Here is a 288358-nt window from a genome sequence, read left to right as displayed (position 1 = left end):
ATGAGTCTCAGTGAACTCCGGGAGTTGGTGATGGACAGGGAGGCCTGGCGTGCTGCGATTCATGGGGTCACAAAGAGTCGGACACGACTGAGCAACTGATCTGATCTGATGGTCCAGTGAGTGGTGGATGGTGAAGGTACAGGGAAGAAGAGAGGTACCTCAGAGGCAGAACTGACGCAATTGACACAGCTATTAAGCTATTAGTAAATACTGGGTATTTAAAGCCTTGTGATGTCACTGCAGAAATAAGAGAAGCTGGTTTTAGGGGTAAGCGATTGGGTTCAAGTTCAACATGTTGAGCATGTAGAAGGCTCACAGGGTGGTCAGAAATACCTCTTTGGGGACTTACCTGGCAGTGCAGTGGTTAAGACTCGGTGCTTCCACCTCAGGGAGCGTGGGTTCCATCCCAGGTCGGGGAACTAAGATCTCTCATGCTACACACAGTGCAGCCAAAAAGAGAGAAACACCTCTCTCAGAGAGAATCAGCAGGGGGGCTGTGGATTTAAAATTCATCAATTAGAAGTGGTTGTTGAGATCAGGGAAGTGGACAGTCACCCAAAAAGAGTACAGGGGAATCATGGAGACGTGGGGGACACCTTGTGAAAGAGCCCCACCTTGGAGATCGCCAGAAAAAGAAAATATGCCAGAAATAGGAAAAAGAAAGGTGTCGTCAAAGAGGCTGGCAAAGAATCAGAAGAGTGTCAGGAGGCGTGGCAGAATCCACAAGGACACTGTGTCCAGCAGCCAAGGAGGAGAGTTGTCATCATTAAGATGCTGATGGACACTCGGTACAGGTTCACGGCGGCCGAAACTGGTGTGCGGAAGTGACGGAGGAGAGCGCCCTGCTCTCAACAAGGGGCTGAGGCTCTGTGGCTCTGGCCCTCTGTGCCCCCTTTCCGTCTTCAGTCTGGGAGGAGTGTGAGCAGAGAGGTGAGCCATGTGGCTCGTATTACCCTTAGAGGGCGGGGAGGAAACCTCTGACCTCACACTGTGTATATCCTATCGAAGGTGTGGATGTCGTGTGGCTTGTGGGATCTTAGTTCCCTGACCTGAGGGATCAAACCCCAGCCCTCAGCAGTGAGAGCATGGACTCCTAACCACTGGATGGCCAGAGAATTCCCTAAACCATTGCTTAGTGTGCATATTCCCCCATCGCGCTCTGCACTTAGCACCATAGCAGTGAAGACAATTTTTAAAATGATGTCCTTTACAGATACCTTCTAGCTTTGCGTGTTTAGGGGGTGATTTTCTTGGCTTGTGTTGGTGTCCCCAGCTCAGGAGAGAAAAGGCACCTGGCCTGGATGGAGGAAATGAAGGTCACTCTGCTCTGCACTAGCATAGAGCACTGAGGAGTTTCTCAACAACCCCAGTCCCTCACTGCCTAGCCTACCTTTGAGATGCCCCCGCCCAGAATATCTGCTCAGATGTTACTCCACTCACCAATGAATAACTCACTCCCAGTGGTGGCAAGACCAAATTATGTCTCAGAACCCTAAACCAAGTTATTGTCCTCGTACACAATAGCCCCTCTGCCCAGGATTGCTTTATCTGAAACGGCTGAGAAGGAATGTCTGGATTCAATTGTGAGCAGCTGGTCTCTGCCAGACCCAGCGCTGAGCACTGGATGGATGACAAGGTGGCACAGACGAAGGCTCAGGAGCCCTGTCTCTCCCTGAGGCCAGAACAGATGCTCCTGCCCATAGCATAACCCTAACCATAGGCTCCACCACCAGCAATGCCTGCGACACACAGGCATGGGGCCAGGCAGCTGAGGAGGTGCTCTTTTACACGCTCTCATTTGGTTTCACAACAGTCCTTGCAACAGCCAGACCAGCATTTTTTTTTTTTTAATCCCTATTTTTAAACAGAAGCCAAATATTTGTAGCAGCACTCTTCACAGAGTCAAAAGGTGAACAACCCAAAAGAAACAACCCAAATATCTATCAGCTGATGAACAGATACACAAAATGTGAAAAAAAATGTGGTCTGTCCATACAGTGGAATATTTTCAGTCTTAAAAAGGAATGAGATAATAGATACAAAAAATATGCTAATTAAAACAAAACAGATATAAAAGGCCATGAATTGAGTGATTCCATTTGTATTAAATGCCCAGAATAGGCCAATCCATGGAGACAGAGAGCAGATGTTTGGGTAGGGAGCAGAAGGGAATGGGGAAGGGGGGCAGATAGTGACTGCTAAAGGCTGTGAGGTTTCCTTTTGGGGTGATGAAAGTGTTTTGGTAGAGGTGGTGGTTGCACAGTACTGTGAATATACTAAATACCAATGAATTATACATGATAAAATGGTTAAAGCAATGAATTTTATGTTATGTGAATTTTAACTCAATTTTTAAAAAAGAAAAAAGAAACCAGTGTTCACTAGTGTCAGAAGCTGGCTACAGTCACCAGGGTCAATGTTGAAAGTGAGTCGCTCAGTCCTGTCTGACTCTTTACAACCCCATGGACTGTATAGATACAGGGTAATTCTCCAGGCCAGCATACTGGAGTAGGCAGCCTTTCCCTTCTCCAGGGGATCTTCCCAACCCAGGGATCAAACAACCCAGGGATCCTGCAGTGCAGGAGACCAACTCAGGTCTCCCGCATTGCAGGCAGATTCTTTACCAACTGAGCTATCAGGGAAGCCCTAACAGATTTAGGGCTTCAAACTAAAAAACTAATGCTTCACCACTGATAACCACAAATATTACCTATTTTCTATGATTTTGGTTTTTTAAGATTCCACACAGAAGTAAGATCCTTAGACACCTTCAACTCACACACAGATGTATGTCAATTACAACTCAGTTCAGTTCAGTTCAGTCGCTCAGTCATGTCCGACTCTTTGCGACCCCATGAATCGCAGCATGCCAGGCCTGCCTGTCCATCACCATCTCCTGGAGTTCACTCAAACTCACGTCCATCGAGTTGGTGATGCCATCCAGCCATCTCATCCTCTGTCGTCCCCTTTTACTCCTGCCCCCAATCCCTCCCAGCATCAGAGTCTTTTCCAATGAGTCAACTCTTCGCATGAGGTGGCCAAAGTACTGGAGTTTCAGCTTTAACATCATTCCTTCCAAAGAACACCCAGGGCTGATCTCCTTTAGGATGGACTGGTTGGATCTCCTTGCAGTCCAAGGGACTCTCAAGAGTCTTCTCCAATACCACAATTCAAAAGCATCAGGTCTTCAGAGCTCAGCTTTCTTCACAGTCCAACTCTTGCATCCATACGTGACCACAGGAAAAACCATAGCCTTGACTAGATGGACCTTTGTTGGCAAAGTAATGTCTCTGCTTTTGAATATGCTATCTAGGTTGGTCATAACTTTCCTTCCAAGGAGTAAGCGTCTTTTAATTTCATGGCTGCAGTCACCATCTGCAGTGATTTTGGAGCCTAAAAAGATAAAGTCTGACACTGTTTCCACTGTTTCCCCATCTATTTCCCATGAAGTGATGGGACCAGATGCCATGATCTTCGTGTTCTGAATGTTGAGCTTTAAGCCAACTTTTTCACTCTCCACTTTCACTTTCAAGAGGCTTTTGAATTCCTCTTCACTTTCTGCCATAAGGGTGGTATCATCTGCATATCTGAGGTTATTGATATTTCTCCTGGCAATCTTGATTCCAGCTTATGCTTCTTGCAGCCCAGCGTTTCTCATGATGTACTCTGCACATGAGTTAAATAAGCAGAGTGACAATGTACAGCCTTGATGTACTCCTCAATCAAATCGAAAAAACAAACCTCCCACAACCAGTGCTTCATCATGTACAATGTTGACTTTTAGCAAACCAATCAACCAACAAGCCAACCAACAAATAAAAAGGCCACCAAAAATAAATAACAAACCTAGGGTTTGTCCCAAAATGAAGGAGGTACATAGTCAATAACATGTGGAAGAGAAAGATTATATTTCCTAATATAGGCATAATGTTCGGTGTTCAAAAGAGTACTTGAGCTCAGCCTTAGCCTGTGGGCAGCCATCACACCATCGTGATAGGAGAAGCTGTTGGCTGCTGCCGGATAGCTGCAGCTGCAATCTCCAGGACCAGCCCTCGAGGGCTCCTGCACCCTGCCCTCCCGCCGCCATCCAGTCAATTCACTGCTACTTCCACAGGTCACAGGAGACAGATGAGGAATGCGATACCCGCTGGGTGACATACTTCAAAACGTCAGATGTTGATGCTCAAGAATTGCGTAAAGGGAAGAATATACTTGCTGGCTATGATCTCGTTCCAGAACCCAAAATCACTGTTGCTGGTTTGTGAGCGTACCTATGCTTAAATGATTTTGCTAGTACAGTTCACATCATAGAGGTCATTAAGAGCAAAGCAGGACCTCATAAGGAAATCTATCCCTGTGTCATCCAGGAACTTAGACCAACTTTAAATGAATTGGGAATCTCCAGTCCAGAGGAACTGGGCCTCCACAAAGTGTAGACCTCATGGTTGGGCTTCCCACGGATTTATTGACAATGCTACTTGATTATAAACAGTCACCTAGAAATACTGGTGACAACAAATCACCTTTTTTTGAACCAGTTTTCTTTTGTTGAATACCAAACCATGTGATGTACCTTGGACTTTAATAAAGGGAAATGGGTTTGAACTGAAAAACAAAAGAGTACTTGAGGGAGTTCCCTGGCAGTCCAGTAGTTAGCACTCAGCACTTTCACTGCTGTGGACTTGGAATCAGTCCCTGGTTGGACAACAAAGATCCCATAAGCCTTGTGGCCAAAAAAAGGAGTACTTAAAATGTGTGTATGTTTACTTGAGACAAGTTTGTGTTTATACTGGCGTAATTATTGGGATGGCCAAAATATTTGTTCAGGTTTTCCGTAACGCCTTATGAAAAAAATGGAACGAACGTTTTGGCCAACTCAATCTAAGTAAATATTTGTTGATTTTCTAGTGTGTGTTAAGGATTGGAGATTCAAACTGACTTGGAATCATTCCCTGCCCTTGAGTACTTTCAGTCTCATTAGGGAGCAAGGTGACATTACAGGACACCATTGGCGAGGGCGAAGGAGTGGGGCAGACAGTAGAGGGGTCAGAGAAGATTCTTTGGAGAGGTGGTCCTTGAATACAGGTGGTCAGGCCTACCAGGCAGAGAGACAGAGGATCTTTCCTTTGAAGGAGGGCGAGGCAAGTCTGAGGAAGTGATTGGGGCTTTATCCCAGCTTGAATTTGGATCACACCATTTTTGCAAGAGGGAACCTCCGACAGTTTCTGAGAAGGGTGATGATGTGTGCTCAGTTAACTAATTTGCACTTCTTTGGTGGTGTTGAATCAGAAGAAGCAGAGCTTGAAGGAAAAGAGACTTTTAGGTTACAGCACCAGTCTAAACATCAGGGGAACATCTGAATTAGAGTGTGGAGTTCCGTTTCGACACATTTAAGCACCTACTATGTGTCTGAAACTCTATGAGAAGCAAAGCAACAATGATGGAGGCAAGATGGCCCCTGCCCTTGAGTTGCTCACATCTAGTGGCAACAGAAAAACTAGCATTAAATTTGAAGTTAAATTTGGCCCCCAGCTGTATTCCTTACTAGTTCTAGGGTCTCAGGTCTCATCTTCCTCATCAAATGATAAAATTGAACCATGTGCCTTCTTTGGGGACACTTTTAATTCTGTCCTTTTTACGAAGAAAAGAAAATACGAGTTATAGTAGATGCATTTTAAAGGAGAGGACTGTGGTATAGGTCTTGATTCTGTATGATTCTAAGCTTTTGCATGTCAGGGCTATGTAAATGGTAGTATCACAGACAGAAATGAGGCAGTCTAGAGGGGGCTACTGATTTAAGGGAAACTTGTAAGACCTCAAACCGTAAAATTCCTAGAAGAAAACATCGGCCATACACTATTTGACATGGGCCTAAGCAGTATTTTTTCTTTTTTGGATCTGTCTCCTTGGGCATGGGAAACAAAAGCAAAAATAAACAAACTGGACTACAGCAAACTAAAAAGCCTTTGCACAGTAAAGAAAGCTATCAACAAAATGAAAAGGCTGCCTACTGAATGGGAAAAGGTGTCTGCCAACAGTCTATCTGATAAGGGTTTACATAGCCAAAATATACAAAGAGCTCATACAACTCAACATCAAATAAATAAACAATATGATTTTAAAATGAGCCTTTTTCCAAAGAAGACATGCAGATGGCCAACAGATGCAGGGGAGGGAAGGGGCATGAGTGAACTAGGTGAGAGAGATTCAGAGACAGAAATTTCCAGGTACAAAATAAACGAGTCACAGGGATGAAGTATACAGCATGGGGAATATAGTCAGTAATATTGGAATGACTTTGGTCACAGATGGTAGGTAGACTTGTGATCATTTTGTAATGTATAGAAATATTGAATCACTATATTGTACACTTGAAACTAACATTGTTATAGGTCAATTATACTAAAAAAGAGAGACATGTACAAGAATGTTCATTAGCAGCTCTAGATATCGCCAAGCTGAAAGCAACTCAAATAGTTATCAATGATAGAATGAGTAAATAAGTTTGGCTTTTTCATATAGTGAAATACTATACAGCCACAAGAATGTACAAATGATTACTACACCTCAAAACATGGGTGAATTTCATGAACATAATTTGAGTGAAAGAAGTAGCCACAGAAGAGCACAACCTATATGATTCCATTAATATAAAGTTCAAAAGCAGACAAAACTGGTGTACGGTTTTTGAAGCCAATATGGTGATCTTCTTTGGGGAAGAAAGGAAGAAGTAACTGTGAAAAGGGCATTAGGGAGAATTCTGTAGAGCTGCTAGTGTTCTGTCTTCTGGTAAGAGTGTGTTCATTTTGTGAAAATTCATTAAACTGTACACTTACGATGTTGTGTACTTTTCTCTATGGATGTCATACTTCAACAAGAAAAAACTTTTTTTAAAAAAAGAAGCCATTTACAATAGCAAAAACAAAACCCTATAAGGTATACTTGTAAGTTAATTTAACACATATCTGTAAGTCCTGTATGCATAAAATTTTAAACTTAATGGAACAATATCACATATGACCGGAATAAGTGGAGATATAGCTCAAGTTCATAAATAGGAAGACTTGGTACTGTAAACCTATTGTGTGTGTGTATGTGTGTGTGTGTGTGTGTGTGTGTGCGCACGCGCACGCTCAGTTGTGTCCGACTCTTGGAGACCCTATGGACTGTAGCTCACCAGGCTCCTCTGTCCATGGGATTTTTCCATGAGAATACTGGAGTGGGTTGCCATTTCCTTCTCCAGGGGATCTTGTCAACCAAGGGATAAAACCCACATCTCTTATGTCTCCTGCATTGGTAGGTGGATTCCTTACCAGTAGTGCCACCTTCCAAACATATTAATCCTTTCCAAGTTAGTCAATAGAGTCAATGCAGTTCCTTTCATAATCTGAATAGGCTTTTTCATGGACATTGACACATTGATTCTAAAGTTTATATGAAAAAAAGGAAAACCCAAATAGAAACCAAGATACCCGCTAAAGGAGAACAGGGTATGAACAGTAGACTAACCAGATACCAAGATTTATTATAAAGCTATAATAATAAAGACAATGTGGTATTGGCAAAAGGAGAAACAAAACAAAACAAAAAATCCCTGATCTTTATAATAGTATAAAAGATGCCCATAGAACTGTATAGTTGGCTCTCCATATCTGTGGATTCAACCAACTGCAAATCAGAAATACTTGGGGAAAAAAATTGCAGAAAGTTCCAAAAAGCAAAACTTGAGTTTGCCATGCATCAGCAACTATTTACATAGCATTTACTTTGTACTAGGTATTATAAATAATCTGATTTAAAGTATATAAGAGGATGTAGGTAGGTTATATGGAAATACTGTGCCATTTTATATAAGACTTGAGTATCTGCAGATTTTGATATCTGGGTTGGGGCTTTCCCAGTGGCTTAGTGATAAAGAATCCGTCTGCGATGCAGGAGCTGCAGGAGACTAGAGTTCAGTCCCTGGGTCCAGAAGATCCCCTGGAGGACGGCATGGCAGCCCACTCCAGGTTTCTTGCCTGGAGGATGCCGCAGATAGAGGATTACAGTCCATAGTGTCACAAAGAGTGAACACAACTGAAGCAGCTTAGCATGCATGCATGCAGCTCTTGAGTTGGGAGGCAAATTCATTGAATTATACTATTTTTGCTTTAAAACTTATATATACTCTTTTATAAACCTTTACAATATTTTTAAAATTAAATAATTTAAAATAGTAAAATAATCATTAGCATACTGTATATTCTTGTTTTCCACTAAAAATAGCATACAGATTGTTCCCTATCAGTACACGTAGATATACCTCTTTCTTTCCAATGATTAGTATTCCATTGACTACACCATCATTTATTTAATCAGTCCACCCTAAGGATGATTATTGGTTTTTTTTTAAATCTATAAGCAGTATTGCAGTTATTATTATGCATGCCTCTGATGGAGTTCAGGACAGGCCACCACAAAATAGCCCACTTTGGCATATTGGGGCCTCCCTGATAGATCAGTTAGTAAAGAACCTACTTGCAATGCAGGAGACCCCGGTTTGATTCCTGGGTTGGGAAGATCCCCTGGAGAAGGGATAGGCTACCCACTCCAGTATTCTGGCCTGGAGAATACCATGGACTGTATAGTCCATGGGGTCGCAAAGAGTAAGACACGACTGAGCGACTTTCACTTTCACTTGGCATATTGACTATTTTGAATTAAATTTACTTAAAAAACAACTGGTACAAGAAAAACACTCTGACCCTTCTTCATCACCTTAAGTGGAGGAAATAAATCTCCCACGTGAAAGGTGCCCTCCTATACCAGAAGGTAGAGAGACATCCTTATCAGAAACAGGGAATTCAGGGATGAGAAGGCTATATAAACGAAGCTTGTTACTTCTTTACTAATTTACTGCTCCAAGCTCAAACTTGTCTTATCAGTTCTTCACAAATTTATTGTTTCTTTGTTTAAAAATTATAAAATTTGCCTGCCCTGGTCACTTTGGCTCTCATAGATTTGGGGCCCCATACATATGAAATTAAGTTTGTTTTTCTTCTGTTAATATTTATTTTATTACAGAGGGTATCTCAGCCCAGAAACTGGAAGGGTAGAAGGAAAATTATTTTTCCTCCCCTTACATATCTTTATATAGTAAGCTGAAAGATTAAATTTCTAGTAGTGGAATTACTATGGTAAGAAATGTATTATAATTCTGAACAGATGACTAAATTGATTATTTAACTTCAGACAATAGGAGTTTAAGGCAATGGTGGAAAACCCAAATATGGGAGTCCTACAGATACCATCATTAAGAAGTCCCTGAGGACATCTGTGAGTACTGGAATGCTTTTTGCACATGCAAGATATTTGGAACAGAGTAAATGTGAAAGTGGAGTGAGAGGGGCTATTTAGGTATTCACTACTTGAGAAAGCAACATTAGTGATGCAAGGCCTCCCTCCATGCTTGGTGGACAGCAATTCCACAGCCAGCCTATGGACTCAGCCAAACTCTTGCCTTTTCCCAGAGGGTGGGCCAGAAAAGGCTTGGAAGGGAGAGAATAAAGGACAATGCTCCTAACCTTGTGTGTGTGTGCGCTCAGTTGTGTCTGACTCTTCGAAGCCCGCCAGTTTCTCTGTTCATGGAATTTTCCAGACAAGAATACTTGAGTAGGTTGCCATTTCCATTTCCTCCTCCAGGGAATCTTCTCGACCCAGGGATTGAACCCATGTCTCCTGTGTCTCCTGCAATGGCAGGCGGATTCTTTACAACTAGCGCCACCTGACCTTGGACATGTCTGTAGCTGGGATAGCCCCTGGGGCATCTGAGCTAGGCTTTTCCCACAGCACTGGCCCAGCGTAGAGGCACACCCCAACAACAGCATAAACAGGGGTGACCTGAAAATGCCTTTTTCTGGGAGAGAACAAAGCCAGTTAAATGGATGCAGCCTCAGTACCAGGATCCTTTTATTACAAACCACGAGCTGAAGTGGGCAAAGCTGTGTGCAGTTCTTCCGTGTTATAAACAAACCTGGATGAGCACCCTTGATCTTCCCTCCCATCCAGCATGGTCACTGGGCTTCACTTCTTTAGATCCCTATTTCTTTTTCTGTAATGGCAATGTGATTCTCAGTTCTTCCTTCAGAGCCCTCTCCAGAAGATGAGACTAGACTGAGGCAACTCAGGCAGTCGCTCTGTGTGCAAAATTTAAGGGTACGCCAAAAAATCTCAGTAATCAAGATAATACTTTAGGGACCTCCCTCGTGGTCCAGTGGTTAAGACCCTGTGTTACACTGAGTATTACACTGCAGGGGGCAAGGATTCAATCCCGGATCTGGGATTTGAGAATCCCAAATTCGGCATGGCAATAATAATAATAATGCAGTATTTAAAAAATTCAAAACTAGTGCAAAAAAATCCATGATGAACAAAATACTAAAACTTAAAGCGTTAAAGACAAGATCCAACCCTTCATGTTCACTACCCTGCTTCACTCCTCTCACCAGTCCTAGTTCCACTAAAACTTTACAAAAGCAGGTGGCCAGCCCACTGACTGGTTTGCCAGTATTCCTATTAAAATATATATATATATATATATTTTTTTTATTCTGGTAAAGTAGACATAAAAGTGACCTTTTAGAGACACTGATGTATAGAACAGGCTTATGGACTCTGTGGGAGAGGGAGAGGGTGGGAAGATTTGGGAGAATGGCAAAAAAAAAAAAAAAAAAAAAACAAAGATAAAATTGTTAAGAATTTCAAGACAGTGATAACAGAACTTTAAAAAAAAAAAAAAAGTGACCTTTTAAACCATCTTAAAATTTACAGTTCAGTGGCACTAAACACATTTACGTAATTTTAAAAATATTACATTAAAATATTGTGTGTGCTTAGTCACTCAGTCATATCCAACTCTTTGCAACCCCGTGGACTGTAGCCCACCAGGCTCCTCTGTCCATGGAATTTTTCAGGCAGAAATACCGGGATGGGTTGTCATTTCCTCCTCCAGGGGATCTTCCTGACCCAGGGATGGAACCAATGTTTCTTGCGTCTCCTGCATTGGTGGGCAGATTCTTCAGCTTCTGAGCCACCAGGGAAACCCATTATTAAATATTAAAATATTTGCCTCCGCCAATATAAAATATTTATCTATTTATTATTAAAATATTATGTGTTGTGATTACAGGGTTTGGGGGCGCCAGAGGCCAGCGTCTTGGTTGCGTTACTCTAGTCACACTGCCTCTCCTCCTCGTCACCCACTCCTGGCGCCTGAGGATGGAAACCTGAAGGTTTCTCCCAGGTGGCGATCTGGGAGATCGGTGGAGATAAGGCAGCGGCGGTGGCGATCAGGCCAAGGAGCACGTCTGTCCGGACCGCCGCCGACGACAGGAGGACTCGCCCCGCCCCCATCCGCCTGCCCCTGTGCTCTCGACAACGAGACGCACCCGGCTGGCGCGCCCTCGGCCTGCTTAGGACCACCCGGTGCAGCGCGGACCCCGGCCTGCCTCGGGCCACCTGGCCGAGCGCGCCCTCGCCGGCCCGCCCTGCTCTGCCAGGCGTCCCGCCGGCCAATGGCGAAGCGGCCCCCGCGGAGTCCCGCCGCGCGGCCAATGGGAGCGCGGCATGCAAATGAGCAGGTGCGGTGGCGGCCGGCCCGTCAAGGCGGCGGCGGCGGCCGAGGGCTGCCAGAGGCGCGCCGGGCAGCCGCCGAGCCAGCCGAGAGCTCCGCTATCCCGCCATGGCCCCCGCTCCGCCCCCCGCCGCCTGCTTCTCCGCCGCCGAGGTCCAGCGGCGCCTGGCGGCCGGCGCCTGCTGGGTCCGCCGCGGGGCCCGCCTCTACGACCTCACCGGCTTCGTGCGGCAGCACCCGGGAGGCGAGCAGCTGCTGTGGGCGCGCGCGGGCCAGGACGTGAGCGCCGACCTGGACGGGCCGCCGCACCAGCACTCGGCCAACGCGCGCCGCTGGCTGGAGCAGTACTACGTGGGCGACCTGCAAGGAGATCCCGAGGTACAGCCGAGCGGTGGTCCCACACCCCTGCTTCCTCCCCCACCACCGGCTCACCACTGCCCTCGAGCCCCGTGCACCTGCGCTCCAGGAGGGCCCAAGGTGACAGCCACCTTCTTCTCTCCTGGTAACAAACCCCTGCCCGCCACCACTGGCTCCCCAACCAGGAATTTGCCCTTCCTTTCCAGCACTTCCCCTGACCCTCTGCTGTCTGCTACTTCTCCCACCTCCCAAGGTATCTCCTACTTCCTGCTGGTTCCTGCTGCAGCCTCTGGCCATCTGACGTCTTGGGTCACTTTTTCCCTCCCAGCCCCTCACACACCCAATCTTTCCTTCCTGTTCCCTTATCAGCCTCTCCCTTTTTGCAACTTCTTTTCATTTCTGTTTGAATAATAGCTTCCAGGCTCACCTGTCCTCCCCTCCCCATCTCACTCTACTCCTGCATCCAAAAGTCTGGTCACCCTTCTCAGTTTAGATTTCCCTGTGCCACCTTGTCTTGCGCCAGGGCTTCCCTGGCCCAGTGGAAAAGTTGGGGCAGTGCCTTAGACAGCCTGTGTCCTCCCGCCCTTCAGATCTCCCTTCGTTTAGTGCCCTGAGAGCTGGCCTGGGTGTCCAGCAGAGTGACGTGATGGGGTATGCCAGTTTTGCTAGGGAGAGGGAAGTAGCACTCTGGGCTGCATGCAGCTGTGCATTCCAGGCTCATGATGATATTCAAACCTCTGTCTGATCCCCGGGTGTATTTTATTATCTCCATTTTAGGATGTGGAAACTGGGACCCAAAGAGACACTATAGTAGTTCGAGGTCAGTTTGTGATCTGAGGGAATCTGAGCTAGATAGTAGAAAAGTCAGGTGTGTCTGATTCCAAAATCAGTACACTATCCATTCCAAGAACCTTTGGGTGTGGGAGATGATCTTATCTATTGGGCTCCAGGTAAGCCTGGGCCAGAGGCAAACTGACTCTTCAGGGCTACCCCAGGCCCAGCTGTAGGACTGGGGACAGTGGGGCCATCATGCTTGGACATAAACCAACAGTTGCTCCCTGCTTCTAGCTCTTCGTTCAAGATGGCCCCAGCAAATGCTTTTAGGTCTTTGGATGAAAGGACTTGACTCTCACTGTTCCAGGTGTCTTCACTGAATCATCCTGCCCAGTTCTTTAATCATTGATTCACTCACTTGATGTGTTGATGATTGGCAGCACTGAGCTAGGTACTGATACCAATGGACTGAGGTACCAATGGACAAAACAATGTGGTCTCATTCATGGACCTAACACGCTGTGGTAATTCTTCAGTTGCCTGTTGCTATCAGAGTAGGAATCAGGGAGAACTTTCTGGAGAAAGTACTGTTTACTCTGGGAGCTAATCAGTGGATACCTGGCTTTAACCAGGTGGAATGTGGTGAGAACAACACTCCAGACAGAGGGAACAGAATACCTGGAGGCTCTGAAGGGTAAGGACTTGGCAGAGTCAAGGGACAGAAATAAAACCAATGTGACCAGAAGCTGGTGGGCACGGAGACGGAAGTGGAAGGAGGCCGGAGATCAGCCAGGCGGCTGTGGTCAGGATTTGGGGCATGATTCTAAGAACAACCAGAAGCCAGGGAATGGATTCAAGCGGGGATGTTTCATGGTCAGATTTGTACCTTTGGAAGAGCATCCTTGCTGCAATGATGAGAAGGAGAGGAGGGAGCCAAAGTGGGTGTGCGGAGACCAGGCAGGAGGCTACCCTGTAGCCCAAGTGAGAGGTAACAGTGGCTTTGACCAAGAAGAGGGGAAGATTGAATTTGGGAGACTTCATAGGTAAAATGACAGGACTCACTATTCTGCAGCAGGAGCCCAGTTTAATGTTGGAAGCTGACATTTGGTGTCAGGTCATGCCGAAGGGGTTTAGCTGTAGCTATAACTGAAGCTGAGTGCAGGAAATGAGAGGCAGAGGCCAGAATACTAGAGACTTCCAGGCATGTGATGGCTTATGGAAGGCATCCTGTACTGTAACTATAACCTATCAACAGGAGCCTAGGGTGTGACCTCTCCTCCCAGCACCGTCCAGAGTATCTCTCCTGAGATGGCTCCACCTCCCGGCTCTGCTAGCCACCCAGCACTGTGGTCTGATTTGGTTTTGTTTTGCTTTGCTTCCCTCATAGCTCAGTTGGTAAAGAATCTGCCTACAATGCAGGAGACCCCGGTTCAATTTCTGGGTCAGGAAGATCCCCTGGAGAAGGGATAGGCTACCCACTCCAGTGTTCTTGGGCTTCCCTTGTGGCTCAGCTGGTAAAGAATATGCTCGCAATGCGGGAGACCTGAGTTCAATCGCTGGGTTGGAAAGATCCCCTGGAGAAGGGAAAGGCTATACCCACTCCAGTATTCTGGCCTGGAGAATTCCGTGGACTGTGTGGTCTGTGGGGTTGCCAAGAGTCAGACACAACTGAATGACTTTCACTTTCACTTGCTTTGCTTTACCTAACCTTCAGAGAAGGCTCTCAGTTTGCTTCCTACGCCTGCCCTCACCTGTTGCTCCAAGAGTCCCAGTGTGGCCATGTTTCAGGTGTCCTTATAACTGGGCTCCCACCTGAGGATATGGGGGAAAAATCTAACATCATACTTACAAACCTGTGGCCCAGACTTGACCTATGGCCATAATCACCCAATACTCCAGTTGCTTGTCAGCTTCCGTCTGCAGATTTCTATTCTGGAAACAAGTGTAGGGTTGTCTTTATATTGAGGAGGAGAGGTAGCCAGACGAGAAATCTAGAGAAGCTGTCCCATCAGAGAGAAGCCCTCCGTGTAAGGCCTGAACACAGAGAAGACACTTCTGTTCTTCTCTCTGGTTAAGCCCTCCTAGCAGCCCCTGTGCTGCCTTCTCCACCTCTCTCCTCTGCTCGGACTTGACCAGGGACACTGACACCTGTTGAGGCTAGAACCCAGCTCCTGTAACGTGAGGACAAGGCGGGGCCTTGACAGGCAAGGGAGTATCATGAACCAGCTCTATTCTCTGGGGCTCATTTCTGAATGTTGCCCATCCTCAGAATCCTTCTTCCCAAGTGTAGTCCTTGGCGAGGAGCCTGCTGGAGCTCTGCCATAGAATTGCAGGGACAAGACTCAGCCCCGTTGATTCCCCTGTTCCCCACTTTACCACACCCCCTCTGTATACACACTTACACACACATTCATTCACACTCACAGGAAAGCACACACACATGAAACAAGTCAGACTTGTTTAAGCCAACATACTGTGGGATGAGACAAGGTTTGTTATAGCCTTGGACTTGAGAAAGAGGTGAATCAGTGATGGCTGAGCAGGGAAGTTGGCCCTCTTCTCAGCCGGGTGCTCTGGGCTCCTCACTCCAAGCTTAGGTAAGAGTGGCTCACATTGTTAGGGGGTGTGAACCCCATTGATTGAGCTGCAACCAGCTTTTTTTTTTTTTTAAAGAAATAAATGACCTCCCATGAATCAGTGTCCCAGTTTTTTTTTCAAATTGGCATAGGACTTGAACTATTTAATGTTTATCTGTAAGTAGACTCACTATCTGTTTTACCACTTACTTGCCCTGGGCATTATTACCAGTGAAATCACAGGTTTTACATGCATGTTGAAAATAGAGCTGTTAAAATAAATACTCATCCTCCCATCCCCTAAAATCCTGAGCACCATCAGTGGAATGAGTATCACACTTTGGAAGACACCTAAAGCGGAGCTTCTTAACCCTGGTGACCTGCGGAGTATTTTCTGAGATTGATGGAAGAGATGAAATAATGTGTAAAAACGCATGGTTGTGCATTTTTCTGGTGAGAGAGCTACAGCTTTCATCACAGTCCAAACAGAATCCTTCCCTCACTCCAGACCTGCCACGATGAGGAAAATAACTCTGAAAGGGCAGACCATATTCCCCCCACCATATCACACTGCTAGACCTCAAGAATGCTTCTTGTGGGCAGACATCTAAGCTAGCCCCTGGAGAAAAGCCCTGTTTGAGGAGACCCTGGAGGAAGGCAAGCCCTGACTCCCAGCGCCTCGCCTGCTGTTGGGCTAACCCTGCTTTCTGAATGTCTCTGGGCGTCGTGTCCTAGTCCCGCAAGGTATACCTATCTCTGAGTGGCTGAGAAATCCACAGATTCTGCCATGTGTGCTCTGCCAGGTTCTGAGGGTCCGGCCATGCAGAGGTTCAGAGCTTGAGTAATTAAGGAGGAGATCTAAGTGCAGGAAGACTCAGGATTTCCACCCCACCCCAGACTCCGGAACAGCTTGAGCACAGCGCAGCTTGGAGCACAGGTCTGAGCGGAGAGTTCAGGTAACAGCCGGTGCTTGGGGAACTTGCCAAACTGCCCCACCTGCATAGCAGAGTGGGCATGACAAGTCTGCTGACTGACAGGGGTCACGCTCTGCTTAGCCTACAGGAGGGCCCCCTAAATGGGCCTGCCTGGCCCATCAGCGGCTACCATCCTTTGCTACCTGCCAGGGCCTTGTGGTGGCAGGTGTGCTTTACCTGGAGGATGAAGCTAGTGCCAGCTGGGAGAGAGCCAGGGACCCAAGTCATGGTGGTTCCATGTGACATGGGGTAAACACAGGCTCCAAGACTGCTCCCTGGTGTCACGCTGGAATTCAGAGAAGGGGCTTCAAGACCTAAATTAAGGGGAAGGTTGAAATTAGGGCTTCCCTTATGGCTCAGCTGGTAAAGAATCCACCTGCAATGCAGGAGACCTGGGTTTGATTCCTGGGTTGGGAAGATCCCCTGGAGACGGAAAAGGCTACCCTCTCCAGGGTTCTGGCCTGGAGAACTCCATGGACTGTATAGTCCACGGAGTCACAAAGAGTCAGACACAACTGAATGACTTTCACTGTCACTGGAAGTTAGGACTCTATGGGGGAAATTAAAAGAAACAGGAATCTCAGAAACACCTGAGAGTAATCATTTCTGGAAGCATTCCCAGCAGAGAACCAAAATTGATACCTGAGCAGCTCCCATCGTCTTCACTTTCTTTATTATTTATCTTAAGACACACACTCACCATTGGTCCATACGTCGCCTTCCGTTCATTTAGACAGACAAGTTGTGAGCATCCTGTTCTCTCTGAAACCCACCGTGGTACTGAAAGTGCCCTTGTCAGGGTCATCGGGACCTTCCCCTGGCTAAACCTGATGGTCAGTCCTCACCTGGCCTGGCAGAACTCTGACATGGCCATCACTCCCCTGTCCTTGATAGGCTGTGTTCACCTGGCTTCTGGATACCTCACTCCCTTAGCTTTCTACCTGCATTTATTTTCTTCTGCTGCTGTAACAAATTGCCACAATCTCAGTGCGGTGAAGCAACACCATCTTCTCTTCTGATTCTGGAGTCAAAAGTCAGAAATGAATTGGCAGGGCAGCCTTCCTTCTGGAGGCTCTAGGGGAGAATTTGTTTCCCCCCTTTTCTGGCTTTTAGAGGCTGCCCATGTTCCCTGGCTCCTGGCCCCAGCTACCAGTCACGTTGCTCTCTCCTCTGCTCTTCTGTCTCTTCTCGTTCTTGGCCTCTGATTCTCCTGCTTCCACCTCTCACTTATAAGGAACCTTATGGTTACGCAGTGCTCCTCGCTCCCACACACACACCGGACAATCCAGGATCATCTCATCACAAAGTCCTTAGTTTAACCACACTGCACAGTCCTCCATGCCATATAAGGTAACATAGTCACGGGTTCCAGGTGTTGGGATGTAGATTTTGGAGGGAGTGCATTATCCCACCTGCTTCACCCCTTACGGTTGTTAGTGCTCAGTCTCCACCGCTAGTTCCTCTTGTTCCTGGTTTCCCAGAACGGCACATAGAGCTTAAATGGAACCACACAGTGGCGTGCCCCTCGATACAGCTTTTTTCACTCAGTACTACATCTGGGAGATGATCTGTGTTGTCCTGCTGACTCCATTCCCTGCTCTGTCCTAAAGGATCCAGAGGTTATAGAAGGGAGTGGGGGATAAAGCAGACTGGTGGCTGGGGCAGACCCTTGCTCATCCTCACGGGCCTTCTGAGTCTTCCTTCAGACGTCTGCCCACTACTCCCCTGCCACGGCCAGAGCCTCGTTACACTCATTACTGCAGCAGTCCCCTGGGCAGTTCTCTCCCTCCCAGCATTCCCTGCAGCCCATGGCCTGCGAAGCTTTCCAAAGAACGTGGTTATATTACAGCAGTATTCCTAAATCTTCAGTGGCTCCCAATTGCTGCATCCACGGCTCCACACCCGGAACACTTAGTTAAATTTGGAGTTAATTCAGATAACTATCCACTCTACTTCTTCAGTCTCCTTCCTTTCCCATCTAGAGCTAGGTTTTTCCTTCTCGCACACTCACACAGCACTTGGCCTCTACCTACATTACAGCATTCAAAATGTTCTTCCCTATTCACTGCTTTCACTGCATGTCTTATCTTCTTGACTAAATTGTAAACTCCCTGAAGACTGAAATTGCTGGACTCACCTGGGTTTCCCTGGGAGACACTAGCACCCTCGTGCCTGCCAACAGGAAGTAATAAATGTCTGAATGAATGAATGAATGAACGAGCTGCTGAGAGCAAGGACGGCTCTCGATCGGCGTTTCCAAATGCCGAGATACGTGCCAAATTGCAAAGGAAAGCGGTGATGGCACGCACAGGATGCTTCAAGTAGTAAGATGTGGAGTCGCAAACAAACCTCTTTCCAGTTTCTTCTTTGTTAGCGGAAAGGACTGTGAGCTGATGGAAAGTATGGAGGACTATCAGGTGAGTCCCTCATTTCTGCCTTTGCCCTCAGTTTTTCATCAGCCGGAAGGAGTTGCCAAAACACCTTCCACGTGAGGCTACTGCAGTTCACTCCTACCCAAGTCCCCGACAAGGGTAGAAGTCAAAGGAACCATAGGAAATGCCGATCGAGAGCCCTGCTTGCTCTCAGCGCTGTGGCTTGTAACCGTGTGTCTGTAAGTGTTTGGATGATGTGTGGAGGTAGAACCCAGGTTCCTGGGTTTCCAGTTCTGTTGACTCTTCCCTGTGTCTTTTCATGCAAAACTCTCTAAAGCGTGTCATCTCCAAACTGTGATTGTCAATCATCTCTAATTCCTGCTTATCTAAAATGGGCAGAAGATTCTAACGACCTCTCTTCCCACCTGCTCTTGCCCTCTGATGGAAACCAAGCTCAGTCATAATAGTAAGGTTGGAGAATACCAAACTTGATGCTAGCAAGAGCTGTAAAGTTATCATTGAGAAGTAGAAACCTCACTCAGGATTTGTTGTTGTGAAGCCTTGCCCTAAAACACAGTTATTCAAATGCATTGTTTCTTTATTGCGATAGTATATTGCAAGGTGTTAAAACAGCAATACCAAGTAAGCAAATTTGAGGGGACTTGTTTTAATATATTTGAACTGCGATGCATACAGAATGTCTTAAGGTCCTGTTAGAAGAAAGCTAGTAGCCAAAAATTCCATTGATGTAACTACACGTGACTACACACTTAAAAGTGAGCCATGCAATCTACATCAAACGTGGTTGATAATTACCTGAATGAATTGGTCATACTTTCTCCTTTAAAACAAGTAGAATTTAAAGGGAATAGCTCTGTTCATCCTTATATGCTCAGCAGAACCTTTTTCACATCGTTTAGCATTGTGCAGTGCTCACATTTCCCTCTGGAAAATGGAACTGGAGATTTTAGTAATGGCTAGTTTTGTTTTATAAAGTCCGAATGTTAGTAGTCCATAATAACCCACTTAATTGCTAATATATAGCCCCTAGTTTTGTGTAATAATGAACTTCTATGAAACAAGATCACTTACCCACAAAAATCTAAGAAGGATCTCACATTTTTAAGTCAAGTTAAGGCCCACACTTTGAGACTGACTACCATGGAGAAATAAGGAGCAGTTAGATTTTGGCCAAAAAAAAAAAAAATCTGACAGCAAAATTAGGATTGCACTTGGCTGCTTATTCTTAAATTGAGCAAATAATGCATTCAAGTAGTTGTTTTAGATGTGTGGGGTTTTTTTGGACAATATGTATGAAAGCCATGTGACATTCTAAGCTCTGCATTGGCTGTTCACAGCATGATCGTAAAGAGGGTCATTTTAGCAACAGCATTTAAGGGCTGAGGATCTCCTTTGATCCTTGGTAAACAAGCCCTTCTCTTTTGAAGGGCTTCATCCTTTGTCGATTGCCTGTGTTTCAGTGTTAAACAGCCTACATTTGCCAGATCGTTACTTGACCATGGAATTGTAACTAAAACAGTTTTCTCTCACTTTCATTGACTTCATGAAATTTTATAAGTTTTTGCATTGATTTTGAACTTTCACTTTGCAGTTGGGTTCATTTTATTACATTGTATATTGTCAGATGGTAGTAACCCCAGCTATCAGCTTGTCCCTCCTTTTCTCTGTTGTCATAATTACCTGTGAACATAGTTCATACACAAATTTAAATCACTAAAAGGAATGTGCAAAAAAATTGGGTGCCCCTCCCAACCTAGTCCCTGTGTAAACACTATCAACAATTCCTGGTGACCTCAGAGAAGCACATAAATTATTCTTTCTATTTCCCATGTAGAGGAGTTGTATGGTCAGGCTCCTTGGCAACTTGCTGCCTTTTTTTTTTTTTTTAACCTAATGATGTATTTTGTACTTCCTTCCACATCAGCCATGAAAGTTTTCTCCATTCAAGAACATGGGCTATCTTTCCATGTCTTTGAATCCTTTTTTATTTCCTTTATTAATGTTTTATAGTTTTCAGCATATGCGTCTTTCCTTGGTCAGGTCCTTTCCTGACATCCTTGGTCAGGTTTATTCCTGGGCTTTGTTGGGGGGAGGGGTGCAATCTTGAAAGGTATGGTCTTTTACATTCCCTTTCTGATATTTCATTGTTAATGTAAAAAAATGTAATCAACTTCTGAATGTTAATCTTGTATCCTGCTACTTTGCTGAATTCACTTATTAGCTTCTGTGTGGAGTCCTTAGGGTTTTCTGTATATAGTATCATAGTATCTGCATATAGTGGCAATTTTAGCTCTTCTCTTCCAATGTGGATACCTTTTATTTTTTTTCCTTCTCTGACTCCTGTGGCTAGGACTTCCTATACTATGTTGAATATAAACGGTGAGGGTCGGCATTCTTGTCTTGTTCCAGATTTTAGCAGGAAGCCTTTCAGCTTTTTTTCACTGTTGAGTATTGTGTTCGCTATGGGTTTGTCATAAGTGGCTTTTATTATATTGTGATATGTTACCTCTTTGCCCACTTTGATATGAGTTTTTATCATAAATGGATATTAAATTTTGTCGAATGCTTTTTCTGTATTTATTGAGATGATCATGTGACTTTTGACTTTGTCTGTGTGGTATACTACAAGATGATCATGTGACTTTTGACTTTGTTTGTGTGGTATACTACAAGATGATCATGTGACTTTTGACTTTGTCTGTGTGGTATACTACAAGATGATCATGTGAGTTTTGACTTTGTTTGTGTGGTATACTACATTGATTGACTTGCATATGTTGAACCATCTTTGTGAACTTGGGAAGAATTCCACTCAGTTGTGGGGTATATTTTTTATGCGTTGTTGGATTCAGTTTGCTAATATTTTTCTTGAGAATCTTTGCATCTATATTCATCAAAGACACTGGTCTGTAATTTTCTTGGTGGTGACTTTGCTTTGTTTTGGTATCAGGGTTATAGTGGCTTAACAGAATGCCTGTGGGAGTGTTTCCTCCCCTTCAGTTGTTTGGAAGAGCTTGAGAAGAATTGGTGTAAGTTCTTATTTGTATGTTTGGTAGAATTCTCCTGTGAAGCCATCTGGTCCTGGACTTTCGTTTGTAGGGAGTTTTTAAATTATAGATTCTATTTCACTTTTAGTGCTCCTTGTTCAAATTTTCACTTCTATGAATTACAGGAGAAAGTCTTGTAATGTGTATTTTACACGTTTCTGAACTGTTTACACCTTTTTGGTAAGCTGCCTATTCAGGTCCTTCGTCCATCTGTGTTGGATAGTTAATCTTTTCCCTATTAGTTTACGTGTGTGTGTGTGTTCACTCAGTCGTTTCTAACTCCTCGCAACCTCATAGACTTGCAGCCCGCCAGACTACTCTGTCCATGGAATTTTCCAGGCAAGAATACTGAAGCAGGTTGCCATTTCCTACTTCAGGGGATCTTCCTGACCCATGGATCAAACCTGATCCCTTGTGTCTCCTGTATTAGCAGGTGGATTCTCTGCCACCGTACCACCTGGGAAGCCCTAGTGATTTATACCGCTCTTTATATATAAAGTATATTAGCCTTTATCCATCATGCATATTACTACTTGTCTTCCAGCTCTCATTTGTCTTTTACCCTGTTTAATGTTTTTTTCCTCCATTTAAAGCTTTTAGCTTTCGTCATTCTTAGGAAGATCACCTCTACTTTATGATTTTATATATAAAAACAAAAATAGTATCCTGTTCATAGTTTTTATCCTTAATGATTCTGTTATTTGTTTGGTTTTGCTTAAACGTTTTATCTACTGGAAATGGGGGGGGGGTATTATAAGTGACAAAATAGAGATTATTTTGGGTTCCAAATTCTCTAAATGACCAACTAGTTTTCCCAGTAGAGTTATGGAATAATCTATCTTTTCGCACTAACTAAGGGAAAAAAAAAACCACCTTTCCACACATTAACTCAGCCATTAAAAGGAATACATTTGAATCAGTTCTAATGAGGTGGATGAAACTGGAACCTATTACACAGAGTGAAGTAAGCCAGAAAGAAAAACACCAATACAGTATACTAACGCATATATATGGAATTTAGAAAGATGGTAACAATAACCCTGTGTACGAGACAGCAAAAGAGACACCGATATATAGATCAGTCTTTTGGACTCTGTGGGAGAGGGAGAGGGTGGGGAGATTTGGGAGAATGACATTGAAATATGTATAATATCATGTATGAAACGAGTCGCCAGTCCAGGTTCGATGCACGATACTGGATGCTTGGGGCTGGTGCACTGGGACGACCCAGAGGGAGGGTATGGGGAGGGAGGAGGGAGGAGGGTTCAGGATGGGGAACACAAGTATATCAGTGGCGGATTCCTTTTGATATTTGGCAAAACCAATACAATATTGTAAAGTTTAAAAATAAAATAAAAAAAAAACCTCAACATTCAAAAAACAAAGATCATGGCATCCAGTCCTATCACATCATGGCAAATAGATGGGGAAAAAGTGGAAACAGTGTCTGATTTCATATTCTTGAGATCCAAAATCAATGCAGATGGTGACTGCAGCCACGAAATTAAAAGATGCTTGCTCCTTGGGAAAGCTGTGACAAACCTAGACAGTGTATTAAAAAGTGGAGACATCACTTTGCTGACAAAGATCCATATAGTCAAAGTTTTTCCCGTAGTCATGTATGGATGTGAGAGCTGGACTGTTAAGAAGGCTGAGCACCGAAGAATTGATGTTTTCAAACTGTAGTGTTGGAGAAGACTCCTGAGGGTCCCTTAGACAGCAAGGACATCCAACCAGTCAGTCCTAAAGGAGATCAGTCCCGAGTGCTCATTGGAAGGACTGATGCTGAAGCTGAACCTTCCAATACTTTGGCCACTGGATTTGAAGAGCCAGCTCACTGGAAAAGACCCTGGTGCTGGGAATGATTGAGGGCAAGAGGAGAAAGGAGCAGCAGAGGATGAGATGGTTGGATACCATCACTGACTCAATGGACATGAGTTTGAGCAAACTCAGGGAGATAGTGTAGGACAGGGAAGCCTGACGTGCTACAGTTCAAGGGGTCACAAAGAGTTGGATGTGACTTAGTGACCAAGCAATCACACAACATTCACATACATGTTTTGGACTATTCTTTTTTTAGTATTTATTTATTTGGTTGTGCCAGGTCTTAGTTGCAGCATATGTGATCTAGTTCCCTGACCAGGGGTCAAACCTGGGCCCCCTGTGCAGAGTCTTAGCCACTCGACAACCAGAGAAGTTCCATATTTCGGTCTATTCTTGGACTCTATTCTATAGTAATGAAATCACTCATTTTTTAAATTTATTTTTAATTGGAGGATAATTGCTTTACAATGTTGTGTTGGTTACTGCTGTACAGTTACACGAATCAGCCATAAGTATACATATATCCCCTCCCTCTTGAACCTCCCTCCCACCCCTCTAGATGTCACAGAGTGCCCGGCTGAGCTCCCTGGAAACCACTCACTTTTTATTAGGTTTAAGGCATTAGGTTTTCCCCCCTCTTTGCTCCTCTGTTCTATTCCAGCCAGACTTCTGCTCCCACCTGCTCCACTGGAGAAAGCAAAGGGCAGGCCAAGACCTGAGAAACAGCTCTGGGTCATGTTGCCAGCCTTGGGGGAACACGGTCAAGTCTGACTTTCAGGAGCTTTGGCTGACCACCGCGCCCTGACCCTGAGGTCGTGTGGCTGGAGCAGGGGGAACGTGGCTCTGAGAAGCCCACCCCGGGCGTGGCCGCAGTCTGCACGTCCTTGGGGAGGACGTGCACACTGAGGTGCAGTGCTTGTGGAATGGCAGTGTTTCTGCAGAGATGGGGAGAGGTGTGGAGGGAGCGCGTGCAGGCAGCCTTGCCTCCGTGGCGGCGGGTCTTGTGTGTCTTCCTGCCTTGTGTCCCCAGCCTGTGGTCAGAGGAGGGCCATCAGGTCAAGTTCTGCACGTGCATGGAGGGTGAGGGAGCTCAGAGAGTCGGGGGGCACCCGGCGAGGGAACCCGCGCCTCTCTTGCAAAGCCCTGTAAATCTAAAACTTCACATCCCTCTAGTCAGGGGAACTGCATACTTATCCCCTCCAGTTTCCTTTCATCAAAGTCAAATGAGGCCTTATTAAAAGCAGATTCCTGGGACTTTTCTGGGATGACAGAAGTGTTCCATATCTTGATGTGGGCATTGGCTACAAGAAGTCATATAACTGTCAAAACATATCGTACAGTACACTTAAGATTGGTGGCTTTTTTCTATATGAAATTTATACCCAATGTTTGTTCTTTCTTTCTGTTTAAGATTTACTCATCTATTTATTTTTGGCGGCACTGGGCCCTCGTTGCTGCGTGCAGGCTTCCTCTCGGTGCGGCGATCGGGCTCCTCTCTAGTTGTGCTGCACTGGCTCTCACTGTGCTGGCTTCTCTCGTCGTGGAGCGCGGGCCGTAGGCACCCGGGCTCAGTGTTGAGGCCCAGGGGCTGAGCTGCCCCAGTGCATGTCGTAGGGGCTTAGCTGTCTTGCAGGCATGTAGAATCTCCCCAGACCAGGGATTGAACCCTTGTCCCCCGCATTGGCAGGTGGATTCTTAACCACTGGGACACCAGGGAAGCGCAATACCCATTTTCTTTTAAATGGAGGCAAATAACTTGCTTCTAAAGATATGACCTCATGATTGTAAGAGTTAGATGTTGGTATGCACCAGACTTTAAAAATTACTTCCCCCCATTATTTTTTTTAAGGTTTCACATATTTTGTTTCATATGTTTTGTTCAGTAAAGAAGAGAAAAATTATGCAACAAATTTTACTTAGCTTTTATTTAGCGTAGTCAGTCCCAACATTCAGCACAAAAAGAGTTTACAGAGGATAGAAAGTGCATTAATAAAAGCCAGTCTTTACCAAAAGAAAACAGAAAATATATTATTGATTCAAAATATTTTACACTTGAATGATAAACTGCAATAACTTATTTGGGGCACCTACTGATATAAGAGAAAGGAAAAGAAGAAAATACTTTAGAAGAGTTCAATCTCCATTTCCCCCCTCTTAATCATTTTACCATTAGTGGTAATTATGTATCAACTGCCATCTATGGGGTCCCACAGAGTCGGACACAACTGAAGCAACTTAGCAGCAGCCGCAGCAGAGATTAGAAATCCTGGCTCAATTAAAAGCATGGAAACTCTGACAGGTTAAAGGAATTGTCTCTGGTCATTCAAATCTTAATATCAATCATGTAAATCCTTTTTTTCTTTTTTTTTGCTGCTAGAACTGGGCACATTTGGAGCACATTGAGGGAATGCTGGTTTGGATTTTGTGGTGAGGGGATGACTTTGGAGAAAGACTCTAGGAAGCCGGGAGGTCCCAGTGTGTGTCCTATGGGCACAGGAGCGCACCGTGACACAGGAACTGGGTTTCCAAGAGCCGGGGGCCGTGAGGTTAGCAGGTGGGGCTGCAGGGTCAACGTTTTACTTAGAACTGTCCACATCCTGTGAGGTGCTGCTTTGTCCCCTGTCTTCTTCCTCTCTCAGACATAAACAGTGTTACAGAAGTGGAATCACACAGTCGTGTAGGCAGACCTGATCTTACTGTGCTTTACTGTTGCATGTCCCAGTACTGTTGTTGTTGTGTTGAAGGTTTCTGGCAACCCTGCCTCAAGCAAGTCTGTTGGCGCCTTTTTCCCAGGGGCGTCTGCTCACTTTGTGTCTCTGTGTCACGGTTTGGTAATTGTTGTGGTATTTCAAACCCTCCTCCAGCAAAAAGATGATAACTCACTGAAGGCCCAGGTGATGGGTAAGATTTTTTAGCACTAAAGTATTTTTTTAATCAAGATATACACAAAAAAGGCTTTTAAAAAGAAATAGAATGTGAATGGTAGGATCTAGGTAGTAGGGATACAGGGATTCACAGTAAGATTCTTTCACCTTGGCTGCATGTTTAAGTTTTTTCACAATAAAGTGTTGGAAAAATACTGGTAGTTGCCTCATGGACATCACCCCCAAATTCTTAAAGAATGGGTGGGAGAATCAAACAAGGTAACAGCACGTGAATGGTTACATGCAACAAGGCATCCCGTTTCTAGTGATACTGTATTACTTTCTCAGAGCAGCTCTAGCAGAGTTCCATAGACTGGGTACTTAAAATAGCAGAAATTTATTCTCGCTGTTCTGTGTGTGAGAAGTCTGAAATCAAGGAGCTGGCCAGGTTGGCTCCTTCTGGAGCCTCTAAGGGGACTTACCTCTTTCTTAACTTCTGGTGGGACTGACAACCCTTGGTGTTCTTTGGCTTGTTGATACTTCACTCCAGTCTCTGCCACAGCCTCACACAGGCATTCTTCCTTGTGTCTTACATTTGTGTCCAAATTTCCCCTCTTCCTATGAGGACACCAGTCATTCTGGACTTAGAGCCCACCCTCACCCAGTGTGACCTCATCGCAATGTGATGAATGCAAAGACACTATTTCCAAATAAAGTCACACTCACCAGGTTCTGCGTGGGCATGAACTTGACATGGGTGGCATGTGTGCATGCTTAATCGCTCAGTCGTGTCTGACTCTTTGAGACCCCATGGACTGTAGCCCACCAGGCTCCTCTGTCCATGGGATTTTCCAGGCAAGACTACTGGAGTGGGTTGCCATGCCCTCCTTCAGAGGATCTTCCTGACCCAGGGACTGAACTCGTGTCTTGTGCAGAGAGATACTATTTCTCCCAGTACAGATATCTTTAAATAACTTCTGCCACTCAGATAACCTTGATGGAAGTAAATATGATAGGCCCTGGAAATTGTGTGGTATTTCAGAAAAATGGTTCTAGTAGCAATGGAGATTCTATTTAAGACCCTTGTGAAAAGTTTGATGTTTCATTGAGGTGAAAAAATACAAATATAACTAAATTAGAAAATTAATTAAGATAATTAACAAGGAGATAGATGTGTGTGTACACACACACACACAAATACATGTATACGGGCTTCCATGGTGACTCAGATGGTAAAGAATCTGCCTGAAATGCAGGAGACCTGGGTTCGATTCCTGAATCAGGAAGATATCCTGGAGCCAGGCATAGCAACCCATTCCGGTATTCTTGCTGGGGAAATCCCATAGACAGAGAAGCCTGGCAGGCTACAGTTCAGGGGATCACAGAGAGTCAAACATGACTGAGCAACTAACACTTTCACTTCAACAAGGAGATAGATGTATGTGTGTATATGTATATATAGTTTCATATTCTTGGGCCATTCCCCACATCTACAATATCAGAATCTCTGAAGGCAAGACCTCGAAACCTGCACTTTTAACAAGCTCCCTGTGTGCCTCAGAAGCAACATAAACTTTGCAACCCACTGTCCTAGAAGTTTAAGGGCGGAGGGTAAATGGAGAGGGGAGAGCTGGAGTCACTGAAAGTGGCTTGGTGGGCAGGTCTCGTGGGATTACTAAAGAGTCAGCATCTCAAGCTCCCAGTGTGGAGTTCAGTGCGGAGCAGCTGTGCGGTGGGTACTGCACCTGTCCCCTTCCAGGAGAGTGGGGGCGTCCGGGGACCTGTAGCTCTGGTCCAGCTCTGCGTCTCGTCAGCTACGTGACGTCGCATGAGTCAGAACACTCTCCTGGCCTTTATTTCCCCGTTCACTGCCCCACTGCAGGATTCTGTGTGGCTACAGTGAGATCATGTGAGCTCAGTAAAATGGAGCATGGAGATTAACTGACATGGGATTACAAGCCCTTTCAGCCCAGCTTCCACTAAGAAAAGGCAGGTTTCTCTTAGGCGGTGAGGAACGCGTGGTTTTAGGGTCTTAAGTTGCTATGTGCTCAGACCGTCTTGGGTCAGGCCACTTACCCCCTGTAGTTGCATGCGCGTGGCGATGTTCAGTTTCTCAGAGTTGCCTCTCCCCGCAGTGAGGGTGGGGTCTGCACTGACCTTTTGTCTCTCCGAAACGGAGGCTGGCAGCCACCCCAGTGGTCCCAGGGGCTGGTAGGGCTGCCTCCTTCTCCTTCCTCTGTTCAGCTGCAGACAGTGGTCCTGGTCTCCTCATGCCCCCGCTGAGCCTAATGCTGGGGGTAAAAGGACAACTGGTTGCTGTCCTCACAGGGCATCCCTGCCCGTGGAATGAAGGAGGAAGACAGGGCACTAAGGGTTGTGGCTAGAGCTGTAACAGAATATTCTTTGGATGGATGGATGAATAGATAGCAAATAAATTTTAGATCAGGGGCTGTAACAGAATGACAGCTGCAGCTTCTGATGGGAGTGATCAGGGAAGGCCTCTCTGGGGAGCTGGGATCTGAGGGATGAAAAGGAGCTGTCATAGTAACTGGGTAAAAAGCATTCTAGGCAGAGGAACAGCAAGTACAAGGGCCCTGGGGTATGTCAGGGTTGGAATCCAGAGGGCAGCTCTGGGGTTGCTGGGAGCGTGGCGGGCAAGGGAGATTGTGGGGTAGGGAGAGTGGAGAGGGAGCCGGAGCCTGACGTCAGGGGGGCTCGCTGGTCATTGTGGGGGCTCAGAGTGTACTCTGAGGACAGTGGGCTGCGGCATTGTAAGCGGAACACTGACACCGTCGCTCTGTAGCTTGTTGGAACATTCTGGCTGCCACATGGATGGTGGCTTGAAGGGTGTCAAGAACGAAAACAGGAAGAGAGCAAAGAGGCCATCACTGTGGTCCAGATGACAGAAAGAAGTGCCCTGGACTGCACAGCCATTGGGATGGAAAGAAGTAGATAGAAATGTCTTGGAGGTAAAACCAGTAGAACTTGCTGAGGGAGTAAATGCTGGGAGTGAGGGAAAGAGAAGAGTTGAGGGTAACATCATGGCTTTGACCTGAACAATTAGGCACTTTGATTTGTGGGAATGATGAATACTGGGATGGAGGTCCAGGTTTGGGATGGCGCAGTTAAAGTTCACTGGGTCCCTGTTGGGTGTAAGAGGCCCAGGAAACACCCAGGGAGAGATTTCAAATAGTAGTTGAAGTCTGCTGTCCAGTAAGGTATCCCCGAGGCACATGTGGCAATTTAATTTTCAATGAAATAAAATAAAAATTCAGTTCCTCAGTCATACTAGCTACGTTTCAAGTGCTCAGTAGACATGTGTGGCTAGTGGCTACTATGTTGGACAGGGCGGATCTAGAACATTTCTATCATTGCAGAGAGTTCCTTTGGGCAGCATTGGTCTAAAAGCTGTGGCCCAGAGTCCCAAGGCACTTCTCTCCAGGCTGGTGGCATCCTGACCTGGTGATTCCGCTCCAGGAAGCTGATGTCCCTGCCTCCTTCACCGTTGGTTCCTTCTTGTCGTCTCTCCCTCTACTTGATCACACCAGATCGTGTATTCAGTGATGCCCCAACACGTGGCCTTGTTGGAGAGGCACTGACCACGCAGAAGGCCAAGTTGCCCTGGGGCTGTTCAAGGACCTCACCCCCTGAGGGTGAGCACCATTAGCGTGATGAGTATAAATACGGTGTTTAATGAGCATAAAACTGGGAGTGTAGGCTATAACTCGTGAAGAGGTACTAGTTCTAGAGCTCACTGTGTGGACTTGGCTAATTTAAGAAACATGCAGTGGATTTGGAAGTTGTCAGGTCAAATGAGGGTGGAAAAGAAAACAGGTTTAGAGTTAGACAGTCTTGTGTTCTCGAACTAACCGTATCCCTGGAGATAAGCCAGTCAACCTCTGTGTACATCAGCGTCCTCATCTGTAAATGGGGAAAAATTCCATGCCTGGCAGGGAGAGGGGAAATTGCTTGAATCAGTAAAAAGAAGTAATGGGTTTAAGACAGGGTTGTTTTTTTTTTTTTTTTTTTTTATTGCTTTGTTTATAAAATAGCTCAGTGACTTGTATCGTTTCTGGCAATATAATCTTTTGCCATTTTGTAAACAGAGGAGAACAGCAGTGTTTTTCTTTCTTAAATTATTAGATTATAATAGGCACATTTTGAAATCTTGCCTCTGGGATAGTGATATCTGAGGTTATTTGTAAATCCATGGTCTTGCTTCTCTTTTAATAAAACAGCAAAATAGTATTTTGAGGTTAATCCTTACAGAAAGGAGTGTTACATCTGAAATTGGTTTTTTATATAAGTTGGGTCAGTGAGCAGATAACATATTTTAGATGGCTTAAGCCTGTCTTCCCTGTGGGTAACACATTCTGTCAGCCTACCTGAGGTGCTTTGAGGTCTCGGACTTGAGAGACCACAGTCTAGAAATGTCCCGTCGAATCTACAAAAGGCTGAGCTTGAGCAGCTTGTCTCCTGTATTTGCTGATGCTGCTCCTTAGAGCTGGGGCTCTTGGTCCCGCCCATCCGACCACTACAGGAGAGGCAGGTTTGGCACGGCAGGACCCAGGAGGTGCCTCTTGGTGACTTCCTGGAAATGGTGCCCTCATCTGAGCAGAAGTGATCTGCGTGGATGCAGACGGTCCATATCAGGACTTGGTAGAGAGTCAAGTTAGTAGCCCAGAGACTTGTGGGACACTGTCGTGAGTCTAGGGTGGTAATTTAGTACTTTCAATCCACTCTCCCCCTTTCCTGATGTCTTGGAATGCCCACCTATGCTGGCTCCTGCTTCTGGTGACAGGGTTGCTGGTGACGTCATCCAAGGGGCTCATTTCACAGTTAGGAGCCATGGTGACGTCATCCAAGGGGCTCATTTCACAGTTAGGAGCCATGGTGACGTCATCCAAGGGGGTCATTTCACAGTTAGGAGCCATGCGGGGTCACAGCACTGCTGAAACGGACGTCAGGGATGCGTGGAGGCAGGGAGCCATGCGGGGTCACAGCACTGCTGAAACGGACGTCAAGGATGCATGGAGGCTGGGACAGTCTTGTCCACATCCCCAAAGCTCCTGAGTGGAGGCATGAGGCATACCTCCGGACGCGCTTCCTACCCCTGCTCATCGCCTCTTCTCCTTTGGCTGGGCAGGCAGCCTGTGGCTGTGCTCTGGGGCTTCTGTGGCCTGTCATCTGCCAGGCCTGGTTTCGGTTTGGGTTTTGGGTTTTTGCGCGTCAGGGGTTTGTTATGATGTCCTCAAGCTCGGGTAGGCCATAGGGCCTGGCTTCTGATTTCGACTTCATCACTCGGCAGCCTCCTGGGGATGGAAGCAAACAGGTCCTGCCGTCTTCATTTTTGCCCCCAAGTTCCTGGTGACAAAAACAAATGGGCTCCGGGGACACTGCTCCCTGGGGACCGCGGGGCGGGGCTCGTTAACACAGGCTTCTCCTGGGCCGCCCCTTGGTGCAGCCGCGGTCCCCCTTCTCCCAGGGCCCGCCTGGCCCACCTGCGCCCAGGTATCGTGAGACACCTGGACCCCCAGCACCCGCTGGGCCCCCAGGGAGTGGGGCAGAGCTGGACACAGGACCTGGGGCACCATCCCATTTCAAAAAAGAGTTTTCAGGCCAAGCCCAGGCTGCAGGATAAAAGGCCGTCTGTCTGCCCCGCGGTGCCCAGCCCCGGCCTTCCCGAACAACACCCCTTTATGCGGCGCCCCCGCCCGCCGCACACAGCCTCCTTTCAGCGCCTCTGTGGTCGGCTTGTTTGTGTGCCCCACACAGTGCAGGCTTTCTGCTGCTCTTCTCTCTGCTCTCCCCCTCACGCACCCTCCAAGCACACCCTCTCTGGGGACAGTCTGGGGCTCGGGCGCGGGGTTGGGGAGCCCACGGCAGGGGCTCGGAGCATCCCGGTGAGTCCCCCCTGGCGGGGACACGGTGAGCACATGGAGGCCGTCAGTGAGGACAGCTGGAAGCAGCTTCCAGGCCAACGCTCCCAGCAGCCGTTGGCGAACCCTTAGATCAGTGACTGGGTCCTCTGTGCCTCAGTTTCCCTCGTGCGGGAAACACGTCCTCAGGGAGAATTGTGTTGATGGCTGTGAACCGACGGCCACACGCACAGGTGGGACTGGCCCTCGCTGGGAAGCGGGTGCCGATGGAAGCCGCGCAAACTGTGGTGGGTGTGGGGCTGGCCAAGTAGGCCGAGGTCTACGTCAGAGAGAATTGCAGTCCGCTGGAGCCCCAGGCCAGCCTGCCACCCCAACATAGCGTTCCACGTGCTGGAGCGAGACCGCTCAGGCCCTGAAGAAGGGGATCACAGCCCCCCTGGCTCTACACGGGGCCTGTGGGCTGGGGAGGGGGTACCCGAATGCCCACCCTCCAGGGGCCTGGCAGAGGGCTGTGCTGATTGCAAGGCCCCGGCGTCTGCTGCAGCCTTGGGTCCCATTCCCACGTTTCCTTGATCACCTCCATCATCTGCTCTCACTCCCCCTCGGACTCATTCTCCTTCTGGGGCCCTGGGTCAAACCCAGGGGAAACTGGTCCAGGCCTTTGATTTGCTTGCTGGTGCTGCTGCAGTGTAGTCCGCAGACCAGGTGGCTAGGGCAATAGGAGTTGGCATGTCAGTTCCGGAGGCCAGAGCTCTGAGGTGTGGTGGGCTGGGCTTGTCGCGAGGGCTGTGAGGGAGACCATCCCAGGCTGCTCCCTGGCTGCGGCTGGTTGGTTGGCAAGCTTTGGAGGCCTGGGCTTGCAGGTGCTTGGCCCTGACTCTTCACAGGGTGCTCTCCAGGGTGTGTGCTCTTTCCACATTTCACCTTTCTGAATGGGCACCAGGCATGCTGGGTTAGGGCCCACCCGAATCACTTCGTCTCAACGACTTTCAGATAAGGCCACGTTCTGATGTGCTGGGGGTTAGGATGTCAGCACGGGAGTTTGGAGGTGGGCTGGGCGTGGGGAGGACCAGGTCAGGCCTCTCAGGGGAGAGAGACCCTGGAGGCGCATCCTTGGTGCCCGGCCACATCTCCCCTGCAGTCGCTTCACCCCCGTGGGTTCATCTCCTTTCCAGGCACCATGAGGGGGAAGAGGGGTGGTGAAAGTCAGAATCCCTGGCCTGCTTCCGCTTCCTGGCCCCCTCTTTTCCTTGGACCCGATCCACTCACCTAGACTGGATGGAGGGTGAGGCCCAGTTGCCATCCACTGAACTTCACAGGGCTCTGCTCCCCCCAGAGCCAGTCTGTCACCAACCCACTGTGGGCCTTGGCAGAGCGGAGTGGGCACACTTGGACGCCCTCTGGGCTCCCAGGGGTCAGAAGCCTTGCTCTTCTCGTCCACACCCATCCTTCCCTGCGGCTCCCCCGGGGCGGGAGGGCTGAGCTCCCCCAGGTGCTGCAGACGGTCAGGCCAAGGGCTGTGCTTGGGTTCAGACACATTAGTTTGGCCCACATCATTCGTTTTAAATGTGAGGCAGATTTTTAAATTCTGGAGATTTCAGAGAGAAATCTAGTTTTTCAGCTTTTCTTAGAAATCAGAAGGTCTGAGCACTGGGCCCCATCCTAATCTGACCTGGACCTAAGTCAGGGCTGCCCCCTTCCCGTGGGGGCGACCCCTGCAGGTTGCTGCAGTGCCCACCCTCCCCTGCAGCCTTCCCCATACCACGACCACAAGACAGCGACCACCGATGACTGCGCGTGTCGCATTTCTTTTTTTTCCCTCTGTACCACTGTCTCCAGCAAAAGGGCTCCTCACGGTTTTGCTTGTTTTTTTGTTTCTTGGTGCCTCTTGTTTTAAGAAAAATGGGAGCGAGCATCTTTCCTCATAAAAGTGAAGAGTATTCCTGTGTGTTTCATTACAAACAATGTGAGTCTGATTCATGTGCCATACTCTGCCTGCTTTGCTCATGGGTGGCACTTGCCCAGCGTCTGAGGAGAGCAGGAACTTGGGGTGCCCTTGCCAGAGAGAAGCATTTCTTGTTCCAAGAGGAAGACCCTGAGGTCACAGAGCAGGTCGATGAGGGATCTGAACCTAGAGCTTGGTCTCTGCAGTAGAGTGAATCTGCAGGGCCTGGACTGGGTGGCTGACCCTGGACTCTTCTTCCTCAAGGCTGCCTCCCTGAGAGGCAGGCGTGTTGGGAGAAGTGGCTGGAACTTCAGGGAGCCGGAAGGGAACCATTCCTGGGTCCCCTGTGAGCTCAGGTCTGAACTCAGTTTATGGGAGAGGAGGTGGCGGCCCAGGGAGCCTTGGAGAGTGGGGGGTGCTGTCTGCAAGAGCGTCCCCGTGAGACAGAAGCAGGGGCCTGAGCTGGCCCAGGAGGACAGCGCAGTCCATGGGCAGCTGAGAGTGGCTGCACTGGGAGAAACCACACCGGTGCTGACGTCTCACTGACCTCTCTCCCTGTGGCCTGGGAGGCCTGAAGGAGCTCAGGGCCCCCCTTCCACATTGCCCAGCATGTCCAGTGGATTCCAGGTGGGGGTGGGCAGTGCCGCCTACCCAGTCTCCTTAGTGGGGCATACTGACCTCCCCCCTCCCCCGTTAGCCATCCTGCCTGCCGGGACCCCCGGAGCCTAACCAGGCCACCGTCTACGCACAGCGTCCCATTCAGGACACATTCGCGCGCTGACCCCGTGCCAGCAGCCGAGGGCCCAGCAGGGAGCGGGGCATCAGGGTCTCTACCCTCGTGGGGCTTGCACTCTGGCTTGGGAGGCAGTCCCCACAAGAGGCACAGCAAAGCAACATTTTTTCAGCCCCTGAACGACTTTGCTGAGCTCACCAGCTCCTCACAAACAGCCTTGGGCCTGACCATAACATGTGCTTCTAGCCAGATCTGCCGCCTGCCTTCCCAGGGTGGAATGCTCAGAGCTCTATCCTTCCTACCCTGGGACAGTCTGGAGTCGCTCGGGTAGACCCTCCAGGAAAGCTGTCATCGGGCACAGGTGTCAAGCCTCACCTGTCAGCACGCGGGCTGATCATTCTTACAAAAGCCACTGTGTGTCTGACTTCAGAGCTATTCACTTCCCTTCCCCAAAGTCTGCGGCTATGCGGTCTGATGGCAGGACCCAGAACAACGTCCTAAACCTGGAAAAGTGCGCAAGTATTCTTCACTTGCTCATGCTTTTTGGTTAAGGCTTTTTGGTTTTAAGGCTTGCTTCCAGGATCAGGAGAGTCTGTTAAATAATGCATTGTGGAAGTTTCTAAGAAATTTTTTTAGAGGCCTTTTAAAGTCTGAGTTGTACCTCAGTCCCTAGGAATGACCTTTACACACTTCTGATTCATGTTTGGTGTTTGACCGTGGAATTCAAGGCTGAGCCCAGCTCACCTATAAAATAAACACAGAGTCCAGGAAATCTGGAAGGCATGGCCCAGATCAGTGTATGTGGTGCGATGTGATGGCTCCTGGAAGGACTTCCTTCCTGGAACACCCACCCCCTGCCCTGATTCGCATAGGAGCAGCCCAAGTTGGAACGGGAGACCTTTTGAAAACTCACAACTAGACTCTGGAAAAAGAGTCAACTAGAGGATATGACTGAGCAACTTCACTTTCACTTTTCACTTTCATGCATTGGAGGAGGAAATGGCAACCCACTCCAGTGTTCTTGCCTGGAGAATCCCAGTGACGGCGGTGCCTGGTGGGCTGCCGTCTCTGGGATCGCAGAGTCGGACACGACTGAAGCGATTTAGCAGCAGCAGCAGCAGCAGAGGACACTTCCTTGTCCCTGAGGGCATTTCTGCTCCTGGCAGTTCCCATGTGCTGTTTGCTCTGGCTCTCCTTGAAATCTCCTCCCATATTAGAGCCGTGTACAATCCTATGGTTAATAAACCTGGGCTCCTCCCAGGGAGGGCTGTGATCCAGATGAGGCCACCCGGAAAGCACCTTGCTCATGCCCGCCTGGGATCTGCCGGCTGAAAGCATCCCACTCACGACAAGGCTGCCTTGCGCCTCCACGACCTTCGGGCTGTGCTTACCTGGGGCTGGGACGGCAGGAGGCGGCAGGAAGACAGGAGGAGGCAGCTTTTCCTGCCACTTCCCCCTCTCCCCACCTTTCGGGGCAGCCCTAGACGGGCGCTGGGGCAGGATCCAAGGGCAGCGTGACTGCCTGGGGCCGGGGAGGCAGATGGGAGCTCGCGCTGAGCAGGACCTGGGGCCCTCCCGCCTTCTCCCTCATTTCACCTGAAGTATTTCCAGCTGAACACCAGCAGCAGCAAAGTACCCTGAAGGTTCTGTTTTCATTTTCAGCCAACATCTGTCAGTGAAACTAGATTTTCAGTAATTTGTTAAGAAAACCTTAGAGCTGGAACAAAGAGTGCCTTTGATCCACTTCCTGTTACACAGAGATTAGACCCTCGTGAACCGAGAAAACAATGACGTACAATTAATGCTCACAGAACAAAAATTTAGGTTGTCATTTTTCTTCATTAATAAATATTTTTAAATGGAATCTTATTTTAAATTATTATCATTTAATCCTCATGTGAAGTTGCCAGATGACCTTCCTCGGGAAGAACTGCCTTTTATGCTGCAAGGGTGTATTTTCTACCTACTTCTTTCATTTATGAAATGCTGCTAATGATAATTTTTTTGAAAAAATACTTTTTTTAAAATACATCTTATTTTGGCAAAATAAGCTTGTCATTTCATATCAGACTAATGTAGTTTCAGTTCTCTTCACGTCTGTCCCATGGACTGGGGCAAAGGGCACTGAGGATGATATACGGCTCAGGTTACTGGGATTCGGCCCTTGTGTCTGGGCACCGGCCCACCCAGCCTGGGGCGGCATCCTCAGGTGGTGTGTTAAGCGTCCTGCGCCACATCGATTCCAGGCAGGCGTGCTCACACCATTCGATTTGCATTTCCAAGGAGCAGGAGCCTTGTGGAAGTTCAGGGCTCCACCCGGTAACATAGCCAGGGTCCCCTGCGACCCATGCTGCGACTCAGAGGTCTGGAATCTCAGGGGATCGTGACTGGGTTGCAGAGAGCCAACACCAAAACATGGTTCACTCTAGAAACATGAGTGGAGCATGAAGTACGCTCAGGCGCCCACCCCAGGTGCCTAGGAGAGGGAAACAGTAGTTTCCTGCCCTGTTGGGATCGGTTGCACCATTGGACAGGCTCGATCATGGCCCACACATGCAAAAACAACACGAGGCAGAAGATTACAACCACCAACCGAAGCGGTGGGACACATGAAAGTGGGTTTTGTTTTGTTTTTTTCCTAAGTTGGAAAATGAAGACATCATTTCTGGCCAGACTGGTTAGGCAAAAAAAATATGGTGGTCAGGAAAATGTTCCCGAGCCCAACTGCAGGCTCCGCTTTCTCATTAACTATGGTCTGCTTCATGCCTTGGTCCTCTCACCTGTCAAGTAGGAAGAATAATCATGCCTCTCTCATTCAGTTGTTATGAAGATGAAAGGGCTGGGCTCATGGTAAGGCTTCGTGCACATTAACCATTGTTGTCATGATAGGTAGGATGACATTTGAGGAGAAAAATGCAAGGCAAAAGGCAACTCATCCCTATTGCTGAAGGGAAAAGTCTGGGTTAATTCAAGGGCATACGGGAGAAGAGTTTGGAAATAATGAGGGAAAGATGTGAAATACAGGGAAGTCAAGGACAAGCCAACCTGCAGAGGATACTAGTGTGGTCACTCTTAGGAAAGTGGTCAGAGGATCAGACAATCTTGTCAGCCTTTGGGAACATCCTCCCTGGGATAAGGAGCAGGACCAGTGTTAGAGACAGGGACGTTGCAGAGTCTTCTGAGCTGATGCGTGGGTGGCACGCTGCAGATGTTCAGACACCTGTCTGTGGATGAGTCAGTGAGGGCAGTGGGTGTGGATGAGATCCGCGTAGGAGGGGAAACGACCATAGTGATGCTCACTGACACCGTCAGCCCCTGAAGAGGATGCAGATATGGAGCCAGGGCTTCCATCCCTGCAAACTCCCCTCGATGACCCCATTTCTTAGAGTTCCTCTGATTTCCATTGCCTCATGCCCTCCTGTTCATCACCATTCCAGGCATCCCAGTCTTCCTCATAGTGAACAGGTTTGCAGGTCCGAATCACCTCCGGGCCACACCAGCTCTCAACACATGCCAGCAGCAGCAGTCCGTTAAAAAAAAAAAAAAAAAAACAACTTCAGGTGGCCAGAAGTTAGATGAGATGAGATGGTGGTCAGAGTGCTGATGGGAGCTCTGTTCCCATGGCCTGAAATAGGACGTTCCATGACGGGGAGGCACGGGCCTTGTTGTGTGCTGTCCGCATCCCCAATCACACCCACCTTGGAGGAGGAACAGGAACCAGTCATTATTCGTAGAGACCCTATTGTGTCCTGAGAGAATCTTAGGGAAAAGCAGATGGCAGTGGTCTGTTCTCGGGTGTATATATAAGCTACCAGGTGAAAACAGCCTGTACAGTCCTAGAGGGCAAGAGCCAGAAGTTGTCCCTGAACACTGCGGCTGCTGAGCAGAGGGAAGACTTCCCCAAGGCCTCCGTGAGCAGAAGCACGGGATGGGTAGATGAGTGTTGTGTCCGGTACTGGTAAACGGACACCCTTCCTTCTGCTTCCGGGGGTTGTTTCGAGGCACATGCCCTAGATAGACCTGTGTCTGCCACTCAGGGATGTCTGAAAAGTGTAGCGCAGACAAAAAAATCACACGCTGATTCAAATGATAACCCCTTCCCTGCTTGGGATGGGCGGACCCCAAGACAAGCCTTTTGTGGAGAGAGATGGATGGAGTTGGAGTGAGTGAGTGGGGTTGGGGTGCAGAGAAGGATTCGATCACCCTACTTAAGAAAAGACCTGGAGGGACTGGGAGACAGGAGCTATCTGGGAGGGAGAGAACCATGGTTAGAGGCGCTCGAGGGTGTTTTGAGGATAGCACAAAATTGAAAGGGACAAGATTATTATATGACATTTTTATATTGGATAGTTAGGGAACTTCATTGTATGAAATACTATAAAATTCTCTCTGTCCTCAAGAGATCTTCAGAGATGCTTAAAAAAAAAAAAAGAATTCAAATATTAACGTGGTGACACAAATTAAAAATACTGAGATACCCAGACCAAGACAGGATCACAAAAGCCCCTTTTACTTGATTGTACGTGGGTTTTCCCAGTAAATGACAGCATCACTGTTGCCATCAGGTTCTGTCAGTTCATTTGGAAGCGAAAATACAAGAATCGTAACAGCAGAAACCCCAACTGGCTGCTCAAGCAGTCTTCTCAGCTTCTTGCAATTCCCCAACCTCTCAGGCCCCCTTCCCCATGGCCCCCAGCCCCACGCCTTCCTTTGGTCTCAGGGACTCAGAGGACAGGCCTCTCCTACTGGCGAGGGCTCGCCCCACCCTTCCTGAAGGGAAATGTGCTCCGCGCCTACGTGCCAGCCAGCCCTCTCCGACTCACCCCACATGACATCAGGGCCAGTTGGGAGCATGTGAGTTTCCAGGTACATTCCATTTCCTCCTCTCTCTGCCTCTGCACCCTTTGCGTTTGACCTTGAGGCCATTTGGGCTCTCCTCTGCCAGCCCCGCCCCGTGTCCAGCTGCTGACCCACACCTGGGAGTTCCTGGAGGGCTGGTCTGTGTGCTCTGTGGGCTCTCCTTCTGCGGGCATGTGGCCCTAGATGCCCACCTGTGGCTCACCAGCCCTGTAGACTCACCAGGAAAACAGACACGGTGTGTCATCATCAGGTGTGACCTGGCAAGCCTTCTGGGTGCCACCCTGCGACTCTTGGCCTGGCAACTGCCAGGAGCCTGGGGAAGGGCTGGCAGGGCTCCCCTGGGCCGGAACATTCCCCCTGACGGCTCTCGTTTCCTTCCAGTCTCTTGGCCAGCTTCTCTTCTCCCCTGGATCTTTCTGCCTCTTGCTTTAGTGTGTGTTTCTAAGGAGAAGACGAGTGTCGGGAATAAGACCGCCCACTCAGTGCTAACCCGCTCTCCAGTGCGCTCAGGACCCTCTATTTCCGCCCACCCTGCCCCGCACTGTGCTCCCACGCTCAGCAAGGGCCGCGCGGGCTCTCTTCCCTTGCCGCCGTCGGTAATCCGCTCTTGTCTTCATTCCCCAGGGTCCCGTGGAGAATGGGCCTGTAGCCTCTGCGAGCACTCAGAAGACAGACCCTGTGATGGAGCCAAAGCTAAAGGCGGTGGACTGGGAAAAGGTAGCGGGCACGGGGCAGGGCGGGGTGGCACCTGGGGCTCGAGGGGCCAAGGAGAGGGGGCGTGGAGCCACCAGCGTGGCTGGTCATGATGAGGGTAGACGAGGACCCGGGGACAGGCGCCAACAGCTCACGAGCTTGACCTGAGGCAGGAAACTCGGCTCACCGTGGTGATGGGTCCCTGGAAACCACATGCAAGGTCTGGCTGCAAAGACCCCAGAGGGAGGTCCCCCACCGGGATCCCTGAAGCTGAGAAGGGCCCGAGGATGAGGCAGACACGCCCAGCTTGACCAGTGCACGAGGCAGAGCGGCCCAGGCGCTGGTGACCACTGGCAGGAGGCCGGGATGGGCGGGAGCCCTCTGCATCAGGCGGGTGCAGAGCCCAGCCCCTCGCTTCTCTCGGCGCTCGCTCGCAGACCAGCATCCGGCCCTGGTTAGGCGCACCCATGTGCTGGTCAGGGGCTCCTGGAGGGGCTGGGTGGTCGCCAGTGGCGGTGGAGCCAAGACGTGCGGGGTGGCATTGCCCGGGGGTGCAGGAGGGAAGGCAATGGCACCCCACTCCAGTACTCTTGCCTGGAAAATCCCATGGACGGAGGAGCCTGGTGGGCTGCAGTCCATGGGGTCGCTAAGAGTCGGACACGACTGAGCGCCTTCACTTTCCCTTTTCACTTTCATGCATTGGAGAAGGAAATGGCAACCCACTCCAGTGTTCTTGCCTGCAGAATCCCAGGGACAGCGGAGCCTGGTGGGCTGCCGTCTATGGGGTCGCACAGAGTCGGACACGACTGAAGTGACTTAGCAGCAGCAGCAGCAGCAGCAGCAGGAGGGAAACAGACTTGGTGCACTTGCCTCCAGCCTGTTTCCTGGGACTTGCCCGCTGTCATCTTGGCATCTCCTCCTGGAATAGACGCAAGTGTTTATGTCCATACATGTTCCCAACCCGTGCTCGACACTGGGAACTAAAGATGGGCAGGACAGGCCGCTGCCTTCAAAGAGCTCAGTTTGGTGAGGAGGGCAGATCTCCCCCAGAACGTGTTATTACAGTGTGAGGAGATGCGAGGAGCACACCCAAGGAGCACAGCTGGCCGGAGGGGCCCACTGGTGGTTTGCCATCTGGCCGGGACTACGGAGGCCCTGACCCCAGGGGCCCAGAGACGGCATTGGCACTGCCTCTGGGGAAGCCCATCAGCCCAGGGCAAAGGCGCTTGTGCGTCCTTCGATGGAGAGTCCAGGACAAGTGGCCCTGTGCCCCGTTCCCTTCAAGGAGGCCTGCGACCAAAAGCGGGGTCGAGGGCAGGATGTTCCCAGAGGACCCACTGGACCTGTCTCCTGACCCTGACGCCAGACTCAGGCACGACTACTCATCGCCCAGGCCAGGGCAGAGGATGGGGTTCTCGGTACCAATGGCTGGCTTCTCTGGAAGCTCTGGGGCTCTGGGCTTGCTCTGACGTGACGAAGATGGAGGGGGAGACAGCCAGTGTGAAGAGACAAGGGCTTCAAGCTAGTGAGGTCAGGACCTGGGCTTGAGAGAAGAGGTGCTACAGTGGGAGCCGAGGAGGCTGTGGATGAGGCAGGACGGGGCGGGGAAGCCACAGCACATCCGGCTCTGCGCTCGGTGGGCGGTGCTCAGAGGACCCCATGGAGGGGGCCCTGGGCCAGTGCGTGGGGCTTGGCTTAGGGACTGAATGTCGGAAGGAAAGCACCCTCTAGAGAGCTGACCGGGCCTGGGGTGGGTGGCCAGAAAGAATCGCCCTAGAAGGGAGGGGGCTGTCACATGAGCCTGGCTGAGGATGGGCAGATCACAGCCGTGTGCTGGAGAGGGGTCCTCCCGGTGTCCCTGGGCTCCCCTAGCCTGAGGCAGGGAGTCACGTCCCCCAGGCCTGTCTCGCCACCCCTGCCCCCATCGAGGTGAAGACAGCCCCCGCTCCCGTCCCCCAGGCCCAGCCCCTGGCCCCTCGCCAGCATGCCCAGGTCACACCTGACTCACGCACCCCGCCTCTGTCTGTCTCTCTTGCACACACTTTCTCTCTTCCTCCTGTCCCTCTTCCTGCGTCCCTGGGCTGAGAGAGGGGGACAAGGACTGGGGCGCAAGAGGCCGTGGAGACCCGCTGCGAGCAATGGGGGGTCAGCTTCGTGCCTCCCCCAGGCACCGAGAAGACCCAGCTCAAGGAGCTCACTTCCCAGGGAGAACGAACTGTGCTTTCCTTGCTTTTTCGCTTTTTTAAATTCACCTACCGTGTGGTCCGTCCCAGCCCTTCTGGGAGATCCCCATCTGTTTCTGACCCAGTCCAGGGGCCTCGAGGAATTCTCGAGAGAGGTGAAAAGGGCAGGAGGTGTGTTGAAGCCAGGGATCTGGGGTGGACTTGCCGAAGCTAACCCTTCATGCTAAGGAAGGGCGTCTCGGGTCGCCTGGCCCGGCCACCCGGCCCTGGAGGCTGGGGACAGAGTCAGCCATGCTGAGAAGAATGAGGGGAACAGGGATGGGGTGCTGAGGCATCGGGTAAAGATTCTGAAAGGAAAGGACCAGGAAGCAAGCCCAGCAGGCCCTGCCCTGCTTAGAGCTGCAGCATCATCTGGCTTTCAAGCTCTGCCTGAGGTTTTATTGGAATTATTTTTAAATCATACCTTCCGTCACCTGTTGGGCAGGACCCCAGGTTTCCCTGTGGGACAAGATACCAGGTAAGCTCCTCACGTCACACTGTGTCCTGCACAGCTCCCTGTTTCCTCCCCGGTAAGGCCTGTGTGGAGCCTTGCCCAGCGGAGCTGCTGGAGCGCCGCTGCTGCTGGCTGCTGGGCACACCTGCCCCAATTGTCCCTCTGTCCTTGCTGTTTCGCTGTGTCCTTGGCAGGGCTTCCCACTTGGAGTGCCAGCCTCCTGGGAACCAGATTGAGCTAGTATGGTTTGAGAGACTTGCAGAACCCCCTGCCCAGATCCCCCTGGACAGTGGGGTTAGCACCAAATTAATTCTTCTTTTATTAAGCTCTTACCCTGTGCCAAACACTGTACGCTAAACACTTTGATGGTATTATTGTTTTGAAGTTGTCATTCTCAATTATGTCTATTATTTATCTTTCTAATTTATTGGGATATAGTTGCTTTACAATGTGGTTAGTTTCTGCTGTACAGTAAAGTGACTCAGCCGTATGTATAGATATATTCCCTCCTCTCCCACCATACCGCCATCCCACCCATCTAGGTCACCACAGAGCACTGAGCCGAGTTCCCTGTGCTATATAGCAGGTGCCTACTAATTACTTATTTTATACATGATAGTGTATATATGTCAGTCTCAATCTCCCAGTTCATCCCACCTGCCTTCTCTGCCCCCCACCGTCTACACACATCTGTTCTCTGTGTCTGCATCTCTCCTCCTGCCTTCAGTTCAGCTCAGTCGCTCAGTCGTGTCCAACTGTTTGTGACCCCATGAATCGCAGCACGCCAGGCCTCCCTGTCCATCACCAACTCCCAGAGTCCACCCAGACTCACGTCCATCGAGTTAGTGATGCCATCCAGCCATCTCATCCTCTGTCGCCCCCTTCTCCTCCTGCCCCCAATCCCTCCCAGCATCAGTCTTTCCCAATGAGTGCGTTTATCTGTACCATTTTTCTAGATCCCATAATATATGCAATATTTGTGTTTCTCTTTCTGATTTACTTCACTCTGTATGACAGACTTCAAGTCCATTCACATCTCTACAAATGACACAACTTCATTCTTCTTTATGACTAATAGTCCATTGTGTATATGTGCCAAATCTTTACCCATGTGTCTGTCAGTACACGCTTAGGCTGCTTCCATGTCCTGGCTGTTGTAACCAGTGCTGCGGTGAATATCGGGGTGCACGTGTCTTTTTGAGTTACGGCTTTCTCAGGGCATGTGCCCAGTGGTGGGATCATATGGTAGTTCAGCAATCTACAGATTCAGTGCGAGTCCTATCAAATTACCAATGGCATTCTTCACAGAATTAGAATAAAAAACTTTACAATTTGTATGGAAACACAAAGACCCTGAATAGCCAAAGCAGTCTTAAGAAAGAAAAACAGAGCTGGAGAATATGCTACAAAGCTACAGTCATCAAGACAGTATGGTACTGGCACAAAAACAGAAATACAGACCAATGGAACAAGATAGAAAGCCCAGAGATAAGCCCATGCACCTATGGTCAGCTAATCTATAACAAAGGAGCCAAGAATATACAATGGAGAAAAGACAGTCTCTTCAGTAAGAATATCTCTTCAGATAGTCTCTTGGTGCTGGGAAAACTGGATAGCCACATGTAAAAGAATGAAATCAGAACACCCTCTAATACCATACACAAAAATAAACTCAGGGCTTCCCTGCTGGTCCAGTGGCTAGGACTCTGTGCTCCGGTGCAGGTGGCCTGGGTTCGATCCCTAATCCAGGAACTAGATCCCACATGCCACAATTAAAGATCCATTGCAGCCAAATTAATTAATTATTAAAAATAATAATAAACTCAAAATGGGTTAAAGACCTAAATGTAAGATTGGACACTATGAAATTCTTAGCAGAAAATATAAGAACACTTTTTGACATAAATCACAGCAAGATCTTGTTTGACCCACTTCCTACAGTAATGAAAATAAAAACAAAAATAAACAAATGGGGCCTAATTAAATTTAAAAGCTTTTTCACAGCAAAGAAAACCATAAATGAGATGAAAAGATAACTGACAGAATAGGAAAAAATATTTCCAAATGAAGCATCTGATAAGGAATTAATCTCTAAAATATACAAACAGCTCATGCAGTTAAATTAAAAAAAAAAAATCAAAAAATGGGTGGAAGACCTAACTAGACACTTCTCTTCTCCAGAGAAGACATCCGGATGGCCAAGAGGCACAGGAAAAGTTGCTCAGCATCACTAATTGTTAAAGAAATGCAACACAATGAAGCAAATACCTCACATGGTCAGAACGCTGCTGCTGCTGCTGCTGAGTCACGTCAGTTGTGTCCGACTCTGTGCGACCCCATAGACGGCAGCCCACCAGGCTCCCATCCGTGGGATTCTCAAGGCAAGATCACTGGAGTGGGTTGCCATTGCCTTCTCCAACGCATGAAAGTGAAAAGTGAAAATGAAGTCATGTCTGATTCTTCGTGACCCCATAGACTGTAGCCTACCAGGCTCCTCCATCCATGGGATTTCCCAGGCAAGAGCACTGGAGTGGGTTGCCATTGCCTTCTCCGCTTGGTCAGAATGGCCATCATCAAAAAATCTACAAACAATAAAAGCTGCAGAGGGTGTGGAGAAAAAGGAAGTCTTCTACACTGTTGGTGAAAATGTAAATTGATACAGCCGCTATGAAGAAGAGTATGGAGGTTCCTTAAAAATATTATCTTTTATCTAATTTCGGGTAGCTCAATGGGTGAAGAATCCACCTGTAATGCAGGAGATGCAGGAGACTCAGGTTCAACCCCTGGGTCAGGAATATCCCCTGCAGGAAGGCATGGCAACCCATTCCAGTATTCTTTCCTGGAGAATCCCATGGACAGAGAAGCCTTGAGGGCTACAGTTCATGGAGTCGCAGATAGTTGGATACAACTGAGCACTCATGGACACCCCTCTAGCTTAGCTGGAAGGGATCTGGTTCAAGTCTGAGCTGACCCTGATGCTAGGAAAGAGTGAGGGCAGGATGAGATGGTTGGACGACGTCACTGACTCAATGGACAAGAGTTTGAGCAAACTCCAGGAGATGGTGAAGGACAAGGAAGCCTGGCGTGCTGCAGTCCAGGGGGTCGCAAAGAGTTGGACATGACTGAGCAACTGAACAAAGATCTGGTTTCATTCTTCCAACAATACAAAGAGATAATGATCCTGATTTAACTCATGAGGAAGAGCTTGTCTCCTGCCCAAGGTCAAAGTCACTCTGCTGGTTAGCTTAGGGGTCACAGCTGAGCCCCCTGACCTGCCCCCTCCATGGGTCCCAGAACAATTTCACCCTGACAGCTGGCCAAGAGAAAGACCCTGAGGCCTGTGACCGGGAGAGGGGGTGGCAGAAGGTGAGGGGGGTCTGAGCAGGCACTCCTCCGGGAGGCCTTTTCCCATCCCTCCCCAGGCTAAGCCAGACTCCAGCAGCGCTTGCTTCCCTCAGGCTCCTGGAGGCCTCCAGTGGGAGTGAGCTGCTCTCTTCCTTTAAAAGACAGGTAGAGTCATCCAGCAGGTCCCCAACCTCCCTGCCCCTACACACACACACACACACACACACACACACACCCTTGGCATCAAGGGCTGCCTGGCAAAGATGTTGATGTTGACCACCTGGGTTTTATCCTTTCACAGCCCCCAGGTAAGTCACTGAGAACTCGGGCAAGTAGAGCCTGGATTGGAACCAGGGTCCCCCAGCAGCTCCCCTGGAGAGGGCCAGTCTTGACATCATGGTCCAGTCTCTCTCCCCAGAACTCTGACCCCCAGTCACCCCAGGCCCCGGTGAGCCTCCTCCCTCCCTTGGCCCACCCAGAGTAGCAGTCTGGAGGGCCTGGCTGCGGAGGAACCCATGGGGGCTTCCCCAAGACTGTCCTCCTGGCCCAGTTTTCTCCCTGCTCCTCCCCTCCCCACCTCTGATCCGCCCCGAATGCTCACTGTCCATCACTCAGTCTCTTTGCAACCCAATGAACCGCAGCCCGCCAGGCTCCTCCGTCCATGGGATTCTCCAGGCAAGAATACTGGAGTGGGTTGCCATGCCCTCCTCCAGGGGATCTTCCCAGCCCACAGATCGAACCCAGGTCTCCTGCACTGCAGGCGAATTCTTTACCACTGAATCACCAGGAAACACTCACCTAAGAGCTCAGCAGTGCTCAAAACTATCCCCAGGGAGACACTAGGCAGGCTGGGCTCTGCCCTCTTTGTCCCTGCAGGGGCACTGGACCAGGCAGGCTGGGGGCAGGAGCAGCCGCCCGGTGACCACAGACAATTCCGGTCTGTTTTCCCATCAACAAGAGGAGGAGATTATTCCTGCCCCGTGTTGTGTGGGATTGTCGGGAGGATCTGGAAGAACCTACAAACGGGGACCAGAAAGTGAGCTGCTGGTGAAAGTCCACCCGCCGGTGTGGGCTGGGCTCCTGGGCGGGGCTGCAGGGCGCTGGTGTGTTCTCACCGCCGGTGTGGGCTGGGCGCCTGGGCGGGGCTGCAGGGCGCTGGTGTGTTCTCACCGCCGGTGTGGGCTGGGCGCCTGGGCGGGGCTGCAGGGCGCTGGTGTGTTCGCTGTGCACTGTCCCAACTCTCTGCGGGCCTCCCAGCGCTCGTCTCCTGGAGCGCGCAGAGCGAGCCTGAGGTCCCCTCCTCTGGTGCAGGGAGGTTAGGGAGCCTGTATGCAGGGCAGAACCCCTCCTGTGGGCTGGAGCTTGTCCATCTGGGAGACCCCAATTAGACCTCATGGGACGGGCCTGCAGCGACCCCTGTGAGGCCACCAAGAGCCCCCGTGGGTCACACACTAGACTCCAGTGCTGGGTCCCTCACAGCCTCTGTGCCGGAGAATTCACTGCCCTGGGGGGGGGGGGTCCTGAGCCAGCTGAGGTTAGGACCTCGGCCCGGAGCTGAGCGGCACGTACAGCTGGGCTGTAGCCTCAGTCTCCTCATCTGTCAGATGGGCTCATCAAAGGCGTCGACTAGCAACATTCTGGCTTCCAAGAACAGTACACCTGGAGTCTGAGCCCAGGAGCTGGAATTCTCCCCGGAATTCTCCATTCTCCCGTTCCCGCCTCCTTGGCCCAGAAAGCTGCCCTGGAGCGGTGCGCCTCGGGCTTGGGTGCGTGTTGCCGGGAACAATCGCCTCGGCTCTTGTCGGGTGGTGGGCGGAGCTGCTGACGCAGAGCCGCTGCCCCCTCGGCGCTCCCCTCACCCCCAACCCCCTACCCCGTTTGTGCCTCGCCTCGCCTCGCCGGGGGATGAGCAGGTTCCCACTGCCGAGCGCGAACTGCCCCGGAAAGAGGACTGTGCCACGCGGCCCCGCACCGCCCAGGACAAGGGGCCACTGGGGAGAGGATGAGTCAAGAAGAGAAGCCCCCTCCACCCTGGCAGCACCCTTGCACCCGCCCTCCGGGCAGCAGGCTGCCCTGTCCCCCTGCCAGCCCTGCTGCAGCTGCATTCCTGGCATAGTCGGGAAACTCCCGCCCTCTGCCTGCTGGTGGGGCAGGGAGGGGGACGCAGGGCCACGCTCACACTAACTGCTGTGCGCTTCCTGGGGCTTGGCCTGTGGCCCCAGGTCTCTGCGTTCATCCCAGCCTCTCCCCCCGACACACACAGGTCCCCCAACAAGCGCACTCCAGAGCGGTGTCTGGGCTGGTCCTCGCCCTCATCCGTGCGGTCTGGCTTTAGCTGGCTGCACTGAGTCGATGCCACGCGCTCTGACCATCAGGTTCCACTGCTGTAAAGGAGGATTTGCTACTGTGAGGCGGGCAATGGAAGGCCCCCACGCACCTGGGCTGGTCCCCCCTCCTGTCCCTCACCCAACCTTCTTCTGAGGCGGGGAGACTTTTGCTGACACCTTCCCTGTGTCCCGAGCCTCAGGAAGTAGGGGTGCGAAGGGGCCAGGAGCAGGTTCAGCTCCGGAGGAAGAGAGCCGTGTGTGTGTGTGTGTGTGTGTGTGTGTGTGTGTGCACGTGCGCACGTGTGTGTGTACGTGTGTGAAGTGGCCAAGCTGTCCTGGCCAGGTAGAGCAGGAAGTGACATTTATCCCGAGTCCCTTCCCACCTCACTGGGTCCAAGCTGTCATCTCTTTCGTGTCTTGCTGTCCTCGCTTCTGGGCCAGTTGCCTGTTGGAAATGACCAGCAAGTGAGCGGTGTTGAGTGTATTCCAACACCCACCTAAGACGCTCATCAGTGAGCAGGATGCTGCTGCTGCTCAGCCCTGTTTGACTCTCTGAGACCCCATGGACTGTAGCCCGCCAGGCTCCTCTGTCCCTGGCATTCTCCAGGCAGAAATACTGGAGTGGGTCGCCATGTCCTCTCCAGGGGATCTTCCCATCCCAGGGATGGAGCCTGTGTCTCTTACGTCTCCTGCAGTGGCAGGCGGGTTCTCTACTGCAAGCACCACCTGGGGAGCCTCGGTGAGCAGGACTGGAAGAGAACTGGGACGGCACACGTGGGTCTCTTAGAGTGTGGGGGGGACGCTGTGAGCTGGGGGAGGCGGGAAGGGAGGCTCCTGCTACAGCACCAGCCAGCTCCAGCCCAAGAGCCACCTAACCCCTCTGGGCCTGAGAGTCCTCCTTCTCAAAGTGGGGAGGAAGTCAGCCAAGCTGAATTTCTACGCTTAAGATGGAAGGGTCGCTTTCCTTCCCCTTTGGGCTGGAATCCCTGCTTTTTGCTCACCTAGATATTTCTCCCTGGGTCTCAGGTGAATTAAGCTCACAAATCCAAAGCTGTTTTCTGTGCGCTTCACAAAATAAAGGGAAAACAGGAAAAATTTGCCTAAACTGCTTCTTGGCTAAGAAAGAGGTCTACCTGTTCGCAGTGCTGTGCCACAGCTGGAAACTTTTCTTGTCTAAGGTAGCTGAGTCTGAATTAATTGTCATGTGTATGCAAAAGTGGAACACATAAAAACCAGAGATAGGTGGTAGCAACTAAGAAAAATACAAAAAAAAAAAAAGGCATCACTTAGATGAGCAGATAATCTAGAATATTTTAATACTTGGTCAGTACAAACAAGTCAAGAAGTGAAGAGCAGAGCAGGCGAATAGCAAGACAACCTGAAAGGTAAATGGACTGAATACTCCAGTTAGAGTGGGGGCTTCCCTGGTGGTCCAGAGGGTAAGACCCCCCACTTAAAATCCTAGGGGTGCGGGTTTCATCCCTGGTCAGGGCACTAAGATCCCACATGCTGTGCAGCAGGATCAAAAAAATTAAGAATGCAGAGAGTGACTGGATGGAAAAGTCAGACTCGACTATACACTGTCTGCAAGGGACGCACTTCAAACGTGAGATGTGAGCAAGGTGAAAGTGAAAGGGTGGGCAAGGCAGGTCATGCAGACGCTAAGCATGAGGAAGCTTCTACGAGAATCAGACGGAATGGGCTCAGGACAAGAAGTCCTACCAGAGCCTGTATTTCCCAGTGATAAAGGGGCCAATTCATCACAGTGTCTTCACCGAGCGGTCTCTGGCAAGTTCCTCTGCTCCCATTTCCCCATCTGCGTGCCAGCAGCAACGCCGCGCCTTCCTCGTGAGGGGTTCGGCGGGGATCGGAGGGCTGAGCTCCCAGGAAGGGTCCAGAGCCACGCTCGGCACGCAACCAGGGCTCTGTGACGCTCTGCCCTCGGTGCTGGCACAGCAGGGACAAAGCCCCATGCGCTTGCTGTGCTCCTGACTGAGCTACTCTGAGGTAGGCTTCTGTGGTCTGTTGCAAGATAAGATGTAAACACAGGCCACTAGCTGGTTCCTCCAGTTCTTTGCTGGTATGTGTGAGGGAGACACAGAGAGAATGTGTGTGTGTGTGAGACAAGAGGCCGAGGAATGGCAGGAATGAGTCAGTCGGTGCCCAGTGATCTGTTTGCTAGACCCAAGGCAAGGAGGCGTGAGGACTGGGGCCAGGAGGAGTGTCACAGTCGGGCAGGGTTTGGACGGTCGCCTGGTGTAACTGATGCTGTGTGGGATGGCTCTGGGCTGCCCTGGGTCATCTTCCAGCCTGAGAGGCATGAAGGCTGTCAGCACCTGGGACCTGCCAGGCTCACGTGGCCAGAACCACGGCATCTTTGGGCCTTTCCCCCTGGGCTCAGGCACAGAGAGAATGCTTGGGGACCTTCCCCACTTGCCCGGAGACCCTCCGCCTCCTGCTACAAGGGTGTCATGGCAGGGCGGGGACCCTTGCTGGGCCCGGGCCAGCTGTGGCACGGAGGCCTGTGCAAGGAGTAGGTTCCAGCTGGGGCTGTGGGAAGGTGGGCTTGTGGACTATAGTCGATGCTTCCTCCCTGGCTTCCGTGGTTGTCCTCCACACGTATCCACATCTGTTCTCTCCACTCCTTTCCGGACACCACCTCCCTTCTCAGTCGTGGTGGCAGCCTGACCCCCTGCACTGGAGGTTCATTGAACCCCCTGAGCACCAGACACAGAGTGCATGGACCCCTCTCTCCTATCACGCGTGGGGGTCCAGGCACACCTGGCTTCACAGACACGAGAGGCGAGAGGCTCTGGGAGGTAGACGCTTGCCCAGGATCCCACGGCTCATAAACAGCAGGGTTGGGCTTTGAAGGGGGTCGCCTGACTCCAAGGTCTTTTTTTTTTTTTAACTGATTTTGGTCTAGATTAATCTTCACTACACCAACTCATCAGAAATCTTCAAGGGCTGCTCATTGCCCAGAGCTGTGGCCTCCATACTTTTTTGATCTTGCATCCATATAAGTAAAACATTTTGAGCATATTCTTCATTATATGTCCATTTTAATTATCCACAAATTATTTGCATGAACTTATGTATTCTTGTATTATGTACATTAGAAAGCATTCAAATATGGTCTGTATATGAGAGAAATATATCAAGAGCAGTCTCTAGTATTTCCTCCCCACCTTGGGGAATCAGCCTGTGTGTGCCTCTGCGGTACACATCCATCCTCACCTTGGGGACAGCTGGCCTGGAGGATGAAGTGGCAGCCTCTGGGCCTGATGCTGGGTGTTCTGTCATCTAAAGCCCTCAGCAGATTTCTTTCTTCTGCCCCGCAGATCAAAGTCAGGGGACCAAATGGGCCCCAGTCATTCTCAACGCCACTTCTGCACCCATGCTTCCTCCGCATCTCCATTTCCCTGTCCCTCTTGCTAAGTCTTCCATACTGTATGAACCCAAACCCAAACCCCAGTTTCTGTGCAAAGCCCTCCTCTCCCCCCTAGACTCAGACATTTGTACCAGTCATTCGCCTCCGAACCTCAGCCTGCCTGCATCACCATTAAATTATCCTGCCTGGCTTGTCTCACCTTGCTGAGTACTTGATGCAAGTAGCACTGTTATTACTTCCATTTGGTAGCCAGGGAAACCGAGGCTCAGAGAAGCCAAGTAATTTCCTCAGAATCACACAGGAAGCGACAGCACCCACCTCTGGAGCCTGAGCTCTGCTTCTGCACCAAGCTACGTAAAGCAAAGATGATCTTTTACATTGTTGTTTATTTTCCCCAGCAACCAGCATGTGCATCAGGCAAAGTGCTGAATGAATGATTGTTTGAATGCATGAATGAATTGCATAGGCCACCACTAAAAAAGACCTTGGTGGAGGAGAAAGGGCCTACTTGATTCTTCCTACAGAATGTATTGATTCCTGTACTTGAAGAATCCTGGTTAAGACTTCAAGCTTCAGGCATGCGGTGCTGAATCTGGGCACTCCGATGTCATCAACAGAATTTGGTGTCTCCAGTTCCTGGCTTGACCATCCTCTGTGTTGACTGAGTCCTCAGACAGGCTCCCCTGGCAACTCCAGGGTCATGCCCTACAAACCTAGCCATCCCAGCAAGAGGAAAGGGTGTATGATGGCTCACTGCACCAGCTTAGGCCATAGGCCTGTCCTGGATCCCATTTCTGTGGCCCAAGGGTTGGGATGAACGGTTAGTTCCTGATCTCTGCAGTAGGGAGTGTGGGTTGCTCCATACAGACAATGAGAGTTGAGGTGGAGCTGGGGATGGATGCCGTAACCAGGGGAACAAAGAGGTGTGAGTCTCAAGTGTTCGCTTGGCTTTGTCTCCTGAAGGACCTGGTGGATTGGCAGAAGCCCCTCCTGTGGCAGGTCGGACACTTGGGAGAGAAGTACGATGAGTGGGTCCACCAGCCGGTGTCCAGGCCCATCCGCCTCTTCCACTCAGATTTTGTCGAGGCCCTCAGCAAGACCGTCTGGTGAGTCCTGCTCTGGGGTCATGGTGGGCTGTCCCCTCTCCTGATGGTGCCAGCCAGATGCGAAGGGGAAGGGTCCGTCCCTGGAGCCCAGAGTGGTACTGCAAGTTCTTGGCAACGGTGGAACATGTCATGGGCATAATCTATTCCTGTGCATGGTTTTTTCCACCGAGTGGCAACCCAACATGTAGCCAGAAGCTGCTTTGAATGTCCCTCCTGTTCTGTTTCAGACTCCTATGAGGCGTTTTTAGCCTCTGCTGCCCAAGAAGACAATGGCACCCCACTCCAGCACTCTTGCCTGGAAAATCCCATGGACAGAGGAGCCTGGTAGGCTTCAGTCCATGGGGTCGCAAAGAGTCGGACACGACTGAGCGACTTCGCTTTCACTTTTCACTTTCATGCATTGGAGGAGGAAATGGCAACCCACTCCAGTGTTCTTGCCTGGAGAATCCCAGGGATGGCGGAGCCTGGTGGGCTGCCGTCTATGGGGTCGCACAGAGTCGGACACAACTGAAGCGACTTAGCAGCAGCAGCAGCAGCAGCCTTTGGGGGGCTGTTTTGCCTGCAATTGCCTCCTCTGCCATGAGAGGGCAGCACCTATACAACTGCACTGTCAGTAGCCACAGGGATTCTTTTTGTTTTCCGTTCCAGTAACTCAGAGACTGAGGGAGATAGACTCAGAGCTGCTCTCTTCTTTCCTCCTCCTGCCCCCTCCCCACCCCCGCAGCAGTGTCCCTTTGACAGCAGGTCTCCATGTGCTCTCTGCACCTGCTTTAGTTCCTTCTCGTCCCCCCTCTAGTGGAGAGGTATGTCTCTCGGGAAGCTGGGCCGTCTCAGGCTGCTGTGCATGTATCTCTCTCACCCTGATGGTCTTCCTGCAGGTACAGCGTCCCCATCATCTGGATCCCCCTGGTCCTGTACTGCAGTTGGTCCTACTACGGCGCCTTTGCCCAGGGCAACGTCCAGCTCTTGGCGCCCTTCGCCACAGGTGATGTCTGGTCTTCCTGCTGTGCAGCTACCGTGGCTCCTGGGGGCGTGGACCTTGGTGCTCTCCCTGCTCCTGAGTTTCTGAGACCTTAGAACCCTGAACCACATCACAAGCATTTTAAAATGAGGTCTATCTGTAGAAATACTCTTCCGAAAGAAAGGTCAGACTTCCCCACCCTCCAAAAGAGGAATTAAAAAAAAAAAAAAGCCACACATTAAATTAAATCATTTCATCAAGTGGTATAGCAATAAAGAAGGGGATTTCCATTGAGTCAAAGAATAGAAAAAGTATGACCTGGTGTTGTTTGTCAGGAAACTAAATGAAGTCATTTCACCAGGTAGGACAGCAGAGCTGAACTCAGAATGGTTCACGAACAAAACGGAGATTAGAACCTAGAGGAGAAAGATTGGAAACAAAGATCAGATCCGAGGCGTCCTAGTGTTCCCCGGGCAAAGGGCCATCAGCAGAAGCCTGACTCCAGTAACCTCTGCTGAGCACTCACCACATGCCTGGGACTTGCCAGGGACCATCTCATTTAACCCTCCCAACAGCCTGCAAGCAAGGGACTTATCATTACACCTTTTTAGAGATAAAGAAATGGAACCTTAAGAAGTTAAACAAGCAGGTTAGTTTCACGTGGCTAGGATGTAGCTGCCAGGTGTCACCCAGGCAGGCAGGGGAGAGAGAGAAGAGCCTGTGAGGCTGAGTCTCAGGGCAGCACCGTGTGGGCATGGCCTCTGCTGTCAGCCTGCCTCACCAGTTCATCACCTACCTCAGGCCTCCAGGTCCGGACCACCTGCCCAGGTAACCTGCCCATCCTGGCAGAGTCCGCCTTGGGAAAGTGCTCGCCCATGCTGAGTGGCTCAGACAGAAGGCAGGAGTGGGGGACAGGTGGAAGAAGCACCTCTCCTGATCACACGCCACGTTCCTGACCATGAACCGCTGAACCCCTGTGTGCGCCAGATGCAAGCTCCTTCTGTCCACGCTCCAGGGCTCTCTCCTGCCCACCTCCTCCAGGAGGACAAGTTGAGGGCTGAACGGTCTAGATGAGAGGGGCCACAGCCACAGTGCGGGGAGCCCCAGTTTTCCCACCTGGTCCAGGATGGGGTGGGGCTGAGCCAACTGTAGGAAGTCCCCCAGAGCTAAGGCTGCTCCCAGACACCAAGGGTTAATGTGTGCACCCCTCAAGCCAAGGTTACCCACTTCTGCCCACGCTGAATAGCTCAGGCACAGCACAGGGCTTGTTGCTCAGACGGCCTGCTCACTGAATCGCCCACTGTTTCTGCCCAGCGCTCCCCGAACAATCGCCAACAGTGGCGGGCCCGACAGGGCTGGGGCCAGAGGGAGAAGGGAACGCCGGAGCTTTGGCCCAGGTCCCTCTGCAGGAGTCCTCGGGAGATGCCACTCGGTACCAGCTCCGGCCTGATGGGCCGACAGGGGTGGTGCTGGGGTGAGGGGGCGGGCAGAACCTTGACCTATAGGAGGCAACTCTGGTGCAAGGCTGGGCGGGTGATTTGACGGTGCTGCGGAGAGCTGAAATGTGCCAATAAAGGTCCAGTGTAGGGTTAGTGGGCTTGTGACCAGGATGCCAGCAATGGTGGCAAGAGAGCCGCACATGCCTCCCTCACCCCCGGCTTGCCAGGCAAGGCCCAGGCCCAGGCAGGGAAAACAGAGCCACGAAGTGAGGCGAATGGAGACTCGGCAGGGTCCCAGCACAGCTCCTGGACAAGAGATAGGCTGCAGGAAATGCAGGAACTCAGGGTGCCAAGGAACAGTGGGAGCCACGCGCAGGCAGCAGTTTAAGGCTGAAACTCGCAGCTGCACGTGTGTGAAAATGCTTTGGAAAGCAGAGAGGGTCTTCACCTCCCAGCTGGCCCCCAGCACGGTTCCTGGAGGTGCGTTAGAGTGGGTGCCAAGGAACATCCTAGGCAGGGATTGTGGTGGGAGCCCCAGCAAAGGTCAGGACCACAGCCTGGGGCCAGGGAATGCTTTTGTATGTCCAGTCCTTTCCGAGAAGTGAGCTACGCAGCAAGAAAGGACTCTTGCACTTTAGGAGGGAAACTCCTCCCCCAACCAGGGACCCTCCAGAGCCCTGCAAGAACTGAGAAAATGCCGCCCGGGGAGGACTGTGGCTGGATGTATTTGGCAGATAACATTTAAAGATCATAGCAGCGACCTGTAACATATGAAGAGTGTTATTTATTATGATATGTTCATACACAGTATATTATTCTTACATGTAAGTGAAGTGAAAGTGAAGGCGCTCAGTCATGTCTGACTCTTTACGACCCCATGGACTGTAGCCCACTTGGCTCCTCCGAGATACATACTTATCACACTGCCAGGTATTATATTCCCTGTGTTCTAGCAATAGCCCTTCACAGGTGGTAGGATATTTTACTGTTGAGAAAGCACGTAGATAGTACAGGGCGGAGACCTGAACCCTGCCCTTCAGCAGGGTGTCCTGAAGGACCCTGGAAGTGGCCAGCCGTCCCTCAGAGGGGGACCTGGTCAGCCAGAGCCGCCCAGCAAGGCAGCGCTGACAGGCAAGTGTCAGCCTGGGTGTGGACACCGCAGGCCCTGCTGATGAGAGACATCAGAGCAGCTTACCACCTGATTTGAGAGAGACGGGTCCTTGGGGGGTTGAATCTTGGCTGAGTTATGTGTTAGTTTCCAGGTGAGGCATGAAAAATCCTTCTTAGTTTAGAGACTTATTTGGAACCGTTTGTCATAGTGGCCCGGAATCTGGTCCAGAGAGCTGGAAAGTCACCTCTCCTCCCCACCACCTTCCTGGGCTCTCTCCTTCCGCAGTGATTCCCTGTGGCCATTCACACTGGGCACAGCCCTTCAGAACTGTTTCCTTAAACAGAACCAGAGGCTGCCTTTGGAACAGCACAGGTCAAATCTTATCCATGTCCAGCCCTCTAGAGAGGCGTGGGTTGGCCCATGAGTCTCCCACAAGTGTCTGAGCATCTGCTGTGTTAAGGGCACAGGAGACAGAACAGAATACCCTCTCTGCCCATGAAATACCCTCTCTGCTCATAACCCAGTGGGGGTGAAAGAGTGAAACAGAAAGGATGATGTGGAAGGCCTTGCTCAAACCCCGCCCAGGTCAGGGCAAAGGGCATCTGCAGCGATTTCGTACCGGAGGAAGGGAGGGAGAGGATTCCAGTGAAGGAAAGATGTGTGGGGAGGGGAGTGTGGGGAGGGGAGGGGAGCGTGGTTCAGTGGACTCCAGACGGGGTGGCGGGGAGATGAGGCAGGGATGATGTGGACAGGGCTGGTCTCAAGGGACCCTGAGTGCCAGGCTCGGGGGCTGGACTTTACTTGAGAATGAGGTACCAGAAGAGGGTTTTAGCAGCACGTAGGGGCAGAGAGTTGGAGCAGGAAGCTTCTGTGGGGTGCTGGTAAGGTCATGGGGGAGTCAGAGCGGTGAACTGACCCAAGAGATGTTTTTTAACTGAGATGAGATACATACAGAATTAACCATTTTGAAGTGAATGATTCAGTCCACCACTCTGTCTAGTTCCAAAATGTTTTCGTCACCCCAGAAGGAACCCCATTCCCCTGAGCAGCTGCTCCTCATTCCCCCTCCTCCAGCCCCGACAGCCAGCGACCTGCTTCTCTGTACACTTGCCTTTTCAGGACGTGCCATGTAAATGGTCTTTTGTGTCTGGCTTTTTTTTTTAACTTTATCTATCAAAAGATATTAAGGAGAGGGAGCTGACAGAGCTTGGTGACACAGATTGGACATGGGAGAGAGGAATAAGTCAAGGCTTTGGTAATGTGTGGAGTCATTAACCTCCCCCTGGGGTGCGGTTGGGTGGGAAGGAAGAAGAGGATGATTAGCTTCATTTGGAAGCTGCTGACCTTGCAGGCGGGGCTGTGCACAGCTGTGTGGAGATGGCCAGTAGCAAGTGGCTATCCAGGGCTGGGCTGGAGACACAGATATGGGGGTTGTCAACAGGTGGGTGTGACTGACATCCTAGATCAAACGGGGGCATTTGAGAGCGGAGGGTCAAGGTTTTGACCCTGGAGACAGAGACAGTTTCCACAGTGGAGCCTGACAGAGGGCCCCTAGAGAAGAGGCGAGGGCATTCCCTGGAGGCCCAGTGGTTGGGACTCTGCACTCTCACTGCCGAAGGCCCAGGTTCAATCCCTAGTTGAGGAACTAAAAATCCCACAAGCTCCATGGCAGAAAAAAAAGGAAAGAAAGAAAAGGAAAAGGGGAAAAAAGGTGGGAAGAGAAGAGCCAAGCGTTCCAGTAGGCAGGGAGTGGAGCTCTGTGCTCAGGTCGTGTTGCTCCCAGCGCTCTGCGAATCTGAAAAGTCGGGGATCTGCCCCAGAAGGACGCACACAGGTGCACTGTTTGGAATACCATGTCAACAGGTTCACTCTGAAATCCAACCAGGGACTCTCTGGGCGTTCCTAAACCTCAGGCTGGGAACTTCTGTGGTTACAGGTTCAAAAATAGAGTGGTCACCAGCATCATATGCCACAGCCAATTTTAGAGATGAATTGAAAAAATTACTTTGATCTGCCAAGAAATACATCACAAATGGCTTTCATAGTTCTTTGAAGAAGGCAGACTTTAGAGGCTTGAGCGAATGGAAAGAGGTGAAGTAGACTTAAGTCTAACTGACCTTTTCAGGGGGTTTGGCTATGAAGGGACTGCGTCTATGACGAGAAAGTCTTAAATATGAGCAGAAGAGCAGCGGAGGAGAAGCTGAAGATGCCCAGAGGAGTTGCATGAAGGGGGTGGTAGGGGGCAGACTGAGGGTGAGCTGGTCAGTAATGTAATAAGTTGTCTGTACTTCCACACCCTCAGTGACAAGGGCAATGCCAGCACTTCATCAAGTTGGAGTGAGACGAACGTGATGTGTAAAGCACTTGAGTGGCGCCTGGCATGTAGGGGCTGGTGAATACACATTTGCTGCTGCTGCTGCTATTACCATTGCCAATCACCATCCAGGGCCCAGGCACCCGAGTGCACACTTCTTCTCGGAGGAGCACGAAGTTACAGGGTTGAAGCATAATCAGGGCTGGTTGAAGGTGGACGCTTATGGAGGAGCCATTCTCCCCCTTCCTTTCTTCTACCCCAAGGAGTCTTTTTCGTGTGAAGTAGGAGGCTGGATGGGAGGGAAAGGGGGTGTTTGACGGCAGTGAGGAGGGAGCTGGGCCTGCAGACAGGAAAGGATCTCCAGGCAGTGTCTGAGGCCTAGCTGAGGTTGAAGGCACCAGACTCATGGCTACACACGGCTCCTCCTCCATCTTCAGCGGCTTGGGTCTGGGGTGGAGAGACAGACTTTTGTGCTCATCCAGGCTTGGGAGGTCATGGGGGCAGCTGAAGTCAAGGTTAGCTTTAGAAAATAGTTTGGTGGTGCCCCCAAAGTTAAACATAGTTGCAGTAAAGTCCCAGAAATTCTACTCCCAGGCGTATACCCAAGACAACTAAAAACACGACTGTTCATAGCAGCATTATTCAGAATAGCCAAAAAAAAGAGAAACATCCCAGCTGTCCATCAGCTGGTGAGTGGATAAACAATTATGGTGCATCCATATTAACAAGGAATGAAGTTCTAATACATGCTACAAATGAATGAACCTTAAAAATATTGTAAACAAAAGAAGCCAGTCACAAAAGACCACATATTGTGTGATTCCATTGGTATGACGGGTCCAGAATCAGAAAATACGATATCGTAAATTAGAGGTTTCCTGGCTCTGGGAAATGACAAAGGTTGGAATGACTGTTGACAAGTAAAGGGTTTCTTTCTGGGTGATGAAAAGGCTCTAAAATTGTGGTGATGGTTGTGCAACTGTAGATATACCAAATATCACTGAACTGTACACTTGAAAGTAGTGAATTGTAAGATATGTGAGTTATATTTCAATAAAGCTGCCACTTTTTTAAAGAGAAAGTATAACCAAAGCAGTGGCTAGTGGAGAAAAGAAGTCAAACTCAGAGGGTGATGGTAGACCTGAAGAAACAGTGAGAGCTGAAGTCCCTGTGAGGTTAGAGAATCAGTGAAGTGGAGAAAAGGAACAAAGGCCGTGCGGACTGCAGGCTCTCCTCCAGGAGCTGGGCGCGGGGGCCTCACTTGATGATGATGACATCACTCCAGTCTTCTGGTCTCCAGGCTAATCATCTTCCGTTTTTTCACATCTCCCTCATATGCTATGGTTTTAGATGTTCTCAATGAACCTTTCTCTCCTTGGGTTTTCCTGACCCTCTTGGCCCCCCAGTCCCATCTTCCCTTGGAAGATGGTTGTTAACATCTTCCATCAACAGCCCCCAGATCTGCTGGCTTCATCAGGATCACCCTGCCCTCTCCTCCATGCCACTGAAGCAAGGTCAGTCTTTTCTGGTGTCAGTCCATTTGGGCTGCCGTAACAAAATAGCATAGACTAGGTGGCTTGTAAACAACAAATTGATTGCTTATGATTCTAGAGGCTGGAAGTCTGAGATCAGGGTGCCAGCATAGTCAGGCGAGAGCCCTCTTCTAGGTCAAAGACTCCTTGAATACTTGTATGTCGAAAAGGGGAGGATTCTCTCGAGCCTCTTTTATAAGGGAATTAGTCCTGTTCACCTGATGACCTGAGCACCTCTCATCACCTTGGAGGTTAGGTTTCAGCATGTGAATTTGAGAGAGCACACGCAGACCATAGCACCAGGCAGGGGTCCAGCGTTGGCCGTGGCTGTTCCTCTTACGGTCCCTTTAAGGAAGATCTCAGATCTCTAGTCGTATCTTACCGTGATACCAAAGTCAGACAAAAATACCACAAGAAAGAAAACTCCAGAGCAGTTATCACTCATGGATCAAGATGCAGCAGTCGTCAACAGAATACTAGAAGACTGAATCATATTAAAGCATTATGCACCATGACGAAATGGGATTTATTCCTGGAACGCAAGGGTGGTTCAATACCTGAAATCAATGGGATCCACCACATTAGTCATCCTCTGACAGGACTCCTCATAAATAAGCCCACACACATCCTCACAGTCTCCCTCCTGTTTTGACTGTCGGGCCCCAGTGGTGGGGTTGGGCTCTGCAGCTGTGGGCAGCCCCCAAGGTGACCGGGCTGGGCCTCTGGGGCCTCCAGCCCCTGACCTCCCTGTCTTGCACCTGATGCAGAGTACTCAGTGGCCATGCCCGAGTCAGCGTTCCCGGGCCTCTTCCTGCTGGGGCTGTTCCTCTGGAGCCTCCTGGAGTACCTCATCCATCGCTTCCTGTTCCACATGAAGCCGCCCAGCGACAGCGCTTACCTCATCATGCTGCACTTCGCCTTGCACGGCCAGCACCACAAGGTGAGCGGTGCAGTGCCCCCTCAGGCTATGCTGCTGACACCCGCCCTCAGGAGCTCCCATCTCGGTGGGGGTTGGGTTGAGGGCGAGGAGAAGTCAGGGGCGTGTGATTGGGTCCAAGCCTGAACCGGCTGTGGACAGAGTGAGCATGCGTGTCCAATGCTAATCCTCACAACAGCTCATTCATTTGCTCGTTCAACAAATGCTCACTGAGCACTCCCTATGTGCCATGTGCTGTTCTGAACATCATCGATCAAAACAGGCCAGAATCACTGACCTTGTGGAGCTTCCCTCTGAAGCGGGTACTGCCGTTCTCCCCGTTTCACAGAGTGGCAGACTGAGGCTTGGGGAAATAAAGGAACTAAGCCATTCACCCAAGGTCACCCTAGCACACCGTCCCCTGTGGATGCCAGAGTCTATACTGTTGGTCATCCACCCACCCTGGGGCTCCTTCAGGGCAACACACAAGGGTCCCGGCAGTCAGGACTGGAAGCCAGGTCCGTCCAGAGGATGTCCCTGCCCCACGCTGTTCCCGTCCTGGCGCAGGGTGCCCACCCTCCCCTTGCCCTCCTTCCCCTTTGACCAGGAGCTGGGGTTCTGGCACAGAGCCCCACAGGTCCTGTTGTTGCTCCGGTCAGTGGGGAGCGGGGCCCACGTCAGTGTAGTGTTCTGTCTCAGTCACCTGATCGCTCGCTGTCTCCTCTTTCAGTCCAGAGAGAGTCTTGGGATACTCGCAGAGTCTCTAAAATTTTACCTCTGCCAGGCCCTTGGCTTGTGAAGCCTCAGGACCAAAGGCTAGGCTCTTTCATGGTCTGGTTCAATGTGACAACACCCACTTGGAGCAAAGAAGGCCACCTGGGGGGGAGACCTGCCTGTTAGCAGCTCCAGGGTCACCCAGCATGTGTGCCTTCATCACCCTCAGGCCTCGAGCTCGATGCCCTGCATGGTCCTTGGGGTGGGGGTGGGGGCTCCTCTCCAAACCTAGCAAGTTCCAGAGCCAGAGTGGCCTCTTGAGCGCAGAGCGGAGCATCTCAGGCAAGCTGCTCCTCCTGTGAGCATCTTGCCCACACCACCCCACCCCCACGTTCCTGGAGCTTTCCAGCTCCTGTCCTGACTTACTGGGGCCGGACAGGCTCTCCAGGGCTTCAGGCTTGGTGGCCTGCCCTCCCCAAGCCGCCGACGGGGCCTGCGCCCTCCCTGGCCCGTCTGGGCCGCTCCAGCCCCTATCCCGAAGGAGCGTCGCCAGCCAGCGAGCGGTGTGTGACCGCAGGCGGGCCCCGGGGCCCCGGGCCGTGTCCTGACGCGTGAGCCTCTGTCCGCAGGCGCCCTTCGACACCTCCCGCCTGGTCTTCCCGCCCGTGCCGGCCTCCCTGGTGATAGCCTTCTTCTACCTGGTGCTACGGCTCATCCTGTCCGCGGCCGTGGCGGGCACTGTGTTTGCGGGGAGCCTCCTGGGCTATGTCATCTACGACCTGACCCACTACTACCTGCACTTCGGCTCCCCTCACAAGGGCTCCTACCTGTACCACCTGAAGGCCCACCATGTCAAGCACCACTTTGCACACCATCGGTCGGGTGAGGACCCACCACGCCACCCCCTCCCCCAGCTGCTCATTTCCCGTCTGACAGCCCCGCTGAGCTTCCAGCCGGGGCCAGCCTGGGTTCTGGGGTTCACAGTCAGAAAGGCAAGCCGGGGACGCCCATCCTAGGCCCTGGAGCAGGGGGCTGTACAGAGACAGAAAAACCAGGAAACCAATACAGAGCAAAGATCATTCCAGAGCAGCGATAAGTGCCAGCAAGAAAAGAAAGCCAGGCGACCGTCAGGAAACCGTGTCAGTGGGAGGGGGTCCCACACTTGCAAATAGAATGCAGTGTGAGTTATAGATGGGATTTTACATTTTCGAGGAGCCACGTTAACAAGTAAAACTAAAGCAGTGAAGTTAATGTAAATAATACACTTTATCAGGCCAAATATAACCGAAATATCATCATTTTAGCATGTGATCAAACACTGTTGGGAATGCCTGGGGGTCCAGTGGTCAGGACTCAGCAGTCTCACTGCTGTGGGCCAAGGTTCCGTCCCTGGCTGGGGAACTGGGATCCCACAAGCCGTGCAGCGTGGCTAAAAAGATTTTTAATGAGAGATTTTACATTCTGTCCTTCTGTTAAGTCTTTGATATCTGGTGTGTATCTTGCACTTTACAAGCTCATCTCCATTCAAGGGCTAAATCTCCATTGGAAATACTTCGTCCATGTTTAGAATTTATAAAATTGACAGTCAAAAAAGTAGATTCACATATATGAACTGCTCCAAATGTGCCTATAGGTTTTCCAATAACTGAACCAAGTTTAGGTTTTTACACTGGAATGTAAGTTAATTATTAATAAAATTAAATAAAATTAGGAATTCAGTTCCTCTGTAGCCCGGGGCCACATTTCCAATGCTCAGGAGTCACATGGGTTAGTGGCTACCCTACTGGAGAGCAGAATGCTAGCTGAAGTGGTCTAGGAAGGCGTCACTACACAGACACCATTAGAGCTGAGACCTAAATTAGGAGAAGCCAGCATCTGACGCCTCGAGAAAGAGCATCCCAGGAGCAATAGGTCCGAAGCCTTGAAGCAGGAATGAACTTGGCATCTTCAGAGAGAAGGAGGCGACTGGACTGTTGGGGGAGAGAGGAAGAGGCAGGCAGCGCCAGGCTCTCCCAGGAAGGCAGGCCAGATAAGAGCCTTGAGGTTCTTCCCACAGCACACCTGGGAGTCTAGGCACGCTGGTACCCTGCTTCTGACCTCTGCCAGGATGGCCCTGGGAGTTAGGAAGGTCGTTGGGGGTGATGTTGAAACTTGCCCACGGGCACGCCCCGCCTGGGCTCCCTCCAAGCAAAGAGATCCCACTCCTCAAGAACGCCTGACCTTCTCCCCATGTCTCCCGCCCTAGGGTTCGGCATCAGCAGCAAACTCTGGGATCACTTTTTCCACACCCTCACTCCGGAAGAGCCCCACCAGAAGACACAGTGACGTCGCCCCGCCCCACCCTCAGCCCTTCCATGGCCACTACCCCAGTCCACCCCGCCCAGATCCTGCAAGGAAGGTTTGCTTGGCTGGACAGCGCGGGCTTTGACCAGCCCTCGGGCTTGGTGGAGGGTCCTGGGGAGACCCTGACCAAGGATGACCCTGAGCCTGCCCTCCTGACCCGGTGCAGGAGTGCCCCGTCTGCTGGGTGGCCTAAGAGCCCTCGGGGACCGGCTCTTCCCTAGAGCACCCCAGCCTTTCCGCCAGCATCCGCCTAGGGCCCCAGCCCCCAGGACTGCTCCAGGAGCCGGCTGGCGGGGACGTTCCTGAGGGGAGTGAAGGCAACTGACCCCTGGGCCCAGGCCTGTGTCTTAGCACCTTGGGCTCCCTAGGAGCTGCCCCCTGCCGCCCTGGAGCTGCTACATGCACAGCGAAGAGGGGGTCTGCGGGGCCCACCTTCCCTTCCTGGAGAGGGTGTGGCAGTTCTGGACTGGAGAACACGGAGATGGATGAAGCGGTCTCAGAAGAGAAAGCATGAAGCCTCTCGCGGCCCACAGCCAGTCCTGGGGCAATGCCTCTGTCCCTGCCAATGACCAACTCCAGCTGTACCGCCAGGTGCCTTGGGCAGAGACACCTCCAGCGTCCACACAGCGGCCCTCAGCTGTCTGTGCAGGTGGGCTCAAGGCTGGAGGGAGCCCCCAGCCCTCTCTTTAGGAACCGGCTCTGCCGTCTCTCCTGGCCTCCAGAATCACAAAGCTTTTCCCCAAAGGAGGGTAAAGAGACCTCTCCGTGTGTGGGAACCCGCTCCCGTCCCCAGGCGTTCTCAGCCTCCCCTTGGCATAGGTGGGCCCCCGCCCGCCTCACTCAGGACCCTTCCAGCCGGTGCCTCCTCAAGCCGAGAAGGAGCCTTGACACGGTGCCTTATCTCCCAGCAACACCGCCTCCCCCCGGGTGTGTTCCCACCCTTTCCTCCTGTAACCAAAACCCTCGATGCCCATAGAGGGTCTTATTTATAAACTATATAAATACCCTTAGTGGGCCCCGGACCAAGTAGCTGCTCAGATTGCCCTTTCTAATCCTACATGTCAAGCTTATGTAAAAAAAAAAAAAAAAAATTTTTTTGGTCTTAGTTTTGTTCCCTTCTTACCCACAAACCATTACTACTTGAAACTCGACATGTGTAAAGGTTAAAGGGAAGCAGTTGGACCGATCCTGTGATTTGTAGTGTTTACTGCGGAGTTATTTAAAGATTTTGGAATAAATATACAAACTACCATTGTGAAATAAAGGTGTAAATAAATTGTATATTTTGAAAAATAAAAACATTGGAAAAGAAACCACCAAAGATGAGGTGCAAGTTATTGATGGCAACTCACAGATTTAGTCAAGGCCAGGGGGGCGCAGAAGGGTGGGAGGGGGCGGCCAAGGGCCACAGGAAGGAGTATTGGCTTGGTCACTGACCAGCTTGTGCAGATGTGCTGGGGTATAGTTGATGGTAAAAAGCAGACCAATCCTTATCCTCTTCCTGGGTTTCGTTACTGTTTTCCAAGTCCTCATCACTCAGGGTCTGATTCAGTAGTCTGGCAGAGGTGGGCTCTGGATTTGCCTGCCCAAGCATGCGGAGGCAAAAATGAAAGAGACAAGCTGATGCTGGCGAGGCTCCGGCCCATGGGGGGACACCCGCTCCTTCTGCCGGTCCCTGCTCGAGCAGCTCCCAGCCTGAAGGTTAGGGCCACCTGACTGAGCCACTCATCCCTCAAGCTGCTGGACCCGGGCAGTCCAAGCAGCAGAAATCTGACCTCCATTCCCTGGAACGTGCTGGGAATCCAACCACGGGGCATCACCCCCCAGGGAAAGGAGAAGACCAACTAGTTGTAAATTACAGGAGTTCACTGGAGGCAGGTCTAAAATGAGCATGTTTGAGCAAAAAGTTAATTGGAGAAAAAAACAAAAACCTTCTTTAGAGAGATTGAAACGGAACTAGGAAGAAATGCCAAAATATATGTGAGTTTGTAGCATGGCAATGAGAAGATTTGGGGGGAGGGGAAGTCAATCTGTTAATGAAAATGTCCACTCAGTGAATATTAGACTGAGTCTCTCAGAGCGTCCTGCTGTGCCTGGTACAACTTTCCAGGGTGTTAGGAACTTCCACAAGGCCTTGGGAAGAAAGAGAATGAGCCCCACCCTACAGAGGAGGCTAATATAGCAAGTGCCCTTAACCTTAAGTCAGTTGGCACTCAAAGTGTCATCCCTACTCAGGGATCATCTGCTGGAGCTAGAGAATTTCATCAAGTGCAAGAGGCCTAAGGAGGAGTCAAAGACTCGATGCTAAAGCCAGCAGGGGACATTATCAAGATGCCAACACATCTAGGGTGATGGAAAAGCCTGAAACTTGGAGCATGTGATTTTTTTCTCTGCCCTTGAACTTTGTACTATTTCTCATTGTACCCAGCACTGAGCCCAATTTGTAACAGGCCCCAGTAAACGTTGGTCTCCTCTCTGTCGCTTCCCTGGTGGCTTAATAAAGAACCCGCCTGCAAGGCAGGAGACCCAGGTTTAATCCCTGGGTTGGGAAGATCTGGAGAAGGGCATGGCTATCCACTCCAGTATTCTTGCCTGGAGAATTCCAGGGGCAGAGGAGCCTGGTAGGCTGTAGTCCATGGGTGCCCAAAGAGTCAGACATGACTGAGAGATTCCCTTATTTTGTCTCTGTCGGATCTCAGGCAGGGTACATTGTTGGGCTTTGGTTTCCCCCTGTCCCCTGGCCTCTGCTGCCCCCTGATGACAGCATGATGCTCTGCGCCCTTGTGACTGGGAACTGGTGATTGTAAATTTTCATCTCTTTTCCACCTTACCTGTTCTCTTATTATTTTATCTCATCTACTATTTTTGAGAAAAAGCTGAAACTGTATATATGAACTTTCCAGTTCCAACTTTCTATAAAGATATGATGGCTGCAAAAAATCGAGAGAGATTTCTTTACAGAGAAGTAATAAAGGATGCTATGGGATGAATGCGAAATTTGGAAAATGCCAAGACTCTCATCTCCTCTCCATCTGAAACACCTTATCATCTTATATCCGGGGGAAAGGAGTGATAAGAAAAAGAAGAAAAAATATCGTTTTGATGAAAGCATGAAGGTGGGAGCCTGTCTTCATTAAGTTTCCCTAAAAAGCAAATCTTAAAACAAGAATATGGATGCAAGTGGTTTATTTAGGAGGCAATTGAAGAAATAAAGAGTTACAGACATGAAGGATTAGAACGTGTGGGAGAATTAATAGTGGTGGAGGCTGGCATTCTTGCCTTATTCCTGATCTTGGAGGAAAAGCATTCAGTTTTGCGGCATTGAGTATGACGTTAGCTGTGAGTGTAATACACGGCCTTAGTTATACTGAGATAATTTCCTCCTATTCCTAATTTGTTGACAGTTTTTATCAATAAAGAGTGTTGAATTTTGTGAAATGCTTTTTCTGCACCTATTGACATTATCATATGTTTTTATTCTGTTAATGTGGTGTGTCACATTACCTGATTTTCATATGTGACCATTCTTGCATCCCAGAAATAAATCCCACTTGCTCATGGTGTATGATCCTTTTAATGTGTTGTTGGATTTGATTTGTTAGTATTTCGTTGTGCATTGCTGTATCTATATTCATCAGGGATACTGGCCTGTAATTTTCTTAAGTCTTTGTCTGGTTTTGATATCAGGGTAATGCTGAGTGGATAAAATGCGCTTCAAAGTGTTCTTTCTTCTTCAGTATTTTGCTAGAGTTTAAGTAGGATTGGCATTAATTCATTTTTAAATGTTTGGTAGAATTCACTAGTGAAGCCATTTGGCCCTGGGTTTTCTTTGTTGGGAGGTTTTTAATTACTGATTCAATCTCCATTATTAATTATGGTGGTGGTGGTTTAGTTGCTAAGTTGTGCCCGACTCTTGCGACCCCATGGACTGTAGCCCACCAGACTCCTCAGTCCATGGGATTCTTCAGGCAAGAGTACTGGAGTGGGTTGCCATTTCCTTCTACAGGGAATCTTCCTGACCCAGGGATCCAACCCGGGTCTCCTGTATTGTAGGCAGATTCTTTACCAACTGAGCCACCAGGCTCAGACTTTCTCTTTCTTCATTATTTAGTCCTAGGAGGCTGTATGTTTCTAGGAGTTTATCTGTCTCTTCTCGGTTCCACAGTTTGTTGGCATATAACTGATTGTTCATCAGAGTCTCTCTGTGTCTTTTTTTTTTTTTTTGGCTATGCTGTGGGATTTTAGTTTGCCACCCAGGGATCGAACCCAGACCCATGGCAGTGAAAACTAGACCACCATGGAATTCCTCATTACAGTCTCTTTTGATTATTTTTTCTGTGACATCAGTTGTAATGTCTTTTATTGATGATTCTATTTAAATTTTCTTTTTTCCCCTTAATGTAGCTAAGGGTTTGTAGAGTTTATCTTTAAAAAATAAACTCCATTTCACATTTTTTCTATTATTTTTCTATTTCATTTATTTCTACTCTGCTATTTCCCTTCTTCTGCTAGCCTTGGGCTTAGTTTGTTCTTATTTTTCTAGTTCCTTGAAGTGTAAAGTTTGGTTGTTTGAGATCTTTCTCCTTTTCTTAATTTATGACTGCACTGGATCTTCCTTGCTGCACGTGGGCTTTCTCTAGTTGTGGTGAGAAAGTGAAAGTGACCGTCGCTTAGCTGTGTCTGACTCTTTGTGACCCCGTGGACTAGACAGTCCTTGGGATTTTCCAGGCCAGAACACTGGAGTGGGTAGCCTTTCCCTTCTTCAGCGGATCTTCCCGACCCAGGAATTGAACAGGGGTCTCCTGCACTGCGGGCGGGTTCTTTACCAGCTGAGCCCCCAGGGAAGCCCAGTGTGGTGAACGGGGCTATTCCTCATGGTGTTTCAGCTTCCCACTGCGGTGGCTTCTCTTAGGCAGAGCGTAGGCTCCAGGGCCCATGGCTCGGCAGCTGTGCGCACAGGCTTGGTGGCCTCGTGGCATGTGAGATCCTTCCAGACCAGGCACTGGAGTTTTGTCCCCTGCGTTGGCAGGCAGGTTCTAACCACCGGAGCAGCAGGGAAGGCGCTTTCTCCTGCGTTACGTTGGCGTGTATTGCTGTGGACTCACATGTGCATATCGCTGTGCTCTCAGCACTGCTTTTGTCCCACTCTCTAAGTTTGGCTACGTTGTGTTTCATTTGTTTCCAGGTACTTTCTGATTTTCTTTGGATTTCTTTTTTTGACGGAATTGTTCAAGAGTTGTTTAATTTCCACATATTTATGAGCTTTCCAGTTTTCCTTCTGCGATTGATTTCTAGTTTCATCCCACTCTGGTCAGAAAAGATGACCACGGTGGATGGTCATCTTTTGGTATGATTTCAGTCCTCTTCAATTTGTTAAGACATGTTGTGACCTAACTTCTGATGTATCCAGAGCAGAGCTCCCTCTGGCTGCAGAGCTGCTTGCTCCAGACCTTTCCATGGAGTCTGGCTGAAGCTAGTCTCCACGGAGACCAGCTGTCCTTCCTTAGCTAATTTTCCCCCACTGCCCCTCCTACCCTCGATCCTGAGAGGCTTCCTTCAGTAAATCACGTGTCCCCGGTTCTTTTCCTCAGACTTCTAGGGAATCCGACCTAAGAAGAAAACTGACAATGCAGTAGGCGAAGAACAGTAGCAAGAGAATGTAAATGAATAAACACCGCAGACATCCTCCACCCAGGTCTTCCCTACTCAAAAAGTCTTCTCTCCTTTTGGAGGGAAGAGTCTGATGAGTTAATGAATGACATTGCTCAGACTTCCTAGCTAAGGACCCAGCTAACTTTAATAAAGCAGAGGTCTCTGCGGCGACCTTAGAGGAGGAAGCTGGCTTCAGCCGCACCCACCGCGGCCCACGCCTCTCCTGAGCCCATCCCAGCTGTGTGTCTCCCTTGGCTCTCTACCCACCACACTCGGTATTTTCAGGCACCGAGAAGCAGACACGAGAACCTTCTCTCTAGTTCTGTTTTTTCTGCTCATCTAATCTTTCCCATACTGGGTGCTCGCTATACTAGTTTCCGGGACCTTATTCTTTCCTGAGTCCCCAGCCCCAAGCAGAGGACGTGGGCACCAGGAGTACTCCATAAAGTTACTGAGAAATTTCGGTAAGGTTGGGGAGAGGTGGACAGGGCGGGGGAAGACGACCAAGAGGAAGCGAGGGGCCTTCTGCCTGAACCACCTGGAAAGAGCTCTAGGAAACCAAGGCGCCTGAGCCGGGGGGGCGGCTGCAAGGTCCCTGTCACAGCTACAGGAGGCGCGTCAGACTCCCCGCCCGACAGGCTGACGGGGCCCGCGGGGAGGGCGGGGTGCAGGGCCGGCGAGCAGAAGGCCGCCGGACTTCCGAGGGGCACGCCCGCACCCCGCCGCTGGCGTCCGTTCCGGGCCTGCCGGCCGGCGGGACACAAAGCGCGCGACCCGGCACCTCCCCGGGGTCCCCGGTCGCAGACTTCGTGTCGGGGGGCTGAACGTCCGAGAAGCCGACGGACCTTCCGGGAACCGCGCCCCGGACCGACTGGATGGCCTCGGGAAGGGCGGGGTGAGTCCGGCGGTCGTCCCGGCGCGCGCGGTGTCCGGGGCGCGCGGTGCCCGGGGCGCGCGGGCTGCAGGGCGCAGCCGGGATCCTGGGCGGTGAGGGGAGAGCCACAGGCCCGTTTCCCGGAACTCAGGACCAGGTTGGTTTCTTTTCCTCGGCCCCGAGGGTGCGGCCTCCCTCTCCCGCCGCTTCCTGCTGAAGAAGGCGCGGTGTAGGAGAGGGGACACGTGGGGGTCGCCGTGGAGGTGCCTCCTGAAGCCGGCCCACTGCCCTGCACAGCACCGCTGCGAGCAGTCAGTGCGGAAACTGCCGGGAGCTGATCCCACGTCTTAATGGTTAATGCCCGTTTTAGGCACAAGAGGAATAACTCTGTGTTAAAAGTCTCATCAGAAAAGGTTGCTTGATGCCAGTTTTTGGAGGAGAGAGGGAAATGGCATCAGAATTTTTCATGGATTTATATTGTTACTAACCATTTTAAGATTTTTCACTTTTAAAATTAGTGACTTTTACCCCTCATTGTTTTCCTGCAAGAAACCTATGAACATATCTTTATTAGGGATGTTAGCAGTTTTACATATTATAAATAGCACCTCAGTGCGCATCCTTAGCATCCATCTATCTATACACATACGAGCTCCTTTACAGCACAAATTCCTAGAAATTCACATTGTTGAGTAAAAGTGTATATGTATTTATATTCCCTTTCATCCTTTTGATATCTTTATCCTATACTCAATAAGCCCTAAACAATTTTAGTTATTATAATTTTAATATCTGATAGATGGGTCCCTATTTTATTACAAAAATCCTGACTATTCCTACTAATTTCCTCTTTCAAATGAACTTTGAGGATCATTTAGTTTCAATACCAAAATGTACCATTGAGAGTTTTACTGGAACTGCATTAAATTAGATTTATATTTGAAAAAGGATTGCCAGGTTTGTAATTTTTAATCTCCCCAGCCAAAATAAATAATAGTTCTCTCCATTTCTTGAGGATTTGTTTTCCATGGTTTTCTTCATACCACGTCATCACTTTTCCTGTGAAATGTATTCTTTTAAGTCGTTGTTTTGATGAGTTGGATATTTTCCCCATTATCATTTGACTAGTTAATGCTGAGATATGGCTTTTTTGAATAAGATAACTGGAGCTTGGAGCTATGAAGCTGAAATCCTCAAGTTTCCCTGAGCAACTGGGGGAACTGACAGAAGCATGACCACTGCTTCTGTCTCCAGTGGATCAGAGAAAGGCATAAAGTTCACTGCCCCCAGGAGTCCCCACAAATGACCCTGAATCTCTCTGCTTAGCAGCTAGGAATATCTGGGTAGCCTGAGACCCCTTGAGTCTTTTTTAGGCATGCCCTAACACTTTTCACTTTCATGCACTGGAGAAGGAAATGGCAACCCACTCCAGTGTTCTTGCCTGGAGAATCCCAGGGACGGGGGAGCCTGATGGGCTGCCATCTATGGGGTCGCACAGAGTCGGACATGACTGAAGCGACTTAGCAGCAGCAGCAACACCTGTTACTTCCCTTCCTAGATCAATATAACGCTAAGACAATAACAACAAAAAGTATCAATTAGTTGCTTACTTGGTTTCACTTCTACTAGTTTTTAAGCCAGATTTGGTTCCAGGCCAACTACTTTCTCCAAACTAGTACTACTACTCCTACCTGTTTCATTGAACTGTTGAGATTAGCTTTGTTTAAAACTGCTTTGGAAAGTGTTTCCGTTGCCCTGTACTTATTTAAATGCAACCTTCTCCCTAACTTAGTGTCTTCATCTACAAAATTAAGATAACGCTGTGACCTCCTGGTTCCGAATCACTAGCCTGCAGCAGGTGAATAGAGCGAGTCGTGGTCTTTGCTGTTAGCATCATTCATCATTCAACTGAACCCAGTTGCTTTCGGTTGCATGTACAGCAAATATGATTCAAACTGGCTTAAGCAATAGAGAAAGTTATTGGTTCTTGAAGCCCATAATTGAGTAATGGCATAGATCTCAAATCCACAAACGGATTGCTGTTGATTGTTACAGAAAATATGAAGGTAGTCCAAGTGGCACTAGTGGTAAGGAATCCGCCTGCCAAGAGGCGAGAGACTCAGGTTCCACCCCTGTGTTGGGAAGAGCCCCTGGAGTAGGAGATGGCAACCCACTCCTGTATTCTTGCCTGGAAAATCCCGTGGACAGAGAAGCCTGGTGGGCTACAGTCCCTGGGGCCTCAGAGTAGGACACAGCTGAGCACACACAGTGCATTAGGAGCAGAGAAGTGGAGACTGTGTAGGCAACACAAATGTCTCCCGCACCTCTGCTGAGCCTGGAAAGCTTCTTAGTCTTTACGAAAATGCCTCTGAGGGACCAGCACTTATAACAAGAAGTCTTACGGATGCATCGGCCAGTGGGGAGGCTGAAGCAGATTTACAGGGTGCTGAAAACACACTATAGAGGGATGAAGGTGTGGACCACGGAGGCAGGCATGCTCAAGCATTGGAAAAAGAGACAGAAAGAAAAGTTTGAGATTACAGAAGCTGGCTTCTATTACAGTCCTGAACATCCTCTGCTGGCTGTGGCCAAGGTTGTAAACTGAGGCTTCAAAGGCAATCTTCAGTTGGCAAACAAAATGTATTTGACCAACACAGTGTTGGACTGCATAGTTTTTAAAACATTTTTTGACTTGGTTGTGGGATTTTAAATTGAGAGATTAAATATAAAAATCCAGATTTCTGACTGCTCTTTAAAAACTAGAAGATCATCTACCACTGGGCCCTTTATCCTTGAAGAGCAGCAGCTGTTGACTTTACTAGGTAATCCTTACCTTCTTTAGACAGGATCTGAGCGTTTCAACCCACTGTCCTGTGGTCAGCTCTATACTTTAGCAGGATATGCTTGTTAGAACAGGCTGACCTGCTTTAACAAATTGACCCCAAAATGTAATGATTCAAATGCAATAGCTGTTTATTCCGTGCTCACTTAGCAGTCCATGGCAGTCATTCCAGGTTTGTGAGCGGCTCTCCTCCAGGGATCCAGGATTCTACATTCTTGGGCTCCACCACACCCAGGGCTACATCCTCCTATACAACCAGCTGACAGTGTGTAGAGGAGACAAACCTGACTCAAACCCAAAGTAACACTTTATTGCTCATACCCCTTCTGTGAGAAATAGTCATATGGCCCCATCAAGCTGCAGGGAAGTCTGGGAGATGTAGTCCTAGCTGAGCCAATTTGTTGTTTATTCACTAAGTCATATCGGACTCTTTGTGACCCTGTGGACTGTAGCCCTCCAGGCTCCTCCATCCATGGGATTTTCCAGGCAATAATACTGAAGTGGTTGCCATTTTCCTCCTCCAGGGGATCTTCCTGACCCAGGGATCAAACCCACAGCTCCTGCCACATCTCCAGCATTGCAGGTAGATTCTTTACCGCTGAGCCACCGGGGAAGCCCCTGGCAAAGCCAGTACTTCCCAGCTAAAACTGGAAGGTTTTGGTGGACGCAAGCCATCTCTACCTTACATGAAAACAATAGGAAGACCTCTTCAACCATTTAAATCACAGACACCCTTGATGTTCCCTTATCCCAGTAGTAAATATGAAGGAGATTCCTGGAACTTAAACAGATTCCATCAGTTTCTTCCAGGTATGGATCAATTGAAGCAGATCATCTCCTTAGGCCAGCTTATCTACAACCAGTGTGAGGAGATGAAATACTGCCAGAAACAATGCCGACGTCTAGGGAACCGCGTCCAGAGCCTGCTGCAGCCTCTGCAAATGCTCCAGGACCACGGAGAGAGGAACCTGCCCCCGCAGATAACTGCCGCGCTGAGCCGTTTCCAGGATGCCCTAGAGGAAGCTAAGGAGCGGATAGACAAGTTCAGCAATAAGTCCAATATCCAGAAGTTTCTAACAGCAGGGCATGACAGCATAATCTTTGGTGGGGTGAACCAGAGGCTGAGCGATGTCTGGGAGGAGCTCTCTCTGCTGCTCCAGGTGGATCAGTGGAGGCATACGTCAAGCCTCAGCCTAGGAGTGTCCTGGCAACAGGAAGATCAACAGGATGCAGAGGAGGACAGGAAAGCTATCCAAGGACTGAGTGGTGAGGACTTTTTTCAGGTGGGGGGATGCACATACAGGTGTATTCGTCTCATTTTGGAAAATCAGGAAGGTTGAAGTGGTTTTGGCAGGTATCTGTTGACGAGACTCAGAATTCCAGACGTCTGAGTGGAGAGGGGTGCCCACCATGAGGCTGCAGCCAGAGTGTGGATGTATGATATGACTACATGGGAGTGAAGACTTGGGGCCAATAACTCAGCAGAGCCAGGGGCAAGAGGGGAAGTGTGAGTGCTGTCAGGAGACCACGTCAGAGGCTGTGCAGACATGGCAGTGGCTTGGGTCCGAGTGGCCGGGGCTGGACTGAGTGGAGGGCAGGACTCCAAGGGAATGAGATACGCGGTGGACTAAACAGGAAACAAGGGAAACAGATATGACTTTACACTTTTGCAGATCGTGGTGATGTTAATTCCAGATCCTTCCCTCTTATTAGGGTTGTGGGTGGAGGGAGAGGAATTAGGGTAGAGTTTCAATGAACCGTCCAGGCACTGGAACTCAGAGGGATAACCGTTCTCACCCTTGGTGTGGAGGACAGTGCATCCCCAGTCAGGTCCGCAGGAGACTCTCCAGCATCACAAACCAGATATGGAAGAGACCTGTAGGCAAATGGTTTTTTGTTTGTTTGTTTTTTTGATGAGGAAAAGTGAGGCATTTTTAATTCCCTCAACCAAACACCTACCACAAGAAAACTGGAATCAGGAATTGGGTTGAAGTGATGCTGAAAGCATTGCAGCAGCTGATCCTGCCAAAGAGCAGGAGTGGTCCCTGGCCTTCCTCATCTTCAGCGTTCATTGGTCCACTTTCTGGTAGAAGGAGGCACCTCCGTGTCATCAACTTGGAGGAAAGGATATACTTCCTGCAATTGTGTGAAAACATTTGGACTTGGTAATACTTTCACATAGGACAAAATTCAAAAGGCACAAAAAGACCCAGCATGAGGTGGCAATCTGCCTCTCACCCTTGACAGCAAAGTTCCATTCCCAGACACATGCTCTCTTGCCAGTTTCTTGAATAGCCTTTGGGAGAGTCAAGTATATATTTTCTTTCTTGTTGTTGTACAATCAATAGCATACTAAGCACACTGTCCTCCTTCTTGTTTTTCTCATTAAATAAGCTCATTACATATTCTTGCATATAAATACCCTTAGAGTTGTCTAGTATCCTTGGTTTATAGGGACCAGATATATTCAAGGAGCTCTCTATTGATGGATATTTAAATTGTGTCCAGTTTTCCACTATTGTTAATAGTTCTACAGTGAGTCTTTTTGCATGTATTTCAGGATCTCCTTAGGGAAAATTCCTACAAGTTGAGTTACTGGGTCTAATTGCTAGATCAAAGAGTATGGACATTTTAAAACTTTGATACAGTTTGGCAGATTAACTTCCACATAGGTTTTAGAAATATTACTGCTATGAACCATGTATGTGTTTGTCTGCTGAGATTTTCCTGGTTTGAGCACTGAAGGTCTTATATCCTCAGAGCTCCTCAGTCCTGAGAAAACTGGGATGGTTGGTCACCCTATCTAGTATATGATCAATTTTTAACATATTTCTGAATATATAAGTCAGGATAGATATGATTATACCATGGTTCAAAAAAAAAAAACCTCAGTGTCTTAGAGAAGGAAATGTCTTTTTCTCATTCAGAGAAAAGTCCAGGAGACTCTCTAAGGTAGCTGTCATCTTTCCAGGATGTTTCAGTATTGTGACACTTTCATGTTGACACAGACTTCCCTGAAAATTTCTTTCACTTCATTTCTTGGCCAAAGCAAGGCACACAGTCATGCGTCAGGGCACTTCCTGTCTGCTTGGAAGTGGAGAGCCAGATATTCGTGACCAGTAATCATTTCTACTGTAATGAACACGAGAGATGAGAAAAGGGTATCTTGGTGTGCTTTCTCTGAGCATTTCTGTTTTTGAGTATTTGCTGCTGTTTTTCTTGCAGAGAAAGAAACTGTAAAAACTCTATTGATGCAACTGGAGGAAACCATCGAAGCCGTGAAGAACTGTGAGTTGCCGTGTGCCCTGCTGCCTCTGGCTGCCCCAAACTAGAAGTCATGAGTTTGTTAGGAACTTTGGGCTCCCCCGCCCCACCCTGGTCCATTTTCTGGGCTGGATAGCTGCAAGCAGCCCGCAGGTTTTGGGGATGTGTTCACGGCTGGCCTAAGCTTTTGTGCATGGGGTCGTGTTTGAAGGGGATTTCTTGACCAGCAAGATATCTTCCAGCACCTGTTAAAGTGCTGACAACTTCCTCTCTCTCTCTCTCTTTTTTTTCTCCCCTTGTGGCTTGTGGGATCTTAGTTCCCTGACCAGGAATTGAACCCGTGCCTCCTGCAGTAGCAGCTCAGAATCATAACCACGGGACTTCCAGGGAAGTCCCCTGATGACTTCCTCTAGATAGCATCAAAGCTTCAATTCATTTGCTGAATTTCCAAGAAGAAATTCAAAATCTGATACATGTATATGTATGACTGAGTCCCTTTGCTGTACCGGTGAAACTATCGCAACATTGTTTGTTAATCAGCTATACCCAAATACGAAGTTAAAAGTTTTTAAAAATTAAAAAGAAATTCAAATCAAATTAAAAACGCTTATCCATTCTACACATCTGTGAGTCTCTGCTTTATGCTAGAGCCTGTGTGTAGAGGAAACTAAGATACAGAGAAAGGCTCTGCCTTCTGAGAGTTCCCAGCCATGGCATGGAGTAAGGGAGAGGAGAGACACACAACAGCAGTGGGATTCCTGAGCTTAAACTCTGTGTCTACCTATTAGAATTGAACTCACTAGACAAGATGCCAAACGCTCAGGCGCCAAGCTGTTGTGCAGTAGGAGGAGATGAGAGAGATGGATAGAGATGGGGTGTAGGCTGGAGACAGGCTGGATCTGAAGAAGAGGAGAAAGAAGTACACAAGACGTTTCTGTTACCACTGGCTGTGTCTCTACCAGTCACTCAGAGGCACGGGGACCTCTCTCCTGGAAGGAGGCAATCAGAAGCTCCAGGCAGACCCAGCTTTGGTTCACTAGGGGGGGCTTCCCCCTCAAGCGTTGCTAAGATGCCTCTTCCCTCATAACACACCCTCCTCAGCTGTTCACTCTTTATTACCTTCTCTCCTAGGGATGAGGTCAGATTCACAGAAACCCAAGAAGGGGTTCCCACAAGATCAAATCAAGGAGATTAAGAAGGAGGAGCTTCCAGAAGCCGATTGGATCCTACTAAAGGAAAATGAATCCAGCACACTTTATGAAGGAAAATACCACGAATCTCCAGTGGCCATAAAAGTATTCAACAACTCCCAGGCCAAAGACATTGGGTAAGTTGTTTTGTACGGTTCTCTCCCCTAGTTACTTCCTGTCTGTAACTCAAGGAGAGGGGCAGACTGTCTCCATATTCTGATATGGGGGAACTCAGACCCCAGAGGGTTAAATATTTGCTCTCTGTTATTAAGGAACACAGTCTACACTTAAAGGTACGTCTTCCAAAGTCAATTCTAGAAACGTCTCTTGTTTATTCATGTATTTAGATATTTTTAAAGGCAGGTTCCCTTTCATTGCTGTTTCTTGGGTTCCCATCCCTTTCACAGACGATAAAATATTTTGTTTGTATGTGTTCTTGCAAAATGTTCGCTGTTATCATATATGTGCGTTTTAAATGTTCACAGACGACAGTGCGTCACGTCTGCCGCCTGCTTCCTTACCATTCTCACTCAGCGTCGTGAAACTTACACTGTGCTTGTGGTCCTTTGCTTCTGACTGCTATTATCCATGGTGGAAATCCACAGTTTGCCTCTTTTTCCAATGATGGAACACAACCTGCTTCTAACTTTTGCCCATCAAAAATAATGCTGCCATAGGTATCCCTTATGGCCCTGTATGGGAATTTCTTGGGGCTGTATTGCCAGGAGAGGAACTGATGGATCATAGGGTATGCATATATTAAGTTGACTAAGAATTACCAGGTGACTCTTTAGAACAGGTTGTATATGCCTTATCCTCACCCCTGGGAGATGCTGATGATCCCTCAAGTGAAAATGAAGTTGTTCAGTCATGTCCAACTCTTTGTGACCCCATGGACTGTAGCCTACCAGGCTCCTCTGTCCATGGGATTCTCCAGGCAAGAATACTGGAGTGGGTTGCCATATCCTTCTCCAGGGGATCTTCCTGACCCAGGGATTGAACCTGGGTCTCCAACTTTGCAGGCAGTCACTTGACCATCTGAGCCACCAAGGAATGGCTGATGATCCCTCAAGCCCCATGCATATACAGACGGTCACTACACTGAATGTTTTCTGAAGGACCTCCCCAACCTGAAATCCTATTTTCCCTTTTTATTCTCATAGAATAGTGAGGCATACTTTCAATAACGAAATCAGAACCATGAAGAAATTTGATTCCCCCAACATCCTGCGCATGTTTGGGATTTGCATTGATGAAACAGGTAAGAGGTGCCTCTAGGACTGGGTATGCTGTGGTCTGTCTTATATCTTTGTGCGTTACTGCGTTGTTTTACTACAACAGCTCAAAGGGTGGCATCTGCACGGTGCTTTTATTATTGACATTTATTTTTTCGCATCTCACGATGCAGGTTCCCATCTTCTTTCAAGTGAAGAGGCTTGAAGTTGGCTTCAGCCTGAGGGCTGGTTTGCACTAATGCAACCACATCTCTTCCTGCTGATTCACTGGGAACCAAGGAGATGCTTGTTCAGATGCTGACCTGGGTGATGAGTGTATTTTGTTGCAATAAAACATTGCAAAGCTGACTGACCCAAACAAGGAATCTAACCTTGATCATTAGTGTCGAGTGAATCTAAAAGCTAAATTAACCTGCCCTTTTACCAAGAACTTCATTTGTCAGGTTCAGTTTCTTTTTTGTTTTTTATTTTTTTAATGTGGCTGCATTTCCTCTCACAATGTGGCTTCTCCTGCTGGTTATGTTTTGCTGCTTTTGCCTACAGAGAGGGCAGAGCAGCTCCCTTCTTATCCCCTCTGGAAGTTTCTGCACAGGCTCAGGTGACCTGACTTTGGAGCACAGAATCCCAGGCTAAAGGGAAACCTCTAGTAATATTTATCTTCCGGGGTGACAGCCAGGGTGACTGACTCACTCTGTGTACATCAGTTCTTGCCTGTCTCATGGCCCTGCCCTGAGGCCCCAGCTTCCTGTCTGAGCTCCCCTACTCAACATATTTATTCAACTTCCTGTGAGCACTGTCTGGACAAAGCAGGCCCCGCCCTCCTGGGTTGTAGTGTCGAGTCGGGGAGTCAGTTACTCAAGTAACTAGGGGAAGTGTAGAGTTCTGACATGCCAAATGCCACAGAGAAGAGGCATGGGGACTCTGTGGGTATTGGACTCAATTCAGGGAGTCAAACCATGTGAGATGGAGATGGAGAAACACAGCAGAGCTTCGTCTGTCTCTTGGAGAGAGGGTGGGATGGGCTACAGTAAGCAGGACCTCTGAGCACGGATGGATCTTCACAGCGATCGGCTCTTTTCCATCAGTGACGCCCCCTCAGTTATCCATCGTCATGGAGTACTGTGAGCTCGGGACCCTGAGGGAGCTGCTGGATCGGGAAAAGGACCTCACCCTGGCCAAGCGCATCATCCTGGCCGTGGGGGCAGCCAGAGGCTTGTACAGGTACCAGTGTGGGGAGAGGGCGCCCAGAGGAAGAGGATGAGTCTGCCTTCCTTTCTGCTTGACCCAGAGACAAGCAGAGAAGAGGCTGGAAGCCTCCTTGAGCAAATCACCACGTTTAGCAAATAAAAATACAAGAGGTCCAGTTAAACTTGAATTTCAGATAAGCAATAAACAATTTTAGTACAATGTATGTTCCAAATATGACACCAGATATACTTTTACTGAAATTTCAGATATACAGAATTCCATATAAACCCTACACTTTTTTAGTACTTTCTTTTTTTTTAAGTATTGATTTTTCAAAATTCAAAATCATATGGATGTCCTATATTTTATCCACCAGCTCTACCTACTCTCACATATACTCTATGGTTCCTTTAGCCCAAGGGCCCCCAAAAGTCAGTCACTAACAGACCACATACGTAGTTATTACCGTATTCACATTAATGCCATTATTTATTTAATATTTTTCTTTCAATTAGCTCACTTTGTAAAAAAAAATATTAATAATAAGTTAGGAAAAAACGGGGGACATTTTCTATTACTACCATAAATTGGAGACCAGAATCACTTAGCACAAATAGGTGACCACAAATAAAACCAAAATAAAGTTATTAAATTCTGGTTAAATGTTGCCGCCTAGCAAAAGATCTACAATTCAGACCAGCATTATCTTTTCACAGAGGAGATGTTAGCAGATTTAGAGAAGTGTCAAAGACATCCAGCACCAAACAGAGACTTTCTTCTTGACATAATCAGAAAGATTGGAATTAAAAGAAGAATACCTTTCTTAATGTATCACCTTGCATGCCACTTATCCCATACTTTGGGAAATACTTCCTTACTCTTTCTTGGAAATCGTACAGTTTATCCTTCTCAACTTCGTACACTAGTGGGTTTTGCGAGAAGGATTTGGACAGTAGGGGGCACTGTTAGTGCCTATCCAGAGGACCGCTGACCCTTCTTAGCTGATCTGCACTCTCATCCACCGTTCAGCATATGTGCTGCTAACAGCTCCTCACCGCCATCTGTAGAGGAACATTCACGGGTGCTAGAGCCTCTAGGCCCTGAGAGCTGAAAATGCCCGGGAACTTTACAGCCCCCGTCCCTGACCCTGTTTCTCTCCTCCCCTCCCTCACCCCAACCCATAGTCACTGAACAACCAGTGTGGGTACAGAAGTCCAGCTCCTTTGCTTCATGCAGAACAAACCCTGAGGGGTAGTTATTCTCCAGAGGTCCCCGTGGGATTAGGCTGAGCCTGGAACTTCACCTGAAGTCACGCCCTTGCTTGATTTCTCCTCCTTCTCTGCCTTGCTTCCACAGGTCCCTCACTGGTTTCCTGGGACTATCTTCTCTTTTAAAATTTCACTGATTTATCTTTGGCTGCTCTGGGTCTTCATCGCTGCACGGGCATTCTCTGGTGGTGCAGAGCGGGGGCCATTCTCCAGTTGTGAAGAGCGGGGCCGTTCTCCAGTTATGCACAGCGGGGGCCGTTCTCCAGTTGTGAAGCCCAGACTTCTCACTGTGGTAGTTTCTCTCATTGCAGACCTCAGGCTTCAGTAGTTGTGGCATGAGGGCTTAATTGCTGGAAATACCTTCCTAATCAGTCACTTGTACAGTCCATGCTCATGATCTGCTTCTGGGAGAACCCAATCTGAGGCTGACTCTATGATAGAAGCCCAAAATGGGAGGCAGGAGCTCCGTTCATCCAAAGAACTTAGGCAGGTTCTTTACCACTAGTGCCACTTGGGAAGTCCCCACCACTTACTGAGTTTGTGGAAACCCCAGCTTTCCATTCTGTTTCAAGCAGAAGGGTCCTAGGTATGGCCCAACCATCCAGCCACGCCTCAGCCCTTTCTTTGCTCAGCACTTCCCATGCAGAGCCCCACAGAAGCGTGCAGCACACAGTTGTCAGATCTCACCTCTGCATCCTGGTTCTCCCACTAACCCGTGGATACCTACCCAGGAAGAAGGCTTGGTACTGACCAACCTCATTATCCTGGTAGTGACTGTCATGCCTTTCAATAAAGTCTGTGCAGGGGCTTCCCTGGTGGCTCAGTGGTAGAGAATCCACCTGCCAATGCAGGAGACATGGGTTCGATCCCTGGTCCAGGAAGATTCCACATGCTGCAGAGCTACTGAGCCTCGGTTCTAGACCCTGGGAGCCGCCAGTACTGAGCTCACATGCCGCAGCTACTGAGAGAGCCACTGCAGTGAGAAGCCTAAAACTAGAGAGGAGCACTGCACCTAGAGAGTGGCCTCCGCTCTCCGCCACTAGAGAAAAGCCCATACAGCAACAGAGACCCTGCACAGCCAAAAATAAAATAAAAAGGTTATTAAAAAAAAAAAAAAGTCTGTGCAAAGGTCACTAACGTACCCTGCCTTTGGTCACGTTAGGCTGCACCATTCGGAAACACCCTCAGAACTCCACAGGAACATCAGTAGCACGAGCTTCCTGGTGACAAAAGACTACAACGTGAAGGTGAGCGTGGCCGTCCGGGCACCCTCTGAGTTTGACCTATATGACTGTTTGGTGCTGGGAGAGGCGTGCGTGTTTCCCTGAAAGCCTGTGCCTGATTGTTTCTCTGCCTTCACCGTGGAACTGAACTCAGCGCTTCCTATGCCTGGACAGCGCCCCACACGCCCTGCACTGGACAGACTCAGTCCTCCCTGCCCTTCTGATCCCTGTCTCCCCCACTGTCCACCCACCAGGGGCGGGCTAAGAGTCGTCTCCTCTTAGATGCCTGGACACCACTTCTGTGTCCCTGCAACACCCATGAGGGCGTCTTCTTAGGTCCAAGGAGGCATCCAGACTCACAGACTGGCCGTGGCCCACACTTGGCACCTAGAGGCAATCAGAAGGGTATCATGCAGAAAACACGGCATGCCACCTCAGTTCAGTTTAGTTCAGTCGCTCAGTTGTGTCCGACTCTTTGCAACCCCATGAATTGCAGCATGCCAGGCCTCCCTGTCCATCACCAACTCCCGGAGTTCACCCAGACTCATGTCCATCGAGTCGATGATGCCATCCAGCCATCTCATCCTCTGTCGTCCCCTTCTCCTCCTACCCCCAATCCCTCCCAGCATCAGAGTCTTTTCCAATGAGTCAACTCTTCACATGAGGTGGCCAAAGTATTAGAGTTTCAGCTTTAGCATCATTCCTTCCAAAGAACACTGAGGACTGATCTCCTTTAGAATGGACTGGTTGGATCTCCTTGCAGTCCAAGGGACTCTCCAGAGTCTTTTCCAAGACTGCAGTTCAAAACATCAATCCTTCGGCGCTCAGCTTTCTTCACAGTCCAACTCGCACATCCATACATGACCTCTGGAAAAACCATAGCCTTGACTAGACGGACCTTTGTTGGCAAACTAATGTCTCTGCTTTTCAATATGCTGTCTAGGTTGGTCATAACTTTCCTTGGCAGCATCAAATCCTTCCATCCAGTGGGAGCCCCCGCAATCCTCCAGGAGATATTCTCCTTGCCCTCAGCCCAAGTGTGAGAGAAAGAGGCTCGTCTCTGTGGGTGCAGGAGAAGCTTAGAAGCCTCATGACTCACAGGAGTCAATATTCTTTTTTTTTAACTGGAGGAGTTTGTGTGTGTGTGTGTGGTATCACTGTGTTTTTTATTTATTTATGGCTGCACTGGGTCTTCGTTGTTTTGCAAGAGCTTTCTCTAGTTGCAGCGAGTGACGGCTTCTCATTGCAGAGGCTTCCTTGTGGAGCACAGGCCCCAGGCACTCGAGCTCCGGTAGTTGCAGCCTGCGGGCTCTAGGTACGGGCCTCAGTAGTTGTGGCTCAAGGGCTTAGTTGTTCTGTAACATGTGGGATCCTCCTGGACCGGGCATCAAACTTGTGTCCCCTGCATTCTTATCCACTGTGGATTCTGATGCACTGGGCCATCAGGGAAGTCCTCAATATTCTTTTATAGCAATTCCGCAGGCATGCCTTCCAGTGTTCCCGAAAGGGGCAGGCCAGGTGTGAGTCACCACATAGCCGAGCACCCCTGTACTTCTTCACAGTCCCCACCGCCCCGACCTCTCATCCATAAATGACTTACTGGTCACTGGTCGTTTATTAATCAACAGCAATATATATTACTTAGGAGCATAAGTAACAGTCTGCTTTTGTCAGGTTCGAGGGGAATAGAACTAAAAAGTTCACTGACATTCAGATTGTCCTGTAGATGAGGAAAGGGTTTTGTTAACCCCATGTCCACAGTTCCCAAATGCTAAAAGAATATATTCTTTGTCATCTATAGATAGCTTTCTCTGAAAACAAGAGACAGGTCTCTTCTGCCCTTCAGATGTCTTTCCCCACCACTCAGTTCAATTTAGTTCAGTCGCTCAATCATATCCAACTCTTTGCAACCCCATGGACTGCAGCACGCCAGGCTTCCCTGTCCATCACCAACTCCTGGGGCTTGCTCAAACTGATGTCCATCGAGTCGGTGATGCCATCCAACCATCTCGTCCTCTGTCATCTCCTCCTGCCTTCAATCTTTCCCAGCATCAGGGTCTTTTCCAATGAATCAGTTTTTTGCATCAGGCGGTCAAAGTATTGGAGCTTCAGCTTCAGCATCAGTCCTTCCGATGAATATTCAGGACTGCTTTCCTTTAGGATGGACTGGTTGGATCTCCCCACCATTGGTGTAATATAAGTAAGTGTTCCCAAAGCACAGTGTCTATACCACTCTCCTGGTGCTCATCACATGTGACTGTAACATGTGCTATTCAGCTTCTCACCCCTGGTGGTTAGTGTGGAGCCAGATGTCAGAGGATGTCAGCGCTCCCTGAACTTGTGAATAAGAGGGAGGAGCCACATAAGCATCTAATTCTTGCCCCTAGCTTTGGCTCCCTAGCTGCATTTGGCACAGACAGCCCTCTGCACACAAATGGTGCTAATGACAGATGTACACGGAGCAAGAACACCCTCTCCCATGACTTGTTCTGTGCCTTCTTTAAGAGCATGGCATTGGCCATATAGGGTCAGATACAACAGAGAGGATCCCCCGTGTTGTTGGAGGTTTTTTGTTTCTTTGTTTTTGTTTTGTCTGCCTCCAAGAGAAAACGAGCCATCGGTAGTTCCAGGCACCCCTGTCCATCCTAACACAGTGGAGTTGAGTTATCAACTGAGGAAGCCTTGTGCATATCTAATGTAGTAATATTAGAATAACTACAACATGCCAAGTCTTATGCAGCAGAGCAACTAAGCTGTGAGCCACAACTGCTGAAGCCCGCGAGCTGCAGCTCCTAAAGCCCATTCACCTGGAGCCTGTGCTCCTGACAAGAGAAGCCACCACGGTGAGAAGCCCGAAACTGGAGAGTAGTCCCCCCGCCCCCCCGCTATTAGAGAGTAGCACCGCAACTAGAGAATAGCCCCCACTCTTTGCAACTAGAGAAAGTCCACACGCGGCAACAAAGACCCAGCACAGCCAAAAATCAATCAATCAATTAAAAAAAAAAACATACCAAGTTTTACAGGTGCTTGACAACCATCATTTCAAATAATCCTCACTGTCTCATTTTTACAGAGAAGAAACCTCTTTGTGTTTCTCTTGGTCAATGCACCATAATAGATCGAACCCAGAATGCAGCCAGGAGAGTAGCCACACGGCCAGGAGACCTCACTGGAAACATCCTGAAGGAAAAAGACCATCCCCTGACAGTCACGTGTAGCACCAGTCCCTGCCCTCTACTTCCCACCCAAGATCCTGCCATTTCTTTCTGCCTCTGAGTCACCTCTCTCTCTAGCTTGCAGGATTTGAGTTGAGCAAAACACAGACTTCCATCAGCCGACAAACTAGAGGAAAACCAGCAGAGAGGGTCAGTTCTGCCGCATACATCTCACCCCAGAGGTTGGAAAATGTGTATAATAAATACGACATAAAAGCTGAAATATACAGGTATGTCTATGTTCTCATGCCAGTTCTCAGATGAACCTGACAAGAAAGTCCAAGTCAAATGCCGTTAGGGAGGAGCATCCCTGGAATGTAATTGATGGTAATGGGAAAGTTCACTGTGGGGAGTTCCTGGTGGGTTAGTGGTCAGGATTCAGCACTCCCACTTCATGGCCTGGGTTTAATCCCTGGTTGGGGAAACTGAGATCCTACAAGCTACACAGTGCCAAAAAAAAGAAAAGAAAATTCTCTATGTTTTCTGGAAATGGCTACAGGGGCATGGAAAAAAGGAAACTTGTTATCATTGTTCATTTTCTTGCTTCTCTTTTAGCTTTGGAATTGTCCTCTGGGAGATCGCCACTGGGAAGAGCCCATTTGAAGGTAAGCAGTGTGAAAGCTGACTTAGAAGGTAGACTAGAGTTAAACATCAATGCTGTCCTGGACGCTTTCTTCTTCAATGTGGGCACTGCCTGCGCTGGTCAGTGGGGTCACTGGAAGCTCCTATGTCTCCAGTTCTCAGAGTCCCTAGGTCTGATGCCAGCCGGCAGCATCCAGAGGGATGTGTGGGTGCCAGAGCAATCTTTAAGCCTCCCGTCATATCATTTCCACTCCAGGTTGTGATTCCAAGAAGATCTACCAGCTGGTGGCTGAGTCCCGGCACCAGGAGCCAGTGGGTGAAGATTGCCCTTCAGAGTTGCAGGAGATCATTGATGATTGCCGTGCCTACGAACCCTCCAGGAGGCCCTCTGTTAAAGGTAGGGCTCTTTCTGGTCTAAACAGCATGGACCACACGTGTTACTTAACATTTGTGAAAGGTTTTCTTTGTGTATCACAACCAGGGGTGGTTTTGCCCTTTGGGGGACACTGACAATGTCTAAAGACATTTTTGGCTGTTACAGCTCAGGGGAGGTGGGGTGGCGTGGACATATCCACCGGTATCTGGTGGACAGAAGCTACTCAACATCCTAGGATGCATAGAACAACCCCTACAACAAATACTATCCGGCCCAGATTATCAGTAGCACTGGAGTTCAGAAACCCTGCCCAAAGGGCATTGTCTAATCTAAAGTGGGTTGAGAAGGCAGATTATTCCAGCCTATACACTATCTGTAGCTCAGAGGAGTAGTATATTGGGCATCTACCGACCTAGGGAGTTCATCTTTCAGTGTCATATCAGTGCCATTGTAGTTCACTGATTCCTAAAATGTCGACGTTCACTCTTGCCATCTCCTGTTGGACCACTTTCAATTTACCTTGATTCATGGACCTAACATTCCAGGTTCCTATGTGCAGGGGTTAATAGTCAGCCACCTGTTGCTCTGGCTAAGCCATGAGAAAATCACCATGGGAAAAGAATAAAAGCAAAATATAGCAATACAGCGTAACACAAATGAAAGTACATTGGGTTGATCAGTTGGGTCATCATACCCTGCTAAGCTAAGGAAAAATATAGAGTGGACCTTGGAACGCCGGGTCAGCGCCAGTTCAGGACGCTGCCTGTGCACACACTAAGATGTTCTCCCAAGGCACATGCAGGTCAATGACCTCCAGCTAGGTGAGAGTCCTGGTACAAGAAAATAACAAAGATAGTTTAAAGTAATCAGTAAAGTGGGAGACGTGACCGGGGACCCAGGAGGCTGACTTCATTGTAGCACAACAGGTACTTTCTGCTTGCCAAGACACTCAGTAAAAGTGGTGTGGCTCCAAGGAACAGGGCTCTTGACCCAAGAGGTCTTGGTCCCCCAGCCCCATCTTTAAAACTTTAATTCTGTCTCTAGTTTCTTTTTCCCAAACTGTGCGTCAGCCACTTTCGAGCCCTGCCTGCTGTGCTGGCCACAACGCCCATGCCATATTGTTCTTCACAGCATAGGACTTTTACTTCCATCGCCAGTCACATCCACAACTGGGTGTTGTTTTTGCTTTGGCTCCATCTCTTCCTTCTTTCTGGAGTTATTTCTCCACTGATCTCCAGCAGCATATTGGGCACCTACTGACCTGGGGAGTTCATCTTTCAGTGTCCTATCTTTTTGCCTTTTCATACAGTTCGTGGGGTTCTCAAGGCAAGAATACTGAAGTGGTTTGCCATTCCCTTCTCCAGTGGACCACATTTTGTCCGAACTCTCCACCATGACCCGTCTGTCTTGGATGGCCCTACATGGTATGGCTTATAGTTTCATTGAGTCAGAATGATCTCTGTTTGTTTCCAAGGCAAACCATTCAATACCACAGAATGCCAAGACGGTGCCCCAACCCGTAATGCTGAAGAAGTGGAAGTTGAACGGTCCTATGAAGATCTACAAGACCTTCTAGAACTAACACCCAAAAAAGATGTCCTTTGCATCATAGGAGACTGGAATGCAAAAGTTGGAAATCAAGAAACACCTGGAGTAACAGGCAAATTTGGCCTTGGAGTACAGAATGAAGCAGGGCAAAGGCTAATAGAGTTTTGCCAAGAGAATGCACTGGTCATAGCAAATACCCTCTTCCAACTACACAAGAGAAGACTCTACACATGGACATCACCAAATGGTCAATACCAAAATCAGATTAATTATATTCTTTGCAGCCAAAGATGGAGAAGCTCTATACAGTCAGCAAAAACAAGACTAGGATCTGACTGTGGCTCAAATCATGAACTCCTTATTGCAAAATTCAGACTTAAATTGAAGAAAGTAGGGAAAACCACTAGACCATACAGGTATGACATAAATTAAATACCTTACAATTATACAGTGGAAGTGACAAATAGATTCAAGGGATTAGATCTGATAGGGTACCTAAAGAACTATGGATGGAAGTTCGTGATATTGCACAGGAGGCAGTGATTAAGACCATCCCCAAGAAAAAAGAAATGCGAAAAGGCAAAATGGCTGTCTGAGGAGGCCTTACAAATAGCTGAGAAAAGAAGAGAAGCAAAAGGCAAAGGATAAAAGGAAAGATATACCCATTTAAATGCAGAGTTCCAAAGAATAGCAAGGGGAGATACGAAAGCCTTCCTCAGTGATCAATGCAAAGAAATAGAGGAAAACAATAGAATGGGAAAGACTAGAAATCTCTTCAAGAAAATTAGAGATACCAAGGGAACATTTCATGCAAAGGTGGGCTCGATAAAGGACAGAAATGGTATGGACCTAACAGAAGCAGAATATATTAAAAAGACATGGCAAGAATTCACAGAAGAACTGTACAAAAAAGATCTTCATGACCCAGATAACCATGATGGTGTGATCACTCACCTAGAGCCAGACATCCTGGAATGTGAAGTCAAGTGGGCCTTAGGAAGCATCACTACAAACAAGGCTAGTGGAGGTGATGGAATTCCAGTTGAGCTATTTCAAATCCTAAAAGATGATGTTATGAAAGTGCTGCACTCAATATGTCAGCAAATGTGGAAAACTCATCAGTGGCCATAGGCCTGGAAAAGGTCAGTTTTCATTCCAATCCCAAAGAAAGGCAATGCCAAAGAATGCTCAAACTACCGCACAATTGCACTCATCTCACACGCGAGCAAAGTAATGCTCAAAATTCTCCAAGCCAGGCTTCAACAGTACGTGAACCATGAACTTTCAGATGTTCAAGCTGGTTTTAGAAAAGGCAGAGGAATCAGAGATCAAATTGCCAACATCCTCTGGATCATCGAAAAAGCAAGAGAGTTCCGGAAAAACATCTACTTCTGCTTTATTGATTACGCCAAAGCTTTTGACTGGGTGGATCACAACAAACTGGAAAATTCTTTAAAAAATGGGAATACCAGACCACCTTACGTACCTCCTGAGAAATCTGTATGCAGGTCAAAAACTTAGAACTGGACATGGAACAACAAACTGGTTCCAAATCGAGAAAGGAGTACGTCAAGGCTGTATATTGTCACCCTGCTTATTTAACTTATATGCAGAATACATCATGTGAAATGCCAGACTGGATGAAGCACAAACTGGAATCAAGATTGCTGGGAGAAATATCAATAACCTCAGATACGGAGATGACACAACCCTTATGGCAGAAAGTAAAGAACTAAAGAGCCTCTTATTGAAAGGGAAAGAGGAGAGTGAAAAAGTTGGCTTAAAACTCAACATTAAGAAAACTAAGATCATGGCATCTGGTCCCATCACTTCATGGAAAATAGATGGGGAAACAGTGGCTGACTTTATTTTTGGGGGCTCCAAAATCACTGCAGATGGCAACTGCAGCCATGAAATTAAAAGACACTCCTTGCTCCTTGGAAGAAAACTAAAAGCAGAGACATTACTTTGCTGACAAAGGTCTGTCTAGTCAAAGCTGTGTTTTTCCAGTAGTCAGGTACAGATGTGAGAGTTGGACCATAAAGAAAGCTGAGTGCCAAAGAATTGATGCTTTTGAACTGTGGTGTTGGATAAGACTCTTGAAAGTCCCTTGGACTGCAAGGAGATCCAACCAGTCAATCCTAAAGGAAATCAGGCCTGAGTATTCATTGGAAGGACCGATGCTGAAGCTCCAATTCTTTGGCCACCTGATGTGAAGAACTGACTCATTGGAAAAGATTCTGATGCTGGGAAAGATTGAAGGCAGGAGAAGGGGACGACAGGGGATGAGATGGTTGGATGACATCACCAACTCGATGGACATGAGTTTGAGTAAGCTCCGGGGAGTTTGTGATGGACAGGGAAGCCTGGTGTGCTGCAGTAATGGGGTCGCAAAGAGTCGGACAGGACCGAGCGAATGAACTGAGACTTTCTCTCCCTTTCTTCCTTTTCTTTTATCAACACCCTGGGGTAATTTCCTCTACTGAGACTTTTATTTCACCATGTTATCAGCTGCTCCTCCATAGTTTTCCTACACCATCTCCTTCAATGGGAATGTTTCCCTCCCCTACTCTAGATCCAGATCTCTCAGGCTTTCCACAAAGCTCCAAATACAAGAGAACATGATTCACATGCAGTGTATCTAGATACTGGGGAAGTGTTTCCACTGAAGTTGCTACAGTATTCAAGGAAACAAAATCATGTTTTTCCTATCTTTATTGTGATATGTATAACAGTACAGCAATGATTAAATATATATGTTCATTTTTTTAAGTCGAAGATAAAGAATATCACATATCCACTCCTAAAGACTTGAACATTACCACTAACTCAGAAAGGGACCTCCGCATCCCTTGCTTTTACATTCCTCTCCCCTCCTCCAGGAGGAGCCACTATCCTAACTTTCTGGTAAAGGTTTGTCTATGGTTTTATAACAAAGGTACACTAAATTATGGGTTTTCCTGTGGCTCAGCGGTAAAAAATCTGCCTGCAGTGCAGGAGCCCCAGGAGATGCAGGTTTGATCCCTGGGTTGGGAAGATCCCCTGTAGGAGGAAGTGGCAACCCACTCCTGTATTCTTGCCTGGAAATTCCCATGGACACAGGAGTCTGGTGGGCTATATTCCATAGGGTCACAAAGAGTCAGACACAACTGAAGCAGCTTAGCACAAATGTATAAGGACTTTTTGTAAGTGATATCATGCTATATTCTACCACAACTTTCTTCAGTTGATCAGTTAGTATGAAGAAATGTTTTGAAATTCATCCATGCTAATGTGATGGTTTAAACTCATTCTTTTCCACTGCTGTATAGTAGGCCACTTAGATAACCATGCACGTTACTTACCCCTTCCTCTATCTACGGATATTTTAATCGTCCTTTTAGGAACCTCACCCGTAAACATTCTTGTGCATGTATCCTGAGGCACACAGGTGAGAATATCCTGAGTTAGAGACCTGGGGGTGGAGGGCATTGGTAAATGAAGATTAAATGCCTGAGAGAGAAACTAAAGAGATAGGTGTCCAGGCTTCGGGGGCAGTCCCCCCAAGGATGGCGCCACTATTTACAGAAGTCTCTGGCCTGTTCATTGGTGGTCCATTGGGAATCACTCTAACAGTCATGTTAGAGAGGGTATCTCATCCCTCCCCTTCCTTTGCCCCCATCCCTACCTTTTGGAATGAAAATCCATTTTGCCGAAAGTTTTACTTTTCTTTTTAGTTCAAAAGATTCACTAACAAAAGAAACCACTCGTTACACACACAATAAACAATTTCAATATTTAATAGAGGATTGACTGATTTCATTTCAATATATAGTCATTAAAAGAAGAGAAAAACAACAGAGAAAAGTAACAGCACATACATCACCAAATTAGGCCAAACAACCTCCAGACTTCAGAAGTGCTGGGAAGTCCCTCGTTAACAGCAATCTGGAGTCCCAGTTGGGAAGAGGTCCCTGGCAGTGCGTCTACCCTACGGGTGAGACTTCAAATTGCAGTTTGGGGAGCTCCTGCTTATAATCCCAGGCTGCCCACTGATGTGAGCATCGGTCTGCCTGCAAAAATGAAGTGATGGTTTTTCTTGAACTTTTACAATGTTGTTTGTTTCACTTCGTGAGTCACAAGATTTTCTGAAACCCCAGGGAGCAGGCCAGGCCTCCAAGGGCTCAAGGAAATCCAAGACCCATTCCCTCTCTGATCTAAAGTGCCGCTTGGCTTCCTGGTAACAATTGGTGTGTTTGCAAGCAGGCACGTGGTCCAGGCAGGGTCAGAAGTCAGTCTGCGGCCCGCTCTCCTGCTTCTGAAGCCTGAACAAGACTACTTCCATTTTAATTTCCCTAACAAAATCAAAACTTTGGCCTAGCTTCTACCTGAAACTTTCTCTTTGCCCTCATAGCACAGAAGAGCAGACTCAATGGTGCTTCCTGAAGAATTATCCTTCAGGGTGGATGAGAAGCTGACAGTATTTTCTACAAGTACTTTCTTCTCCTTCAAATTCTCCTTTGTCTTCTTCCTCTTCTTTCCAGGCTTCCTTAAACCCAGGTCCTCCTGGTATTAGAGAATCAATACCTGAGACTAATTCACACTAAGATGTGAGCTTACATCTCCCACAAGGTAGTTGTATTTTAAAAGTTGTCCAAGTAAAATTACAAAAATAAAATAAAAATAAACTAGCAAAAGTTGTCCAAGTGAGAGGGAACATCACATTCCAAAGGCATGAACGCTGATGGTGTTTTAGACTCCAGCCAGACCAAGGGGAGTGCAGTTTCTACACTGTTTTGTAATATGGACATATCTTTGTTTCTAACGTGACTGTCAGTTCCTGAGCTTGTCTAACTTTCTGTTCATTCATTCACAGAAATCTTAAAGAGACTGTCTTCCTTTTATTAAGCCAAGTGTTGAAACTGAAACTGTGTCCCTGAACAAGGAGCTGGAAGAACATGAGCTGGGCATCTTTTTCTTTCAAATCCTTCAGCATGGATTTATTTATGGATACAGGGGAGCAGCACTTCTCTGTTACAAATAGAAAACAACTCCAGTAATCCATCCCACTCCCAATGATACTGTCAAAAATACACCTTTGATAAAAACTCTGATAGTTTTATAAAAATGTGTCTCTCTTTGGATCCAAACCTCTTGGCATTGTGACTTAGCAGCCCCTCCCATCAGGAAGTCGAATCTAGGGCTTCCCTGGTGGGCTCGATAGTAAAGAATCCACCTGCCAATGCAGGAGACATGGGTTTGATCCCTAGCCTGGGAAGATCCCCACATACCACAGAACAACTAAGCCTGTGCACCGCAACTATTGAGCCTGTGCTCTAGAGCCTGGGAGCCGCAACTACTGAGCCCAACCGCTAAAGCCCACGCACCCTAGAGGCTGTGCTTTGCAACAAGAGAAGCCACTGCAATGAGAAGCCCGCTCACTGCAACGAAGAGTAGCCTCCACTCATTGCAACTAGAGGAAAGACCTGCACAGCAATGAAGACCCATCACAGCTAAAAATTAAAAAATAAACAACTTTAAAAAAAAAAAAAAGAAGTAGAATCTACATCCCCACCACTTGAACCTGGGCTGGTGCTGTAACTGGCTTTGGCCAATAGAATGTTGAAGTGATCGTGTTTTGGTTCTAAGCCCAGGCTTCGAGAGGCCTTACAAACTTCCACCCTGTCTCTTGGAGCCCTCCTCCACCGGGAGCAAGCTGCGCAAGGGTGCTGGAGAAGGAGAGGTTACATGGACCCGTCATACTGGACCAGCCAGGCCAGCAGCTGTCACAGGGATGAATCCAGCTGAGACCAGAAGAACCACACAGCAAAAGCAGCCCAGACGGCCCATTTACAAAACCATGAGCTAAATAAATGGCTGTGGTCTTAAGCCACTAAGTTCCGGGGTGAACTGTGACAGCAGTAAACAGCTGGGCAAACACTGATCCTTCCTCTTTCCCACTGAACTAAGTACAGAATCTCCCTTTGGATCCCCAAGGCCTTTATCTCTGACACCAACCTCATCTCCATTATCTGGTCCCAGAGTGCTCCCGAGAGAGACTGCAAACTCTAATACCTGTGAGGTCTGCTGCTGCTGCTGCTAAGTCGCTTCAGTCGTGTCCGACTCTGTGCGACCCCATAGACGGCAGCCCACCAGGCCCCTACGTCCATGGGATTCTCCAGGCAAGAACACTGGAGCGGGTTGCCATTTCCTTCTCCAATGCATAACGTGAAAAGTGAAAGTGAAGTCGCTCAGTCGTGTCTGACTCCTAGCGACCCCATGGACTGCAGCCCACCAGGCCCCTCCGTCCATGGGATTTTCCAGGCAAGAGTCCTGGAGTGGGGTGCCATTGCCTTCTCCCTGTGAGGTCTAGTAGGAGCCTAAGAAGTGAGTTGAGCGTGAAGGAGAGACTTCAGGGAACAGGTGAACTTTGTGAAGAAAGGGCAGGCTCTGCTCAGCTGCAGCCTATTTTTATCATATAGGAATAGGACCCCAGTGTTTCCAGAGCCATCCACTTTGTCACATTTTTGGTAAACTGTCCATCTTTTTAAAGATTGGCACTTCATTAAAAGTTATTTTTATGCTGTATAGGACAAACTAAATATATTAGCCTAAGAGTTATCAGAAACCCATGTCTCCTGGATGTGACCTGTTTGTTCTGAATTTTTTTACACCTTCGCTCTGGGTAAGGTGACCTCTACTTGTCACTGCTTTTCTTTCCGCCTGAACTCATCCCAAATCATTCAACAACAACGTGCTGGGCATTGTTCCAATCACTGAGGAGACAACAATAGGCAGGGGCAGGGAGAGGGGTCAATTGGGAGCTTGGGATGAACATACACTTCTATATATAAGACAGATAACCAACAAGGACCTACTCGATAGCACAGGGAACTCTATTCAATATTCTGTGATAGCCTATATGAGAAAAGAATCTCAAAAACGAGGAATATATTTACATGTGTAAGTGAATCACTCTGCTATACACCAGAAACTAACACAACTATAATTCCATAAAATGAAATTTTTTAAAAAATAGGCAAAATAAATTTGAGCTTATAATCTGGGGAATAAATCTCTGGGGAATAAAATTGTGGTTCATTTCTACTCCTTTTAATCTTTTATTTATTCTTGATGTTTTTAAACCTAGAACATTTTTAAGTTAAAAAAGAAGAATCAACAAGGACAGGTTGCACACTGAAAATGAGGCTTTTCTTGAGCTAATCATAGGGTAGTACTATTTTCATCTTTGAAGTCTTTTGTTCCCTGTAGCTATAGGGGCTACAGCGTAAGTTCTCCCTTATAGGTTATACATGCTCTGGCAGACCCCCATGCAGAGGCGATTCACTGTGAAAGTATTAGTAATAAAGCTTAATCTTCAGGGACCCCTGACTCACACAAGACATCTTCCAAAGCCCTATACCTAATGTTTTCCTCAACATTTATAAATATAAAAATTTTCAAATACTCAGAAATGTCAGTAGAGTTATGCTGTGAACATCTGAATAGTCACCACCTACATTCTACACCTAACAATTCACCATATTTTATCATATACTTATCAGTTCAGCCATTCTTCTTCCTACCGGTGATCCATCCTTATTTTTTATGCATTTAGAAGAAAATTTCAAACATCAACACAATTCATCACTAAACATTTCAGCATTTATATTATTAACTGCAGTTCAATATTTGTTTACAGGGTGGTGGTGTTTGTTTGTTTGTTTGATGGGGGAAGGTAATGTGTCCATGTTGTGAAATACACAAATCCTAAATATACCATTTGATGAGTTTAACAAATTCATACACATGACTGATCCAGACCCCATCAAGATGACAAACATTACCATCATGCCCCCAAATCCTATTATGTGCGCACAGTCAAGCCCCCTCTTCACTCCTGCCCCGCAATTCTGATTTAAATGGTATTTTTGAGGTATAATTTTCCCACAGTGGGTTACACGTTTAACATGTGTGATTTGATGTTTTGACATATATAATGCACCACCACAATCAAGATAATGAACATGTGCATCAGTTCCCAAAGCTTCTTCATGCTCCTTTATAATCACTCCCTCCCACCACCCCACCACCCCCATTTCCCTAGGCAACCACTGACCTGCTTTCTATCATTACTGATTAGTTTGTGTTTTAAAATTTTTATGTAAATGTAATCATATGGTATATGATAAGTTTGCCTTCTTTCAGTATAACTATTTTAAGATTCATCCATATAATCACATGTATCCTTAATTTATTCCTTTTTTCTAGCTGAAAAATAGTTGAAAACTATGGCAATGTATGAGTGTAACCATTTATTTATCCTTTGATCTGCTGATGAACATTTGAGTTGTTTATAATTTTTGGCTATAACAGATAAAGATGCTATGGATTTTTATGTACAAGTCTGTTTGCATATATGTTATTAAAAATTTTTTTTAACTTTTTATCTTATATTGGAGTATAGATGAATAACAATGTTGTGATAGTTTCAGGTGGTATATACTTTTATTTCTCTTGGATAAACATCTAAAAACGAACAGCTAGATCATATGGTAGGTGTACATTTAACTTTTTAAGAAACTGTCCAACTGTTTTCGAGGATGGTAGAGCTATTTTCCACTCCACGAGTAGCGTATAGAGCTCCTCTATATTCTTGTCAACATTTGGTACAGTCAACCTTTTTAATTTCGGTGATCCTAATAAGTATATAATGAGTGCTATGTCATTGAGCCTTTAGTTTGCATTTCCTAATGACTAATGATGTTGATCATCCTTTCATTTATTGATCATGCTTTCATTTAAGTTGCCATCTGTGTGTATCTTCTTTGGTGATACTTCTGTTCAAATCTTTTGCTCATAGGTTGTTTTGCTTTACCAATTATCATGTTTTGAGATTTCTCTATATACAGTATTCTGGATACAAGCCTTTTATCAGCTAAATGATTTGCAAATATTTTCGTCTTTTTGGGGGGCGGGGGGTGGATCACCACAAGGCATGCAGGATCTTGGGGTTGAAACTTTGCCTCCTGCAGTAGAAGAACAGAGTGTTAACCACTGGCCACCAGGGAAGTTCTGCAAGTACTTTCTACCAGGATTCAGTTCACCTTAACGACATCCTTTGAAGAGCATACGTTTTTAATTTTGAAGTCCAGCTTGTCAGGTTTTGTTTTCGTGAGTCATGCTTTAGGAGTTATCCAATCTTTGCCTAACCCAAGGTCATAAATATTTTCTCCTGCTTTCTTCTGTACATTTTATAGTTTTAGAATTTATACTTGAGTTTATGACTTATTTTGAGCTAATTTTTTATTGAGGGCAAGATGTGGATTATTATGTCTTCAAATATTTTTTCTTCCCTATTCTCTCTCTTCTTTGATTCCAATTACATACATACTAGACTTCTAGATGTTGCACAGATCTCTGAAGGTCTGTTCTTTTACTTTTTCGTCTCTGTTCTTTAGACTGAATAACTTCTGTTACTGTAGCTTCAGGTTAATCGACTTTCTTCTTTGTCTCCAACTTTCCATTAAGCTCATCCAGTCAGTTTTTAAATTGAGATACTGTATTTTTAAGTTCTGGGATTTCCATTTGGTCCTATTTTTGTTATTTCTATTTCTCTGCTGAGATTTCTTTCATGTTCCTTCATTATAAACATGTGTTCTTTTACATCCTTGACAATGGTTACAATAGCTGCTTCAAAACCCTTGTCTGCTAAAGCCACCATTTAGGTCATTTTGGGGTTAGTATCCACTGATTGACTTTTCTCTTGATTATGGATTATGTTTCAAGTATCTTCATACCTCCAGTAATTTGGAATTTGTCTTGGATACTTTTCCTGATAGTTACAGAGAGTATGGACTGTGTCATAGTTCTTCAGAGAGTATTTTTTAACAGGCAATTAATTTGGCTGGACTTAAATTCCAAACTGTGTCTCCCCTGTACTTGCTTACATATGACTGCACATCGCTGTGCAGTCTTTTAGGCTTAGCTGGCTGCTTGAAGTCTGCTCCACCTAACTCAGAGGTAAGATAGAGATTTGGGCAGAGATTATATACAGAATTGAGGCTTTTCTTCTCTGGCTTTCTCCCTGCCTGAATTTTCCCTCTCACTTTCTAAGTACTATGGTGGCTCCAAACTTTGTCCTCTGATTGTCAACCAAATTAGACTGAGAGCTTCTCTCCAAGTTTTAGCCACTGCAAATGGGCTGATGGGGTCTTACCCTTGGGATAAAATCCATGAAAAGGCAGGAGATTCCCCTACTGCTGTCTCTTTTTTCCAATTATAGACACCCCCCGCTTCTAGTTTCTACCTGCCTTTAGCTGCTTTCCAGTGCCCCCAGGTAGCTGTTTTTTAAAAATATTTTATCCAGAGCTTTTATTCATTGTCTGTTAAAGGATTTGCCTAACAGGAGACGGTTGGCCTTTGTTGGAAGTAATTTTATATTTTAAATTTTGTAGTCCTTTAAAAAATTTTTATTTATTTATTTTGACTGTGCTGGGTCTTCGTTGCTGTGTGCAGACTTCTCACTGTGGTGGCTTCTCGCTGCGGAGCATGGGTTCTAGGCACACGGGCTCAGTTGTGGCTTGTGGGCTCTAGAGCTTGGGCTCACTTGTGGTATACAGGTTTAGTTGCTCCAAACTATATGGAATCTTCCTGGCCCAGGGATCAAACCCATGTACCCTACATTGGCAGGCAGATTCTTAACCGCTGGGCCACCAGGGAAGTCCTTAATTTTTTAGTCTTTAAGAGGTTCCTCCACATTGTTTAAGCATCAAGCCCCATGAAGCCTGCATCCACTCAAGGCAACTTCCAGGGATCTCATGCTGTATTAGTAGAATAGTGGTAACATGGAGAATAAATTCCTACTGCATATTAATAGCACCCTGTGCACACTTCAATTCCCATAGCATTCTAAAAGGCTGATGCAGAGGAATTTCAGACCACCATTGTTCTGGTTGTTAATATCTGGTAGAGGAGATTTTCTTCCCCTCAACCTGCTTTGAACTTCTGCAACATTTTGTTGTTTTCTAGATTTGCTGCACTTCAAACAGGGACAACTTTTCATTTTAGTCCATTTATGCCATGCAAAAAAATGAGGTCCAAAAATGGGGAGCACCTCATGTAAAATAGTAGCAATGATCGGGGAGGAGAGGCAGGACCCAGCTGTCCTGAAGTCCTATCCAGTCACACGTGGCCATCACAGCACTTACCTTACTCTGTTTTTATTATAGTCATGTATGGACTATGCACTTTTCTCAAATGTTTTCTGAGGTCTTCAGATCTCAGCTCTTATATCAGCACTTTAGAGAGTCCTTTCTTGAATCTTCAATTGAAAAGAGGATTTTCCTAAGCACTTTCCATTCATGTCCCTCTGTTTACAACTTTTATGATATTTACCATATGAAATTACCTACTTTATTCTTGTTTATTGGTCTATGATCTACCCCCACTTAGTAGAATGTAATTTCCATTGGGTCAAGAGTCGTCTCTGTTTTCTATACCATATCCCTCTTCCCTGGTGGCTCAGTGGTAACGAATCTGCCTGCAATGCAGGAGACCCGAGTTTGATCCCTGGATCAGGAAGATCCCTTGGAGAAAGGAATGGCTACCCACTCCAGCATTCTTGCCTGGAGAATTCCATGAACAGAGAAGCCTGGCGGGCTACAGTACATGGGGTCATAAAGAGTTGTATACAACTGAACAACTAAAGGAAAGAAAGTGAAGTCGCTCAGTCGTGTCCAACTCTTTGCGACCCCATGGACTGTAGCCCACCAGGCTTCTCCATCCATGGAATTTTCCAGGCATGAGTACTGGAGTGGGTTGCCATTTCCTTCTCCGTAGTATCTTCCCGACCCAGGGATTGAACCCGGGTCTCCTGTATTGCAGGCAGACGCTTTACCATCTGAGCCACCAGGGAATCTCCCTGAACAACTAAGTGTATATATAATATACCATATAGACCAGAGTTGGGATTCCAGTAGTGGTTTAATAAAGTATTTGTTGACTGAATGGACTAGAAAATGAATGAATGATGGTACTCCTAATGCTACAGGAAAACTATTGGCTTTCCCCAGAGCCTGGGGAGAAGGCTTACCATGAGTGTTAAGTTTCTTTGGCATATTTTAACCTTGAGAATTCTTTCAAATTTTTCATTTTATTTATACATCCAGATTCATAACAGTAGTTACCATCATGTAGTTTCTAATTAGTAACTAATATACCATTAGTTATACCTTTTGGTGAAGGGGAAAAAAAGACATACATCTAAACCACTCTTCCGTGAAGTGGTGCATAGTGCAACAGGGGGGTTGGTGGTGTAAGTAATCACCCACTAAGTTGTAAACAGGAATTTCTCCCCTAAAATGGAACACAACCAACACTTTTGTCCTCTAATTATAGGAAACTTTTGGAGGTTGGAGACAAGACTATACATTTCTGGCTTGTGTGTTTATTCTCTTATTCTCCTAATTAGTAAACATGACCATTCAGTTCAGTCGCATCCGACTCTTTGTGACCCCATGAATCGCAGCACGCCAGGCCTGCCTGTCCATCACCATCTCCCGGAGTTCACTGAGACTCACATCCATCGAGTCGGTGATGCCATCCAGCCATCTCATCCTCTGTTGTCCCCTTTTCCTCCTGCCCCCAATCCCTCCCAGCATCAGAGTCTTTTCCAATGAGTCAACTCTTCGCATGAGGTGGCCAAAGTACTGGAGTTTCAGCTTTAGCATCATTCCTTCCAAAGAACACCCAGGGCTGATCTCCTTCAGAATGGACTGGTTGGATCTCCTTGCATTCCCAGGGACTGTCAAGAGTCTTCTCCAACACCACAGTTCAGAAGCATCAATTCTTCGGCGCCCAACATGACCATTAGATGGATCATAAATGAATATACTCCCAGAACTGTTCAGAAACATTCTGTGTATTTTTCATCAGTTCAGTTCAGTTCAGTCGCTCAGTCGTGTCCGACTCTTTGCATAGTTGTCCAAATTCTGTCCTTTTTGTTTTCCAAATTTTTTTGCTATGTGAGTATTACCTATTAACTCTTAATGTAAAAAATTTTTAAAGAATCATTCAGCATTTGATGATGTGCCTACGTATTCATTGACAAGGAAAGTAATTCAAGATATATTAAGATTAAAACAATTCCATCTATATTTAAATATCCATATTTAGATAGATGAAGATTTTAAACGGAGTTAACAATGACTTCTCTGGAGACAATTTTTCTTTTTTGCTTCTATGTATTGTCTAATCTGCATATTTAGAGTCTGAGGGTCCGCTCCCTGGAGGCTCCTCTGCCATTACTTATACAACAGTGAGAATCATTCAAAATACTTTTCTTTCTACTCCATAATATTTGTATTTGTTTACAAAATAAAATTCCTTACTCCTCGTACTAACCTTGCTCAGTAGAAGCTCCCTTAAAGGCAGGGAGATGGGAAAAAAAGTACAAATGCTAAGGTTGGCTTTGGTGACAGACATCTTCTTCACCAAAGACTTTAGGAGCAACAGCATGAGGCACAGTTTTAATACTTTCATAGTTTCAAAATGGACTAAGAAATCTTTCCTTTACAACTTTCTCCCGCCACAAAGTTCAAACAAAGAGCGGTAAAATCCTTCTTCCGTTTTTCTCTTTGGGGGCTGGGCGCGTGTTGACGGACGTTGATTTCTACCAATTGTACGAGGCTTCCTTGCGCGTGGTCCTGCCTGCCCCGTTTACGAAGGGTCAGCCAATGAGAGCGCCGCTGTTTCAGTCAGCGGCGACCAAAGAAAGAAGAAGAGAGGCTATTGGCTACCGGCTGGAACTGCTGCCCAATAGGAGTAGGCCGAGCCAGCACCTCAGGCGGGCAGCTTGAGCGGCGGGCAAGAGGCTGTGGTAGCCCGTCCGGCAAGTTTTTCTAAGGGGGTTGCGGCGCCTCCAGCGACCTTGCGACTCTGACCGTGTGCTCTGGCTTCAGGTGAGGCGGGCGCTTGCCTCTCCCCAGGCCTTGGGCGTCTGGGTCCGGGAAGACTTCCCCTGGGTCCCTGGACGTAGGGCCCGAGTTGGGCTGGGGGCGGGCTTGAACTCGGTGGTCTGAGGAGATTTGGGCGCTCCGGGCGGCCCCAACGGTCGGGGCCGAGGCACCTAAATTCCCGTTCTTCCGGGGCTGCTGGGGCGGCCCCCGAGGTGCCGGTGGGGCGGGGAAGGAAGGAACTCCGGATTCCTGGAACGAGCAGAGTTCGCCGCGGGGCGGGGTTCAAGAAGTCGCTGGCCCGGAGTCAGAGGTCCCTGGTCGCTCTCCAGGGAGTGGAGCCTCGGACTCTTCCTGTGCAGATAACTGCTGTCCCTCGGAGTGCCCGCTACTTGCCTCACTTTCAAGTTGAACAAAAGACCTATCGTTCTATCCAGCTTTACCTCACAGCAACACTGTGACGTAAATACTTGTATTATCCCCACATTTTTAAAGACGAATAAGTCGAACACGGAAGCTGGGCAACCGTCCTAAGTAAGGGCCTCAGGTAGGACGTGACCGAACAGGGATTCGAACCCAGGTCGGCCCAACTCCCCGCCCGCGCCTAGTCGTCTTTTTAATTGGGAGTCTTCATCGCACCTAGCGTGGACATTGGTTGAAATCTGAATAAGAAAGCTTGGGAAAACCACGGGATTTCTAGGACCGGGCTGCTCACGTCAGGGGGGGAGGGGGGGGGACCCGCCGACGCGCGCCTGCTCAACCCCAGGCCTGGCGGGTTCTGTGTTGGCCCACATTGATGGGGAAGCTTTGCTCCAGCACGGCGCCGTGTAGAGAACTTTCTTCCAGGATGACGTTGTTCTCTATCTCTTCTGTCTGTCAATATTGGGTGCTGATATGTTCATAGAAGTTGATTGGTTTTGCGTTTTTAGGTGTATGTATGGCGGGTAATTCAGTAAGTATTTAGCATCTACTGTGTACTTCTTGTGTAGGATGCACCGATGAATGAGGCTGGGATTTGGCTCTGGGCCTTTCACATCTCATCAGAACTTTTGTTCTCTAATCAGAACTGGCATATCATGGGAAGAAATTTCACTTTTTAATGTTAACCATACTGAAAAGAGCACAGAATAATTTTTAAAAGATTCGTGCATTCACCACCCCTATCTAACAAATCTTGACTTTGACCTTTTGGTAGAGTTTTTCTTTCTTTCTTTTTCTTAAATAAATAAATTCTATAGTCAAAACCTCATATGTACCCCAGCACCTTCCCTCTCCTGAATTGGGTATTTTTCATGCTCGGGCTTGTTTTATACTACCTTATATTTATAAATCCATATAGTAGTGTGGTTTTGCATATTTTTAAGTGCCCTAAAGATGGAATTAATAACGAAGTTTCATCTGTAGTCTGCTTTTTTCTTTTCAGTATAATTTTTGAGGAAATTTACTGAATTGGGATTCTTAGTTGGAAGAAAGTTTATGGTTCCGTCTTGACCAGAGGTTTTGCTTCACATTTTTCTCCATTTTGAGTTCTTGTTCTTGTACTTCAGTTAGTCAGGTATTCTGACTTAACCTTTTAAATATTATTTTTTGCTGTCTTTTGTTTTCTGAGAGTTCTTCACGTTTATTTTGCAATCCTTCTATTAAAGCTTTTATTTTGATTTTTTTCCCTTGGCATTTTAAGTTTGGATTTATTATATTTACTTACTTTTTACCATTTCTTGCATCACATTTCTTTTTTCCAAGTTTCTTCTCTTTGTCTGCTTTGGTCTCCTCTCATGTTGGAGGCTTTTCTTGAATGTCAGTTGTTCTTTGGCTGTTTGTTTAGCAGAGAGCACTCCCCCTCCCCCCCAGAAAACTGATTGGAAGCTGTGTATGAATGACTGAACCTTACCAACCAAGGGACTTTTACCATTAGATGTAAGGACAGAGACCTAGCCATTTTCTTGAGATTTACAAGTGTTAGTATTTATAGATCTTTTCTCTTCAGCTGGTTTTCTCTAGAGAACAGTCCTCTAATCTACTGCCTTGAGGCACAGAGAATATGTAAAAACCAGAATATTGCATTCTGAATTTGTGCAGCTGGGGAGAAGGGTTGGAAGTGTTTCACACTTGTGAAAGTTTGTAGAATTTCACTTAACTCCTTGTTTTCACTGCTGGTCTTAAGTCTGTGTGGTTCAAAATTCCAGTTTTCTGCAGCATAGGGAGAGGTGTTTTTTGTTTCCTTGAGGAACAGATTACTTTCACAGGCTTTCAGCTGATCCTCCTTTCCATCTCCATCTTTCAGTGCTGTCTTCTGTGATATGTTGTTTCTACAGTTCCCTCAGTGGAAATTAGCTTGCTTTTCAGTAGCACACAGTCCTACCAGTTTTGGTATGGAAAACTGATTTGTATGTCTCATACACTCTTTGCTTTGTGCTTGTGACTTATTCTTTTTTTAATGCTATTTCTTGCAAGGGGATCAGGGTCATGTTCATGGATTTTCAGGAATGACTAGGAAAGAAAAACATACTTCATCCGCTGTGTTTATTGGACTTCTCTGCATTTATGCTGACCACTCCAGTCTGGCCTCTACTCACCACTTTCGGCAAACAGCTCTTTTCTAGATTATCTGTCACCTCTGCATTGCTAAATCTAGTGGCCATTCTTCCCCTCAGTAGCACTTGACACATCTGACTGTCCCCTCCTTGCATCATTCTTCCAAGACACCACACTCTCCCAGGTTTTCTCCTACCTCATGGTCTTGGTTTCTGGGTTCTCTTCCTATAACTGTTATCCTTTTAATGTTAATGTCTCTGGTATTAGTCCTTGGCCTGCTTTTCTTCTATCTCAATTCCTTCTTAGGTAGTTAATCTATCCCAAGATTTTAAGTGGCATGACTATACTGAGGATTCTTAAAGCTGTCTACTCTTCCATCTCCACTGCTACTATAAAGTGGTCACTTTGCCTGCACTTTTCCTCTCATACAGTCCTTTCCTAACACAGAAGAAACTCCTTACCAAGGCCTTTTAGTGAAAGTGTTGTGTATCATCAACTTCACTCCTCATATTAAATCTCATACTGTCTGCTCTTTCTTACTGTGCTCGTTATGCTGGGCTTCCTAGTTTCTCTGATGCACTAAACCCATACTTAGCAGACACCTTGTATTAATTTTCTTCTGAAACTCTTTCTTGGCTCTTCATATGGCCAACTTTTTTTTAATCCTTCTTGTCTTGGTTTAATTTTCACTTATAAGAGGCCACCTCTCACTGTTGTGTCTTGCCCCCCACTCCCAAAACCAAATGGCACAATATATAATTTTTCACATTGATTTGTTTATTCTCTCATTTGCTAGAATGTAAATTGTATTACGCTGGGTCTTATCCACTTATCTGTTTGCCTCTGTGGAGTGTCTGACTATATGACAGATGCTTAAATATTTCTTGAAAAATAGACTAATGTAGTGGAGTAGAGACAGGAAACAAATAATGAAAGGAACATAACCAGTGCTTAATAAATATTTATTTAACGGACTAACAAATGGACTTAGAGACAGAAAACAAAAGTAATGAAAAAGTTGAAGTAAATAAAGGTTGCTCAGCCTTTTTGGAGGAAATAGGTAAATTTCTGTTTTGAGTTATTAATTATTTTGTGAAAATGTTCTTTCTGTGTTTATTTTTTGCACTTTAGTGCCATGAAAGATGAATATTGCCTACTAAAATTAAATATAGCATTGTATGCATTTGTTGTAGTAAATGTCCATATACAGGTCATGACAGAACTGCAAGAGGTCTGGGGGATTATTTTCAGTAGTTCAATTCTCTTATTTTATAGATTCTTTCAAAGACTAGTGCCATGATCACATGCGGAGAAGGCAATGGCACCCCACTCCAGTACTCTTGCCTGGAAAAATCCCATGGATGGAGGAGTCTGGTAGGCGGCAGTCCATGGGGTCTCGAAGAGTCAGACACGACTGAGTGACTTCACTTTCACTTTTCACTTTCACGCATTGGAGAAGGAAATGGCAACCCACTCCAGTGTTCTTGCCTGGAGAATCCCAGGGACGGGGAAGCCTGGTGGGCTGCTGTCTATGGGGTCGCACAGAGTTGGACACAACTGAAGTGACTTAGCAGCAGCAGCATGATCACATGACTTTATGTTTTCGAAGGGCAAACAGGATAACTGGTTAAAAGTCCTTATTATAAGAAAAGAGCTAAAATCATCTTTTTAAGTTTCTCAGTTTTGTCAAGAATGATCTTAAACATTAAATGATAGCCATAATTAAATAAAACATGCCATGTAGCTGATACATTTTACTAATACTTTTTACAAATGTTGCTTCCTCAGTGATGGCTCATGAAGCAATGGAATATGATCTTCAGGTGCAATTAGATCATGGTGCTGCAGAACAGCCTGCTCCTGCTGAGGTGGTCAGCAGCCAAGGGGGACCACCCTTGCTCCAGCCTCCTCATACTGAGGAGGTCAGCAGCCAGGAGGGACCACCCATGTTGCATCCTGTACTTGCTGAGGTGGTCAGCATAGAAGGAGGACCACCTCTGCTCCAACCCATTCCTGAGGAGCTGATCAACAGCCCAGAGAGAGTGCCGCTGCTTCCGCCTATTCCACAGATACCTATTGATCTAGAGGAAGTGGAGCTCTCAGAAACAGAGACTGTGGGGAACCTCAATCCAGGAGTTTTAGAGGAGTTTAGACCGAGATCTGGTGCTAACCACACTCCCCAAGTGACTTCATTGGATTCAATGAACAGCTTCATCAGTGGGCTGCAGAGACTTCATGGCATGCTGGAATTCCTGCGACCAACTTCAGACCGCAGAGTGGGGCCCGTGAGAGCGAGGAGGAGTAGGAGGAGTTCTGCTTCACGGAGGGCAAGAGCAGGAGGGTCCCAGAGGACAAACAGTGCCAGGTAAATAGATGTGTAAATAGTGGGATTAGTACCCTGATTGGGAATTATGAACCTTAGGCCCCGATGATAGCCCCAGTGCTGCCAGGAATTGGCATTGTGACTTGGCAAGTCAGGTAACCTTTCTGAACCCTCAGTACCTCATAAATCAGATGAAAATAAAATTACTTGGTTTATTTACTTCGCAAAGTAGTGGAGAGGATAAAGGTATACAGATAGGTTTTGAAAACTTGTTGGTAGTTTGTTGACAGTGATGTCTGTAGAGGCTGGCTTTTCTTTCGAGCATTTGTCTCTCGTACATCATATATATATATATATATTTTTTTTTTTTTTCTTTTTTTTTTAACTTGCAAGTCCATTCCACTTGCCCGAGATTCATTGTTCATTGGCACTGCACTTAGTGGTACAGTAGATTTTGTAAGATGGGCAGGCTGGATTTAGAGAACCCTTGTGAAAAGTAGAGTGTGAATTAATATAGAGCTTATCTGACTAAGTGGGAAACATTCTAGCCCTCCTTACCTGATACTGTGTTGTAGAGTTAAAAATAATTTTCTTCCATAGGATTTGGTTTGAAATTGCCTCTTGAAGGGGTTAGCTGTCAAGTCTTAACAGTTATTATGAAGAATAACAGTTGTCTATATTTTAATCTGTTTTTTAACTTCTGCTTTATTTGAAATACTTAGTTCCACAGTTGGCTCTCTAAATGTCTTCATAATGTTGAAAGAGACTGAATTCAACCTTTTCATTTTAAATGTGAAAGAAACTTGGACCCTGAGAGAATGATCTATTCAGGGTCTCGGAGTGACAGTACAGAGGAGGTTAGAGCTGATGTTGGAACCTGGGTCTGACTGTTGTCTACAAAAGCAAATAAAGGAAGCTTCAATCAGATCCATTTTTCTAACACTATGAAAATAATGTGGGGCTTCCATGGTGGTCCCGTGCCTAAGACTCTGCACTCCCAATGCAGGGCGCCTGGGATCAATCCCTGGTTAGAGAACTTAATCCCACATGTGGCAACTGATAGTTTGCATGCCACAACTAAGACCCGGTACAGCCAAACAAATAAATAATAAAAAATAAATATTGAAAAGAATGAGATGGCACTAAATAGTGGTAGCTGGGCCATCTGTTACCTGTGTTTTACAAATGAGGAAGATGATGGGGTGATTTATGATTTGACTGAGATAACCCTGGAATTGGAATTGTGCCTTCTGATTCTGAATTTCAGCATCCTTTTCAGTGGATCCTGCTAATTAGTGTATCAGGGCTGCTGTTACTTTAGCTGTAGTCTAATGCCTGGTCAATGCTGGATGTGATCCATCAGGGGTGAGAAGAGCCTAGTTCTGTGTTGACAGGAGTTGCAAGTGCATGCTACTCTGTTATTTTAAGGTGCCATTTACAATGATTTTCAAAGCAAAGTAGGATTTCATATATTTGTGTCATAGATGAAGGTACCTTGTCGTGCAATTTGGCGACCCTGTTGAAATAATAAGGGGGCTGAGAATTGAGAGTGGTATCCTCAGGAACTGTGAAGAGGACTCTTAAATTGTCCTCAGGCTTGGTTGTTCATACATTGAGTGAGTGGGTGAGGGGATTGTACTTGGTTGAGGATATTAGTGTAATGAGTTCACAGGAGAACGACACTTATAAACCAGACGCCAATTTACAGAGAAAATTAGAAACAGCACAGAGACCAGATTCTCTGGTATTGTCAGCATGGTTCTCCTAGAGGATACTGACACACAGAAGCCAAACTCTATAATCAGAAAATTTCTTGATGTATATAGAATCTGTGCTCAGGGATTGAGCTACAGAATTTAGATGTTAAATGATGTCAGTTTGTCTGTCTCCACAAAGAGAATAAACCTTCAAGGCAAAGCACTGTGCAGGGAACATGGATTCTGGAGCCTGATAAATGAGACATTAAAATTTTTTGCTGTTAAATATTGTGTTGTGAATAAATTCCACACTAAATTCACACAGAAATCTGAGCTTTCCCAGGACTGATTTGCTTATACCTTCTGAATATCTTGAAGTGAATTTCTCATGATGGTGTTTGGCGGCATTTACTCACCTGACACACTACCCCTGCACCCGGTATTGAGAGCCTGGGCCAAGGTGAGATGCTTTTGCCTCAGGCTCCACCACATTGGGGGAATCTACCTAGTGGGATATTCTTCCCAACTACTTCTCAATCAAGGTCACAAACTCCTTTCCTATTTCTTTGTTTGAGGCTGCTTGATTCTGACTGTCAGCATCATCATTCATTTGTCAACTATTTGTAACACTCCACTATGTGAGAGACTGAACTTTTGCCTTGGAGATACATACATCTGAACAGGACAGATCAGGGTATCTGTTTTCATGGAGCTTATGGAATCTAGGACTACAGAGGGTAGGCAAGGGGCAAGAATTTATTCTACTGTTATTTAATCTAGAGATGATGAGTGCAGGAAAAGAGGAGGATTTTAAGACTATACTCCTAACCACTGTCTCCCAGTTGCTCTTCATAGTCCCCTGCTGACCTTGGAAATGCCTATTTGCTAATAAAAGCAATATTGATGAGTGATTTTTTAAAAAAAGTTAATCACTTAATTTTTGCTGGTTTCTATATAGAATGCTATTGATATGCATGTAATGATGGTGGTTTAGGTGCTAAGTCATGTCTGACTCTTAGGACCCCATGGACTGTAGCCTGCCAGGCTCCTTGCCCATGGGATTCTCGAAGCAAGAATACTGGATTGGGTTGCCGTTTCCTTCTCCACGGGATCTTCTGACCCAGGAATTGAACCTGGGTCTCCTGCATTGCAGTAGGCAGATTCTTTATCTACTGAGCTATAAGGGAAGCCCTATGCTTGTAATAGGTTAACTTTATTATGTATTTCATTTAGTTCAAATGTTCTTAGGCAGTGCTGCGCTTATGTGCTTATCCTCATGAGTAGCTATAGCTGCTGTTCACGCACAGTTCTTAAAAATAAATTTGTAAACTTGCTTAGCATTTTCTTAAAAAGGCAAACCTGAGTGCCATTAGTGCAAATGGCAGAATAAGGACCTCAGAAAAATCCTCTGTATCGAATCAATGAAACAACTGCCAACATTTATCAAAATCAGCTATTTCAGTATTCTGGAAATTATCCAGTGCTTATAGCAGTTCAGTGAGTGAGTCTCAAAGAAAGCCAGTTGAGTCTCAGTAAGAACTGTGAGCTTTGTGACATTCCCTATTCCCATTCTCTTCAGCTCCATAGTAGTCTTGAAAACTGCCTGTAATCACAGTGAAGGGCCAGTAGCCTAGAAGCAACTAGAGAGAGTAGAATGGAATTGGAGGTACTTTGAAACCTCAATCCCAAAGAATTCTTGTTTCACCTGTTCAGTGATTTCCTGGAAAATGCCACTTGAAAGGTTATTCCTGACTTATGCTTAAAGCCTATTCCCCAGGATCTGCTTGAGGCAGTGGATGGTCACTGGGGCAAACATTAGACTAATCAAAAAGCCTAAAAGGAAAAGCTGGGGAATGTGATCTTCATATGGGGTTTTAAAAAGTTCTGACATATTCATGGGAATCTAAAAGGCCACATACATGTCGAGGGCTGTGTGCAGCTGTACCCATGCTCAGGAGAGGCCTAAGAAGGCACTGAGGCAGTTAGCTCTCATCTCTGGCTGACCTTGAGGCTCTGCATAAGTAAGAAATGAAGTATAAGGTAGAGTTGTCACCTGCCTGGCTGATTATTGATGATGTGCCCCAACACACACGTCAGATACCTCAGTGAAGACTGGGAGGCTTACTGATTCCAGGTGTTTAAGGAAATCTCTGTCTAGTCATGAGCTGAGCACAAAGCTAACCAGCACGCATAGCAAAGAATGCAAACTTTATAGAATTACTTCAGAAAGTCACTAAACAAACAGTAGCAACTATAATAAATAACAGCAACAAACCCTGGGAATGGTGAATTCTCATTTCCAGAGTTATCCCATTATGTTTTATGAGATGTCCAATTTTCAAGAAAATATAAGATGTGTAAAGAAAATATAATCATTACACAGGAAAAAAAGTTGTTTATGAAGAAACCAAAATGTTGAACTTACTAGATTATTTAAATATATTCAAAAAACTAAAGCAAAGGATAAAACACCGTGTCACCAGGTAGACAATTTTAATAAAGAGACTGAAGTTATAAAAATGTACAAAGTAGAAATACTGAAGTTGATACATGTACTAAATGGAAAAAGAAATCACTGGAGAGCTCAACAGAAAGTTTGAGTGGGCAAAAGAGAGAACGTCTAACTTTTTGGTTGTTTTTTTTTTTAGCATTTTTAACTTGAAAAGAAAAATGGCTTAAAATGAGAATTGAAACAATAATGACTGTAGCCAGACTTAATACCCCCAAAGACCTTGGTCTGAGTAGCTGCAGCAGCAGAATTCATGAGGCTGTATTTGATCAATAGGGCCGTTTTTTGTCTTGTTCACTCTCTTTTCAGCCCCCTAATATCAGCAGACAAATTGCCAAGTTAGTTTTCTTTCTTTCTTTTAATGTATTAATGAGTCATGTCTTTAAAAGATATTGACAAAAGAAGTACCAGTAAAGTAAGATTAGCTTTTAGCAGAAGGGTCCACCTTCAGTGTGAGCTAATGGAATAATTGAATGGAAAGAGCATATGTAGTCCAGTCAGCATCTGCCTGAATCTCTGTTCCTACGTCAGCATTTAATGGCCTGGTGATGCATTAAAATGACTAGGATTTACCTCCAAATTACTGTGGATTATTCTTGTGATGATAGTATGTTGTACTAGAATTCTGTTGTCTTTCTCCATGCGTAGGTTGAGAGCACCGTTGGATGCTTTCTTTCAAGCGAGCAGGACCCAGCCTCATTCATCAACCACCTCTTATGATTCAGAGACTAGGAATCTTGTCTCTGATGACTTGCAGGTATCAGGTAGTTCTGATTCTGACAGTGACAGCTCCACAGAGTTTGAGGAGGGAGTTGCCCAGGCAGAGGAGCCTGAAGCTGTTGTTTTAGAAGGTGAGTATTCTTTATCCAGATTTCATTCACAAGGTCAACATCCGACAAGCTTAGGCTCCAGAAGGCTAGAAACTCTAGACTTGTGTTTTGATACTTTTCCTCTTCACTCCGGAGGTCATAGATTACTGCTTTATAGTACAGAGCTTACACTCAGTCAGTTCAATCGCTCAGTCTTGTCCGACTCCTTGCGACCCCATGGACTGCAGCATGCCAGGCCTCCCTGTCCGTCACCAACTCCTGGAGTTTACTCAGACTCATGTCTGTTGAGTTGGTGATGCCATGAGCTTACACTGGCCATAACTATACTGAAAGGATTTTATCTGGCTTGCAATTTTATGTGATTTGTGACCCACTGAATTGGTCACTTTTTTCCAAGTCTGTGATAGGAGATATACAGGATGAGCCTAGGGCATTTTATTATGGTAGAAAGCAAAGCTGTATGTCTTAACAGTTATGTCAGTAGGCATAGGTGTAACCTTGAAAGAGAACCTAGTGGCTTAGGGAACTTTGAGCATTTTGGGGCAGTTTGAGCATTAAAAAAAGTAATGAATGTATTCATAGGGTCTTAGATTGAAATAGCATCAGTGAATTCTTTTTTTTTTTTTTGGCTCCTTAATATGTGAGATCTTAGTTCCCCAACCAGAGACTGAATCTGCTCTCCCTGCCATTTCTAATTGGTAGTGTTGCTGTAAAAGGGAAAGCTGTGGTGAGTTAGGCTCTCCTGCTAACCTCATACCTGACTTATATCGTCTTTTGTATGTTACCTGTCCCATCATTTCTGGAAACAACTTGACAGAGGAACTAGAAGACACCTCAACAGACCAAGAAGTTATATGTGCTGGTGGAGAAGACACTGTCCCCAAACAGGTAATATGAACATCCTTTTAAATTTGCATTTACATTTAAAAAGGAGACTGCAGGCTAAAATTTAAAACTCACAGACTTTGTCGGCAGGGGGCCCAGGTGTTACTCATCATTTGTGTGACTCCTTACCCTTAGGTTTAAAAACAGAGGGTAGGGGAAGGTTTGAAAACTTGTCCTGCCCACCTAACAAGGTTATGTATCAATTAAAATAGCAGACATGAATGCAGTTTATGAACTGTCTGGCAGAATGCTTGCTATGAGATAAACCGTTTTTATTTTTAAAAATAATATCACTGTCCTTAATATGAGACATATTTATATAAACTGTGGACCCTGCCAGTTCTGAAACATCGTTGATTCACTTTTTGCATGTTTCTGTTTTTATTTATTCTCTTTAGAAAAATTATGCTCATGTAAATTTACTTATATGTATAATTTTTTTCTTTATTGAAATATAGATGACATACAATGTTAGTTCCAGGTGTACTGCAAAGTGACTTGGCATTTGCATACATTATAAAGTGATCACCACAATAAATTTAGTAACCATTTGTCCCCGTACAAAATTATTATAGTATTATTGACCACATTCCTCATGCTATATGTTATATCCCCATGGTTTATTATTTTATAACTGGAAGTTCAGTCAGTCAGTTGTGTCCAACTCTTTGAGACCCAACGGATGCCAGCACGCCAGGCTTCCCTGTCCATCACCAACTCCCCACTGCTTGCTCAGACTTATGTCCATCAAGTTGTTCATGCCATCCAACCATCTCATCCTCTGTCGTGCCCTTCTCCTGCCTTCAATCTTTCCCAGCATCACGGGCTTTTCCAATGATCAGTTCTTTGCATCAGGTGACCAAAGTATTGGAGTTTCAGCTTCAACATCAATCCTTCCAATGAATATTCAGGACTGATTTCCTTTAGGATGGACTGGTTGAATCCCCTTTCAGTCCAAGGGACTCTCAAGAGTCTTCTCCAACACCATAGTTCAAAAGCATCAGTTCTTCAGTGCTCAGCTTTGTGATCCAACTGTCACATCCATCCTTGACTTCTGGAAAAACTATAGCTTTGACTAGATGAACCTTTGTCAGCAAAATAATTATCTCTACTTTTTAATATGCTCTCTAAGTTGGTCATAGCTTTTCTTCCACAGAGCAAGCATCTTTTAATTTCATGGCTGCTGTCACTATCTGCAGTGATTTTGGAGCCCAAGCTAATAAAGTCTGTCAGTTTCCATTGTTCCCCCATCTGTTGGCCATGAAGTGATAGGACCAGGTGCTATGATGTTAGTTTTCTGAATGTTGAGCTTTAAGCCTGCTTTTTTACTCTCCTCTTTCACTTTGATCAAGAGGCTCTTTAGTTCTTCACTTTCTTCCATAAGGGCGGTCATCTGCATATCTGAAGTTATTGATAATTCTCCCTGCAATCTTCTTTATCCAGCTTGTGATTCATCTAGCCTGGCATTTCTCATGATGTACTCTGCATATAAGTTAAATAAGCAAGGTGACAATGTACAGCCTTGACGTACTCCTTTTCCTATTTGGAACCAGTCTGTTGTTCCATGTCCAGTTTTAACTATTGCTTCCTGACCTGCATACAGGTTTCTCAGGAGGTAGGTCAGGTGGTCTGATATTCCCATCTCTTGAAGAATTTTCCACAGTTTCTTATGATCCACCCAGTCAAAGGCTTTGGCATAGTCAATAAAGCTGAAGTATATGTTTTTTGGGAACTCTCTTGCTTTTTCGATGATCCAGCAGATGTTGGCAATTTGATCTCTGGTTCCTCTGCCTTTTCTAAATCCAGCTTGAACATCTGAAAGTTCTCGGTTCACATACTGTTGAAGTCTGGCTTGGAGAATTTTGAGCATTACTTTGCTAGCATGTGAGATGAGTGCAAGTTAGTACCTCTTAATCCCCTTCAACCTGTTTTGTCATACCCCGCCCCCCACTCCCTTCCCTTTGGCACTCACCCATTTGTTCTCTATGTCTGTTAGTCTGCAGGTTTTTTGTTGTTTTATGTTTTAGATTCCATTTAAGTGAGATCATATGGTATTTGTCCATAATCCATACTGTTTCCTTAGTGGCTGCACCAGCTTATGTTCCTACCAACAGTTCACAAGTGTTTCCTTTTCTCCGTATCCTTGCCAGTGCTTGCTATCTGTTGTTGTTTTGACGGTAGCCATTCTGACAGGTATAAGGTGGTATCTCTTTGTGGTTTTAATTTGCATGTCCTTGATAATTACATTCATGTATTACCTAAATCAAATCCTTTATACAGTGGAAGTGAGAAATAGATTTAAGGGACTAGATCCTATAGACAGAGTGCCTGATGAACTATGGATGGAGGTTCGTGACATTGTACAGGAGACGGGAATCAAGACCATCCCCAAGAAAAATAAATGCAGAAAAGCAAAATGTCTGTCTGAGGAGGCCTTACAAATAGCTGTGAAAAGAAGGGAAACAAAAAGGAAAGATATACCCATTTGAATGCAGAGTTCCGAAGAATAGCAAGGGGAGATAAGAAAGCCTTCCTCAGCGCTCAATGCAAAGAAATAGAGGAAAACAATAGAATGGGAAAGACTAGAGATCTCTTCAAGAAAGTTAGAGATACCATGGGAACATTTCATGCAAAAATGGGGCTCAGTAACCTACAGAAATGGTATGGACCTAACAGAAGCAGAAGATATTAAGAAGACGTGGCAAGAATACACAGAAGAACTGAACAAAAAAATCTTCATGACCAAGATAACCATGATGGTGTGATCACTCACCTAGAGCCAGACATCCTGGAATGTGAAGTCAACTGGGGCTTAGGAAGCATCACTACGAACAAAGCTAGTGGAGGTGATGGCATTCCAGTTGAGCTATTTCAAATCCTGAAAGATGATGCTGTGAAAGTGCTGCACTCAATATGCCAGCAAATTTGGAAAACTCAGAAGTGGCCACAGGACTGGAAAAGGTCAGTTTTCATTCCAATCCCAAAGAAAGGCAATGCCAAAGAATGCTCAAACTACTGCACAACTGCACTCATCTCACACACTAGTAAAGTAATGCTCAAAATTCTCCAAGCCAGGCTTCAGCAATATGTGAACCGTGAACTTCCAGATGTTCAAGCTGGATTTGAACATATCCTCAAAAGGCAGAGGAACCAGAGATCAAATTGCCAACATCCACTGGATCATCGAAAAAGCAAGAGAGTTCCAGAAAGACATCTATTTCTGCTTTATTGCCTATGCCAAAGCCTTTGATTGTGTGGATCATAAGAAACTGTGGAAAATTCTTCAAGAGATGGGAATACCGGACCACCTGACCTGCCTCTTGAGAAACCTATATGCAGGTCAGGAAGCAACAGTTAGAACTAGACATGGAACAACAGACTGGTTCCAAATAGGAAAAAGAGTACATCAAGGCTGTATATTGTCACCCTGCTTATTTAACTTATATGCAGAGTACATCATGAGAAACACTGGGCTGGAGGAAGCACAAGCTAGAATCAAGATTGCCGGGAGAAATATCAATGACCTCAGATACGCAGATGACACCACCTGTACGGCAGAAAGTGAAGAAGAACTAAAGAGCCTCTTGATGAAAGTGAAAGAGAAGAGTGAAAAAGTTGGCCTAAAGCTCAACATTCAGAAAACAAAGATCATGGCATCTGGTCCCATCACTTCATGACAAATAGACGGGAAAATAGTGGCTGGCTTTATTTTTCTGGGCTCCAAAATCACTGCAGATGGTGATTGCAGCCATGAAATTAAAAGACGCTTACTCTTTAGAAGGGAAGTTATGATCAACCTAGACAGCATATTGAAAAGCAGAGGCATTACCTTGCCAACAAAGGTCCGTCTAGTCAAGGCTATGGTTTTTCCAGTGGTCATGTATGGATGTGAGAGTTGGACTATAAAGAAAACTGAGCGCCGAAGAATTGATGCTTTTGAACTGTGGTGTTGGAGAAGACTCTTGAGAGTCCCTTGGACTGCAAGGAGATCCAACCAGTCCATCCTAAAGGAGCTCAGTCCTGGGTGTTCATTGGAAGGACTGATGTTGAAGCTGAAGCTCCAGTACTTTGGCCATCTGATGTGAAGAGCTGACTCATTTGAAAAGACCCTGATGCTGGGAAAGATTGAGGGCAGGAAGAGAAGGGGACAACAGAGGATGAGATGGTTGGATGGTATCACTGACTCATGAGTTTGGGTGAACTCCGGGAGTTGGTGACGGACAGGGAGGCCTGGTCTGCTGCAATTCATGGGTCACAAGGAGTCAGACACGACTGAGCAACTGAACTGAACTGATAATTACTAATGTTGAGCATCTTTTCTTTTTATGTGTCTCTTGGCCATCTCTTTGGCAAAATGTCTGTTCCCGCCTCCTGACCATTTTTAATCAGGTTTTCTTTGCTGTTGAGTTGTGTGAGCTCTTCATTTATTCTGGATATTAACCCTTTATCTGATATATCTTTTAATATCTTCTCCTATTCAGTAGGCTGCCTATTCATTTTGTTGTTAGTTTCCTTTGCTGTGCAAAAGCTTGAAGTTTGATACTCTGGTTTGTTTGTTTTTGCTTCCTTCCCTTGCCTGAGAAGACATATTCAAAAAAATATTGCTAGGACTGCTGTCAAAGAGCTTTAGTGCCTATGTTTTCTTCTATGAATTTTATGGTTTCAGATCTTATATTTAAATCTGTAGTCCATTTTAAGGTTACTTTTGTATATGATGTGAGAAAGTAGTCCAGTGTTTGGCTGAGTCCCTTTGCTGTACACCTGAAACTATCACAATATTGTTATAGTCCATTATAAAATAGAAAGAGAAAGTGGTCCAATTTGATTTCTTTTGCATGTAGTTGTCCAGATTTCCCAACAGCATTTATTGGAGAGACTGTCTTTCCCCGTTGTCTACTCTTGCCTCTGTTTTCGTAAATTAATGGCCCAAGTAAGTATGGGTTTATCTTTGCACCCTTTGTTCTGTTCTGTTGATCTGTATGTCTGCTTATGTGATGGTACCTTACTGTTGTGATTACTGTAGCTTTGTAGTACAGATTGAAATCAGAGAGTGTGATATTTCCACCTTTGGTTTCTTTCTTGAGATTGCTTTGGCTATTTCTAGTGTTTTGTTTTCGTATAAATTTAAAATCATTTAGTCTAGTTCTATGAAAAATGCTGTTCATATTTTGGCAGGGATTGCATTGCATCTGTAGATTGCCTTGGTAGGAGGATGATTATTTTAACAATGTTAATTCTTCCAATGAGCATAATATGTTTTTCCAATTGTTTATGTCATCTTCAGTTTCTTTCATCAATGTCATAGTTTTCAGAGTACAGGTCTTTTACCTCTTTGTTTAGATTTAATTCTAGTTTATTTTATTCTATTTAATACAGTTCATAAATGAGATTATGTTTCTTAATTTCCCTTTCTGATAGTTCATTGTTAGTGTGTAGAAATGCAGCAGATTTCTGTAGATGAATTTTGTATCCTTTGACTTTACTGAATTCATTTAAATGCTCTATTTTAAAATTTACACAAGAGAGATTATATACTATCCTGTTCCAGGACTGATTTCTTTTCCCCCTGACTTGTTGTATCTTGGAGAGCTTTTTTTTTTTAATTGTAGGACTAAGTGATTAAATGTGTGATTAATTGCTCAACTAATCTTGATTCTAGTCATGTCTTTTTTTTTTTTAATTTTGGCTGTGCTGGGTCTTCGTTGCAGCACACAGGGGCTTCTTTAGTTGCAGCACACAAGCTTCTCTTCTCTTCTCTGTGCTCTGGAGTGCACAGGCTTAGTCTTTGCAGTGCCTAGGCTTAGTTGCTCTGTGGCATGTGGAATCCTAGTTCCTTGACCAGGGATCAAACCCATGTCCCTTGCATTGGAATGCAGATTCCCAGTTACTAGACCACCAGGGAAGTTTCTCTTGGAGAGCTTTTTATTGTCAGTACATAAAATTGAAGGAAATGGGTACCCACTTGAGTATTCTTGCCTGGGAAGTCCCATGCACAGAGAAGCCTGGTGGGCTACAGTCCATGGGGTCACAAAGAGTCGGACATAACTTAGTGACTATCCAACATAAAATTGAATCTCATTCTTACTGGTAGTAATAGCTGCATAGTGTTTTTACATAGGAATACATTTTTAGTTAATTCTTCCCTTGCATGTGCACTATTGTTGCTTCCTACTAAGATCATGCTGCACTGAGCATCTTTGCATTATTGTCTTGGCAAATATTTGTGGTTATATTCATGGGATATATTTCTTCCAGAAAGGTTGCTTTATCAAAGGAAGAATGTTTGTATTTTTAGTTTTGATAGATAATGCCAAGTTGCCCTCTGGAAAATTTGTGCCAGTTTCTGCTTGGAACAGCAGTGTGTAAGCATGCCCATTTCTCCCTCACCCTCAGTGCTTCATGTTACCAGACATTATCTAATAGATGAAAAGAAGTAAAAACATAGTTTAATTTTTGTTTAATTATAGCTGAACACTTACTAACCATTCGTATTTTTGTGTGAGCTGTTTATATTCCTTTCTCTTTTCCCTTGTATTTTTATCTTTATTCACATGGACCAGATATTTTATAGTTACTTGAATTATGAACCTAATTTCAAATGTATAAAAGACTTAATATTCCCTGTTGTTATTTAACTGGGTTATTAACTTCTGGGTTTGTTTTGTTTTAATATCTTTGTAAATTAGCTCCTTTTTGTCATTTGAATGAAAAAAAATCAAGAATTTCGTGAGTTCAAAGGATAATAATAATATTATCACAGTTTATATTATCTTTGACCAGATTGCACTCTGGAAAGAATGTGAAGTGATTCATGGGTATTGGGTTTTTCTTTGGCATTTTTCAATTGGGTTTGTTCATTTTTGTGTGACTTTTGTTAATTTGTTAGTTTCATATCTTTAAGACAGATTTTGCATTTTCTCTAATTTGAATGTATTGTGGTTTCCATCCAGCAGTCTCCCCAGAAGTCTAACCCTTCTCTAACTTCTGCTTCTGTGGATGAGGAAGAAGGAGACACTTGCACAATATGTTTGGAGCAGTGGACCAATGCTGGGGATCACCGGCTCTCTACATTGCGCTGTGGGCACCTCTTTGGGTACAAATGCATTTCAAAATGGCTCAGAGGACAGACCCGAAAATGTCCCCAGGTAGAGACCGTAGTTAAGAACTGTGTATGTGCACAGTTAACACATTAAGTCATGCGAATTCCTAGAACCACACTAACTGTGTCCTGTTTGGCTCCTTAGTGTAACAAGAAAGCCAAGCAAAGTGATATCGTTGTCCTTTATGCCCGGACCTTGAGAGCTTTGGACACTAGTGAGCAGGAGCTCATGAAGAGGTAGGTGGAAAGAGTCTGTCTAGCTGGAACATTCCCTTTTGGTTCTTTGTAGGCTCATCTGAAAAAGGGGGTATGATTCACTCTTAGTGCAATTCTGAGGCTTTCCTTGGACTGTGACTAGGGATCTCTGGGGATTGTTGGCAATTTAACATTGTGACATGATACATGTCTGATCACCTGATGCACGGTTTGCTCTCCAAATAGGATTAAAAGTGATGATCTGGAGTAACAAATTATTGTGACTTCACCTAGCTCAATGAATGTAAGGACTTTTGCTTGAACTCTTCAGGGAAAAAAGCTAGTATAGAATATCAGAAAATGAAGTCAATGCATAGGAAAACAACTGAGAAGTTGAGGATAAAAATCTCCTTTCTTGAAAGAGAGGGAGTTGAAAGAAGAGCAACAGGTGGTAGACTGCTGCACTCGTCTGTGTGCTCAGCACCTCTCATAAGCCTCCATTTTCAGGGCCTGAGGGTTGTGTGCTGATTGGAGAAGGTAGCTCTGCAGGAGCACTTTGGCATTCCTGTGAACTTGGAGTCAGCGCTAAGACTTAAGTCTTTGGTAATAGGACTTGGGGAGGCCAAGACATGGTCTGGTAAGCCCTCCTGAAATCAAAAAGTCATAGAGAAACCTTTAGCCATACAGTAATACCTCACACCTAAGCTGGGCAGCAGACCCACACAGAAAGATAGCCTGGATTTTTTGGTAGCCTGTCCAGCTTCTTCCCTAAGGGATTACCTTTACTGTCTGCCTCTGCCACTAAATTCGGTGAATACTGAATCAGGGAATGAGTGGCCAATTCATTGTGGCCAGTTCACGGCCATCTAGAACACACTCCAAGTCTCAACCTCCTTGTCGTTAGAATAGGCTTAGATACTTTTTTAAAAACTGAGAATTTTTGCTTCTTGTGTCCCTAAGCCCTCCTGCCACAGTATTCTACAAGGAAGTCTCATAACTGAAGCAATACAATGCAAGAAATTATTGGGATTTGGGAAGCCCATGGACAATTGCTAAAAGCACTATTTATAAAATATGCTTTAAGAACAGTAAATATTGGGAATTCCCGGGTAACAGAATTCCCAGGTCCAGTGGTTCAGAATCATCCTTGCAGTGCAGGGGAGGCAGAGGAGGAGATTCCACATGCCATGCAGCAGCAGCCAAAAACCACTCCCCCTGCATTGAGAGTACAGGGATGTGGGTTTGCTCATGCATTACTGGTAAAAATGTACATAGATATTAACATTTAGAGAGGCCCTTGGCAATATAATTCAGAAGTCTAAAAGTAATTCTGCTTTAGGCATTCTAAAAAAATGATTAAGGATATGTACAAAAATGTGTTTAATCAGGCTTTTCATTTAGTTAATAATCCAAACCAAGAAGGTTAATTGGTTGAGTAAACTCTGGCATATCCATGTGATGAAACACTATACATTGATTAAAACTGATGTTGAAATACATTAGTATGTTGTCATGTAAAAGCATGTTGTTAGTGTGGTTATATTTTTGCAAACTGGAAAAAAACATATAAGTAGTCACTGTAAAGTGGAATTACAGATGTATAAATTTTACTCCTTGTTTGCCTTTTTTTATTCACTCCAACGACTATTTATTTGTAGTATGTTAAAATGACAAGTACGTGGTGGGGGAAATTTCCTTGAAAAGGCAAAACCAGTAGGGGTGGCTATTAATGCATGATTGTATTTAAAACTTTGCTGATTACTATAATCGGTGTACTCCTTAGCCTCTTGAGAAGAGTTTCAAAATGGTGATACATACCGAGACTAATAGGATGAATACCCACAGGCTCAACTTTATCAAATCTTAACATTTTCCATATTTGTTTTGGGTCTTTAAAAAAAGAAATATATCCTTATAGATACCGAGGAGGCTTCCTTGTGCACCAAGTTTTTCTTAATTCCATCTCTTTCCTCAGATGATCTATGACCATAAATCACATACAGTGTGATTTAGAAAGTTTTCACATTTTATGCAGATGTTATTGGATTATAGTTTTTCTTTTGTAGCTTGATTTTGCTTAATACTCTGAGGCACATATCCTGGTTGATATGTAGCTCTCGTTGATTCATTTTAATTTCTATAAAGTGTTCTAGTTCTGTAGAGTTTTCCTATATGTATTTTGTATTGGTAGACAGGTAGTTTCCAGTTTTCATTAGTATAAGCCATGCTGCAGAGAAATGGGTGAGAGTTTCATTAGGTCTAAAAATAGGTTTGCTTTATCATAGGGAACATGTAATTTCAACTTTACTAGATATTGTCAAATTGCTCTTTGTAGAGGCTTTTCCAGTTTATACCAGCAGCAGTAATGTAAGGGATTTTGCATTTTTTTCATACCTTCATCTATTTTATATTATCAGACTTAATTTTGCCAGTTTCATGGAGTGAAGTAGCATTTACTTTAGTTTGCTTTTTTATGATGTTTTTCTCAATCACTTATGAGGTTGAACATACTCTTCTGTAAATTGTGTTCAAATATTTTGCTCATTTATATTGAGCCAAGTATATTATTTATTTGTTTCTTACTGATTTATAGTTCTTTGTTTTCCTTATGCTAACTCTTTGTTGGTTGTGCACATTGCACATGTCATCTTCTAGTTTTTGATTTGTCTCTTTGACTTGTTTATGGTATCCTTTGTTGAAAAAGTTTTTACTTTTAGCGAAGTATGTCCTATCTATAAATTTCAGTTGCTACTTCTGTTGTAACTTAAGTTTCTATATTATAAATGGACTACTCTTTTGTTCTGGGATCTGTTTGTTAGTTCTAGTGCTTCAATTTAGTGTTTCTAGCCATCAGCATTCTATAATATCCTTTCACTTATTCACTGTTTTCCTTGTGTCTTTTATAACTGTATTTTGCTTCTTAAAGGCCTTAACTTTATTCCTAGGTTGCTGTTAGAATGCTATTTCAAATGAACTTTTTTTGTTACATTTACAAATCATCTGTCTGGTATATGGGAATGCTGTTGATCTAATTTTCTTGATCTTAACTCAGTAACCTTACTAAACTCTTAATAGCTTGTGGGTTCTCTTGAATTTTCCATGAAGATAAATAAGAGCCACTTTATCTCTTCCTTTCCAATTTTCATCTTTTTTCTCTCCTATCTTATTGGAGTGGAAATCTCTATTTGCATTTCATATTTTAAAATGTGAATTTATGATTTTCATACCTATGAATGTGTCCTTTCATTGTACATTATTCCTCTTTATGCTTGTCCATCCTTTTTAATTGTAATCGGTCTTCTTTCTTTTTTTTTAGCATTTACTGGTATATACTTTTTTTTAAACTTCCAACCTCTTTTTATAGTGTTATTTTAATATCTCATGAACATCCAATAGCTGATTTTCTTTTTATCTGGTAGATGATCTTGGTCTTTTAACAGGTCATTTTACTCTTTTCTGATTTGACTCTAACTCAGGCAGTGAGCTTGGCTGTAGTTCCTCATTTTACATTTTATGTCCCCATTCTTTAGTAAGAGCCAAATTCCTGGTCATTGCCTACCTCAACAGTGAGACCCACTCCAGTAGGCTAATGAGCTCAGCCCTGTCTGCTATTCTTCTGTAATGTTTCTTGGTTTGAGAGATTTTTCTCGTTATATTTTATTCCCCAAATGACATATTTATAGTCAAAGTATGTATATCATATCATAAATTTACTGTGCATCTTGATGAGAAGTCTTTCGTGGCCTTTCTAATCTCCACCTGTTGCTGGCTTTCCCCCTCTAGTTCCTTACTAAAGGAACAGAAGCTAAGGAAGAAGGCTGAATTAGACTCGGCACAGTGTCGGCTGCAGCTTCAAGCCCTCACTGATAAATGCTCTAGGCTTCAAAGTCGTGTTCAGGTAAGTTTGCCTTTTCTAATACAAAGAACTGTTGGAATAGGAATTAAGAAGGCATCTAAATATTTAGTTTCACTCAGATACAGATAGGATTTACCAAGTTTTTCAGGAAGGAAACATGATCAACTGTTTATTTTTTGTTAGAACTTATATATGTGCTTTATGATGAATTCTACTGTATCCTGAATTTAAAAAAAAAAAATTGAACAGCCGCCTGATAATTCACAACTTGTTTAGGTCATTTCATTTCCTTGAATCTACCAAAAGTGACAATTTTAGACAAAGTGACTGTCTAAATCATTAAAGACTTTCGGCCCTTTATGATTATGTGCTCTCCCTATTTCAACTGCTTGTAGAAATATTGTGAAAACTACAGCAGTTCTTTAGAATTCATGTTAATATTTTCACGTAAAGGAGAAATATCCTTGTATTAGATCAAGGAATTGTATTTCAGGGTAATACCAGACGAAAAAGCTTTATGTCTTCAAAATCGTTTTCGTTTTAGGACTTGCAGAAACTTATCGGTCAGGATAAGATCTCACAACAGCCTGGGGGTTCCCAACCACATTTCCTAAGTGGCCTGCCCACCAGCCAGAGTCAACAGAAGTACCATTTCCAGAAGACATTCACAGTGTCTCAAACAGGAAACTGTCGAGTCATGACATACTGTGATGCTTTGAGCTGCCTGGTGGTATCACAACCTTCTCCTCAGTCCGCCTTCCTTCCAGGTGAATAGTCCAGAACCTCAATTTTTATGTTCATTGTTGGACTCTGTTTATTTATTTCCTCCCTTTTTGGATAATCCAGGACTCACTAGTAGGTGAACACTGTCCACAGCCCACCAGGTCACTTTTTTCCTAGTTACTTTCCTTGATACAGATATGTTGGGGTACTACAGAGATGTCTGTACTGTCTGTTTGACTTCTGTAAACTTGTTCACCAGAAGGGCAGAGATGCTGAACCATGGTAAAGGGAGAGAAGATGTACTTAGAAGTGTGAGTTGTCCAAGGATAAGGACTATAATTGCTTGTATGTCCTGCTAAAATGCAGATTCATTTAGCCTAGAAATGTTTGAAAAAAACACTACCCCAAGGTCTAATTCAAGTTAAAACAAGATTGAATGCTTATTTTCAGTAGTGTGCATGTTGACAAATTCCAAGTAAAAGAATTTGGGAACATTATTATTTTATTGTACTGATTTTCTCTTTTTTGTGCACTTTTCAAGTTTCATTTTAGGTTGTTTTAATGTTGAAAACCAAACCGCACAGGCCCAATGTGGTAGATGTTTTTTCCTGCTCTCTTCAGCATATGATTTCTGCCAACTGTAGGGTCCCTTTGCTTCTGCCTGATTTAGTGTCTCCCCACTTAGAAGTTCCTTTCAAATGCTTCAAAACTGTGTCCCCCATACTTAGGTATGTACAGGATTTGTAGTGGAATCCCTTGAATATCATATATTTTTCTATTCACTGATACTAACTCTGAGTTGAGAGGCTATCAGGAGGCTCCAGTTGAGGGGAAAGTAAAAGGATTGTTTATAATGTTGCTATATTCCATTCACAGTTTTAATAAAAAGATTTGTCTTCAAGTGAAACCTTCCCCATTAATTGGAAAAATATTTATTCCAGTTGTTCCTCAAATTGGGTGTAATCTGTTCCTTTATTTCTTAGTGTGTCTGTTCTGTCCTGCACAGCCAGCTCTTCCTGATAGACTGATAATGCTAATTTCTTGTTTCCTTTAATGATTAACTAGGCAAAATCTCAAGTTCCCTTGTTGATTTAAAACCTATAGTTTCCATGTTTGTTTCTCTGGCTCTGCTAATTCTGTTTTAGCAGAAATCACAATAAACTTTCTCTCACTTAATTCCCTAGTGAAGGAGAAGTGTGATTCAAGGCTATCTGTTTTTTCAGGTGTCTCAACTCACTCATGTATTTGGCTGCATTGGGTCTTAGTTGCATCGTGCGGGGTCTTTCCTTGCGGTTCTTAAGCTCTCTGGTTGGGACTGGTGGGCTTTGGAGTGCACAGGCTTCAGTAGTTGACGTGCACAGGCTTAGTTGCTCTGTGGCATGTGAGATCTTAGTTTACAGACCAGGGATTGAATCCACATCTCCTACACTGCAAGACAAATTCTTAGCCACTGGATCACCAGGGAAGTCCCTCAAGGATATCTTGATTTGACAAATTTTGTAAGTGTATAACTCAGATAAAATATATACCTGATAAAATAAATGTGTTATTATTCCCTGGCAAGAGAACAGAGTAACAAATAAATTTAAAAGGACAAGTTTTTGGCTTTCTTTTCCCCTCTTGGAATGATATACATTACGATACTTGATTTTACCTATTTTCATTCTGTTTCAGAAAAATGTAGCATCTTGACCACATGACACAGAAATTACTTAGCTCCATTCTTTGTTGTTCACTCTCATCTACATTTTTGAGTATATGTGGTTCAGAAAGACTAGTCTCTCGCTTTCCTTTAAAAGCTTTATTATTACAGTATAATTGATACACAGTAAACTGCACCTCCTTAATGTGATATACCATTTGGTGAGTATTGATGTATGTATCAGTATTTGTATACACTTCTAAAACCATCATAACAATCAAGGTAATGAACATACCACCAGTTGTCCTGAAAGTTTGCTCAGGCTTTTTGTAATCCATCATCCACCTGTTCCTCCCTCCTCTCCCCATCCCAAGGCAACTACTTTCTATCTTGGTATATTAGTTTATAATTTCTAGAATTTACATAACTGGAGCCATACAGTGTTACTCTTTTTGTCTGGGTTCTTTCAAGGTAACTTTATAAAGATTATTCATATTATTGTGTCTGTCAGTAGTTCATTCCTTTTTATTGCTGGGTAGTATTCCACTGTATGTGTATATGATGGTTTCTCATATACTTGATAGACATTTGGGATAGAATGTACTTTTTAAAATAAATTATAACCTGGGAGTTATTTTCTTTGTTCGACTAGTTTTTTCCCAGAAACTGACATGCCAAGAAAGGTGAACAAAGATGTTGCTTGAAATGGCAGTTTCCTTTGCCCTAAATTGACTTTCAGTGATCTGTTTCACTCTCTTATAAATTTGGCAGGCTTTGGTGTTAAGATGTTGAGTACTGCCAACATGAAAAGCAGCCAGTATATTCCTATGCATGGCAAACAAATACGTGGACTGGCTTTCAGCAGTCGATCCAAAGGCTTACTTCTCTCTGCTTCCCTGGACAGCACAATTAAACTGACCAGGTGAGTACTTTGTGGGGAAGATGGGCCTTGGGATGCCTAGTGTTGAGTAGCTTGGAAATTAGTATCTGTGTTATGATGACCTTGCCTTTTGGGGTGGGGATGGGATGGAAGCTGTCCAAGGCATTGTTTTCTCAGATCCAGGTTCATTGAATTTTAAATGTATTGCTTTAAGAAGTGGACACAGCTGGTTGCAAAGCTGAATATGTGATGGTCCATTTCTTTAAAATTATATATGCTACAAAATATATCTTAAACCATGCAGATATATATCTTTTGACTTTTCAAGAATGATTCAGCTTAATTTTACCCCAAAACTCAGTGTGTCAATTCTGTTATGTTTTATATATATCTAAATGCTATGACTTATTTTAGTAGTATTGAAAAATAGAAGGGAAAAAAGAAAGGTTAAATACCAAACTGTCATTAATGACTACTTCTGGATAGTTGGATTATAACTTTTTATTTTTCTTACATGTGTTTTCTAATTTTTCAGTATTAAACATTGAATATCTGTGTAATAGGTAGCCGTGGAGAAGGATATAGGATCAGGGGAAGGAATATACTGTTTATTTGTCCCTTTAACTTATTCTTCCTTACAGCTTAGGAGGAAAATCTGTATCCTCCAAAACAAATATTGTGGAATTAAGAGGAGTTATCTCCATAGACCTTAGGGGAAATTGGGAATCCATGTAGTTTTGATGTGTGGGTGTGTTCTTATCTTTACATCTTTGTTCTGTGTTTGATTTTTGTAATGCATAATTGTAAAAGTCTTTTGTAATTCTACAGCCTGGAAACAAATACCGTGGTCCAGACTTACAACGCTGGGCGGCCTGTCTGGAGCTGCTGCTGGTGTCTTGATGAAAACAATTACATCTATGCTGGACTGGTCAACGGTTCGATTCTGTTATACGACCTTCGAAATACAAGCTCTTACGTCCAGGAATTAGTACCTCAGAGAGCTAGGTAGGGAGCCACCTGAAAGTAACAGCTTTCTCTTAGACTATTATATTAATCCTCTCTTTTACAAATGTTTCACAGTTGATCAGAATTTCTCACAGAGGGCATTTCTCTGGGTCCTCTGATCTATTCTCACTTCAGAATCAGTAAAATCCTAGAGTTTGTGTTCATGATAGCTCATATGGCAGAAAGTTCTCATACGAAGTATAACCAGATTCATAGAATTACACATCACAGTGTGCCAGAATAAAACCACTACTTTGTTCAGAACCCAGCTCCACCATTTATGAGCTTTGTGACCTTGGTTAACGTTTCTTGGCCTGTTGTGAACTAACCAGTGGACCACTAGGGAATTCTCTATGCTGTATTTTAATTGAGGGAGTCTGTCAAATACAGCTTGGAAGCTTTAATTTATTGGATATATAAGTTGAATTTCCTTCTTGACTTTGTGTGTGTGTGTGTGTCTAACCCCATTTCCAGAAGCTTCACACCAGTCAGGCTTCCTTGTGTTTGTAATCTTGTACTGTTAAATTTCCTACTCCGCTTTTTCCCCACTGCTTTTAGAGCATGTGGAATTTCCTCTGAAACTGGGTGTGGAATATTATATATATGCCCTTTTGTTCCTACAGAGTGGGTTGATAGTTTTTATTAGATATCAAAGGACAGTGACTTACAAAATTTCTTCTATAGAGGTAGGAATGTCCTTGACTTCTCATCGTGGCGCCTGAAGTGGTTCAGATATAGGCAGGTAAGACTCGGTTTCCTTCCTTTCCCTTCAGATGCCCGCTGGTATCCCTGTCGTATGTGCCCAGAGCTGCCTCTGCTGCGTTTCCATATGGTGGCGTGTTGGCTGGAGCGTTGGAGAATGCCTCTTTTTGGGAGCTGAAAATGGGTTTTACTCATTGGCCTCATGTGCTGCCCATGGAGCCTGGGGGCTGCGTAGACTTTCAGGTAGAGAGCAGCACCCGCCACTGTCTCGTGACCTATAGGCCTGGTGAGTGTTGTTGGGGTGTCCTCATGGGACCTGTGGTTGGTTTGGAAGTAGATTGGTAGAGGGGAGGAAAGGAGAGCTTGCCCTGGCTTTCAGGTGGTGCTGGTCAGCCCCTCATGGACTAACAGCTCTTGCCACTGCAGGGAGCTTCTGTGGAGCCTGCCTCCCTGTCCCTCCCTTGTTCGTGAACTGGGACATACTTGGCCAGGTACTACTTGGAAGTGGAATTAGGATCCTCCACTTTAGAATCCTCTCTGACTTACGACAGTGATGGAATGAGGAGACCTGCTCTTGAGGCCACTGAGCTACCTTACATCAGTTTCATGTCTTCTGCTCGCCCCTCAGTTCACTTAAAAGGAAGGCCCAGATGAAAGCAGTCATGTAGAGGGCCCAGACGCTAAGCTGTTAGCTGTTCTTCCTTATTTGGGGCCCCAAAGTTAAGTGGGGAGTAGATGGACAACCATGGTGGCCCTAGCCAGCTGAACTTCTCACAGCTTCCAGAACCAGGACTGCAACCCTTGACTGACTATGCTTAAATTCACAGGTTTTTTTCTAGCTGAAAGGTAATGAATCTAATCTGGTGAGCTATATTGATGGTCAAGTAGATGTTTTGGTCAGAAATAGTCATTAAAGTGCCCATACTTCTGCTAGTTGTGGGTTGACCTAATCATTTTAAGTTTTGTTTGAGCTGAGAAGCTGCCTCAGCAGACTCTCCTTTCCCTTTTGGACCCATCTCCTAGGTCCTCTGTCTCCACGGATTTGCTATGACATGTAGAAAGCTTGGAGATCCCATTCTGTTCTCTAGCTTTTGTTTGTCTCTCAGCAGAACCACAGCGATATGTTTCCCCTTCTGTGATAATATGCTTTCACTTTATTTGTACAGTTCCGGGTATTAGTGGGGCCATCACTGGAGGGAAGGAAAAGACCTTGTCGCCCGAACCCTTAAGGAAGATAAAAACCCAAACAGAAGTCCAGCTGGATACAGTGATTTTCCTAAAAAGGCTAGCTCATTCTCAGAATTGTTTCCCTCATAGACAAAAACCTATTGTAGATAACTTACTTCATCCTATAGCCCAATGTTCTGAATTTCATTTGTGCTATATTATTGTGTTCTTACTGTGTTTGCTCTGTAGCTATTAATGATGGCTTGATAAAACTGCCTTTTCTACTCAACTGTGTTAGAACCAAGTTTACGTACTTGCTTAATTTCTTTGGACCATCCCTACAGATCAATACTGATTTCTCTTTCTCTTAGATAAAAATCACAACAACTTGCGAAGTGTACTCATGGAGATGTCCTATAAACTGGATAATGCTGGAGAGCCCATCTGCTCCTGCCATCCTGTACAAACATTCTTTGGGGGACCCTCCTGCAAATTGCTAACCAAGAATGCCATTTTCCAAAATCCAGAGAATAATGGCAGCATCCTGGTGTGTATTGGGGATGAAGCATCAAAATCTGCCCTGGTGAGTAGTCTGTTTTTTATACTGATGTGTTTAAAGCAAAAAACCAAAGTTCTCCATAATTGCACGTACCTTCATATGTGTATATGTGTGGTTGCTTTTTTTTAATACAAGTCACACTTTATTGGGTTGGCCAAAAAGTTTGTTTTTTTCTGTTGGTGGCTCTAGTAGCACATAGTTGACTGTAACTTCATTTGAAACAATTTTGTTAGATTGTATTGTGACAGCTATCATGTCAGTGTGTATTAAAAATAAGACTTGTCAAGATTGGTGAATTTTGTGTAGCCATTTTAATATTGACAGTGGAAGGAAAAAAGGCAACGTTTTTTTTCAGCATATTATGCTTTATTATTTCAAGAAAGGTAAAAAACTGGTGAAATGCAGAAACAGATTTGTGTATGGGAAAAGTGCTGTGACTGAACATGTCGAAAGTGTTTTGGAAGTTTTGTGCTAGAGATTTCTCGCTGGGCGATGCTCCACAGTCAGGTAGGTCAGTTGAAGTTGATAGCGATCACCTCGAGACATTAAATGAGAACAGTTACCATTAACCACACAGGAGATAGCCAGCATACTCAAAATATCCAAATCAAGTGTGAAAGATCATTTGCATCAGCCTGATTATGTTAATCAATTTGATGTCCGAGTTCCACGTAAGTTAAGTGAAAAACACTTTGACTGTATTTCTGCATGTGATTCTCTACTGAAATGTAATGAAAATGTTCTTTTTTAATACAAATTGTGATGGGCAGTGAAAAGTGGATACTGTACAATAATGTGTACAGTATTAATTAATTAATGTGTACAGAAGAGATCCTGGGGCAAGCAAACTGAACCACCACCAACCACAACAAAGGCCAGTCTCCATCCAAAGAAGATGATATTGTATATGTGGTGGGATTGGAAATGAGCTCTATTATGAGCTTCTTCCAAAAAACCAAATGATTAATTCCAACAAGTACTGCTCACAATTAGACCAACTGAAATCAGCATTCAATGAAAAATGTCCAGAGTTAATCAAGGGAAAACACATAATCTTCCATCAGAATAATGCAAGACCATGTGTTTCTTTGATGACCAGGCAAAAACTGTTACAGCTTGGCTGGGAAGTTCTTATTCATCCCCTCTATTCACCAGACATTGCACCTTTGTATTTCCATTTATTTATTTTAGTCTTTACAAAATTCTCTTAATGGAAGAAGTTTCAATTCTGTGGAAGACTGTAAAAAGCACTTAGAATAGTACTTTGCTCAAAAAGATAAAAAGTTCTTGGAAGATAAAGTTATGAAGTTGCCTGAAAAATGGCAGAATGTAGTATAACAAAACATTCGAGAAAGTTCTTGATGAAAATGTTCTTTTATTTTTACTTAAAAACATGAACTTTTTGGCCAACCCAATACATACTGCTTTTCCATTTAACTTCCTGTTTTGGTTATCTTTCCATACCAATATCTATAGATTGACATCATTTTTTATAAGTGAGCTGTAGTGTTTTACGTGACCTATGTCAGATATCCTGCCTTTGTGCGACCTTGTGAAGGTTAGGGACAAGCTGTTTTACCCCCCAGGCGGTGCTGTCTCTGCAGTGCTTTCAAAGTTGTGTGATGATAAACATACAGCTATATGTTTTAGGGAGGAAAAAGGCACTACTGAAACCTCTATAAAATCATTGATCAATTCAAGATGAAACTAACAGATGGAAGGTTGATGGGGAATTTTACAGTGGAGGGGTCAGCCTGTTACCACCTGAATACATGATCAACTATTGTGTCACTGTTAATGGCTTAAGCAGAAATAATTTGCCTCTTGATGTAAGGGAAAATGAAGTACATGATGCCTAGATGTCCTTGAACCCATAGAACAGCACTGCCCACTTAAGGCCATGTGATCCCTTGAAATGTTAATGTGAATGAAAAACTTAATTGTTAAATTTTTGTGTAATTTAAATGTAAAGAGGTTTAATTGGCTAATGGCAGCCATATTGGATACTGTCACTCTTCAGTCTAATGCTTTTATTTACTGGAATTGCAGTGGATAAGAGAATAAGTTAAGTAATAGCACAGAAAGCAGCAAACACATCTAGGTTGTGGACATTCTGTAGGACAACAGATCCTGCTTCCACAAGTCAGTGGCAGAAGGAGAAAAGAGTGGGGAGGTTGGATCTGCTCAAACTAGGAGAGGCTTTTTAAAATTTATGATTACCAAGGGTAATGTGGACCTTATTTGAATCCTGAATCAAACAAAACCAATATAAAAAGAGACTATCAGAAAATTTTTATTTTGCAGTATATGTTAGAGAATACCATGAAATTATTGTTCATTTTGTTAGGCATAGTGACATTGAGATGTAGGAAAATGTCTTTTGTTTGTTTATTTTTAAGAGATGTATACTTAAGTGTATAAGGGTAAAATGACATGAGGTCAGCAAAGAAAAAAAACAATAAACCAGATATGGTAAAAACTTAGTCATCTGGGTGATGGATTACTCATAGTACTATTCTCCTTTTTATTACATGAATTTTTTGTCCATAATAAATTTTTTTTTTAAAGGAGAAGAAAGCAGCAGTTAGAATACAGGTTCCATGAAGGCAGAGACAGGGACTTATTGTCTTGTTGACCCTTGTTTCCCCTAATAGAGTTCTTGGCATATAGACTGAAGGGGAGAATACTAGGCTTGGTTTTCAGATCCACTCACAGGTAGACCACAATTGTGAATTATAGTAGGTGAGGCTGTGCATGACCTATGTTAGATGTGCTGCTTTTGTGCAACCTTGTGAAGGTTAGGGACATTCTGTTTTACTCCCTGGGCAGTCCTGTCTATGCAGTGCTTTCAGAGTTGTGTGATGATAAAGACTGCAAGTCCCGAGTTGAATTGAAGGACTCCTGACCTTTTTTTCTTCTTTTTAAGCTGTGGGATGCTGGCAGTGGCTCATTGCTGCAGGATCTGCAGGCCGATCAGCCTGTCTTGGACATCTGCCCATTTGATGTGAATCATAACAGCTACTTGGCTACCTTAACAGAAAAGACCGTCCACATCTATAGGTGGGAGTAACCATGGTCTTGAAACTTATCAGTCATGTTGCTGGTTAATGTTACATGTTGTTTGCTAGTACCTCACAGCCTTGAGCAAGATCTGTGCTTATTGTCTGTGGCCTAGAACTTGTGGGATCGTGGTTCCATTAGGTTAATAAGATCCTCAGATTCCAGGTCAACAAAACACTATAGATGGTGTATCTTCAGTGTCCATCAAAAGAGTAAGTGACTGGTACTCCATCAACATTATCCATTTCTTGGGTTAAAAGCTTTCATGAATCTTTGTTGAGAATCAATATGTTTGATCAGACTTGCTGCTGAGCCTTGGAGAGTATCCTCCCTGCAGTCACTTAGAATATGGATGTACACCGAGCATCTCCGGATGTGACATCCTACCTGAGTTGTCCTGTCACTTGACTGCATGACTTGAGAGTGCTTATGTTCCTGATGGGACTAACCATTTTGATGCTCCTTGGATGCAGCGTGGATGCAGAAGTCTTCAATTGAGCACAAGAGGGCACTATACAGTCTTCTGAAGAATTTGACCTATTTCTGACCTTGTAGGCTGATAATCTTTTAGTAACTTGGTCTCATCCCCACAGAACTGTGTGGTAGAGCTCATCTGGTCTGCTCTGTGGCAGGAACAGCTTTGTTCAGGTGTGCAGTGCCAGGATAGTGGTAAACCCAGTGATGATGGCAGCTGATGAGCTGTAGATCCTTTCCTAATGCCAAGTGTATGGGGTTCATCACATTGTGCGAATCAAGGAAAGAGACCAGTTGTTTGAGCAGTGGGGAAGACTCACTTTTTTTCTAGGCAGCTAAGATCTCAGGATTGGTTTTATATAAGCCAGTGCTTTGAAAGCCACTCTTTGTCCTCTCACTAGGAAAAGATGAGCCATATGTCAAAGCTCTTACTAGTATGAAAGATCAGAAGCATGGTTAGAGAGATCTAACCAAGAGAGGCTTACAAAAGAGAAGCTGCTTAGACTGCTGTTGAAAGCAGAAGAGGACTTGTCTCTTGCATTTTTATAGAGTCTCTCTGAATAAAGTCAACCCCTTGGAGTAAGGAACCATTCTTGAGTGTGTTTAGAATTCCCTGGTTAAAGCCTGCCCCCAGGTGAAACTGTTGTTTGATTCCAAATTCCTCTGATGTGCCTCCTTTCCTAACTTTTTTTAAGTGTTTTTAGTAAAATAACAGTGGTTGGAGGCCTGTGTGGATTGCAGGGAGATGCCCACCAGCTTTCATTCCAGCCCTGGATTGTCCCACTTTTGGAGCTGTATTTTTCTCCAATAGAGGGTTCAGTTTATATCTGTTTGCTTTGCGAAAGGCTACTCTACTAAACTACTGTCCACAACAGAACATGTCTCAAGGCATGCTCCCTGTTCTTGGGGAGCAGGATGGCTAACTGAATTTCTTAATAATTGTTGTAGAAATGTTATCATTATTTTTATTTTAAAACAGTTCTGATCTGTCATCTCCTGAGCTGTTTCCAGCATTTCTCACCAGCAAGGGCTTATTGCAGTAGATTTCCCGAGTTCCATGTTCTAGTTGTGCTTTTTAAAGAATAGCCTCCTTCTGTTTAAGGAAACTGTTCAAAAAGCCAGTTTCCAGAACCTGGGAAAGAGCTCCCTTTTCTAGAAGAGGTGTAACCTTTTGGTATGTTGATGATTAAGAATAACTGCCCAGGCCTAGAGCTTCAGGGGCAGAAAAGGATTTGAATTAAAAAACAATCTGGTTTCAGCAGATGATAAGAGAGAGGATATAAGTGGTCAGGCCCTGGCTGCTTTAGTCTTTGGCTAGGGCAGAACCCCGGGCAGGGTTGAAGTACACTTAGCTGATGCTGACTGAGATCAACCCCCACCCCCAAGCGTAGGAACCAAGGGACTTGTATTATTAGAGAAGTTGAAAGAATCTCATGCCTTACCAGTCCTTGCATTCCCCTAGTAAGTTTAGATGTTAGAGAAACAAAACTTCTTGCGATTGTGACTGATTTCTCCAATGGAAGAACTTCCCCTCCACCCCTGCTCCCCTCCGCCTGGGAGGAGAGATGACATCTGTAGATGCAGGCTCTACCCCACCGTCTTCCCTCACCCCAGTCCCTGAGATTGTTTTCCCATTTGAGCGTTTGGAGTTAGGCAGACTCAAAAATATTTTCTTGTTATATATATCCTTGTACCTGCTTTGAAAACCAGACAGTGGGATCTCTATTCATGTCCTATGTTTTAATGTTTGTGTTTTATGTTTTAATGTAAAATATGAAAATAAACATTTACCATATGTTTCAGCTTCTGATGTCTTTTGTCTCTTTGAATGCTAGAGGCAGGAACCTGTGTGCCTTTTGGAAAAGGGGTCTAATCCCAGACTGCCTTGTAGATTTCTTCATTTCCGTAGTACTGGGTCAGAATTACACAGGATGGTCCCTGGATCAAAAGTAAACATCATATTTAAATTAATGAAGTAAGTTGAGGCAGTAGTTGGCAATTCTCTTTTACTGTTGCCTCTTAAGTCCCCAGCACTGGTCACTTGTCTGTTTCTGCTCAAGGTCTAAATCCTGCAAACTACATTTGCTTGCTGGCTTCCTATTAGTCTCTGAGTCCAGAAGACTCTTCTGTGTGGGGAGGAGAGGACTTCCTCTTCTCTTTCTCCTAGTCTTTGGCAGTGCTCCTGGCAGTGACAGCAGCACTGGGCACGTGTGGACTCCTGGGTTTCTGCTCAGCACAGCTCTGGCCACTTGCCTCAGTTTCTTTGTTCAGTTCAGGAATTTCTTTTGCTGTAAATCATGGTGTTCTGGGATTAGACTGGAAAGGCTGAAAATGTTTTCCAGCCGAACAGTAAATGGAGTATACTAGATTGCAGGAGGACTAAATCCATAAGTTTAATATTGTCATGGAGCCATGTGCTCCAATAAAAAAGAGGTTAAAAGGTCCTGAGTAAAGAAGTAAACCCCAAATTACTAAGAAACCTAACACCACTGTTTCTCTTCCATAGTATTCTTTCCTTGGTTTCCCATCTCAGTGGTTGACTGTAAGTGAAATTTCTAAAAATAAACATTTGTGTGTCCTTGTCCTTTAATCAGTTTGTTTGTTGGTAACAATCTCTTGTTTGTTTATCCCTTTGTAGTTTACACAGCCCCTTTCTAACACATTCATTTTTAAACAATGTTGTGGAGTAAATATTGTTACTCCAATTTATAGGAGAAGAAACAGGTTAAAAATCAAGTTCAAGAGAAAATAACTTGTAGGTGGCATTTGACTAAATTTTACATATCCTATACTTATTTTACATATTCTATACTTAGCATTCACAATTAAAGCAGACAGTCATGTACTTGTGACATTTTACATTCTTCCAAATGCCCTCATCTGTCTTGGATTTCTGGGTGCCGAGGCTGGAATTACCACACACGGTGATATCTGGGTATTTGACTGCTCTAATGGCCTCATCTAAGTGGAATCCTGCAGTATTTGTCTTTTTGTGACTGGCTTATTTCACTTAGCCTAATGTTTTCAGAGTTCATTCATGTTGTAGCATGTGTCAGATTTTCCTTTTTAAGACAATGGTACTCCATTGTATACATGTATACCACATTTTGCTTATCCGTTCATCTGTCAGTGGACAGTTAGGGTGCTTCCACATTTTAGCTATTGTGAATAATGTTACTATGAACATGGGTGTACAAATACCTCTGAGACCCTGCTTTCAGTTCTTTGGGTATATACTCAGAAGATCATATGGTAATTCAGTTCTTAATTATTTGAGGAACTGCTATATTGTTTCTAGCAGCTGTACCATTTTACATTCCTATCAAACAATGCATAAGAGTTTCAGTTTCTCCACATCCTTTCCAGCTCTTTATTTTCTGTTTTTTTGTTTTGGGGTTTTTGTTTGTTTGACAGTAGCCATCTGAATGGTGTGAGGTGGTATCTCACTGTAGTGTTGATTTGTATTTCCCTAGTGATTAGTGATGTCAAGCATCTTTCCATGTGCTTATTGGCTGTTTGTATATCTTCTTTAGAGAAATGTTTATTCAAGTCCCTTGCTCACTTTTAAATTGGGTTGTTTGGTTTTTTGTTGATGCCTAATCCTCTTTGGTTTTCTGCTTCCTCCTAGACCTAGATAACATAGGTGATGCTGGGAGTATTCCAGGAAATGTGGTAAGATGGGGATGATTGAGGCCCAAGAATAATAAAGACCAAGTGGCATTGCTTTACTTTCAGAAGCCAGGAGACCACAATTACCATTATTACCAGCAAGACTGAAGAACTGACCAAAGGACCTTGACCAGCAGGGAACTGGAGAGAGAGAGCCAATAAAAGATAGCATCCCTGGGAGCAGAATAGACACAGCCAAAGAGGGTGCTTTTAAACATCTATAAACAAAAAGTCCACAAGAAAGGAGGAGCAGCAGGCTAAAGGTGGTCATCCCCAAAGCTTATGTTCCTTTGCCTATGTTCCTTATGTTCCTCAGTTTTTAGACCTGAGCCAATTTTCAGATCCAGAACCCATTGATGAACAAGTAGCTATGAACCTAGGAACACATACCATGACACCATGCTAAGTGTATAGTTCCTTCAGTCTTTTCCCCAAAGAGGCTCATGGCCATTTACCTGGGACTATACACTGACAAAAGAGAAATAACCATATATTTGAGGACTTTTTGGATATTTGATTGAGTTGTCTTTGATATCAGACCAAAAGCATCAACATAGGCCCCTGGCACGTGGGGACCTCGTACTATAAATAAAAGTCCTGGCCAGATTATGGCTCACAGTGGCCCTACCTAGTGTGAACCCATTCAGTGGTCATTCCCCAGCCCCCAAAGACATAACTGGAAATGATGTAGAATAATCTAGATCTAGAAACAGTAAGTTATTGTGAAAATGATCTAGCAACATGTTTCTGGCTTGTGGGGTAAGAATTATGACAGGAAAGGCCAAATCTAAACCTTGGAAACAGCCCTCCAGCCACTGACTGGCACTTCCAGTGCCACGGTCTAGGTTCAATCCCTGGTCAAGGAACTAAGATCCTGCAAGCCACAAGGCATAACCAAAAAAAAAAAAGTGTTTTATTGAGGGATGGGGGTTGGAGGATGGTGATTAGTGCCACCATAAAAATCTAAAGGATGCAAGAAGGACCCTGGAAGATGGTGGAGAGTGACAAATATTTCAGTGAGTAGAGCTTCAAGCTGTTCCCTGATCTTTCCACTTTGTGTGGAAGAAGTGGCTTAAGGTGAGAATATAAACATTTCCTGGGCAGGGTCCAACAGACTGTTCTGGGATAACGGCATGTGGTTGGGCTATATGGAGAAGGCACAATGTTTGAAAAAAATTTTTATTACAAAACAATGCCTACCAGAAAGCCTCCACCATGGAAGAGGCATTGAATAGCCAAGTAGTTCGATGACAGCCAGCATTTAGCCGCTGCAGACCTAATACGCTGGGCCCATGAATAGAGTGGCCCTAATGGCAGTGACGGAGGCTACATATAGGCCTGACTTCTGTCTCGGGGAGTGGACTGCCACTTACCAAGGGTGCCTGTGGACATCCAACCTGTCAGCAACAGACACTAACACTGAGTCTCTAATACGCTCTATTCCTAGAGAAGATCAAGCAGCTGCTTTGTGGCAAGTCAGCTACAATGGGCCCCTTCCTCTTGAAAAGGCCAGCAGTTCTTCCTTATGGGAATAGATACCTATTGTGGGCGTGGATTTAACTTTCTTACTCTAGAGCCTCTGCCGGCAGAATGCCAGATTGAGGCACAGATTGCTGCACAGTATAGCATCTGACCCACGGGACCTACTGTCCAGTGACGGCATTGCAGAAATGGATCCATGACCATGGGATGTGTTGGTCTTGTCAGGTAATAATATACCATCCAGAAACAGCCAGCTAACAGAATACTGATAATGAAGCACCGGCTAAGAAGCAACACTCAGAAAGAATAGGGTGTCATATGCGGTGTTAAGTAAGAGACCTCTGTTGGTGCTATTTCCCCAGTAGGAAGAATACATGGGTCTAGGAACCACATGGGGAAACAGGAGTGGCTTCACTTACTGTCATTCCTAGTGACCTCGGTGATTTTTGTACTTCCCATTCCAGCAACCTGGGTTCCACGTGGTTGAAGGTCCTGGATTCCTATAGGGGTGCACTTTGCCACAGGACACAGCAAGGGTCCCACGGAACTATGCATTAGGGCTGCTACCAGAGCACTTTGGGACTTTGTACCCAGGGACCAGTACGTGAGAAGAGGAATCGCCGTATTGGCAGTGGTAATAAACCCTGATCAACGGGAGAAAGTAGAGCTGCTTGTACATAATGGAAGTAAAAGGGAAGAGCCAGGTGGTCCACTGGGTTGCCTTCTGGTGCTGCTCTGTTGCCTCTGTAACTGTTGGCAGACATGTGCAACAGTACCACACGAGGTTGAGAAGGTTATGATGCCCACCACCACTACCACCCCAGGAATGAAGGCTTGGGGCGTATGTCCAGGTAAGCCACCAAGACTTCTGAGGTGCTAGCTGAGGGTAAAGGAAATTCAAAATGGAGGAAATGGGATAAATACACTCATAGCCCTGAGGTCACCAGCAGTAGTGGACGTTAGATTATCTCACTAACCCTCTTCTGAGTTTCTCCCTCTGAAAAAGAGATCCATGGAAACTAGAGGAGCTGCTCATCAAATATGTGGAGAGAAATCTTGGGCACAAGGGGTGGAATGGGATGATTATGAAAATTTTCCTCTCAGATCGCTTAAGGACTGTAATTGACCAACAGTCCTAGCTGCTGTGCTCTGAAATGCCATCGTCAGGTTCACTCTGAGGCCACACTCCTCAAGGGATCTTTCAGCCAGTGGCCTAGCATGGCAAGAGATGTTAAAGCAGGCCCTTTTCTGTGAGGTTCTACAGTAACCCTAATTTTCTTTCACAGCTAATCCTGTCTGGAGATTGCTTCTCATAGAACCCAGAATAACCCACTAGGAGGTAAATGGTGGATTAGGTAATGAAACCCAAACAGTCTATGCTGGTTCTTCTAACTACAGTGCTATTCCCAAGGCAGGAAGTACATAGGAGGAAAAGAAGTGTTGAATTATAAATCTAAAAATGACCTGTTGAAAAGGGGTTAATTTTTCTAAGGAGGCTTAAAAAATGTTGAGACTTTTGAGCTGAGCGTTAAAAGAAAAAATGTAAGAAGAAAGTGTTGGAACTTCATGGGTCAATGTCGCATCTACATGATCTTGAAAATTTGGACATGGCAAGATCAGGAAGTGCTTGAGGAAATGGAAGACCACCAATGCATCCCTGCACTAGAGAGAAAGTTGCCAAAGACTTGCAGGGACCAGTGCTGCCTTAGCTGTTGGGAAAGTGCATTCCTGGATTCCATAATCAAAATATTTGAAAAATCACTCCAGGTGATTCAGTGGCACAGTCATGGTTGGAAAAGTATTCCTGTACTTTGCAAGTTGCCATAGTCCTCACATGGAAAAGATGGCCAGAAGACAGGGGAGGAAAGTGCTGTGCCCGACCATTTCCTTTTCACCTCGCTTGCCTATAGAGAAGAACCCTTAGAAGTCTTCTGGGAAGTCACTTCAGCCACTCAGCAAGGGGAGGAGCAGCTTGGAGTTCAGTAAGCCTTCATGAATGGTTTGCCCTCTGTGTGCCTAACCTCACTCTGAGCCCTGGGGGTAGTTGTGAGGTGGTTAAAGACTATTAGCTCTTGCTTGGGGATTAAACCACACCCCTGCTGATACTGCTCCAACAGCTTCCCAATGCACTTAGGTTTAAGTAGACTTAAACCTAATGCGTAGCGCGGGCCGCTGCAACGCTGCACATAGTGCAGCCGAGAGGAGCTACCCCAAGTCCAGAGGTCAGGGTCAGAAGCCGAGAGGACACCATGCCCGAGGGGCGGCGGCCAAGAGGAGTTACCCCACGTCCGAGGTCAGGGGCAGTGGCCGAGAATGCCAGGCTGCGATGGCGCAGGAGCAGCGGAGAGGAGCTGCGCTGCGTCCGAGGTCAGGGACGGCGGCCGGGAGGAGCTACCTGCCGCCCCTGATCTCGGATGTGGGGTAGCTCCTCTCGGCAGCTCCTGGCGCCGTCGCAGCCTGGCACTGTCAGCCGCCACCCCTGACCCCACATCCAAGGAGCGGTGGCTGCGCGGGCGCAGGAGGGCCTAGAGGAACTATTCCACGTTCAAGGTCAGAAGGGGCCACTGTGAGGAGATACCCCTCGTCCAAGGTAAGGAGCAGTGGCTGCACTGTGCTGGAGCAGCCGTGAAGAGATACCCCACGCCCAAGGTAAGAGAAACCCAAGTAAGATGGTAGGTGTTGCAAGAGGGCATCAGAAGGCAGACACACTGAAACCATACTCACAGAAAACTAGTCAATCTAATCACACTAGGACCACAGCCTTGTCTAACTCAATGAAACAGCCATGCCCGTGGGGCCACCCAAGATGGGTGGGTCATGCTGGAGAGGGCTGACAGAATGTGGTCCACTGGAGAAGGGAATGGCAAACCACTTCAGTACTCTTGCCTTGAGAACCCCATGAACACTACGAAAAGGCAAAATGATAGGATACTGAAAGAGGAACTCCCCAGGTCAGTAGATGCCCAATATGCTACTGGAGATCAGTGGAGAAATAACTCCAGAAAGAATGAAGGGATGGAGCCAAAGCAAAAACAATACCCAGTTTGTGGATGTGACTGGTGATAAAGCAAAGTCCGATGCTGTAAAGAGCAATATTGCATAGGAACCTGGAATGTCAGGTCCATGAATCAAGGCAAATTGGAAGTGGTCAAACAGGAGATGGCAAGAGTGAACGTCGATATTCTAGGAATCCCCAAACTAAGATGGACTGGAATGGGTGAATTTAACTCAGATGACCATTATATCTACTACTGCGGGCAGGAATCCCTTAGAAGAAATGGAGTAGCCATCATGGTCAACAAAAGAGTCTGAAATGCAGTACTTGGATGCAATCTCAAAAATGACAGAATGATCTCTGTTCGTTTCCAAGGCAAACCATTCAATATCACAGTAATCCAAGTCTATGCCCCAACCAGTAACGCTGAAGAAGCTGAAGTTGAATGGTTCTATGAAGACCTACAAGACCTTTTAGAACTAACACCCAAAAAAGATGTCCTTTTCATTATAGGGGACTGGAATGCAAAAGTAGGAAGTCAAACAACACCTGGAGTAACAGGCAAATTTGGCCTTGGAATACGGGATGAAGCAGGGCAAAGACTAATAGAGTTTTGCCAAGAAAATGCACTGGTCATTGCAAATACCCTCTTCCAACAACACAAGAGAAGACTCTACACATGGACATCACCAGAGGGTCAACACCAAAATCAGATTGGTTATATTTGCAGCCAAAGAGAGAAGCTCTATACAGTCAACAAAAACAAGACCAGGAGCTGACTGTGGCTCAGATCATGAACTCATTGCCAAATTCAGACTTAAATTGAAGAAAGTAGGGAAAACCACTACACCATTCAGGTATGACCTAAATCAAATCCCTTATGATTATACAGTGGAAGTGAAAAATAGATTTAAGGGACTAGATCTGATAGAGTGCCTGATGAACTATGGAATGAGGTTCGTGACATTGTACAGGACACAGGGATCAGGACCATCCCCATGGAAAAGAAATGCAAAAAAGCAAAATGGCTGTCTGGGGAGGCCTTACAAATAGCTGTGAAAAGAAGAGAAGGGAAAAGCAAAGGAGAAAAGGAAAGATACAGGCATCTGAATGCAGAGTTCCAAAGAATAGCAAGAAGAGATAAAGCCTTCCTCAGACATCAATGCAAAGAAATAGAGGAAAACAACAGAATGGGAAAGACTAGAGATCTCTTCAAGAAAATTAGAGATACCAAGGGAACATTTCATGCAAAGATGGGCTTGATAAAGGACAGAAATGGTATGGACCTAAGAGAAGCAGAAGATATTAAGAAGAGGTGGCAGGAATACACAGAAGAACTGTAGAAAAAAAGATCTTCATGACCAAGATCATCACGATGGTGTGATCACTCACCTAGAGCCAGACATCCTGGAATGTGAAGTCAAGTTGGCCTTAGAAAGCATCACAATGAACAAAGCTAGTGGAGGTGATGGCATTCCAGTTGAGCTGTTTCAAATCCTGAAAGATGATGCTGTGAAAGTGTTTCACTCAATATGCCAGCAAATATGGAAAACTCAGCAGTGGCCACAGGACTGGAAAAGTTTTCATTCCAATCCCAAAGAAAGGCAATGCCAAAGAATGCTCTAACTACTGCACAATTGCACTCTTCTCACAAGCTAGTAAAGTAATGCTCAAAATTCTCCAAGCCAGGCTTCAGCAATACGTGAACTGTGAACTTCCTGATGTCCAAGCTGGTTTTAGAAAAGGCAGAGGAACCAGAGATCAAATTGCCAACATCTGATGGATCATCGAAAAAGCAAGAGAGTTCCAGAAAGACATCTATTTCTGCTTTATTGACTATGCCAAACCCTTTGATTGTGTGGATCACAATAAACTGTGGAAAATTCTGAAAGAGATGGGAATTCCAGACCACCTGACCTCCCTCTTGAGAAACCTATATGGAGGTCAGGAAGCAACAGTTAGAACTGGACATGGAACAACTGGTTCCAAATAGGAAAAGGAGTATGTCAAGGCTGTATATTGTCACCCTGCTTATTTAACTTATATGCAGAGTACATCATGAGAAACGCTGGACTGGAAGAAGCACAAGCTGGAATCAAGATTGCCGGGAGAAATATCAATAACCTCAGATATGCAGATGACACCACCCTTATGGCAGAAAGTGAAGAGAAACTAAAAAGCCTCTTGATGAATGTGAAAGTGGAGAGTGAAAAAGTTGGCTTAAAGCTCAACATTCAGAAAACGAAGATCATGGCATCTGGTCCCATCACTTCATTGGAAATAGATGGGGAAACAGTGGAAACAGTGTCAGACTTTATTTTTTTGGGCTCCAAAATCACTGCAGATGGTGATTGCAGCCATGAAATTGAAAGACGCTTAGTCCTTGGAAGGAAAGTTATGACCAACCTAGATAGCATATTCAAAAGCAGAGACATTACTTGGCCAACAAAGGTTCGTTTAGTCAAGGCTATGGTTTTTCCAGTGGTCATGTATGCATGTGAGAGTTGGACTGTGAAGAAAGCTGAGTGCCGAAGAATTGATGCTTTTGAACTGTGGTGTTGGAGAAGACTCTTGAGAGTCCCTTGGACTGCAAGGAGATCCAACCAGTCCATTCTGAAGGAGATCAGCCCTGGGTGTTCTTTGGAAGGAATGATGCTAAAGCTGAAACTCCAGTACTTTGGCCACCTCATGGGAAGAGTTGACTCATTGGAAAAGACTCTGATGTTGGGAGGGATTGGGGGCAGGAGGAGAAGGGGACGACAGAGGATGAGATGGCTGGATGGCATCACCGACTCGATGGACGTGAGTTTGGATGAACTCCAGGAGTTGGTGATGGACAGGGAGGCCTGGAGTGCTGCGACTCATGGAGTCGCAGAGAGTCGGACACGACTGAGCGCCTGAACTGAACTGAAACCTAATGCAATTGTTTTCTATTTATCCCATGTTTCCACTGTTACTTTATTCCCAGCCTTTTTGGCTACTTTTGGATTAATCAAATCCTTTACAGTTACACATTCTTGTAAGTATTCTTTTAGTGTTTATCCTAGACTCCAGGGTATGGCAATTACAATTCTGCATCCTTAGTATCTTATGGGGTCATATATTTCACTGTTGCATATGTTTAAAAATCTATCATTATCATTGTTCCAGACCATATTGTCTGCCTATCTATCCTTTCCGTGCTTTTTATTCCTTCCTGCAGTCCCATACTTCCATCTGAGATCATTTTCTTTCAGCCTAGGGTAGTGCAGGCCATCTAGCAATGAATTACTTCACTCTCTCAGCTTTACTCTGTCTGCAGATGTCTTTATTTCACCTTTTTTTGAATGAATCCAGTTGCATTCTTGCATCATGCAAAATGCTGGGCTGGATGAAGCACAAGCTGGAATCAAGATTGTTGGGGGAAATATCAATAACCTCAGATATCCAGATGACACCACCCTTGTGGCAGAAAGCAAAGAGAAACTGAAGCGCCTCTTGAAGCTAGTGAAAGATGAGAGTGAAAAAGCTGGCTTAAAACTCAATATTTAAAAAAATTTTTCAAAAAAAAAAACAAACCTCAATATTCAAAAAACTAAGCTCATGGCATCCAGTCCCATCACTTTATGGCAAATACATGGGACAACAATGGAAACAGTGACAGACTTTATTTTCTTAGGCTCCAAAATCTCTGCATATGGTGACTACAGCCATGATATTAAAAGATGCTTGCTTCTTGGAAGAAAAGCTATGACCAACCTAGACAGCTTATGAAAAACAGAGACATTACTTGGCTGAAGGTCTGTCTAGTCAAAGCTATGGTTTTTCCAGTGGTCATGTATGGATGTGAGAGTTGGACTATAAAGAAAGCTGAGCGCTGAAGAATTGGTGCTTTTGAACTGTGGTGTTGGGGAAGACTTGAGAGTCCCTTGGACTGCAAGGAGATCCAACCAATCCATCCTCAAGGAAATCAGTCCTGAATATTCATTGGCAGGACTGATGCTGAAGCTGAAATTCCAATACTTTGGCCACCTGATGCGAAGAACTGACTCATTGGAAAAGACCCTCGTGCTGGGAAAGATTGAAGGCTGGAGGAGGAGATGACAGAGGATGATTGGATGGCATCACTGACTCGATGGACATGAGTTTGAGTAAGCTCCGGGAGCTGGTGATGGACAGGGAGGCCTGGTGTGCTACAGTCCATGGGGTTGCAAAGTTCAGTTGACTGAGCAACTGAACTGCACTGAATTGCATGTTTTAAAACTTTTATTGAGTAAAATTCATATAACATAAGCTCCAATATTTTAACAATTTTAAGTGTACAATTCAGTGGGTTTTAATATAATCACAATGTTATGGTTCTGATTACCTGATTCATTGCAATTATTTGATTCCAGAATATTTCCATCATTCCCAAAAGAAATCCCATACTTCTCAGTTCACCCCTCCCCCCATGTGCTGGAAACCGTTAATCTACTTATGTTGCTATGGATTTGCCAATTCTGGATATTTCAGAAGAATGCAATCCTACAGTTGGTGGCCTTTTGTCTCTGGTTTCTTTCACTGAGTATTACATTTTCAAGGCTCACCCACATTGTAGTATATATCAGTGCTTCATTACACTTTTTTTGGCCATGCTGTGAGGCATAGGGGATCTAAGTTCCCAAATAAAGGATCGAACTAGTGCCTCCTGCAGTGGAAGTGCAGAGTCTTAACCACTGGACCACCAGGGAAGTCCCTAATTTACTTAATTTTTGAAGTACAATTTCCCTGGGTGTAAAATTCTAGGTTCAGTTCAATTGCCCAGTCATGTCTGACTCTTTGCAACCCCATGGACTGCAGCACGCCAGGCCTCCCTATTCATCACCAACTCCTGGAGCTTGCTCAAACTCATGTCCATTGAGTCGGTGATGTCGTTCAACCATCTCATCCTCTGTTGTCCCCTTCTCCTCCCTTCAATCTTTCCCAGCATCAGGGCCTTTTCCAATGAGTCAGTTCTTTGCATCAGGTGTCCAAAGTATTGGACTTTCAGCTTCAACATCAGTCCTTCCAATGAATATTCAGGACTGATTTCCTTGAGGATGGACTGGTTGGATCTCCTTGCAGTCCAAGGGACTCTCAAGAGTCTTCTCCAATACCATAGTTCAAAAGCATCAATTCTTCAGTGCTCACCTTTCTTTATGGTCCAACTCTCACATCCATACATGACTACTGGAAAAACCATAGCTTTGACTAGACAGACCTTTGTCAGCAAAGTAATGTCTCTGCTTTTTAAACACACTCTAGGTTGGTAATAGCTTTTCTTCCAAGGAGCAAGCATCTTTTAATTTCATGGCTACAATCACCATCGGCAGTGATTTTGGCGCCCAAGAAAATAAAGTCTTATTGTTTCCATTGTTTTCCCATCTATTTGCCATGAAGTGATGGGACCTGATACCATGATCTTAGTTTTTTTTTAATGTTGTTTTAAGCCAGCTTTTTCACTCTGCTGTTTCACTTTCATCAAGAGGCTCTTTAGTTCCTCTTCATTTTCTGCCATAAGGGTGGTATAATCTGCATATCTGAGGTTATTGATATTTCTCCCTGCAATCTTGATTCTAGCTTGTGATTCATCCAGTCTGGCATTTCACATGGTATATTCTGCATATAAGTTAAATAAGCAAGGTCACAATATACAGCCTTGACATACTCCTTTCTCAATTTGGAACCAGTCCATTGTTATAGATCCAGTTTTAACTGTTACTTCTTAACCTGCATACAGGTTTCTCAGGAGGCAGGTAAGGTCATCTGGAATTCCCATCTCTTTAAGAATTTTCCACAGTTTATTGTGATCCACACAGTCAAAGGGTTTGGCATAGTCAATAAAGCTGAAGTAGATATTTTTCTGGAATTCTCTTGCTTTTTCTATGATCTAGTGGATGTTGACAATTTGATCTCTGGTTCCTCTGCCTTTTCTAAAACCAGCTTGAACATCTGCAAGTTCTCCATTCCTGTACCGTTGACGTCTAGCTTTGAGAACTTTGAGCATTACGTTTCTAGTGTGGGAGATCAGTGCAATTGTGCGGTAGTTTGAGCATTCTTTGGCATTGCCTTTCTTTGGGATTGGAATGAAAACTGACCTTTTCTAGTCCTGTGGCAAATAGATTCAAGGGATTAGATCTGATAGATAGAGTGTTTGAAGAACTATGGAAGGGAGGTTTGTAACATTGTACAGGAGGCGGTGAACAAAACCATTCCCAAGAAGAAATGCAAAAAGGCAAAATGATTGAGGAGGTCTTAAAAATAGCTGAGAAAAGAGGAGAAGCAAAAAGCGAAGGAGAAAAGGAAAGATACCCATCTGAATGCAGAGTTTCAAAGAAAGCCTTCCTCAGTGATCAATGCAAAGAAATGGAGGAAAACAATGGGAAAGACTAGAGATCTCTTCAAGAAAAGTAGAGATACCAAGGGAACATTTCTTGCAAAGATGAGCACCATAAAGGACAAAAACAGTATGAACCTAACAGAAGCAAAAGATATTAAGAGGTGGCAAGAATACACAGAAGAACTATGCAAAAAAGATCTTAATGACCCAGATAACCATGATGGTGTGATCACTCACCTAGAGCCAGACATGCTGGAGTGGGCCTTAGGAAGCATCACTATGAACAAAGCTAGTGGATGCGATGGAATTCCAGATGAGCTATTTCAAATCCTAAAAGATGATGCTGTGAAAGTGCTACTCAACATGCAAATTTGGAAAATTCCTCAGTGGCCACAGGATTGGAAAAGATCAGGTTTTCATTCCAATGTCAAAGAATTCTGGGGTAGCAACATTTTTTTTTTTCTTTTGGTATTTAAATTATGTCATTCTACTGTTTTCTGGCTTCCATTTTTTCTTACTGAAAAATCAGATATGTGTTATTGCTCCTTTGAAGATAATGCATCTTTCTCTGCTTTCAAGGGTTTTTCTCTTTGATTGTCAGCAGTTTTATAATGACATGCCAGATGAGGTATTTTGTATTTATTTGATTGGGGTTCACAGAACTTCCCTATCTATAGGTTGATATCTTTCATCAGTTTGGGGCAATTCAAAGCACTGTCTCTTCAAACATTGAGCTGCACTTTCTCTTTCTCCTCTCCTTTGCAACTCTAATCTAATTATGTGTATGTTAGACCTTTTGACTGTGTCCTGCACATCTTACTGTCTGTTCTATAAAAAATCTTTTTTCTTTCTGTGCTTTCTTTTGGATATTTTCTATTGATTGTTTCCATTCAGTAATTCTGTCTCCTGCCATTCAGTTCAGTTCAGTTCAGTCACTCAGTCGTGTCTGATTCTTTGTGACCCCATGGACTGCAGCATGCCAGGCCTCCCTGTCCATTACCAACTTCCAGAGTTTACCCAAATCATGTCCATTGAGTCAGTGATGCCATCCAACCATCTCATCCTCTGTCATCACCTTCTCCTCCGCCTTCAGTCTTTCCCAGCATCAGGGTCTTTTCCAGTGAGTCAGCTCTTCGCATCAGGTGGCCAAAGTATTGGAGTTTCAGCTTCAACATCAGCCCTTCCAATGAACACTCAGGACTGATCTGCTTTAAGATGGACTGGTTGGAACTCCTTGCAGTCCAAGGGACTCTCAAGAGTCTTCTCCAACACCACAGTTCAAAAGCATCAATTCTTCGGCACTCAGCCCTCTTTATGGTCCAACTGTCACATGACTACTGGAAAAACCATAGCTTTGACTAGACAGACCTTTGTCAGCCAAGTAATGTCTCTGTTTTTCATACATTGTCTAGGTTGGCCATAGCTTTTCTTTCAAGAAGCAAGCATCTTTTAATTTCATGGCTGTAGTCACCATCTGCAGTGATTTTAGAGCCCCCCAAAATAAAGTCAGCCACTGTTTCCATTGTTGTCCCATGTATCTGCCATGAAGTGATGGGACTGGATGCCATGATCGTAGTCTTCTCAAGGTTGAGCTTTAAGCAAACTTTTTCACTGTGTTCTTTCACTTCCATCAAGAGGCTCTTTAGTTTCTCTTCACTTTCTGCCACAAGGGTGGTGTCATCTGCATATCTGAGGTTATTGATATTTCTCCCGGCAATCTTGATTCCAGCTTGTGCTTCTTCCAGTCCAGAGTTTCTCATGATGTACTCTGCATATAAGTTAAATAAACAGGGTGACAATATACAGCCTTGACATGCTCCTTTTCCTATTTGGAACCAGTCTGTTGTTCCATGTCCAGTTCTAACTGCTGCTTCCTGACCTGCATACAGGTTTCTCAAGGGAGAGGTCAGGTGGTCTGGTATTCCCATCTCTTTCAGAATTTTCCACAGATTATTGTGATCCACACAGTCAAACGCTTTGGCACAGTCAATAAAGCAGAAGTGGATGTTTTTCTGGCACTCTCTTGCTTTCTCAATGATCCAGCGGGTGTTGGCAATTTGATCTCTGGTTCCTCTGCCTTATCTAAAACCAGCTTGAGCATCTGGAAGTTCACAGTTTACGAATTGTTGAAGCCTGGCTTGGAGAATTTTGAGCATTACTTTACTAGCGTGTGAGATGAGTGCAACTGTGTGGTAGTTAGAGCATTCTTTGGCATTGCCTTTCTTTGGGATTGGAATGAAAACTGACCTTTTCTAGTCCTGTGGCCACTGCTGAGTTTTCCAAATTTGCTGGCATATTGAGTGCAGCACTTTCACAGCATCATCTTTCAGGATTTGAAATAGCTCAACTGGAATTCCACCAACCCCACTAGCTTTGTTCATAGTGATGCTTCCTAAGGCCCACTTGACTTCACATTCCAGGATGTCTGGCTCTAGGTGAGTGATCACAGCATCGTGATTATCTGGGTTGTGAAGTTCTTTTTTGTTCAGTTCTTCTGTGTTTTCCTGCCACCTCTTCTTAATATCTTCTTCTGTTACGTCCATACCATTTCTGTCCTTTATTAAGCCCATCTTTGCATGTAATGTTCCCTTAGTATCTCTAATTTTCTTGAAGAGATCTCTAGTGTTTCCCATTCTACTGTTTTCCTCTATTTCTTTGCACTGATCACTGAGGAATGCTTTCTTATATACCCAGTGATACAGACTGAATATCTGTATCCAGCAGCATATTCATATGTTGAAATCTTAACCCCTAGTGTCATGGTATTTGATGGGGGGTGGATTTTGGAAAGTGAATAGGTCATGTGGATGGATGCCTCATGAATGGGATTAGTGCCTTTATAAAAGATACCTGGAGAGTTCCCTGGCTCCCATTTACCAATTAACGTCCATCATGAAGAAGGCTGTCTTCACACCTGGACATTGGCTCTCAGTGGACATTGAATCTGTCAGGACCTTGATCTTGATCTTGCCAGCCTTTAGAACTGTAAGAAATCAATTTTTATTGTTTACAAAATATCCAGTCTATGCTATTCTGTTTTGGGTTTTGTTGTTTTGTGTGTGTGTGTGTGTGTTTGGCTGTACAGCACGGTTTGCAGGATCTTATTTCCGTGACCAGGGATGGAACCTGTGCTCCGAGCAATGGAAGCAGAGAATCCTAAACACTAGACAGCCAGGGAATTCCCTATGGTGTTCTGTTAAAGCAACCCAATCCAGTCTGCTGTAAATGTTATCTAATGAATTTTTATTCAGTTCTAGAATGTCCATTTGTATAAAGTTCTACTTTTACTGGAATTTTCTATTTTCACCCATTTTTTCTTTTATCTTCTATAACATGCTAGTCACACTTATTTTAAAGTCCCCATCTGATGAGTCCAATATCTGAATCATGTTTTTGCTGACTTTTTGTTTTTGGTTATTTAGATCAGGTTTATTTTGTTTTTAGCATGCCTCATGATTTTTTATTCTGGAGAAGGCAATGGCACCCCACTCCAGTACTCCTGCCTGGAAAATCCCATGGACGGAGGAGCCTGGTAGGCTGCAGTCCATGGGGTTGCTGAGGGTTGGACACGACTGAGTGACTTCATTTTCACTTTTCACTTTCATGCATTGGAGAAGGAAATGGCAACCCACTCCAGTGTTCTTGCCTGGAGAATCCCAGGGACAGGGGAGCCTGGTGGGCTGCCGTCTCTGGGGTTGCACAGAGTAAGACACGACTGAAGTGACTGAGCAGCAGCAGCATGATTTTTGATTCATTGTTGGATCATGCAGATTAAACATTATAGAAGCTCTGGATAGTATTAATCTTTCTCCAAAAAGGTTAATTTTTCTTCTTAAAGTCAGAGTACTGGAGGGTCACCTTGGTCCCACTGAGACATATTTTAAGCTTCATTAGAGGTGGCGTATTGTAGTTTTGCCTTTTCTTCTAGAGCAAGTTCTTATCCCGGTGGTGTTGTCCTTTCTCCTGCAGTATGGCCTTTGTTTCTAGGGTGTAAACCTTCTGAGGCCTCAGTTAAAAGCTAAGGGTGATGCCCTGGTGGCTCAGACAGTAGAGTGTCTGCCTGCAATGCAGGAGACCTGGGTTTGATCCCTGGGTCAGGAAGATCCGCTGGAGAAGGAAATGGCAACCCACTCCAGTTAAAAAAAAAAGCTAAGGGTGTTTACCAAGACCTCTACACAACGGTAGGGTCCAAGCTCTAGCTTCTTTCCCCAGCTCTCTGTGTGCTTGTGCTGTGTGCTCAGTCATGTCTGACTCTTTGTGACCCCGTGGACTAGCCTGCCAGACTCCTCTGATTTCCCAGGCAAGGATACTGGAGTGGGTTGCCATTTCTTTCTCCAGGGTATCTTCCCCACCCATGGATCAAACTCATATTTCTTGCAGCTCCTGCACTGGCAAGCGGATTCTTCACTACTGTGCCAGGGATCGCTGTGCGGAAGTCTCTCTCAATCTACTGCTCTCTGTTATTGTTTTCTTCTGGATTTGTTGGAGTCTGACTATGTGCACGTACAGCTTAGGAGTCAGTTAGCCACTCGAGAGAAATTTGTTCCCAAATGTTTGGCTCGTTCTCTTTGGTTTCCTTCTCTCCAGTATTTTGACCCTTAAGTCCCAGCCACTGTATATTTTCAGTCCAATAAGATTACTGCTGTCTTCATAGGCTCAGTTTTTCTGAGCCACAATTTGGACAGTCCACTAAAAAAAAAAAAATCTGGGTGGAGTTCCACTGTGTACTTCCTTTCTTTCAAAGATGGTAGTCCCCTCATTTCCTCACTACGTTAGTTACTTGCTAACCCCTCAAAAGATACTTTGTATATTTTATCTAGTTTTTATGGTTTTATTTCAGTGTAAATACATATTTGTATTTTCACTCATATTTGGGATCAGAATCCTCCCCATCTATGTGTATGTAGGGCCTGCAGGGCCTGTATGATCTGGCCCTGTGAACCTTCTTCTAGTCCCCTCTTTCCTCATTTGAATGCAGCCACATAGGCCTTCATTTTGAATGCTTATTCCCCTGTCTTGAACATGTCATTAACCTTTGCTTTTAGAAATTTTGTTATGGTCTAAATGTTTTTGTCCCCCCTTAATTCATATGTTAAAATCCTAATGCCCACTGTGATGGTATTAGGGATGGAGGTGCTTATATCATAAGAATAGAACCCTCATGAATGAGATTATAAAATACACTATTATATTATAGTGTATTATATGAGATTATAAAAAACACTATTTTATAGTGTTCTTATAAAAGATACCCACACAGCTCCCAGTCCCTTCCACCATGTGAGGAGAGAAGTTGGCAGCTGGCAGTCTAGAAGAGGGCCTTTGCCAGAACCTGACCATGCTGCTACCCTTATCTTAGATTTCTAGCCCCCAGAACTATGAGAAATTTTCTATTGTTTATAAGCCACCCCGCGTGTGCTGTTTTGTTATAGAAGCCTGAACAGACTAAGACATCTTTAGATTCCGCCCTCTTTTGTTTTTAATAAATTTATGCAAATTCACTCATAGCTCAATGATAATTAGTTGCCTTTATATAAAAGCTCCTCCCCCCATCATCCCATATGTTTTATTTTCGTCATAACACTTATAGTATCTTAAATTGTCTTGATCTTTGTTCACTGTCTTATTGTTTATCTCTCATATACACCAGTTCTTGAGTAATGTGTGGCATATTAATAAAATTCTCAACACATACCTATTGAATGAGTTATGGAAGTGAGGTTCAAGAAACAAGGAGTACAGTAAAGGGTAAAATAAATTCCTAGCTTGTGGTAAAGATAGTCTGTTTTTATAGAAACAGAGTCCAGGAGACCCAGGTTAGGTTAACCCTCTTCCCACTGGCTTGTGTCTTTTGTAAAGTCTGACTTGTCTAACACAGCCTGAGCTGGCCAGGTTCCCAGATTTTGCTTCTTGGTCACTGTGATTTCAAGATAGGCACATATACTCCTCCCTATCTCCAGAGGCAATCTGTGGCCGGGTGCAGGGTTTCCTCAGTGCAGGCTGACAGACAGGCAACTGCTGGCTTCTCTTAGCAGATGGTCAACTTCTAGCCTTAAACTGGCTTAAAATAAACTCTCATTTGTTGTCTGAGTACACACAGTCCCATCATTGAACATTAATGACTCTTATGCAGTAGTTAGGACTCAGTGCTTTCACTGCTGAGGGCCCAGGTTAAATCCCCGGTTGGGGAACTAAGATACCACAAATGGCATGGCATGCCTCCCTCCCCACCCCCAACCCCCCTCAAAAAAGTAATGACCCTTAGTGGCTTTTCAAGAACTTCAGGTATCTAGCCTGCCTGAGACTTACCTATGCTACTTATCTGTTAAGGAACATATACATTTATCTGGTCTACCCTGGACTATCTCAGTCAGTGTTCAAAGTTGGCCATAGCCTTAGGACCATATGGGGCTTCCCTCATGGCTCAGATGGTAAAGAATCGGTCTGTGATGCAGAAGACCTGGGTTCGATCCCTGGGTCAGGAAGATTCCCTGGAGAAGGGAATGGCAACCCACTCCAATATTCTTGCCTGGAAAATTTCTTGGAGAGGAGTTTGCTGGGCTACAGTCCATGGAATTGCAAAGAGTTGGACACAACTGAGTGACTAATGCTTAGGACCACATTACAGAAGTAGCTTGAGGAAGTTTTGGTAGAAATGTCTGGGACATGCCCTCATTTCTAAAAATAGAGGCCTGTGTCAGCCACAGTGGGCAGTTGGTACCCCAAAAATATTCTTAGTTTCAGCGGTTCCTTATGGAGTCCATGAACCCCCACCCAATTTCTCAGGTTCTAGTTGATTCTAGTCTTCACTGCCCATTTGTGGGTCAGGACAGCAGAAGCTGCATTTGTGAACATGGATGACCAGTGGGGATCACATGTCCCAAGCTGCCCTTATTCCCCACCATGGTATATCGGCAGGGTGGGATACAAGTGCACCACACCAAGTGAGAAGCCAGGGGTTCTGGTTCCAGGCTAGCAAGGTTCATCATGGGCAGGACATTTAACCCTGCTGTGCAGAACTGTTACCATCTCTGCCGTTCTTCAGTTGAGTGAGAACCCAACTCAGGCCTGATGCATAGCTCAAATGACACAATAGATGTGAAGATGCTTTGGGAAGGCATCTCTCTCCTGTGGAGAAGGAGGGGGACTGTGAGAAGTGAAACAACCATTCCCACCTATAGTGCTGCTAAAGATGCTGCATGCAGGACAACAAGCCAATTACCGAGGCACAGACTTAACCTGAGGCCTCAGCATGTTTTGCTATTTCCTCCTTGAAATGTGGATTTAAATTCTGGCTTAAAATCTGGCTCAGATACAAAGGGTTTCCCGGTTTATTCACAATATTGGTTGTAACTTTTTGAATCCCATATCATGGGCCAGCCACTTTATTTCTAATCTTCACAATTATACTTTACATTAGAGTTCCTCCTCTGCCTTCTCAGACGAGGAGGCTCAGAGAACTTAAAAGGTTTGTCTAGTCTGCCAAGAGCTAGAATAACGGGCCCTTTCTTCTGGAACCAATGCTCCTAAGCCTGATTCCGCGCTGCCTTCTACTCTGGGTAAGAGAAGCTTCTGAGGCAGATGGAAGGAAGCAGGGAGAAGTGCAAGAAGAGGTTCTTAGATATCGGAATACACCTTATCGTGTAAGGCTCACCTCTACACATAAAGTTTTTTCTTTCAAGTCAAAGAACGGGTGACACACTCTACCGGCCATCTTGGTTGTGGCAATCCCAATCCTTTTTTTTTTTTCCCTTCGGTGACGGACAACCAAGGAAATTAGGCAAAGCGGCCCTCCCCAGGGATCTGAAGGAGCGCCAGGGAAGCCCAGCGTCGCCCTCTAGCCGGCCGAGGTCCAGGACGCCGGCCCTCAGAGCGCGGCAGCTCGCGCGCTCGGCGCCCAGCGGCAGGTCCGCGCGGCGGGAGGGGTTCGGAGGGACCCAGCCGGCCCCGCCCCGCCCCGCCCCCTCATTTAAATACGCGGCGCCGGCGGGCACGTCGAGCTCGCCGCGGACTCAAGATGGCGGCGTGTGGACGTGTACTGAGGATGTTCCGCTTGGCGGCGGCGCTGCCGCTGCTGCTGCTCGCGGCGGACGGCGCGCAGAAAATCCAGGGCCCGGGTGGCCACGGCCAGGGCCCGGGCCCGGGGAGCAACCTTCTTCCCCTCGGAGCGCAGCCGGGAGGCGGCGTGCTGCCGGGTCAGCTCCTGCTGCCTCAGTCATCTCAGTTGCAGCAGCAGCAGCAGCAGCAGCAGCAGCCACCTCAGCAGCAGCAGCCTCAGCAGCAGCAGCAGCCGCCGTTCCCCGCGGGCGGGTCTCCGGTCCGGCGGGGCGGAGCAGGGCCCGGCGGGGCTGGCGGGGGCTGGAAGCTGGCGGAGGAAGAGTCCTGCCGGGAGGACGTGAGCCGCGTGTGTCCCAAGCACACCTGGAGCAACAACCTGGCGGTGCTGGAGTGCCTGCAGGACGTGCGAGAGGTGAGGCGCCGGGCGGGCAGGCCTGGCCGCCGCGGACGCCGGGCGGCCTGGGCAGCCGCGGCCGCGCCTCTCGCTTCCTCTGCGCGGCCGCCCGCTCCCCGGCGCGCTCCGGGGAGGGGACCCCACCCCCAGCCCTCACTCGCTCCCGGGCGGGGGTCTGGGACGCCCACTCCGGCTCCCGGCCGCCGTCGGCCGAGGCCCAGAGCGAGTCTGTTTGCTCCGGTCTTTTGTGTGATGCTCTAAGCGCGGTGGCTCCTCGGTGAAGACCTGTGTAGGATTTTGCCACCCTTTTCGATTTGGGTAATTTGTAGCAGCTTTTTAAAACGTGAAAAATGGTTGGCGTACTTCAGCTGGTAAAGAATGCCCTGCTGTTTATTGGCAGTAGATAATGTTTGGACAGCTCGGGTTCTGTTCTGATGTGTATTGTAGTCTGCAGCCAGATTTACTGTCGTTACCCTATTCTTCTGTAATTCAAAAATTGCTGTTATTTACCAGCTGCTGAAACTAATATATGCTCTTCTTTTTTCCTTCACGTCTTTTGGTCAATTTGTAATAAATCCCAAGTGTAAGCTATTACTCCAAATGATTTAGAGTCCCAAAGCTTGAAAAGTCGAGGCAGCATTTGAGGCTGGACTGTGAGGTCTTTGCTTTCAGATCTTTTTTCCTGTCTGACTGTACCTCTTAATGCCTGGTTTGATGTTTTTTGATGCCATTCAGTTTAGTAACACAGAATTCTTCTCTATATTTAATGCTGCAGACGTTAAGTGCATTTTTGACAGTTATCAAAGTTTGGGAGCAAATCTGGTAGGGACACTTCCCCCCCCCCCACCTTTAAACATATAAAAGGCCCAAAAGTTGACAAGTAGAATGAAACCACTGCTTGATACAGTTTTATTTGGAAAAGTTTTATCAGAATTGCCTAAGATGCTCATGGTCACAGGAATACCATTGGTTTGTACAAAAAGGCTAGTCTTGGCAGTTCCCCCCTCCCCCCCATCCCACTGTGATATTTGCCCTGGTAGTCCATACAGAGTAATTCACAAGAGGAAAAGATATACATGCTCAGGGGACAGAGAGAAAGGAAATTTCTAGAGCCACCAGAAATGTGGGGCCTTAGATGACTTATCTACAATTGGAAAATTAGAAAAAGAATCACTTGTTCTTTATTCTTCACCTACTCCTCTAGTCAGTACAGCTAAGATTCTTAACTGTGTCAGGCTTCTTGAAATTTTCTGTTTGGCCTTTGAGGATATAAAATACATGCTGTTCTCTCAAACTAGGATCATAATGTTGGGGACCAAACATTTGGTGAGTAGTTTGTAGCAGAAACAGGATGTTATTAGGGAAAGTGGCCCTTTCTAGGAGTACATCTTTCTTGACATGTATTAGGGACATGTGGATTCTGTCACTCACAGGAGCAGTGTTCCTTTGTCATGCTTGTAGATGTGTGTAGCAGCATATATAATCCATAAATAACAGATTTGAGCACTTTTGGAGTCTGTTTAGTTAGGTAGATACTGTATTTCTTGCATTACTTCCTGTAAAAAACCTGGCCGGAAAGTGTAGTGCCTGTAGTTCCACCTTTGAGTATAAGACTCTCAGCAGGGATATTGTTTTGGTGACTACATTTTCCTTCCTTTATGGGGATGTTATTTAAACTCTTTGAAGGTAGTTACTAGGTCCTGCACTTCCTTTGTAGCTTTCCAGAGTACCTAATTCAGTGCCTAGACTCAGTAAATAGTGTTGACTGATTGAAAGTGAAGTAAACTAATGGCGTCTGTTTTATGGAAGAAAAGATGTCATGTGAATTGAAGGAGGGGGCTTTTGGAGCGCAGAGTTTTTTTCCCAAATTTCCAGTTGTTGTTGTTGTTGTTGTTTCTCCTATTTTATATACATAAAAATGGAAAGAATAGTACCATAAACAACTATATATATTCTTTAAGAGGTGGAGCTAGTTTTAAACTACTTTTTTTTTTTCCCTTTAAAGACAGCAAAAAGAAATTTTACTCCACTTAGAGAATTAGTTAAATCTACTTTATGCGTTTGAAAGCATATAAGAAGAAAGTGAACTAGCTAGGCACATTTGAAATGAAAGTATGGAACGTGTTTTGTATGTGCTTTTTGGTATGTAGGACTGTTTGATAGGAACGCAGACATTTGTGCTTCTTTATTCCTTTGGATACTTATTTGGGGGAAGATTGTTCTCTGTGTTCTTGCTGTTAGTATTTCGAAGATGCAAAGCATATGACTATTTAAATGGTAGTGTGGTAAACAACATTTTTATTTTGAAGTAGCATGGGTATATGGTATTAGGTTAAGTCTTAAGTTCAAATATTTTAAGGTTCCCTTTAGTGTTCAAAGTTATGTATTAATTCACTTACGGAATCTATTTGAAGGTATTTACGGATGGCATCACCAAATATCGATGCACATGAGTTTGGGTGAACTCCGGGAGTTGGTGATGGACAGGGAGGCCTGGTGTGCTGCTATTCATGGGGTCGCAATGTCGGACACGACTGAGTGACTGAACTGAACTGATAGTTACCTTTAAATAATTTCAGTGATACTTACAGTTTGTCTAATGCATGGTATGCCAGCAAATTAAAATTTTATGTGTAAACTATAAGTTAAACAGCATATAGACTAAGATTAGTTCACAACTTTTCAGTTTTTTTGGTTACTATTTTGAAGATACATGTTGTGGGGGATTTTTCTTTCTTTTTTTTAAACCCTCTCAGATGAGTCATGCCTTTTAAAAGGTCAAGTATACCCAATGGGCCTGCTGTTCCATAGTGGGTATATTAGCAGTAATGATGGAATAGTAGTCCTGGTTATGTGTGTATTTCTGTATGTAGTTAGCAGTAGTTCTAGTTAAAAGAATATATAACTAGTTCACATACATATACTTTCTAGTATAAGTAAAAGGAGAAATATACCCTGGGCTGTCCTGGCAGTTAGAGGAGAAGTAAACCAAAGAAAGAGGAGGTACTGTTGTCTAGTTTAATGTTTGATAAAAAAGACATGCTTTATGTTGAGAGTAATTTTAAAATACTTTATATATTTTTGGCTGAAATGACAGAAGTTTCACATGGAGATGTTGATTCTTTAGAAGTTTATTAGTGATGTGCGTAGTTTTTCTTAGTTTTTCTTGTTAGATTTTTAAAAAAGAAACAAAAGCTTTCTAATACATGAACAGAAGTAGCGAGAATAGTTTGATGACTCCCAGCTTAAACTGTCCCCACTTTGTTTAATCCCAGGGCTTGGGAGAATGGCGTATTTTAAAGCAAGTCCCAGACACTATGTCATTTCATTTATAAATGCTTCAGTGTAAGTTTCTGATAAGGACTTAAAACAAGATAAAACCAGAACCTGATTGTTACTTTTTAGTATTTAGAAGTATTATGGTGACTTCCTTGGCTGTCTAGTGGTTAAGACTCCCTGCTCTTAATGCAGGAGGCACAGGTTTGATTCTTGGCTTGAGAACTGTGCCGCACAGCTTAGCCAATATAAAAGCATTATGAGTATTTCTTCTGAATTTCTTGGTATCAGTTTCAGGCTATACATTTTGACCACTTTCTATGCACAGAGTGAATGCTTTGTAAATATTTATTTAAGATGGACTATAATATATATTGAAGAGGAATTACATTACAAAGTGTAAACCTGCTTTGACTCATAGGTGAGCATTTTCTTTTTCTATTCGTAGTCTTTCTCTTAACTGTATCCTAAGATAGTAGGCCACAGTATCTGTATTGTTTATCCTGTGAGGTGAGTAGTGTTATCTTATTGTCTTAGTTGAGAAGCAGACTCAGAGAGATGAAGTAACTTGTCCAGTGTTATATCCTGACCTAAGTGGTAAAGCTTGTATTCAGAAAATTCTCTCTGACTTCAAAGTTGTACGCTTTCTAATCTGCCATGGATGATTGCAGCTAGGAAAATTAGTATATGGCTGTTGAGAATGCCGGGGGTTCATAAATGGACACAAAGTGAGAAGGGTAGCCTGGAATTAGAATTCTCTTTTCCTCACTACCAAGAACAACTGGGTAGCAGCAGCCTCTTAGCATTGGAGTATTGTATAGATTTCTCAGGTGCACGGACCGACATCATGAGACAAAGCTAATTTAATACTAATCTGAGTCCATTACAAGTAGGGTTTTGCTTCATGAAAAGATTTTCAGATTCCGTGTTACCTTCAGCACAATTTGTATAGTGGAAGAATTTAAATGTATCCCCTACTATTTGTATTGACTCAGTGGAGCACCACGAAGAGTACATCAGGGCTAGAGCTGGCACTGCTGTTAACTAATCGTAGGACTGCTTCTTCGTTCCATTCATGCAGCGACACTTTATGCTCTTTCTGTAGTGACTCATGTACCAGGCCCCTTCTCTCTCATCCCAGGCCCCTCCTCTAGGTTCTGGGTGATTACTGCATCCAGCCATCGGTTGTGAAAAGAGAAGATAAGAGGACTGCACTGGAGTTTTCCAAACTTGGACTGGGCTTGGAAGTGTGTGCGCGCTCAGCAGTCGTGTCTGACTTTGCAACCCGCATAGACTGTAGCCTACCAGGCTCCTTTGTCTGTGGGATTTCCTGGGCAAGAATACTGGGGTGGGTTGCCTTTCTCTTCTCCAGGGGATCTTGCTGACCCAGCGATTGAACCCACGTCTCCTGCGTCTCCTGCATTGGCAGGCAAGTTCTTCACCACTGAGCCCCCAGGGAGAGCCAGTCATTTTACCACTGAGTCTCAGTTTCCTCACGTGTACAATTTAGTTTTCGAGATCCCTTTTATTTCATCTATATGAATTGTTTCCTGTGTATTCTGTCTGTATGTATTTTATAGTTTGTAGAATTTATGTGTGTGCCATCTTGTTCATTCATGGGTGAAAATAGTGAAATGAATAATGCAAACAGCAATTAATCCAAACACTGTTTGACTTTAGGATATATTATGATTTTGTTTGAGCCAACATGGAATTGCCTCCTGTGCTGACTCTCAGTGGTTGGAAGCACTCTAACCACATAATCAAGGTGTTATTGATCTGTTATGCACCTACCATAGTGGGAGAGCACTAGTATTTTAAGATACCAGCATTGCTTACAGTTGGTTTGATAAATGGGATTGTGATCAGGAAACAGTTGTATAAGAGAGTGTTCATCACTGCATGTTACACGGGCAGTGAATCCTTTAGAGCAATGAAAAGAGCACAGAACTAGGATTTAGACTTGGATGGAGCCCAGCTCTGCTACTCTTGGCTTAAAAATCATACCACCGCTTTTCCGCCCGCTCTCCCCTCCCTGCCAGCGCCGCTCTGGCCGCACTGCGCTGGCTCTGAGCTCCGGGCTCCTGCTAAGCCAGCGCCGCTGTCACCTCCCTCCAGTCGCCATCACGATCATCTACCGGGACCTCATTAGCCATGACAAGATGTTCTCCGACATCTACAAGATCCGGGAGGTCGCAGACGGGCTGTGTCTGGAGGTGGAGGGGAAGATGGTCAGTAGGACAGAGGGTAACATCGATGACTCGCTCACTGGTGGAAATGCCTCCGCTGAAGGCCCCGAGGGCGAAGGCACCGAAAGCACAGTAATCACTGGTGTCGATATTGTCATGAACCATCGCTTGCAGGAAACCAGCTTCACAAAAGAAGCCTACAAGAAGTACATCAAAGATTACATGAAGTCAATCAAAGGGAAACTTGAAGAACAGAGACCAGAAAGAGTAAAACCTTTTATGACAGGGGCTGCAGAACAAATCAAGCACATCCTTGCTAATTTCAAAAACTATCAGTTCTTTATTGGTGAAAACATGAATCCAGATGGCATGGTTGCTCTGCTGGACTACCGTGAGGATGGTGTAACCCCATATATGATTTTCTTTAAGGATGGTTTAGAGATGGAAACATGTTAACAAAGTTGGCAGTTACTTTGGATCAATCACCTGTCGTCATAACTGGCTGGCCACTGCTTTTCATCCACACAACACCAGGACTTAGACAGATGGGACTGATGTCATCTCGAGCTCTTCATTTGTTTTGAACGTTGATTTATTTGGAGCAGATGCATTGTTTTTGAGAAAACGTGTCATGTAGGTTGTCTAAAAATAAAACGCATTTAAACTCATTGGGGAAAAAAAAAAATCATACCACCACTTTTTTTTACCCTTAAGTAGGAACAACAGACTGGTTCCAAATAGGAAAAGGAGTACGTCAAGGCTGTATATTGTCACCCTGCTTATTTAACTTATATGCAGAGTACATCATGAGAAACGCTGGGCTGGAAGAAGCACAAGTTGGAATTTAAGATTGCTGGAAGAAATATTGATAACCTCAGATATGCAGATGACACCACCCTTATGGCAGAAAGTGAAGAGGAACTCAAAAGCCTCTTGATGAAAGTGAAAGATGAGAGTGAAAAAAGTTGGCCTAAAGCTCAACATTCAGAAAATGAAGATCATGGCATCTGGTCCCATCACTTCATGGGAAATAGATGGAGAAACACTGGAAACAGTGTCAGACTTTACTTTTTTGGGCTCCAAAATCACTGCAGATGGTGACTGCAGCCATGAAATTAAAAGACGCTTACTCCTTGGAAGGAAAGTTATGACCAACCTAGATAGCATATTCAAAAGCAGAGACATTACTTTGCCAACAAAGGTTCGTCTAGTCAAGGCTATGGTTTTTCCAGTAGTCGTGTATGGATGTGAGAGTTGGACTGTAAAGAAAGCTGAGCACTGAAGAATTGATGCTTTTGAACTGTGGTGTTGGAGAAGACTCTTGAGAGTCCCTTGGACTGCAAGGAGATCCAACCAGTCCATTCTAAAGGAGATCAGTCCTGGGTGTTCATTGGAAGGAATGATGCTGAAGCTGAAACTCCAATACTTTGGCCACCTCATGTGAAGAGTTGACTCATTGGAAAACTCTGATGCTGGGAGGGATTGGGGGCAGGAGGAGAAGGGGACAACAGAGGATGAGATGGCTGGACGGCATCACCAACTTGATGGACATGAGTTTGAGCGAACTCCAGGAGTTGGTGATGGAGAGGCAGGCCTGGCGTGCTGCGATTCATGGGATCGCAAGGAGTCGTATACGACTAAGCGACTGAACTGAACTGAGGGACAGTTAAGTAGTGATGGACAGGGCAAGAGGAGAAGGGGACAGCACAGGATGAGATGGTTGGATGGCATCACTGACTTGATGGACATGAGTTTGAGCAAGCTTGGGAGTTAGTTGGTGATGAACAGGGAGGTCTGGCATGCTGCAGTCCCATGGGGTTGCAAAGAGTCGGACACTACTGAGCAACTGGACTGAACTGAACTGAGGGACAGTTTAAGTGAACATATACATGAGTTCCTTTTTTTTTCTTCCAATTTTATTTTATTTTTGGTCCCACCACATGGCTTGCAGGATCTCAGTTCCCCAACCAGCGGGAACTTGGGCCATGATAGTGAAAGCGCCCAATTCTAATCACTAGATCACCAGGACACTCCCTACATGAGTTCTTGAATTTGATGTGCTAGTTATATTTTTCTTTTTTTACAGTAAACAAAATATATGACCATTGAAGTAGGCAATAATAACACATACCACTTAAAGTCATCTTGTTTCCACATATGGTACATGCTTTGGAAGACTGGATTATCACTTAAGATCCTTTTAGCTTTGGTGATTCTGTCATCCGTAGGAATATGAGACATGTGCAAGGGAGTCAAAAGCACAGGTGAAAAGGAAAGATGCTTCGAGAAATTAAAGAGACTCTACTGACTCAAGTAGAGAGTGTGAGAATTTTTTGAGTCCAGATTATAAAGGGTCTTGCTTGCACCACTGTAAAGCCCAGAAATGGGGTGTGTTTTTATCCCAACCTGAGATAAAAATATTCCTGCAGATAATTGAGTTGCTTGTAAAATAGCACAGTCAGTTATGCAATGAACTTTTTAAGAAGTCTCTTGATAAGAATGCTTTCCCGTAAATAGGTGCTTAATAATTCATTGTTCTTTGGAAGAAAATAAAGAACAGTCCTGAGATGAGATGGTTCATTCTCTTTGTACATTTCTTCTAATGTGTTCAAAACAAATTTCATTAGCAACAATCCTCCCAGAAAATTTCTCCTGCTTATAGGAGAAATGTATTTTAAAGAGAAGCCATTAAGATGACTTGTATAATGTGCAAAGTAATTTCTCTTCCTTCAGCAAACATTTACCGAATGCATACTATGTGCAACTCACTGTGCTTAGTGTTAAAAGCTACAAACACATGATAATAGTAGCATTTACCAAGGGATTTTGTTTGCCTTGTTCTAAGGGACAGGATGTTTTCTAGGTGTTATGTATCTCATTTAATCTTATGAAAAATGTATCATTAGGATTATTTCAGTGATTACTATTTTTTTAAATGAGGGAGCTGCCTCAGTGCCGGTAAATAGTGAAATTAAGATTTGAAAGCAAGTCTTGTCCAACTGTAAAATGGCTCATACCCCTCCCCCATCCCTGTGGTAGTCCTGCGTGATAGTCACCAGCTAAATGTAGCTACTGAGCAGTTGAAATAGGAGTAGTCTGAGTTGAGATGTGCTGTAAGTGTAAAATACACACTTGATTTTGAAGACTTTGCACACATAGGAAAATAAACTATTTCAGTTTTTGTTGGGGGACGTGCTGCACACCCTGGGGGATCATAGTTTCCACACCCGGGATCAAACCCCGGCCCTCAGCAGTGAAAACGTGGAGTCCTAACCACTGGACCACCAGGGGAGTCTCATCTCTTTTTACATTGATTACTGTTCACATGAGAATATTCTGGGTATATTGAGTTAAAAACATTATTAAAGCCAGTTTCACTTTCTAATTTTCAATGTGACTACTAGAAGACATAATATATGTGGCTTCTATTATATTCCTATTGGGCAACACCAGCCTGGAAGAAGTAAAAGATATCTTTATTAAGACCATAATGCAAGTTATAAAGTAGTAAGTAGCATAAGAGAAGAATAAATTAAATTCTACGAGCATATGGTGGAGAAAATGATTGGGAGAATCCATATAAAGCCCGTCAGTGCTTCTCATTCTTAAATTGGTTGTTCATATCATGAAATTCTTAATTTAGCCACCTTAAAGTGCCTGCTGATCTGGTTAATGGATGGATGTCATCTTCCTCATGCTGAATTTATGAGTTGTCAGGGGTACAATAGCTCCTTCAGATTGAGAGGAGCTAAACTCATAAAACTGGAAGTCAGTAAGTGACTCATCTTTATTTGGTTGAGTTAGATATATTTAAAACTTAAAAAGAATCTCAAGTGATGGTCCTCAGAACTGTGCCAGTACTTACCCTTGTATCTGCATTAAAATAGAGTGTGGAGAACAAGAAGTGTGGACTGGAATCTAAAAACAATGAATTAAGAGAACCAGGCATTTATTTTCACTCAGCTTTAATAATTTTACTGAAGTTAGAAAATTAGATCAGTTGCATGGTGCTTACAGTAACCTATAAATTCTCCTGTTGAAGGATTGAATAACATTATAACTATGTAGGGAGAGTCATAGTGAAAATGGGTACTGGATCTATATCCTTGTGAAATAGAACAAATTCTTTAAAACATTTTTGTGTTCCTTTAAAAACAAATAAAAAACATATGTGATGCATACTTTAAATCGTAAGATAAACAGTGAAGTGAAATATGTGAGAGAAATTAACCAGGGGAATGTATGTATGTTATAAATCAATTCAAATGCAGAATTACAAAAAAAAAAGAATTAAAAAATCATGTTTAAAGAAAATGCTCTGATGTCTAGAAAGGTTTCATTGGTAATTTAACTTAGAAAGTCACGTACAGAACTTCCACAGTTCCTACGCCAGCCAAATCAGCTCCGTAATGTGATAAACAACACGAAGTGAATAAAAACTTTGAGAAGGAAAAGGGGATGATGTGGAGAGTTTTAATCAGGCATAGAGTCCGCCATTTGTTAATTAACGGCCATCTACTGAGCATACCTACTGCTCGTGGAATAATTGGTCAGGGCCCTTCACCATGTGGCGCTCTTCATAGGAGAAGCTGTGGAGTGAGTGGGAAGACTGGGTTCTGAAACTACAGTCCGGATTCAAATCCTCGCTCACCTAGCACCTACTGTGACCTTGGACAGATTTCTCTTCAGCTTCCACTTTTCTTATCTGTAAAGTTGAGATATAAAACCTACTTCCACAGGGTTATGATGAGAATGAAAAAGAAACTGAAATATTCATCCAACTGTACTTGCTCATCAGTGGTCCTTGGTTGTTGCAGATGACAGCCTTCAAGATACGGCTGTGTGTTCACTGTCTTAAGAGAAACGTGGACTGTCATGTGCCATACCTTTTATATAATCCATCCAAGACTTCTTCGCAAAGGCTGTAGTTGAACTTACTTGAAGAGCAGTAAGGTCAAAACTTTAATGGAGTCTTTACCAGGTATTTAAAATGTATACAATTTGAGGTTGTGGAGGCAAAGGAGTGAATTCCTTGGGTGAAGGAATTCAGTTCTACCAAGTGTTCTTTCATTTTCTAGGCCTAAATGATGCCTAAATTTGGGATATATCGCCCATCAAGACAAAGGAAATCTCTGTTCTCTGATGTGAGAGGGGAAAAAAACATTCTATTCCTAAGATGGTACTGCTTAAAACATCCTCACTCTGTAGATTGGAATGACTAAATAGCTGTTTTATCAGCTGAGAAACAAAAGGCATTGATACTTATCTTTTTGCCCTTTGTAAGACCAGATAAATATAAAAATCGCATAAATTTTCCTGAAAGTTGGCAACTTTTCAGAGGGAAAGTAAAATGTAAAGACTTATAAATTGCTAAGGTGGGAACATTGGCTGGCCTGTGAAACAGTCTATATTAAGGTATAAATACATAAGTTACTCATACATTAAAAACAGCACAAGGTATTTTCAGTATGTAAGCCTTCTTTCTGATGTTATTAGGTAGTAGAGTTAGTTGTGAATAGTTTAGAAATAGCTAGAATTCCACAAATCTCTTTTTAAAACGTATTTGCTAGATTAAGACTTGACTGACGTGTATAGATAAAAAACGTTTAGTGTGTAGAATTGCTGGTTTTCTTTTTTAAATCATTATAAGAAGTTTCAAGAATTTATAAGGTTGTCTCTTGGTTTTCAACTTGAAAATATCATCTGATGCAGGAGAAATTGGCAGTGAAAGCAGAAGTCGGGAGATGGATATGGTTCCTTCCTCTTTAGGAAGTAAATATGGTCTCAGTTTGCTTCTCTGTTCTCCAGCTCTGCTTCCCACTAGCTCCCTACGTTACAGCCTACTGTTTGCTACCCCTCCCCTGCCAAGTAGTTCATGACTTCCAGAGACTACCAAGTTACAGCTGTTGAGTTTACAAGCTTTTTATGTAAATATTGTTTGTTGACAAAGATTTTATATTCAGTGATTTGAGTAGTTTCAGCCCCAGACTATTGCTCGTTATCTTTCCCTTTACACAGCCCACTGTCCCTCCCCACTACCAGCTCTCCTTTAAGCATTGTTTTCTGGCTTGTTTTTACTAGCAGATTGAACCATAAGAATTACTAATGTTTGAGATCAAACCCATCTGTCCTAAAGGAAATCAGTCCTGAGTATTCATTGGAAGGACTGATGCTGAAGTTCCAATACTTTGGCCACCTGATGCAAAGAACTAACTCATTGGAAAAGACCATGAGAACTGACTCATTGGAAAAAACTGCGATCCTGGGAAAGATTGAAGGCAGGAGGAGAAGGGAACGACAGAGGATGAGCTGGTTGGATGGCATCACTGACTCGAAGGACGGGAGTTTGAGCGAGCTCTAACTGCGATCCTGGGAAAGATTGAAGGCAGGAGGAGAAGGGAACGACAGAGGATGAGCTGGTTGGATGGCATCACTGACTCGAAGGACGTGAGTTTGAGCGAGCTCTGGGAGTTAGCAATGAACAGGAAGGCCTGGCGTGCTGCAGTCCATGGGGTCACAGAGTTGGACATAACTGAGTGACTGAACTGAACCAATCATATTTGATTTATAAAAAGCAGCTTCATATGGTTCAATCAGTTGTTCCTCCTTGTTCAGATTTTGAGTCAGTAGTATCTGCTTCTGTGGCAATTGGAGAAGGCAATGGCACCCCACTCCAGTACTCTTACCTGGAAATCCCATGGACGGAGGAGCTGTGGCAATATTCATTGTTTCCTTTTGTATCATCTTAAAGTATTGTGTTAGTCAGTGGTGTCTGGCTCTTTGCAACCCCATGGACTGTAGCCTGCCAGGCTCCTCAGTCCATGGGATTCTCCAGGCAAGAATACTGGAGTGGGTAGCCATTCCCTTCTCCAGGGGATCTTCACAACCCAGGGATCAAACCAGGTCTCCTGCATTGTGGGCGGATTCTTTACCATGTGAGCCATCGGGGAAGTCCATCATCTTAATATCAAGAGTTAAAAGCAAGGGGATAGGAGAAATTTAGACATTTTGGTGTAGGACTTTGACCTGGGGAGTCTTCCTGAAATTGTTTTCCCCAGCTTCTCTTTGGGTTTATCTGCCCCTAAGGTTAAAAGAAGGGAACCAGTGTAGATTGTTTTATACTTTTACTCATTTATTTGTGAAATATTTACTGAGCACTCACTGTATGGGTTAATTAATAAATAGCATGATTTTTTGGCATTTAGAAAATGTGACTTGAGAGTTTTGTTTGTTAAAAAATAACGTATTCTGAAAAACTTTCTTACTTCTCTCACAATAGGGGAGATGTGGAACTAGGTATAAATGTCAGAGGACTCACCAAATAACATTTACTTTTAAAAAACTGAATTACTTTGAGTTGAGTTGTGGTCTAACATTTAGTTTATGGAATGCTTGTAATCTCATTTGGAGCTCTTGATAATGGTATGCAGTGGATAGGACAGATACCTGCCTTATTTTATAGAAACACCACAAGAATCAGATGGGTTGTGATTTGCCCAAGTCATGTAAATATTAAGATATGGAACTTGGACTTGCCAACTCTTTGGAAGTTTTAAATTTTAAAATCCAAGTCTTTTAAAACTTAAAATCTTTTTTTTGTTGTTGTGTATTACCACATTGTTCTGATAATTTTCACATTTACGTAAATGATATATTTTAATATTTTTAAAAGTATTTTTATAGCCCATTTAAATTTAAATATGCCAAGGAATATTTGAAAACATACTATGTGCTCCTATTCCTCAAATCGTTTTTGTATTTCTCCTCTCCTGGGCACTAATCTTACATAGATTAAAGTGATTAAATTGCTTGCTGTCATCTCAGTCATGAGGCTCTGTTCTTCACCTTCCTCTCCCCACCAGCAATGTGGTTGGGGTTTTCCCCCCTGTCTTTCATTTTGCATTATTACTATTGCTGTATTTTTTAGGTTTATAGATCTTTTCTTCTGTGATTGTCAGTCTGCTATCAGTGGCAACTGTCCAGTGTATCTTTTATTTTAGATAGTCTAGTTTCGCCTGGAAAATCCCAAGGACAGAGGAGCCTGGTGGGCTGCAGTCCATGAGATTGCTAAGAGTCGAACACAACTGAGCGACTTCACTTTCACTTTTCACTTTCATGCATTGGAGAAGGAAATGGCAACCCACTCCAGTGATCTTGCCTGGAGAATCCCAGGGATGGGGGAGCCTGGTGGGCTGCACTCTATGGGGTCCCAGAGAGTCGGACACGACTGAAGTGACTTAGCAGCAGTAGCAGCAGTTTCATCTGTAGGAAGTTTGATATGGATCTGAAATATACCATTTCTATCTTCCTTGTGTTCATATTTTCCTTTACGACCTTGAATGCTTTTTGTAACAGCTGTTTTAAGGTCCTTACCTGTTCATCCCGTCATCGGTCATTTCTTGGTCTTTTTCTACTGATGAGTTTTTCTTCTGTTGTTCACATTTCTACTTCTTTGCCTGCATGGTGTTTTTTCTTTTTGGCTGGGTGTTGGTCATTGTGTGTTTTTACATCTCTGCTGCATTTTGTTGAATTCCTAAAGAGTGTTGGCTTTTGTCTGGCACACAGGTTACATGCAGATCAGTTTGATCCTTTTGAGACTTTTAAACTTTGTTAGGGCAAGTCCAGAGCAGCCTTTAGCCTAGGCCTTATTTGATCTGCTAATGAGCTGCAACTCTCCTCAGTTTCCCAGCTTTTGTGAGGTTTCTCCTCCCTGGCTGGTGGGAATGTGCTCCCTGCCCTGTGTGAGCTTCGAGAATTCTTTGGCACCTTGACTTCTCAGTGTCTCATTTCCCACTGCAGGTGCATAGGATACAACTTGACTCAGGAGATCCCGTTGACATTCTCCTTGGCTCTTTGGACAGCTGTCCTGTCCATTACCCACTCTGTCTTGCAAATTTTGGCCACCTTGGAGCCCCTGCACTTTGACCTCTCTGCTCATCAAGTACCCGGAGTCTGCTTGGGTTCCCCCTCCCTGTGCTGCCCCCTGGAAACCCCTTCCTGGCAGTAAGCTGGGTAACCGGCAGGCTCACGGTGTTTCCCTTCTCTCAGGCATTTTAGGCTTATGCTGCCTGTTGGCCAGTGACTGAAATTTATTTGATATATTGTGCCTGAGTGAGTGAGTGAGTGAAGTCGCTCAGTCGTGTCTGACTCTTTGCGACCCCATGGACTGTAGCTTACCAGGTTTCTCCGTCCATGGGATTCTCCAGGCAAGAATACTGGAGTGGGTTACCATTTCCTTCTCCAGGGGATCTTCCCGACCCAGGGATCGAACCTGGGTCTCCCACATTGGAGGCAGACGCTTTAACCTCTGAGCCACCTAGTTGTTAATTACTACAATGGCATTTTCTGTGGTAATTAATCCTTCATGAGCTGGAGTAGAAATCACCATCCCTTGAGTTTTAACTTATGACATATCAAAGGGAAATTAGAATTTGTTAGAAAAGGAGATTAAGAATTATTTATTATATTGCAAATGTATCTTTTGACAATTTTGCTTCTGAAAATTAATACATAACAGTATGGTCAATGTGTAAGAGGTATTAAATTGAAGCTTTTTTTTTTTTTTCGTAATAGCAAATAATTGGAAGCAACCTCAATTGGAAGCAACCTAACACCCTTCAATAAAGGAGTGATTAAATAAATTACTGTGCATCATTACAATGAACTATTGTATTGCTGTGGAAAAGAAGCTCCTTATGTCATGTATGGAAAGATCTCCAAGATCTGTTAGTAAATTAGGAAAGTAAAGTTATTGCTTGGTATAGTATACTACCGTTTTTGTAATCAAATAGGAAAAATAAGAATAAAAGTATTTATCCATATTTGCTTGTATTTGCATTAGAATGCTCCAGAAGGATACAGAAGAAATTAGGGCTGATGGAGGATAAAAATAGGTGGGAAACTTTCCATTATATTTATTTATTTTTTATTCTTTTATATTTTTAATTTATTTTTAGCTATGTGATGTGATTTTTAGGATCTTAGTTCCCCCACCAGGGACTGAACCCAGGCTCATGGCAGTGGAAGTGCCAAGTCCTAACTATTGGACCACCAGGGAATTCCCTATATTTTTGATTTTTTAAAAAATATTTGAGCTATTATGTATATGTTACCTATTTAACTTTTTTTAATTTTTAATTAAGATAAAGTTATATTTTTCCATTACTTATGTTGACGAAACTACCTTAAATGAGAGTTCCACAGGTATAATTTCATTTTGTGTCAAGGTCAGCTTGTTTGTAACTGGGTTGAGCCAAACCTTTTACCAACTTAGAAGATAAAAGATTTCCTTAATACATTGTTTAGGGCAAAACTAACTGCCATTATGCCAAACCCCAAAATACAGTGGCTTAACACAAGAGAGGTTGTAAAGACTTGCTGGCAGCTGGTGAACTGGAGACCCTGGTTCCTCCCCATCTGTGGTTGCATTTCCTGGGGCTGTGGAGCCTTCTACCTTCAGGCAGACGAGAGAGTTAGCTGCCCTGGCCTGCTGCTTTTTTTTTAACTCCTTATTACCCTTCCTTTCTTGTAATTCACACACCATAGAATTCACCCTTTCAACCACAAGTTCTTAAAAGCTCTGGCCTCAGTCAATCTGGTGAGAACGGCTCACGTGCGGCACCTGGACACACAGGAGACTGGGGGAGGCACTCCTGTGACCGTCCCCAGACAGCTGGCGAGTTCCGTCAGTTGTCTGGGCAAGTCAGGTCAGGTTCATTTGCCAGCCTGTGATTTGTCATACCGAAGCGGTTCTGTTCCTTCCCATTTTCTCCAGGAAAGGTGAAAGTTGTTGATGAACAGTCAGATTTTTCTTTGCTGTGCTCTGCTGCTGCTGCTAAGTCGCTTCAGTCGTGTCCGACTCTCTGTGACCCCATAGATACCAGCCCACCAGGCTCCCCCGTCCCTGGGATTCTCCAGGCAAGAACATTGGAGTGGGTTGCCATTTCCTTCTCCAGTGCATGAAAGTAAAAAGTGAAAGTGAAGTCGCTCAGTCATGTCGTGAAACCCATGGACTGCAGCCTACCAGGCTCCTTTGTCCATGGGATTTTCCAGGCAAGAGTGCTGGAGTGGGGTGCCATTGCCTAAACGTGTGGAAATACTTCCTTGTGATCAGTTTCTAGTGTTACAGTCTCTTTGATTTAAACTATGGAAGCAGTTTCAGCCTTGTGTAGTGATCTCACTTCCAGTTTTATACTTGGTAACAGTCAGGACCTTGTGTGCTGTTCCTGGTGTTAAGCCCCAAGCCCTAAGTTAATGGAACAGTCTCCCCTCTTCCCTCCTTTATTTCTGGTGCTGTAGTTTTTAATCCTCCCTCCCTCCTTTTCCTGGCACCTGGGGGATTCCTCTTTCTCCTGAGTTCATCTATGCCTTTAAAAGAACTTCGTGTTTACTGTCAAAGACTTTTCAAGTTCTGAACGTACATGTATTTCTAGAACCTGAAGTTCATGACTTTTGAGGCAGCTCATTCTTTGGGTAACTGACTTTGTTCAAAAGGGACGAGGAAATAGACTAACATTTATTGGGCAACTGCTGTGTGCTTGTTACTTAATCACCACTGTTACTGTAAGAGGTGATTTATCCAAACACACAGAAGCTTTTTTAAAAACTCATACGTTGATCACTCATACTCAACCACTAAAGTTTTACCATTAACATTTTTACTATATTTGTTTTATCACATAAATCTTTTAAACATTTTCTGTAAGCTGTATGAAAAGATTGTATTCCATGTCAGTTTTAATTCATAGCTTTTCTTGTGCTTAATAAAAACAAAACACTCTCCTACTGCCAGAACTTTAAAAAGAAAAATAAATGAAAACTTGTATCTTAGTTAAAAGCAACTGCATTTATTTTGTATTAGTCTTTTTTCCCCCCCTCCTCAAAGAGTTTGGGAAAACCAGTGTCTTTCTGAAGGAGGTCTGCTCATTCTGCTGTGATGAGCCAAAATCCTTAGACTTTTCTTTTTTCCCTCAGTTTCTAAAGATGTTATTTTCACAGTCATCTTTTTCTAGATCTGGCCTTTCCGTTATTGTATCCGTGTATGTTACCGAAAAGGAATTGTAGGATTCAAGGTATACCTCGCCTGGAAAATTGAGCTTGACAAGTGCTGAAACTTTTGCTATTTTCCTGAGAGTTTAACAATGCCTTGTAATGGTGGTTTATACATTATTTTGAGACAATAGTAAATTCACTCTTTAGATTAACTAGAACATAGCAAGTAGAGTGTAGCAGAAGTGCAGATTATTGGTTCCCCTTGTTAGGTAGTTAGAATAGGAAACAGGAGTCCAAAATGGCGGTGGCTAAAAGACAAGGAAGGGAAAAACCCGTGAAAATAGAACAAAGGAAGGTCAAAGGAAGGTCCGAGGACCGGAGTGAGGACTTAAGGTAGAACAAATGGCACTCCTGGCTAGCCCGATTTGCATAGGGAAGGCCCAGGGGGAGGGAGACATATAAAAAGAGGAGCCAAAGGGCTCGCTTTCTCCCGCGCGCTGGCGCGCTCCTCCACTCTCTTTTCTTCGCGTCTTTGGGTCGGCATGCCCTCACGCTTCGAGGATGGATTCTTCTGCTATCTTCTAAATAAAATGGAGCTGTAACACTGATTTGTCTAAGAGCTATAACACAGTTTGTCCAAGACCCGAGAGCTGTGACGTGCGGAAGGCTTTAAGACACAACCGAGGAGCATACACTCACTGGACACTCTAGTGTTCTCCGTCATCCAAAATAGTTGTTTAGTAACTTAGTTATAATAATAATAGCCTGTATAGGAAGTTGTTAACCTTTTGATATGTCTATGTTTAGTTTACTTTTCAAAAAATTCCATTATCTTGTTCCTCTATTGGATGATTTGGTGATGATTCTTTTGTGATGATAAGTCCATTCTGTGGGCATGCTGAAGTCTAGAGATGGGTTTATTCTTGCTGTGCATTGCCTTTGTTTCCTGGACTCGGAGGATGGCTGGTGTCTTCCCTACCAGCAAATTGAAAAATTGCTGAGCAAACACTTAAACTTACTCATTTGAAATGGACTCTTAATATCCAATTCTGTGTGCCATGCAACCTAGTTTGGAGAGTTGGTGCTTGTTCAGGCTGATGCAAGGCTTCAGTTTCCTTAATTGTAGAGATTGAGCAGTTGTGAGACAGGCTTGAGGCGGTCTGGGTCTGCGAGCACGCTAAGGAACGCTGCTGATCTGGGTGTCCTGTGGCAGTCGGCAGATTACCTGATGTCAGGTTAGTGTCACAGGGAAGAGTTGTGGCTCTTTAATTCAAGGTTTAGAACAGTTTATGAACAAGTATTTAAACGTTTTTAGATAATTTGAAAGCATTCCCATTAACATGTGAATAGCTAATTTGATATTTGTATGTAAAGTTGGATTAGTTTTGATATTTTGGGTTAGGCTTTATAGGCTGCTTTTTATGTTAATAATAAACTTCATAATGGAAACCTTCTGCTGTTAGGCACCTTCACCATTTAACTTAGCTTGAGTCCTTGACCTCTGTATTTACTTTAAACCTTTATCTTGGGTGATTACTCAGCACCATTTTTAAACAGGGTCTTTGTTTATACCACCGTGTCATTTTACACTCTACTCCCTCGTTTAGTTTTGACCAAATTGCCTAATGTCTCTGGATACAATACTGGAGGTAAAACACAGAACAGTTGGAGTCCTTGTTTAAATTCCTTTTGAAAAACCAGTTTGAAATCCTTGTTGAAAATTCGTGGTAAGGTGGGAGAGGGATAAATTACAAATTTGATATTAACCGATATACATTACTGTATATAAAATAAACAGCAAGGAACTATTGTAAAGCACAGGGAACTATCTTTAGTGCCTTGTAATAACCTATAAATGGAAAAGAATCTGAAAAAAAATATATATATAACTGAATCAATTTGCTATACACCTGAAACATTGTAATCATCTGTACTTCAGTTTTAAAAGTTGTGGTAAAAGTCTTACTATCTTTTTTTGAGTTTAGATGTGGTGTGAGGACAGGACTATTTTATAAAGTTGAGGGAGTGTTACTGCTAAGATTTTTTTTAATTGCATTTAATCATGAGCTGAGGTCTGCTTAATTCTCCATAAGCACTGTCTTTAGCAAGACAATTTGATAGCCTTCCCTTTCCTCCAAGACTCGGGTCCCATTTATTTGTGGTTTTCTAGCAGTGAGGTACCTGTCTGCCTATTTGCCCACCTGTCTGTGCTTTTTCTTTCCTTTCCTTTTTAAAAAAAAAAAAAAATTAGTTATTTTTTAATTGATGGATAATTGCTTTACAGAGTTTTGTTGTTTTCTGTCAAATATCAACATAAATTAGCCATAGGTATACATATATGCTTTATTTTTAAGATATTGATTCATTAGTGACTTATTTGACTGTGTAGGGTCTTAGTTGTGGCACGAAGGGACTTTAGTTGCAGCATGGAAACTCCTGGTTGTGGTGTGGGATCCAATTCCCTGACCAGGGATCAAACCAGGGCCCCTGCATTGGGAACGCAAAGTTATTAGCCACTGGACCACTGGAGAAGTCCTTTCTTTTCCTTTTTAATGTTTTAAGAATAGTTTAAAAATAATTAGCAATTTGTGGGACTTCCTTGGTGGCCCAGTGGTTAAGAATCCGCCTTCCAGTGCAGGGGATGCTGATTTGATTCCTGGCCAGGGAACTAGGATCCCACATGTCTTGAGCAACTAAGTCTGAGTACAGTGACTACTGAGCCCACACTGTCACAACTAGAGAAGCCTGCACCCGCAAGAAGACCCAGTGCAGCCAGAAAGAAATAGTTTTTAAAATAATTAGCAATTTGTCATTCCATAAGGCCAGGTATTCTGAATTTATGTTTTCAATTGTTATGATCACCTTTAAAAACCAAATATCCTGAAATTGTTGTTAGAAGGCATTAATTGGCATATGTATGAAGTATAAGATAAAATGTGAGATTATTAATAACAGGGACAAGCATTTCTTAAAATTATCCTTTCAATTAGAAGTGAAGTCTTTAGAGTGTTTCATTTCACTTCAGTCACACATTCATGTCCGACTCTTTGCGACCCCATGGTCTGCAGTACGCAGGCTTCCCTGTCCATCACCAGTGTCCATCGAGTCAGTGATGCCATCCAGCCATCTCATCCTCTGTCGTCCCCTCCTCCCCCTGCCTTCAATCTTTCCCAGCATCAAGGTCTTTTCCAGTGAGTCAGTTCTTCGCATCAGGTGGCCAAAGTATTGGAGCTTCAGCATCAGTCCTTCCAGTGAATATTCAGGACTGATTTCCTTTAAGATTGGCTGGTTGGATCTCCTTGGAGTCCAAGGGACTCTCAAGAGTCTTCTCCAACATTTTTATCTTATTACTGTTGTTGTTAGATAGTCCTTGTAATGAAGTGAATTTGATTCAATTCTGGTCAGTTGTAGCAGACAACATTTCTTCTGTATCCTCTTGAGAAAAAGGCTCACCTTCTTTAGTCCTTTGCTTGATCAGTTCTTCCTTAGAAAGATACCCATGTTTGCTGCCGCTGCTGCTAAGTCGCTTCAGTCATGTCCGACTCTGTGCGACCCCATAGACGGCAGCCCACCAGGCTCCACCGTCCCTGGGATTCTCAAGGCAAGAACACTGGAGTGGGTTGCCATTTCCTTCTCCGATGCATGAAAGTGAAAAGCCAAAGTGAAGTCCCTCAGTCGTGTCTGACTCTTAGCGACCTCATGGACTGCAGCCCACCAGGCTCCTCTGTCCATGGGATTCTCCAGACAAGAGTACTGGAGTGGGGTGCCATTGCCTTCTCCGAAACCCATGTTTAGCTGGATCTAATACCTCAAAAGCATGAAGAAGGATATCTTCCAAAATTGGTCTGTGTCTTTTATCAAGTCATCACTTCGGTCATCACTGAAATGATGAAAGATGACTTTGGTCATCACTGAAAGAAAAATTTCAAATTGAATGTAACCAGTGAGGGTTCTTCTTGCATCTCTGTCTTCAGATTGGGTAGCTCTCCTTCACCAGGGGCAGCATCATAATGACTTGATACTTGTTCCGCTCTCTCTGTACCTTCCCTGTGTTCCCAACTCGTTCAGTCTGGTGTTCCCGACTTGTTCAGTCTATGCTTTTTCTGATTCAAGGGTATTCTAATAATGCCGTTTTTCAGTTCAGGAAGTTCTTTGTATTGATACATTCATAAAACTCTGCAGGCATCAGATTAAATCACTTAGAAGTGTTAGAAGTTTTGAAAATAAAGAATCTTGAAAGTTTGTTAATATTTCATTCTTTGTGGCTCTTGCTATAAATGATGTGAATAATCTGACTTGTACTTACCATTAGAAAACCCAGTTTAAATAATTGGACCTAAATAAGAGAAACTAAGGCACTTTCTTGTATTACATAATATACTATTTCATAAAGATTTGAGTATCATATCATAGCATATTATGGTTGAATTCTTTTCTTATTTTTAGGTACATGTTTTGTAAATTTTGTTTTGTACAGAAACTGTCCCTTGAAAAAGAAACTTGAAGTTTCTTAATGGGGTATATGATTTTAACATTTTTTTCCTAATGTTGAACCAGAGTTTATTTGTTATTTTGGGTGGCTAAATTTACTTGCTGTAATTTTATTTAAAACTTCTGAATCTGTGAGCGAGCATTAGAATTTAAGGACAAATATATAAAATGCAACTGCCTGAAATTCTAATTAGTAAGAATGTTACAAATAATAGTATTAATCATACCTTGTAGGAAACATCCTAAGAGTTTGTAAATGTATTGCCAACAAAACTTGGTTAATGTTTGGCATTTGTGATGCAATTAATAGTAACATTTTCAAGGTAATATTATTGGTGGAGGTCTGCAAGGAATTTAGAATGAAGAATTAGTCAATGTTTTTCAGAGCCATGGCCAGTGAGAAGGTTGCCCCGAGCAACTGACATTATTTGTTCTTGGCATTTTGAGCTCTTTAGTGAAATGTCTGCATTAGCTTAGATTTGTTTTTGAGGAAAGTAGGAAGTCATTGAAGATTCTTGGGTAGAGAATAAAATAGTTAAGGAAATTATTTTTGTGAATGTGGATTAAAGTAAGGAAGATCTGAGAGAGCTCATTGACTAAATTGTGTTTATCGTTAAACTGTGAACCACAGTGGACTAGTAGCAGTGGAGATAGCAATGGGATTGAAGGGAGACTCATTACTTAGGAGAAATTGAGAGTGCTTTTGTTCATTCATTTGCCAGACTTTGGATAACCGTTATTTACTTCATGTCTGAAATTTAATGGTAGGTGCTGGGAACATGGGGATTATTATATAGCTCACCTCCCATTCTTGAAAGGCATGGTCCTTGTTCTCATGGGGCTTACTGTCTAGTGGAGGAGATAGCCATTAAAGAATCACAAAATAAATGGAAAATTATAGGTAAGATAAAAAACTTTGAAAGAGATCTATATGTATATATCGCCAATCAGAGAATTTGGAAATATTTTCCTGAGAAAATGACGACTGAGCTGCAGAAACAGTAGATTTAACCAAGTGAAGAGAGGTTAAAGTCTTAACTGTTAGGGTCCCTCCAAAAGAACGTAATTCTTAGCTGGTGTTGAATTTGAAATGACAGCCAGGCATTTCAAGCAATTTCCAGTAAGAGGGTGTAAATTTGGAAATACATCTTGAGCTGAATCTAAATTTTAGTTACTCGGTTTAAAAAAGCTATAGTTGGAGGTATGAGAATGGTTGAGCCCTCTTAAAGAATGTGTAAATAGAGTATGATTCCAAGGACTGAGCCCTGGGGAATGCTCACAATTGAGGGTTGGGAAGAGGCTTGTTGAGAGAATTAGAGGGAACAGGAGGAATGGTTGAAAGTTAAAAGAAGATTTAGAAGAGTTTTTAATTGTGGAAGCCAAGGAGGGAAATTTTAGTTGTGGGAACCGAGGAAAGGGACATTTGAAAGGGTAAATAGAAGAACACAGTTAAGATTTAATGATTGAGAAAAGAGCATTGGGTTTTTTGTAAAGCAGAGATAGATTTGGTAGAACCCGGATTTGGACTATCCAAAACTATTAGTCTATTTCAGAAGTTTGATAGTGACAGGAGGTGAGAGTATCTGGAAGAGAGGGCATCTCACTTAAAGATTTTTCAAGGTTAAGGAAATTCTTTTGAGTTTAAAGGCAAAGAGAAAGGAACCAGTAGAAGGTGAAAGAGGGAGATGCTGGTGAGGAAGACGGTGACTATAAATGCTCGTGAAGAAATAAAGGAGGAGGAGAATCAAACCAATTTGGTGTCAGAAAACATGATTTGTAATTTTTCTGAGAACTTAAAGGCTATAACTCTCAATTTCACAGACCTTACCAGTTACCAGGAAAGTTCCTATTTTAGGTTTAGCTTATGCCTCACAGAGTAAAGGTTATTTTGCTTTTCTTCTTTTTTCCTTCTGCAGAACTGTTTCCTTCTTAAGTTAAATTTCAGTGAAAGTAGATAGAGATGTTATCCCTACTGTCCAAGATACTTATGTCGTCACTTACTGAATAGTCATCATGTTGTTTAATATTGCAAGGTAGTTTTGAGGTGGAGCCAAACACCGGGGGCTTTGTGCCCCACAAATAATGTTTAGTAAACCTGTGTTGCCTATAGGAGAGGAGACAAACAGTGGTATATATGCCGTTCTGGAATAGATCCAGAACAGTTGGGAAAAACACCATAAGTAGCTTCTGTAAAGAAGAATTATAGCTTTAGGAATACAAAATGTCAGGACCGCAAAGACTGAGCCTTCTCTGTTGATCTAGAAGTGTCTCGGTCCATCGTGCAGTGCCAGAGTTCTGTCGGGGTGTCACCTGACTGTGTGTGGTGGCACCTGGCCCCTTGTCTCCGGGTGTGCGAGCCCACTCACAGCAGTACAGCTGTTGTAGTCCCCATTCCTAGGCCGGTGCCTCTTCCAGTGCTCAGTAAGGCCCGGATGAAAAAAGAAAGTAGCGTTATATTGGCTGTGAGTACTTAGAAACTTAATTATTTTAAGCTTCTCTGCGACTAACACAAAGAAGGAGTATCTGGTTTTTGTATCATTTGTTTTCAGCCTTCAGTTCAGTTCAGTCGCTCAGTCATGTCGGACTCTTTGTGACCCAATGAATCGCAGCACACCAGGCCTCCCTGTCCATCACCAACTCCCGGAGTTCACCCAGACTCACGTCCATCGAGTCAGTGATGCCATCCAGCCATCTCATCCTCTGCCGTCCCCTTATCCTCCTGCCCCCAATCCCTCCCAGCATCAGACTCTTTTCCACTGAGTCAACTCTTCGCATGAGGTGGCCAAAGTACTGGAGTTTCAGCTTTAGCATCATTCCTTCCAAAGAAATTCCAGGGCTTATCTCCTTCAGAATGGACTGGTTGGATCTCCTTGCAGTCCAAGGGACTCTCAAGAGTCTTCTCCAACACCACAGTTCAAGAGCATAAATTCTTCAGCGCTCAGCTTTCTTCACAGTCCAACTCTCACATCCATACATGACGACAGGAAAAACCATAGCCTTGACTAGACGGACCTTTGTTGGCAAAGTAATGTCTCTGCTTTTCAATATGCTATCTAGGTTGGTCATAACTTTCCTTCCAAGGAGTAAGCATCTTTTAATTTCTTGGCTGCAGTCACCATCCGCAGTGATTTTGGAGCCCCTGTTTCCACTGTTTCCCCATCAATTTCCCATGAAGTGATGGGACCGGATGCCATGATCTTCGTTTTCTGAATGTTGAGCTTGAAGCCAACTTTTTCACTCTCCACTTTCACTTTCATCAAGAGGCTTTTGAGTTCCTCTTTACTTTCTGCCATAGGGTCATCTGCATATCTGAGGTTATTGATATTTCTCCCAGCAATCTTGTGTTTCTTCCAGCTTGTGTTTCTTCCAGTCCAGCGTTTCTCATGATGTACTCCGCATATAAGTTAAATAAACAGGGTGACGATATACAGCCTTGACGTACTCCTTTTCCTATTTGGAACCAGTCTGTTGTTCCATGTCCAGTTCTAACTGTTGCTTCCTGACCTGCATACAAATTTCTTAAGAGGCAGATCAGGTGGCTGGTATTTCCATCTCTTTCAGAATTTTCCACAGTTTATTGTGATCCGCACAGTCAAAAGCTTTGGCGTAGTCAGTAAAGCAGAAATAGATGTTTTTCTGGAACTCTCTTGATTTTTCAATGATCCAGCGGATGTTGGCAATTTGATCTCCGGTTCCTCTGCCTTTTCTAAAACCAGCTTGAACATCAGGAAGTTCACGGTTCACATTATAGCTGAAACCTGGCTTGGAGAATTTTGAGCATTACTTTACTAGCGTGTGAGATGAGTGCAATTGTGTAGTAGTTTGAGCATTCTTTGGTATTGCCTTTCTTTGGGATTGGAATGAAAACTGACCTTTTCCAGTCCTGTGGCCACTGCTGAGGTTTCCAAATTTGTTGGCATATTGAGTGCAGCACTTTCACAGCATCATCTTTCAGGATTTGAAATAGCTCAACTGGAACGCCATCACCTCCACTAGCTTTGTTCGTAGTGATGCTTTCTAAGGCCCACTTGACTTCACACTCCAGGATGTCTGGCTCTAGGTGAGTGATCACACCATCGTGATTATCTTGGTCGTGAAGATCTTTTTTCTACGGTTCTTCTGTGTATTCCTACCACCTCTTCTTAGTATCTTCTGCTTCTGTTAGGTACCTACCATTTCTGTCCTTTATCGAGCCCATCTTTGCATGAAATGTTCCCTTGGTATCTCTAATTTTCTTGAAGAGATCTCTAGTCTTTCCCATTCTATTGTTTTCCTCTATTTCTTTGCATTGATCGCTGAAGAAGGCTTTTTTATCTCTTCTTGCTATTCTTTGGAACTCTGCATTCAGATGCCTGTATCTTTCCTTTTCTCCTTTGCTTTTCCCTTCTCTTCTTTTCACAGCTATTTGTAAGGCCTCCCCAGACAGCCATTTTGCTTTTTTGCATTTCTTTTCCATGGGGATGGTCTTGATCCCTGTCTCCTGTACAATGTCACGAACCTCAGTCCATAGTTCATCAGGCACTCTATCTATCAGATCTAGTCCCTTAAATCTATTTCTCACTTCCACTGTATAATCATGAGGGATTTGATTTAGGTCATACCTGAATGGTCTAGTGGTTTTCCCTGCTTTCTTCAATTTAAGTCTGAATTTGGTAATAAGGAGTTCATGATCTGAGCCACAGTCAGCTCCTGGTCTTGTTTTTGCTGACTGTATAGAGCTTCTCCATCTTTGGCTGCGAAGAATATAATCAATCTGATTTCAGTGTTGACCATCTGGTGATGTCCATGTATAGAGTCTTCTCTTATGTTGTTGGAAGAGGGTGTTTGTTATGACCAGTGTGTTTTCTTGGCAAAACTCTATTAGTCTTTGCCCTGCTTCATTCCGTATTCCAAGGCCAAATTTGCCTGTTACTCCAGGTGTTTCTTGACTTCCTACTTTTGCATTCCAGTCCCCTATAATGAAAAGGACATCTTTTTTGGGTGTTAGTTCTAAAAGGTCTTGTAGGTCTTCATAGAAGCGTTCAACTTCAGCTTCTTCAGCGTTACTGGTTGGGGCATAGACTTGGATTACTGTGATATTGAATGGTTTGCCTTGGAAACGAACACAGATCATTCTGTCGTTTTTGAGATTGCATCCAAGTACTGCATTTCAGACTCTTTTGTTGACCATGATGGCCACTACATTTCTTCTGAGGGATTCCTGCCTGCAGTAGTAGATATAATGGTCATGAGTTAAATTCACCCATTCCAGTCCATTTCAGTTCGCTGATTCCTAGAATGTCGACATTCACTCTTGCCGTCTCCTGTTTGACCACTTCCAATTTGCCTTGATTCATGGACCTAACATTCCAGGTTCCTATGTAATATTGCTCTTTACAGCATCGGACCTTGCTTCTATCACCAGTCACACCCACAGCTGGGTATTGTTTTTGCTTTGGCTCCATCCCTTCATTCTTTCTGGAGTTATTTCCCCACTGATCTCCAGTAGCATATTGGGCACCTACTGAGCTGGGGAGTTCCTCTTTCAGTATCCTGTCATTTTGCCTTTTCGTAGTGTTCATGGGATACCAAACTGCTTGTTTTTTTGTTGTATCAGCAATGTACAAGTTCAAAAACAACCCCAAACTGTGCCATCCACTTTTTCCCAGTTTTTATTGTGGTAAAATATATATAACATAAAATTAACTATTTAAAACATTTTTTTTAGATTAAAAAAAATGAATTAAGTTCAAATGACTTAAGTATTTTCACACTGTGAAACCATCACCAGCGTCCGTCTCCAGAACTTTTCATCATCCAGGTGACACTGCAGCCGTTAAACACTAACCATCCACTTCTTCTCTCCCCAGCCCCTGCAACCACCGTTCTGTTTTCCGTCTCCGAATTTGACTCCTCTCGTACCTCATATAAGTGGAATCATACAGTATTTGTCCTTTTGTGTCTGGCCTATTTCACTTAGTTTCAGGTTTCACTCATGTTGTAGCATGTGTCAGAATTGCCCTTTTTAAAGCTGAACAATATTTGATTGTGTGTCCATACGATGTTTTATTTATCCATTCAGCCATCAGACAACTTGAGTTGCCTTCACCTTTTGGATCTGTGAATAATGCTGCTGTGAACAGAGGTTTACAAGTATCTGAGACTCTGCTTTCAGTTATTTTGGCTTAGAATTGCTGGATCGTATGATAATTCTGTTGTTAATTTTTTGAGGTATGACCATATTGTTTTCTGCAGTGGCTGCCACCAATTTACATTCCCATCAGCAGTGGACAAAGTTCTAGTTTGTTCACATCTTCTGCAACACTTGTTTGTTTACTTGTTTATTACATTATTATTTTGGCCACATCGCAGAGCTTGTGGGATCCTGGTTCCTCCACCAGGTTTATACCCGGACCGCAGCAGTGAAAGCCTGAGTCCTAACCACTGGATCACCAGAGACTTTGCTATTTTTTAATTTTTAAAATTATACATATATATATGTATAATTTTTAAAATTATACATATATATATAATTTTTAAAATTATACATATATATATATATTTTTTTTTTTTTGCCATGCTGTGCAGCATGTGCGGGGTCTTATTTCCCAGACCAGGGGTTGAACCCACGTTCTCTGCATTGTAAGCATCGAGTCTTAACCACTGGACCACCAGGGAAGTCCTAAAAATAATATCCTAATGGATATGAAGTGATATTGTGCTTTTGATTTACATTTCCCTGATTTTTTACTGATGTTGAGCATCTTCATGTGCTTGCTGGCCATCTGTATGCTGCCTTTGGAGAAATGTCTACTCGAGTCCTTCGGCCTTTTTTTAGTCAGGCTGCATTTTGTTGTTGAATTGTAGGAGTTCTTTATGAATTCCCGATATTAAACTCGTATCAGGTAAATGATTTGCAGACATTTTCTCCTATCACATGGGTTGCTTTTTCACTCCGTCAATTGTGTCCTTTGATGCACAGACGTTTTTATTTCAGTGAAGTCCTGTTTATCTATTTTTTTCTTCTATTTGTGCTTTTGCCATCATATCCAAGAAATCATTGCCAAATTCCACATCGCAAAGTATTTCCCCTGTGCTTTCTCTTAAGAGTTTTATAGTTTTAGCTCTTAAATTTAGGTCTCTACCTTGCTAATAGTTTCCTTTGATGTGCAGAAGCTTTTAAGTTTAATTAGGTCCCATTTGTTTATTTTTGCTTTTATTTCCAATATTCTGGGAGGTGGGTCATAGAGGATCCTCCTGTGATGTATGTCAGAGAGTGTTTTGCCTATGTTCTCCTCTAGGAGTTTTATAGTTTCTGGTCTTACGTTGAGATCTTTAATCCATTTTGAGTTTATTTTTGTATATGGTGTTAGAAAGTGTTCTAGTTTCATTCTTTTACAAGTGGTTGACCAGATTTCCCAGCACCACTTGTTAAAGAGATTGTCTTTAATCCACTGTATATTCTTGCCTCCTTTGTCAAAGATAAGGTGTCCATATGTGCGTGGATTTATCTCTGGGCTTTCTATTCTGTTCCATTGATCTATATTTCTGTCTTTGTGCCAGTACCATACTGTCTTGATAACTGTGGCTTTGTAGTAGAGCCTGAAGTCAGGTAGGTTGATTCCTCCAGTTCCATTCTTCTTTCTCAAGATCGCTTTGGCTATTCGAGGTTTTTTGTATTTCCATACAAATTGTGAAATTATTTGTTCTAGCTCTGTGAAGAATACCGTTGGTAGCTTGATAGGGATTGCATTGAATCTATAAATTGCTTTGGGTAGTATACTCATTTTCACTATATTGATTCTTCCAATCCATGAACATGGTATATTTCTCCATCTATTAGTGTCCTCTTTGATTTCTTTCACCAGTGATTTATAGTTTTCTATATATAGGTCTTTAGTTTCTTTAGGTAGATATATTCCTAAGTATTTTATTCTTTTCGTTGCAATGGTGAATGGAATTGTTTCCTTAATTTCTCTTTCTGTTTTCTCATTATTAGTATATAGGAATGCAAGGGATTTCTGTGTGTTGATTTTATATCCTGCAACTTTACTATAATCATTGATTAGTTCTAGTAATTTTCTGGTGGAATCTTTAGGGTTTTCTATGTAGAGGATCATGTCATCTGCAAATAGTGAGAGTTTTACTTCTTCTTTTCCAATTTGGATTCCTTTTATTTCTTTTTCTGCTCTGATTGCTGTGGCCAAAACTTCCAAAACTATGTTGAATAGTAATGGTGAAAGTGGGCACCCTTGTCTTGTTCCTGACTTTAGAGGAAATGCTTTCAATTTTTCACCATTGAGGATAATGTTTGCTGTGGGTTTGTCATATATAGCTTTTATTATGTTGAGGTATGTTCCTTCTATTCCTGCTTTCTGGAGAGTTTTTATCATAAATGGGTGTTGAATTTTGTGAAAAGACAAAGGTGAAAAGACAGCCTTCAGAATGGGAGAAAATAATAGCAAATGAAGCAACCGATAAACAACTAATCTCAAAAATATACAAGCAACTCCTACAGCTCAACTCCAGAAAAATAAATGACCCAATCAAAAAATGGGCCAAAGATCTAAATAGACATTTCTCCAAAGAAGACATACAGATGGCTAACAAACACATGAAAAGATGCTCAACATCACTCATTATCAGAGAAATGCAAATCAAAACCACTATGAGGTACCATTTCACACCAGTCAGAATGGCTGCGATCCAAAAGTCTACAAATAATAAATGCTGGAGAGGGTGTGGAGAAAAGGGAACCCTCTTACACTGTTGGTGGGAACGCAAACTAGTACAGCCACTATGGAGAACAGTGTGGAGATTCCTTAAAAAACTGGAAATAGAACTGCCTTATGATCCAGCAATCCCACTGCTGGGCATACACACTGAGGAAACCAGAAGAGAAAGAGACACGTGTACCCCAGTGTTCATCGCAGCACTGTTTATAATAGCCAGGACATGGAAGCAACCTAGATGTCCATCAGCAGATGAATGGATAAGAAAGCAGTGGTACATATACACAATGGAGTATTACTCAGCCATTAAAAAGAATACATTTGAATCAGTTCTAATGAGGTGGATGAAACTGGAGTCTATTATACAGAGTGAAGTAAGCCAGAAGGAAAAACATAAATACAGTATACTAACGCATATATATGGAATTTAGAAAGATGGTAACGATAACCCTGTATACAAGATAGCAAAAGAGACACTGATGTATAGAACAGTCTTATGGACTCTGTGGGAGAGGGAGAGGGTGGGAAGATTTGGGAGAATGGCATTGAAACATGTGAAATGTCATGTATGAAACGAGATGCCAGTCCAGGTTCAGTGCACGATGCTGGATGCTTGGGGCTGGTGCGCTGGGACGGCCCAGGGGGATGGTATGGGGAGGGGGGAGGGAGGAGGGTTCAGGATGGGGAGCACATGTATACCTGAAATTAAAAAAAAAAATTAAAAAAAAAAACTCCATTTTGAGTTAATTTTGTACATGCTGTAGGGTAAGGGATCCAACTTCAGTCTTTTGGGTGAGGATGTTAAATTTTTCCAACATCATGTGTTGAAAAGACTGTTCTTTCCCCATTGAATGATCTTGGTACCCTTGTTGAAAATCAGTTGACCAAATAAAAATACTAAGGTTTATTTCTGTGCATACCGGTGCGATTGTCAGTAACCATTTCTGGGCTTCTGCTCCTGGGCTTTAGCTTCCAGTAAACTGTGATTTCCTGTTTTCACCACCTCCAATTTTGGGACAGGGGTTTGCCCTGTGACTTCAGGTCTGATGGATTTCAGAAGAGTTGTTGATTTTCAGTTCGTTCAGCTTTTTTCTCATTGTGAGTATGGGAATGATGATTTCCAAGCTCTCTCCCTGTCGGACCAGAAACCAGATGTTTTCTAGGCTCATCTTGTACTTTTTCAGTCCCAGACCTGGAATCAACCACTTCTGTAAGGAACTCTGTTTCCTTTTTGTGGAGAATGGTCTTTAGAATCCAAGGTCTGGATGCTGGATGTGCTCATTGCTACTCAGTGTCACTGCGTCAGCAGACAGAGCCAGAAGACGTGTGTGTGCATTTATATACATGCATGCGTATAGACATATGCACGCACACGCACACAGACGTATATACACGTGCACACGTGTGTGTATACACAGACATCTCTTCATATCTATGTGTACATTTATAAGTCAACACATTCAAAGTAGATTTAGATTCATATTGATGCCTTCTGTACCACAGGTTCATTTTAGCTTTTTCCCTTTTCGTATTTATAATTCCGTTCTGTGACAGTGAAAAACTTGGTTCTTACTTTCTACAAATTATTTGATTGCTGAATCATATAAGACACTGAAATAGTTTCAGAACGCTAAAACTGTGTCATTATGAGAAAGCAAACCCACCAACCAGGGTTCAGTATTTGTAGCTCTTTTTGTCATTGGGCTGAAGCAATAAAGTGAAAAAACAGTGTTCACAAGCCACTCAAGTGACTCTTCCTTTCTCCGTTTCCCTTCGCTCCCCTATGGTTATGGTAGTTCGTTCGAAATCCAGTGAGGTTCGTTTGCTTTTCTTCGGATTGCATTTTTGCCTCCCCTCATTCTTATTTTTAAAATTTTGAGTCAGTAAAAACATGGTTCTAGAATTGCTCCCCTGCTACACCTCTTACCCCATTCCCATCCTCTCACCCTTTCCTTCCCGTTGCCAGAGTAGCCAGTCTCAGTTTTTAGTTTATACTTCGTTTTTTTTTTTTTTTTTTTGGTGCCATGAGCAGGTAGCTGTAAATTTTCTTATGTCTCTTTCTTTCTAACCTGAAAATTAAACATATTTGATCCTCTTTTGTATTTTGCTTTTTTAAAACATTGTCTTAGAAATCACTTTATATCAGTTCATAGCGATCTTCCTTTGTTTATTCAGCTACTCTTCTGTGTGTGCGTGTTTATTTCCTGTGTTTTGCGGTTATGAGCAATACTACAGTGAATAGTCTTGTGCTCATGTAGTTTCAGCTTCCCAGGGGGCACAATGGTAATCCACCTGCCAGTGCAGGAGACACAGGCTTGATCCCTGGGTTGGGAAGGTCGCCTGGAGAAGGAAATGACAACCTGCTCCAGTATTCGTCCCTGGAAAATTCCACGGAGAGGAGCCTGTTGGGCTACAGCCCAGGGGGTCGCAAAGAGTCAGCTACCACTGAGTGACCAAGTACACACACATACGTAGCTTCATATTGTTGGAGATAATATTCCTGAAAGTGCAGTATTGCTGGCTTTTGTTGCACCAACAGCATATAGGTTCAAAGCAAACTGAACATTTCTGAAGTTTTGTACATTTTGTTGTTCACAAACATTATTTGATCTCTTCAAAAACCTCCTAATAAAGGACTTGCCAGGTACTGCTACAGGGTGATGTAAGCTGACAGAAGACTCTCACCTGACTGATTGGTCTACAGGTGAACACGGTGAAGTAAAACCGGAAGCATCGCCGTGCCTCAGATGGGCTAACTGCTCGCTTCTAAGTCACAAAACATTGAATATGTTTCATAATTATTTTTCTTAATTAGTAATTCTTAGTTGGAATTTTTGGGGAAAGATTATATCATGTACATCTCTGCAAATAATGTGAATGAAGTACAGGCCTGTCGCTCGTTAGAAAAAAGAGCTAAACATTTATTAACTGTACTTATAATTTGAAAAAATGGTCCCTGAAAACAAACAGGAACCTCATTGAATTTATTGTTAGTGTGGTTTGCTTCTCACGAACTTCCTATGATGAACGGTTGCTTTTCTCTTACCCCACCCTTGGATCTCTCATTTTCCTGGTAGCCCAGAAAAACCTCACTGGGATTTGTTCTTTTTTTTTCTTTTCTTTGGCTGCACCATGCAGCATGTGGGATCTTGGTTCCCTGACCGAGGATCAAACCCGTGTCTCCTGCCTTGGGAGAATGGAGTCTTCACCACTGGGCCACCAGGGAAGTCCCTGGGATTTGTTCTTGATCCCATTTAAAACAACGTTTTCAATTTAGTTCTTTGATTTAGCATCTTTATAGCTTTTTAGGATTCACATACGTTTTAAACAGTGATGCAGCTTAAGATTCAACTATTCTGGAAGATCTCTTGAGTTTTTAAAACAATTTATGCATTTACTATCTCAAATCCTGGTACAGTATTGCTATTCAACATTCCTGGGGCAGCCTCGAATACTCTGATTTAGGATACCAACTCGTTTATGTGGATTATTGAGAGCTGTGCTGTGCTGTTTGCTTATTGCTCAGTTGTGACCAACTCTTTGTGACTGCTTGGACTGTAGCCCACTCACCAGGCTCCTCTGACCTTAGTAATTCTCCAGGCAAGAACACTGGAGAGGCTTGCCATTTCCTCCGCCAGGGGATCTTCACAACCCAGGGATCGAACCCAGGTCTCTCCCATTGCAGGCAGATCCTTTACCATCTCAGCCACCTGGGAAGCCCTTATTAAGAGCTGGCTCTTCGATGCAGAACTTTCAGGACACATTTACCTGTTTTCAGCTAGTTAAAAGACTACTGAAATGCCTTCTTAGACCATGTTATCTTGGAAAAACGTTTCAGAGATCTTTTCTTAAATCTTGTCTTAGCTGGATGATCTGAGATAATCCATGCAAATGGTATTTTGGGGGCGTTAAGCAGTGCCAGCATCTCTAGGCCAGATAGCTCTCTGTCTATACTGAAGCACAGCAGAGTAGAATAGGAGCACACCTTCAGAAAGTGCTCCTGCATTCGCATCGGTTCCAAGCGTCCTGGCAGGCATGTGGATTTTGTCTCTTCCTCTTCTTTTTTTATTAAGCAGTACATACATAGTTTTAATATATAAAAATTAAGATCAGAGTACAACCAAGTTTATAATGTAAAACTTAAATCCTATTTTAGCTTTCCCTACTTTCAACTGTTTTTAGTTCTTGTATTCTTGTATTTATCTGATTTTTAAGTAGAATACCTAGGTTGTTCTCTTTTTATATTAGATGTTGTCTATTGATTTCTTAAAAACGATTTATATTTAGTTCTCGTAAAATACACTTAACTGTATTTGCCCTGAAATTGAACTTTGTAGAGCATGAACTCCTGCAGAGCTAAGGGATAAAGTAGACTGTGCTGTACCACAGACAGGATTCATGCGAGTCAGTGGCTTTGGAATTGAGGCATTAATTGGCCAAGTTCTGCAGAAAGCTTTTACCTGCTCTAATGAGATCAATTTTGGTCCATTTCCTTCTTGTCTCAGGCTCATTCATCAGTCCTGAGTAATCAACAAACAGTTTTTTAAAAAAGAAATCAAATTCATTGCTGCTTCGGTCTGATTAGTTAAAAACAAACAAACAAAAAGCAAACGAATGAAAAAACCTGCAAAGCCCCACAAAATTATGTCTTACTCATTTTTTTAGTTTTAACAGAGAATGGGGAACAAGTTTAGGTCATGGCTGTAAGAATGTTTTAGTGTGAAGTCAGAATACCTCAAGCAAATTATTGCTTTTCCCCTTTGTGTTTTGTAATTTTCACTTTTGTATTTCTGTTATGGATTGCAGTCTTTTAGAAAGCTATGCTTCTCTTGCATTTCTGGGTCCACAGTCATGGCCAGTGTTAACTCTGCAGAGTTTGTTAAAAGACATTTCTAGAACCTGCTTTTTGGTATTGATTTCCTTTGTGATTCAAACAATATCAGGATAGATTTACTTAGAACTTTGGTGGGTCTGGTTTTTAAATTTGGAAAAGTTTTACCTATTGAAAAAAATTGCACAATGTGAGAGTTGGGAGTTAAGTTTCAAGTTACTTGGGGCAAAATGAGGGCTGCAGCCTGGGGGACAGCGTTTCAGATAGCTCTGAGAAACCCCTCCAGGGAGGCGAGGGGAGGAGCTGGGATGTATAGGAGCTCTGCAGCAAAAGGGGGACAGCGTTTCGGATAGCTCTGAGAAACCCCTCCAGGGAGGCATGGGGAGGAGCTAGGGTATGTAGGAGATAGTTCTGAGAAACCCCTCCAGGTAGGCGAGGGGAGGAGCTAGGGTACATAGGAGCTCTGCAGCAAAAGGCACGCAGAACATTAGAAGGTAGATAGTCAAGTTTAGGAATTCAGCTGATGACTTTGACATCTTTGTTTACTGATATGGCAGGACATAGTTCATTTCAACTATTCCATTTCTCATACGCTACATAGGAAGAGCTTAGGGTACATATCTGGATCATTTGACAGACATCTCCTGAATTGGCATTCAGTTTCTAAGTTTCTCTTAATAGTTACTGAAAACACTTTATATAAAACTCAGCGGTAAATTTATTTACCCTTCGATAAGCAAGTATATATTAGGCAGCACAAACACAAAAACTCTTGCCTCAGGCCTAGCTTTTTAGTAGTCCTAGAGACGTAATTCTCCTTCTCGATGGTTATCAGAACCTCAATAGGCTTTGGTATCAGCAAAAGAAAAATAGGATGATCCTTTGAAAGTTATTTTTGTGGGTTTATATTGAAGCCCAGGTTTATGGAGGGTAGGGTCCCATGTATAAAGTATGACAAGTCATTGGGAAAAAAATGATTTGCCCTCAGTAAGATCTTAATGTCTGTTTTTCTAAATTAGAATTGGTACATGATTTCCTCCAAAAAATAAAAATAGAATACTTCTTCAAGTACTCATTCAGGATCATGAGTAAACAGAACCTTGTCAAACATTGTACATTTTAAGTGAAAAGAATAAAATATAATATTTTTCTTCAGTAAGGTTCTTTGCTTCTTTTGGCTTAGCAGGTCTTGTTAAAGCATTACCAAATAGCTATTAAATTAAAATCTAGAGTAGATTAGTTCTCTAATTTCTTCACAACCTTGTCTTTTGAAGCCCCTATTTATGCGCATTCGTATTTTAGACTGAAGATTGCAGACTGCAGCCCATGGCCCAAAACCAGCCCACAACCTGGTTTTGTGTCTCTGGAGGTAAGAGTTATCTTTCCAGTTTTTAAAAGGTTAAAAGAAGACACTACAAGATTGTGGAGGTTGTTTGTACAGCACAAAACCTCAAGCACCGTATGTCTCTGTACAGAACACACAGAGCAGTTTCTCACTGTATAGTATGTAACATACGTATGACTCCTTATGTGTTTATTTCTGGCTGCGAAGGGTCTTTGTTGCTGCACTTGGGCATCTAGTTGTGGCCAGCGGGGCTCCTCTCGAGTTGCGGCGCGCAGGCTTCTCGTTGCAGTGACTTCTCTAGTTTCCGAGCACTGGCTCTAGGGTGCTCAGGCTTCAGTGCAGCGCGTGGGCTCAGCATTTGTGGTGCTCGGGCTTAGTTGCCCCGTGTCTTCTGGAACCTTCCTGGACCAGATAGCGAACCGGTGTCTCCTGCATTGGCAGGTGGATTCTTAACCATTGGAGCATCAGAGAAGTCCTGGTGCAACCCTTTTTAAATAGTTTACAGTCCACCTGAATTAGTGTCACCTTCGGTAAGAAAAATGTCATGTTGTATCTCATTATATAGCCTTCGTTTTTATAGAATTTACCAAATTTGTCAGTTTTTATAGTTGGTGTGGACTTTTAAAAAATTACTTTTTTCTTGAAGCATAGTTCATTTACAATATTGAGTTAATTACTGTGGTACGACAAAGTGACGCAGTTATACATATATAGATATATTCTTTTTTTCTCTTTTTGGCTGCACTGAGAGGCTCATAGGATCGTATTAGTTCCCAGACTAGAGGTTGAACCCTGGCCCTTGGTAACAAAAGTGCAGAGTCCTAACCACTGGACTGCCAGGGAATTCCCAACATTCATTTTTTTAATTTTATTTTCCATTATGGTTTGTTGTGCTGTGCAGTAGGATCTTGTTGTTTATCCCTTCTGTTTAAAGAGCGACGTCTCCTCACTCCAAGCTCCCCCTTCGTGCTCTCCCCAGCCCCCGCTCCCTCGGCAACCACTGGCTGCCTCCGTATGTCCGTAACTCTACTTCAGTTTCATAGATAGGTTCATCTGTGTCATACTTTAGATTCCGCACATAAGATGTCAGATGGTAGTTGTCTTTCTCTTTTTGACTTAAATCATTTAGCATGATAGTCTCTAGTTGTATCCAGTGTGGACTTCTATTAACCAGAAGCTGTGGGCGTGACACTAAGCTAGCCTGGGGTTTGAGATGGGAAGAGAGCACTCCACACGTGCCTGTTCTTACCTTGTGCTTGGTCTTGGGGGTGTACATCTTTGTGATGCTGCTTTAGGAATGATACTGAACTTGAATATTGCTGTTTCTTCATAAATGCAACATATTTTCATTGATATCTTTGCCTACTGCATAGAGAGTGTGTTATTTCTTTGAAGCTGTATTTTGATGTTAAATTGGGTGATGTGGTTGCTTTGGTTGCGGCCTTTTGGCTAAGATCAAGAGTGGTTGGGAGTTTTAGTAGAAAAGTTTTAAAGAATTTTAAAAGAAAAAAATTTGGTTATAATGCTTTGTCACTTACCATATTTTATTGAATCTAAAACATATCTTTCACCGTAACATTTAGAAAACATTTTTATTTATTTATTTGGCTGTGCTGGGTCTTAGTTGCACCATGTGGGCTCTTTTAGTTGTGTTACGTGGAACCTAGTTCCCTGACCAGGGATTGAACCCTGGCTCCCTGTATTGGAGTCTTAGCCACTGGGCCATCAGGGAAGTTGCTTACCTTGACGTTTTTGAAATCACTATTATCTTAAATTTTATGACAAAATTATAATCGGCAGTGCCCTCCCCAATGGTAAATAAAGGTGCATTTTAAAATCAATAAAGCATGGTTCATATATTCTGTTCATTTATGTTATCTGTTAGGTGCATTGTTTTCTTGTCCCTTATATTGATTCCACCCCTTCTTACTTACTTGGATATTGCAGCCAAATTCATTATTTTGGAAATCTTTAATCCTTTAAAGATTGAAGATCTAAAATCCTTTAAAGGATTTTTTTGGGGGTTTATTTTAATTCTGAGATTTGTAATTTAAGTTAAGTTAGATAATAAGTGTGTGTGCGTGGTCAGTCGTGTCCCACTCTTTGTGACCTCATGGACTGTAGCCTGCCAGTCTCCTCTTGCCATGGGTTTTTCCAGGCAGTAATACTGGAGTGAGTTGCCATTTCTTTCTCCAGGGGATCTTCCCGTCCCAGGTATCGAACGCACCTCTCTTGCATTGGCAGGCAGATTCTCTTTAGCACTGCACCAACTGGGAAGATAATAAGCACCATCATCTGTATTTAGGCAACAGAACAGTTTAAGAAAATGAGCAGTTAACGGTTTGAGTAGCCCAGTGTCCTGATCTGCTGCTGTCTGTTAACAAATGGCCTGCAGCCTGATCTTTTGTGTTAGTTACAATTTTGCTGAATATACTGTAGAAGAACCTTAACCCGAAAACCAGTTTAGCTTTAGCCTGACTTGCGGTTTTCTTGGGTGTTTGCAGCTGAGAAGTACCTATGAGTTTATAGTAGTGTTCTGTTGATGGGAAATGTTGAATAATTAGAAATTATATAGTAATTGTTATTTAGGCCTTTGTACATCCAAAAATAAGCCACTTTGTATTACAGAGACGATACATTTTAAAAAAACTTATATGTTTGTGCAGAATCACAAGTCAGTAACTTCAAAAAAGGCAAGCCAAATAAAATGGGGAGGAAGGTGGGGATTAATGCCAACAATAAATGTACAGATGTAAGCTTTTTATTTGTCAGTGATTCTAAACCCTAGTTGTACCTAGGCTGATTTTTAAAAAATACCCAGAAGTCTCAGGTAAATAAATCATAATGTTTGGAATTAGTTGCTGGCAAAGAACTATTACTATTGTATTATAGAAGCAAAGTTTTTATAGATTTACCTGTAGTGCTTTGTTTGCTCCTCATAACTTCTTACATCTCTAAGCTTCCATCTAGGACCACTTTCCTTCTGCCTACATTTTAAAAAAAATATCTTCTAGTGAGAGTCTCCTGCTGGCCAGCTGTCAGGCTTTGTTTGTCCAGAAATGTCTTTATTCTCTTAAAAGATATTTTTGCTGGGTCTAGGTATCAATTATCTATTTCTGATATGTCTGTCTGAATGCTGAGTTCCAAAAAATAGCAAGGAGAGATAAGAAAGCCTTCCTAAGTGATCAATGCAAAGAAATAGAAGAAAACAATAGAATAGGAAAGACTTGAGATCTCTTCAAGAAAATTAGAGATACCAAGGGAACATTTCATGCAGAGATGGGCTCGATAAAGGACAGAAATGGTATGGACCTAACAGAAGCAGAAGATATTAAGAAGAGGTGGCAAGAATACACAGAAGAACTGTACAAAAAAGATCTTCATGACCCAGATAACCATGATGGTGTGATCACTCACCTAGAGCCAGACATCCTGGAGTGTGATGTCAGGTGGGCCTTAGGAAGCATCACTATGAACAAAGCTAGTGGAGGTGATGGCGTTCCAGTTGAGCTATTTCAAATCCTAAAAGATGATGCTGTGAAAGTGCTGCACTCAATAGGCCAGCAAATTTGGAAAACTCAGCAGTGGCCACAGGACTGGAAATGGTCAGTTTTCATTCCGATCCCAAAGAAAGGCAGTGCCAAAGAATGTTCAAACTACTGTACAATTGCACTCATCTCACATGCTAGTAAAGTAATGCTAAATTCTCCAAGCCAGGCTTCAACAGTACATGAATTGAGAACTTCCAGATGTTCAAGCTGGTTTTAGAAAAGGCAGAGGAACCAGAGATCAAATTGCCAACATCCATTTGATCATAGAAAAAGCAAGAGAGTTCCAGGAAAACATCACTTCTACTTCTTTGACTATGCCAAACCCTTTGTCCTTGTGGATCACAACAAACTGAAGAATTCTTTAAGAGATGGGAAAGCAGACCACCTGACCTGCCTCCTGAGAAATCTGTACGCAAGTCAAAAAGCAACAGTTAGAACCGGACATGGAGCCAATGGACTGGTTCCAAATTGGGAAAGGAGTATGTCAGGGTTGTAGATTGTCACCCTGCTTATTTAACTTATATGCAGAGTACATCATGCGAAATGCTGGGCTGGATGAATCACAAGCTGGAATCAAGATTGCTGGGAGAAATATCAAGAACCTCAGATATGCAGATGACACCACCCTTATGGCAGAAAGTGAAGGAAAACTAAAGACCCTCTTGATGAAAGTGAAAGGGGAAAGTGAAAAAACTGTCTTAAAACTCAACATTCAAAAAACTAAGATCATGGCATCAGGTCCCATCACTTCATGGCAAATAGATTGGAAACTGGAAACAGTGAGAGACTTTATTTTCTTGGGCTCCAAAATCACTGCAGATGAAATCACACCAGCCATGAAATTAGAAGATGCTTGCTTCTTGGAAGAAAAGCTATGACCAACCTAGACAGCACGCATATTAAAAAGCAGAGACATTACTTTGCCCACAAAGGTCCATCTAGTCAAGGCTATGGTTTTTCCAGTAGTCATGTATGGATGTGAGAGTTGGACCATAACAAAAGCTGAGCGCTGAAGAATTGATGCTTTTGAACTGTGGTGTTGGAGAAGATTCCTGAGAGTCCCTTGGACAGCAAGAAGATCGAACCAGACCATCCTAAAGGATTGAAGGCGAGAGGAGAAGGGGACGACAGAGGATGAGATGGTCGGATGGCATCACCAACTCATTGGACATGAGTTTGAGTAAGCTCCGGGAGTTGGTGATGGACAGGGAAGCCTGGTGTGCTTCAGTCCATGGGATCACAAAGAGGTGGACACGATTTAGCGACTGAACTGAGATATATTGACCAGAGCAAGTCAGATGGCCAAGCCCGCATTCCAAAGAATGGAGAAATTAGATTCCCTCTCTTGAGAACCTGTTGTATTGCACAGCAAACTACTCGGTGATCTGTGGTGACCTAAGTGAGAAGGAACTCTAAAAACGAGTGGATATATGTATACGTGTAACTGGTTCCCTGTGCTTTATAGGAGAAACTAACACAACACTGTAAACCAGCTGTTCTCCAATTAAAAGAAAAGACAAAGAAATGAGAAGGATTTGTGGCCTTGAAAAAATCAATCACAGGCGAGTATTTTAGCTTGGAATAGTTTTTCTTGCAGCACATTTTCTTTCTACTCTTTTGGCTTTCACTGTTCCTGTTGGGCAGCTAGTTCCCATGGCTTCTTTACAGACTTCTTGTCTTTGTGTTCTCTTGTTCATTTGTGTTCTCTTTTTCAAAGTAAATGAAAATGTTTTGCAACGATGAAGCAGGGTCAGTCCTATTTTCAACAAGATGATGAGGTATCACATTTTCAAAACTATTGGATGTTGATGATGCAAGTGCAAAAATATCAGAACCAATGAGAAGTTAGAATCTATTAAAGATGTTTTTGAAATCTGGAATCGTGGATATGTTCCAGATTTGTGATTAACAGTTGATAGGCATGTGGGTATATGTATACCTTCAAAGTCAGGAAAATATAGACTAAATATTTGGGCTTACTCTGTTAAAATGTATGTTAAGATTTCTAGTATAATTTTTCACTTTCTGATAGAATTTTCATTTTATTCTACCCTACATTATTCATAAAGTATTTTCCATAAAGTAATATAAAAATGATAAATGATCATTTTTTTTTCTGTTATTCTAAAGATTAGGGCTTCCCTGGTGACTCAGATGGTAAAGAATATGTCTGCGATGTGGGAGACCTGTGTTCGATCCCTGGGTTGGGAAGCTCCCTTGGAGAAGGGAACAGCTACCCACCCCAGTATTCTGGCTCGGAGAATTCCATGATCTGTACAGTCCATGGGGTTGCAAAGCGTTGGACACGACTGAGTGACTAACACTTTCACCTTCATTTTCATTTGATACCTCTTTATTGATTTTTAGAGGATTTTTATCTTCCGACATTTTTAGTTGTTTATAATTTGAGGATTGTTCCAAAAAGTCTAGCCTACCATTACCAGAAATGGATTATACCACATACATATTTTTTAAAGCTTTTTTATGTATACTAGATTCAAAATACTATTGATTGAGCATTTTGCAAATAGAAGATATATGTGGAACTATAAAAATTAAATAGCTGGGAGCCATAGTTTACAAGGGGAAACCTAAGAGTCATTAAAGTCAAGTGTAACATTTCAGTTTAAACACCCCCCCCAATGAAACAAAATATTTTTATTATCTTTAGAGTTTTTGAGTTAGTCAGATATGTTTGTGGCTATAGGAAGCTGAGTGTTACCAGTGTAGAAAATTCAGCCTTGGTGTATTTTTAAAAAGTGGTTACCACAACACTGATTGATGGCTGTTACAGTGCCTGGATGACAGAGGATCACCCACCTCCTACTCGGTGTGACATGCTGAGTGGAGACGTAACATTATAACATTTATGGCAACCCTATTCTGAAGATAGCTTAAGGATATTTATTTTAGGGTTCAGTTTTTTTTATAGTGAGTCATTTTTCTAAGCTGCCTTATATATACACAGCAAAGCAGTTGTAATTGACATTCTCTAGTCTAAATCTACAGATGAGATGTAAAGATGTAAAATAATTTGATGTAATTATTTTGTTTCCTACTAAAACCCACATTTTCTTCAGTTATTTTCTATTTACAAGCTCTGTTGCTAAGGAAATGACAGTTTTTCTTGACACTTGACAAGTGGCTTTGTTTATCGCTCCTCTCTAAAAATGCGGGTTATGCGAGTCTCCTGGTCTAGTGGTTGGTGCTTTCACTGCCGTGGCCTGGGTTCAGTCCCTGGTTGGGGAGCTGAGATCCTGTAAGCTGTACAGCATGACCAAAAAAAGGAATGTGGTTTATAGTGTTGTTCTGGACTACACAGACTAGGGATTAAGGCATTTAAATACTGTATGAAGATCACATATTGTGGCAACTTACAGTAGGCTGTTGCTGTGATTCTTGGGTCTTGAGGTTAGTGGTCTCAAGTTAGATATGTTTTTTCTCGAACAGCAAGGCAAATGTTTTAGAGCAGTGTGTCAGAGACGTGGGAGAAGGTAAATCAGACTCGTGTAATGGTGAATGGATGCTTAATCGCTGGTACTTGGGTCTATACTCGTATTGTGTGGATGACACAGGCGATAGAAGAAATAAATTAGTAAATGTAGTTGTGCTGTAAGAAACGAGACTGTTGTCCTTACGTGATTTGACTACTGTGCGCCTTGTAACATGCTCACGCATAGTACTTGGGTTTATTATAATTAAGGTCAGCACTGATGTTTTCCATTTTGCATAGTGAATTATGTCTAGTTTCATTGTCACCTGAGAAAGTCACAATAAAGTCAAACTGGAATTATTCCAAGTACTGAATAATTCAAAATGCTTTGAACTACAAAATTGAGTATGTTAGTATTTACCAGGCTATAGATCTAGAACCATTGTTATGAAAACATAAGCAAGTTCTCTTCCTGCGCTTGTCTTTTTGTTTATTATTTTTTGTTTTCTCTCTTGGCTTTTGCATTCTTGTAGTAGTTGTAGCAGCAATTGCTACAAACCAACAGCAGCAAACTTCTGTTACTTGGTTGGTTTTTGTCTTTGAGGAAACAAATGTGATGACTTCTTTCCAGAGCTAATTACATGTCGTCAGCTTAGGGGCCTTCCAGAGAGGTAGGCATTTTCTTTGTAATAGTTGCACAGAACTCTGATTTGATTTGTTTAGCCGTGAGTCTGTCACTGAAACCCCCTCCAGTGGTTCAGTACACCACAGCTGCAGCCAGGGGTCTGTTAATAGAATGTACTTAATACTGAGATCTAAACTTAGTAGTGTGCCATCTGGGTGTTAAAAAACAAATGAGACTAACAAAGAAGCAGGTTAAAATTTAGTAACTCTTCTAGGCCTTGTTGAAAAATGTAATTTAGGAGGCTGACAGATCCCATTGAGATTGAGTAGATAATGGGTATGAAAACGTGTCTTATTACTTTTGGAAGATATAAGACAGAAGTTGCCGTTAATGTGCTTTGGAAGTAAACAAGCCCATTTGCTGGAATATAAAAAAATGTCTGAAAAGTACTATGTTCCTTTTTCCTGTCTCCTTAAATTTGATTGGGTAACTTCATCGCATTTAACATATAGTGTCCATAATGCGTTTCTTTAAAAGAAAAGAGACCTTTACTGTGCTGTCATTACAACTTTAAATAAACGTGGACTAGGTTAAAGAGTAGTGAATTATTGTTTCTTTTGCCTTTATCAAAGTGAGATTTAAGTAAAAAGTATGTGTTCCTCACTATGTCAGGAATTGTGATTGTTTTGTAGTGACAGGAGGTCCTATCCAAACAAGTTTAAGGTAAAAAGAGAGATGACTTCATATAATTGAAGATGAGGTATACCAGCTGGCTTTGGGCTTGCCGCGATCCTGGGCTCATCCCCTTAGCTGGACTGGGTCCCCTGGCACAGCGCACCGCTGGGCTGGCTTCCCTCAGGGCCTCCACACGGCGGCACGGTGGCCCAGTAGCCTCTCCCGGCACCTCCATCTGTGCTAGCGTTGTTTGCGGTGATTTTATTGTCTGTCATCATCCACGTCCCTGAACCACTGATGAATGTTACGGGGAGTTTTACTTCTGAGTGACCCAAGTCAAAAACAGTCCTATGTCCTGGGAAACCAGTATTTTGAGCGCACTTCTTTCATGGGACTAAAGAGATACTTAGTTTGCTCATCTCGCATTCAAAAGAGTTGGCATTGGAAACTTCACTGCAACCGTGGGGTGCCAGGCCAGAGCTGAAGGAGATGTTCATGATACAGGTGGTTGAATGTACTGTGTTCCTTCCGAACACAGTACTTCTGTTCTGCCGAAACAGAGCAGAGGAGACAAGGAGCACGTGTGCGTCCTGGCTAGCGCGCTGTTCCCCTCTCTCTCTCTCTGTCTCTCTGTGAAAGGCAGGGCCAGAAGGCAAGGCCAGGGAAAGGCAGGGCCGAGGTTCCATAACTCGAATCGTAGATCCCGGCTGTTTTTGAGAACTTTATAATGAAGTCTGGTGTTTTGCTGGTTTAAAATTTTCAATCTCTATGCAATCACAGTTCCCTATATTCAAAACTAAATTTAAACCTTTTCTAGTCAGAAATGTTGCTGCCTGCCTGCTGCCAAGTCACTTGAGTCGTGTCCGACTCTTGTGCGACCCCATGGACTGCAGCCTATCAGGCTTCTCTGTCCATGGGATTCTCCAGGCAAGAACACTGAAGTGGGTTGCCATTTCCTTCTCCAGTGCATGAAAGTGGAAAGTGAAAGTGAAGTCACTCAGTCGTGTCTGACTCTTAGTGACCCCATGGACTGACTGCTGCCCACCAGGCTCCTCCATCCATGGGATTTTCCAGGCAACAGTACTGGAGTGGGGTGCCATTGCCTTCTCCAGAAATGTTGCTAGCATTCTATAAAAGCAAAGAAAAGTAAATGACATTTGGGTAAGCCACACTTTATTTTCTCAACAAAAGTAAGATGTGTCCCCTTTGTACCCCCTCTCCTTTTATTTCATTTGCTAAAATAGTTGGAAAAGCTCCATCACAGTGTCTGCAGCTCATAGGTCAAGAGACAAGATTGGATCCCTGTGGTACAGGATATGTAATTTTAGTCAATCTATAGAAAATTCAAAACACCAGATTTCAGGAGACCATTGAGGAGTCTGAAAGATTTCCTTGGATTCTTTTCTTGGACAGGGACATTTTCCTTTTCTTAGCTTCTTAGTTATAGTTTTGCAGCACCTAAAATGTTTTCTCCTCTGACATTTACATTCTTCCTGTATTATATATGTATTTCATTCAAACCTCAGCAGTATGTGTTGTTTAAAATAATTAACATTTAAATATTTCTATTATTTCTTTAATTTTCTGCCGGCTGTTTTTATTTTTCTAGCATGGTGACCAAACTATGGTGAAGAAGAATTTTATTGTTATCTTCCACTTCCCCAACAATCATTTATTAATGTGCTTTCTACATTCTGGGCTTCCCAGGTGGCACTAGTGGTAGAGAATCTGCCTGCCAGTGCAGGAGACACAAGAGACACAGATTCGATCTGTCGGGATCCTCTGGAGAAGGTAATGGTAACCCACTCCAGTATTCTTGCCTGGGAGATTCCACGGACAGGAGCCTGGCGGGCTACAGTCCATGGGGTTGTAACAAGTCGGACGTGGCTGAACATGCAGCATATTGCCATATTCTACATTCTAGGTATTAATATAAATCAAGGATACTCCTTCTGTCTCTCCAGAAATTTTTGTCTCATATAGCATGACTGAATGATATATGAAAGGCAGATTGGAGCAGACCAATGTGTGGAGGCCAAAAAAAAGAGAGACCCACTCAGAGATTGTCATCTAGAAAATGAGGATTTGGACTAAAGCAAATCACAAGGAAAGGAGGAAAAGGAAGCACTATGGAAAACAGTTGACTAAGGAGAAGGACTAATTTAGGGGACTTGCAGGAGAGAAAGGAATCAGAAGTAAACCCAGAGTTCCATTGGGTGTGTGGGCGTTGCTTCCTTGGGGAATGATGACGCCATGGTAGAAAGGGGAACTAACTTGGGGACAAAAACTAATTCTATTAAATAAATAAATGGGAAAGAAGAGATAATCTTTTATACAGAAGAATTAAAAATAATTTATATAGGTACTTCCTCCTCCAGGAGGTAAAGCTACACTCTGCACTCCCCCCCCCGCCACCCCGGCGGGGCCTGCACTCACGGAGCTGCTTCGAAAGAGTGGGCTGAAAAGGCAGAGGGGAGTCACTTTACAAGGAGGGACCTGCACACACTCCCTTGGCCAGGTGACCAGAGTTGGCATCATCAGCATGTATATCTTTGATGGGATGTGTTGTGAATGGCACTTCTTCCCCAAAAGAATTTATCTTTTAAGTAAAAAAAAAAAAAAAAGTTTATCCTACGAGGAAAGCCATCACACAAACCCAAATTGAGGGATATTCTGTAAAACCCCTAACCAGGCTTCCTCAAAACTGTCAGGTCATTAGAAACACAGAAGCTAAGGAGATCAGACTAAATCCCAGATGGGAATAATGTTTGGCCAGATTATCAGGGCACCTGTTGGCCCAGTCAGGTTGACACATAATCTTGTGTCACTGTCCAGAAGCTAAGAGAGGATGGAGGGTTAAAGAAGGTAAAGGGTTAAGGAGGAGAGAGTTGTTTTTTAAACGTTGAAAACAGCAGAAAGCCAAAAGGTGGGACAGAGAAGATGACTCAATGATAAAAATCACAGGAAGCAGGAAATGTGGTTTGACTCTTCATTTTAGGAGTGAAAGGAAGACACATAGTCAGGGACAGAATGGACAGCAGAAGTTAACTTTTCATTTTACAGTTGACCTTTGAACAAACTGTACGGTCCACGTGGACTTTTTTCAGTAAATAAGTAGTCTAGTACTCCATGATCTGAGGTTGGTTGAATTTGCAGATGTGGACCCACAGATACAGAGGGCCAACTCTGAAGTTATCCTCAGATTTTTGACTATGAGGAGGGTCTGCCCCTCTAAATCCCCCTAGGTGTTCCAGAGTCAACTGTATTTTATCTACCTTTCTCTTGGGACATCCCTTTTCTTCTGACTACTCCAGTCCCAAAGTGGGGCCAAAGTAACTAATACATAAAACTTTCATCAACTCTTAAGGGGAAAAGCAAGTCCCTCCCCGCCCCCACCCCCCCAACTCCTGCCCAAGAGAGAAAGCAGATTCTTCACATCCTCTAAAAATGTCTTGAGGTTCTCAAGTACTCAAATTTATGAATGTGTATCCATGGATACAAGGATAAAAGTCATATAGGTTAAAGTTAAACTTACATGTTATAAAGCAGGTGTTCAGTGAGTTAGCAAATATAATAAAAGCCTAACTCACTCTTAACCTTTTAGGTACAGCCTTCAATAATATAGTCAAACATTTGTGCATGCTCTTTCATGTTGTTATTCATCTTTTGTAATTGAACACATGGAAGACTGGTTTTAGCCCAGAAGGCAATAAATAAATTAAATTTGAAATGCTTCTTCTAGTATTTAGCACTCTATTTTTTCCCTTCTAAGCCCAATAAAATATTCTAATAATTTCACAAAGATAAAACTTAAGAAATGATACTGCTAAAGATGAAATATTGTTGGGCTGTTAGTAACTCCACTCCGTAGCTCACAAGTTTGCCAGCTGGTAAATACAGAATTTAAAATCAACATGTACAAATCTCTTAGGTATATAGGTATGTAGTGTGTGAAAATCAGACTGTGAGAGCTGAGGCCTGTCTGTGCGTCAGACTTGCTGATTTGACGGAGCTGCGTCTTTGTGTGGCTGCAGGCTTCAGGTGCTGCGTGTGGGGTCTAGTGCCCTGACCCGGGCTCCGGGCGCCGCCTGCGTTGGGGGTGTGGCGTCTGAAGTGCTGGATCACCAGGGAAATCCCCATAACTGGCCTTCTAAATTATTTTTTTTCCATTTTTACCACAGAATCCTATAAACTGAAGGAAGTTACATTTTTTTTATATTAGCATCTCATCTTTATTGGGGTATCTGTCAGTAGGTTCCCTGTGAGCAGAGAGCTAAAGTGACAAAACAGTGATGTCATTGAATTTGCCAGCTGAGGAAATCAATATTAATAAGATACATCTATCAAAAGGTATTTTTATTCACACACTTTGCCGAAGTTCTTGGGTATAACATAGTTCTTTTTCTGACTATTCATTTTCATTATGATTTAATGATGTCCCATATGACTTTTAGTGACCAACGAACTAATTTTTAGCAGTAATACATTTAGAAAAGTGTAGAAACCCATTTATTAAAGAAATTCTGTCTTAAATAATTTTCAAACAAAGTAGGATTTAAATAGTACTGAGGAATTGTACAAATTGATTTTTATTCCCTAAGACTATGTTTGTGCCATAAAATTATGTTTGTGCGAATAGTAATTCCCAAGTATCTCTTTTAAAGGACTATTTTGTGTTGCATTTGGTTCTTAAAAGACTTCTGTTACTGAGGTTTACCACTGTTGTAAACTATGTTGCTGTGGGTGAGAATGTTGTGTGCATATGCTTTTGTTAAAGTTACTTTTTGGCTTGTAGGATCTTAGTTCCCCAATCAGGGATGGAACCTGGTCCCACTGCAGTGAAATCGGGGTGTCCTATCCACCAGACCTCTAGGGAATTCCCATGGTTGAGGATTTTTAATAATCCGATAATAAACCTAGATTGATAATTTGTATCTTTGTATATGTAAATGCAACTATTATCAGATCAGTCAGTTGAGTTGCTCAGTTGTGTCCCACTCTTTGTGACCCCAAGGACTACAGCACGCCAGGCTTCCCTGTCCATCACCAACTTCTGGAGCTTGCTCAAACTCATGTCCGTGCAGTCGGTGATGCCATCCAACCATCTCATCCTCTGTCGTCTCCTGCCTTCAGTCTTTCCCAGCTCAGGATATTTTCCAATGAGTCAGCTCTTCGCATCAAGTGGCCAAAGTATCAGAGTTTCAACTTCAGCATCAATCCTTCCAGTGAATGTTCAGGACTGATTTCCTTTAGGATTGACTCATTTGATCTCCTTGCAGTCCAAGTATTATCTGATGGGTGCTTCTATAAAAGAGCTGTTTATTACCAAATTATGGAATTTGGATGTACAGTGGAAACCCAGCTTTTTACAGCTACAAGAAGACCAAAATAATGGCACGGTGTTGTAAGAACTGGCATGGAAGCTGCTGGAGAGTCTGTATTTTAAAGAATCTTTCAGAGAACTCCTTGGCAATCCTGTGGTTAGGAGCCTGTGCTTACACTGAAGGGGTGCATGGGTTTGATCCCTAGTTGGGGAGCTAAGATCCTACAAGCCGTGCAGCCTGGCCAAAAAAAAAAAAAAGGAATGTTCCAGAATATTGCTAATACTGTTAAGCTAGAATCTGTAGACAATCAAATTTTGAACAAAGATAAAACACAGGTCCTGTGACTCAACCGTGAACTTAAATACAAATTAAAAGGGAAAATTCCTCTCTTACAGAAGAGGAAGTAAAATCTGGCCTTAGTGAGTTAGCTGGGAGAATGGAGACTTCTCTCTGAGTGGTGGCCCACAGTAACTGTGCTGAGGTGTGCCTGCTGGGGACACTACAGGCAAATCCTGAGTGAAGCTACTCATATTCTTCTGGGTCCCTGTGTGCTTGAAGTGACCCAGCCTAGTTTTTATTTATTTATTTTTTTAAATGCTGTTGTAGAGACTGAGCGGTCCATCTAATATATACCACCACACTAAAATTAGTGGTTTATTTATATAAGAAACCAGGTTTCCCTCCTCATTATTTGAATGTGGTATAATAAAAAATATATTTGGCCTTTATCCCCAGTTCCTGGCACAGAACTCCTAAAACCCTTGGAATTTCCTGAGTGATAGGATTTCCTTTGTTACTTCATAACAAGCCCCTTTCAGTACACTTGAGTTTATGCTAATGAAGTGATTTAAGAGGGGGGCCCCTGGGTAGCCTAGGGATGGGCTGGTCGTCGGGAGAGGTGCTTATATAGTTTGGAACTTTCAGTCCAACCTGCCAGCCTCCAAGGGTGGAATGCGATGTCTCCCTGGAGACTGAGCTTTTTACAAACTCAAACTAGAAGACCCACGGAGCTTCTGTGTTGGTGAACAGGCAAGATGTTGTGTCCTGAGTGGGCCTGGAGACTCTTCCCTTTGTTTCTGAGTTGTGTCTTTTATGGTAAACTGGTAAATGCATGTAAAGTGTTTTCCTGCATTCTGTGACTTGGTCTAGAGAATAATTAAACTGCAGGAGGGGTTCATGGGAACCCCTAAGTTTGTAGCCAAGTCAGACAGAAGAATTAACAAGTGTCCTTGAGACCTGAGAGTCATGACTGACACCTGGAGTAAGAGCAGTCTTATGAAACCAAGCCCTTAACTTGTGGGGTCAGGTAGTAAGAGTGACAATGAAAATTAATCAGTAGTCAACATATGAAAGAAGCGGAAAATTTTATTCAAGCTACACTTGAGGATTACCTCCTGGGAAGAAGTCTCAGAAGGCTCTGAGAACTGTGAGTTGTTTTAGATAGAGGGCTGTATGTGAAATGACATGTTATTGGCAGTTTACACAATCCAGATCTAAGCATGGCTCCTTAGACCATCAGGAAGGAATGTTATCCTTTAAGGAGTTGTCTTGTTGACTCTCTTCAGTGGAGTGGGTATTTCTACCGATTGGGTGACTTAGTTGATACTTCATGCAGATACACAATGCATAGTAGTGGGGGAGAGAAGAGGCCAGACGGCAGAGAACATTTTTTATGTTTTAATTTTTTCTTGTCTTGCCATAGGATGAGTTTTACTTCACAGTATAGGAACTAAATTGATTGACACCCAGTTAGTACAGGAGAGTCTGGGGGCTGGTGTCACAAAGAGTAAGCTCTGCTTTGTTTACACGTGTTAGGAGATATTAAAATTTGCCTTAAAAAACAGTACATGAGAATAAATGTGCTCAGAGAAAGTGTCATCTGAAGGAAAGTGCACAACCTAAAAATTGCAAGTTATGTTTTATTTTGGGGCCTCACCAAGGACTAGAACCCAGGAGACAGCCTCTTTAGATAGCTTTGAGAAGCTGCTCCAAAGAGGCAAGGGAGGAGCCAGGATGTTGTTTTCGTTGCTCAGTCATGTCCGACTCTTTGCGACTCCATGGACTGCAGCACGCCAGGCTTCCCTGTCCATCACCAACTCCTGGAGCTTGCTCGAACTCATGTCCATTGATTTGGTGATGCCATCCAGCCATCTCATCCTCTGTTGCCCCCTTCTCTTCCTGTCTTCAATCTTTCCCAGCATCAGGGCCTTTTCCAATGAGTCGGCTCTTCGCATCAGGTGGCCAAAGTATCAGAGCTTCAACTTCATCATCAGTCCTTCCAGTGAATATTCAGGGTTGATTTCCTTTAGGATTGACTGGTTTGATCTCCTTGCAGACCAGGGGAGTCTCAAGAGTCTTCTCCAACACCACAGTTCAAAAGCATCAATTCTTTGGCACTCAGCCTTCTTTATGGTCCAACTCTCACATCCATACATGGCTACTGGAAAAACCATAGCTTTGACTATGTGGACCTTTGTTGGCAAAATGACATCTCTCCTTTTTAATATACTGTCTAGGTTCGTAATAGCTTTTCTTCCAAGGAACAGGCGTCTTTTAATTTCCTGGCTGCAGTCACTGTCTGCAATGATTTTGGAACCCAAGAAAGTAAAATCATTTTCCCCCTGTTTTATTTGCCAGGAAGTTATGGGACTGGATACCATGATCTTAGTTTTTTGAATTTAAGTTTTGAGCCTGCTCTCTCACTCCTCTTTTCCACCTTCAACAAGATGCCAGGATATATAGGAATTTTTGCTAAAAAGGAATCATGTTGAACATCAAAAGATTACTACTAATCACAAAAAACAGACACTTCAAATTAGTGATTTTATTGCTTTTCTATGTATGAGAATATGCTAGAGTTTGGGCTCACTGAAATTATTCCTTAGGTATGCATCTTATGTCTAGGGCCAGGATCCTGTTTTTTTCCTCCATTCTGAGTTTCCCTTTTAGCAAACTCTGTGTGTGTGTGTGTGTGTGTGTGTGTGCGCACGTGTGCGTGCTGCAGTGGCTGATCGCTTAGTGGTGGCCACGTTTGGTATTTACTGGAATGATAGGCAGTATTCTTTGTCCACAACAGTAAACCTCCAACTTAACAGAAACAGACAATATTATATTATTCCTGGATTTGGAAGACCTCAGATAAGTTCAGTGCAGTCTCAATCAGAATCCCAGCAGACTGAGGGGCTGGGGGATAGAAACTGACAAGCTGAGTAAAATTTATATGGAAATGCAAGTGAACTAGAGTAGCTTAGATCGCTGAAAAAGAACAAAATTGGATGGTTTGCATTACTTGTATTTCAGCACTTATTATAAAGTGATCAGGACAGTATGGCATTGTCAGAAAAATAAACTTACAAATGTGGGTTCAGAGTGTATTTTGTAAGTAAAGTTTTATTGAAACAAGGCTAAACCTATTTGTTTACATATCCCCCTAGGGCTGCTTTTGATCGACAGTTACCAAATAGAGTATAACAGAGACTATGTTTTGCCTCTCAGTGGACACTGTCTGCAGCAGCTGCCTCAGAGAAACCCGAGCTTTGTGAAGGAACTGAGCATTGTCCCCTAAGCCTGAAGTCTCTCTTTCTCATCTATTGAAATTTCCCCTCATCTTTCAAGGCCCAGCTCAGATGACAGCTCTCCTTAAAGTCTTCTTCCACAATGCTGTTTAATTCCTTGGTGTACAAGCTAGTGTTTGTACTAAACTAAAATGTTTTCAGAACTGGTAAAGGAACTTAGAGCCATGGCAGAGACTGAACACTGGCTTGAGCAAAAGGACCTATAACTAAAACAGAGTTCATATCGTCCAAGTCAAGACATTTCAAAGAAAAGTTGGTAATCCATCCCATGAAAGACAATGTTAAGACTCCAATAAATGTCCCATTTGCTTTTGATTGCTCAGGAAGTTTTTTATATAGCCCGTTTCCACTCCCCAAACTAGATCATAGGTCTGGGTTAAACTATACACACTTAAGACTTCTTTGGTTAAAACTTAACTCCTCAGAACCATTAAATATAGAAAAGAGAAACTGGAAAGGTTTGCCATTTTCTTCTAGTTGTAACCTGCTTCCTATTCTGTCTAGGTAGGCTAACTTCTCTTGTGCCTACTTGGATGGTTGGGTAAAATTTTGTAAGAGCCTGTAGGTTTAAAAAAGTATTTTAAAAAGGATACCTTCCCCTTTCTCCTCCTTTCTCTCCCCAGTAATTCTCCTGGTACATGATTTACCTCATACATTTGAAGTTACCTGTATAACATCATTATAGCGTTTGGCGTGACACCTGAAGGCAAGCCTTCTGTGCCCTCAAACACATGCGTGCACACAAATCAACCAACTGACCCTTTAAAGCTGTATTTTCTTTTACTTAAAAAAAAAAGACCATTTGAAGGGATGAGACAATACAGTCCTGTAAAACCCTAAAAGCCTTTCTTAGATCCTCCTGTCATGGTGCTCTGGTTAATTTATAACTTCTAGGCATTAATGTTCTCAAGACTTTACAGAAGCAAGTGTGAGAGAACAAACTGAAGTTGCTCAGCTGCCGCCTTCGGCAGTTGTGCTCTGCGTTTGGCTCCTTTGTCTTTCTCAGCAAAAGCCCCAGTTCTGTAATCAGTGGTTCTTAGGCTCGGCACGCGTCACCTCGCTGTAAGCCTGGTCAGAGCAGAATCCAGCAGGTCCGGGAAATGGCAGGTGCTGGTCTCCTTGCAGTTTGAGGGGGTGGAAGCCCTCTTTTGGTGGATGGTATTTGAGCTTATGGTTCACCTTGTTGTAGCCACGCTTTCCGGGAAACAAACTCACTCAGAAGGACAGTGCAGATAGTGGAGTGCAGTTTAGTACACCGGCGGGCCCAAGGCAGAGTCCCCTCTTAGCCAAGGACCCCGACCAGCATCTATGAAAATCTTTTATACCCCATGTGTATGTGTCTGAACCCACCACTCCAAATTCCTTGAGACTTAACATACACCGAGGAAAATACAATCCCAATAACCCCATCATTCACGTGCTATGGTCTCATGTGCTCAAAGAGTCAAACAATTAGCCAATAATCAGTAAACCCGAGGTTACACTCTGATAGATACAGAAAAATTTATGGCCTGTCTGGAGGAAGGGGTGATTAGTGTATGTTTTCTCTTAGGCGATGAGTAACCTAGATACGATCTTCAAGGTTCCCCTGTCTGGAGGGGTCTTATCCTTCTGTTGTTGTTTTCATAGGCACTAAACACAGAGTTCAGAGTCCATTGGAAAGATGGCCGAGCAAGATCAGCATGAACAGGCCTAAGATGGAGTCCAGGCCCTATGAATTCCTTCTTCAACCTTAGTCTGGATAATTCGTGTTTATTGTCATTCAAGGAACTGAATGGGCAGGAAGATGGAGTTCTCCGAGTTTTGACTTAACTTAGTCCTGATCCTAAGATTTTTCTTGTGTTAGGTGCTGTTACACGTTATAGCAGATTTCCCTAACGCCCAGGCGTTCCTCCTCTCTGCTGGCTAGCAGAGGATAGCAGAGCCCTGTCCGTGTTCCCCCTGCCTTCACTGTCTCAGTGCTAGCTGCAGGCGGCTTTCTTCAAACCCTGGTGGAGGCTCAGGGCCTTCTCTGGCCTTGGGAACACAGCTGACTCACGTGGAAGGGGGCAGAGGGGCCTGGGAGTTAACAGCCCCGGCTGCAGGCCCTCACCAGTGACAAAAACTGGTGAGGCAGTGTCCTCAGCCTTCTCACTCCTGGAGAAGCCATTCCTGAGGTCTGATCTTTATGTTTTTCCAGAGGTGCCCGTGGGAATGCGCTCCAGCTGCCAGAAGGCCAGCCCACCTGCTCGTTCAGTCCTGCCTGGCTCCCCGTCTCACTTCCTCCCCTCCAGCAGTGCTTCAAGGGACCCTCTCCTCAATAAACTGATGGCACACACACAGCATTTTTTTTCCTTGCCTTGTATAAAGCAGTTCATAAAATCCATGTTCTCAACTCAGGCCAAACTGAAAGCTATTTTTATTACATATAATTAACCTAATTTACGAAAAAGAAGCAGGCTTGGGGAGCTGGAGAGCATTGAAACAAGTGTGGAAGCTCAAAAGTTGCTTTTCTAGAATTAATGTTAACAGCCTCAATATAGCATTTGAAATTGTTTTTAGAATCTTGAACTTGAGTTACTCAGATCCAGGGCTGAGTTTGTATGGGTTAAATAATTTGTCTATGGATTCAGCGTGAGTGTTTCCAAGGTGGTTCTAACTTCAAGCATTAGATAAGCTTATTTAAGAAGTTGGAAGTGTGTTACTGTGCAAAAGCTTGGAGGAGTGGCTAGAGAAAAATAAGAGAATCCATCCATCGGTGAACCACCTTTCAGCTCTCACGTCAACTGCCCTGGTTTGATGTTGTCACAACGTGGTATTCCACAAGCTGTTGCTGTACATTGCATCTTTATGTTTATGATATAACTATGGAGAGGTTTTGTTTAAATTGGAAAAAAAATTTTTTTTTTCAAAAGAACTGTTGCCAAGCTTACTCCCCATCTTTTGGCTTTTGCTTGAATCTTTGTCTTATTTCAAAGGCTGAGAGCTGTTACCCAGTGGAGCCTCGAGTTATGAAAGTCCAATATTTTTGAAATCTTAAAATTAAAAAATCGTTTTTAATTTTCAAATGCTTATGTTTTAAATTTGGGAATTATCACATTTTACGGACCAAAATAGCACATTCAGTTTTTGGCAGCCTCTGTCCTGCCCATGCCAGTAAAAGCAGCACCATATGGTCTGACTGCTGTTACACTGGGAAGCCCACACCCTGTGGAGACATTGCCTGGCATGAAGCGGAGCTGCTACTCCCCATATGCTTATGTTTTTAAGCCAACATATCGACCAGGATATATTAAGACTCCAGGATATCCTATCCATTGAGTCTTGTAGCCCTTTTTCCTATCAGCTTTAACATTTGACCATTATGAAAACACAAGTAGTGCTGGAAACTTTATGGACTCTGTCACCCAACCTCAGAAAGAAACTTCTGAATGACTTTCCAAGAACGGAAAATACATACCTTTTAGAAGATAGTCGATAAACGTTTCAGTGCTAGTTAATTGCTGAAACTTAATTGCTCATTCCCTCCATAGCTGTCTCCTCTCTTGATGATAATCTCTTCCTCTCCTGACACCCTGCTCCCCTGAAATACCCAGAATGATAAGACTTTGCAAATATTAATCTTTAGGTATTGAAAGATGGGCTGAAAGTTGTAGTTCTTTGTGATGGAAAAAGTTTGCTTACTTATTTTTACACGTGACTTGTTTTTCATTTATTTATTTAGCTGCTTCGGTCTCGGTTGCTGCAGAGGGACTTTGTTGCCCCGAGGCATGTGGGATCTTAGTTTCCTGACGGGTTGAACTCACGTCCCCTGCATTGGAAGGCAGATTCTTAACCACTGGACCACCAGGGAAGTCCCCAGAAACAGTTTAGAATGAGCAGGAAGAAGGCATAACTGCTGCTCTGTTCACTTCTGTGTGTTTTGTCCTTTGTTGAATAGGTGTCCTGAGTTCTCCAAGTGATCGCCCTCTGCCTGTTCTTTGTCTCTTTGATGCTGGAGCTGCCATTTAGTTCATTGTAACCTGCATCCAAGCATTTTGGTAACCTTACAAAATTACTGTTAAGGCTTTCCAGTAGAAAATTAGCTAATTCTTCTGAAACTAAGTTTTGTTCATCATATAGAGTATGTCTGTAGTTTTCAATAACTTTCTTTATTAATAGCTATTCTTGAAACAGCATTTACTGTGTTAATTGTTTTGGGCACTGAGTATGTGGAATAGACAAAATTCCAGTCTCCAGAAATAGATAAGCAGGTTCTAATGCAGTGTAATGCTTTACTGGACAGATACACAGTATACTATAGTTGTATCTTGAGGCAGCTCCTGAATTTTCAAAGGAAAATGTAAAACCTTGACATTACAATGAAGTGCTTATAAATGTTATTGCCTGGTCTGTCAAAAAAGTATTTAAAGCTCAGAGAGAATGAAAAAAAAATTTTTTTTTATTGAAGGATAATTGCTTTACAGAATTTTGTTGTTTTCTGTCAAACCTCAACATGAATCAGCCATAGGTATACATATATCCCCTCCCTTTTGAACCTCCCTCCCATCTCCCTCCCTACCCCAGCCCTCTAGGTTGATACAGAGCCCCTGTTTGAGTTTCCTGAGCCATACAGCAAATGCCCGTTGGCTGTCTATTTTGCATATGGCAATGTAAGTTTCCGTGTTACTCTTTCCAACATCTCACCCTCTCCCGCCCTCTCACCATGTCCATAAGTCTGTTCTCTATGTCTTTTTCTGCATTGCCGCCCTGTATATAAATTCTTCAGTACCATTTTTCTAGATTCCGTATATATGTGTTAGAATATGATATTTATCTTTATTTTTGACTCACTTCACTCTGTATAATAGGTACTAGGTTCATCCACCTCATTAGAACTGACTCAAATGCATTCCTTTTTATGGCTGAGTGATATTCCACTGTGTGTATGTACCACAGCTTCTTTATCCATTCATCTCTCGATGGACATCTAGGTTGCTTCCATGTTCTAGCTATTGTAAATAGTGCTGCAATGAACAATGGGATACATGTGTCTTTTTCAATTTTGGTTTCCTCAGGGTATGTGTCTAAGAAAGCTCAGCGAGAAATTTATAAGGCTGGTTCAAGCTAAGTGCAAATAACTGAAAAATTAAATGTAGCTTTATTTATTTATTTTTAATGTATTTTTAAATATTTTATGTTATTCTAAAATTTGAACAACTAATAGTCATGTGTGATTTTTCAAAGTTAAAATTTTGAAGAATTCTAATTTTAATACGAATATAGTGAAGTATTTTGATGGTAATGCAGATGCCTCATGTTTGAATTTCTAAAATAAGAATCTACAGGTACTTTACCTTTTGATAGAAATGTGGTTTAAATCGGTTATTTTTCAACAGGAATGCTTTTGGTATTTTGAAGGAATCATTCCTCCTCGTGCAGTACTGTCCATACATTGAAGAACATTTAGCATACTCAGCCTTTTTTTGTATTTTTTATATTCCTAAAAAATGTTGAATACCTGCTTATAACTGTTTGACCCAATACCACTGAGGCGGCTATTATTAAGTGTAAGTGAAGACCCATACGTATTTCGGATCTTCTGTTTTTAAAGGTAGTAAATCATAAATAAAACATTGCCATCTAAATGCTAGTGTTGCTCCCCCTCCCGAGTTGGAGTGATAAAGAAAAAAATCCCTTCACATTTTCAGACGTACCTGGTTGGGAGTTGACTATCTCTGTATTACATAGTACTTTTGTTCTCTGTACCTGCGTATCAAATTTTACTTTCTGAACATAAGAGGGTTGCCGTGGCCTTCAGTAAATAAAGCATCTCTTTCTCTCATTTTAGAGTACACGCCTAAGTATCAGTGTTGGGGCGGGGGGGCGGGTTTCAGCCGGCTTGGTGCAGGCGCCTGTAGCTCTGTTCGCTGTTGTTCAGTCGCTGAATCGTGCCCGGCTCTTTGCGGCCCCATGGGCTGCAGCGTGCCAGGTCCCCTGTCCTCCACTGCTTCCTGGAGGGCTCTCACATTTGTGTCCATCGAGTCTCTGATGCTGTCTAACCATCCTATGAATCTCACAAACATTGTCTCACACTAGGAACAGTAACCACATCATGTGGAAGATGTAGTACTCAACCTGATCTTTCTTTTTTTTCTTGTAAGCAGCTTTATTGAAGTGTATTCTACGTATCTTAGAGTCCACCCGTTAGCAACTTTACCATCATTTGTGGTATAATCATCACCATAAACCACTTTTAGAACATTTTTATCACCCCAGAAGTATTTCTCATGCCCATTTATAATTAATCCCTGTTCATTCCCATACCTAGGCTCCACTAACCTACTTTATGTCTCAAAATTTGCACCTTTGGACATTTTATATAAGTGGAATCATCAATACGTGACCACTTCCTTCTTAAAAATTTCTCTGTGGCTTCTCTTTCGGACTGTTGTTACCCGTTTCGATCTTTTCCTCTATCGGGGGCTTGAATGTCATGGTTCTGTTCTCACTCAGACCAGGTGATTTCATTCCAACCTAAATGTAATGATTCCACATCTTCTTAGCAGCCTCAGCCTCCTTTCTGAGCTCCAGACAGTTGTTGCTCACTCACTCCTCCGGCAGCTCAGCCACAGGCAGCTCAGCCTCACCATCTCTGAAGCTGAGCGCAGGCCTGTGGATTTCACTTCTCAGTGGAGGCACCGCCACCCGCCCTGTTCCCCAGCCTGCAAAGCAGAACAGCCGTCATCCTTCATGCTTTCCCTCACTTCCACAACCAGTAAGTTACCGGCTCTGAAATCACCCTCTCAATGCCGCATGCGCTGAGTACAGTCCACCTGTTGAGGTAGTGTAAGTATGCCCTGTGGTTTGGGTCAAGAATCTGCAGAGATTCTACCCAAGATCAGACCTTAACCGGAAGTGTCGTCCTCATCCATTCAGATTCACAAGAATAAACCTAGCACACTTGTAGTAACAAGATTGTCTTTAACAAGTTTCAGAATTCTTTTTATCAACTTTAATTTTATTTTAATTTTTAAAGTTTTTTGTTAATAAAAGTTACACAATTAAAAAAAATCAGTGAATTCTATGATGTTTCTTAAGAAATGTAACAGTCTGTATTTCCCCTTACAATTCTTTTTAAATTAAGGTTAAAACAAAGATTCTTTTGGCTTTTCCCTTCCTACTCCCATATACCCGATGTAAAGTTTGCCATTTTCTGTAGAAGAATAATTGACAGTTTTCCCATAAAACAAAATTGGTACTCGCATAGCAAATTGAGTGTCTATTTACAGTGGTTTGACACAGGTAGAGGCAATTTCCTGTTTAGTAAGTAAACAGAGTAAAGGTTTATGACTTTACAAAAGAGTAACATTCCTTTTTATTCTTTTATTTAGCAGCAAATTTTAGTTGGATAAAGAGCATTTTAAGTTTTGTATAGAATTGACTTAGATTTTCAGGGCACTCAGATCACAAAGACCGAGTGAAATTTGTGAAGAACAGAGTGGAACATGGGATAGAATTAGAAATGAGTTGTTAGACTTCAGTAGAAGCTTACAAGAAATGTCTTTTCTAAGCAACTGGAAAGCAAGCTAAGGAAACGGGTTTTTCTTTCTGTCTAGAAGATGACTTTGCCATTACTTCCTCTTCCCTCTTGAATTATTTTTGTTTGTTGTTTTCGGGACATAATCATTTTTTGCCCTTAGTTCTCTCTCTCTCTCCCCCTCCATCCCTCTTCCAGATCTAATCCATTGGTGTTTATTTGTATGAATTTTTTTTCTTAGTCATTTCTGAAAGCTTCACATGCAGGATGTCCAGTTTCTCCTGAAGGAATTGGATTTACATAAATAATGGTGATGAATTCCTTTAGAGGCATGCAGGGAACTCCAGAAATGTAATTCTTGATGCTCTTTCTCCATCCCTGCTGTTCCATCAAGTTCATGGGGTCGCAAAGAGTCAGACATGATTGAGTGACTTGCACCTCACTCTTCACCACTAGCACCACCTGGGAAGCCCCAGTAGGACTAGGAAGGAACGAATTTCACAGTCTTAGCTGCTTTACTCGCCGTGCAGAAAGAAAGCTAAATGTGAGAGAGAAGTTTTGAATTTTGTCATTAATGGAAACTGTAGCCTTAAGCCAGTACACAGATGTAAGATGCTTTTGTTGTGTCTGATCTTTTTCATGGCAATTAATTATGTAGGCTAGATCTACTTAATCTCAAATTCAAAGACGAAAGTGATTAGTCATCTTTGGTGAAAAAGAATCTGCTATTCATTTTTTTCTATTTTTTTCCATGAGATTTTTAGAGAAGATGTATAATTATATAGAATAAGCTATTGGTGAAACAGGGTAAAGGTTAAAGAGGTAACTTACGTTTTTAGGAATTTTTCTGATACTGTTTTTAACTGAGGTACTACCACCTCCAGGGGGGCAAGGAAGCAAAATAAAGCCGGAAACATTTAGGAACTTTTTTTTATTGAAGTATAGTTGGTTTACAGTTCTGTGTTAATTTCTTGTGTACAGCAAACTGATTCAGTTATATCTCTGTGTTTATATATATGTGTGTGTGTGTATGTATTTTTATATATGCATGTATGTTTATATGTGTACACACACATTCTTTTTCATATTCTTTCCCACTGTGGTTTATCACAGGATGTTGGATATGGTTCTCTGTGCCATACAGTAGGACCTTGTTTATCCATTCTGTATGGAATCATTTGCATCTGCTAACCCCAAACTCCCCATCCATCCTCCCCCATCCGTCTCCCCTTGGCGACCACAGGCCTGTTCTCTCTGTCGGAGTCTGTTTCTGTTCTGTAGGCAAGGTCTTTGTCATACTTGGATCCCGGGTGTAGTGACGTCACAGGGTTCACTTAGTTTACTCTCTGGGTCCCCCGTGCTGCTGCAGACGGCATTCTTTCATTCTTCTTTACAGCTGAGTGGCTGTTCCTGGGCCGTGTCTTGGTGCATTCATCTATCGAAGGGCATTTAGGTTGTTTCCATGTTTTGGCTGTTGTGAACAGTGCTGCTGTGACCATAAGGGTGTATGTATCTTTTCGAATTATATTTTTGTCCAGTTATATGCCCAGGAGTGGGACTGCTGGATCATACAGCATCTCTGATTTTTGTTTTTTTGGAGGAACTTCCATACTGTTTTCCACAGAGGCTACTCCGGCTTATATTCACAGCAACAGTGTAGGAGGGAATACACCTTTTCTCCATAGTCTTTCCAGCATTTGTTATTTGGAAACCTTTTAATGATGGCCATTTTGACCGGTGTGAGGTGATAGCCCATTGTACTTTTGATTTGCATTTCTCTAATAATTAGTGACCTTGAGCATTTTGTGCCTTGTGCCTATTGGCTATTTGTATTTATTCTTTGGAGAAAATGTCTATTTAGGTTTTCTGCCCATTTTTTGATTGGATTATTTGTTTTTTTTTGTTATTGAGTTGCATGAGCTGTCAGAGAAACTTAGGCATTTTTAATGCTCCCAAAATGAACTTATAAGAGATTGTTTTAAACTAGGGAAGTCAATTTTCAGCCTGTTTCTCTGTTTTGGAGGCAGGAACAAATTAGTGACCAGTCTAATAGGTTACTTGGTAAGTCATGGATGTTGAGGTCATTTGTTCAGTGTCAAGCCTTTTGGAAAGGCAATATTAATACCTTCACTTTCTTTTCAAACTTCATTAACTTGCTGTTAGTGCAAAACTATCCCATATTATTTTATGTTTTAAAATGTGTATTTGGTAATCTTGAGATAAAGTTTAAAAATTAAAATTCTGGCTAAAAGTTTTTAGTTAGTTTTTAATTGCTCAGTCATGTCTGACTCTTTGCGACCCCATGGACTGTAGCCTGCCAGGCTCCTCTGTCCATGGAATTCTCCAGGCAAGAATACTGGAGTGCATTGCCATTCTCTTCTCCAGGGAATCTTCCTGACCCAGGGATCGAACCCGGGTCTCCTTCATTGCAGGTAGATTCTTTACCGTCTGAACCACCAGGGAAAAGTTTTTAGTAAGTTAATTAGATGATATAGTCTAAGATATCTTCGGGTAAATTATGTACTAAATTAAAAAAAAAATAGGTCATGGGTCACATATTTGGCTTATGTATATGCTTCTGAATTCTTTATGTTAATGGCATAAGTAGCCACCACATTCATAATACTGTAAGATTCTTAACCAGACAAATGACTCAGAGTAGGTATAAAGGTGTGTACAGTACAGCTTACAGTTAAAGTATTCATTTTAAATATGTCTTAGAACGTTGCAGTTTGTGAATTTTATTTAGTACATATTACAGAGAAAAAGTTGGCTTAAAACTCAACATTCAGAAAACTAAGATCATGGCATCTGATCCCATCACTTCATGGGAAATAGATGGGGAAACAGTGGAAACAGTGTCTGACTTTATTTCTGGGGGCTCCAAAATCACCACAGATGGTGATTGCAGCCATGAAATTAAAAGATGCTTACTCCTTGGAAGGAAAGTTATGACCAACTTACATAGCATATTCAAAAGCAGAGATATTACTTTGCCAACAAAGGTCCATCTGGTCAAGGCTATGGTTTTTCCAGTAGTCATGTATGGATGTGAGAGTTGGACTGTGAAGAAAGCTGAGCGCCGAAGAATTGATGCTTTTGAACTGTGGTGTTGGAGAAGACTCTTGAGAGTCCCTTGGACTGCAAGGAGATCCAACCAGTCCATTCTGAAGGAGATCAGTCCTGGGTGTTCTTTGGAAGGACTGATGCTGAAGCTGAAGCTCCAATACTTTGGCCACCTCATGCGAAGAGTTGACTCATTGGAAAAGACCCTGATGCTGGGAGGGATTGGGGGCAGGAGGAGAAGGGGACGACAGAGGATGAGATGGCTGGATGGCATCACTGGCTCGATGGACGTGAGTTTGAGTGAACTCCGGGAGTTGGTGATGGACAGGGAGGCCTGGCGTGCTGCGATTCATGGGGTCACAAAGAGTCGGACACGACTGAGCGACTGAACTGAACTGAACTAAACTGACAGACAGAAATTTTATATAAGTGCTTGAAGCTTTTCCTCTTGCATACTGAGGTGAAAATAAAAATCAGAGAGAGTCTAGGTAGAAGATTAAAAAAAGTTCTTGGCACCAAAAGCAAGCTATTTAGAGAAAGCGCATCCAAAATTGACTTTCTGTTGTTCCTCACGCCCCAGTCTTTTTTTTTTTCCTTCTTGTGAAACTGAAAGAAAACTACGCCTGGGGTTCTTAGATACTAGCTCTTGCATCTGAGTAGATATGGTTATGCTCTCCCTAATGCAGAGAGCCTTTCCACAATCAAGCTCTGTGACGTGGATTATTTAGGAAGATTTCAGTTGGGAAAATGCTTTTAGGTGCTTTCTGAGGCTCACTTTGGTTACTTGGTCTGTCCTTTTTCTGTGGTCCATGAGGCATTTCATTTGTAGTAATATCACATGTCAGAATTTAGAATATTTTCTTTGAAATAGTGAACTTGCCTCTAGTCATAGAGCCTTCTTTTCTATGTTTTTAGTGTAGACTAAAGATTCAAGAGACCTGAAATCAAGGCCTTGTATTTCAGACATTAGATTTCCCAATAATCTTCTGAAGAATAATAATTGTGATGATCAAAATTTTTAAGATACTGTTGTAAGGTCTGAGTGTATTTGAATTCTTGATATATAATCTGTTGCTTCATAAATAGGCTGTTTGCTTGGATGAGAATACTCAAGTCTCTGACAGATTTATCTCTAGGAATTGCTTGAATCAAACAGTGTTAATTTAGTTTATTGACTTCCCTGGTAGCTCAGATTGTAAAGAATCTGCCTACAGTGTGAGAAATATGGGTTCGGTCCCTGGGTTGGGAAGATCCCCTGGAGAAGGGAACAGCAACCCACTCCAGTATTCTTACCTGAAGAATTCCATGGACAGAAGAGCCTGGTGGTTTACAGTCCATGGGGTCACAAAAAGTTGGACACAACTGAGTGACTTAACACTTCCTAGGGAAAGATTTTCTGAAACAACAATTATATATATTTAACATGGGTGGTCTACAGTCTTAAGTTATATTGACAGAGTTGGTTTTAGTTATCATCCCGCTCTTATGATCATCCTAGCCTAGAGAATGGGACATTATCATCTGGGAACTTGGTCTGGTCTAGGATATGGATGTTGCCTATTTCCTCCCCACCACTACCTGATTTTGAATAGACAGTGGAAGAGGAAAAAGAAAAATACGGACTTGGAAGAATATATCATTAAACTTCCTTTTTGCCCCAAACATGAAGATATATTACAAATTTTTTCAAAAATGTTTGTCTTGAAATAGAATTATCCTTGGTTTTCCGTTTTTTCTTTTTTGCATGTGGTACAAAAATCAAAAAGTACAGAAGGTTATATACTGAAAAATAATTATATGTGTCCTTTCAGAGATAATATATACAGATACAATCAAATATGTATGTCATAGATCTTGAATTCTTATTCTTTGCCTCCATGAATTATGTTGCTTTTGGTGTTTATTTGATTTTATTATGTGCAGAGATGGAAGGGCCAGTATTATCTTCCACTGCCCTGTGAAGTACGTGAAGTACGATTTATCTGTTTTGTGGACATGAACTTTGAAGCCTAAAGAATTATGTGACTTGATCGAGGCTTGCTATACAGTGAATATGCAACAGAACTGAAATCAGAGCTTAAATTTTTCTGGCTCCTAGTCCGTAATTCTTTCTACCATGTTGCTTCTAAAGCATGATGAAATGAGGGGATCTGTTGACGGTGTTTATTTCTATGAGGTAATGACAATCTGCAGATGGTGGCTGCAGCCATGAAATTAAAAGATGCTTACTCCTTGGAAGGAAAGTTATGACCAACCTAGATAGCATATTCAAAAACAGAGACATTACTTTGCCAACAAAGGTCCGTCTAGTCAAGGCTATGGTTTTTCCTGTGGTCATGTATGGATGCCAGAGTTGGACTGTGAAGAAGGCTGCACGCCGAAGTATTGATGCTTCTAAACTGTGGTGTTGGAGAAGACTCTTCAGAGTCCCTTGGACTGCAAGGAGATCCAACCAGTCCATTCTGAAGGAGATCAGCCCTGGGATTTCTTTGGAAGGAATGATGCTAAAGCTGAAACTCCAGTACTCTGGCCACCTCATGCGAAGAGTTGACTCATTGGAAAAGACTCTGATGCTGGGAGGGATTGGGGGCAGGAGGAGAAGGGGGTGACAGAGGATGAGATGGCTGGATGGCATCACTGACTCAATGGACGTGAGTCTGAGTGAACTCTGGGAGTTGGTGATGGACAGGGAGGCCTGGCGTGCTGCGATTCATGGGGTCACAAAGAGTCGGACACGACTGAGCGACTGAACTGAACTGAATGACAATCCTGTGAGTAGCCGTTTTAGAAGGATTTTGATGCTGTGTTTCTATGGTAGTGGTATCACACCCTCACAGTTCAGAGGACTGTGTCATTGTTGATGAATTGTCTACAGAATAATTTATAGATGTTAGCCACTTGAGACTGAATGATAATGCTCTGGGTGTCACTTTTGTATCATGGGCACCAAAACTGACTTTATCCATGAAACTGGGCAATGAAAAACAAGGTCTTGGGGCTTCTCTGGTGGTCCAGTGGTTGGGAATCTGCCTTGCAATGCAAGGGACACCAGTTCGATCCCTGGTCTGGGAAGATCCCACATGCCGTGGGGCAACTGAGCCCCTGTGCCACTGCAACTATGGAAGTCCTCGAAAGCATGGCGATGAGAAGCCCGCTCACAGTAGCTAGAGAAAGCCCACGCACAGCAACGAAGACCCAGCACACGTGAAAATAATAAATAAATAATTTAAAAAAAAAAAAAAAAAGAAAAACAAGGTCTTTTATCTCTACAGCTGTGTGCCTGCTGTGGCTGGAAGCCATGTTGATAGACTTGTCTAAGATTCTTTCCCATGGGGCTTAAAGGGGAATCTGGCCAAGCATTTGATAGAACGCTTGACTGTTTTCTTCCCCCCCAAATTAGGACCAAACTGGATTCTAAATTTCTAACTCTTCCCCTAGGGGGAAAAAAATGAGTGAGTGAGTCAGCGGTAATTTTTCCCTCCTCGCTGATTATAGGCTCTCATGCAGATGATTTCATTCCAGAAAAACTTGTGCTTCACAATAGTGACGTGGTCCCAAATGGAAAGCTGATGTAAAAGACTGAGTGAGCTCTATAGAAAGAAATATCTCTAAACATCTTTTGTGGATGATCTGTCTCATATAGTTTATTCAGTTCAGTTCAGTCGCTCAGTCGTGTCCGACTCTTTGTGACCCCATGAATCGCAGCACGCCAGGCCTCCCTGTCCATCACCAACTCCCAGAGTTCACTCAGACTCACGTCTATCGAGTCAGTGATGCCATCCAGCCATCTCATCCTCTGTCGTCCCCTTCTCCTCCTGCCCCCAATCCCTCCCAGCATCAGGGTCTTTTCCAGTGAGTCAACTCTTCACATGAGGTGGCCAGAGTACTGGAGTTTCAGCTTTAGCATCATTCCTTCCAAAGAAATCCCAGGGCTGATCTCCTTCAGAATGGACTGGTTGGATCTCCTTGCAGTCCAAGGGACTCTCAAGAGTCTTCTCCAACACCACAGTTCAAAAGCATCAATTCTTCGGTGCTCAGCCTTCTTCACAGTCCAACTCTGGCATCCATACATGACCACAGGAAAAACCATAGCCTTGACTAGACGGACCTTTGTTGGCAAAGTAATGTCTCTGTTTTTGAATATGCTATCTAGGTTGGTCATAACTTTCCTTCCAAGGAGTAAGCATCTTTTAATTTCATGGCTGCAGTCACCATCTGCAGTGATTTTGGAGCCCAAAAATAAAGTCTGACACTGTTTCCACTGTTTCCCCATCTATTTCCCATGAAGTGATGGGACCAGATGCCATGATCTTAGTTTTCTGAATGTTGAGCTTTAAGCCAACTTTTTCACTCTCTGCTTTCACTTTCATCAAGAGGCTTTTTAGTTCCTCTTCACTTTCTGCCATAAGGGTGGTGTGTTTCTCCCGGCAATCTTGATTCCAGCTTGTGCTTCTTCCAGCCCAGCATTTCTCATGATGTACTCTGCATATAAGTTAAATAAGCAGGGTGGTACCTTTAATTCAGGATAGTAAAATGGGGGGGGATTCGGAAGGAGTTCACAGTATTTCTTAGGGTATAGAACATTACTTGATTTCGTAATTTACATTTTTTTAAAATAAACTTTAAGATTTGTAAAACCATAACCAAATATGTATCCTTTTGGCCGTAATGTAATGATGTATTTTGTGTTCAGTAACTAGATTGTTATATCCATATTTGCCATTCCCTGCTCTGGGGACAGAAGATAGATAAATTTGACTAATTTTGAGTGTTTCCATTTGGTTATTTTTAACTAGTTGTAGAGTTTTCTTAAGCAAAAATAAGATGTAATTTGATTTCTTGAATTAAATTTTGAGACAGAGCATCTTCATGGGTATGGATACTTCTGTCAGTGAGTCAGGAGTTGATCAGTTTAGCGGGGGCTCTTAAGTCTAGTAATGAGTTACATTATTATGCTTTCATATTTTTAAAATAGGGCTAAAACCTCACTGAAGGTGAATGAATTAGCACTTGACAAAGCTGCAAGTCTTTTGCCCGTATTGTTTATATACAAGTAAGTAATATATGAACTTGAGCAGACGCATTCACTAATTCCTACTATTTTATATGTATTATAAAGACCATTGAAGTTATTTTCATTTTAAAGGTATAAGAAAGTAAGTCTTGACCTCATCTTAATACCCTGACTGTCCAAGAACCAGGGATAAATGGGCTCTGGTTTGTTGGAGGAACCTTGCCTATCTATCTTTTATCCCTTTAAATTGCATCGTGTTCCCACAGAAGTATATATAATAACTCTACATTATTCTTCGTGTTGTCTTTGGGCTCTGTCTCTGAACCATACCTACTGCTCTAGTCAGTAGTCCATGCCAGCGCCTCTAATGGGGGTGGGGGCTGGCACATGATGACAGTGAGAAGCCCCTCGATGTCTGCTGTTCATGCTGCCAGATGGTCCTGGTGCTGGACTGGCAGAGAAATTACCCATGAGTCCCCAGGGTTGGCCTACGTGACTGATGCTGCCAAACATACCCACACGTTTTGTAACACAAGATGAAGACACCTGTGTGTCTTTGGAGGCCAGAGGTATTAAAGGACATGCAGGAAGAAATGTACAAAGTGTAGACTGCTAGTCTTCTACCAGTCCCAGCTGAAGAATGCTGCCATGACCTCCACTGTGGATGGAGTAATAGTCAAGTTTGGCTAGGGTTTTGGGAAAATGAAATAATATATCTCATATTTTAAAATATATATATATTATATATATATATATTATATTTCTACTGTGGGCAAGATGGAGAAGGAAATGGCAACCCACTCCAGTGTACTTGGCTGGAGAATCCCATGGATGGAGGAGCCTGGTGGGCTGCAGTCCATGGGGTCACAAAGAGTTGGACATGACTAAGTGACTGGGCAAGAACCTCTTTGAAAAAATGGAGTATCTCTTATAGTCAACATAAGAGTCCAAAATGCAGTACTTAGGTCCTATCTCAAAAATGACAGAATGATCTCTGTTCATTTCCAAGGCAAGCCATTCAGTATCACAGTAATCCAAGTCTTTACCCCAACCAGTAATGCAAAAGTAGCTGAAGTTGAACGGTTCTCTGAAGATCTACAAGACCTTCTAGAACTAACAACCAAAAATGATGTCCTTTTCATCACAGAGGACTGGAATGCAAAAGTAGGAAGTCAAGAGATATCTGGAGTAACAGACAAGTTTGGCCTTGGAGTACAAAATGAAGGAGGGCAAGGGCTAACAGAGTTTTGCCAAAAGAACACACTGGTCATAGCAAATACCCTCTTCCAGCAACACAACAGAATATTCATCACACGGATGTCACCAGATGGTCAACACCGAAATCAGATTGATTATGTTCTTTGCAGCCAAAAATGGAGAAGCTCTGTACAGTCAGCAAAAACAAGACCGGGAGCTGACTGTGGCTCAGACCATGAACTCCTTATTACCAAATTCAAACTTAAATTGAGGAAAGTAGGGAAAACCACTAGACCATCCAGGTATGACCTAAATCAAATCCCTTATAATTATACAGTGGAAGTGAGAAATAGATTCAAGGGATTAGATCTGATAGACAGAATGCTTGAAGAACTATGGACAGAGGTTCATGACATTGTACAGGAGACAGGGATCAAGACCATCTCCAAGAAAAAGAAATGCAAAAAGGCAAAATGGTTGTCTCAGGTGGCCCTGCAAATAGCTGAGAAAAGAGAAGCTAAATAAGCAAAGGAGAAAAGGACACATAAACCCATTTGAATGCAGAGTTCCAGAGAATAGCAAGGAAAGATAAGAAAGCCTTCTTGAGTGATCAATGCAAAGAAATAGAGGAAAACAACAGAATGGGAAAGACTAGAGATCTCTTCAAGAAAATTAGAGATACCTAGGGAACATTTCATGCAGAGATGGGCTCAATAAAGGACAGAAATGGTAGGGACGTAACAGAAGCAGAAGATATTAAGAAGAGATGGCAAGAATACACAGAAGAACTATATAAAAAAGATCTTCACAACCCAGATAATCATGATGGTGGGATCACTCACCTAGAGCCAGACATCCTGGAATGTGAAGTCAAGTGGGCCTTAGGAAGCATCACTATGAACAAAACTAGTGGAGATGATGGAATTACAGTTGAGCTATTTCAAATCCTGAAAGCTGATGTTGTGAAAGTGCTGTACTCAGTATGTCAGCAAATTTGGAAACCTCAGCAGTGGCCACAGGACTGGAAAAGATCAGTTTTCATCCCAATCCCAAAGAAAGGCAATGCCAAAGAATGCTCAAACTACCGCACAATTGCACTTATCTCACACGCTAGTAAAGTAATGCTCAAAATTCTCTAAGCCAGGCTTCAGCAATATGTGAACCACAAACTTCCATATGTTCCAGCTGATTTTAGAAAAGGCAGAAGAACCAGAGATCACATTGCCAACATCCGTTGGATCATAGAAGAAGCAAGAGAATTCAGAAAAACATCTACTTCTGCTTTATTGATTATGCCAAAGCCTTTGACTGTGTAGATCACAACAAACTGTGGAAAACTCTTAAAGAGATGGGAATCCTAGACCACCTTACCTGCCTCCTGAGAAATCTATACGCAGGTCAAGAAGCAACCATTAGAATCAGACATAGAACAACAGACTGGTTCCAAATAGCCAAAGGAGTACGTCAAGGCTGTATATTGTCACCCTGCTTATTTAACTTCTATGCAGAGTATATCATGCGAAATTCCGGGCTGGATGAAGCACAAACTGGAATCAAGATTTCCGTTCGGGCTGGATGAAGCACAGGCTGGAATCAGGATTTCCGGGAGAAATATCAATAACCTCAGATATGTGTTGACACCACCCTTATTGCAGAAAGCGATGAAGAACTGAAGAGCCTCTTGATGAACGTGAAAGAGGAGAGTGAAGAAGTTAAAACTTAGCATTCAGAAAACTAAGATCATGGCATCTGGTCCTGTCACTTCGTGGCAAATAGATGGGGAAACAATGGAAACAGAGTTTATTTTCTTGGGCTCCAAAATCACTGCACATGGTGAGTGCAGCCATGAATTTAAAAGACACTTGCTCCTTGAAAGTAAAGCTAGTCTTTTGACCAACCTAGACAGCATATTAAAAAGCAGAGACATTACTTGCTGACAAAGGTATGTCTAGTCAAGGCTATAGTTTTTCCAGTAGTCATGTATGGATGTGAGAGTTGGACTGTAAAGAAGGCTGAGCACCAAAGAATTGCTGCTTTTGAACTGTGGTGTTGAAGAAGACTCTTGAGAGTCCCTTGAAGTGCAAGGAGATCAAACCAGTCAATCCTAAAGGAAGTCAACCCTAAATATTCATTGGAGGAACTGATGCTGAAACTGAAACTCCCAATACTTGGCCCACCTGATACAAAGAACTGACTCATTGGAAAAGACCCTGATGCCGGGAAAGATTGAAGGCAGAAGGAGAAGGGGACGACTGAGGATGAGATTGTTGGATGGCATCACCGACTCGATGGACATGAGTTTGAGTATACTCCAGGAGTTGGTGATGGACAGGGAAGCCTGATGTGCTGCAGTCCATGGGGTGGCAAAGAGTCGGACACGACTGAGTAACTGAACTGAAATATATATATATCTCAGAAGCAAGAGCCTCCTAAGAAGGCAGTAATGGCCAAATAGTTAGCACATTGTGCTTTGTCACTGTGTCTGCTCTTGGGGAAGAGGAAGAGAAGATTGAGGCTAGGGAAGTTGCTGCCTTGTTTGCACAGAATGCACAGTGATTGGAAAACAGTTGGAATGCAAAGGCCTGAGCAACAGGCAACTGCAGGAGCTGGCTGAAATGGAAACCAAGAAAGCAAACATGAAAGGGGCCTTGACTAACAACCAGTTCAAATGATCAGGAACTTTCTCTGAACCCAGACTGGAAGCAAACATTTAGATTAGGAGGAAAAGGATATTTTCTTTGATACCGTGGCCTGGCTGCTACCTTTATATCCCCAGCAGAAGGCTTTATGTTGCGCTCTTTGATTCTTCTATATTCAGTGAAGTCTATGAGTCCATATGACCTGCTTTCTAGAGATGGATTTTTCTGAATCTTTTCTGTTTATAGTATATAGGTCTTCGCTACTATTTTTTTTTTCCCCATTTGATGTAAACTTCTTGAGCTATGTAAAAACTCTATGAATAGATCAGTGCCTAAGTATCTCCAGTTTCTTAAGTAGCTGTTCTTATTCCTTCTTCAAAGTTAATAAAATATTTAAAGATTATTTTAAAAGTATTTGCATATTTTTTCGCAGTTGTTACCCCACCACCCACTGGGGAAGCACACAAGTAAATAATAATAAATTGAATCACCACTCTCTACACTGTATTTAGCATAACATATTAATTAGGACTAAAACAAACCATTATTTGACATGAGTTTGAGCAAGCTCTGGGAGACTGTGAAAGATAGGAAAGCCTGGCGTGCTGCATGGGGTCACAAAGAGTTGGACACGACTGAGTGATCGAGCACACAGACACACCATATGTTGTTGTTTAGTCGCTAAGTCTTGTGCAACTCTTTTGAGACCCCATGACCAAGGCTCCTCTGTGCATGGGATTCTCCAGGCAAGAATACTGGAGGGGGTTGCCATTTCCTTCTCCAGGGGATCCTCCCGACCTAGGGATCAAACCCATGTCTCCTGCATTGCAGACAGTTTCTTTACCACTGAGCCAGCAGGGAAGCCCTTCACCGTCGCCTGGGAATGGTCCCATGGTGCTCCCTGCGTCCTTGCTCAGGTCTCAGCCTTCTGACCTCCTCACCTTGGTGGTGTGCCTTGTCGCCCCCTCACCCCTGCCCACACACAGTGCCATATCAGCAAATCACAGCCTCCTCATGTCAGCAAATCACAGCCTCCTCGTAAGACTGCCGTTAGTTGTTCCCTCCTCTGTTAGTCTGTCTGATTTCTGTCATCCTAACTCAGAAAGCGTGGTGGTACTTCTTTCATTCTTTAAAATATTAGCTCCTTCAACTCCACAGTCAACTTTGTGTGATGGTTAGGTGTAGACTCATGTTTTACCTCCCTTATCATATGTACTTGAGAGCCAGCCATCTGTAACTCTCTGTCTTCCTTTCTTTTTACCTCCCACTGAACCTGTTCGTAAATCCTTTCTGAAAAGATGAGTGAACGTTAAAGAATCATATAAAAGCAAAGCTCTTGAGTGAATCAGAGCATTGTTGGAGGGCACAAAGCCTGTGCTGATCGCTGTTATTTTGGTAAAACAATCCTTAGCAGCTATCCCTGGGTACAAATAGAAAATAATTCTGGTTGAGCCAGAATGAGGCACTAAGAGGAACTTAGTTATGAATCTGACTGAGGGTTAATGTTCAGTTTACACTTGCGCAGGAGAAATTTACCAAGACTGAAAGACTGAGTTGATCTAATCATCACCCACTGTAGTGTTTTCAGTTTGCTTTTTTGGTGGGCGTGAAGGAAGTGGTTTGGGCCTAGTTAATAAATGAATTGCTTATATGACTGGAAGTTTACTGGGTCCTTCAAGAATAAATTTGTAGGAGAATTTACCTACTGCTGCAGCAGAATGTTCCTCAGAAGGAGGCATCAGGCTGTTTCCTAGCCTTCAGATTTTTGCAAGGCCACGAAAGCAGCAGTACTGCTGATTTGTTTGTTTTCTCTTGGTGTTTAATGCATAGAGTCTATTGCCACTGAATTTAGTATCAGGTATGATCTGGTGGGTAGTTCAACTGGAGTAGATGTGATTATAGAATGTTTCATATTTTAGACACAGTCTAACTCCCAAGCATTTCTGTTTTAGAAACTGGGACAACTTCCAAGTTAGTTTTGTGACTCCTTTAATTTCTCCTGCCAGACTCATTAACTCAGCCTATTCGCCTTTGGGGAAATCATACTTCCAGACTTGTACTCTCTGTAAAAATCATCCTCTTAAGTGAATGTGATGGTTGAATTAATTGAGAACATTCAGACTCAACCTTTCCAGCAGTGTATTCTGAAACCTGTTTGTTTTGATTTTGACCAGCCGAGAATGATTAAGATCAAGCAGTAGGAAACTGTAATCATAATATGCAAATTACCTGCATTAAAGGATGTGGAATTCAAATACTGCTATTTTTCAGTTCCACGTCTCAGATTTTATAGACTCAGAGAGCCGGAGAGAATCTCAGTCATCTTAGATAAATGCTTCTTTTTTAAAAAAACATAGTACACATTTATTTTAAAAAAATCCAAATATAAGTGGACCCATACAATTCAAACCCATGTCATTCAAGGGTCAGCGGTATTGCAGAGTGTCATTAGTTTTGATTATAAACTTTGATTATTATTCTGAAGACTGCTATAGTAATGTCTAAATAATTAACAATGTGTTTCAGGTGTACAGCAAAGTGATTCAGTTATACATATTCATGTATATTCTTTTTGAAAGTCTGTTCCCATTTATGTGGTTATATAATATTGAGCAGAGTTCCCCGTGCTATACCATAGGTCCTTGTGGGTTACTCATTTCAAATATAGCAGTATGAATGTGTCAGCCCGAACCTCACTAGCCGCCCCTCTCTTACCCTTCTCCCCTGGTAACCAACCGTAAGTCTGTTTTCCAAGTCTGTGAGTCTGTTTCTGTTTTGTAAGTAAGTTCATTTGTGTCTTTTTTTATTTTTTTAAGATTGTCCATATAAGCGATAATCATACAATATTTGTCTTTCTCCGACTTATGGATCTTTTTGAGATGATGATAACAGCTGTGGATTCTCTTCTCAGGAAAACATACTTGCACGCAGAAGTTTGCGTTCTTTTTCAAGACAACCTTACTCCTAAGTCTGTCATGAACCCTAGGTGATGAAATCCCTGTTTTAGTCCAAAGCTTGTCCTCTAGGGTCTGAAGAAGTGAGACATCTGAAGTCACAGAGCTTCTGTAGCTGACACTACTGCTAATCTGTTGGGTTTCCTCCCCCCAACACCCCCCTACACACACACACAATTTCTATCCCTAAAAGCCCATTCTGAGTTTACGGAACTTAGAGGAAGGGTTAGGGGTGTTAAACCTTAAAATAAACTGTTTCAGCTTGTCTTACTTACCCAGTTAGGAGATTAAAGTATAGTAATATCCCAAACATTTGAATCACTGATTTAGAAAAGTCAAATGAACTAATCAAAGTTTTTTATAACCTGTTGTGGTTATTTGAAAGGCTCATCCGGATCCCTTTCCATGCGTGCTCAATTGTGTCCTACTCTTTGCGACCCCATGGACTGTAGCCCGCCAGGCTCCTCTGTCCATGGGATTCTCCACGCAAGAATACTGGAATGGGTTGCCATTTCCTTCTCCAGGGCATCTTCCTGACCCAGGCATCAAACTTGGGTCTCCTGGCATTGACAGGCGGATTCTTTACCACTGAGCCACTGGGGAAACGCCAGTCTAGATCCATAGTTGATCTCATTACCAGTTTCTTACCCAGGCCACTGGCCTCTGAATTCATCAAATAAATCAATCCAGAGCACTTGTTCCGTTTATTCATCCTGTCTACCTTTCTTTGATTTATTTTTTTGTTTGGTGTTTGTTTGGCCATGAGGCATGTGGGATCTTGGTTCCCTAACCTAGGATCAAACCCAGGCCCCCTGCGTTGGGGGCACACAGTCCTAACCACTGGACCACCAGGAAAGTCCCCTGTCTACATTCCCTTTTCTTGCTCCTCCTAAAGGTCTCCCCGTTATTGTGCTCATCCTGAGCTGCTGACTTTGGGGGGAAGTATCAAGGTAGGAAGTATCACAATAAGCATTGGTTGTCATTTACTATCGTTTAATAAACTTCAGTTTCTGTTGCCTCCTAGAGATGTGCCTTTGATTATGTGATTTGATTTCTGTGAATTTCACTATCTCTATCAGTAAACTGGACACAATACCATTTTTTTTGCCCCACCCCCCCATCATGTTATAAGAAGTAAATGTAGCACCCGGCTCAATCCAGTGACACTTTTACTGTTTTCTTCTGCACGCATCACATTTTTCACCGGCGTCAGCCCGGTTTCTCGGTGCTGTCTGCTGCAGAGAGTGCTCAGGCTGTCTCCCAGGGTGCTGTTGCCACATCGCCGTCCAGCATTAGCTGCGTTCCTTCTGCTTTAGTCACTGTGTTAGGCTGGGGGGCTGCGTCACGTTGTCTTCTTTCTCTTTCCTGGATTCATAATGAGTTTTTTGTTGATACTAACATATGCAGCTTCAGCAGGCTCTTCTCCAAAATTTGATCATTAATTTAACAGAAAGTTATTTGTGAGAGTTTTCATAAGCTTGTCTCCCCCCAGTTTTCCATTGTTAAGAGAACAGTTTTTTAAATTCCAATGAGGAAACACTTGATGTAGAAGACTTTTCGAAGTCCAGATTTCTGTCTCCAGAGTAATAGAGAGTAGCTAATTCTGTGGCAAAGCTTAGCCTCTAATTTGCTGCTTCCACAGGCTAGGAACCTTCACTTTGCCTCTGATTTGAAGGGGTGGGTTTGAGTGGAGGACTGGTTAGAAGGGAGGTTTCAACTCTCAATTTTCTGTCTTCATCATGTTCTTATTATTTGAAAAAATTACTAAGCTTACCCTAGTAGATATGTGTTATTCATAAAATATCAATTATTCTAACATATATTACAAAACCATGAAAGTGTAAATTAAATGATGAGTTTTTCAAAAAAGAAAGCTTCATTTATTTTCTTCCTGAGCTCCAGGGAATCTTCTCAGTTGCATCCCTTTTGGAACAGCCCCTGGGCCGGTCTGAACGTTTAGGCCCAGCTCAAGTCTGCTTTTGCTCATTTGCTTGAACTCACCATTTTATTTCTACAGCTGGACTGTAAACTATCTGTGGTTAGGGACAGTGCCTTACTCTATAATCCCACAACAATGCCTGGCACAGTTTTGGGTACTAAATATGTATTCAGTATTTACTTGTTGATTGATTTCTTGGGATCATTTTATTTAGAGTGTTATTTCACTGTTAATAAAAGGAAAACAATCTTCAGCCTCTTCTTCCTTAATAGTTCTGGTGTTAGTCCCCATACTCTTCATATCCTAAGGTTAAAGATCATCAAGCCTGTCTGCGTGTACAGATTTTCAGAAGTAGATGTGCTGTCTGATGAAGTAACTTGATTGTGACCTCATGGCAGCCGTGCAGGCTCGGAAGCACACCTGTGTGAGCACCCACATCTGTTTTTGTTCCTTGAGATCTCTGTCTTTTCGTTTCTTATCGAATGGCTGAGTGCTCAACTGTAGCATTTTCTTTCCTTTTTTTTTTTTTTTTTTTTAATACTTTTTCTAGAGTTAATTTGTGTTGGTATTGTGGGTTTGAAGTGAAGTGAAGTAGCTCAGTCGTGTCTGACTCTTTGCAACCCTGTGGACTGTAGCCTACCAGGCTCTTCCCTCCATGGGAATTCTCCAGGCAAGAGTGGAGAACCCACTGGAGCGGGTTGCCATTTCCTTCTCCAGGGGATCTTCCCAACCCGGGGACCGAACCCGGGTCTCCCACATTGCAGGCAGATGCTTTAACCTCTGAGCCACCAGGGAAGCCCTGTGGGTTTACTACTTTGTGTTTTGTAGTTTTTAGGTTTCTGTTCTGTTCTTCTGAACAACTACTCTGTCGTTTAATTCTATAGGCTTTTTTAAATTTATGAGAGTAAATTATTTGTAATTACACTTAAAAATTCTTTATAACTGTTCAATGAATCTCCGTGGCTTAACATCATAATCTTTTTCTCATAGCATTCCTATATTGTCATCTTCTCTTTGTGAATAGAAAAACTATAAAGGAAAAAAATTGTCAGTTGCAAATCAAGACAGTGAGAGAGATAAAAAGCAAGCCTGATCTTCAGATTTGCAGTTCACTTACGTCTCTGTGGACTTTGTCATTCCTTCCTGAAAGGTGCGGCACTGTGTACTTACTAATACGATTCACTAAATCAGATCATTACAGTTAATGACAACTTAAAGGTTTTGAGATTTTTATTATTTCATTTTCCTGATAGGCTTGTTAGTCAGTTTTTTCTTCATTACAGACACCCTCAAAACTTCAAGGGCTTTCTGCTTCACATGTCTCTCCTTGTCCTTGCAGCTTTCTGTACGTGTTCTTCACAAGAGTCAGAGTACAGGCCCCCCCGAGCACATGTAAAGCCTCTGCTCATGTTATGCCTGCGAACATCTCACTGGCCAGAGCAAGTCAGCAGCCCGGCCTGACCTCAGTGGGGCAGGGGGTGCACTTGGTCCACAGCAGGAGGCCGTGCAGAGTCACGAGGACAAAGGGCAAGGGATATCAAATCCTATTAAGAGTGGAGAGCTGGGAGCAATAATCCAGCCTACCACTGTAGGGAAGCAGGACGTTAAAACAGTCGTTAATTTGCTAATGTAAGTTTTGTGGACTATGAACATGGCAACACTTTTTTCCCATGAGTAACTTAAATCTTATTTGACTACTTTGAAAATTCTCCGAGCTCTGAATTTCTTTCAAGAATGCCCCTTTAAACCAAAATTATTGTTATGGAAATGAACACAAGTAGAGATGCTAGTGATGCTAATTGCCATATGTGCTTTGAGAAAGAGGTAGAATTGCTGATTGACTGGAAAAAGTGGAAAGTGTAGATGTAGAGGGGATAGATAGAAAACTGCCCAAACAAAAGAAAGCTTTCTTGCAAATAAACTGTTAAGCGTTATAAAGTAGGCACTTGGAATTGAAATGAAGGGAGCAGAGTTAAGCTAGATTAACTCACAGTATGGAGGCGGATTTCTGAGACTCAAACACATCAGAAAGGCATTAAAGTATCTGTTCTTACTTAGACAAGAAGGGAGAAAGTTCAGAGGTGGTGTGTTATAATCTCACAATTGCCTAGCAATCTAAGTCAACTCTAGTATATTTTATAAGTACATACAGAAATGAGTTTGTATGTTAGAATTAATGCCTGTTAAATACTGTAGTGGAATGAATAGTTCCTTAGAAACCCTTTTCTTCTTGAAGTGATGCTCGGTGTGTCCGTTTAGCTTGCTAATATTTTCTCTTTTCTGTGCTGCCTTATTTCTTTCCTTGAATAGGGAGAATCTTTTTATTTAGAAAAATGGCATCATTTACAACCTTTGTCAGGAATATTTCATAGAGGGGAGACAGAATTGACTTCGCTTGAGCTGGTTCGAAAGCTATGGAAACTCAAAGTAGATAGTACTTTACTATTGTGTGCATTATGACAGCTGTATCTCCTTTACTGGTATGAACAAGGAAAGTAAAGGAGCGTATGGCAAAGCTGTGCAGTTTTAAGCTTAACCTCGTCTACTTGTTTGTCACCGAAATGGAAGTTCATTTAGTCTCTGTTGTATGTACTTGGCTTTATGAGCAAATGTATTCACGGGAATATATAAATAGTTTGGTTTTTTGTAATGTTATATTTTTAATCATAGACCTGCAAGGTTATGAACTCTTAAGGTTACAAATATAGTACAGGGAGGTCCTGTGTGCCCACCACCTTGCCTCCCCTAATGGTGACATGAGCCTAATTTGTAATCATTGTCAGACATTTTTTGCCCTCTTTAGTAAGCCTGCCTTTTTCAGATATCTGACTTTCTTTAAAGCAAGAACACCTATATTGTGCCCAATCCTCTTTAGCTTTCAGGATTATGAAGTATTGTGTAAGGATCCTTCTGCCAGTGTTGCTTTATCTCTTTACTACATTCCTCTCCATTTTCCCAGTTTCCAGATTGTACCATGGATTGCCAAGGGACTATGTTTCATCTGCTTTTCTGGTATATTGCTCCTCAGCAATCTAAAAATCTGCTCCTCCTGTTGAAGAGATATAATCAGTTGAATATTCAGATTTCTTGTTTTGAGTTTATTTTGCTGGTATTTGAAAACCTGAGAGGATTTTTTTTTAACAGCGTCTCTTTTTTTTTTCCTTTTAGCCTGAAAATGAAATTTCTTCAGACTGCAATCATGTAAGTATGGACTTTCCATAATTCGCCATGTGTGTTTTATGTATATGATGGCAGATATTAGGGTGCTCTTCCTTTGTTCTGGGAAGCATAATGTTTTCTTAAATGCACTTAATCTTAACAGGAGAATGATTAACCTTATCTAAGGGCCATGATAAATCTACAGATAGTCCTCCATTGTAGAAACCAGCAAGCTCGGCCAAATAATATTTGTAAACATAACTTTTTCTTCAGTTACAGCTACCATATGAAATTGTTTCTTTGCAAGTCAAGTTTACAATGTTAGAGTTTTGTCTTTTAAAGTTATTTCACTTAGTCATCATAGAGTCATCTACTGTGTGCCAGACGCTATGATGGAAACTGGACACAACTAAACACCTCGAGGATGGAGACAGGCTCGAGCTGGCAGATACAGACTCCAGAGATAACTGCGACTGATGCATTCAGTGTCGTATCTGTATCTCCATATCGTATACAGTCTAACATTAAAAGGAACCGATGTGAAATCACATCTGTGCAAAAAGCACTGAATGCTTCGGCAAAAGCCTGTAAGAGCACAGTAGGGACACAAAAGTGAATTTTGCCCTGGTGGGTTGATGTCCGGAAACACCTAATAGTGGAGATGATACTTGAGTTGTGTCTTCAAAGAGGAGTAGTTCTATATCTGACAGTACTGGAAGAAATCACTCCACCTCCACATTATTTGGTATTTTGAATGGGAGACTGCAAGAACAGAGAAGCAGATTGGCTGCTTAAGTTGATGACGTATTCTAGGTAAGGTCTAGATAGGTCAGAGATTTAAAGTAAAACACCACAAAAACAGTAGAAGAAAACATGAACAGGGGGTAGGGTTTTTAAAATATAACACAACCTCAAAAATTATTTAAAGGAGAAAAAAAAGATTCGTAAGTCTGATTGCATTACTGCTGTGACATCTTGTGATTCAATTAACCAAATGCTGTACTTAGTCACATTACCTGCCACGGACCATAGACACCACTGGACAGTCTTTGTCTTTTTCCTCCTGCTTTAACCTCCATTTCCTAGCTCTGTATGTGTTCAAACATTTGCTTCTGTTTCCTGTAATAGTCGGTGAAGCCCTTGAGATTAGACTGTGTGTGATACATCATCAGAAGTGCTAAGCAGATGTTTGAGTGAGTTGGTGAATGAGTGATTGTATTCTTTAGTCATGGAGTGAGGCAGCCTGAGAAAAAGGCTCCTCCGCATCCTGCATCATAGAAAGCCCCTACTCTGTTTTCTCCATCTGAGCAGAGTTTAAGAGCTCATTTTTGCTACTTTTCAGAAATTGGATCATGTATTGAAATTTTTTAACTGAAGCTGCAAAGATAAAGTAATATTCAGCCCTCACCTGTGAATAGTAATGGCTTTAGAGATTTCATAGTTTGAAGCATTGAAACAGTTGTGTAAAACAGACCTTATCATGTACGTGTCAAGTTGAGGGTTTTAGAGGAATAAAGAAAGATACACTTGGAAATTAGACTCTGGACGACATTCCTTCATAAAAAGCATGTGAAAAGCACTGTTGGTTGTGAAATCTGCAACGTAGCCTTCAGTTCTGAGTTTCTGTGTTAGACTTTTTGATTTAAGAAGAATTTTGCATGTACACCTATTTATATTTTCTTGGAAAAACTCTTATCAGGAATTTTCATTTTAGTTTTTTCTTGACTTAAAGAAATTTGTCCTTAAGTAAAAATAGAAAAAAATATATGTTTTGAATGGTAGTGCTTTATTTTGTTTCCACATTTTTTCCTTTTATTTATAAATACAGTGACATTTTAATCTTTTTGTTCATTAACTGAAGTGTAAAATATGCCTTATCTGACTGTATAATGGAATTTTATCATTTATGGTAACCACTAATATTAAATTTCATGCTATTCTAAGTTTTTTGTTTGTTTGTTTTTTGTGTTCTTTTCTCTTGTACCTAGTTGTTATGGAATTATAAGCTGAACCTAACTACAGATCCAAAATTTGAATCTGTGGCCAGAGAAGTTTGCAAGTCTACAATATCAGAGGTAGGTAGTGAAAGAAAGAATTCTGTGGATCTTTAATGACCTGAAAGGAAAAATGACATCTGTTGACCAGACCAGTCAATGAGGGAGGAACGAGTGATTCAGTTACTCTGCTTCTCTTGCATTCACGTATGTCTTGGTTCAGAGATAGACCAAGGCAGGGGTGTGTGTAATTAGACTTCTTTTTCTTAGTCTGCACTCACAGTAGGATACTGTTGATTCAGGCAGGTTGGCAATCAGGCTCTTTTTGTCCCCAGATGGAGAATACAGTCACTCCTGTCATCAGTGAGTGCTCTCACACGCTGCACAGTCCGCTTGTGACTGAGGCGTGTCGAGGCAGTTTCCCGGAAGGCTCATAAGCAGTCCTCAGTGTTTTGGCTGTGCGCTTGGGCCAGTTGAACCACAGAGGCATATGCTCCAAATAATAGGAGTTAGCATTAGATAGGTTTGTGAAAAAGTTACATGTATATTGTTATAAATGGATATTGTGTATAAAGACAGAAATTACTGAAAATGTGTATAATATTACATGTATGGTGATATATATATGTGTGTGTATATATATATAATGTAATTAATATTACATTAATTGGTGATATTTTTTCTATTCTCTTGGCTCAGTGTAAATATCAAATGATATTAGTGAAAATTGTGGTATTGAAAATTGTAATTTATTTTCTTTTTTAGAATTAGTGGTAGAAATTCTATGAAGTTGGGGATTTCTACATACTGAAAGAATCACAAAGGAAATAATTGCTACTTTTCTATCTCCAAGTTAATAATCAGAGATCTTGCATTATATAGATTTGTCCCCAAACTATCTTTTTTTTTTTAATATGTTTATTTATTTGACTGCTCTGTGTCTTAGTTGTGGGATCTTTAGATGTGACATGTGGGATGTAGTTCCCCGATCAGGGATTGAACCTGGGCTCCCTGCATTGGGAGCCCAGAGTCTTAGCCACTGGACCACCAGGGAGGTCCCCTTACTACCTTACTGATGACTTAAGTTAGGACCATCTTCTCTTGAGCTCTTAGGGAACACCCTACTCCAACCAGGTAAGTCCTCAGCTTATGTACCTCACTTAGCTCTTTATGGGATCTTAGAGAACCTGCTTTCTTCCTCAAACCTTCTACTACTGAATCAGATATGCTTTATTCTTTTAAAGCAGTGACCCTTCATCAAATATGTTGGGGCTTCAGAATAGAATAGCTTATTTTAAAACTTTGATATTCAGCTTTTAGATTCAGTATTACGTACCTCAAACTCCCTTGGCTCGCTATGTGACTGACTATACATTCCAGTTTGAGTGCCATGTGGAAATTTAGCTCAGAGAATATACAGATTCGTCAGAATAATTTCACCCTTTGTTGGTTTTATCTATCTGTATTTATAAAATAAAACTGTTGGGACTTCCCTGATGGTCCGGTGGTTAAGACTGTGCTTCCACCGCAGGGGGCACAGGTTCAGTCCCTGGTCAGGGAACTAAGACCCCACATGCTGCCTAGGCATAGCCAAATAAGTAAGTAAATAAAACTGGCTTCCTTGTAATGTGTGTGCTACGTTATGGCCCTCTTGTAATCTTTTGGAGGATGTTGTGGTTTTATAACAGATTCATGTAACAGGGGTACTTCGCCCTCTATAGAGGGAGATCATATTGCAGTCAGAAAAATTAATTAACAGGAAAAGTAAAACATGTTATTCTACATTTCCCTTTTCTCTTTTAATTTTGGAGTTATTCTTCCAAGGAGAAAAACAACATCATAAAAATACTGAAGACTGCAAACTGAACTTTTTATTTACTCTCCATGATTGAGTCAAATATTGTCTGCTTTTCTCTTGCATTATGTCAAAAGTAGAGTGACTGTAGCGTTTCTCTAATGGTTCCTTAAGAATCTGCTCCCCAGCCACATCAGACTTTACTTCCATTCATAAATATGTTGATGATTTAATGCTGTTTTTCATTGTTATTCTTAGAAGTTTTTTGTTGTTGTTGTTGTTGTTTTTAAACTTCTCTCCAATACAGTGGTTGGAAAAAAGCATAAAATTTTAATTCAGACACTACATCTGGTTGTGATTGGTGGTGGACTGAAATACAGATAGGTACAACATCTCTGGGTTTCAGTAAAATCTCAGGTGATGGAAGCTAAATATACATTTAATTTCTTATTCAGGCTTCAATTCAAAGTGTCTGGCAGTCTTTCTTCAGACTTTAACCCGTCGGCTGCCCAATAGAGCCTGTCTGAATACTTGCTCCTCATTGTTTTAAACCCAGGTGTCTTCCACTAGTCCTGTTTTTTTCTTTCATGCCGGGCTTTTTTCATTAGTTGAATTATAAACACTGAGATTTTTAAGCAGTTATTTCTCCTTTTACTTTTGAAACTTACCTCTGTTTTACTTTTTTAAAAAATCACAAACAAAAAAACCCTTTTCTTGGAAGTACATTTATGGCCCTCTTCTTAGGCGTCATCAAAAAAAAGAGCCCAAGGTTAAACTGAAAGAATTGCTTTCAGCTTGTTGACTGTTGAAGATCTCTGCTGCCTCTTGAAGCCAGTGTGAGGCTGTTTAATTTCCCAAGTTTGCTTCTCTGAAAATAAACACAGTTTTCTGTCTTGAACTGAGTCTTTGACTTGCTCTGAATTTAACACTGGGGTTAGGCATGAAGAGACCCAGTGGCTTATAGGACTATTAGCGTGTGGTGTGTCCTTCACCCTGTGCCTTCTGGAAAAGGAGATTGTATTTGTCTATCAAGTGTACATATTCACCAGATGTGGTATAAGAATGGAGAATGGTCTCTGTTGGTCAGAAAAAACCCAACAAAACATTCCCTTCTCATTTATATTAAAAATAAACATTTACATTTGGCTCCTTCCTCTTGTCAAAACTGCCATTTTTGTTTGTTTTTAATTTCTCCAAATGCAGTAGGCGTTTTCCAAACAACCCTCTGTGCTTTATAATTCAACCTTAAAACCCTGTAAGTAGATTGCACTTTTTATGATTGAACTTCAACATTTTTAGCCTAATTTCCTTCCTTAGGACTTGTGGTTTTGGATGCGCTTTGCAGAGACACTACCCATGTGGGGCCACTTTTGCTTGATCCACTAGATCATATGTCTAAACGACCCAAATTAGAATTGCAGTGGCCTTCCCCTTCCTAGACTTCTTGCCAGACTGCACTGGACATCATTTTTAAACATGTTTCTGTTTCAGACCACAGTGGTGAAGCTGGGAGTCTACTCAGTTAAGAAACATGCCCACTTCCTTTCCTACTTTAATTCTGCTCATCTCTGTTAGTTAGGCCTTCAGTGTTATTTACAAATTGCCGTTGATGACAACTGCAGAGACACATTAAGTTGAAATTTATTTGCCAGACATTAAAAATGGAAAGTAAATAATCTGCCTTTTTACAAAGTTAAATCCTCCATGTGTTTTCCTTCTCTCTTATCTATTTTCTAAGTAAACTAGCACTATGGGGAAAAAAAAATGCCCAAACCCATAGTTAATTCAGAACACATTAATGTCATGTCGAGAGGTAAAATAGTACCCCCCCTTTAGTAATTAGGTTTATCTAACAATAATAGTTTGCTGTGTATGTTGGCATGAGATATGCAACTGGACTTTAGTTCTGCACCTGTTTTTCAGACCTATGCCTTAGATTAATCATATCACTATCCATTGCATTCTTTGCATGGGTAATGGTAATTCTCAGAAGAATCATTTAAAAAGAGCTGTCAAAAACTCTTTTCAGGGACTTCCCTGGTGGTCCAGTGGCTAAGACTCTGAGCTCCCAGTGCAGGGGGCCCAGGTTCAATCCCTGGTCAGGGAGCTAGATCCCACATGCTAAGAAATTTTCTCAGTAAACTGAATTTTAAAAAAAAAAAAAAAAAGCTGTTTTACTTCAAACCTGGATTTTACCTACGCATTTATGTGTTTTCTTGTAAAACACATTAGTAAGATATTTCCTAGAAAGTGCAAAAGTCTTAATAGCATAGCACACACACTGTTTTCTTTACAACAAAAGCATTTCTCAGTGTTTTCCTTTTCTTTCTTTCAAGAAGAAACAAGAAGGTATCATTCTCTCTTTCATAAAGGTGGTTTGGTAAGAGATAGAATGCTTTCGTAAAACAGCCATTTTCCTTTGAGCAGATCAAAGAGTGTGCTGATGAGCCATTTGGAAAAGGGTACCTGGTTTCCTGCTTGGTGGATCACCGTGGCAACATCACCGAGTACCAGTGCCACCAGTACATCACCAAGATGACAGCCATCATTTTCAGTGACTACCGGCTCATCTGTGGCTTCATGGATGACTGCAAAAATGACATCAACATTCTGAAATGCGGGAGCATTCGCCTTGGAGAAAAGGTATCTATCTCTCTACTTCACTGGCTTCACCAAAGGATCTTACAAATTTGATGAATGAACAGCTTTGTATAACTGGCACGGAGAAGATTTAGAGCTGGCATTGGACTCAAAGTTGAGGTCTAGACAGCCCCAGTATCTAAGGCTAGTTTGCCTGTGGATGCACTTTATCTGTTTGTAACCAAATGTTTCAATATTGTGTGGGGAAGTAGAGGAATTCATATCTGCTAAGATTAGTATTACCTTCAAAATGCAAAACCAGCTACCATTTCTTACTTGTAATGTTCCTCTGGAAAAGCTTTCTGTAGTCTTAAGGGAAAAGTAGTTGGATTAGGAGAGACTCAAGTTTTCTAACCTTTCTTAGCATATACCTCACTGTTGTCTAAAAAAATTACTTAATAAACACACCAGTACAAAAGAGAGCATATTTAAATATTAGAAAATTTTAAAATATGTGAAGGGTACTTTTAGCTTGTCAAAAGAAAGGTACTCTGTAAATAGGATATGTGTTATCTTCGTGTCAGAACTAGTTTTAGTAAAGACAGGAAAGAAAATAACTCCCTAGTTTCTTGCTCCTTAATTATATCTGATCTTTCTTTGTTCTTATTGGTCTGTTGTCCAAAAGGTCACAGTAGAGGATCAGTCAGGTTTGTGCTTAATCCATTTGCTCAGCAGAAGTGAAAACTCCTGAGAAGTAGTAGGTTTCGGTGGGAGAGGTAGCTGAGACCTGTGGATGGCACAGCTGTTAATTGCCGCTGCTCATCAATCTGCTGTTCAGGGAGTATGAGAGCAAAACCCATTTGTCTCCTTGCCCTCTGTTTGTTCAGGGCACTGCTTGCAGGCTTCCGTTCTTGGCTGGGACGTGGTGGTAGAATTCTGGAACTGCACACACCAGTTCAGATGAAGCTTTGAGGGCTGGTCATTGTCTGGCTGTCACCAAATACCCTTTGCTTCATACCAGCTCAAGGCTCTGGCCCTTTCCCAGGGCATCTGAGTTGATCTTGAGAGCTCTGTGGACTGGCATACAGCTTCCAGGCAGCTCATGAGAGGCCAGTTTTAATAAAGAAGACTGATTTCTTGACTTTGCCAACACATTTTAGAAATGGCACAAAAGCACTTAAGTCACTCTGATAATTCAGAAGCTCCTGTGACTGACTTTATAGTGCCAAGGATTAATATCCAATTCCATCTCACTCTTAAAAATCTTCACATAAGTGTTCCAGACACACTTTTCAGGAATCAGTGATGGCACATTGTCATATTTGTGGTCAGTGGTCCATGCTGTAGAACGGACCATTATAATCCACCTCTCCCTGTAGTAGTTCTTCCCCATTGCCCACCAAGATAGTTGCTCATTGGCTTCCCAATAGCAATCTGGATTGTCCAGATAAAACGTGCTTTTGGCAGGTTTTGTGTATGAGTTACTAAATCCGTATTGACTTGAACAGTGGCAGAAAATAGTAGTGCCAGAGCCCAAAGATGTGACAGTGAGTGTTGATTTTTCAGCTTTGTTAAAATAAAAAATGTTATATGGGGCATCCAAAAGCACATTTTGTAATTTTCATCTTGTGTTGTACCTGCTAGTTAGATGAATTTCTCTTTATACCAGGCCCTCACCGTAGCACCCTAGATGCACTTCTGAAAAAGCATGTTATTTTCTGCATGTGTGTATGTGCGCATGCGTGTGCGCGTGCTCAGTTATATCTGACTCTTTGCGACTCTGTATGTAGCTCACCAGGTCCCTCATGCTAATGCTGCAGCCAAGTTTAAAAATGATAGCAGTCTGTCTTCAGCCCTCCCTTGCCTTGTCTAAATATAGTTGACTTCTCTGAAGTCAAGTTATTTAGATATGAAAATTATTCTGAAAATTAATAAATCAGCTTCTGACCACAGAAGAGAACACACTCATCAGTTTTAAATTTGTTGCCCTGAAGCTTGCAGTCTCCTCTGTGACTGGCTTTCAACTGACCTCCAAAAATCAGAGAAGAGGGGTCATGGTTAATCTGTTAGTACCCTGCCTCTTGTATGAACATTTAAATGTCATGATTTGAAAACCATAATGATTTTTTTCAAAATATTAGAATATGCAAAATTTAAAAATAAAAGCTATATATTTAATAAAACTTGGAATTTTCTAAAATATTTTTTAATAATTATTTTTAAAAAGAAAAAGCAGATCTTTGAAAGTAAATGTAAATAATTCATATCATCTGAAGAGAAAGCAGAATGTGACATCCAATACAGGAGCTTAATTGTAGCCATGTGCCTCCTTATTACTACTTCTGTACTTTTCCCTCAGTAGTTGTATCATTCCATCATTCTCTCCTTTAAAACCAACTACTGTGAATAGTTCAGATTTTTGTCTCTGTCTAGAGAGGTAGATCACAAAAAACATCACAGATGTTGAAATGGTGAATAATTAATAGCAGAGATGAAAACTCAGTTCTTGCCCGTTTTTCTGATTTGTGTTGTCATTCTCTGGTCTTTCAAAAACATATATTTTTTTAAAGCACAAGATATATGGAAGAAAAAATATTACCTGCTGAACTGCTGAGCACTTACATGGACACTGTATACTAACTAGTTTTAAGACTAACATCTGTCTCACCACAGTAGAATTTTAAAAATTCACTGTAACTCCATTTATAGGATTATTTGTTATGCATATGTCAAGCTTGCATATTAAGAAGTTACCTTTTTAAAATCTAAGCCCAAGTAACTTCATTTATTGTATATTATATGCTGGTGTACAGCCCCTTGCTTTCATTTGTATTCCGTAATAACCCTACAGTCTTCTCTATCAAATATTTGCATACATTTGAGTTTTGTAACTCAAACTGGCTGACCTGGAAAGCTGAGAGACTCTGGGGAACTGAGAAGAATTCCTGAAAAATCTTTTATTTGAAAAAATTATCTAAAGTTACGATAATAATAAAAGAGAGCATCTAATGGATGGAGGTGATGTTTTGGCCTAATGCCAATATGTGGTGCTATAACTGCTGTAATTAAAATTACATTTCACATTCCTTAAAGGGTCTCACACCGTGACGCTGCTATGTTTAAACAATTGTGAACCCTAAGTATACAGAGAAACATTTAGATCCTTTGCAGGGAAATCGTTTCTTGACCCTGTGAAGCCAGAACTAAAGGCTAAGTAAGTCTAAATGGAGAGTTGACATATGTGCTGTTATTTTCAGTCTCTCGTGCGATTATGACCTAATTGCTAGTGACCATCTCAGTAAGGTGTTTTATGAGCTACTTGACTTTGGTATGAGACATGATTTTATACCATAAAATCGTGTGTATCATAATCTCTTGTAAACTGTAAATAATAAGTGATTGATATGTTTCCAAATCTTTATCACAGGTTTGTTTTAAGCCTGAATTTCTGGGGTTTGTGTCCACTTTCCTCCCTCTCCTTATCTTTTTTTCAGTTGTTCATCAGAGTTTCTTTTCTCCCTTCAGAATTACTCCCTAATAATACTTTTTGATCATCTCAGATTTCTAAGCATTGGATGGAATCTTCAAGCTAGTGACAGAGTTTGAGCTACAGACAGAAAATAGGAAGCACGAGAATATGCCCGTGTAATGTGCTTCCTGATCTTTTTTGGATTAAAAAACCTTTTGAAATTTAATGAAAGCTACAAACTCTCCTCAGGAAAAATACACATAACCCACATACAAATTGTAGGAGTTTCATGGAACTCCAAGGTCCATAAAAAACAATGGTGGCCTGTTAGCTGGGTGCCTGATGCTCTGCAACTCTGTTTACTCAGCTGCACTCTAGGTATCACAGCTCTTATTCTCTTTCACAAGTGTATTAGGAGAGAGCATGAACATTTTCTAGAAAGTACTTGGAGATTAATGTGCTATGGAACAAACCCTATTACAGCAAAATGGGAAAATACATGGTTTTTTGTTGAATTGAAATTTTAGTAAAATAAGTGTTTCCCTACCTAATTTTAGGAGTCTTACATACAGATGACCTCATGAATGTGGTATTTTACTATAACGAGATTTTATGTGCCTGTGTGTGTATATGTGTCAGTAAATGATGGCACTCTATTTTCTGTTGCTTTGGTTTGCTGTATTTATAGATATACCTCTCAAGTTTTTGAAGCATATCTTCTGAGTATAGAAGATTAGAACTCTGAAAATGTTTAGGGAAAATTTTTCATGTTGTGGTTGCTATGGGGTTGATGCAATGTACACTTAAAGATAATTGGACGGTTTTAGGAAAGCTCTCAAAAGCAGTTTGTATACTTGGTGGTAATCTTGTTAATCACATTAAGATAAATGTAAAACATCAAAGTGAACATTACTCTAAAAGTGGGGGTCTTTGTGGACAGTAGAAAATAGAGAAAGAGGGTCTCTCTAGCATATTTCCTCATTAAATTCCGTGGTTTGTCTTATTTTTTAAACGTGACTGAAGCACTGTTATTTGAGAAACACGTAGCTCTTGGAGGTGAGTGAACAGAGACTCTCTAAGGCGTCGGCCTTTTGTGACTCCCCAGGTGGTCCGGTGGCGGACCCCGGGCTCCCACTGCAGGGGCTGTGGGTTCAGTCTCTGGGGAACTAAGATCCCACGTGTTGTGTGGTGCAGTCACAAAAAAAGAAAGACATTCTGACATTTTAAACTCTAAAAGTCAGGTTTCTGTTTCTAGTGTAGACTGAATGGACTTAAATTTCCCAGGATCTGTATTTCTGTTGATAGCTCTCAAGTATTAACATTCTTACCAAAGATTATCAAGGGCATCTGATGTAACTTCCACAGTGAGATTGGACCCCACCCTGTGTCTCAGTGGAACATTGGTAAACTTCTGTGTTGAGGGTTTTTGTTGTTTTGTGTTTAACTAAATGATGTTTATTTTGAAGCTCATGTTGGTGAGAGTTTTAAAATGGTTGTGTCCTTGCTATTTTAGGATGCACATTCACAGGGCGAGGTGGTATCATGCTTGGAGAAAGGCCTGGTGAAGGAAGCGGAAGAACGAGACCCTAAGATTCAAGTCTCTGAACTCTGCAAGAAAGCCATTCTCCGGGTGGCAGAGCTGTCCTCTGACGACTTTCACTTGGACCGGCATTTGTATTTTGCCTGCCGAGATGATCGGGAACGTTTTTGTGAAAATGTGAGTCAGCTCAGAAACTGTTCTTCTTTGGTTTCTTTCTTCCTAGTTGTTTTTTTTTTTTTTTTTTGGATACTTGATTCCAAAATTAAACCAACACTGTCACATGTAGAAAAGCCACTGAAATGGAAGGTGGAGTAGGTCCCAGGAAAACAGGAAGTTATCTGGGTACTGGCTGCTCAGGCCGGACGTAATATCTAGGGAACACTTGGTTTCAGTCTCCACTGCGATGTTCTTTCTACTTTATCTCACTTTTCAATTCAGTTCTTGGGAGTCTAATTTACATATAGGAGTCCTATCTTACCAGGGAATCCCATTCATGTATATCCCATGGCTAAAACTTGGCCATATTACATATTTATGTTGAGGTAGTTTGGGCTAAGATGAAGGAAATAGCAGACAGCTAACTTTTAAAACCAAGTCCTTGGTTACTCCCTGCATACTCTATAGAACAACTTTCTAACCCTGTAGTCAGAAACAATCTCCACCTTTACCACAAAGGACTGAGAGTGTCTTGTGTATGTTCCCACTGTCTGCTGTTGTGAATTAATATATCAGAACCACTGAACAGAGCCACTGCCAGAGTTTTACTGACTCTAGATTGGAGAAGGAAATGGCAACCCACTCCAGTGTTCTTGCCTGGAGAATCCCAGGGACGGCGGAGCCTGGTGGGCTACCGTCTATGGGGTCACACAGAGTCGGACACGACTGAAGCGACTTAGCAGCAGCAGCAGCAGCAACATTAAGTTATAAGAAGGGAGACTCATTGACCCTTCTCTTGGTTCACTAATTAACAGTACATCTGGGAACACGTGACAGGAGCCAAACGCCATGGGAATTTTTTTTTCCATATTTACTGCAATCATTGTTTTCTTTCAGAGGCTGCTAAATTTTGTAAATGGCTGAGTCATGTGTTCAAAGATAGTCAGCATTATAATAATTTAATAGAAAGTCCTATATAAGATTATGGATTATGCCCAGCATAACTACTTAGCTAGTGGTGATGGTGATGGTGATGGTGTTGTATTCCATCTTACAGACACAAGCTGGTGAAGGCAGAGTATATAAGTGCCTCTTTAACCATAAATTTGAAGAGTCCATGAGTGAAAAAGTAAGTATTTCTTTGAAACAGATCAGCATTTTATTCATTTTCCTAAAAGCTTTCTTAAATCCTCTCACACAATATAAACTCATACCAAAATATAAAATACTGATACAGCTTAACCTTTCAGAAATAAAATACTGGGCCTTTAGTAGGAAACCAAAGCATATTACATTTAAACAAAAATAGTGAAGCTCCTCGTGATATCTGGACTTAGGGAAGTCAATGGGGAATCAATTTGGGGAGTAAAATCAAAGAATTTTAATCAAAGTTACACTGAACCCATCCCTATGCACTCAAGAAGTTTCAACTAACCAAACCAATGTGCTTCATAGGTAATTAGCAATTGAATTTTTCAGCAGCTGTCTCATTAAGCACTCTCATTACTGTTAGTCCTCTGTCCCTCAATGCATGCAAGAGACTCTTATGATTTTTAAAAGTAATTATTTTGGGCCTTGCTGTCTTGTCATTTACTTTGCTGTGCAGCTGAAGAACTATTTTTTATTTCAGTTCCTTATATCATTTACTGTTGAATAATTATGTTTAAAAAGTACAGAGTGGAACTTCCAGAGTGTTGTGTCCGTTGCCACTTTCATTCTGGTGAAATTTACTTTAGGGACATTTGTTGAAGAGGAAAAGAATACATTGTCAAGTTGATGTATGAGTATCTACCAAATATTTATGTGTTTGGACAGTTGCTATTGCTGCAACAGTCAGCAGCTCACCATAGAATTCCAGAGTTGCCCACTCATATATCGCTTCTTCTTGCCACTCTGTTTCAGCACACTTGTGCTCAATTTTAACCAAACTTAAACACAGACATTTTGCTAATGACTGCAGTTGCTTATTGTGCCTGGCCATGAGCCTCTGCTTGTCTTAGAGGGACATGTGAGCGGCTGGACCATGTGAGCAGTCTCACAGCTCTCCTGCTGCACTCTCTCCTCAGTGTCGAGAAGCACTAACAACCCGCCAGAAGCTGATTGCCCAGGATTATAAAGTCAGTTATTCACTGGCCAAATCCTGTAAGAGTGACTTGAAGAAATACCGGTGCAACGTGGAAAACCTTCCCCGGTCCCGGGAAGCCAGGCTTTCCTACCTTCTGATGTGTCTGGAGTCAGCTGTGCATAGAGGTGAGAGTTCATTTCTTTTTATGTTTTCCACTCCTTTTTGGATCTTTGCTCCTGTGTTAGCTCTTTTGAGTACACCTGTCCCTGTGACTCAAGAGTCTTTCTAGGGAAGCAGAACTCTAGGCTGAGGGCTTGGAGGCCCTCAGTCTTGTTGAAGGCCTTTCCTCTTAATGGCCTTAAATTCTGTTTTTCTTTACGTCCCAGCTTTTTTTTTTTTAAGGTTTATTTCTCAAATTCAAATTTTAATTTTTAAAATGCTTGTGGCACAGCAGTTTTAGGAGAGTCAGGGAAGTATAATGATTTAGCATATTAGCTTTGGGTCAGAGACTTCATGACTTCAAATTATGACTCTTTCAGCAAACTAACTGGTTGGGTGACCATTGTTTATGTTTTGTAATCTCTCTAAATCTCATTTTTCTATCTATAAAACAAAAATACATTACCTGTGTTGAGGAGTTCTTAGGAGGAGGACTGAACGAGGTTATTTGACATAGCACTTAGCATATGATAAGTGATAAGTACTACTATTAGTCTAACAGTGTTTATCAAGAAATTAAACAGAAAAGAAAGGAAGGATTATCTCATAAGGTCAGACTCAGAGTCTGTTCAGTCCAAAAGTGAATCCTTGACAAAGGAATCAAGAAGGATGTTTAAAGGTCAGGGTCCTTAAGAAATAACTTTTCTTGGGCCCTTCCTGGAGGTCCAGTGGCTGAGACTCCGTGCTTCTGTTGCAGGGGTGAGGGTTCGCTCCTACACACCGCATTTTTTGGCATAGCCAAAAAATTTTTCCAAAAAAAGAATATTTCTTAATATGGACTATAAGTTATTAAAAATGAAGTTCCTATCTGGTTAATGAATCATGCTGAGACAGTTGACTAGTGATTAAAAGTTAGGTGTGAAAAGATCAGTTGTTAAAGCTCAGAAGTTTGTGGTGATTTTTTTTTTGGTATCTGAGTAGTTAAAATCTCTTAAAAGCCAGTAGAATAGCAACAGGAGAGTGCATGGTCTTGGACTGACTACCAAACAAAGGACATTTTGAAGGCAGTTTGGAGAATTTTGATTATGGTCTGGGTATTTGATAAAATTTTTCTGAAATGTAAAGGTGGAGATTGTTGACTATTAAAGGCATATCATAAAACAGTATAACATCTAGAAGACTCTATACATGGACATCACCAGATGGTCAACACCGAAATCAGATTGATTATATTCTTTGCAGCCAAAGATGGAGAAGCTCTATACAGTCAGCAAAAACAAGACCAGGAGCTGACTGTGGCTCAGACCATGAACTCTTTATTGCCAAATTCAGACTTAAATTGAAGAAAGTAGGGAAAACCACTAGACCATTCATGTATGACCTAAATCAAATCCCTTATGATTATACAGTGGAAGTGAGAAATAGATTTAAGGGCCTAGATCTGATAGATAGAGTGCCTGATGAACTATGGAATGAGGTTCGTGACATTGTACAGGAGACAGGGATCAAGACCATTCCCATAGAAAAGAAATGCAAAAAGACAAAATGGCTGTCTGGGGAGGCCTTACAAATAGCTGTGAAAAGAAGAGAAGTGAAAAGCAAAGGAGAAAAGGAAAGATATAAACATCTGAATGCAGAGTTCCAAAGAATAGCAAGAAGAGATAAGAAAGCCTTCCTCAGCAATCAATGCAAAGAAATAGAGGAAAACAACAGAATGGGAAAGACTAGGGATCTCTTCAAGAAAATCAGAGATACCAAAGGAACATTTCATGCAAAGATGAGCTCGATAAAGGACAGAAATGGTATGGACCTAACAGAAACAGAAGATATTAAGAAGCGATGGCAAGAATACACAGAAGAACTGTACAAAAAAGATCTTCACGACCCAGATAATCACGATGGTGGGATCACTCACCTAGAGCCAGACATCCTGGAATGTAAAGTCAAGTGGGCCTTAGAAAGCATCACTATGAACAAAGCTAGTGGAGGTGATGGCATTCCAGTTGAACTATTCCAAATCCTGAAAGATGATGCTGTGAAAGTGCTGCACTCAATAGGCCAGCAAATTTGAAACCTCAGCAGTGGCCACAGGACTGGAAAAGGTCAGTTTTCATTCCAATCCCAAAGAAAGGCAATGCCAAAAAATGCTCAAACTACCGCACAATTGCACTCATCTCACACGCTAGTAAAGTCATGCTCAAAATACTCCAAGCCAGGCTTCAGCAATATGTGAACCGTGAACTTCCTGATGTTCAAGCTGGTTTTAGAAAAGGCAGAGGAACCAGAGATCAAATTGCCAACATTCGCTGGATCATAGAAAAAGCAAGAGAGTTCCAGAAAAACATCTATTTCTGCTTTATTGACTATGCCAAAGCCTTTGACTGTGTGGATCACAATAAACTGTGGAAAATTCTGAAAGAGATGGGAATCCCAGACAACCTGATCTGCCTCTTGAGAAATTTGTATGCAGGTCAGGAAGCAACAGTTAGAACTGGACATGGAACAACAGACTGGTTCCAAATAGGAAAAGGAGTTCGTCAAGGCTGTATATTGTCACCCTGTTTATTTAACTTCTATGCAGAGTACATCATGAGAAACGCTGGGCTGGAAGAAACACAAGCTGGAATCAAGATTGCCAGGAGAAATATCAATAACCTCAGATATGCAGATGACACCACCCTTATGGCAGAAAGTGAAGAGGAACTCAAAAGCCTCTTGATGAAAGTGAAAGTGGAGAGTGAAAAAGTTGGCTTCAAGCTCAACATTCAGAAAACGAAGATCATGGCATCCGGCCCCACCATTTCATGGGAAAAAGATGGGGAAACAGTGAAAACAGTGTCAGACTTTATTTTGGGGGGCTCCAAAATCACTGCAGATGGTGACTGCAGCCATGAAATTAAAAGACGCTTACTCCTTGGAAGGAAAGTTATGACCAACCTAGATAGCATATTGAAAAGCAGAGACATTACTTGGCCAACAAAGGTTCGTCTAGTCAAGGCTATGGTTTTTCCTGTGGTCATGTATGGATGTGAGAGTTGGACTGTGAAGAAGGCTGAGTGCCGAAGAATTGATGCTTTTGAACTGTGGTGTTGGAGAAGACTCTTGAGAGAAGGAGATCAGCCCTGGGATTTCTTTGGAAGGAATGATGCTAAAGCTGAAACTCCAGTACTTTGGCCACCTCATGCGAAGAGTTGACTGGTTGGAAAAGACTCTGATTCTGGGAGGGATCGGGGGCAAGAGGAGAAGGGGACAACAGAGAATGAGATGGCTGGATGGCATTGCTGACTCGATGGACATGAGTCTCAGTGAACTCCAGGGGTTGGTGATGGACAGGGAGGCCTGGTGTGCTGCAATTCATGGGGTCACAAAGAGTCAGACACGACTGAGTTACTGATCTGATCTGATTTGATGAAATTGCCCTGAAATGTAAAGGTGGAGATTGTTGACTATTAAAGGCATATCATAAAACAGTATAACATCTAATTTGGCATTAAAAAAAATAGATAATCTTCTTAAACTGCAAATTAACAGGAAACACAAAAAGACTCAACAAGTACACGGCCATAGGATATGAACAGATAATTCACAGAAGTTATATACATTGTTGGGAGTCCCTGGTGGCTCAGACGGTGAAGAATCCACCTGCAATGCAGGAGACTCAGGATTGATCCCTGGGTCAGGAAGATTCCCCTGGAGAAGGGAATGGCTACCCACTCCAGTAATCTTGTTAATACTAAAAAGTCTGACCATATTGAGTGTTGGCAAGGATGTAAAAGAACTGGAACTACACTGCTGATAGGAATTTAAATGGCACAGCCACTTTGGAAAGTAGTTTGCCAGTTGCTTAAAAAGCTCTGTATACATCTACCTTATGACCCAGCTGTGTAACTCCTAGATATTTACCCAAGAGATGGGAAAGCACATGTCCATATAAACTCCTGTGCACGAATGCTCATAACAGCTTATTTGTAATAGCCCAACACTGGAAATAACCCAAATGTCCATAAATGGCTTAAGGGATTTTAAACAAATTGTAGTATAACCACATAACAGGATAATAGTACTTGGCAGTAAAAAGGAACACACTACTGATTCATGGTTGAATCTCAAAAAGTCTGAAGTCAGACCCCAAAAAGGAGTTCATAGCATATGATTCCATTTATATGAACCTTATTTACATGAACTTCTAAAAACTGCAAACTGGTAAACTAATCTGTAGTCATAGAAAGCAAAGCAGTGGTTGACTGGGCATGAGGTAAGTGGTAGAGAGGAAAGGGAGGAATTCTAAAGGAACGTGAGGAAGCTTTTGGAGTTGATGGATATATGTTCAGTATCTTGATTATGGTGGTGGTTCCATTGGTATGTCAGACTTATCCAGTTACATGTTTTAAAAGTGTAGTTTGTTGTATGTCATTTATACCTTGGTGGTAAAGAATTCACCTACAGTGCAGGAGATGCAAGAGATGCAGATTTGATCCTTGGGTCAGGAAGATCCCCTGGAGAAGGAAATGGCAACCCACTCCAGTGTTCTTGCCTGGAGAATTCCATAGACAAAGGAGCCTGGTGGACTACAGTCCGTGGGGCTGCAGAGTCAGACATGACTGAGCACAGCGTGGCAGCATACCTCAGTAAAGTTGTTGTTGTTTTTTTTAATAAGTTTTCGCAGATGGCATTGACAGCTCAAGGAAGAGTTGCAGAGCTATAGCGAGTATCTGAAGTTTTTTCCACAAGCTTAGAGGCTGTAAGCCAGGGATTTTCCTGGCTTTCATTTTCACTCTGGTAGTTATCTTATATTGATAAGACTTCTGTTGGCAAAACACATGCATTATTAGTTCAGTAGTATAAATCTGTGTAAGACTGAACACTGACAAGGTAAACCCTAGTCTTTGGAGTTTTACGCTGATGAAGCTTTTGCTGAATTCTCAGCTTTTCAGTCCTATGTTGTAGTCGAGGGATGGACTTGTACTTCCCATGTGTAGCAGCATCTGACCCTGATGCCCTGCGGCGCTGTGCCTTGCCTCCGCACAGGGCGGCAGGTGAGCAGCGAGTGCCAGGGGGAGATGCTGGACTACCGCCGCATGTTGATGGAAGACTTCTCTCTGAGCCCTGAGATCATCCTGAGCTGCCGAGGGGAGATCGAGCACCACTGCTCGGGGCTGCATCGGAAAGGGCGGACCCTGCACTGTCTGATGAAGGTGGTGCGGGGGGAGAAGGGGAACCTTGGAATGAACTGCCAGCAGGCGGTAAGGACCCATTTTCTCCTGCCATTTTTGCTGTTAAAACATTTTATCTGCTGAGGAACCTCCTCTTCCTGAGCTTATTTATCTGGATTATCTGGGTCATCACAGTGAACTTTAGGTATTAAGAACTAGGCAAAAACTGAAGATAGATGATCTAGAGGGAGAAAATGTTCTTAGTTGTCTACTTCATTATCTATCCTCAGTCAGATGGAGGAATGTTCTGCAGTAATTTGTTTCTCAAGGTTTCCGTCCTTGATACAATAGACTTCCACACTTGTCTGTTGTTGACCATTAATTTTCTTTGTTTTCTCCTTGGTGGCTTTGATTTAGTGATCTGTTAACAAACTGTGAAGCTTCAGAATAATTATTAATGAGTATATACTCTTCCAAATACCCTGTGAACATGAACTTAAATTCTTTTCAGCTATGACTGAACAAATCTGGGCCCAGTCTCTCCTAGACCGAAGAGACTGCTGTTTGTCCTCTAGACTAATCATTTTTTGGAAGTGTTTTCTCGGGTCTTTCTAAGCAGTCGGGGGGGTGTATAATCACGTAACCATTCACGCCCTTGGTTAACGTCCCACACTGCTGTCCCTGGCTTCTGGTGTGGTGGTCCCTCGAGCTGTTAGCCTCCTGTTCTGTCGGGCGTTCGCTGTCGTCTTTTAGAACCTGCAGTCTGGTGCATGCACGGAGAATGCTCAGAGTTGGCCTGTCAGTCAGGGATATTTAACTAATACAGTTCTTAGAGAAACTTTCAGACTTGCATGATGCTTAATAACAATCTCTCAAAAAAAGATGTAAATATTTTGGTCTTCATCAGCAAACATCATAAATAAAATTGGTAGTCATTTGACAGTAGTAATAATCTTCCTACTGACTAACCACTGCATTTTGTAGCTTCTTCAAATTGCCACAGAGAATTGGTATAAATAACTTCCATCCCAGGAAACTGGAAATTTTTCCTATTTCTCTCATCTTGTTTGTTGACTTCTTTGAGAATAGACAGATTTGGGATTTTTCTTTTTTCATTTTCTTTTGATCTTTGTTCTCTGATCAGATATGTGATGGGGTCAGTGCTTTTGTATGAACCTCTGTAAGCGTGTAGGTAAAATGGATGAGGCTCAGAGAAGGCTCCTGCAGAGGCTAAATCCATGACACAAAAAGGTCTCCAATTCTTTAACTTGGAACAAAGGGAACCCCAAGCAGAAGGATTGTAGTTTTCAAATTTGCTTTGTGTAATTTAAGATTTCCACCCCAAAACACCATCTGCTGCCCATCTGTAGTAATAATGATTATTTTTAATCTGTTGAAAAGCTTTGCAGCTTACACAACCTTCTATATATTATTCTTTGTTATAATCCGCCACAGTTAAAAAATCTGAAACTTAGAGGTTAATCAACTTGCCTTTGTTCTCAGAGCTAATATCTGCCAGTGCCAGACTATTAATAGAACGCAGGTTTTCTCATCCTTAATTTAGAGCTTTTTCTTCTGTGCCCCAACTGCTTTCTCCTCAAAGACAGGGAAAAAAAGAATCTGAGGCACATCTTCTCATGCTTTCACTTTATTTTATGACAAAGGTTGGAAGCAGAAGTAAATGTTAAAGAATATATTCTCATCTTCAGCTGCATAATGACAAGTATTTTTCTGTATACTGTGATAGACAAGCTCTGGTTTATCTCTTGGGTATATAAAAAAGTTGAGAAAAAATAGGAAATTATAAGTAATATTATATTCTTATTTTCTATCATTGATATTTCTTACAACTGAAATCTCACATCTCCTTTTAATGAACCAGAGTATACTTGTTTTATACCAGTGTCTTTGCAGCAAAATTCAAATTCTAGATTTTTAAGACCAAATCAGATCTCTTACTGGAAATATCTTCTGTTGACTCTTCTCCACTCAGCTCTGGCTTGGCACTGAATATCAAATTTATAATAATTTGATTAACAGATGTGAGGAAAGAGGCAGCTTTTATATTGTAAAGTTCTTTTGTTCTGCAAATATCCAGGGATGGTTCATACAGGTAGGCAAGCTATCCCTACCATGAGTTATAATCCTGCAAAGTAGAGGAACCAGTTGCAACATATTTGACCAGAGCTGTTGAGCTTGGCCAGTGACGATCGTAGTACTTTGTTAAGAGTGCATGGTGATATACCGTACTGAGAACTAATTAAAGATACAGCACTGCTCATCCTAGATGGTAAGTGACTTTCTTTCTTCCTTCTTTTTTTTTCAATCCAGCTTCAAACACTGGTTCAGGAGACTGACCCTGGTGCAGATTACCGCATTGATAGAGCTTTGAATGAAGCTTGTGAATCTGTAATACAGACAGCCTGCAAACACATAAGATCCGGAGACCCAATGTAGGTTATCTTGTTTGTGGTATTTATCCACATATTGTATCTGGCAGCGCAACATGGGGAACGTATCCATAAATGACTCGGATGGTTCAACAACTGAAATTTCATTAAACAGGAACACATACCAGCTTTTGTTAAGACTAGTGTTGGGACTGAGACCTGGGCTCTGCCTCATCTGTGAGGTAGAGAACCTAGTCCTGGCTTTGTCATGATGTCTGTTGACAGTGACTGAGAAGGCACAGTCTTAGACATTAGGTCACTGAATCATTCTACTTAATGGCCAAATAAAAGAGAAACTCTCAGGATAAAATGATACATGCTTTGTTTGGCTGTATACTTTCCATTCCCTTTGTATATTGACTCATATACGTTGGATTCTTGACAATTATTAGAGAGTAATTAATTATACTTGAAATAAAACACAAAATGTGGTGGTTGGAAGGGTTCATTGTGGACACAGTGAACTCTGAAGTTATATCCAAGATCTAGGAAAGCTGTAAAATGCTATGATAAATCACTGGAGTCTCACGTATTGATTTTATTCCATATGATATGCAAATAGCTCTTAAAACCAGGTTGCAAGAAAGAACAGGTTTCCCATTCTGCAAAAATCTTTATAGCCTGCAGCCAGCAGTACCCAACTGTGTAAAACAAATGCAGTCCACGTTTCTCTTCGTTCTGCTATGCATACCCTCCAGCTGTTCATGGTGGGGTAAGAGGTTAGAGAAAGGTCTTCCTCCTTAAGGAAAGAGGTTGGAGGAAGTAGACAAACCCTGTTAAGACTGACTATTTACCAATAGGAAAACAACTGTCAAGGAGGTGGGGGAGGGGGGAGGAGGGAACACCTACAGATAAAATAGATTTAAGATACTATCAATTAAATGCAGGATGTAGACCTTTTCTAGGTCCTGATTTGAACAGACATGTGAAAAGGCATGAGACAATTGGAAAAATTTGAAAGCTGACAGGATATTTCATTATATTAAGGATTTTTAAATTAATTTCTTTGATGGATAAAGGTATTGTGTTTTCATATTATAGAGAAACATGCTGAAGTATTTACAAATGAAATGGTAGGGTATCTGGGATTTACTTCAAAATATCATCTAAGGGGGTATAAGGTTAAAACAAACTTGGCCATAGATTGATAAAGCTATGGGAGGGGAAGATGGATATTAGATTCTCTACTCTTGTATGGTTGGAAGTTTCTCATAATAAACAGCGAATTATAAAGCAGCTGTGCACAGATCTTGTATAAGCCGAGTCCTCAGTGCTAAGTGGCTCTGAAGTTGATACAAGGCAGAGTCACGGTTAGGTTGAGTTAATTTGAGTGATTCTTGGGCAAGTAAGTTCCTGATTGCCTAGGAAAATAGCTGAATGGCTTTTTCTGCAGACAAGGAAGTACTGGTGTGAGAGTTCTGAGCCAGAACTGTCCCTCGTTACAATTTCACCCCTGTTTTCTGCCCAGGATCCTCTCATGCCTGATGGAACATTTATACACAGAGAAAATGGTGGAAGATTGTGAACACCGTCTCTTAGAGCTGCAGTATTTCATCTCCCGAGATTGGAAGTGAGTATTCTGAAGTATAATAAGTCTAAGCCTCTGCCTGTTCTCCTGGATAGTCACTATCCTTCACATTTAAAAAAAAAATAATCACTAGTAATTTGTTTTTGTTAAGTTGTGAGATAGCTGGCACTCTGATCTCCAGAAAAACCTCTTTCTTGCTTTCAGAACAGTACCTAAAGGCAGAGGCCGCCCCTACAGGTCTGTCCCCGTGTCCCCATTAATTACTACATTGGCAGTCAGGGTCAGGTGTTTCTGATATCACAGACCCATCTGGAAAGAAATTGGGCACCTATGGGGCAGCAGAAGCATCTTCAAATACGTCTCTAAGAAGAGAATAGTGATTTTTAATGTTTATTGATTTGTCTTGGGTATGGGATTTCACTTTATTTCTGTGACTAATTCAAAGTTATTAAATTTATTCTATCTTAAGAAGCTCTTATCAGTAAATGACAACTTGATTCTCTTCTCATCCTGTTAACCAGAAAAGGGGGGAGGGAGGTCAATGAACTAGAAGACTCTCTGTCATGGTCAGAATAACTGTTGTGTTGGCTGCAGTCAACAGAGATTATTTGAAGACTCTGTGTTTTTGTTTCCTCAAGTTAGCTCCTGAAAGGACTTCAGAAAGTGGGGTGGGAATTTCCCCATGCTTACTCATGCTGTCTGAGTAAGTATGAAACTGCTATTTCAGTTTCATACTAAATTGAAATAGCGAAGAGCTTACTGAGTCTATTACCTTAAAAAATTATGTCTTTGGGTTTTGGTTTCTAATGTCTTTTGGTTTTTCTCTTCTGTGATTCCTTCATCCATGATCAAAAGATGCTTCACAACCTTTATATTTTTAATGGGAGGATAATTACTTTACAATATTGTGTTGGTTTCTGCCATATATCAGTGTGAATCAGCCATAGGTGTATGTATGTCCCGTCCCTCTTGAACCTCCCTCCCACCTCCCACCCCATGCTTCACAACCTTTAAAGCTGCTTATTAAATATTAGCCTTTTTCCTCCCATTAAGTAGCCCTCCCTCAAATTTGACATTATCATGTAGACAGAATGAAATATCCATTGGTTTGATTTGGAGATGCAGCCGGCTCATCACCTAACTCACTGTCTCCAGAGTCAGAATTAACTGTCAAAAAAGTTTTTTAAATTGATAAGCATGTGCAGGTAAACTAAAAATGTAACTGCCTTACCTTGCATAGGAAACTACTAGAGAGGAACTTGAGTAGATTATTTATCTTGTCCTTTTCTAATCTTAATGAATCTAGTATAGCAAGTAGGATTGAATTATACTCACACTTGGAAAAAAATGGAAGGAAAAGCTGCAAATTGCCTGGTGATAGCTACAACCCTTGTCTCATTTCAACCAGGGCAGGTTAATGCCGAGTCCGTTATTGTAATGTGTGCTTTACACTGCAGGATACCATCTTTGAGGTAGAACTTAAATCTTCTGTTTTAAGGGTTAAACTTCTCCAGATTGACTACTGTGTGTTCTTGAAGAACAGAATTCAGAAATATACTTGTGCTTACCTGCTGTCTCCATTACCCTAGAAGTGATTCTCGACCGGTACACAGACGAGCACTTTGCAAAACCCCTTAGCATGTCATTAGGAGGAAAGGCATAGAAAGAGTAATTGTCTCTTAACTCTTAACCTTACAGGCTGGACCCTGTCTTGTACCGCAAATGCCAGGGAGATGCATCGCGTCTTTGCCACACTCACGGTTGGAATGAAACCAGTGAACTTATGCCTCCCGGAGCTGTGTTCTCCTGCTTATACCGCCATGCCTACCGCACTGAGGAGCAGGGCAGGAGGGTATGCACTCGATACTGACTTCATTTCTTCCTGCTGGTCGTTTGTTTAATTTGTTTGCTACACACTGTTGAGATTCTTGTTCATCCTAAGACAACTGTTAGTGTATCTGGAGAAGAGGGTTACTTCACTACTTGAAGGTTCTTCATTCAGTAACTGTACATAGAGTTGTTCTACCAGCTTCTTCCCATCTGATTTTATGTTTTTAACAAAATGAGAGGACATTTCCAGTTTTTCTTTATGTTACCTAAAGACAAGTAGACAGATTTTGCTACCCTAACTTTATGTAGCTTTAAAGACCCATTAGAAGCTCTTAGCCAAGACATAAAGGGCTGTTAGGCGTCTGCTCTTGGCGGAAGGACCCGTAATGCTGCATTGATGAGGCCTCCCCCCAGTGCACTAGGGGAGCGGCAGCCTCTTCCTCTGCTCTTGGTACTCCTCTGCCCTGAGTGCTGCCTCTTGTTGGGAAATTTGTGTATGCTTGGCAGCATTTGCTGCCTGCCAGTCCCATACTGTTTATTCTCTCTTACATCAGGACCAGCATTCTACTCTGCATTCACAGGGTCGTGGCACACTGGTTTAGCTAAACAAAAAAACTCTCTACCTTATCCAGACGAATCCAGTTCACATTTTAATTGACATTTGGCTTACAATATTATATTAGTTTCATGTGTACAGTGTAGCGATTTGGTCCTAACTCACTTTTATCAGGATCCTCTGAGAAAAGGATAGTGTTTCGTACGATACTTTAGAAAATGCTGAATGTATTATCACATTCCAAGAGGTAAAGGTGTTCAGAAGCCTCCTAGAACATTTAATTTTTCTTCTGGAAGAGATGAGATACAAAGTTTGGTTCAAATAATTGTAAAGATATATCAGTTTTCTGATGATAGATTTTGTATATCTCGTGTCATTTGGTTAGTATTTTGCTTCTTATTTCTCATATAGCTCTCACGGGAATGCCGAGCTGAAGTCCAGAGGATCCTCCACCAGCGTGCCATGGATGTTAAGTTGGATCCCGCCCTCCAAGACAAGTGCCTGATCGATCTGGGGAAATGGTGCAGTGAGAAAACAGAGACCGGACAGGTAGGTGGCAAAGCTACCTGCTTATCCTGTGGCGACAACAGTAATGCTGGTCATGACGAGCGTTTATGTGGGCTACCGACACTGTGAAATCCATCTCCACCGACTTCACAGAGGGATTTGTTATATTATTCATTGTTCTCTCTATAAGAAATCCTGAGGAAAATGTTCCCTTTGGTCTCTGTAATTGTACTTCTCCTAAGCAGCTAGTTTGGTTTAATGTTACGGTTATTACATTTTATAACTGATTGTTTTCTCTCCTTGTATTGCCTCTTGAAAAGCCTCGAGCCAAAGATGTAGCCTGCCTTTAGCAAGTGTATAAGATTTTGTTGTAGGCATTTTGTGTACTGACTTGCTACTGGCTTCGTTCCACTTTCCTTAAAGTTTCCTTTTTTTTTTTTTACTCATTTTTAATTTATTTTATCTTGCTTTTTTTTTTCTTTTATAAGGTACGTTAAGTCCTTTTGAGGGAAGGCAGGGTACAGATATGTACACTGATATGCATGAATAGTGTATGTGCTTGCCCTACCACAGATCTAAAAGAGAAGTAGGAATGGAATTATATTTTCCACTTAGTAATTGATAGAATTGATGTTCAGAAAAATGAAGTGTATTGACTTTCTTGCTCAGAGCTCATAGCCCTAGCCAGGCACTTGTAACCTCTTCAGGAAACAGTAGAAAAGGACTAGTCCCAAGAATCAGGTACGTGCTATAAGCGGCTTGTTGGGATTTTGTGCCTAGTTTAAAAAAAAAAAAAGAGAGATATGTAAGATATGTTACTGCATCGCAGCAAATTAAGTGGGAAGATGGCTTATCTTTATCTCTAGGTGAAGGACCCAAGCAGTGAGGAGCGGCTGCTGGTTTAAAGCCCCATTAATACTAGAACGAGGCACGGACAGTTCCATTTGTGCCGCTCCAAACACCCCCTGGGGTGAAACTAGGAAAAGTCACATGTGCAGCAATTGGACATTTTTTAAAAGCAACATAATGCCTACTCAGATCTCTTGGCCTGGGAATATCATTTTTGGCTGTCTGTTTCCTGGGCCTACTGTAGTTCTGTCGAGTTTATTGTTAGAAAATGGCATATAATTTAGCTTTCTACTGCCTCTGTCTAATGAAACAAGGGATATGGCCATATGGAATCCCACGAAACAGTTTCCTTTCATACCCTCTATAAAGTAACGGTGAGAAAGCTGTATCACATGACAGCCCATCACTGTGGAGCTAAACTTAGGAAATGAGTTCACAAATGGAATTTTCCCCCTAGCCATTTATCTATTCCCAGAAGTTTTATGCATTTTCCTTTAGGGTCCCCCCACCCCTCCACTCCCTTTTTGACTCTTGTATAATTCCTGCAGTCCTTCTCCTCCCCTTCCATTCTGATTCCAAAACAGCTTCTTGCAGAATAGTCAGGAAGTTAAACTTGATCCTTTAACAAAGCCTTTTGCTGAGAAATAGCTGTTCATGTGCTTTTGGAAAGTAAGCTAAATGTAAAACTTAAAACTTCTAGGTTTAATAATAGACTGATGTTACAAGGTAGCTCCAGCTCAGTTCCCAGGTAAGATAGCTTTTAGTTACTCAAGCTCTAGTGTGCTCACCTGTTGTGCAGGTACCCTCAGAGGATCCTTTTATTCGGGCAAGGGTTAGAATCCCAGGTTTGATTTGCAGGACCTATTCATTCTCTACTGTGTTTTAGACCCTGTGTCCCCAGCCTGCTTTGCCCATGAGGAGTCTTAAAATATGCCATCTCTTTCACTGAATATTTTGTCCAGTGATTATCATGAAAGTACAGATTAGCAGGGTGTTGACGGAATGGAATGAAGGCCTGTAAGGTCTTCAGACTCTGAGAACACCCAAACGTTGACTCTCTGTGGACTTACCAGTTTGGCTTTCTGAAGGATTTGCATGGTTGCTGTACCCCTTTGTCAAACCACCCTGATACATCAAATCATTCATTGTCTTTTCAACAATCCCAATTTGGGGAATCAAATAAAGCTTTAGCATTTTGTTCAGTGAATTCATTTTAAAAAGAAAAGACCTCTGAAAAGGAAGTGGACACTGGTGTCTCATCTCCCCTTGATCGTTGATATAATTAACAAATGCTAAGAGATTGCCTTTTTATTTGCAGGAGCTTGAATGCCTCCAGGATCATCTCGATGACTTAGCTGTGGAGTGCAGAGATATAGTTGGCAACCTCACTGAGTTAGAGTCCGAGGTAAGCAGTTTGCAACTTGTGGAAGGAAAGTGCCCTGTCAGCAGCCTTTCTTTCCTTCTTAGTTCCGCTGTTTCTAGACTCTTGAGAGAGCAGCTTCTCTGTAGAACAAAAGCAACCTTGTCAGATTGCCTGCTTGCTTTATCAAGAAGAGTATTGTGGTGCTTCCTGAACCCCTTTCCTCGTTTCTCCAGCATTTGGCCCTTTGATCTGCTTCATAAATCAGAATTAACATAGTGACTAGACCAGTATTAGTCACATTCAAGGATAGCCCAAGCACTCCTATTATGTCATCCTTTAGCTCTTTCAATTAGATCATTTGGTAATGTGTGTTCACTGAAATAAACGCCTGGGATTTGCAGTTAAACATGGAAGATTGATTACATGTGTTTTTCTTTGTTCCATCCTGAAACCCACTAAAATATAAAAAGTGAGATTTTAAAAACCTTCTAAGCATAGGCATACTATTTGAAAATACAGAGATTATCATTGAAGGGGAGGCATTTAAAAATGCTTAAGTTGTTTTGTAGGGCCAGACATCAGGGAAACGGGGAGTTGCTGTTTTGTTTACCATTAACCTTTTAGAACTATTTAAGTTGTCAAAATGGGCAATATATAAAATTATATTTCTCGGGATCTTTTTTTTTTTTTTCACTTCTATTTTTCAAAAGTGTGCTGCCTTCTTTTATCTCCTGTCAGCTCCTTTCTCATTCCTATCGTCCTTGTGGGCTAATGAGGACATTCTAGGGTGTGCAGCTCTTTAAAGGACAATGTTATTTCAGCAGCTGGTGCTGCACAGCAGTTAGTTCCCTTGAAGGCGGTTAGCATGTGTTCCCTGGAGGCAGCGGTTTGTCGTCTGGTCTGATGATGGGGTGATAGATGTCAGTCACTCCTGTTTTCATTTTGAACTACTTGGCTCTGGGGAGAAACTCCAAAGGCTTTACATACTCTAGTATTATTTGTAAATTTTTTTTTTCTCCCCACTGCTCTTAATCCTGCCTTCCCTCTTGTTCAAGCGCAAGGGGAATCTGCCTCTGGAAAACTCGCCTTCCACAGTGCCATGAAGGAACATTAGAGGAGGAGCATGGAACCTCTGTTCATGCTGAGGCGCTCATTGAAATGCTGGGAAAGCTCCCAAACGCACTTAATGGATTATTTACCCATCAGATGACACTGACGCAGAGAAAGAAACAGCTCCTTCCCCCACCCCTGGCCCTTTCTAAAGCAGAATTACTCATATTTTAATTTTCTACAGGATATTCAAATAGAAGCCTTGCTGATGAGAGCCTGTGAGCCCATCATTCAGAACTTTTGCCACGTAAGTGACATCTGGAGGAACATGGGTTAGAACCAATTTCACTGTGGCTTTGGCCCCCACGTGTATTGGACTTACAATGCCCACATTGTTCCTGGGTGATAACCAACTTTAACAAGTTGAAGTTGAAAATGTAAACAACATCAGGAGGAGTCAGGAGGGGTCCACCATCCTGGGAAACCCTGTTTGCTGACCCCTCGTGGACGACCAGAGAGGTGGTTAGAACCACTTGCCAAGATGCCCTTTGTAAGGAAAGGAGAAGGGGGAACCCCCTTAGCAGGACTGGGTTGCCTTCAATACATACCACCAAGATTTGCTAACCGTAGGGTGGCTCTCCCCTTTCAGCTGTCTCCTTCTACCTGATGTTGAGGGAATTCTATTACTTTATGACTCACTGAACTACCTAAATTGTGGGAGTAAAACATACTCAGAAACCATAGGAGTCTTGACAACCAGGAGACGATGTTAGATGTTATCCCCAAGCCTGCTGCCCGCTCCATACAAGGAAAGGAGTTAAAAGGACTGCATAGTACACGTTTTTATTGGAGCTTCATGCAGGGCAACTTGCTGTGTAAATTTTATCTCACTGAACATTGGTCCTTCATCATTTCTCAGGCTTATTTGGACATAATTTCTGATGCGCCTTATTTGTAATGGCTCTAGAATCAGTCTCGTTTGCATTTTTTCATGGGCTGGGGTACGGGGTTTGTTCAGGAATGGTTACAAATGAAGTGTTAAGTATGCACTGCCTTCCCCAGGATGTGGCAGATAACCAGATAGACTCTGGGGACCTGATGGAGTGTCTGATTCAGAACAAACACCAGAAGGATATGAACGAGAAGTGCGCCGTCGGAGTCACCCACTTCCAGCTGGTCAGTAGTGCCCAGCATGTCCTTGTCTCCATTGATTAGGCTGTTGAACCTGTTCCTCTCTCAGGACATCAGAGCACCTCTTCAGTGAAAAGTCATTTTTTCCAAATACCTGTTTAGTGCAGCAGCTCAGATGGGTATCAGTACACTAGGATCTAAGCCTTTCTTTTAAATCATGCTACCCAGGTCTGGTATTTGAATAAGATTAAACCACAGTCTTCGTAGTTACCCCAGGCCTAAGTGAAGTACTTCTAATAAAGCAAGCACTTCCTTCCCAGGAGGATGAAATCTAGTCATCTTTGTAAAACTGACCTCTTCTTGGGGAACTAGCCTCCCTGACTGCTTCCTCGAGTGGCTCTCAGGGCCTCTGGACCGCGGGCACTGGGAGATGGGGAAGAATAGACACACGCTGCCCTCGGCGACCTGGGTGCGTTCTGGTGAGAGAAAAGCAAAAACACATTTACATATAAGTATATAGTTTCAGCTGAGTTTGTGAAGAAAAATAAAGCAGCGTACTTCCTGCAGGGTGATGGAGAAAAGGGGACTTGAGAAGGAGGTGTTTGAATGGAAGCGTCAAGGAAGTGAGGCAGCACGCCACAGGGAGACCTCGGGGGAGAGGCCCTGCCCGTGTGTGACTGGAAGCTGGCGTACCTGGGAGCAGAAGACCCAGGAGCGTGCAGCAGGGAGCTCCGCAAGCCAGGGAGCCTGAGGGAGACAGGGTTGTGCCAGCCGGGAGGCAGGCTGCTGCAGACAGCATATGAGCACAGTTACACCCAGCACTGCCGGTGAGGCCTTGTCACAGAGCTGCTGATTTTCTTTTCCATCTTCTTGTTCAGGTGCAGATGAAGGATTTTCGGTTCTCTTACAAGTTTAAAATGGCCTGCAAGGAGGACGTGTTGAAGCTTTGCCCCAACATAAAGAAGAAGTATGTAGCTTTTAACTGATTCGTTCTGCCTCGCTGCAGCCCCTCTTGGCTGCTGGATGAGTAGCTAAGATGTCAGGCAGCCGGCCACCATGTGGGAGGGTGACCCCCTGCCCACCCCCTTGGTGTTGTGGCTGGACCCCGTCTGGGAGGGTGACCTCCTGCACACCCCCTTGGTGTTACAGCTGAGCCCCGTCTGGGAGGGTGACCTCCTGCACACCTCTTTGGTGTTCAGGCCGAGCCCCGTCTGGGAGGGTGACCTCCTACACACCCCTTGGTGTTACGGCTAGGCCCCGGGCTGCCTGGACATAGCCTCTCTGCGGCAGCTGAGAGCCACGCCTGGCGGTAGTTCTAAAGTGGGGAGACTGTGGCCTAAAGGAGCATTGTTTCATTTCCCCGTGCAGACCGCCTAACTGATGAAGCAGATACAGGTTTATGTACTTAAGTGAGCAGGTTGCAGTGTGAATAGGAAGTTAGCTGATGTCCTTGGGTATCATCCCATTACATCATCTCTCAGGGAAGCCACACAGGCCTTCACTGAGTGAGAGAGTAGTAAAGAAACAAACACTGTATTCATCTAGGAACCAGGTCCTAATGAGGAGAATGATGAGTTTTGATAGCATGGCTTCCCAAATTCTCCTATGCTGCTCTTCGCAGAAGTGAACTTCCGGAACGCATATCCCCTCAGATAAACCGGGTTCCCATTTTTGCTTAGGTTTCTGTCCTTCTCAGAGTGTATTTTCACAGTGTAGCAAAGACACTGTCCAGAGTTGAGAGTGGAGTAGCATTCCTCTCTGGTCACATGCATTTGACAAAACAAGTGTTAAACTGTCCTTGCACACACGTCCCCTCTGTGGCCTCCCCACCAGCCAGGCATGTTGTCGGCATTCGGGCTGGGGCCCAGTGTTTGTGACGTGTACAGTCAAATTGCTGCATTGAGCGCTCTGAAAACACAGTGAGACTTCACAGGAAAGGCATTCAGAACATGGTAAAGGGGTACATGGGCCCTGGAGGGCTGGTGTGGCCCCTGCCCCAGCCCAGGTCTCGACCGTCTGCTTCTGTGTGGCTCCAGCCTGGCTCAGGCCTCTTCTTTCCGCGCAGGGTGGACGTGGTGATCTGCCTGAGCACCACCGTGCGCAACGACACTCTCCAGGAAGTCAAGGAACACAGGGTGTCCCTGAAGTGCCGCAAGCAGCTGCGGGTGGAGGAGCTGGAGATGGTAATGCCTGGGAGCACAGCTCTGGTCCCAGGAACCACAGGGCAGGGTTCAGAGAGCTGGGTGAAGGGCGAGGGCAAATTGGAAGGTTTTAGCCACAAGCGTGATGGTTAAGACTTAGAGCTACATGCTAAAGTTTTACCAGAGGACAGCTTCTCATTTCCCTTTTTTTTTTTTTAACATGATTAAGTATTTTTTACCACACGTAACTGGAAGTCCAGCTGTAAGACAAGCTGTGAGCATGTGATGCCAATCATTGCATTAATAATGTCCTCAAGGGTTGAGGTCTCTCCCTCTCCACTCTGCTGTCCTTGGGCACCAGCTTCATCATTAAGGCTGGTCTCCCTCGTGGCTGCACGGTGGCTGCCCACAACACCTGGGCCACCTGCTCCAGTACTCATCTCCAGCAGGAAAACAGAAACAAGAGAAAACTGACCCCGCACGAAACAAAGGTCCTCCTCCATTGGATTGTGTAGTGTGAGATCTGTGCCCCGTCCCCCTCAGGGGAGGCACTCACTGATGAGCTTTCTGGTGATCAAGGTGACGTGGGTGTTGGGAAGGCGCCCAGTGTACACTGAGAGGACACCTTCCACTTTACTTTTGAGGTGAGGCCCAAGCCATGTGAAGACAGCTAAAAATATGTATTAATTTTATGTTTTGTATTTTGAATCGTATTTATTTCACCTCAGTTCAGTTCAGTCGCTCAGTCGTGTCTGACTCTTCGCGACCCCATGGACTGCAGCACTCCAGGCCTCCCTGTCCATCACCAACTCCCGGAGCTTGCTCAGACTCATGTCCATTGACTCAGTGATGCCATCCAACCATCTCATCTTCTGTTGTCCCCTTCTCCTCCTGCCTTCAATCTTTCCAAGCATCAGGGTCTTTTCCAGTGAGTCAGTTCTTCATATCAGGTGGCCAAAGTATTGGAGTTTCAGCATCAGCATCAGTCCTTCCAGTGAATATTCAGGACTGATTATCTTTCAGGACTGACTTCCTTTAGGATTGACTGGTTTGATCTCCTTGCAGTCCAAGAGACTCTCAAGAGTCTTCTTGAGAAGACTCATTCTAAGCAGAAAGTAGTAATGAACACCAGAGAATACTAATATCCCCAAAGTTGCATGACCAGGTTTCCACATAAGTAGAACTGGCCTATGCATCCGTTTATAATAGAAACTTTGGGTCCCTAGATGTGAACATGACTCTTTCAGTAAAACAATAAAAGTAGAGTCCTACTTCCATATAATGATTTTAGCTTTCAGAGTGGTTTCCACATCATACTACCTTATTTCATCTTACAGCAGTCCTGTGAAGGGGTCAGAGTAGAATGGTAGCATTTCATTTTGCAAAGAAAGTCCAAGGCCATGAAGCTAGAATAGTGGCCAAACTGAAATTCAGTCCTCCTCCTCCCATTATCGCAGTGGCCCCTTAGCATTTATGGCCACCAGACGAGCTCCAGTCTACAAATGTGTAGAGCATTTGATCTCACCAGCGTAGAGTAAGCTTACTTTCCCGTGCTGGCTCTCTCATACAGACAGAGGACATCCGCCTGGAACCAGATCTGTATGAAGCCTGCAAAGGTGACATCAAGAACCACTGCTCCACTGTGCAGTATGGCAACGCACAGGTAACTTTTTGGTTTTTATTTTTTGATGGTGAAAGTAGTATGAAGATATCTTTTTAGTAATTTTCTATGGGTGGGATAGGTCCCATCCTGTCCTGCCTGATCATCCCTTAAGCCACACCAGGCTGCTTTTCCCAAGCAGAGTACTTTTGCTCACTCTCATTCCTCTTTGCCACCAATTCATTCTCTTCCTTCTCTCTGGTTACCTTGTCCTCCCCCAGCTTGCCTGCCTAGTAAACTCCCAGTGATCTTTCCAATGCCTCCTCCTGCCTATAGCTTTCCCAACACTCTGCACCTCCAAAATTAGTTGTTCTCTCATTTGATCCCATTGCACAGAAGTTCTTAACTGGAGGTCACATAAGAACCACCACGGGAGGTTTTTTTGTTTTTCCCTCTAATTCACAGAACAGGGCCCTAGCCAGAATGATCAGGAATGAGATGCAGTGAAGTGTTTTTGTTTTAGTGTTATTCTGACATTGGATCTACCTCTTGTAGTGCCTCAGAGCTGACGGCTTTGTTGTCTTCTAGTATCTGCTCTGGGCGATGCAAAGACCAGTGTCAGTCTGATACTCAGTTCTGTGTCGTTAATCTACCTCTGAGTTTTCTCTTTATCTTTAATGATCTGTAATTTCACTGTGCTATAGTTAGATCTGGTTTTTGTTTTTATTATCCTTGTTGGCTCCGTCTCAGAATTCATGTCTTACTTCAGTTCAAAGAAATTCTCAGACATTGTTCTTTCAAAAATTCCCTTCTTATCCTTCCTTCTGGAACTCCTGTTAGACATTTGGAACATCTGAATCTGTCCTCCATGTCCATTTTTCTTCCACGTTTTTCCTTTCTTTCTCTCTCTATACTACACTCAGGTAGGTAGTTCTTCAGTTCTATTTCCCAGATTCATAATTTGTCATTTTAGGCTTTCCATTCTGCTCTTCAGAGAGACCACCAGTTGGATTTTGTCATTTCTTTTTTTTCCAATGTATGTATTTTAATAAGGAGCACTGATAGTTCCTTCTACCCATCCCTTTTGACATTATTCATTTTTTAATTCATATGCCATGATCCCCCAGTACATTGTTACTAGGCTGTTATCAGTTAAATCAGCTAAAAATAAGAAAAATCATTTTATATTTTTTTCTTCTTTTTTTTCCCTTTTCTAACGCTCTTCCTTTCTTTATGTAGATCCAAGGTTTTGACCTATATATGTTTTCCCTTCTGCCTGAAGAATTTCTTTTTTTAACTTTTTTTTTTGCAAGGTGTGTGTATGGATAATGAATTACCTCAGTTTTTGCTTGTGTGAGAAAGTCTGTCTTCTTTTTTTTTTCTGTCTTCGTTTTTGAAAAACAGATTTGCTGGATATAGAATGCTAGGTTGATGGATTTTTTTTTTTTCTCTTACAGTACTTTATTTCACTCCATACTCTTTTATGCATAGTTTTGTTTTTTCTTGTTTTGTTTTGTTTTTGTTTTTTAAGCTGTACCATGCACACAGCCTTTGGGATCTTAGTTTCTTGACCAGGGATTGAACCTGCACCCCCTGCACGGGTAGTGTGGCATCTTAACCTCTGGCCCACCAAAGAAGTGCCTGCAGTTTCTGATGAGAGGTCCGCTGTAAATCTTACATCTGAATGTTAGTTTTGTAGGGCTGCCAAATTTCCACAAACTGGGTGCCTTAAACCAAATTTATTCTTTCCCAGTCTTGAGGCCTCATCCCTGAAATCGAGGTGTTAACAGACCTGCTGTCTTTCCCGAGGCTCTCGGCTGAAAGCTTCCTTGCTCTGTGTCTTCTGGTGGTGCCAGGCCTTGACTTGGGGTCTCTGCCACCATCCCTAACCCTCACCCTTCAGGGGCAAGGATTGGGTCTGGTTCATACCTGGCATCTCATGCTCTGTTCCCATATGATAAATGATGAGTTGAGCTGAACTTCCTGGCTTGTGCCTACTGTCGAGTCAGGGTTATTGCTGCAGGGAAAGGCAGAGAGCCTGATGTATGCTCCAAAAGAAATCTACAAGAAACAACCCTGGAAGGGAGAAGAAACCAGAAATCTTGAGAGGGTTTCCTTCCCCACAGACTTCCAGTGCAGCCTGCTCGTCATCCATCATTTTTATACATTTGGTTTGCCTCTAGCCCTGAGGTTGTAGATCTATAAATCTAATTCTCCTTTGTGAGAAAATCCTGATTCCTGTTACCTAGGAATTAGAAATAGAGGATGCCTGGATAGAAAAATGAGGGATGCACCAAGAACTGAATGCTTTAGTCAGGAAACGTGGATTATCAATCCCTGATCCACCTCTTAACTTGTCCATAATTCTTATGCCCTAGATTATTGAATGTCTGAAAGAAAACAAGAAGCAGCTGAGCCCTCGTTGCCACCAGAAAGTGTTTAAGCTGCAGGAGACAGAGATGATGGACCCAGAACTAGACTATACGCTCATGAGAGTCTGCAAGCAGATGATAAAGGTAAGGGGTCTAAAACCAGGGTCACAGTAACAGTAGCATGAGCTTTGCAAGCAGATGATAAAGGTAAGGGTCTAAAACCAGGGTCACAGTAACAAGAGCATGAGCTTTGCAAGCAGATGATAAAGGTAAGGGTCTAAAACCAGGGTCACAGTAACAGTAGCATGAGCTTCTTTACATTTCAGAGTAAATGCACATAATCTTTCAGTATCAACCTGTTTTATATAGCTAAAGCCATGGTTCTCGAACTCTGGCCCCTAGACCTGCAGCACCAGCACCACCTGGGAACTTAGACTCTCAGGCCCCACCTGACCTCTTGAGTCAGTCTCTGCAAGTGGTGGCTTCTGTCTTCACAAGCACCCATGGGTTCCAAGGCAGCTCCAGTTTGAGAACCACTAAGCCACAATGACTGACCTCACTTTGACCTGAGACGCAAGAAAATAGAGGCCCACTGAATATATGATGAGTTTTGAGGCGGTAGGTGGAGGTCTACTGAAAAAGTCACCATCAAATGCCCTGTCTCCCACCACCTGTCTACCGCCATCAATGGCTTTTTTGTTGTACAAGTTCTTTTGGTTCTTTTGCATCTCCAGTGAACGTCCCCTGCATCAGGGGTGACGAGATGTCATTCCTGGATCTGTGCACGCGTACAAAGAGATCTAAGTGCGAACCCCTTATTTCAACTTCCCTTTAAAATAAAGCGATACTTCTCACCCTGTCAAACAAACTCTAAAGAAAATTGTGAAAGTAAAGTCTCTTTAGGTGGGTCTGGAAGAATTGAGCCCTCTGTAAAAATGGAAATAATCAGGCTGTGATTTGAGGGAACTTTTATGCCTTTTATAAAAATCAATCAGCAATCTGCATCAGTCATATTAAGACCAGTGGACTATAATTAATCCACAGTGGACTGTGGATTAGCGGATAGAGATGAGTTTATCACTAGTCAGAGTGAATCTCTGACTTCAAGGACACTAGCAAGTGTACAAGATCTGGCTCCACAGGATTTGGTAGGAGAATAGCTCCTGTAGTTAAAGAATGAACCAGAAAGGTCATTTCCCTGCATCCCTGCTCACATTATTTGGTGGGTCATTCCTGAGTTTCCCATTGGAGTTGGGTAGATACGGTTTGAGGGCTACATGGTCACCTAGCCCAGTGTTACGTTCATATGTCAACAGTATGTAAGCTCATGAGATGCCATGTAATGTAGCATAGCCATGTAAGTAGGGAATCAGTCCTGTGCAAAATAAGAAACAGGAAGTAGAAAGAAATGTGAGAAGTATAGTAGAGAATAGATAAAAGGGATCTGAAGGCTGGGTGCTTATTCAGGCTTGCTGTTTCTCTTGTCCCAAGTGATACCTTTAGGTTCTGTCATAAGCTCCTAGAAGATGTAAGAGTGATAAATATGGAGTTAACTGCTGCATTTGGCAATTAACTACTTTTATAAAACTTTGTTTTTTTGCAGAGATTCTGTCCAGAAGCAGATTCCAAAACTATGTTGCAGTGTTTGAAGCAAAATAAAAACAGTGAATTGATGGATCCCAAATGCAAACAGATGATAACCAAGCGCCAGATCACCCAGAACACAGGTACCATCTTGGCTTTCCTGGTCCCACAGGGTAGAGCTTCAGAGGAGCTGAGTGGGCATATACTTGCCTAACTAAACTAAAGGTGCTTTGGTGCTTGTGACTGCTAAGAATCTGGATGTAGTGAGCAAGGTGACGTCTTCCCTGAAGAGGGTCCAGAGGAACACAGAGTCATGGGGAGCTTGCCGTTACAGGGCATCCAAAACGAATTAGGGCTAGAGTTCTTTGAAAAAGTCTGGAGGTTGAATAAAACTTCATGCACGTGGCAGGAGAATGCATGGGTGATCTATTTCAGAACAGAGACATTTAATCTCGAAGTTGCAAGACCTTGTAACTTAATCGTCAAATTGAGTTGGATATTCAGCGTTTTTGAATATATATATTATGGGGAAGGGTACTGATGTCTGCGTGATTTTTGTGAGGACTGCTTAGAATGTTGGTCTCAATAGACCCTGCAGAGCTGCTGGGGAGTAGGATTCTCCACGTCTGCCCTTCCACCACACTATGTTGAGGATTTAAAATAGCGTCGTGAGGGAGTTGCCTGGCAGCCTAGTGGTAGGGCTCCTCACTCTCACTCTTGTGGCCCAGGTTCAGTCCCTGGTCAGGGAACTAAGGTCCTCCATTTACTGGATAAAAAAATTAATGGTTTATTTATGGTCATTGACATAATATGTCCCCTTTGGGTAAGTGGATCTCAAAACATTTGTGAACCCAGGTGGAGTATTTTATCACGTGCTTATTCCTTTGTTCTAGATTACCGCTTAAACCCTGTGCTAAGGAAAGCCTGCAAAGCCGATATCCCTAAATTCTGTCATGGGATCCTGACTAAGGCCAAGGATGATTCAGAGTTAGAAGGTCAAGTCATCTCTTGCCTCAAGCTGAGATATGCAGACCAGGTAAACTGCCCTGGGCTTTGCACGAGGCCTCCACTAGTTCCGACGGCATTTTCTTTGGAAGTCCTTAGCTTACTGCCACTTTCCCCAAGACCTTTCTCACATCTTCCCCAAGCCAGGGCCCAGGTGGAAAGCTGGCATGTTCTAATAGGCTGACCTACTCTCCCTTGTCACGCGTAGCGCCTCTCTTCAGACTGTGAAGACCAGATCCGGATTATCATCCAGGAGTCTGCTCTGGATTACCGACTCGACCCTCAGCTCCAGCTCCACTGCTCGGATGAGGTAGGGTTTGGGTACAGAACTTGCTGTGAACAGAGCTGGTCAGGAGGGTTTTATTGGAGATACGTTCTTTACTCTTTCCCTTCAGCCCTGAATCCAGTATTCTTCTAGGCTCTCCATTGTCTGAGCTTCTGGTTCTTTCTAACACTGAATTTGACTTGGCCTTAGTCCTCAACACTGTTCAATTTGGATTCCATATTTCTCTATAGAACATGAGTATTATTATATCTGTCTATGTCTCATTTGGTCTTCCCTCTCCTTATTCTGATGGTCAACCCAAAACACACCCACCACTTGCCAGAAAAATGGAAGTGCTCCTGTAATAAATGCCTCTGATGGAGGGCCTGTTCTTGGAAATTGACTTCCTAGCTGGAAAAGGCCATGTTGAGAACTTTGCTCACCATACATCAGTTTTATGGATATGAGTTTTAAAGGTATTTCAAAGAAGCTTACTCATAAAGCTCTCCAAAAGAAGGCTACATTTTAAATCTGCGCTGCAAGCTATGTGTCAGGACCCCTTTGTGTTTCCAAGCTATGCAGCTTGGTTTACCCTGAAGTTCTGTGAATGTCAAGCCTTTGCTTTTAGGATTTTCCTTGGCTATCTGACCTTCCTCTTGAGCAATCAGGGAGTAGTCTTTGTGACCAGGCCTGGGACAGTCTGACTCAGGCCTGGAGGTTGACAGCATGAAGATACATGTGTTGACAAGTTTTTCGGCTCTGTGCCAGTTCTTGTGAAGGAGAACAGAGCCTGGCATGCCATGTGGGGGGAGGGGAGTGAAAGCCACCAGGGACCCATTTGAGAGGCACCCAGTCACGTCTGTGGGAGATCGTGAGTCTGTGTGATGCAGAGGCCCAGGAGCCCAGCGCGCAGGGCTGCCTGTGCTCTGTGTGTCCCGAGCAGATCGCCAGTCTGTGCGCCGAGGAAGCCGCAGCCCAGGAGCAGACCGGCCAGGTGGAGGAGTGCCTCAAGGTCAACCTGCTCAAAATCAAAACAGAAGGCTGTAAAAAGGTGACTCCGTTAGTCTCCGTTTTCTGTCGCTTGCGTTCTTCTCCTCTTCCTCTTCTTCCTCTGAAAGCTATAGACTGTGCATCTTGGTGGTAAAATCAAAACCTGCCTTCCAGGGATTCTATCCATTCCTCTTACCAAACTCATTGGGCTTTTGACTCTTAATTGCCTGTAACTTAAATATTCTTACACGCCTACTAATTAGTTGTGAATATGTCTCGTCTCCATGACTAGACCAATGTTTAAGTGCTATGCCGAAGTAAAATGTCAATTCCAATATACCGGTAAGGGTACTACATTCATAAGAGTTAATGAAACTAAAAATCTAGCTCATTTCAGAAACATCACATAAAAAATTTCATCAAAATATGAGTTAACATATATTGTCTTATGAAATTGATAAGCAAGATAATATATATTTGATCTTTTTTTAGAAAGCTTTATCTCTTTTTGGAAAAGTGTTTGAATAATATTGTTGAATCAGTGTGAATATTGTGTGCAAATATTTTCATCTGCTAAAAATGTTTCTGATTCCACGTGGTCTGAAGAATGGTAGGAGTTGCTTGAATGCTAAATCCACGTATTTTCCTGCAAACATTTCATCAAATGATTTCATTTAACTTCAGGGAGGACTTTTTGAACAATACTTTTTTTTTTTGCTTTGCTTTGCTTTTATTGTTCTTTTACAGTCTATTGAGAGCACACTAATTTCTACATAAGAAAGTATTTCTGGACTATCTGCTGCAGTTTCATCATTAATAACAGTGTCTGCCAAGTTGATTTCAGTTCTGTTCTGTTTGTATTTCTGTTGATCAGAACATCTTTGAACTCAGACAAGAATTGTTCTCACCGTAGAAGTTAGGTGCTGACAAGTCTTTTTTCCTTTTGAGAGTAATGTCGATAAAGTGAGACATTTTACAAACGTGCTCTTCTGTTTTGGAATTTTAATATAGCTTATTACTCTGATTTTCAGTTTTCACGTTTACAGAGTTCTGTAGAAACAAAAGAACTGCTTTAAGTCAGTGTAAACACTAACACTTAGTATTTAATAATATGGTATACCAGAATGCCAAAACCCAATTCTGATCTTAATACTGCCCTGCTTTGCTTAGCAAACAGCTCTGCGTACACTCGGGCCCCAAATTACATTTATTGAATTAAATTGGATGCTAACAATCTCCTTTCTTTGCACCCTCACCACATTGCCAGCAATCTCCGAGTAGCCTCTGTTGGCTTAACCTTCTCTCCTTGACATGTTTGTGCATGAAGTATGTACAGACAACAGATTTCGCCGTGTGTCCTCTATAAGAGTGCTCTCTGTGATCTCCCTGCCTTAGGAAGTGTTAAACATGCTGAAGGAAAGCAAAGCAGACATCTTCGTGGACCCGGTTCTTCATACAGCTTGTGCCCTGGACATTAAACACCACTGTGCGGCCATCACCCCTGGCCGAGGGCGTCGTAAGTCGCTGCATTCACTGTAGCCCTTTCTGAGCTGTCTCGGGAGGACCAGAGGTCCTGCGGAGACATCAGTTACAGCAGCTCTGTTCTGTAGCTGCAGCTCAGCCATAGACAGCACCCTTGGGGGCCTGGTTGATGCTTTGTGAAAAGTGAGTTTAGGAGTGATCTGCAGGTGTACAGTGGTACAGCCCTGACCAGAGGTAAAGATTTGACAAGAGAAAGTTGAGTTACTTACCAGGGAGGCAAAAGTTAAAGCCATCATCACGGCCCTCTTCCTTGCCTTGCCCAGCGAACGGCTCCGACAGCTTCCCCAGTGGCCACAGTGGGCTCTGAGGTCAGGTCCTGCGTGACGTGGAACCTGGGCAAGGGCACGGCTCTTTCTGACCCACGTGTGTCCTCTGAGAATCAAGAGGTTTTAAGAGAGAGTCCGGAGAGCCATCCTTAGACATTCTTCTCCATGTGAGCTCTTAGGTGAAGTGTCCTTGAAGGGATTTCACTTTGGGTAGCCTCTGGATCTGAATTCCCTGGTGGTAGGTACCCTTCTCCCCAGCCTTACTGAAATCTCTGTTCTGTACATCTTCTGACTCTTCTTACCCCTTTCCTTGCACAGAAATGTCCTGCCTTATGGAGGCCCTGGAGGACAAGCGGGTGAGGTTACAACCGGAGTGCAAAAAACGTCTCAATGACCGGATTGAAATGTGGAGTTACGCAGCAAAGGTAACGAACCTCGAGAATCTCCTGAAGTGACATGTTCCCTGAGTTTCCCAGTCTCTTTGAGTTACTTCACTGACCCTTTGTCCTTGTCATGAATCATTGTGTTTGAAAACATCTTTCAGTGCACCTGTAGGACTCCTGGGCTCTGTGAGCCTGGAGCCATCATCTCCAGATAGGACAGCTGAGACATGAATTGATCTCTTCTTTCCTCATCGGTTTCTACTTCTGAGCCACTAAGGATTGCTTCTCAGTGACTCCACTGCTTGTTTTCTGTTGGCACATGCTGGTGCTCAGATCACTTTAATCTGAAGACCCGTCATGCTGTTCTCAGTACACGGATGGGTGTAGAAGCAGCCCAGACCTCTGGTCCAGACCCTCTTGGGCACCCAGGCTAAACTGAGACCCAGCAGAACAGATCCGTGCGCACCTGGGGAGCCGTTTGGTCCTGATTCTGCCAGAGCAGGCGGCCATAGAGGTCCACTGGAGAAAGCACTGACGTGAAGGCTGGTTAGACTCTCGGTGTCCACAGCTGAGGGATTGGTTTGAGTCTATTCAGTCAGCATAAGTCATGTCTGCAGGTTGTTTTTGGTGGGGGAGAGGATGCTGATGATATGATGGTGAATGGAAACAAGTCAAGACAGAATTAGCATCCACCACAACGTTAGCTTTTCTCTTTGTTTTTAAAAAGGCAGCAGTGTGTGAGGAAAATAAATCAAAATATTTAAGGACCTGAGTCCTTGTACAAATCAGTTGACCCCTTGCCACCCCTTGGGCTGCTGGGTCTTCACCTGTGATGTGGGAGTCGTGAAATCTATATGCCAGGACTGGTGTGAGGACTGAATGCTTGACGCGTGCTGAGCCCTTTGTTGGCACGTGGTCAGGTCCTCCGTGTGAGGGCCCTTAGCGCACTGGCGGCGGTGATGGCTGTGTTGGCTTCTGAGAGCCCGCCACTTTGCATTTGTCCACATTGCCTCATCTTGTGCGGCAGCTGTATACAGCACTATGATCAGGAAAGCCAGTTGTAGCTCTGTGTTTGACTTTCTCATCCCTCACCGTCTTCTCTCCCCTAAAGAAATGACCCCAGTTACGGTAGGAACCGAGGGGCAGTTTCGAGTGGGCATCGGCTCAGCCCACACCTCTCTGAGGGCGATGCCACTGTTTGTTTTCCAGGTAGCCCCAGCGGACGGCTTCTCTGACCTCGCCATGCAAGTGATGACCTCCCCGTCCAAGAACTACATCCTCTCTGTGATCAGCGGGAGCATCTGCATATTGTTCCTGATCGGCCTGATGTGTGGACGCATCACCAAGCGCGTGACACGAGAGCTCAAGGACAGGTAGAGGCGCCTGGAGCCCCAGAGGAACTACCTGCCTGGCGCCCCGTTTGTACAGCCCTCCTGTATAGCGCACCCCTCACCTCGCCCTCCTGCGCGGCGGCCCCAGCACTCACGTTAGAGCAGCAGCAGGCGCCCACCGCCTCGTCCGCCGCAGACTCCTCCCGCGTCCATGGTGTCCTCCTCCTTGACCACTCGTGCAGCAGCCGGCCGCTTTGGGGATCGCCTCTGTCGGCAGACTCGGGTTTCCCTGTCCAGAGACAAGTCTCTCATCCCGATGGACCTACCAGTACTTCCGGAACCAACTCACCTGACCTGCAACTCAGCTGAATTTTTTTTTTTTTTTAAAACACCAAAAAAAATTTTTTTAAAGAAAGGAAAAAAAAATGTATATAGTAACACATCTCCTCCAGGCTTGATTTGAGCAATGGGGTTCTTTCTTCTGTGTGGCGGTGTAAAAGGAAGGCAGGACGTTAGAGGGGAGCACCTAACACGCTGTAACCGGGATGTCTGGCTGACCTCTCAGAAGCACCTTTGGCCCCATCAGGGCCACGGACTTCACCAAGTAGCAGGAAACGACTGACCAGCCCACTTGGGGTCTTGTTTTCTTCTGCTGAAACAGTGATGCCTTCCGATCCCTACCCGAGCAGAGCCACTGCGGGTCAGGCCCCACGGCCACGTGTCGCTCTGCCGTGCTCGCCCAGTGGGCCCCCTCGGCTGAGGGCAGGTGGGTTGGAGCAGGGCCCAGGGGTATGCGCAGCTCGTCCGTCCACTGCTCTGCACGAGAGGCTGGGCACCAGGGCCGGCCTTCCAGACCTGCACGGGGCTCTCCACGTTTGGACTGGCCCTGCTGGGGTGGCAGTGCCTCCCTGAGTCCTCTGCTGCCGGGGGTGCCTGCGACCCAGCAGGGGGAGCCAGGGCGGGAAGCAGGGTGGGGGCAGAATCAGCCCACTGTGGTTCATGTTTCAGGCAACAATGCAGGTCAGGAACAGTGGCTTCTGCAGACGCAGCCTGGCCTCAGGGAGGGATGGCAGGCTGACCTTCCCACAGGCTCCGGGCCACCTTCCCAGACAAGCTCCTTCATACCTCTTCATGCAGAGGGCGTGGAACATGGTTCCAGTAAAAGATGGAGGCTCTTTCTCCTCTTTCCTTTCTGTCCGTTGGCTGCATCCCCCCACGGTAGTAGGCATTGGCTAAATGTTGTACTTGGATGATTCATCAGTCTTTGCTGAGTCTGAGCTTTGTAGAAACATTCCTGAGCATCGCTCAACCCTCCAGCGTAGAGATAACAGGCTTGGAGTATCAAAAGGGAGGCACGCGGGCGTCACGGTTCAGCCTGGGGCACCTGGGCTTGAGTTTGGGGCACGGAATCCAGTGGCTGCACAAGAGGGCAGTGTGTACAGTAGGAGATATATTTATATAATATATATTTTATTAACCTGTTAGACGTCCACAGAGTATTATAAATCACGTGCCTAAAACTGCCCACATAGACCGTGCACCCTGCCTGGCCCCGCCCCGCCTCGCCACTGTCCGCGCGTGCCGCGGGCCCGCCCCCTCTGTCTTCCCTGGAACGTGTTCAGGACAAATGGGTCAGCTGGTCCAGGTGGCTCCTCGTCTAACCCTGACGGACGGATATTGGAATACTGATACTGTGGTTTGCTTCTTTCTTTCTCCTTTTTGCTACTCTTGCTGGAGGCAGTGGGTTCCAGACGCCAGCTGCAGACGCCCCCTGCCTCGGGCACCACCAGTCACCAAGGGCGGTTCTAAGCTGACAGGTCCCCTCAGGTCCTGCTCTTAAGGTCTTCCCGATTCTCAGCAGCTGTCTTGCGGGTCTTCTGTCTCATCACATTTGAACCTCTTGGAGTTGGAGCACCACCCCTCCTTCCACCCCTGTTGCACTAAACTGAGCTGGTGGATGGTGCACCTCCTGGGGCTCCTCCCTTGCTCTGGGCAGGTGCTGAGAGCGAGGAACAGGGTTGTCACGTGTACACAGGCCCCCACTGATGCGTGTGACATGCTTTACAGCACAGAATAACTTCCCATCTGATGGGGGGGCTTCCATTCTCCTCCTCTGCTGTCTCCCTCCCCATGTGTGTAAAACATCACCACAGCTTACTGTGTCTTGATGCTTTTCTTTCTGGACTGAGAGATGATCTCAACTGTCTGCAGCAGATCTGGAAGTTTGAAAAAGAGTTTGGTTCTTGAAACATCCATCACCTTGAGAAATGATCTGGATAGATAGAAGGTATAACTCTGCCGGTGTCTTTGATCGCTTGTTGCCAGAAAGCATTTCACCATCCAACTTGGAGTAGTTTCCTATGACTGAGCAGTTTCATACATCATCAGAAACTATGGCCCAGCTATGTCCATTCTGTACCTCATTCGGTGTGACAGAAACAGGCTCTGAGCCGCCTCTGGTCCCTGGCTTCATAGGTCACTCTTGGGTAAATCAGCTAGGCAAGAACTAGGCAAGAGGAAACCATGGCCCTAGTGGGGGAGCTGACGGCCCTCTTGCTCTGTCGTCATCTGATGTCTAGCCCATCCAGGAACAGTTACATCAGCAGCAGGTACGGTTTTGGGTCAAGACCAAGGGTCCATACCCTTGCTGAAGATTACAGTAACCAGGGAACTCATCAGGCTTCGTCCACTCACTCGAATCTCAGAGATGCCGACCGAGTATCTCCACAGCAGTCCAGAGGAGCCGGGAGGTCAGTTCTCTGGTCTGGCGGCCCTGCAGCGCAGGGAATCAGAAATCTGAATAGAATGTGCAGGACGAGGCTGACTGCTCCCCCTCACGGAGCTTCTCACACACAAGGCGGCTGTGGAGTGAGGTCTTGCCCTGCGCGTCCCTGGCCTTCCTCCGCTATCGCTGCTGTCCCAAGAGAAGTCTGCTAGCGAGATGCTCCAAGACAAGCCTGGGTTCACTCCAGCAGGAAAGCCCCCCTCCTTAGCATTCCCTGACACTCTGGTACCACCCACAGGCCCAGTTCTGTAGACCCCATCAGTTTGTTCTGAGCCAGTGCATCCTTAAGAGGCAAGGGGAATTCTAGGATTGAGTGAGCAGGTGTTGACTGGTATTCACTGCGGCCCTTGACTCCCATCCTGCACGCACTCTTCTCAGGGATGCTGGAGAGAGAGGGAGACTCTGCTTTCCTAGAAGATGTGACAGGAAATTTGCCATCAGATTTCATCTGTTCCCATTTCCTGAGGTCAGGTAACAAGAGAAACTAGTAGTGAAGACTTGTAGCCTCCATTTACATTTCATCAGACAGGGTGCTGACTTCCCTCCCCCTTCCCAGGAGAAGATTCACTCCTGTGTGCACCACCTCCAGGCTGTGGGACCACTGTCTGTCCCAAAGATCCCCACTGGTTTGAGTCACCCGGGGAAGGATCGGTTGCTTTGTGGGACCTCCTTTCTCAGCTAGTCTTAAGTTCCTCTGAGGAAAAAAGCCTTTGCTTTTCCCATTTCTTTCCCTCCCCCACCAAAAAGTAAGTGTTCTCCGCATATTGCTTATTCCACGCAAGCACGTACAGGGAAGGAACGTGCAGTAGGGACCCTTAGAAGCCATCCAACATAGCCTGACTCATTCAAACTAAATTTGGGCCATAGAATAAAAAGAATAGGGTTTTTTGAATCGTGCATTTTGGTGTGTTTACTTGTATTTCCAATTCTTAGGAAGTTGAAAAATCTCAGAACTCCTTTTATTTACTCTCACCATTTGGACAACACCTAAGTAGTTTTATAAAATGCAGCATTCCAGTGCCCCGAGTTTCCCTGTGTCTTTGAGGACCCACCACTTCTGAATCACCGCTCCCCCACTGGTCTTCAGCTCCCAAAGGACCAGGGGCTGGAGCTGATGTTCTGGTTGGTAGGTTTCTGTCTCATCTCTGCTTGGCCATCTCTCCAGCTAAACTCCGCTTGGTCCTCCTCTCCCCCAGGACCAGTGTCACATGTCAGGCAGGGCAGTCGAGTTCGAGGCCCAATCCCCCTTCATGCCCAGACCTCAGACAAAAGATAAGTCATTAGCAAACCCAGACTGATTGAGAGTGGTGGGCCCCTCCATGCCATCTAGTGAGATCACTGAGGAGACCCAGGGGCTGTTGGTCACCTGGAGCACAGAGGTGGGACTGTCTGCTTGGGCTGGTGGTGACAGGATCCTGGTGGTGGTCTCCTCCCCGTCCTCCTTCCCAAGACCCCCCACAGCGCACGTGTAGGGGTATGGTCAGCCGTGCAGTGGAGGAGTCTCCCTGGGCAAGGAGGGAACTCAGACAGTGCCTCTATATTCTGTTTTGCCTTCCCCCAACACTGATTTGACACCTGGACCCCAGAGCCCAGCGGGCCCTGTGCCGCACACACTTGATGGTTTGAGCAGGTTCCCTGGCCAGAGTGAGTGACAGGAGGGCTGGCAGCCCGAGGCTTACTGAACGTCCTCCCCACGCAGTGTTTCCGGGTCAATCCAGGCTGGAAGACAGACTGTCCAGCAAATGCTGTGTGAGATCTTAGGCCTTTAAAAACTGGTGTGTTTTGTTTTTTTTTTTTTAGAAGGAAAAAAAGAAAAGTAAAATTAACAAGCCTCTTTTGTAAATGGTTTTTCTTTCTATGTATAAAATCCTGGCAGTTCCTTGTTTTTACATGTTCATGCTGTGTAATTTTGAGATGTTACCGAGATTCTGAACATAATGTGCATTTTTTTTTCTGTACAGATGAAATGGGAGAATTTAATAAAGAGTTTGCAGGTTTTTACTTGTTAAATCTTCTCTGTGGTGACTGGGAGGACCCTCCTCAAACACCTGCTATGCTTGTAGAAGTCTCCAGAGCGGTGAGCACTGGCTGTGAACTTGACACTGATGCTCAGAAACTTACTGTTCGAACGCCCTTGTTCTTGGTTAATTAGGTCAAGCAGAGTAGGACCATAGGCCTTTTATAGGAGAGCTGGAAGCAGATCTCGGGTTTTCTGACCCTCAGTCTCGTGTGTCCAGAATTACTCATTCTGCTGATGTGCT

At 43.8% G+C, this 288358-nt stretch overlaps 5 protein-coding genes and 1 pseudogene across 27 annotated transcripts; all 6 read left to right on the top strand.

The window, feature by feature from the left end:
* The first annotated feature begins 771 nt into the window (after positions 1-771).
* Positions 772-10609, top strand: LOC147352917 (cytochrome c oxidase subunit 5A, mitochondrial pseudogene; annotated as a pseudogene). The gene is made up of 2 exons (XR_015146702.1): positions 772-824; positions 3978-10609. The product of XR_015146702.1 is annotated as a cytochrome c oxidase subunit 5A, mitochondrial pseudogene (transcript).
* A 1059-nt stretch (positions 10610-11668) lies between these two features.
* Positions 11669-66026, top strand: FA2H (fatty acid 2-hydroxylase). Of its 3 annotated transcripts, none has more exons than XM_086349871.1 (7): positions 11669-11989; positions 40462-40554; positions 53233-53375; positions 54254-54360; positions 61500-61672; positions 62992-63244; positions 64608-66026. In XM_086349871.1, exons 1-7 carry the CDS (start codon positions 11720-11722, stop codon positions 64685-64687), a joined length of 1119 nt encoding a protein of 372 aa, XP_086205997.1. In that variant the 5' UTR covers positions 11669-11719; the 3' UTR covers positions 64688-66026. The 3 variants fall into 3 exon arrangements, with proteins under 3 accessions (XP_086205997.1, XP_086205998.1, XP_086205999.1); XM_086349872.1 differs by having other exon boundaries at positions 11669-12088; XM_086349873.1 differs by lacking the exon at positions 11669-11989 and adding an exon at positions 18680-18709.
* Positions 66027-70231: 4205 nt separating this feature from the next.
* On the top strand, positions 70232-95773 carry MLKL (mixed lineage kinase domain like pseudokinase). Of its 17 annotated transcripts, none has more exons than XM_086349869.1 (13): positions 70708-70821; positions 74598-74656; positions 74874-75339; positions 77299-77361; positions 78469-78664; positions 79691-79788; positions 80827-80983; positions 83381-83465; positions 86735-86886; positions 87212-87261; positions 87495-87635; positions 88924-89038; positions 94018-94147. In XM_086349869.1, coding segments are annotated over exons 3-13 (1512 nt in total). In that variant the 5' UTR covers positions 70708-70821; positions 74598-74656; positions 74874-74885; the 3' UTR covers positions 94019-94147. The 17 variants fall into 17 exon arrangements, with proteins under 17 accessions (XP_086205985.1, XP_086205979.1, XP_086205989.1 ...); XM_086349868.1 differs by lacking the exon at positions 70708-70821 and adding an exon at positions 70837-71252; XM_086349859.1 differs by lacking the exon at positions 74598-74656 and having other exon boundaries at positions 70232-70821; positions 80848-80983; positions 94018-94269.
* Positions 95774-102776: 7003 nt separating this feature from the next.
* RFWD3 (ring finger and WD repeat domain 3) lies at positions 102777-137039 on the top strand. 4 transcript variants are annotated; one of them, XM_086349851.1, is made up of 13 exons: positions 102777-103102; positions 107420-107996; positions 112809-113011; positions 113808-113878; positions 120829-121020; positions 121120-121211; positions 124953-125067; positions 125570-125792; positions 128162-128312; positions 129099-129275; positions 130049-130263; positions 131516-131727; positions 134630-137039. In XM_086349851.1, the coding sequence occupies exons 2-13, from the start codon at positions 107422-107424 to the stop codon at positions 134771-134773; spliced, it is 2370 nt and encodes a 789-aa protein (XP_086205977.1). In that variant the 5' UTR covers positions 102777-103102; positions 107420-107421; the 3' UTR covers positions 134774-137039. The 4 variants fall into 4 exon arrangements, with proteins under 4 accessions (XP_086205977.1, XP_086205976.1, XP_086205975.1 ...); XM_086349850.1 differs by having other exon boundaries at positions 102880-103102; positions 120826-121020; XM_086349849.1 differs by lacking the exon at positions 102777-103102 and adding an exon at positions 106912-107005.
* Positions 137040-157720: 20681 nt separating this feature from the next.
* On the top strand, positions 157721-288107 carry GLG1 (golgi glycoprotein 1). Its single transcript, XM_086349838.1, has 26 exons — positions 157721-158193; positions 239668-239700; positions 241647-241733; positions 245875-246090; positions 251010-251213; positions 252250-252321; positions 253259-253442; positions 258445-258659; positions 260901-261022; positions 262488-262589; positions 264246-264399; positions 265345-265482; positions 267608-267694; positions 268947-269009; positions 269765-269878; positions 270712-270800; positions 271899-272016; positions 273545-273637; positions 275953-276090; positions 277550-277673; positions 278424-278566; positions 278744-278845; positions 279744-279851; positions 281186-281306; positions 281917-282023; positions 283191-288107. The coding sequence occupies exons 1-26, from the start codon at positions 157741-157743 to the stop codon at positions 283356-283358; spliced, it is 3555 nt and encodes a 1184-aa protein (XP_086205964.1). The 5' UTR covers positions 157721-157740; the 3' UTR covers positions 283359-288107.
* LOC147352913 (translationally-controlled tumor protein-like) lies at positions 160653-164588 on the top strand. The gene has a single exon (XM_086349846.1). It carries the CDS (start codon positions 163419-163421, stop codon positions 164094-164096), a length of 678 nt encoding a protein of 225 aa, XP_086205972.1. The 5' UTR covers positions 160653-163418; the 3' UTR covers positions 164097-164588.
* Positions 288108-288358: the final 251 nt, after the last annotated feature.

The sequence above is a fragment of the Bos grunniens genome, chromosome 18, assembly GCF_055505025.1.
Source record: "Bos grunniens cultivar Pamir isolate PY7600 chromosome 18, Bosgru_T2T1.0, whole genome shotgun sequence".
Classification (NCBI taxonomy): Eukaryota; Metazoa; Chordata; class Mammalia; order Artiodactyla; family Bovidae; genus Bos; species Bos grunniens.
This window is presented reverse-complemented; position numbering and strand designations above follow the sequence as displayed.

Coding starts and splice junctions, on each gene's coding strand:
- FA2H (XM_086349872.1), top strand. CDS start 11,720: ATGGCCCCCGCTCCGCCCCCCGCCGCCTGCTTCTCCGCCGCCGAGGTC. Junction 40,555..53,232: donor AGGCGGTGGACTGGGAAAAG/GTAGCGGGCACG, acceptor TGTCTCCTGAAG/GACCTGGTGGATTGGCAGAA. Junction 63,245..64,607: donor CTTTGCACACCATCGGTCGG/GTGAGGACCCAC, acceptor CTCCCGCCCTAG/GGTTCGGCATCAGCAGCAAA.
- MLKL (XM_086349852.1), top strand. CDS start 74,886: ATGGATCAATTGAAGCAGATCATCTCCTTAGGCCAGCTTATCTACAAC. Junction 78,665..79,690: donor TCCCAGGCCAAAGACATTGG/GTAAGTTGTTTT, acceptor TTATTCTCATAG/AATAGTGAGGCATACTTTCA. Junction 83,466..86,734: donor CAAAAGACTACAACGTGAAG/GTGAGCGTGGCC, acceptor CTCTCTCTCTAG/CTTGCAGGATTTGAGTTGAG.
- RFWD3 (XM_086349848.1), top strand. CDS start 106,936: ATGCGGAGAAGGCAATGGCACCCCACTCCAGTACTCTTGCCTGGAAAA. Junction 121,212..124,952: donor GAGCAGGAGCTCATGAAGAG/GTAGGTGGAAAG, acceptor TTCCCCCTCTAG/TTCCTTACTAAAGGAACAGA. Junction 128,313..129,098: donor AGCACAATTAAACTGACCAG/GTGAGTACTTTG, acceptor GTAATTCTACAG/CCTGGAAACAAATACCGTGG.
- GLG1 (XM_086349838.1), top strand. CDS start 157,741: ATGGCGGCGTGTGGACGTGTACTGAGGATGTTCCGCTTGGCGGCGGCG. Junction 270,801..271,898: donor TGCCCCAACATAAAGAAGAA/GTATGTAGCTTT, acceptor CTTTCCGCGCAG/GGTGGACGTGGTGATCTGCC. Junction 281,307..281,916: donor CACCCCTGGCCGAGGGCGTC/GTAAGTCGCTGC, acceptor TTCCTTGCACAG/AAATGTCCTGCCTTATGGAG.
- LOC147352913 (XM_086349846.1), top strand. CDS start 163,419: ATGGAGCCCAGCTCTGCTACTCTTGGCTTAAAAATCATACCACCGCTT.